The sequence below is a fragment of the Biomphalaria glabrata genome, chromosome 10, assembly GCF_947242115.1.
Source record: "Biomphalaria glabrata chromosome 10, xgBioGlab47.1, whole genome shotgun sequence".
Taxonomy (NCBI): domain Eukaryota; kingdom Metazoa; phylum Mollusca; class Gastropoda; family Planorbidae; genus Biomphalaria; species Biomphalaria glabrata.
Window position 1 is genome coordinate 814,698 of NC_074720.1, and position 288,358 is coordinate 1,103,055.

General features: G+C 35.5%; 7 protein-coding genes, 4 long non-coding RNA genes and 1 pseudogene across 29 annotated transcripts; 8 read left to right on the forward strand and 4 right to left on the reverse strand.

Moving 5' to 3' along the window:
• Positions 1 to 1,383: 1,383 nt before the first annotated feature.
• On the forward strand, positions 1,384 to 23,623 carry LOC129928616 (uncharacterized). The gene is made up of 11 exons (XM_056043448.1): positions 1,384 to 1,450; positions 3,012 to 3,100; positions 11,751 to 11,816; positions 13,255 to 13,413; positions 13,802 to 14,170; positions 14,489 to 14,563; positions 16,645 to 16,685; positions 17,579 to 17,683; positions 18,428 to 18,538; positions 19,672 to 19,764; positions 19,889 to 23,623. The coding sequence occupies exons 6-11, from the start codon at positions 14,530 to 14,532 to the stop codon at positions 19,973 to 19,975; spliced, it is 471 nt and encodes a 156-aa protein (XP_055899423.1). The 5' UTR covers positions 1,384 to 1,450; positions 3,012 to 3,100; positions 11,751 to 11,816; positions 13,255 to 13,413; positions 13,802 to 14,170; positions 14,489 to 14,529; the 3' UTR covers positions 19,976 to 23,623.
• Positions 23,624 to 40,655: 17,032 nt separating this feature from the next.
• On the forward strand, positions 40,656 to 214,382 carry LOC129928607 (dipeptidyl peptidase 2-like; annotated as a pseudogene).
• On the forward strand, positions 47,588 to 57,924 carry LOC129928617 (uncharacterized). 2 transcript variants are annotated; one of them, XM_056043449.1, is made up of 6 exons: positions 47,588 to 48,165; positions 49,084 to 49,254; positions 50,977 to 51,115; positions 52,943 to 53,062; positions 55,498 to 55,644; positions 57,009 to 57,924. In XM_056043449.1, the coding sequence occupies exons 2-5, from the start codon at positions 49,142 to 49,144 to the stop codon at positions 55,516 to 55,518; spliced, it is 393 nt and encodes a 130-aa protein (XP_055899424.1). In that variant the 5' UTR covers positions 47,588 to 48,165; positions 49,084 to 49,141; the 3' UTR covers positions 55,519 to 55,644; positions 57,009 to 57,924. The 2 variants fall into 2 exon arrangements, with proteins under 2 accessions (XP_055899424.1, XP_055899425.1); XM_056043450.1 differs by having other exon boundaries at positions 47,610 to 47,727.
• LOC129928614 (uncharacterized) lies at positions 58,194 to 86,929 on the reverse strand. Its single transcript, XM_056043437.1, has 11 exons — positions 85,779 to 86,929; positions 79,714 to 79,856; positions 77,767 to 77,920; positions 75,591 to 75,650; positions 75,376 to 75,435; positions 75,159 to 75,218; positions 73,189 to 73,258; positions 67,860 to 67,914; positions 67,280 to 67,339; positions 65,953 to 66,015; positions 58,194 to 61,283 (listed from the first exon to the last, which is right to left on the reverse strand). The coding sequence occupies exons 1-7, from the start codon at positions 85,846 to 85,848 to the stop codon at positions 73,233 to 73,235; spliced, it is 573 nt and encodes a 190-aa protein (XP_055899412.1). The 5' UTR covers positions 85,849 to 86,929; the 3' UTR covers positions 58,194 to 61,283; positions 65,953 to 66,015; positions 67,280 to 67,339; positions 67,860 to 67,914; positions 73,189 to 73,232.
• On the forward strand, positions 138,559 to 151,466 carry LOC129928624 (uncharacterized). The gene is made up of 2 exons (XR_008780076.1): positions 138,559 to 139,449; positions 149,728 to 151,466. It is a non-coding gene; the product is annotated as an uncharacterized LOC129928624 (long non-coding RNA).
• LOC129928623 (uncharacterized) lies at positions 143,332 to 145,261 on the forward strand. The gene is made up of 2 exons (XR_008780075.1): positions 143,332 to 144,873; positions 144,950 to 145,261. It is a non-coding gene; the product is annotated as an uncharacterized LOC129928623 (long non-coding RNA).
• LOC129928625 (uncharacterized) lies at positions 180,089 to 188,277 on the forward strand. Its single transcript, XR_008780077.1, has 3 exons — positions 180,089 to 180,178; positions 184,173 to 184,460; positions 188,138 to 188,277. It is a non-coding gene; the product is annotated as an uncharacterized LOC129928625 (long non-coding RNA).
• LOC129928609 (dynein axonemal heavy chain 6-like) lies at positions 181,734 to 197,300 on the reverse strand. 9 transcript variants are annotated; one of them, XR_008780056.1, is made up of 11 exons: positions 194,875 to 194,892; positions 194,674 to 194,771; positions 192,346 to 192,432; positions 191,094 to 191,186; positions 189,495 to 189,648; positions 188,124 to 188,281; positions 187,410 to 187,496; positions 187,066 to 187,178; positions 185,456 to 185,565; positions 182,168 to 182,245; positions 181,734 to 181,894 (listed from the first exon to the last, which is right to left on the reverse strand). XR_008780056.1 is itself a non-coding variant. In XM_056043418.1 (11 exons), exons 3-11 carry the CDS (start codon positions 193,858 to 193,860, stop codon positions 181,791 to 181,793), a joined length of 978 nt encoding a protein of 325 aa, XP_055899393.1. In that variant the 5' UTR covers positions 193,861 to 193,914; positions 194,674 to 194,771; positions 197,170 to 197,257; the 3' UTR covers positions 181,734 to 181,790. The 9 variants fall into 9 exon arrangements, 7 of the variants coding, with proteins under 7 accessions (XP_055899393.1, XP_055899395.1, XP_055899394.1 ...); XR_008780055.1 differs by having other exon boundaries at positions 182,168 to 182,248; XM_056043418.1 differs by lacking the exons at positions 182,168 to 182,245; positions 194,875 to 194,892 and adding exons at positions 193,789 to 193,914; positions 197,170 to 197,257.
• A 6,991-nt stretch (positions 214,383 to 221,373) lies between the features above and the next one.
• LOC129921613 (desmoplakin-like) lies at positions 221,374 to 241,607 on the forward strand. 4 transcript variants are annotated; one of them, XM_056044128.1, is made up of 13 exons: positions 221,374 to 221,457; positions 233,079 to 233,171; positions 234,358 to 234,486; positions 234,985 to 235,041; positions 235,678 to 235,749; positions 237,803 to 237,913; positions 238,205 to 238,300; positions 238,762 to 238,884; positions 239,151 to 239,297; positions 240,666 to 240,728; positions 240,871 to 240,962; positions 241,198 to 241,303; positions 241,566 to 241,607. In XM_056044128.1, the coding sequence occupies exons 2-10, from the start codon at positions 233,109 to 233,111 to the stop codon at positions 240,723 to 240,725; spliced, it is 858 nt and encodes a 285-aa protein (XP_055900103.1). In that variant the 5' UTR covers positions 221,374 to 221,457; positions 233,079 to 233,108; the 3' UTR covers positions 240,726 to 240,728; positions 240,871 to 240,962; positions 241,198 to 241,303; positions 241,566 to 241,607. The 4 variants fall into 4 exon arrangements, with proteins under 4 accessions (XP_055900103.1, XP_055900102.1, XP_055900101.1 ...); XM_056044127.1 differs by lacking the exon at positions 221,374 to 221,457 and adding an exon at positions 221,490 to 221,724; XM_056044126.1 differs by lacking the exon at positions 221,374 to 221,457 and adding an exon at positions 229,220 to 229,298.
• Positions 241,608 to 247,906: 6,299 nt separating this feature from the next.
• LOC106074498 (dystonin-like) lies at positions 247,907 to 256,464 on the forward strand. Of its 2 annotated transcripts, none has more exons than XM_056044124.1 (8): positions 247,907 to 248,389; positions 249,215 to 249,436; positions 250,729 to 250,848; positions 250,936 to 251,262; positions 251,873 to 252,082; positions 252,912 to 253,031; positions 253,468 to 253,567; positions 255,098 to 256,464. In XM_056044124.1, exons 2-8 carry the CDS (start codon positions 249,215 to 249,217, stop codon positions 255,274 to 255,276), a joined length of 1,278 nt encoding a protein of 425 aa, XP_055900099.1. In that variant the 5' UTR covers positions 247,907 to 248,389; the 3' UTR covers positions 255,277 to 256,464. The 2 variants fall into 2 exon arrangements, with proteins under 2 accessions (XP_055900099.1, XP_055900100.1); XM_056044125.1 differs by having other exon boundaries at positions 247,908 to 248,389; positions 249,251 to 249,436.
• A 718-nt stretch (positions 256,465 to 257,182) lies between these two features.
• LOC129928700 (hyaluronan mediated motility receptor-like) lies at positions 257,183 to 268,109 on the reverse strand. Of its 6 annotated transcripts, none has more exons than XR_008780178.1 (9): positions 267,866 to 268,106; positions 266,047 to 266,106; positions 265,691 to 265,759; positions 262,465 to 263,584; positions 261,600 to 261,676; positions 261,213 to 261,325; positions 260,943 to 261,024; positions 260,297 to 260,509; positions 257,183 to 257,315 (listed from the first exon to the last, which is right to left on the reverse strand). XR_008780178.1 is itself a non-coding variant. In XM_056044132.1 (9 exons), the coding sequence occupies exons 4-9, from the start codon at positions 262,563 to 262,565 to the stop codon at positions 257,265 to 257,267; spliced, it is 489 nt and encodes a 162-aa protein (XP_055900107.1). In that variant the 5' UTR covers positions 262,566 to 263,584; positions 265,691 to 265,759; positions 266,047 to 266,106; positions 267,866 to 268,097; the 3' UTR covers positions 257,183 to 257,264. The 6 variants fall into 6 exon arrangements, 3 of the variants coding, with proteins under 3 accessions (XP_055900107.1, XP_055900106.1, XP_055900105.1); XR_008780176.1 differs by having other exon boundaries at positions 260,297 to 260,619; positions 267,866 to 268,096; XM_056044132.1 differs by lacking the exon at positions 260,297 to 260,509 and adding an exon at positions 259,782 to 259,846 and having other exon boundaries at positions 267,866 to 268,097.
• A 5,412-nt stretch (positions 268,110 to 273,521) lies between these two features.
• Positions 273,522 to 277,584, reverse strand: LOC129928861 (uncharacterized). Its single transcript, XR_008780383.1, has 4 exons — positions 277,483 to 277,584; positions 276,747 to 276,800; positions 276,415 to 276,609; positions 273,522 to 273,841 (listed from the first exon to the last, which is right to left on the reverse strand). It is a non-coding gene; the product is annotated as an uncharacterized LOC129928861 (long non-coding RNA).
• Between the last annotated feature and the right edge of the window lie 10,774 nt (positions 277,585 to 288,358).

The window sequence follows — 288,358 nt, forward strand, 5'->3', positions numbered from 1 at the left end:
AGCTCGCATGAATAAATGGCAAAGAATCATGTAACAAGTATCATTGGGGATTGCAGGTCTTGTGGTAGATCTCACGGAAAATACAATTGCCTAGCATTTGGACAGGCATGCCGAAAATGTAAAAAGAGAAATCATTTCACTGCAAAATGTCGTTCGAAACACTTCAAGGCTGTTGACTAACTAGAAGATGAAAGTCAAACAAGCCAAGTAAATGAGTTATGGTTTGAGGCAATTGGTAATGACAACAATGTCAAAGTATGGATGATTGATGTCAATATTATGGAAAAAAATAGTCAAAATGAAGACTGACACAGGAGCACAAGCTAATGTGATATCAGAGTCAACGTGGAACACTTTAGAAACTAATAGTCAGTTAAAGCACTCAAATACTACCCTACGAGCATTAGGGGATGAAGCATTACAAGTGATGAGAGTTGCATCGGTCACATTTAAAGTCGACGATGTGTAAGTCAAAGATGATCTGTATGTGATCAAGAAAGAAATAAACGCAGTTTTAGGTATGAAGACATCTATTGCTTTGAAACTAATTTAAGCTAAAGAAAACTTCGAAGTACATGATGTCAAGCAACAGAATGAAGTTCCACGAGAGTTGATGCAGAGAAATCAACTAACAACAACTTCTACGTCAGGTTCTCAATTGCATGCAGACAATAGGTTATTCCGTGGTCAAGAGCAATTGAGGCCAGATGATGACATGATTAAGAAAAAATATAGCGCAGCGGAAAAGTTTCCCGGAAGTGATCAGAAGATTAAAAAAATCGTTGCAAAACTGAATCTGGTGTTAAACTGACGTTAATGAGCAATTATATCAGAAAAGGATGGCAAAAGTTTAAAAATTAAATAGGAAGCAATCATCCGCACAAAGGCAAACTGGAACCAGCTAAAACAGAAAATTCAGGACACAACGACCGTGGCAGTGGGGTATTGCAGCAGATCCAACAAAGACTGGTTCAACGAGAACAACGCAGCAATCCAAGAGTAGGCCCTAATTAATAAAAAAAAAAAACTTACCCATTACTTTTCTGTGCTCCCGAACCCCAACAACACTGAAAGAAACATTTTGCAGGCCAAAATTTCGCAAATTTAAAAACAACTGGCGGCTGGAGCGTTTGGAAAGCTAAAAACAAAAGCAAGAATGCCGGGACGCAGGTGATACGCGCTCACTCTTTGAATCAATTAAATTGGCTCTGCTTACGGCCCAACATACCAGACTATGCATGGGTCTCTCCAAGAACTGTCGACGGCCTCGCCTATAAGTTAATATAGTTATAATTTATGTTCAAACACACGCTAACAGCCAAAAAAAAAACAAAAAAAAACATAAAACAAAATTGGCAGAAAAAAAAAGTTGGCAGACTCACTGAAAAATCAACATGGCAGCGCATTGATTCTCCAAGAGGGTCCTATAGAATAGATGCTACAAGGCAAGGTACATTTATTGAAGTTATTTTTTTTTTTTAATTTTCGTCTCTCCTAAATAGCCTAACTTTAAGACGCTGATCTACATTTATTTAATGTATTTAAAATTATTTTAGTAATAGATGATTAGATCTAGATGTAGACTAGTCACTAACTAGTTCACTCACTGACGACTCACTCACTCCAAAAACTAAAACTTGAAATTGATCCTATCGACGATCGAGCCTATACTTAATTATACTATGAGAGTATAAGCCCATACCAACAAATGTGTAAAAGATTAAAAGAGGCCTTAGAGGGTGAAAAATTCTTTCCAACAACACCAAATTTTTTTTTATGTGTATAGGCTAGTTCAGAAACTATTTTGAATACATACACAAAATTAGGCCTATATATCAAATTGAACAGTTTCAAAGGGGGAATTTTAATTTATACGTGGAAAATCAAAACAAAATTAACATTTTAAAATACCATTAGTAAATTATGAAAAACACTGTAAAAATAAAAATTTTCTCCGTTGTCAGGTTTTCAACACAATAAGGTTTTGATTTTTGAAGTGATCTAGATCTATCTAGTTATAGAACTATAGTGTATATAGAAAAAGAACCTTCAGATTTAAGATTTAGATTTATTTAAGTATTTTTCTTTTAAAAAATATCTTTTAGATACTTAGATTTACAGATTTTAGCTACTTATGCCTCAACATTGACTGTCTAATAGAACTGCCAAGCTTAAAGATCTTTATTATGTTAATAATCAATGAATTTGGTATAAAGAAGTGATTCATTCAATTTTACATGTTTAAGTGCACACTAATTTCATTTTAAAGTAATGTAAAATAACGGGTGGCATTGATATAAGGTTTTAGAGGTTCCGCGAGGCCTGAAACGGTGTTTCATAAACTACTGGAAAAATGGACCTCATTCTTCAATCGTAAACAAACGTTAGCCACATGGTTCTCTATCTCTTCTATACAAATTACGTAATACACACAAGCTGTCATGTGACAGTTTTTTTTTCATTTTCAATATTATCAGGTGGCTAAATGTTATTTGTTTATGATGGGTGAATGAGGTCCATTAGGTAGTAGGCTACAATGTGAATTAGTCTTGCTAAAAAATAAACAAAGTGTTCAGCTAAATACTCAGAGAGTGCGGAGTGTTTTGCTAGGGATAAAGTTTGGGAAACACTGCTATAGACAAAGCCAACCTTAACTCCAACGTTAGAAAAATTTGGCAAATACTGAAAAGGTAAAATGAGGGAGATTATCTAGTGCAGGTCCCTAAGAAATTAAATGGCAATATTTGGTAACACTGTATTAAATGAAAAAAAAAATATATATTTAAAAAACTCCAGATAAAACAAATTACATATAAATATATTAGTGGTCTGTATATTGCTTTAGTATGAATTATATAGAAATTATATAGAAACTTGATACCAAGTATCTAGTCTCCTTTACTAATACCACTATTTTTGCTACTTTTTTTTTCATTACATTAAGATGCTGATTTTCATGATTACCCCACCATGTACTGTAATATATCATTACTCTTAAACATTGCCCACAGGAAAAAGTCACAGTAAGGTTGGAGAACCTGGTAAGGCAAATCAGACCAAGATCGTTTCAGCCAACCCATCGCCAGTTGCCAGTCTAAGGGTAAATATACATGATTTTCCCACTGTTGTTGACTAAACTAATAAAACTTGTAATAACTTGAGTAATTTCTTTTGTGAACAAAACTAAATATAACTTTTATTATAATATAGACAGAATCAACTTATGAGGAAATAAAATAAGCAATAATATCAAATAGTATTTGTAACAAAATCTTACTCACTTTAATAACACAACTTTTCAGTCTCACGTTCTGGACTAGTTTGCCCTAACTAAGACCAATGATGACACCTATCTTGCATCATTCCCAACCAATTGCTAACCATCACCATAGAAAACACACTCACTCCATAACACCTACAATGACAAATTAAATTAAAATTTAGGGTTGCATCTTAATGAGTCTTGTATCAAATGACCACTAATTCAGTCAATTACAATGCTTTTGAAATTAATAAAAGCGTGATGCTTTTGGCACATTTGTTTTTTAATAACCCTGTATACTTTATAGTTTTATGTTTGCAACCTTTACATTTAAAGTATCTAAAGCAGCGTTTCTCAAACTTGGGGGAGGGGGGGTTGCAAGGCCCTCAATGTTAATGTTGTTTTTTCAGAGGGAAAATAAAAGTTTTATTTTATTCTAAATCTAGTTACTTTTATCAATCCATGTTTAAAAACTAACCAAGTAAAATAAAATTTATTAGAAATATGAGTAACAAAGTCACAGTCAATGTCCTTCAAGGAACATAAAATTTTCTTCCTTGAGATTTAAACAGATTTAAATATATATCTATATATATGAAAGCATCTTTCAGTGATGGTAATTTTCAGGGTTCTGAAAATTTCAAATGATCCATTTTTTTTCTCTAGAATCTAGATTAGAAACATTAGTGACACTAAAACTAAAAGCTAAGTCTAGGATGTAGATCAAGATGAACATCTAAGTTATGCTAAGAGATCTTGAGTAGAAAGAGATTGATAGATTAGATCTAGAATCTTGATCTAGTTAAAAGGTTTTATTACAACAAAGGATTATTGTAATATTTAATAATATGTAACAAATCTCCTGCAAGCAAAACAAAATGTATAGTTAACACCTAGACAGATTAGTAAAGTAAGTAATGTGAGTAAGGGCCATTTGTTTCTGTGGCCTATGGTTAACAAGGGTGTCAAGTGGTCAGCACAAAAGACCTACTGCCTTTACTTTTCCCAACTAATGTCAGGTACCCATTAGAGTAGGGTGGACTCAGAGACACAGAAGATCCCGAAATTTATTTATTTATAAATTAATTTAAATAGATTTTGGCAACTTATTATTTAGGTCTCAGCAGTTCACTAAATGTGATCTTTAAATGAAGAGTTTTTAAAATGTGAAGTCAGGTAAAGTCAGGTACCCATTAGAATTGGGTGGACTCAAGGCTTCTTAAAAATCCCGAAATTCATAATCCCAGTCTTCACCAAGATTTAACCCAGGACCCCAAGTTTGGAAGCCAAGCGCTGAACCACTCAGAGGATGTCAGGTGGCAGCCCACATCTAAGGGTCTGACAAGGCGTGCTAGCACGACCATGTCCAGACTTAGGATTGGCCACACCAACATCACGCACTCTTTTGTGCTGAAGAGAGGAACCCCCACTTTGTGAGTACTGTGACTCTCGCCTCACCGTGGAATCCTCATTGATTCTTATATAATACAGACGTTACTTCAAAAAAGAAGATGATTACGTCCTACGCGTCATGCATTTAGTCATGCATATTAACCAATGACTTAAATTCTGCCAAGTCACTGGTTTTCCTGGCTAGCTCAGGCAACCCATTCCATGCTCTAATAGCACTAGGGAAGAAGGAGTATTTGTACAAATTTGTCCTAGCATATGGGACGAGGAATGTGCCTTTATCTTTGTGTCTTTCAGAGTATTTTATTAAATTTTGTTTTTGTATTTGTAGATTATGGTTCAGTGTTTTATGTATTATTGCTACTTTACTTTTGAGCCTTCTATCCTGAAGGCTTTCTAAATTTAGTGATTTTACTAAAGGTGTTACTCTAGTCAAATGTGAATATTCGTTTGTTATGAATCGCACTGCTCTATTTTGTGTCTGTTCTAGTTTCTTAATGTTTTCTTGAGTTGAGGGGTCCCAAACAGAGGATGCATATTCTATTATTGGCCTAACCAAGGTTAAATAACATTTTAGTTTTATGTTCTTATTTGATTTATAGAAATTTCTTTTAATAAATCCTAATGCTTTGTTTGATTTTTTTGTTGTTTCATCAATATGTGGATTCCATGACAGTTTTTCATTTATTATAACACCTAGGTATTTTGCGTTTTTAGTCTGTGTTACTGGTTTGCCATGAATAAGATAAGTGGAATTAATTTGTTTTAGTTTTTTTGTTACTCTTAACAACTGACATTTTTCTGGGTGGAAAGACATGCTCCAATTTGATTCCCATTTCTGTAATTCATCTAATTCTCTTTGTAAAATATCTGTGTCTTGTGTTGTTTTTATTGTTCTACATATTATGCAATCGTCTGCAAATAATCTGACTTTTGTTCCTGAAGTAATGCAATTTGGTTAGGGTTGCCCCATATACCAGGATGTCAGGGAGAAATATTTTAGAGCCACTAACTTAAAAACACTATTTGACAATGTCAACCCTGGGAAGGTACTGGGCTTTATTTAGGAAGTGGGGATGTCTACGAAGATCTGATTTATGAATTTGTGAACATGTACTATTTACATTAGATTTTTACCAAATTATTACATTTTTACTACCTTTACTATTTTAACTGTGAATAGACCTTGATTTTAATGATTTAACTGTATACAATTTAGCCCTTGTTATGTAGAGAGAGAGTAGTCCTTAAGGGACTGCAGGCACGACATGGCCTAAATTGTGCCGATGTGCCTAAAATCAAATCAAATTAACCACTCAGACACCACGCCCCACTTTTGTTAGAATGGTAACAAATCTTTTACATTGTACTTTTAACTACTTTTGTGTTACAAAACATAAAAGGTCTGTAACAAGACTTCTTACTTAATACGAATATAATCTTCGAACGATAATGACCATTACAGATTTTCATTCACTGTAAAACTAAGAAATTACATAATAACATTGGTCAGAACTGCCTCTTTTTGATTATACTCATTGGTTTGCCACTTTTTACTTTTTATTTTTACTAGCATAAATAATGTTCTCTTCATTAAGAAACCCGGAACTATTGATCTGTTTCCTTATTTTTTACCTTCCCTTTTTTTTACTTGCTCTCTTCCTGTTAATTACAACGCTCTGCCACATGCCCACGCTGGATTTTAGAGAAACCTGCTGCCTTTCCAAACTCCAGGAAGAACCTTTTCTTGTATACAAAACACTGTTTATGAAAAAAATAATTAAAACATTAATAGGTTAATTTAAATTCTAAACATATTTTCAAAAGTTATATTTATAACCGGAAAAAAATTGTGTGATGGTAATGCTTTTTCTTTTTCATTACATTCCAAAGGCCCTCCTAGACACCATAATGAGAGCCTACATATCTAGAGCTTTGACATTAGATCTAGACTATATATTATACCAGGGGTGGGCAACCTTTTTGTATCAAGGGCCGCATTAAACAAATTTTGGGAATGGGGGGCCGCATATATAGGTTCCCGGTCATTTCATCCCTGGTCACTTCATCCCCGGTAACTTCATCCCCTGGTCACTTCATCCCTGGTCATTTCAACCCCTGATATTTTCATCATCTAATCATTTTTATCTAACAAATTGTATTTTAAAAATCATGAAATGAGCAATATTTAATGTATTCAATTTTTATTTAAATGACAAAATTGTAACATGTTAATGTTTTAAAGGAATGAAAGCAAAACTTATACAGGCGACATGATGGGTGAACTCTGCCTTTATTAGAAAAAAATAAAACCTTATTTCAAGGCTAAAATGATGCGCCCATTTTCAAGAAAGAGCGATTGAAAAATAAAATAAAGTGAAATAAAATAAAGTGAAACATGGTCGTACTTTCACCACACCTTGGCCTTTGATGATAATTTATCAGTGACACAGTCATAATTATTGTAATCAAACTTATATCTCTCAAAAGATTTCCACTACTTGCACCACACGTTGGCCTTTGATGATAAGTTATCAGCGGCATGATCCTAATTATTCTAATTGCACTACTATCTCTCAAATGATTTTTTACTACTTCCACCAAACCTTGGCCTTCGATCCGGATAATATTATGATATTACAACCCCCACATCTAATAGAAGCGCTTAATCTAAGTACACACCCCGATTTACAATATAATATTTACAATATAATATAAGATTTCTCATTAAGAAAACAAAGTGGAAGAGGAAACACTATAAACGCATCAGTAACAAGTCATAAAATGTCAAAAAGCATTCTACTTAATCATATTTATATATAAAATATTTAATTGGGGATGAAATGACCAGGGATGAAGTGACCAGGGGGATGAAATGACCTGGGGGATGAAATGACCGGTCACCCATATATATATTGAGATTTTATATTCTTCTCATTACGTTGCCATGCAGATACATCGGAATATTTGGTTTCTAAATCTTCAAATCTACTTATCGAATCTGCATTTGGTTTAGACCACTAGCTATGATAAGTTGATCATTTAGTTTTATAGGTTAAATATGTTAATATTTTATGCACTCTAGTGTAAACTTTCCTGTTATAGAGTTTATGGTTGGGATATTTTAAAAAAACAACTGTTTTTCTCATCAAAGATCGAGCTCCATCAATTGTTACATTTGCCATCTTGCTCCAAGCACACCCAACACAATTCTTCATAGCATTGAAGAAATACTGGCCTGAGATTATGTTTTGGATTGAGTGTATTTGAAGTATAGCCAATAAGAATAATCTTTGTTTACTTGAAACTTTTATAATGAGACAGTTTCAATAATTTATATAGATATTTAGAATTATTTTTAATATATCTGAATTTTTATATGTATATACAGTTGGCACACCTGATTTCTGTAGGTGTCCGTGGACCACATAAAACATTCAGGTGGGCCTCATGTGGCCCGCGGGCCATAATTTGCCCATCCCTGTATTATACATATAATCTAGTTGAGTGATTCCCAAAGTGGTCTACATCTCCAGGGGTCTACAAAGACTTCCAAGGGGTCTACAAAAGTGAATAAATAAATTGGGGGTCTATGAGATGTTAATGAATTTCATTGTGACTTTAATTTTCACTCCCATTAATGTAATTATTTCCTACACTAATATATATATAATTTGTACCTTTAATCCTTTAGATATTTATACTGCTATTCAAGCAAAAAATTGTTGCATTTAATTTCAATACTTATTTTTATATCTTAATTTTGTCTAGAAAAAAGTTATGTAGAAATGTAGATTATACATCGTTGATTATTTAAAATTGGGATTCATTCCTTCCTTGTCAAACAAGCGGTTGCCTAAGTGCCTTTTTATGATGATATGAAACTAATAATGCTAGAGACGATGCCACCCTGCTAAAAAGATAAAGGTTTGGAAAAACTTTCAAACACTCAAAGATAAAATTCAGAATAGACCAACAAAATCTCTCTTTGACATCATAAAGAGAAGATGATGGTTTGTGAGCGTCTTACAATATCTCTTTACTTATAGCCAAATACTGAAAATACTATAGGTAAAACATTAATTTTACCAGCTGTTGAAATATTTTTAAAAACTTGTTTTACACAAACCTACATCTGATATTATGAATTTCTTTATGCAACAATACAGTTCAAGGGCATATCGGTGGTATAAGTTATAACATTAAAAGCTTCTTATGTAATTCTTTGCAAACAACACATACAGTTTGGGCAGTGGTCTAGTAGGCTCTGACAGGGTGTAGCGCTATTTTCTGCAAACTGCCTTAGGGTTGCTGGCTCCTTATTTTTCCTCATGGTTGACTCACAAAACTTTTCCCAAGTTTGGATAAAACTGCAAGACAGCAGAGTTTTGAATTCAGTTTTCCTTCTGCTAGGTGGGTAGAAAGCCAAGGCTAATGAGTTCTGCCTGTCCAAAGCTTACTGGTTATGACGCCAGTTACCCGCCTTCGCCTCTTCTCCTGTTAGTGAAAACAGGTCTGAGGAACCAATATTTGAGCCACACATGAAAGATCAAGAAATAAACGATAAACTGTTCTTTGTGAAAACATTTACAATAATATCTAAAGCAAATTAATTAAATTACTTTTTCCCTCTTAGACTCACTACAGTTAAAAATTAGTTTTAAAAAATGTTGATGAAAAATGCAATACAAGTTAAGCAGGGGGTCTAAAGAAAATCAAAAAACCATGGCAAGGGATCTATGAGACAAAAAAGTTTGGGAACCACTGATCTAGTTTAATCTAGTAGGTCCCCTAAAGTTACTTTAGATGACTTATTAGATCTTGTAACATTCTAGTGTCTAAGAGTCTGTCATCTATATCTAGATATAGTATTATAAAACTAGATTCAAGAAAAATCTAAAGTAGATCTTCAATCTACTGTATCTTACATTCTTTCTATACCATCTTAGGACTGAATGATGGCTAGATCAAGATAGGCTTAATAGATCTAGATTTACAAATGTGAAAAAAAAATTTAAATAGGAGTAGCCTACTATTGAACTTTTTGTTTTAAATTGTTACCCCTAATTCAGACAAAAAAAAAAAAAAAAAGAAAGAAATGACAACACCTGGCGCTAGCCATTTTGGTGTCTCCCTCAAGCTGGATTTAAGGGAAGGCATGTGAGGCTACTGCCCTGGGTCTCCAAAAGAGGCCCCCACATTGTCCACAATTAGGAAAAAAAAAATTTTTCCTCAAGATAGAGAAGTAGTTAAGACAGGCTAATGGAAGTAAGCTTCCATGATACTAGAGTTCCAAGAGTCTTCAAGTAAACTCTTAGGACAAATACAAGGGAGGAAAAACTTGCTTTGGATCCAGCATCAACGAAAGAGGACAACTTTTCAATTATTTGCTTTGTCTATCAAAATGTTTTTGTTCATATTTTAATTGACTGTACTTTAAATGTTACAGTAGGTAACACTGCCATAGTTAAGAAGTTTCTGCTTGTACCATGCTTGTTATAATATAAATTCTGCTCAGGATCTAGGGCAGTTTGTCAATTCATTTTTTTTTATATGCATATTAAATATTTTATTTAAAAAAGAAGAAGAATGAGATTAAATTAAGTTCTAGATTTTTTAAGCTTTCAAAAAATTGTAAAATTTCTGCCCCAAGGACTCCACTTACTTAAATTTGGCCCTGCATGCCCTTCCTTGCTTCTTATCTTGTTAGCAGTTATGGTTTATCTCAAAGAACATGAGGAATTTCTGAACTGTGTGCAGTTTTAGCTGTTTTGCCTCATCCAGTCTATTCATGATAGACTAATTCAGTTTTAGAAATATGTCAGCATTTGTACAAGAATCAATATGCAGTAGTTTGACACTAAAATAACAACCAAAAGAAGAAAATAAGACACTCATTAGCAACCTGTGTGCCTTAAATATGGTGAGGCAAGGTACGTGGTGAGGATTAAGAGAGTCTAGCTAACTCTGCCCCATCCATTCCACTGTTTCCTAGTGGGAATCTTAGTTGTAGAAATGGTCCTCACATGGAAATTTCCAGTACATTATATGAATTATGTCCTTCCCTTAAGAGGAGGAACTTGCATTATCAGTTGTAGGATTTGTTCTGATGAATAACGAATGTGAATAAATAATCACTTTGTGGTTGGGGGACTCCTGATAGGGAGGAATGTGAAGAGTAGTTTTCAAGAGTGTGTGTGTCTATGGTAACTGTGAGAAGAAGTTAGCAAATGTTTGGTTGTGGGACTGTCGATCCTAAGCTGTTTTTGGTAAGCCTGACCACTCCAGAATGCCATAGTGTAAAGACATGTATTTATTGTTAGATTTGTTTAAAATATAAGTTTATTTTATGTCCTCTCAAGTTAAATTTTTCTATACTGTAATAAAAGTTCTATTTAGTATTGTTCATAAAGAAGTTATTCAAGTTATTTCAAATATCATACGCCTACAGCAGTTTAGTTGTCTACCAGCAGTTTAGTGCTACAGTTCAACAACCATCAACAACAAGAGCCATATTCTCATCCTGGCCTAGGTGTAAAAGCATTTCCCAGGTCAAAGTTTCATAAAATAGAAGGCTCCGAGGTATTACCAACAAAGAAAAAAGGATTACAACTGCAATTGGGCCCCACAATGACTCTCTGACCACTATAAAAAAAAAACAAAGTAAAAAAATCTTTTTGGCCATATCACAAGGTCCTCAGGGCTCATAAAGACCTTCATTTAGGGAATAGTAACAGGAAAAAAGAGAAGCAGACAGAGAAAGTGATTGGAAGACAACATAACAGAATGGACAAAAGGCAAAAGATAGAGAAGATTGGAGAAAGACAACTGATCATGAACTTCAATAAACAGTATTAAATTGGAAAATATATAAGGAATAAAAAATTATTTCAATTTGTTTTTGTTTTGACTTACATTTTCTACTTGTTTCTTTTTTTTTAATAAATGAACATGTTTTGATGTAATTATGAATATTTTCTTAGTTTCATTTATTTTTAGAAAGCTTATATCAATGTTATTTCTGCCTCACCCTATTTCATATCAAGCTGAAATTTTGTTCACTTACTTTTCTAAACAGAAGAAAACACAAATGGATGAGAAAAATTTTGCAAAGACAGTAGACTTTTTGATGACGTTCAGAAAGGTTGGTCTACAATTTAAATGGCTAGCAACCTTCTTCATTTTTCACATATTTCTGAGTTTATTAAACCGTTGGGGGGGATCACCCAAGATCTTTGTATTGACTTTCTTCATTCCTATCTGATGTGTCTTTTGCCTTGGATCAAATTTCTTTCAATGACTGTGCTGTCCATTCTTTTATGTTGTCTTCCCATCACGTTCACTGCCTCTTCTTCTTTATCCTGGTACTGTTTTCAACTGGAAGGTTTTGCAAGCCCTGAGGATCTTGTGATATGGCCATAGAGTTTAAGTTTGTGTTTTTTGAAAGTAGCTAGCAGGTTATTGTGTGATCCTATTGCTGTATTAATCCTGTTTCTAATCTCTTCATTTGTAATGCTGTTTTTGTAAGTGATACCTATATCTGTAGCATCTCAATTCGATTGCTAGGGTCGTTCTCTCAAGACCTGCAATCAGAATCAAGATTCACAAGAATATAAGAATGCGGATGTGACCAGGGAGTGAAGCAGTTTGATTTTAGTGTGGAGGGCTATGATTTTGTCTTTCCAAATTGTTTTTGAGTTTTGCAAGTTCTGTGGACTGTGCGTTTCTGGCCAGTAGTTCAGGTTTGGTTCCTTCATCTTAGACAATAGCACCAAGGTACTTAAAACTACTGACACTTCTCAGCTTTTCACCTCTAAAAATGATGTCCTTTTGGCTACTTTTTTTTTTTTTTTAGCACTGATTTGCATGCCATATGTCAGGACTGAATTCTGATGTCTGGGTCTCCTGTTAACTTTAGAGAGAGAAGGGAGGCTGCGAAAGGGTCATCCACTTATCCCTTCAAAACTCACAGAACCTTTGAAGCCTTCAAACACATCTTCCAGTATCCTTTCAAGGAAGATATTGAAAAGAGTTGGTGAAAGTAGGAAGCTTTGTCTCACTCCAACTGTGGTTTCAAACCAGTCTCCAATGTTGTTGAAAAACGTGAACTTAAATGGCCTGCTTATGAGAGGTTCTGGATAAATTTTTTTATGTTGTGCGGAAAAAACATAATTTAAAAAGATTTGCAACAAAGTTCTGGCTATCAGAGAAGTCCTGGATCCAACCATTCATTATCATTCTTTCAAAGAAAGGCTATTTACAACTTTGTCAAAACCATCACACTGTCCGCTTCATAAGCAACCTTCTATCACTAGATTATACTTAGATGTCAGAATTGTTTTGTGTGATTGTGTGACTTTTCATAAAAAAAACTCTTGCATTGTTCCTTGGCTTGATTTCACATGATAATTATTAATGAAATAGTAAAGAACTTAGACAATCTATTTAAAATTTTGTGAATTTAGTCTAAATGCTAATTTTTCTTAGATTGCTTTTAAAATAACTAAGCAAATCAAATTGACCCATAGGTCAACTAAGACTATTTGTGGTGAAAGACCATTTTTCATGTTTTACTTCCTCAGACGAATGATGAGCTGACGCAAAAAGCCATCGTCCATTTGGTTAAAAAATTGGTGGACAATAGTCAGCAGATAACAGAACTGATAAAGGCCTTAGAAAGCCAGGGGAGAGAGAAAACAGGATGTATTCTAATCCCACGGACTACTGGGGGGAAATTAAAGGTATAGTATGCTACAATGCATGTTGTTTATAATTGAAATTTTTTAGTTTGAATTAAACTTCAAGTAGCTGGCAGTTCACAATGGAGAAGAATGGTGTTGTTTTTTAAATTTGACTTAAAAAAAACAACAACACTTTTCTGAGTTTTATTGACTTTGTTATGAACTCAATATATATTAAATTATCAAAAACCAAAGAAGCAAAAGCTGATTTTAAAAATGCCCATGTTGTTTACTTTTTTCTTCATTGTGTTAAAAAAAAAATAGAAATGACCTTTAAGACCAAATTTGTTCACAGCAAAATGATATGCTAATATTTTGAACATCTACGTCAATGTAGTCAATTAAGAAAGTGCTAAAAGATTATTTGCATACATTTAATATTTTGCAGATAGCTGGCTGTCAACACTACCCACATGTTGTGTTCACAAACATATGGCGATTCCCAGGAGTAAGGACACGCGATTTAAAGCCCCTTGAGGATTGCTCTTTTTCATATTACTACAAGAAAGAAAGGGTTTGTGTCAACCCTTTCCATTACCAAAAAGTGGGTATGTTATTTCATCTGTAATTTTATTTCTTTATGTAATTTTTCCTTCGGTTTGTTTGACATTTAAATATTTTTTTATCTATTTATTATTCGATGCCTAAGGCATTCAGACACCAGGTGCAAGCTATTTGGAACTTGAAGGAGAAGCAAGTGGTGGTCCAAGGTCACTCCCCCACTACCCACAAAGTTATTCATGTTTCTCGCTAGCAAGTGAGTTACTAACAAGTAATTTTAATTTAAAATTTCTTTCATTCACTTGCCACATAGAGACTAAAGTAGATCAGCTTTTAATCATTATCAATCAATTTACAGCTAATAGCTTTATTACAACCCCAAGCCTTTATAAACATATACATGTTTATAGCATAAAGCTTACTCAAATCATACAAAATGTTGTTATTCCTTAATTGAAAAAAAAGTCTGTACTAGTAAACATTTTAAGTTTAATTAGTTCCTTTATTTTCTTTACTTCTATTTAAAAGTAAAATGCTACATCTTCTTATGGCTAAATTATCAATTAATCAACAGGCAACTTGGAAGAGATAGCATCAACCCCATCTTCAGGCATTATGGAAGAGATGGCTTCCACTCCACTGATACCTCGTAAGTTTTCACTCATGTATAAATTAAAAGAATTGGGAAAATTTTTTGAACTTTTCACCTAATTTATTAGACTAGATTGATGATATGACTTCTTAGTATATTTCTTTGTTAACTTTATATATATATAAATATCATTACCATCTATTCTAACCACAGAATATTCAATATGACATATTATATATGACAAAAGGTATTCGAAACAAATTATTTTAATATAGTGCAGCTTCCTATACACCACTGTGGGACATGATATGGGTAGTGTCACTTTTTGTTTTTTCTATTTCCTATGTTATTTGTTTGTTTTACATTTTTCTAATGTTCCATCAAAAATGAAGATTATTACTGTGTAGCCCAAACATTGCATGAAATGGCAACAGGAGTGGTTCAGACCTGGGCCCATTGCGCGTACAGTCTAGAGTGCATACATGAGTGCCTGCAGGGGGGTGGCACTTATATCAACTCTTCTTATAACCTTGTTATGCTCATTCATGTTTTTACAAAGTCTATATCAACTCACTCTGTCTGTCTGTCTGTCTGAGTGGAATCTTGTACTTGCTTTTCTCTCACATCTATTTCTCTGATCAAGTTGAAATTGTGCGCAATCATTTATTGTTGATGACAACACAGGAATAAATTGTAAAAAATTAACCAAGTATTCAATTGATTTCTCATTAGATTAGTGGGAGATAAGGGGAGATAAACCTTGTGTAGAAAATTAGTAATTTGCTAAAATTTTTAAACTAACATTGGACTAATTCGCTAGCAAGTCAGCCTGTCATTCAGATTCAAGAAACTTTTTTAAAAAGTACTGTTGTTGTTTTTTTTTCAACATGGAAACCTTCTCCAAGTTACCTACTTCCCCCCCCCCCCCCCAACTGCTCCATAAAAATAAATGGACACTAGTACATTGAACATGCTTTAAGATAGAAATTTTTTTGAAACAAACAAAAAAATTAATAAAAATATTTCCAATCACATAGATTTATTATTGTTTGTCTAGATCAGTGATAGGCAATCTTTTTTTTGGAACAGTCCAAAAACAGGTCATAATATTTTTTTTTAAATAGGAGATTTTCAGGATCAACTAAACAATCTCATGGACATTAAATTTAACCTCAATGTTGCCAATTAAAACAAATAGAGATAAAATTCCAAGAGTAATTTTGTTATTAAATGTATTGGTTTTATATTTAGTCATTTACAGTATGAACTTTTTTTTTCATGTTTACATGTTTGGATGTTCCTTCAGAGTTGAAGATAATTTACTTCCTAGTCCAAACCTCCTGCAGGATGGTAGCGGATGGGAGGGGGCAGAGTTTGAATCTGATTAGTCCAAACGACAGTCCAGTGCACATACTTCTCAACCAGGCAGCCATCTATATTACAAACATGTGGCCGGTCAGATTAACCAATGCCATGGGCTGTAGTTTGCCCATCACTGTTCTTTTTTTTTTACCTTTACCTATCCCTTAGTCTATAGACCACTGGGGCACCAAGCAAGACTCATCGACCATCTTTCTCCATTCCTCCCTGTCCATTGCCCTGTTTAAAACCACTTTCAATGGCAGGCCCATCCATTCTTTTATTTTGTCCTCCCATCGCTTTCTCTGTCTGCCTCTTCTTCTTTTTCCTGGTACTGTTCCCTGAAAGAGGGTCTTTGTGAGCCCCGAAGATCTTGTAATAGATTTTGAGCTTGCGTTTTTTTCACTATGGTTAGCAGGTCATCATGGGGTCTGATTGCTGCAGTAACCCTATCTCTAATCTCTTGGTATGTGATGCGGTTTTTTAATGTGATACCAAGGATCCTTCTGTAGCATCTCAGTTCCATTGCTAGGATCCTCTTCTCTAGCTCTGCAGTCAGCGTCCAAGACTCACAAGTAAAATTGGCCCAAATAACACAGTCCACATCACTATTCTAGATCAACTAAAAATTAATTGCATGATGATTCAAAACAATACAATTTCACTCAATACACTTTACTTGTTTAGAAATTTACTCAGATTTTTTTTTAATGATTTGCCTTATTCAAGCATGGATCACAACAAAACATATTTTTTTATTTCTGTCTAATAATTTAAAGGACCTAGGGATACCGGTACTAAGTTGAAGCAGAGTCAGGAGGTAATTTGCTTTTTTGTTTTCACCGCTGTTTTCTTTATTATTTTCACTTAGAAAATATCATTAAAAATAAAAAAGGTTAAGTTGCCCTTTCAGACCTTGTTATCCATAGGCAGAAGATATATAGGCCATCTGTTTCTTTAGCCAATAGAGTCCTATGTAATAGCTAATAAGATTACAAACCCCCTTCTGCCCAAAGTTTACAGGCTTAGGTGCCAGTTACTCACCTTGCCCCTTCTGTCAGTGATAACCATTCTGCCTAACTTAATATATGAGCCACACATGAAGGCCAAGAGATTATATTGTGATATCACTTTTACTGGCATAGAAAGTCTTACAGATCATTTCTCTTTACGGCACAGTGAAACTGCACAAGGTCTAGGAGTAAGTCCTAAAAGTCTTTTACAATTCCTTGCTAGAAAACTGTTCATATAATAAAAAAAAAGAATGACAGTAAACTCTGTTACAATTGTTGAAGACTGAAATGATTTCATATTCCAGACTTCCAATATTAATTAATTATGTTCATATATGATTTATAGTTTGTTACAGAATTGTTTCATAAGTGAAATATTTCAATTAAATTAAATATTAATTTTCCCCTATAAAATTGTCTTCTTTAATAATTTTCAGGGAATTTGATCTATTTACAGTAAAAACTAATAATAGATTGTTTTTAAAAAAAGTTAAATGTCTTTGCGCTATATATTTAATTTTCGTTATTTGTAATTTTTTCCCAACATATTTTTTTCTTTTTCCCACATAGTGTTGTGATAGATTTGGCATTTTTTATTTTTAGAAGTGCTACTTACTAGCGGTTGTGAATACTAGAAATTAGGGATGGATCATGGAATGATTATATTTAACGTAATGCTTCTGACTTTGTTCATCTTCAGAATCCGTTAGATCACTCCTTATCAGCTAGGGAAGGCCAGTTCCAAGAAGATGCCTTCTTGGAAAAACAGGACGAACTCTTTCAAGTACAGAGTGAGCTTAAAACTGTGAGAATCTTCAAAAAAAGCTTTCTATTTACTGAGTAGAATAAAATGTATCATTTATCAGAAATTTAGTTGCATAGCTATATTGCCAAGAGATGTTCAAAATGTCATAGATTTGTATATTTGTACACGTCCCTTGTCACTTCATTCTGTACATACATATAGCTGCACTACTTCAACTACTTTAACTTCTTCAAGTGGGCCACTTTAAGAAAAGAACTGAATTCTCAAAAACCCTTACTCTGTAAAACCATATCAGTTCTGCTCTTTGGCAGAAGGCCTTTGAAAGATACAGTTGTGAGAGTTTTCACAAAGGCTGTGGGACAAGCCATTATTGAAGACAGGCTTAGAAGACAGAAAGAAGTCTTAAATATACTGACAGCAGACATCAGCTTTGTCTGCATAAGATGTGGGAAAATATGCAGGTCACATCTGGGTCTACGTAATCATGTGAAACACTGCAATCATCCTTAATCTTTGGAATCGATAACATTGCCATTACCTCTCTCTATATATATATATATTACACTTGACTAAATAGTTGATCGCACAAGAGTTAATATACTGGTGCCAAAATACACATTTTGACCATAAGTGATACACATTTGGACTTTGTTAGGTAGGCAGGCCTGCAATAAGATATTAGTTTTGGATATATGATTTTATAGTTTACATCTTCTATTGAAGAAAACAAATAGTAAAAAAATAAGTTTAAAAACTGTTGAAAATTGGTTTTATTCTCTATAGATCAAAGAAATATTGATCCCTCAACTTGAGTCTCAACTTAGTGAACAGAGACAAGATCTGTTAAAGGCAAACAAGAAATGTCTTTACTTAGAGAAAGAACTTGAAAGAAAAGTAAGTTATTTTAGTGATAATGTTAGATTTCATTCATTGATGATCAATTGGTGATCCAGGATCAAGTTGAAATTTTGCACAATTATTTTTTGTAACCTGACAAAACAAGAATCACTAAAAAAAATTAACCAATTAGTTAATTAACTTGTGGTAATTAGTTATTTTGTTTGGTATCAAGCAAGGGAAATAAATTGAACTTGAATTGAATTAGTTCCATTTATACTTTTTGTAGAGAAAAGGGTGGTTGCTTAAAAGTTTGAAACTAATATGACACCTTCTATTTTGAACCACTTCATTGGGACAGTGGTTAGTGAAATGGATTGAGGCCTTGAGTTCAAATTCAAATCATACAACTTCTAAAAATATATATTTAAAAGCTATCATGATAACCATCACCCATATACCCCTTCTCCCCCCCCCTTCCCAACTGGTCGAGACAAATGATGGATAGTTGCTTTGAGAAAGCTAAAAGCGTGAAATAGTGCTAAACAAAAAAAACAATTGGTAAATTTGCTTCTAATTGTACGGACTTATCATTGTTAGTCTAGATAAATGACAAATTTAATTAAATGACTGACACAATTACTCTTAATACAGAGTTGCCTACATCTTGTGTATTTTGTACCCAAATGGACAAGAAATTCAAAGAATGAAATCAGTGGGCATTCAAGTCTGAGTTTGTTTGCAAAAGAAAAGCTTTAATTATGCTGACAAAAAATATCAGTCTTGATTCCATGCATCCTCCATCAACACATCTGTTTGTTTTAAAAAAACAGCTTCAAAAACAGAAAACAGAATAAATGGCTTTATCTAATTACAGCTATTCATCAGACTCAATAGCCCAGATTTTATATCATAAACAACTACAATGAGGATTATCTGCCTGAAAAAAAAATCGTTAAAATCTTTTTCTGTCGTGGCTATTATGGAATAAAATCATTGCCAAGTGACAAGAACTACATCATTCTAACATTTTCTATAAAGTATCTGACAATAATTAAAGGTGTACTGGCAAATAAACAAATTGCTGACATTTTTAAAAATAACTTTTATGAAAACAAAAAAATGTATGTGTTGTTTTTATATCAAAATTTTCATTTTTAAACTACCAATACAAATGTTTCTTTTGTTAGAAGTATCAGCCAGCCGCCAAGATTCTCTCTGGTAGAGATCAGTGTACTCAGACAGTGACATCGAGAATACCTCAATGCAAACCAGACTACAAAGTAAGCATTTGTGATTTAATGTAGTCTTTAACTATTAGTTTAAAGTTAAGCAAAGCTATAAAGTAATTGATGGTATAAGAGTGTAAAATGTTACTTAACATGAGTACTCAATTTTTTTTTTAAGGCCCCGGTCATTATTGACGTAACAAATTCAAAGCTGCCCAGAAGAGTCATCAATGAAGCTAAAATGATAGACAACTCTCCTTCCTAGTCTGGTTTCTGCACAGTATTCTACGGCTGTCACTTTCTCTTCCTCCGTTTGGCCATTCTGCTCTTGAGACGATATCATGGTCACTTTGGAGATAAGGGCTGCCAGCAAGTTAACACAGTCAAAGACAATGCTCCATTCCCCAGCTTCTCCATCACCACTGTTTCTGCAGCTGGAATACCACCAGGTCCATATGCTTTATTTGGTTTAATGTTTGCAAAATAGTTTTTGGATCCCCTGTACTTCTATATCTCCTATGTTGTCTACTTGGTTCAAATTCAGTACTATGCCTTTGTCTCCTGGGGCTGAGAATGCTGATGAAAAGTATTTATTTCGGATGTTAGCTTTATTTTCATAATCATTATGTGTTATCTTTTCCTTTTAACTATGCTATGCCTGTTGTTTCCATTTTATTAGACTATCTAGTTGTGCATGTTAACCAAGGTCTTAAATTCTGCCAAGTCACAGGTTTTCCTGGTTTGCTCAGGCAACCAGTTTCATGCTGTCACCCCTTAACTTTATGATAGACAAGCCTTTAAAGTCTAAACTTCTTTAATATTTTTTAATTGCTTTAATGTAGTACATTTTTCATGCTTGTATTTATTACTAGTATATGTTAGTTAGTCTGAGAACACATATTTTCTGTGATATTTTTTAAGCAAAGAAAAGCAGATGTTTCTAAAGTTGTAAATTTAATGTGATGTTAACTTGTTATGTCAAATCTATCTATCATAATAGTCGATTCTGCCCTGAACTATTTTGTTATTATTTCATTGAAACTTAACATGGCTTAGTGTTACAAGTAAAAATATAAAATATGTTGTCAAAGAAATGTCTTTTGAGGTCTGAATTTTCTTGAGCTGCATAGAGGAGTCTCTTGCATTGCTAATCATTGCTTTGACATCAGCATTTTTTTCATTCATAATACTACCCAGGTTGTTGACAGTCTTTGTAACAGACATCCATCCAAAGTAGTAATTTTTCTGCTTTTTGTTATTGTAATCTGGTTTAGTAGCCTACTAGACCAATTATTAACTGACACTTTTTTTTATGAAAGAGAAGTTTGAGTCATCAGCAAGATTCAGATCCTCCAAGTTAAATAAATCTATTGAGAGATATTTTTTTTCGGCAGAATGCCCAAAAAGAGCTAAATTAGAAGCAATTTTAACAAATGATCACAGTGCCCATCTTACATAAGAGGGATGTATAGTGAAATTTCTTTTTTTTTTTTAAATATTCTAATTAAAAAGATATACAGGGTGTTGGTTATGTTGGGCTGTAGTGGTAGTAGGGTCACCAACTCCTGATTATTCCTCAGGGTTGACTCCTGAAGCTGTGTGGAGAGAGGGGGAACTGATGTGTGGGCGACATCATTCTGACCACAGCTAATGCCCAGGCATTCATCTCACCGAGATGATCCATAGTTGCTCCGCAACTGGAGGAGGTCATAGATAGTGGTAGTAGTGTCTGCCTAATGTGGATTAGGAAAGAAATTAAAAAAGGAAGGTGGGCACAGTGTCTACAAAGGGGGAGTTGTGTGGGATTTATTTTATTGAGATGGTAGTTTAACAGAGGTGTGTGTCCTGTCCTTAGTTTGAAGATTGTAGAATGCTCTTTGCGGGGGAGGAAATTAATACTGTCCAGTTTGTTAGGCATGTTCATTTCTTTGTACATGGCTCTGCCTGTGTTTCCTGATGCCCATTGGTTGAGCCACTCCTCTTTGTGGTTGTTGATTAACATTGACCTTAGGGTGAGGTAGTTAGCCACTCCTCTTTGTGGTTGTTGATTAACATTGACCTTAGGGTGAGGTAGTTAACAGGTCTATATGGCTGTTCCACAGATGATCCTGCCTTTGATAGCTTATCTGCCCTTTCATTTCCCATGATGCCAATGTGTCCAGGGATCCACTGTAATGTGATGTTGATGTTTAATTTTGTCATCTTATAACGGTGCTTCTGTTTACATATATAAATATATAATACTTTTTTTCCCTTACCCCCTCTTTTTTCAACAACACTATCATTGCAAACTTGTACATGTATTATAACTTGTAAATTTGTAAATTGCAAACTTGTAAATGTTAAATTTTGTTGTTGTTGCAGCAATCATATTTATTTTGGTTCACAAGATTTGAATATAATAAACTGTATATTTATATATATGCAAAGCTTTATTTGAATACATCAGTTAGTCTTTGAAATACTGTGTAGAAAAACATGTACATATTTTTTGTTGTTTTCGCCTCCAATTACATGAAACAAATTATTTTTACAAATTTGTAGGCAAAGCATTTTTTTTTTTTCAAACATTTACAGCACTCTAAATCATTTAGAACAGAAAGAATCAGTTTAAATCATGTGATTTAATTTTGAGGTTTCAAGCTGTCCTCAAGTCAAATCAACCATAAATCAAACTAACATGTAGCAATTTAAATTGTCTTATGGAAAATTGATGCAGAAGTTTCATAATTTCTGACAATAAATTATTTTGGAATAATTGTCATTTAGTTATGGAATTTAATATACCCAAGCCATGTGTATACTAATATTCAGTATTAATATGGTATAAAACATTTACAATTCTAAGCTTTCATAGGAAATTAGTTTGTGCTAATCTTTCCTTTGACGCCACATCCACACTTATATATATATTTTATATACATATATATATATATATACATAAATATATATACTTCTTGATGAATATGAGATGAGCATGATATCATTTGTTATGTAATCAAAGAGGGCTATGTTATCATATCTAAACTTTGCCGCACAAAAGGTACAGGAAGGTTGAGTGTTGCAGAGTTGACAACTTTGATTTTCTGCTCGTTATGTCATCTGCTTTCTAAGTTGTTGTATAATCTTTTTGATGCATTTGATCATTTTCTTGATCCAGACAGTTCCTCTTACATTGATCATGTGATAAGTGAGCCCCCATTTTGTTTCCCTTGTTCCATACAGTCTGATTCATTGATCATGCGGCAAATTGAGCCATATTTTGTTTCTTGTCCCATACAATCCTATACATTGATCATGTGATAAAATAAGCCCACTTTATATCTTTCTTGTTGCATAAGAGACCCATACGTTAATAAAGTGAGTCTACATTTTGTTTCTCCTATTACAGCCCCCAAACATTGATGATGTGATGAAGTGAACCCCCATTTTGTTTGCCTTTTTTCATTTCTTTGGCTCAATTGTAAGTTGTCAAGTTCTTTAAAGTAATTAACATAGTGATTCCTTTAAGCACAGATCTCTGGGTTGTTTGCTATTTTCAAATAGAGTGATCTCTCTATAATTTTTCTGGGCTTTTTTCCTGGTCAAATCAGCTTTTTAACCCTGGCCATCAACATCCTCAAATCTAAAATTTAATGTTCTGTCCTGAAATAGTTATCAAAATTTCAATACCGGACTTAATTCGATGTGCCAGTAAAGATTCTTTTAGTTCTGTATCTGTAGTGTCAAGACCTAGACATGTTTACCACAAGTTATGTCAACTAGCTTCTGTATATTTCAGTTGGTACTCTATGTGTGATGCTCACAGCCTGAGTAAAAACTGATGACTTAGGTGTTAGTTATAAGGTCAATTGTAAAAATTAAATGCTAATAAAGTGGGAAAAAATCAACAAAACCAGACAATTTAAGTCATTCTAACATACTGGTCATTGTAACATACCATGTTAATAAAATAAACAAAAACAAAAGAGTGAAATATTTGTGTTTTTTTTTTAATTTGTAAGAGTAACATTTTTTTTAATAGAATAAGTAAATTATTCATGGCCATCAGTTGGAATACATCAAATCAACTATCCACAAGGTGTTCTGCAAACTGGTGTCAGGATGTGAGGTCAACATCTTTAAATATCTAGTGTCCTAAAATAAAATTAAGAACAAGAATACACAAGAAATATAATAAGAGAAAATTAACAGTAAGAATAGACAAGTGTCTGGACTTGTGACAAAGTTTCAGACATGATTCTAATCTAACCTAAGCCATTTAAATCAAATTTAGTTTTTGAAAAATTTTGAATATAGACATTATTCGCAGAAATTTTTTAGTGACTTTCTACTAAGGAAATAGGAACAAGTTCCAAACAAATTGAAAAATCCTACAGTATGACAAAATTTGAGAAGTTGCGAACTCCTAATGAGTTCTGAAAGGAAATATCAACCAGTTAAAACGCCTTGTTGTGTACAGTCGTTGACTTTAAGCCCCAAACTGCTGGTAGACAACTAAACCGCTGAAGCTATACCTTAACTTGAAATAACTGAACACCGATCTATGTGGATCAATGTTGATAATGTTTGTGTGCTGAGATAACAGATATTCGTTCTCTGGTTCTTCATGTTAATTTAAGAGGCGTTTGCTTTTTGACGTGATTTCTAGAAATGCTGACAGAGCATCTTAATGTACACATAAAGTTGGAAAAAGCAAGAAGTTTTTTTGGAATGTTTTCAATCACACAACAGTTACCCCCCCCCTCCCCCATTCGGCTAGTGTTTCCTATGGAAATATCCGACACAGTTTGAGATCAACAGACGTAGCTCGTATAGAGGTACATATTCAAATATTTATCAGTTATTGAACTAAAGCCGCCCTCGATATTCATTTTCACTCCACCCACATTTAACTCTTTCTCTCCGTTTTTATTTGTCTTCATTTTGCTCATTACTATTTCACTTCCCTGTTACGACCAAGCTTCAATAGCTTTGTTGTTTGTTATCAGAATAAGTTGTATCTGGTACAAAATTAAAGGGAATAGCATGCTCTTTTTCTTTAACACAAAGTCAAGTTTATAAAATTAAACATTAATTTAATTTAATTAGGTCAAATCAACGATGGTATCGTCGATTAGGAGAGAAAGAGTTAATCATTGTTATTATTCATAAGAACTTTATAAAAATCATTTAATGGATGTCATAGTAACAGCTCTTATATATCGTCATGTAAATTTAAGCCTTATTTTTTCTTCACAGTTATGCTTCAATATCAGGCGAGTGAAGTCACTGGAGATCAAATGCCTGACCAGGTCAATGTAACTTTTAGCACAGAAACAAAATCTCTAACCAAACTTAATCTCCGACGCTCGCGGCATTTTAACCTAGATATTTTCTTTTGTATACTTTGGACACCGACCAGGAAGGAATTTTCCATAGACATAAAGTGAAAACCAGACCCAAAATTGTTATTATTCATAAGAACTTTATAAAAATCATTTAATGGATGTCATAGTAACAGCTCTTATATATCGTCATGTAAATTTAAGCCTTATTTTTTCTTCACAGTTATGCTTCAATATCAGGCGAGTGAAGTCACTGGAGATCAAATGCCTGACCAGGTCAATGTAACTTTTAGCACAGAAACAAAATCTCTAACCAAACTTAATCTCCGACGCTCGCGGCATTTTAACCTAGATATTTTCTTTTGTATACTTTGGACACCGACCAGGAAGGAATTTTCCATAGACATAAAGTGAAAACCAGACCCAAAAAGGTAAAAACAGTACATTTTAAAATTTTTTTTTTTAAGAAATAGTTCCAATAGTCAACATACAAATTACAATGAAGAAAAACTTATTGTGCGAAACTTACTGAAAAGAATGTGATTGTGTTGCGAGCAAGAGTCTGGAGTAATGCACCCCTAAATTATTGTTTACATGTCCAGTGGTCAAGTGTGGGATTTAGGAAATTTAAACATTGGAATATTTGACACCGGACATTAAGGAACCCGGTAATTTATCGACCCAGAAATTTAGGTACCGGTCAATTAGGGATAGTTTATCATTAGAATAGTTTCTTGATTTCATTCAAAAAAAAAAATTCATATCAACAGTGAAAAATACACTCACACACACACACACACAAGACTGGCTGCTCGAGTAAAATGTACACACATCGGCATACCATTCCACACGCTTAACACACGCAAAAAAAAAAAAAATAATAATAGATAACTCAATTGCTCAACAAGACTACTGCTATTAACTCTTTCTCTTCGTAATTATTTTCCTCGTTTTGATAGTATTATTCGTTTTGCTCATTTGTACGTAATTTCACTATACTGTTTTGTTTAAACTTCAAAAACTTAACGTTTCTGTTTGTTATCAGAAAATGTTGTATTTGGTATCAAAAGCTTATAAATCAATTTAGTTTAATGATTTAACGTTGGCATCGTCGATTTTTTTTAGGAGAAATAGTTAAAGCTTCCTCCAGTCGCGAGACGACTTTTGGTCGTCTGATAGAAATGTGAAGAAAGCTTGTGCATTAGAGATGGTTGGAATGACATCGCCTCCCTCTCCATGCAGCTGTTCTGGTACAGCTGCGTCGCAGGTTAAAGGCAGGTGCTGGTACAGCTGCGTCGCAGGTTAAAGGCAGGTGCTGGTACAGCTGCGTCGCAGGTTAAAGGCAGGTGCTGGTACAGCTGCGTCGCAGGTTAAAGGCAGGTGCTGGTACAGGTTAAAGTCAGCGACTCTCCGATTTTTCCTCAGGGTTGATTTTCTAAGCCTTTACCAAGTTTGGATATCACAACAAAATTCATGTGTATTATTTAGTTGGCCACGGAGATTTCGCCCCACAGTGTTTATTATGTGTATTTCATTAAAAAATTTTTTTTATTATTATAGCTTTTATATAACGCTACTTTCATGCTTATAGCATGCTCAGAGCGCTTTTGGTCCAATCTCATTTGTGGACCAGAGGGGGTATCTAGGAGTTGGTTTTCCGTGCTGCCTTTAGGCGCTCAGTAAACACAACTCTGCCCGAGTCGGGTGTCGAACCTCGAGCCCCCTTCTAGGTAGCCAAGCCAAGCGCACTTGGCCTCTCGACCACGCTTCCAATGTTATTCTGTTCATATTTGTACGTTGTTCATTAGAACACAGTATATCGCCCTGTTTTTTTTCCATAACGTCAGTGTATTTTTCAAATCAAATCCAGATCTTACAAATGGAAAGGTAATCAAATTACTATGATCAATTCATTTTGTTCATGAAAATGAAGCCTCTCTAGTATCTAACATATTTTAAACATCCTACAGCTAACAAGAAAGGTTTCTGTAGACATAAAATGAATATAATTGATTATAACTTAATTAGCTACAATAGCGGAGTCGTTAGTGGGGTCATGAGTTCGAATCCTGGTGAACTTATGGATCCAGAGTACTTCTCTCATCTCACTCAAGTTTAATCTGTGCCTAATATTAGCTGGGGAGAGCAAAAGCATTTGGTCGTTCGGCTGGCCACACAACGCTCTCATTCACTGTCGACCACAGCAACAGTTAAATTTTGTATCTACTCTATCTCTGGGAGTTCAATTTTTATTAATCTTTTTTTTGTGGAAACAATAGACCACATTCTTTATGAATGTCGCGTTCTGCATAAAGGGAGATCGGGACAAGGATTTGAAAGAGAACTGGTTCATGTGCGGTGTGCGGCTTTTGGTCTGTCCTCGTACGGGGACAAGGCGACCTTAGAACTTACTGACCGCTTCCTTTCACGTGCTCTAAGCGAGTTATCGTAGCATGCGGTTCATTACTAATACAGTTTCTGATTCGGTTGCGTTGGTCTATGATGCCCGGGCAGGCGGGTACTCTGCCTCAACGTGGCACTCGGGTGGAAACGATCGCTAGAGGAAGGGATTCGGCAAAATGAGTTTCATCACAAGATTCAGGTGGGTGTGTCTAAGAGAATGCGAGAGATTTCTCATTGCATATTGCGGAGTTGTTGTTTATAAATATATATCAATTGCTTGGATTAGACTGTAGAATTTTTAAAAAACTTTCTAAGGCAGCGGTTCTCAACCTTTTAAGCTCGGTGACCCCTTTTTACAATCCCCCACTCTGCCACGACCCCCCCCCACACACACACCTACACACAGCAATAGAAGAATAGACAATAACAATCCATATTTTCGATGGTCTTAGGCGACCCCTAGCAAGTCGTTAATCGACCCCCAAGGGGGTCGCGACCCACAGGCTGAGAACCCCTGTTCTAAGGCCTGTGTCAATTGTTTTAGGCCTGAAAGTTTTAAAGTTTCATCAATTTAATTTGAGAGTTACGATGTATGCATAGTAAATTAGACCTTCTTGCTTCTTAAGTTAACATAACATGTAGATGATTGGAGGTGCTTATAAGAAAAACAATATTGAATTTGTTTAGAGTTAATATTTTTAAACCCCATTCAATAAAATAAACGTTTCAGCAGTGACAAATATTTCCATCAAACACAATTAACTTGTTGAAATCATAGAAGTAGTTTTTAAAAAAAACTTGACTAACAAAAAAATATCCGAGCACAGTGATTTAAGAATAAGCATCATTGACTTTGCTAATAACTAACCAATGACTTCTATTTACTGACCAAAGACTTTACTAATTACTGAACAATGACTTTACTAAGTATTGGCCAATTACTTAACAAAGACTTTATTCATTACTGACCAATGACTATACTAATTACTGACCAATGACTTAATTACTGACCTATAAACCGAAATCTAAATCTATAAATATAGTACCACAAAAAAATGTTGGTAATGTTTTGTTTTACATGTTTCGCATGTTCCCTCATTTGTTCTGAAGATAATTCTATCCTATCCCAAATTGTAGTGCGTGCTGGTCTATTCCGCGGTTAATCTACTCTATTGTTTTCTTTATTTCCTCCGGATAGAGAGGAATTTACATTTGTTAGCTCAAAAGTTATTTATTTATGTATTCTATCTTGGTCCAGAATGTCTAGTTTTTTTTATTGCCTTCGTTTTTAATATGTGCTGTTCTTCATTGAAGAGCCTTACAAATTGTTTGAATTTTTTTTTTCTTTTCGACTAAATACCTAACAATAAAGAGTAACCGATTTTTCCCCAGACGGTCGCTTCTTCAAGTTTTATAGACAGGGACGCTAGTTACGATGAGATGAATGCGGACACAGCGATAGATAATCTACAAGCATTTAACATAGGCTCTGGGAGTAGCATCGTTGGCATTTATGATCACGTGATGCTGTTAACAGGGTAAGAATTACCCTACATTACTTAGTAGCCCCGCCCCCCCCCCCTAACTAAAAAAAAAGAAAAAGCCGCTAATAGTCTTGCATGGTTGGTCCGGCCCTTGTTTAAGCCCCCCCCCAAAAAAAAAAAAACAAAAAAAAAACTAGAAAGATATTTTAAAAATCTGATATTATGATATTTTAAATATTACAAAGTTCTAGTGCAATGGCTTTTTAAAAATCTTTTGAAAAAATACTGCTACGAATCTCCACTATCCAGACTCTCTGCAGACTGCACCACACGACACAACGAACTTAAAGAACCTCACAACTCAAAGCTCCTAAGTATTAGTAACAGTTTAATTTCAAATACATCACAATTGGCGACAACATTAACACAGAGTAAACAAATCTCTCTTATATAGCGTCTCAACTGGCCTTCTCGAACCTTCTTGACCACTCCAGTTGATCACTTCCGCCTTGACCTGCGTGCGTAATATTTACAACACTTGTCCTTGCCGAACTGGCGAGTATTGTCGCTGGTCACGGTTGACCGCTCGTCCTGTGCTAGACTGGGGCGATTTGGGTAGGCTAAAAACACATACAGCTACGACCACCTGTGTCACCACCAAGTTTCAAACAATACCTTTTTTTTTCAATTAATGATGCAAGTTGTTTTTTTCGTATAAATATACTCTTTTGAAAACAATTCATCAATTAAAGACACATAGATAAAGGCACATTTTTTATTCCATATGAAAGTTTGTACAAGTGCTCCCTCTTCCCTAGTGCTATTAGAGGAAGTAGGGGCTGCCTTAATCAGCCAGGAAAACCAACGACTTGGCATATTAAGTGACTTATAAACATGTATGACTAGATTGATACATGAATACGCGTAAAATCTTATCATCTTCTCTATTGAAGTAACGTCTTTGATTTATAAGAAAATTAATACATCCTTGCCTTTCTTAAGTCGTAGAACGACTGTGGTTTATCTCGTAGAACGACTGTGGTTTATCTCGTAGAACGACTGTGGTTTATCTCGTAGAACGACTGTGGTTTATTGTGGTTTATCTCGTAGAACGACTGTGGTTTATCTCGTAGAACGACTGTGGTTTATTGTGGTTTATCTCGTAGAACGACTGTGGTTTATCTCGTAGAACGACTGTGGTTTATTATGGTTTATCTCGTAGAACGACTGTGGTTTATCTCGTAGAATGACTGTGGTTCATCTCACTGCTGACACCTATTCTCGAGACTAATTTCTATGATGATGAATACAAGAATGTAAGGGAAATTATATTAAAAGGAAAAAATATTTTTTTGTATATGCTAAGTAACATTTATCCATACAATTTAGCTATTAGTTGAAAAAAAATGTCATAAATTATATATTTCATTTGGTATTCCTGATCAGTATCTCGCTGATCTTGGTATCTGAACAAACGTCGAATCCAGACCTTGTTGGTGAGTTTGCTAGTACTCGATTCTCTCCGTGAGACTCAGCTTTTGTTAAACGCTTGAGTGCAGAATTCAAGTTGACATCCTCAGGACTGTGCAAGTTCACATCATTCGTAGGCTTCCTGTCGTGGAAGCTACATTCGTAGGCTTCCTGTCGTGGAAGCTACATTCGTAGGCTTCCTGTCGTGGAATCTACATTCGTAGGTTTCCTGTCGTGGAAGCTACATTCGTAGGCTTCCTGTCGTGGAATCTACATTCGTAGGCTTCCTGTCGTGGAAGCTACATTCGTAGGAATTGCTATCACAAACAGCGCTAATATCACTAGCGTCTCGGTTAAGTAAAGGATCGTATCTCTTTTTGACACGGTAGCCATCATGGTACCTATCGGTTTATCTGTCTTGTTAAGCATGGTACCTATCGGTTTATCTGTCTTGTTAAGCTTGGTTCCTGTCAGTTCATCTGTCTTGTTAAGCTTGGTACCAATCGGTTCATCTGTCTTGTTAAGCATGGTACCAATCGGTTCATCTGTCTTGTTAAGCATGGTACCAATCAGTTCATCTGTCTTGTTAAGCATGGTACCTATCAGTTCATCTGTCTTGTTAATCATGGTACCTATCAGTTCATCTGTCTTGTTAAGCATGGTACCAATCAGTTCATCTGTCTTGTTAAGTATGGTACCTATCAGTTCATCTGTCTTGTTAAGCATGGTACCAATCAGTTCATCTGTCTTGCTAAGCATGGTACCTATAAGTTTATATGTCCTGTTAAGCATGGTACCAATCAGTTTATCTGTCTTGTTAAGCATGGTTCCTATCAGTTCATCTGTCTTGTTAAGCATGGTTCCTATCAGTTCATCTGTCTTGTTAAGCATGGTTCCTATCAGTTCATCTGTCTTGTTAAGCATGGTTCCTATCAGTTCATCTGTCTTGTTAAGCATGGTTCCTATCAGTTCATCTGTCTTGTTAAGCATGGTACCAATCAGTTCATCTGTCTTGCTAAGCATGGTACCTATAAGTTTATATGTCCTGTTAAGCATGGTACCAATCAGTTCATCTGTCTTGCTAAGCATTGTACCTATCAGTTCATCTGTCTTGTTAAACATGGTACCTATCAGTTCATCTGTCTTGTTAAGCATGGTACCAATCAGTTCATCTGTCTTGTTAAGTATGGTACCTATCAGTTCATCTGTCTTGTTAAGTATGATACCTATCAGTTCATCTGTCTTGTTAAGCATGGTACCAATCAGTTCATCTGTCTTGCTAAGCATGGTACCTATAAGTTTATATGTCCTGTTAAGCATGGTACCAATCAGTTCATCTGTCTTGTTAAGCATGGTTCCTATCAGTTCATCTGTCTTGTTAAGCATGGTTCCTATCAGTTCATCTGTCTTGTTAAGTATGGTACCTATCAGTTCATCTGTCTTGTTAAGCATGGTACCAATCAGTTCATCTGTCTTGTTAAGCATGGTACCTATAAGTTTATATGTCCTGTTAAGCATGGTACCAATCAGTTCATCTGTCTTGTTAAGCATTGTTCCTATCAGTTCATCTGTCTTGTTAAGCATGGTACCAATCAGTTCATCTGTCTTGTTAAGCATGGTTCCTATCAGTTCATCTGTCTTGTTAAGCATGGTTCCTATCAGTTCATCTGTCTTGTTAAGCATGGTACCAATCAGTTCATCTGTCTTGTTAAGCTTGGTACCAATCGGTTCATCTGTCTTGTTAAGCATGGTACCAATCGGTTCATCTGTCTTGTTAAGCATGGTACCAATCAGTTCATCTGTCTTGTTAAGCATGGTACCTATAAGTTTATATGTCCTGTTAAGCATGGTTCCAATCAGTTTATCTGTCTTGTTAAGCATGGTTCCTATCAGTTCATCTGTCTTGCTAAGCATGGTACCTATAAGTTTATATGTCCTGTTAAGCATTGTACCAATCAGTTTATCTGTCTTGTTAAGCATGGTTCCTATCAGTTCATCTGTCTTGTTAAGCATGGTTCCTATCAGTTCATCTGTCTTGTTAAGCATGGTTCCTATCAGTTCATCTGTCTTGTTAAGCATGGTTCCTATCAGTTCATCTGTCTTGTTAAGCATGGTTCCTATCAGTTCATCTGTCTTGTTAAGCATGGTACCAATCAGTTCATCTGTCTTGCTAAGCATGGTACCTATAAGTTTATATGTCCTGTTAAGCATGGTACCAATCAGTTCATCTGTCTTGTTAAGCATTGTGCCTATCAGTTCATCTGTCTTGTTAAGCATGGTACCAATCAGTTCATCTGTCTTGCTAAGCATTGTACCTATCAGTTCATCTGTCTTGTTAAACATGGTACCTATCAGTTCATCTGTCTTGTTAAGCATGGTACCAATCAGTTCATCTGTCTTGTTAAGTATGGTACCTATCAGTTCATCTGTCTTGTTAAGCATGGTACCAATCAGTTCATCTGACGTGCTAAGCATGGTACCTATAAGTTTATATGTCCTGTTAAGCATGGTACCAATCAGTTCATCTGTCTTGTTAAGCATGGTTCCTATCAGTTCATCTGTCTTGTTAAGCATGGTACCAATCAGTTCATCTGTCTTGTTAAGCATGGTTCCTATCAGTTCATCTGTCTTGTTAAGCATGGTACCAATCAGTTCATCTGTCTTGTTAAGCTTGGTACCAATCGGTTCATCTGTCTTGTTAAGCATGGTACCAATCGGTTCATCTGTCTTGTTAAGCATGGTACCAATCAGTTCATCTGTCTTGTTAAGCATGGTACCAATCAGTTCATCTGTCTTGTTAAGCATGGTACCTATAAGTTTATATGTCCTGTTAAGCATGGTTCCAATCAGTTCATCCGTCTTGTTAAGTATGGTACCTATAGATTCACCTGTCTTGCTAAGCATGGTACATTTATACATATCTTAAGTTAAATTTTAACTATGATACAGAACCCCAACCCGTCCTGGGTATGCCCATGCGTGCACTATTCATACCACTATAATTAGCCCTCACAAACACATTCCTAGCACCAGTACGGAGTGCCGGCACCTTTTTCAATTTTGGGGTTAAAATTATTACTTTTCTTGTATTTTAATGTTTATTATTAATTTATTAGTAGTTAAAGTTAGGCACTCGATCATTGAGTACTGGCACCAATTTTATTTTTACAAAAAAGCACTGAGATTGGGCGTTATCAGAAATAGAGTGTACAAACTTTTTACAAGGCAGACAGAATGAGTTGATTTTAAGCTTTGTAAAAATAGAGTCATTTAAATTCAGTTCAGTACATTTAACATTAATAACGAACAATATCGCATCCATTCTTTTCATTACAGTTATAACCTCTTTACAGAGGACGGTAATAATAATAAACAAGATACCTTAGGTAAGTGCTCTCTTTTCGGGTTAATGTCTTTTGACAGTACTTCAAAGTGATAGGCCTACCTCATCTCATGATCATACTTCCTTCCAGAATCTTGTTTGACAATTGATTTGTTACAACAGCTTAATATGTTTTTTTTTAATTTAATGGTTTTTTTTTTTTTACGAACCAGATACGATGTGAGTGTATGTATTATACGCTTAACACTTTTTTAAAAAATGTAAACTGTTTCACATGTTTTGGATGTTTCTTCAGAGTTGAAGATAATTTACTTCCTAGTCCAAACCTCCCGCAGGAGGACGGGGGATGGCAGCTGGCAGGGTAGGAACCCTGGACCATCGAGACAACGGAACGACAGTCCGGCGAGGATACCACCGCACGAGCAGGCAGCCATGTAGTGGGAAACTAGGTCGTAACGCTGAGGTCATATTTTAAAAGTATTTCCTTTTTCTTACTAAAAGTTCTCAATGTGGGTCTCTTTGTTTTGACTGATGACTTCATTAGACCGTGATTCAAGATTAGCAGTGAAATAACAAATCGAACAAGTAAAATTTAAGTTGTTTTTAAATGAAGTCTTCACTAATGAAGCCGTTTGATGGTCTATGATTTCTCATTTAATCAATTTCCTGTAATCCTTATCATTGGAACGAGTCTTTCTTCTAAGTCTAAGCTTTACACATTCAAGTTCTTCTATTCACAATTCAGCTCAAGATTTCTACTCTGAGCTTGTGTGCAAGATGTTCATGAACGTCTATTTTATGTTGTTCATTTACGTGTCCTCTGTAGTGTTCACTTTTTAAAGCTGGTCAGACATCTTGAGTTATCACTTTTCTTGCCTCCAGGGCCGGCCTTAGATAAATCGAGGCCCTAAGGGAACTGCATTTGGTGGCACTAAATGAAATGTTTACCAGTGGCCCGAATTGCACTCCACAGCAGCACTTTCAGAACATATAATAACATGCACTGTACAGAGGCCCTTTTTAAAGAATTCCAGTCTTGACCCGGAATGTCTAAAAAACTATCGCTCGGTATCAAATCTTCCTGTCAAAGCTTCTGGAGCACATCGTGTTAGCGCAAATTCTTTGTCATCTTGAACAGTACTGTCTCTTGGAAGAATTTCAATCTGCATTTAGGGCGTGCCATAGCACAGAGACAGTAATGGTCAGGGTACTAAACGACTTACTTCACAATTCCGACAAAGGCCACATATCAATTCTTTCCATGCTGGACTTGTACGAAGCCTTTGATACGCTAGCCGCTAGACTATGAAATTATGATGGCCAGATTCTCTGCCACTTTTGGTTTAGCAGGAATCGTCCTAAAGTGGCTTTTATCTTACCTGACCGAACGCACCCAAAGTGTGTTTGTTATTGGGACAGAATCAATAAGCTTACTTTTGAAGTACGGAGTACCCCAAGGATCAGTTCGAGGCCCAGTACTGTTCACTATGTATACATATCCACTCAGCGGTGTCATACGTCCAACCGGCATCTTATACCATTTCTTTGCCGATGACTCACAGTTATACGATACCTCAGTACCCTCAGAGGTGTCGCATCTGTCAGAGAAAATCAGTAGTACCGTTGCAAAGGTGAGCGATTGGATGTTTGAAAATAAGCTCAAGATGAACAAAGATAAGACAGAAATAATTAAGATTGGCACTCGGAACAACGTCTCAAAAGTCGACAGCACAGATTCTCTTTTTTATCACGAACTGCTAGGTTCCTTATGTCCATGTATTGCGAAATCTTGGAGTTTTCTTCGACTCAACACTATTTTTCGACCCACACATAAGTCAGCTCTGCAAGGGTCTTTATCTGCAGCTGCGCAGATTAGGCCAGATCCGACCATATTTAACAACGGAGTCAACAACAACGCTAGCTGTGGCATTCATACTCTCCCGCCTTGACTACTGCAACGCCGTGCTAGCAGGTATACCTGATGACAAAATAGCTAAGCTGCAACGTAGACAGAACAACGCCGCACGAATAGTACTTAGAAAACAAAACGAGATTCTGCTACTACGCTCTTGCGCACGCTTCATTGGCTTCCCATGAAAGCGAGAATCGATTACAAGGTCGCCACACTTTGCCATCAGTGTATATATAACAACGAGATGCCCTTGTACCTTAGCGAACTGATTACTCCATATGTCCCCCAGAGAGCCCTGCGCTCAATGGACTCAACGCTTTTAGTGGTGCCACGTTTATCCCTCAAAAGCTACGATCTGCGGGCTTTTTCAGGGCACGGACCAAAGGTTTGGAACTCACTCCCCACTGATCTCAGACAGACAACATGCTACACCACTTTTAAGAAGAACATTAAGACTTATCTGTTTAAAACCTTTTTAGATTAGTTTGTCATTGTAGCTGTCGTGTTTGTGTTTGTAATGTTATTACAGCGCATGGAGCCTACATTTTGTTTGTTAACAGCGCTTTATAAATAAAATTTTTATTATGTAAAGGCAAAGTATTAGTCCTCGACAACAAATCAGACTGATACGCTCCCTGGTCATGGCCGCATTTGTATTGTGAGTCTTGGACGTTGACGAGGAGGATCCTAACAATGGAATAGAGATGCTACAGAAGGATCCTAGGTATCATATTCAAAGACTGCATCACAAACCAAGAGATAAGAGACAGGGTTACCGCAACGATTGGACCCCATGATGACCTGCTAACTAGCGTTAAAAAATTTATATTCATATTAAAAAATCATCGGGGCTCGCAAAGCCCTTCCTTTAGGGAACAGTACCAATAAAAAAAAAAGAAGAAGAGGCAGACAGAGAAAGCGATGGGAGGACAACATAAAAGAATTGACGGGCCTGCCATTGAAAGAGGTTCTAAAGCAAAAGACATAGAGAAATGGAGAAAGACTGTCGACGAATCTTGCATGGTGCCCCAACGGTCCAACAGACTAAGGAATAGGTAAAGGTAAAAAGTAAATGAAAAAAAGCAATATTTCACTTGGATACGAAACCCAGTTGCAGCCTTCATATTTTGTTACATCTAGTGTCGACAAATCCTTTTTTTTTTTGTAGAGTGTTCTTGAGTTATACATAGATTTAGGAAATTTAATGAGTAGCAATATAGGAACCATAAGTGTAGTTTGACAAAGACAGAAACTACAAGATTAGAGATACTCTAAGAATAGTGACAAGAGAGACACTCAAGTTAGTAGAGCGGAAGACATTAGTCCATGTAAATAAGTCTGTTCAACTTATTAACACTTTTTTTTAATCCCTTGAGAGCGCCTGAGAAGCCGAGCATGAGGATTGAGTGATCTAAGTAGGAGCATAACTGTCTATTTAAGTTTCCTTTTCGTATTCGGCTCCTGTGGGTTAGGCCTTCTTCTGTCAGCTTTATTCTCCCATGCCAGTTAGGGCAAAATGGAATCTAATTTAATTTAATATGTTATAATTATTCAGTAATATTATACTAATATTATTATTTCAAATAGGTAAAAAAAAAAAACACTCATGATATCACAATTTACTTATCCATTTAGTTATGACTTGCTTACAAATCTGAAAGAACATATCCAAACCATATCCAGAACAAATCCTATGTTCTAATAACGGAATCCTAATTTCTCTCAGGGATTGCTTTTGGTGAAACAATGTGCCGAACAAACGGGAAGAGCTCTTCTGTGATAGAAGATCGCCAAGAAGATCGCTATTCTATCTCTACTTCTCAAACGGTGGCACATGAACTGGCACATGGGTAATCCTTTGCTATTTAGTTTGTTGGAAGGCATTAATGCTGCTATAAGGAAACTCGCAACAATTTGTCCAGATTCAGCGACATGTCTAAAGTGAATCAAGCTGTTGTGTCGCAACAGACGGTGGCCTACTTCAACATCGAGACGTATATAAGATTAGGGTTTATCTTATTCCCCATTTCACTTTCTTGTAGCCATCGACGATGTCATAAAAATACATTAAACGGGCTGCATTCGGATTTCAATCGAGTTGGATTTTGCAGACGACATAGCATTACTTTGAAATACAATTTAATGTATACTCGAGATGACGGATAAAGACGCCCTCAAAGTTATGCATATTGGGTGCAGGTTACCCAATACACCCATAAGCATTGGTTATACAGATCTTGAACAAATAGAAAAGTTAACCAAGCCTATTTAGAAGGTGTTATCTCAAGCGATGAAGATCATATCATGGTGTTGCATGTCGGATTTAAAAATTAAGGCCTATCTGAATAAACAAAATTAATTAGCCTGGAGATTAAAATCCAGCTTCTCAATACAATCATTGTCCCAGCGGCCCCCACGCTTCGAGACGTGGAAGGCTGAAACGAGGCTGAGTAGATGGCTGAGAAAGATACTAGGAATAACATACTGAGATAATGTACCCAATAGAGAAATATTTTCCCCTACAGGCCGTCTAAGGAAAGTGGCGACTGAATGTCGATTGACATTTGTGAGACATATCACATTAGACAAGACGAAACACCTTTACCAAAGTCAGACTTAAAGATGAAAGCCGAAAAGAGGAACGCAAAAACATGTCTAGCATGGCCTCACACTTTTTTAGAAGTCCTGAATTCCGTGGAGCCAGCTGGGAAAGGGCTGTGGATAGAGCTTGCAGCCCTATACGTCGAATGAGGCGTTTCAGTCTATGTGTTTCTGAACAGTTTAAAATAAACAATGCTAGGTTTGCCACTCAACTGGTTAGATTAGATGATTAGAGTGCCTTAATCTCACTCGTAGTGTTCCGGGACGAAGCCCCGGACGCCGAGCGTTTTTCTACATTTCTGAGCTTCAGAAACTCTTTTCCTGGTGTCTACAAGAAATTATTTTTCTCAAATTCAAGGTATTAATGTTTTAGTTTTAAAAGTTGCATTTTACTCACTTGGGTGTCACCCCCTGGTGGGTGTCACCAGGTGCGGACCGCACACCCCTAGTGACGCCACTGCTCTTAACCACTCAACCACCGCGTCTACTTAATTAGACTTATAAACAAATGGGCTAATAGCAAAAATAAAGGAGATGTGTTACATAGATTAGCTGATACGCCTAGCGATAGTGTTAAAAGTTTTGTTTCGTTGGGTACGTCAGCTGTGGGGAGAGGGGTGTTATGCTCTTCCGCATTGTATAGTACTTGAAAATGTAACTAAGTCCAACTGGAGGTAACACTGAACTCAATACTGGAACAGATAACACCAACGAAAGGCCAACAATCGATACATTGAGTCGACGCTGGTGTTAAAACAGCAAACACTTTGAATACTTAAGGTGGATCTAAGGTTAGAGAATAGTAAGAAATGACCAAAATATCACTTTTTCATTCTCATCATATTTATATTGTACAACCATTTCTCTATCAAATTCAGTTTATTTGAGGCAAGTATTCCTTCTAGAAGTATTTTAAAATAATTTTTGTATTAGGTGGGGTAGTGTTTGTTTACCTTAGCAACGACCATAAGCAGGTAAATATTTTTGTTTTTGTTTTTTTTGTAAATAATACTTTTTAAATTATTTTCTAATGAAGTTAAAATGCGATATGCTTATAGATATAAAGAAAGTAGCTAAGGGAATGTACTCTATTACTTCACTGTCCCAGTCAACAAAAGCATGTTTATTTTCTGTTGGATTTTGTGTAATTTCTAGCAACATTTTTTTCGTTTTGGATTGCTGCTGGTGAAAGACTCTTTTGTATATTTTGATATTTAGATCTATATTCATATTGCATTTTTATTTGTGTAACAATAATGGCCAATAAGCATAATAAAAGGCAAAGTTGTGGTAGAAAAAGAAAATTTCGTGGGAATAAATACATTATCATCATTATGATATCATCATGATATGATAATCATGATTACGATTATACACCAAGTCTGCAAAGTCTACAAGTAGTACAAGTGATGATCATGGACAAGTTGGTGAACAACAAGAGGCACATCAAGCTGCTTCACCTAATGTAGATATTTCATCTGAATCAAGTTTATCAGATAATCCACTGGATTGTAATATCTTTTTAAACCTAGCATGTTTTAATAATTTCTTGGCAAGTTACTTGATATAATGTCCTAAATGCTTCAACTATTCTCTAAATTTGTTTTTGAATGAAAGAAACAGGTAAATGTTTAGACGCAGAAATTCTTACAAATAGCTGTAGACTTTGCACAAAATGGTCTAGTAAGAAAGGAACAGCTGATTATGATAAGTGGATTACCAAACACAAATGTAAAGTAAATCATGTTGGTAGTTCAGGGGAACCATCCAATGTCCTCTATTACTAGCTGTCTATATAATTCTTCTTATTCTTACTGTAAAGAAGAAAGTGTCTTGATTCTAAAGCGTCGCTTAGAGAGTTCTTGTTTTTTAACTATCTTTCACGTCACTTGTCACTAAGTACAACTTTCTCCTTATTCCCGAAACAAATAACTAAATCCTAATCATGTCATAACAGGGGGAACTGCTGTGGGGAGAGGGGGAAACTACTGTGTCGGTGACATCGTTTCGACTATAGCAAATGACCAGGCATTCATTATCATTTTTATGAGATTATTCCTCATTCCATATGCTAGGACAAATTTGTACAAAATCTCCTTCTTCCCTAGCGCTATTAGAGCATGGAATGGGTTGCCTGAGCTAGCCAGGAAAACTAGTGACTTGGCGGAGTTTAGGTCATTGGTTAATATCCATGACTAAATGCATGACGCGTAGGACGTAATCATCTTCTTTTTTGAAGTAACGTCTGTATCATATAAGATAAGATTCATAGTCGCAATTCACTGTCCTTTACATTGTTTAATTTATCATGAAATTCTTCAATAAAGAATTTTGCTATTACTTTAGTTCGCCTATCCGAGCAGTATTAGATTCAATTGAAAGCCTCCTGTAGGTTATGGCGGGCAGGGTTAGAGACTTTGATTTTGTAATATATGGAGCGGGGAGTATACCACAAAGCAGCCATGTGAGGCAGGAAAAGACAAGACTTTCTTAAACAACCATACTAGGAAATTTAACTAGTTAATTTATTACAATTTGCAGCCTCTCAGCACGTCACGACGGATAAACCAATCTCTGCAACGCTTCAGAGAGATACATTATGGGTTCTCCTGATGCGGAAAAAAAGCCTGGGACAGAGTATAATCCATGGCTGTTCTCTCCCTGCAGTGTCAGTTACTTTACCAGCTTTTTGAAGAAAAAATTGAGCTCCAGGTTGGTTTCTACATTGTTATGAAAACATTTATTTGTTGTTGTTTCAACTCAAGATCTGCATGTGGCTGTTGAAATTTGGTGGTGCCTCGAAAAGAACATGTAAATCGACCACCGGCTGGTTATGTCTGCGCTGGTTGTGGCAAAGTATGTAGGTCGCAGATGGAGCTGTTTAGCCACGGAAAATACTGCATTCTTATAAATATTCAGAGTCGAAGACTTGCCTTATTATTTACAAAGCTTGTATCAACTCCCTGTGTCTGTCTGGTGAAACGTTTGTACATGTTAATTCTCACGTACTCAATCTTGGAAAAAAAAAACTGAAATTTTGCACAATTTCTTTTATCTGCCAGTACAAGAATCAAATAAAAAAAAAAACAATTAGTTAGTTAATTATTGTTAATGAATTGTTGGGTGTCTTTGTTTTGGTATCTCGAGCAAGGGAAAGAAATTTCACTTGACTGATAAGCTGAATTATTATTATTTGTAGAAAGAAAATTTTGTAAATAACTGTAAAATCCATTTTTATAGGCATATCTCAGGCAGAGGGGTTACCGTATTGGCTTGAGGAGGCTGAGGAGACCTCGAGTTCGAACTCAGGCTGCTCATTTTTTTTACAAATACATTTAAAAAGCGATCACCCAGATACTCCCTTTTTTCTTCCCCAATCCCTTTTCCAACTGGTGCAGACACGTGATAGGATCATAGCGTATTAAAAACCTAAAAGCTAAACAAAAACAGTTGTTGAAAATATTTCTAATCGCGCATATTTATTATTGTTTGTCTAGAATCAAGATAGGCCCCTTATGTTATAAATTTAATTACATGACTAATCCAAACTAATTGATATAACTAGATTTAATACTTTTTTAAATACTATTTTTATTTTGCTTGTTATTAGGTTATATTTGAGTTTGAGTCTGTCTTTTCAATTTTATAAGCTGAAAAACGGACATTTTTAAATAGTATTCGGCATCTGTAAGCATGCTTTCTTTATGGCACTTAGTTTAGTTTTGAGGCGCTCTTCAGTAGACGGACTTTAAAACGCCACATTTTAGTGACGCCCTTGTTAGTGAGTTTGACATTATTGATGTAGACTTTTAGTTTAGTGACTGGCTCGACTGTGTCCCCTTCTGTAATAAAAGTTAGTCATTGTGCTATCTCAAGTTTGGATTCTGTATCGACTCTCTGTGACTGTGTTAGCTATGTATTGATCTCGCACTTGTAGTTCACTACACAGTACACCCAAGCATCTATGATTCTTACCAAGGTAATAGAGAATATAGAAATATAGAACTCCAATTCACACACACATCAAATCCAATCATGAATAATAAAGATGACGACTACTAATATTATTATTATTATTATTATGTTAGAAAAGAATGACTATTCATTCTCTGGCGCTGCCAGGGTCGAGTTTAGTTAAAGGGAAGGAAAATTCATCGTAGTCCCATTATCAGTTTCCACTGACGAATTTTCTGGTGATGTGGCAGGTCTGCAGCAGTACCGTCCTCTGACAGGCAACGAGGATGTTCCTAGGAATGTTAAGGGCCTTATTATTATTATTATTACAGTGCACAGTCTAGCTCAAACCATTTCATTCCTATCTTCGTCTTGACCAACACACGAGTCTTGCCTATGTAACTCTAACGTCAAAGGAGTAAAGATTTGAAGCTAAAATGTAAACTCTATGTATTATATATTGTAAATGTTTATTCCAAGTCGAGGTTACACCTGTCTTGTCTACGCTGTCGAAGCATCAGCCGACATTCCAGATGTATCTGATAAACTATTGGGTCAGGTGATCAAACCTGATCAACAGTGTCAACAGTTTTTTGGAAATGATTCCTTCTTTTGCAGGGTAAGTAACACAACTCGCTAACAGCCCAATTAAAATAACTTCTTTCCTGCTAAGCAGAGTTATCACTCATATCACGCAATATTTGCTTAGTCACTTCATCATGCATTGACTTCTTACTCACTTTTATTTCCTGCTAAGTCACTTCTAAATCATTGATTATCATCATATTAATTACCGATCCCCTAATTTGATGAGACTCTCCTTGCCCTGCTCTCGGAGGTAAATGAGTATTTCAGAGAATAGAACAAAGAGAAAAATACTGTAGATATAATTTCTATTTCTTAAAATTAAATGTAAAAAAATAAATGATAATCGATTTTCGCAGGGAAAAGAAGGAAAACGATATTGTTTCTGAAGCAAAAGAGAACATTGAAATAATGTAAATTTGTGAATACCTTGGTACTATCTTAGTCAACAACTTAATTTTTAGTGTAAATACTGATTATTTCGGCCAAAAGGGAAGCAAAGATTACGATTATTTAGAAAAAAAAGTTCCCTTTCACACCTTGTGGTCTATAGGGCAGATTATGTAAAGATCTTCTGTTTCTGTGGCCTATGGTTAACGAGAGTGTCATGTGGCCAGCATAACCACCAACCGCCTTTAGTTTTCCCCAACAAATGTCAGGTACCCATTAGAACTCCCAGTCTTCACCAGGAATCGAAACACGGACCCCGGTTTGGAAGCCAAGCGCTTTACCGCTCAGCCACCTCACCGCTCTTAGAAAAATGTCCTCATTTAAAAATCCTTGGCGATGTTTTATCACGCTCACATTTTAAGTTGTTATATCACTGCCTGGTATGGCAATCGGAACTTTAAAAAAGAAAAGAAATTCTTTTATTAAAAAGAAAACCTAATCTAAAGGGGAAGAACTCCACCCTTAAAACTATATCAATAATGTACAAACTATTTACCTTATAAGATATCAAACAAAATGATCAATTACCAATTATTAACTCACTTATTTTTTTATTTTTATTGATTCGTGTTTTGTTAGGTACAGTAAATATTTGTTTAAAGTATCAACTTGATAGGTTCTAGGGTATGTAATACTCCACAGGGTTCCCCACCTCAACGCTGAGTAGTAAATTCCTGTCGGGGTTACACTTTGGCTCGTCTGCCTGGACATGCCTTACTGTCTATCAATTTATTTATGAAGTAATTACCAAGAGAACGAATAATGGTAATCTGATAACGTATACTAATCAACAACGAGAATGCGTAAAACAAAGCAAAAGGTTTAATGAAACAATGATATGATATGACACAATAAACGATGGTTATACATCGTGATCAATATTAAATCAGTGTGCCTAAGATATGAGTATATATATATATATATACAACAGCGTTAACCGGTAATCACACCTTGGTCCACTCTGGGCTCTCGACGCCCACGACCCAATGCCATGGATAATGGCCCAGCAGGGTCCAGACAATGCTGTACAGTCGATAATTAAAGTAATTTTTTTTTTTTACGGAAATGTTTTTTTCTTGAGGATTTGAATAAGAGATCGACCCTTTACAAAACAATTAGATGAATTAGATATTCATTATAAGACATCAGTTAGGCCACGTTCACGTTTGACTACACATTCACTTTCACCTATCCTTTGGTCTGCTGGACCCTTGGTCACCACACAAGATCTGTCAACCTTCTTTCTTCATTCCTCTCTTTCATTTTCAATTTCATTCTGATGTTCTTTCTAAAAATATTGAATCCTGCCCTTTTTACCTGCCTGGGTGATACGCTCCCTGGTCATGGCCGCATTTGTATTGTGAGTCTTGGACGTTGACGAGGAGGATCCTAACAATGGAATAGAGATGCTACAGAAGGATCCTAGGTATCATATTCAAAGACTGCATCACAAACCAAGAGATAAGAGACAGGGTTACCGCAACGATTGGACCCCATGATGACCTGCTAACTAGCGTTAAAAAATTTATATTCATATTAAAAAATCATCGGGGCTCGCAAAGCCCTTCCTTTAGGGAACAGTACCAATAAAAAAAAAAGAAGAAGAGGCAGACAGAGAAAGCGATGGGAGGACAACATAAAAGAATTGACGGGCCTGCCATTGAAAGAGGTTCTAAAGCAAAAGACATAGAGAAATGGAGAAAGACTGTCGACGAATCTTGCATGGTGCCCCAACGGTCCAACAGACTAAGGAATAGGTAAAGGTAAAAAGTAAATGAAAAAAAGCAATATTTCACTTGGATACGAAACCCAGTTGCAGCCTTCATATTTTGTTACATCTAGTGTCGACAAATCCTTTTTTTTTTTGTAGAGTGTTCTTGAGTTATACATAGATTTAGGAAATTTAATGAGTAGCAATATAGGAACCATAAGTGTAGTTTGACAAAGACAGAAACTACAAGATTAGAGATACTCTAAGAATAGTGACAAGAGAGACACTCAAGTTAGTAGAGCGGAAGACATTAGTCCATGTAAATAAGTCTGTTCAACTTATTAACACTTTTTTTTAATCCCTTGAGAGCGCCTGAGAAGCCGAGCATGAGGATTGAGTGATCTAAGTAGGAGCATAACTGTCTATTTAAGTTTCCTTTTCGTATTCGGCTCCTGTGGGTTAGGCCTTCTTCTGTCAGCTTTATTCTCCCATGCCAGTTAGGGCAAAATGGAATCTAATTTAATTTAATATGTTATAATTATTCAGTAATATTATACTAATATTATTATTTCAAATAGGTAAAAAAAAAAAACACTCATGATATCACAATTTACTTATCCATTTAGTTATGACTTGCTTACAAATCTGAAAGAACATATCCAAACCATATCCAGAACAAATCCTATGTTCTAATAACGGAATCCTAATTTCTCTCAGGGATTGCTTTTGGTGAAACAATGTGCCGAACAAACGGGAAGAGCTCTTCTGTGATAGAAGATCGCCAAGAAGATCGCTATTCTATCTCTACTTCTCAAACGGTGGCACATGAACTGGCACATGGGTAATCCTTTGCTATTTAGTTTGTTGGAAGGCATTAATGCTGCTATAAGGAAACTCGCAACAATTTGTCCAGATTCAGCGACATGTCTAAAGTGAATCAAGCTGTTGTGTCGCAACAGACGGTGGCCTACTTCAACATCGAGACGTATATAAGATTAGGGTTTATCTTATTCCCCATTTCACTTTCTTGTAGCCATCGACGATGTCATAAAAATACATTAAACGGGCTGCATTCGGATTTCAATCGAGTTGGATTTTGCAGACGACATAGCATTACTTTGAAATACAATTTAATGTATACTCGAGATGACGGATAAAGACGCCCTCAAAGTTATGCATATTGGGTGCAGGTTACCCAATACACCCATAAGCATTGGTTATACAGATCTTGAACAAATAGAAAAGTTAACCAAGCCTATTTAGAAGGTGTTATCTCAAGCGATGAAGATCATATCATGGTGTTGCATGTCGGATTTAAAAATTAAGGCCTATCTGAATAAACAAAATTAATTAGCCTGGAGATTAAAATCCAGCTTCTCAATACAATCATTGTCCCAGCGGCCCCCACGCTTCGAGACGTGGAAGGCTGAAACGAGGCTGAGTAGATGGCTGAGAAAGATACTAGGAATAACATACTGAGATAATGTACCCAATAGAGAAATATTTTCCCCTACAGGCCGTCTAAGGAAAGTGGCGACTGAATGTCGATTGACATTTGTGAGACATATCACATTAGACAAGACGAAACACCTTTACCAAAGTCAGACTTAAAGATGAAAGCCGAAAAGAGGAACGCAAAAACATGTCTAGCATGGCCTCACACTTTTTTAGAAGTCCTGAATTCCGTGGAGCCAGCTGGGAAAGGGCTGTGGATAGAGCTTGCAGCCCTATACGTCGAATGAGGCGTTTCAGTCTATGTGTTTCTGAACAGTTTAAAATAAACAATGCTAGGTTTGCCACTCAACTGGTTAGATTAGATGATTAGAGTGCCTTAATCTCACTCGTAGTGTTCCGGGACGAAGCCCCGGACGCCGAGCGTTTTTCTACATTTCTGAGCTTCAGAAACTCTTTTCCTGGTGTCTACAAGAAATTATTTTTCTCAAATTCAAGGTATTAATGTTTTAGTTTTAAAAGTTGCATTTTACTCACTTGGGTGTCACCCCCTGGTGGGTGTCACCAGGTGCGGACCGCACACCCCTAGTGACGCCACTGCTCTTAACCACTCAACCACCGCGTCTACTTAATTAGACTTATAAACAAATGGGCTAATAGCAAAAATAAAGGAGATGTGTTACATAGATTAGCTGATACGCCTAGCGATAGTGTTAAAAGTTTTGTTTCGTTGGGTACGTCAGCTGTGGGGAGAGGGGTGTTATGCTCTTCCGCATTGTATAGTACTTGAAAATGTAACTAAGTCCAACTGGAGGTAACACTGAACTCAATACTGGAACAGATAACACCAACGAAAGGCCAACAATCGATACATTGAGTCGACGCTGGTGTTAAAACAGCAAACACTTTGAATACTTAAGGTGGATCTAAGGTTAGAGAATAGTAAGAAATGACCAAAATATCACTTTTTCATTCTCATCATATTTATATTGTACAACCATTTCTCTATCAAATTCAGTTTATTTGAGGCAAGTATTCCTTCTAGAAGTATTTTAAAATAATTTTTGTATTAGGTGGGGTAGTGTTTGTTTACCTTAGCAACGACCATAAGCAGGTAAATATTTTTGTTTTTGTTTTTTTTGTAAATAATACTTTTTAAATTATTTTCTAATGAAGTTAAAATGCGATATGCTTATAGATATAAAGAAAGTAGCTAAGGGAATGTACTCTATTACTTCACTGTCCCAGTCAACAAAAGCATGTTTATTTTCTGTTGGATTTTGTGTAATTTCTAGCAACATTTTTTTCGTTTTGGATTGCTGCTGGTGAAAGACTCTTTTGTATATTTTGATATTTAGATCTATATTCATATTGCATTTTTATTTGTGTAACAATAATGGCCAATAAGCATAATAAAAGGCAAAGTTGTGGTAGAAAAAGAAAATTTCGTGGGAATAAATACATTATCATCATTATGATATCATCATGATATGATAATCATGATTACGATTATACACCAAGTCTGCAAAGTCTACAAGTAGTACAAGTGATGATCATGGACAAGTTGGTGAACAACAAGAGGCACATCAAGCTGCTTCACCTAATGTAGATATTTCATCTGAATCAAGTTTATCAGATAATCCACTGGATTGTAATATCTTTTTAAACCTAGCATGTTTTAATAATTTCTTGGCAAGTTACTTGATATAATGTCCTAAATGCTTCAACTATTCTCTAAATTTGTTTTTGAATGAAAGAAACAGGTAAATGTTTAGACGCAGAAATTCTTACAAATAGCTGTAGACTTTGCACAAAATGGTCTAGTAAGAAAGGAACAGCTGATTATGATAAGTGGATTACCAAACACAAATGTAAAGTAAATCATGTTGGTAGTTCAGGGGAACCATCCAATGTCCTCTATTACTAGCTGTCTATATAATTCTTCTTATTCTTACTGTAAAGAAGAAAGTGTCTTGATTCTAAAGCGTCGCTTAGAGAGTTCTTGTTTTTTAACTATCTTTCACGTCACTTGTCACTAAGTACAACTTTCTCCTTATTCCCGAAACAAATAACTAAATCCTAATCATGTCATAACAGGGGGAACTGCTGTGGGGAGAGGGGGAAACTACTGTGTCGGTGACATCGTTTCGACTATAGCAAATGACCAGGCATTCATTATCATTTTTATGAGATTATTCCTCATTCCATATGCTAGGACAAATTTGTACAAAATCTCCTTCTTCCCTAGCGCTATTAGAGCATGGAATGGGTTGCCTGAGCTAGCCAGGAAAACTAGTGACTTGGCGGAGTTTAGGTCATTGGTTAATATCCATGACTAAATGCATGACGCGTAGGACGTAATCATCTTCTTTTTTGAAGTAACGTCTGTATCATATAAGATAAGATTCATAGTCGCAATTCACTGTCCTTTACATTGTTTAATTTATCATGAAATTCTTCAATAAAGAATTTTGCTATTACTTTAGTTCGCCTATCCGAGCAGTATTAGATTCAATTGAAAGCCTCCTGTAGGTTATGGCGGGCAGGGTTAGAGACTTTGATTTTGTAATATATGGAGCGGGGAGTATACCACAAAGCAGCCATGTGAGGCAGGAAAAGACAAGACTTTCTTAAACAACCATACTAGGAAATTTAACTAGTTAATTTATTACAATTTGCAGCCTCTCAGCACGTCACGACGGATAAACCAATCTCTGCAACGCTTCAGAGAGATACATTATGGGTTCTCCTGATGTGGAAAAAAAGCCTGGGACAGAGTATAATCCATGGCTGTTCTCTCCCTGCAGTGTCAGTTACTTTACCAGCTTTTTGAAGAAAAAATTGAGCTCCAGGTTGGTTTCTACATTGTTATGAAAACATTTATTTGTTGTTGTTTCAACTCAAGATCTGCATGTGGCTGTTGAAATTTGGTGGTGCCTCGAAAAGAACATGTAAATCGACCACCGGCTGGTTATGTCTGCGCTGGTTGTGGCAAAGTATGTAGGTCGCAGATGGAGCTGTTTAGCCACGGAAAATACTGCATTCTTATAAATATTCAGAGTCGAAGACTTGCCTTATTATTTACAAAGCTTGTATCAACTCCCTGTGTCTGTCTGGTGAAACGTTTGTACATGTTAATTCTCACGTACTCAATCTTGGAAAAAAAAAACTGAAATTTTGCACAATTTCTTTTATCTGCCAGTACAAGAATCAAATAAAAAAAAAAACAATTAGTTAGTTAATTATTGTTAATGAATTGTTGGGTGTCTTTGTTTTGGTATCTCGAGCAAGGGAAAGAAATTTCACTTGACTGATAAGCTGAATTATTATTATTTGTAGAAAGAAAATTTTGTAAATAACTGTAAAATCCATTTTTATAGGCATATCTCAGGCAGAGGGGTTACCGTATTGGCTTGAGGAGGCTGAGGAGACCTCGAGTTCGAACTCAGGCTGCTCATTTTTTTTACAAATACATTTAAAAAGCGATCACCCAGATACTCCCTTTTTTCTTCCCCAATCCCTTTTCCAACTGGTGCAGACACGTGATAGGATCATAGCGTATTAAAAACCTAAAAGCTAAACAAAAACAGTTGTTGAAAATATTTCTAATCGCGCATATTTATTATTGTTTGTCTAGAATCAAGATAGGCCCCTTATGTTATAAATTTAATTACATGACTAATCCAAACTAATTGATATAACTAGATTTAATACTTTTTTAAATACTATTTTTATTTTGCTTGTTATTAGGTTATATTTGAGTTTGAGTCTGTCTTTTCAATTTTATAAGCTGAAAAACGGACATTTTTAAATAGTATTCGGCATCTGTAAGCATGCTTTCTTTATGGCACTTAGTTTAGTTTTGAGGCGCTCTTCAGTAGACGGACTTTAAAACGCCACATTTTAGTGACGCCCTTGTTAGTGAGTTTGACATTATTGATGTAGACTTTTAGTTTAGTGACTGGCTCGACTGTGTCCCCTTCTGTAATAAAAGTTAGTCATTGTGCTATCTCAAGTTTGGATTCTGTATCGACTCTCTGTGACTGTGTTAGCTATGTATTGATCTCGCACTTGTAGTTCACTACACAGTACACCCAAGCATCTATGATTCTTACCAAGGTAATAGAGAATATAGAAATATAGAACTCCAATTCACACACACATCAAATCCAATCATGAATAATAAAGATGACGACTACTAATATTATTATTATTATTATTATGTTAGAAAAGAATGACTATTCATTCTCTGGCGCTGCCAGGGTCGAGTTTAGTTAAAGGGAAGGAAAATTCATCGTAGTCCCATTATCAGTTTCCACTGACGAATTTTCTGGTGATGTGGCAGGTCTGCAGCAGTACCGTCCTCTGACAGGCAACGAGGATGTTCCTAGGAATGTTAAGGGCCTTATTATTATTATTATTACAGTGCACAGTCTAGCTCAAACCATTTCATTCCTATCTTCGTCTTGACCAACACACGAGTCTTGCCTATGTAACTCTAACGTCAAAGGAGTAAAGATTTGAAGCTAAAATGTAAACTCTATGTATTATATATTGTAAATGTTTATTCCAAGTCGAGGTTACACCTGTCTTGTCTACGCTGTCGAAGCATCAGCCGACATTCCAGATGTATCTGATAAACTATTGGGTCAGGTGATCAAACCTGATCAACAGTGTCAACAGTTTTTTGGAAATGATTCCTTCTTTTGCAGGGTAAGTAACACAACTCGCTAACAGCCCAATTAAAATAACTTCTTTCCTGCTAAGCAGAGTTATCACTCATATCACGCAATATTTGCTTAGTCACTTCATCATGCATTGACTTCTTACTCACTTTTATTTCCTGCTAAGTCACTTCTAAATCATTGATTATCATCATATTAATTACCGATCCCCTAATTTGATGAGACTCTCCTTGCCCTGCTCTCGGAGGTAAATGAGTATTTCAGAGAATAGAACAAAGAGAAAAATACTGTAGATATAATTTCTATTTCTTAAAATTAAATGTAAAAAAATAAATGATAATCGATTTTCGCAGGGAAAAGAAGGAAAACGATATTGTTTCTGAAGCAAAAGAGAACATTGAAATAATGTAAATTTGTGAATACCTTGGTACTATCTTAGTCAACAACTTAATTTTTAGTGTAAATACTGATTATTTCGGCCAAAAGGGAAGCAAAGATTACGATTATTTAGAAAAAAAAGTTCCCTTTCACACCTTGTGGTCTATAGGGCAGATTATGTAAAGATCTTCTGTTTCTGTGGCCTATGGTTAACGAGAGTGTCATGTGGCCAGCATAACCACCAACCGCCTTTAGTTTTCCCCAACAAATGTCAGGTACCCATTAGAACTCCCAGTCTTCACCAGGAATCGAAACACGGACCCCGGTTTGGAAGCCAAGCGCTTTACCGCTCAGCCACCTCACCGCTCTTAGAAAAATGTCCTCATTTAAAAATCCTTGGCGATGTTTTATCACGCTCACATTTTAAGTTGTTATATCACTGCCTGGTATGGCAATCGGAACTTTAAAAAAGAAAAGAAATTCTTTTATTAAAAAGAAAACCTAATCTAAAGGGGAAGAACTCCACCCTTAAAACTATATCAATAATGTACAAACTATTTACCTTATAAGATATCAAACAAAATGATCAATTACCAATTATTAACTCACTTATTTTTTTATTTTTATTGATTCGTGTTTTGTTAGGTACAGTAAATATTTGTTTAAAGTATCAACTTGATAGGTTCTAGGGTATGTAATACTCCACAGGGTTCCCCACCTCAACGCTGAGTAGTAAATTCCTGTCGGGGTTACACTTTGGCTCGTCTGCCTGGACATGCCTTACTGTCTATCAATTTATTTATGAAGTAATTACCAAGAGAACGAATAATGGTAATCTGATAACGTATACTAATCAACAACGAGAATGCGTAAAACAAAGCAAAAGGTTTAATGAAACAATGATATGATATGACACAATAAACGATGGTTATACATCGTGATCAATATTAAATCAGTGTGCCTAAGATATGAGTATATATATATATATATACAACAGCGTTAACCGGTAATCACACCTTGGTCCACTCTGGGCTCTCGACGCCCACGACCCAATGCCATGGATAATGGCCCAGCAGGGTCCAGACAATGCTGTACAGTCGATAATTAAAGTAATTTTTTTTTTTTACGGAAATGTTTTTTTCTTGAGGATTTGAATAAGAGATCGACCCTTTACAAAACAATTAGATGAATTAGATATTCATTATAAGACATCAGTTAGGCCACGTTCACGTTTGACTACACATTCACTTTCACCTATCCTTTGGTCTGCTGGACCCTTGGTCACCACACAAGATCTGTCAACCTTCTTTCTTCATTCCTCTCTTTCATTTTCAATTTCATTCTGATGTTCTTTCTAAAAATATTGAATCCTGCCCTTTTTACCTGCCTGGGTGGACCACTTCGGGTGCCGATTTTGAGTTTGTGTTTCTACACAAACTGTCTTTGTAACCTTTTTTTTTTTATTTTATTAAATCAGGCTTCCGAATCTAGACGCTCTATCACTGAAATCTGCCAAGCAATGTTATGTGCAGATGTTTTAAGAGGGTTATGTATCCCGCATATAGCACTCACTGGAACATCTTGTGGCGATGGAAAGGTAAGCTTTCATCATATTCATCGATCCTTAATATATTTCAGAAAAGCTTATCCACCACTGGTTGCATCAGGGTTATTGATCGGTGAAGAAACGCTAAGACAATGCCGTTATTGTACTAGAACTAGCAAGACAAATCTAAGCCAAAAGAGAAAAAAAAAATTGTTTACTGAATTAAATTTTTAAAAAATTGTGAGAGGGCAGTAAGGCCTCGTGGTCCAAATGTCGTTTGGTTTACAGTCAAGTCCAGTGTGAAGTCGCCCAGTTGAATCCATTACAGTCAAGTCCAGTGTGAAGTCGCCCAGTTGAATCCATTATAGTCAAGTCCAGTGTGAAGTCGCCCAGTTGAATCCTTTACAGTCAAGTCCAGTGTGAAGTCGCCCAGATGAATCCAGTACAGTCAAGTCCAGTGAGAAGTCGCCCAGTTGAATCCATTACAGTCAAGTCCAGTGTGAAGTCGCCCAGTTGAATCCAGTACGAGTCAAGGATGAGGCTGAGAGGCCAGTAGAGTTTGATACAACAGTCCAGAGTTTGATACAACAGTCCAGAGTTTGATACAACAGTCCAGAGTTTGATACAACAGTACAGAGTTTGATACAACAGTACAGAGTTTGATACAACAGTACAGAGTTTGATACATCAGTACAGAGTTTGATACAACAGTCCAGAGTTTGATACAACAGTCCAGAGTTTGATACAACAGTCCAGAGTTTGATACAACAGTCCAGAGTTTGATACAACAGTCCAGAGTTTGATACAACAGTCCAGAGTTTGATACAACAGTCCAGAGTTTGATACAACAGTACAGAGTTTGATACAACAGTACAGAGTTTGATACAACAGTCCAGAGTTTGATACAACAGTCCAGAGTTTGATACAACAGTACAGAGTTTGATACAACAGTCCAGAGTTTGATACAACAGTACAGAGTTTGATACATCAGTACAGAGTTTATACATCAGTCCAGAGTTTGATACAACAGTACAGAGTTTGATACAACAGTCCAGAGTTTGATACAACAGTACAGAGTTTGATACATCAGTACAGAGTTTATACATCAGTCCAGAGTTTGATACAACAGTACAGAGTTTGATACAACAGTACAGAGTTTGATACAACAGTACAGAGTTTGATACAACAGTACAGAGTTTGATACAACAGTCCAGAGTTTGATACATCAGTCCAGAGTTTGATACAACAGTACAGAGTTTGATACAACAGTCCAGAGTTTGATACAACAGTACAGAGTTTGATACAACAGTACAGAGTTTGATACAACAGTCCAGAGTTTGATACAACAGTACAGAGTTTGATACAACAGTCCAGAGTTTGATACATCAGTCCAGAGTTTGATACAACAGTACAGAGTTTGATACAACAGTCCAGAGTTTGATACAACAGTACAGAGTTTGATACAACAGTACAGAGTTTGATACAACAGTACAGAGTTTGATACAACAGTACAGAGTTTATACATCAGTACAGAGTTTGATACAACAGTACAGAGTTTATATATCAGTACAGAGTTTGATACAACAGTACAGAGTTTATACATCAGTACAGAGTTTGATACAACAGTACAGAGTTTATATATCAGTACAGAGTTTATACATCAGTACAGAGTTTGATACAACAGTACAGAGTTTATACATCAGTCAGTACGGTTAAGCATTTTTACAGACACTGTTTCGTGTTACCAATTGTACAGTATTGACTAATTGACTCCTTTTTTGAAGTGACCTCTTATGTTTCATAAAGATATTAGACATTAATTAAGTTTTATGGCGCCCGAATTGTCAAGTTGAGTAGGTTGTGAAGTGTTTGCATAAAGCCTGGATAGAAAGAGTGACGTTATAATATTGTAGTCTTTTGATCGTGACTGTGTTATTGTGTAATTGTGTGTGTATATGTATACATAGCTCCTCCCTTGTGGTTGAATACGAACACGTTTCTGGTTTTCTATGAACTCGACTATGACTATAAGTCCAATCCTCGCTTTAAAAAGGCAGTATATTTTTCTGCTTCAAACAATGTAAAATTGTGAATTAATGTGTATTATTGCTTATCAAATAGTATTTCAGTCTATACCAACTCTATACCACTGTGTATATTACAGAGAGAGTATCATAGTGATGCGTGCATTAAAGTTTTTAAATTGTGTTAAAAGAATGTGACGTGTATAATTGTAATAAAAAAAATGCAAATTATTGTTTCAATTGTGTAGACTACAAAAGTTGTTTTCGCTTAAAGATATTTGTGACGTTATAATACACGAAATTTCTGTTTTAATCGTACCTGCCCCCACTAATCCCTTAGCCTAATCTTTTTCATTAGTCGCTAAACATTTAGATAAAAATAATGTATGCTGCAAGTCACAAATCGAAAAGCATTGAAGACATTCTTGATGATATAGTATGTATTTTTAAAATTGTCTACAGAATGTGAACCAGGAGATCTAGACTTGAGGCCAGAACTGTGCACTAACACTAGTGTCTGCCTGACAAAGTCATCACTATGCTGTCACTATTGCTCGTTACATTACAATTCTTCAACTACAAGTACCACACAATTAACGCCCCCCAACGGTAGGAAATTTTGTAACAAAATGTGTGCAAATACATTTAACATTTTTCGAATGCTTATTCAGTTTTGAAGATGAACTACATCCTGGCCCAAACCTCCCGCAGGACGAAGGGGGAAGGCAGTGGGCAGGGTTTGAACTCATGAACATTGAGACCACCGAACGACAGTCCAGAACGCATACCAAACAACTAGGCAACTATTCATATTACATGTGTTTTATCTGACGTTTGAGCTCTTGGTAGTTTAAGTGATTTGCAATTCATATCTAAGTTCTAAGCTTTAAACTATTCCTTTGTCTAAGAAATGTGTTTTATATACGTAAAAAAAAATTGAGTCAAGGGAAGTTAATTATAAGATTGTACCTGTACCTTCGTTCAATATAGACTCATATGTTTCACTGGAAATAAAATAGTCTGTATCTTTAAGTATCAAAGAATGTGTATCATTATGCATTTTTATGAAAAACCAACTTGGATAATTATTATTCTAATAAAGACGGTTCAGTTTCAGAAATCATAAAGTAGCCTAAGCATCAGATCTTTCCAAGCTGTAAAATATGAAATCAGATTTTCAAAAGATTTTCTATAAGTGTGACAGACTGATGAAAGAACGGACTGACAGACTACACAAAGCTATAGCGGCCTTCCTGCCTTTCGGTGGCCAGTAATATTGTCGCGATAATAATAATAATCTGTATAATCCATTAGGAAATGTGTCTTACATTTTGTGCATTGCCCAAAAAAAAAACATTAGAACTATAGAAAACCAAAATATTAATATAGTAGGCCTAGATATTTCGATCTACTTATTTTGTCTTAGCTCTTGTAAGGATGTCAGTTATGGTAGAAATATTGTTTACAATCAGAAATTTTAATGTGGTGTATAATAATAATAATAAAGCTTGTCTTTGAATCCGTAGATTAATGAGGAGTGCAGTAGCCCCAACTGTGACCTACGTATTTTGCCGCATTTAGCCATTTTGCGCAGACATAACCATTGAGTGAGGTTTCTACAAAACACAAAATGCCTCGTTTCCTGTTTTATTGAAGTAATTTCTTCATTATAAAAAAAAATGTATCCCATGTCTTGGAAATGTTTATTTGTTGGTATTCTGTTCAGTCCATAGCTTTGTTGTTTCCTTATATAATCAAATCCACTTTATCGGTTGCTAATGTTTTGTTTTGTGAGCTAGAGGTATTTGTATTTTTTGACGCATCGGCAGAATTTAGGCCATGTCCTGCCCATAATCCCTCTAAGGAACTAGAGGTCAACATATCTAACTTTGATTAAGTTGTTTAAGAAGTGGTACTGTTTTCAGTGGTCGAGACATAATGAATAAGTATAATTATCTGTTTACTTTTAACAGATACAGAGTGTGTACTAGGAGAACCAGATTTAAGTCCACAGCTGTGTACTAGCCCAAGTATCTGCCAGGCACAACCATTGATGTGCTGTAAATATTGTTCTTCCCGTGACAATTCTGCCAGCCGTCTCTCATTATACACTATTTGGATAGATCTATATTATTCTATATCGTTGTTTTTTGAATTGCGTTCTATTACTATATGTCTATTAGGTAGATAAAGTACAAATGTCTATTAGGAAGACAAATTACAAATGTCTATTAGGTTGCTAAAGTAGAAATGACTATTAGGTAGATAAAGTACTTAGTAGCCCGAGTAGGTCTACTCCACTGAAATCCCCTTGGCCTTGTTCGATATTTTACTAGATTCTAGATTATATAGAATATATATACTACAACAAGTTAGTTTTAGTTTTTGTCCCCACAACGATATCAATCATAATGAAGCAATCATTGGTGTACTGTGCATGAAATAATTGTAGTTTTATAGACCTCTAATAAAACGTGGCTTTGATAATTGAGGTAATTGATAATTTGCATGCTTTTGGACGTCCTCTTCTAATACTGGATAAATTGTGTTGCTAGTTTGTTTTTTTCATTAAACGATTTCAAGTTCATTATATAATGTGTTGCCTTTTCCATTTATAAGTTATTTTACAGTTACTACACTTGTAACGACTTGTTTGTTTTGTTTCTTTTAGTGTAAATGAACTTTCCAATTTAATTTTTTAAAGCATTGATTCTGATTTGCCTTTAAATGTATTTATAAATCTATAAAGAAAACTTAACTAGACCCAACACCGGATGGCTCTCTCTGCACTAGATGTGGAAAAATATACAGGTTGTGACTGGGTTTGAGTAGTCATGTGAAACACTGCATTCATTAAAATCTTGGAAATTGAAGGCTTTGACATTCATTGTATATCATTTGTCTTCAGTGTAATTATTATAGGATTGTTTCCACAGAATTTTAACATTTGTTATGTTGTCTTCTTCATCATCAATTACACCTTAATAATGTTGATTCATCTATATTGTTTCTGTAAGCAAGTACTCTATAATTAATGTTTAAACAAAACAGTGTATGATGCTGGCAAATGCTTGTTACTGCAGACTACTAAACAGCTGTATGCTGGTATTTTGTAAACAAATACAGACAAAATTCCACAAATAAATGACAGGAGAGGGAACTGTTTCAAAATTTAATTGCAACAAATAGTTTGTCCTAATTTTAGGAAATAACAAGCGTTACATCCAGGTAATAACTTTAGTACTTTATATCCTCAGTAAATAGTTTGATTATGCTATTCACAAGTAACATTTCAGAAAAGCTGCAAATAAACTGAGTCCCTTCAAAACAACTGTCCATCTCATGGCTAAATGTTTATAAAAAAAATTGATATATGCACACAAAAAAAGTTGAATAAAAAGTAAACAGGCCTTACAAAGTTTATAAAATAATTTTACATAGTGCAATTTAATGTTGGTAAATAAATTAACAAGCAGGCCTTTAAGGACCATAATTCTGAATTTCATCAGCATAAATCAGTTGCTTGGAGAGAGGGAAACTGCTGTGAGGGAGATAGTTTTGGCCAATGCCCAGGGATTCATCTCATTTCCATATACTGTAGTTTCATGGCTGAAGGATCAAAATTAAATCAAGCTGGAACTTTGATCTCCCATCAAGCTTTATCTCAGGTGGCAAATAGGGGAAGGCTCTTCAGATATGGCGAATATCGAAGAAATAAAATACTTATGGTATACCAAAATCAAACCTGCTGCCTGGACAAAAAGGGAGGATCCACAAAGATTATGGCACCTTAACCAAAAGTAAAGGCAGCTATCCATAGAGCTTAAATAGGGCAACCCCAACTGGTTGTGCAAAGGGTTAACAACAGTCATAAAAAAATATGAATACTAATAAGTAATTTTAAAAACATGCTTTGGCTATAATAAAACGCTCTAAAAAGAAGAAAAAAGCGTTGATAATACAAAGTAAACATTTCAATGATGAACTATGAAGAATTCATGATGAGGCAACACTGCATGACATCAAGGAGATTTCAATTGCCAAAATTGGAAAAGAATTTGCCTTCAGATCAAATAGGCAAAGAAAACATATGAAGAGGCAAATAATAATGACCTAACATTACTGGGTTTGGCCTCAGGAAAAGGAATGTCTATCTGTAGCACTAAATGCCAGCATAAGAAAATTTATAAAGCAACATGGATATCACCTCATGGAAAATGAAATCAAATAGATCATATACGGGTACTCATAAATAAAAGATGTAGATTTGATATATTCGATGTAAGAAGTTTCAGAGCAGATGCAGAATGAGACCATCTATAAGTAAAAGCTCAATTTAGACAAAAAGTAACATATATACAATAAATAAACAATAACCAAAGTAACACAGCAATATGATGATCAAAAACTCATGATAGACCCACTTGATGCAAAAACTTAAGAATTCCTAACACATCTAACAGCATTGGAAAAGGACTATTACAATCTAGACTATAATTCGAAGGGCACTTACTGATTCCCTCACCTTTCACTAGTAACCTCAATTGTGGTGAACTAAAAAAAAATACAAATTTAACTTGTTCCTAGAACAACTAATCCAGTTCACGAATGGAAACTACAGCAATTAAAACTTCCCAAAATGATTTTTCATTCCCAATTTTATCTTCAAGTTGATATAACAAAAAGACAATATTATTTTATATACTAGGACAAAAAAAAATTTTAAGTGTGTAAAATGTGTTTAAAACAATGCAGATATAAATATTTTATTTTTTTGATTGTTTTACATGTTTCGGATGTTCCTTCAGAGTTGAAGATAGTTTACTTCCTAGTCCAAACCTCCTGCAGGGCGACGGGGGATGAGAGCGGGCAGGATTTGAACCCTCGACCATCGATAAATCCGAACAACAGTCCAGCGCGCGAACCGCATGACCAGGCAGCCATCCAATTTTGTGTGTTGAGGTGGAGGTAAAAATAAAAAACATCCAGAAGGATGTGCTTGTGCAAGGGTGGTCAATATAAGTGACCTGCTCTAATTTAAAGTAATATCGAAGAAGAGTATCTTAGAAGAGTATTGAAATTGGAAGGGGGATATTGGATCAAAATGTTATGCGAGAACAGCTCACAAGCCAGAAGTGTGTATGGGAAGGAATTTAAAGCTGGCCATTCCAATTAAATGAAGCATCTACTAGAATACACAGATTAAAAGATAAATTGTTGAAGCACAATAAACAACAAATGAGCAATGCAAAAACAACAACATGCTATTAAAAGTAAAGCAGATGACATGGTTGGATTTCAGCAAAAGAAAAGGAGAATCTGACACAGAAGAGACAAATAATGCTAAAGAAAGAAAGCAGTACTATGAAGCAAGGTGAAGGGTTACAAAATCTGTCAGAAAGAATAAAAATGAGCCAATGAGAAAAAAAACAAAGAGCACTCACTGAGAACCTTGATGCGAGAGGAATGGGCATGAAAATAAGAGATGACAAGAATGGATTTCAAGCAAGATCACACATGTATGAGAACAATAATGGTGTCCTCATCACAAAAAAAACAGTTGGGTCATTGACAAATGGGCTGAATACTTTGAGGAGTTCCTAAATAAAACTGAAGATGGAGACAAAGGAAAATATGAACAGCCACCAACACTATAAACCTACCAACACTATAAACTCACCAACTCTAATTTAAACATCAGAAATAAAAAAATTAGAAGCACCAGGAGAGGACCAAAATTACAACAGAGCTACTAAAAATGGAGGAAAAAACCTGAATTCACAATAAGACTAACCAATATCAAGAATTTTGGAAGAAGTAACACTAACAGATTGAAAGCAGCACTCATAACATAAATACAAACTAAAAAAAATGTCAAGAAAACAATGTACTAGTACATCAACTTAAATCGCTTATGATGGTATCAAAAGGAAATATCTCTATGAAATACTGAACAACTTAAACTTAACAAGACTTATGCATATGAAATTAAACAACTCAATTTTACAGTGATAACATATAGATCTAAAACACACAAAAAAATTATTTTAATATTAAAAAAACACAACAATCATTCAAAAAGACCTGAATCAGACATTTTTCAAATTGTCCCAAACTTGTTTTTTTTTTCCATATAATTGCCCAAAACTTGTTTTTTTCATTCTGAAGGAAGTTACATTTTTGTAGAATAAAATTTCAGTATATTTAAGGCTGCTCAAATGTTTTCATTTATTCCTTTCATTGACAGTCTGTGGATAGGTTAAAAACAAAATTTAGTGATATCAAAGACTCTAATAAAAGCAAGTCATTTTAATTAAAAAAAACAAACAAAAAAAAACATAAAATATACTTTAAAAAAAAAAACAAGCTTATATTAAGTGTGATTGTATCACTTAGTTTGGATCAGTCATGTAATTATATGAAATGCCAAGACATAGTAAATCTGTGCAATTAGAAATATTTTTACCAATTGTTTTTGTTTAGCTTTCTCAATGTGCTATGATCCTATCACTTGTTTGGACCAGTTGTGAAAGGGGGAGGGACTATCTAGGTGAATGATTCCATGATTGTTATTGAAAGGCATACAAATAATTTGGACCAGTTGTGAAAGGGGGAGGGACTATCTAGGTGAATGATTCCATGATTGTTATTGAAAGGCATACAAATAATTTGGACCAGTTGTGAAAGGGGGAGGGACTATCTAGGTGAATGATTCCATGATTGTTATTGAAATGCATAAAAATAATTTGGACCAGTTGTGAAAGGGGGAGGGACTATCTAGGTGAATGATTCCATGATTGTTATTGAAATGCATAAAAATAATTTGGACCAGTTGTGAAAGGGGGAGAGACTATCTAGGTGAATGATTCCATGATTGTTATTGAAATGCATACAAATAATTTTCACTGATGTCTCAGGAGTTCTCAGGGGAACTAATTCAACTTATACCACAACATCTGTCAAGTATGATTTCTTTTTTTTTGCTCAAGATACCCAACAAAATAATTAATTACAGTAGCAATAGTTAATTAACTAATTGGTTAATTTTTTAAATTGATTCTTGCATTGTCATGTAAAAGAAATAATTTAGCAAAATTTCAGCTTGACCAGAGATTAGGTGTACGAGAAAAAATGTGTACAAACTTTTTACCATACAGACAGATGGAGTGAGTGTAAAAAAAAAATAACATATAAATGACATCATGTTTAATTTTCTATAGAGTAGCAGTTAATTGGATGGGTACTTGGTCATGTGGTACACACTCTGAACAGATGTCATGATGGTCCTATGCACAAACCTGGCCCATCCCCTTGTCATCCTGTAAGATTGGACTAGGATGTCAAAATGTTTTGATGTAGAATGCAATTTTTCTGTTTGTTTGCACTAAATTTTTTTTGTCAATGTATATTTTTTTCCACCTCATCTTAAGGAATAAATGTTTTGAGATGACTGGGCATTTTGTAAAGAACTCTTTCTATACTATAAAATCGTAGAATTGAATAGCTCTTTTTTATATACACACACACACAATAATATGTAGTGGAACATGTAGCCGTCTAGTAACCATCATAAAAAGGGCATCAAAAATTACACTCACAACATTGCCACATTTAAAGGAACTTTTTGAACAAGTGTCTAAGGAAAATCGAAAAAATCTTGGAAGACAACAGCCACCCGCTCCATCAGAACTATGTCTGGTCGTCGTGAAGTGGGCGACTGCTGTCAATCAAAACAAGAACAGAGGGGTACAAAAACTTGTGCGTACCTCACTCGGTCAGACTATATCAATGCCACTTGTTGATCAGGAAACATGAACAGGACCAAGATGCCTGTGTGTAGTCGCTGAATAAACTTTCTATGTTGTGTCTGTTGTATTTATGTGTATGTTTCTGTTGTGTTCTCTTTATATGAGAAAAAGAGTCCTTGTAATCACAACAAATTTCCATTAGGATCAATAAAGCAGTCTTAGTATTTCTTAAGATTGTGGCATATAAAAATAGTAGCATGTTTATATAAAACTTGAAAGACTTTACAAATATTGTTAAATCACTCACAGTTTGGCAAGCCATATTAATATAAACTGGATCAGTTTCAGTTGGGCATTTGGAATCATTAAGCTGTGGAATGTTCAAACAAGAAAATCAAAGAATGGAGATTAATTCACTGAACAAACTTTAGAGAACTCAATCCTATAAAATCGTAAAAAATGATAACTTTACTTTGTGCACAAACACAGTATTCTGTAGGATTTTTTTTTATATTAGCCTGAGGCAAATACAATTATAAAAAACCGCATGTTGATAAACTTGAAATAAGACTTTACAAATATTGTTAAATCACTTACAGTTTGGTCAGCAACACAGGTAGAGATTCTACTAATAGTTGCAGTTTGACTCTCTGAAGTCTTGGGCTGGAACTGGAATAGTCAAATAAAAAATTTGAGATCACAAACACTCTAATAAAAAAAGACAGTCATTTTAACAATAAAATAACATGAAAACTGGACAGCCATTAAGAACACTATCTATGCTATAAGATTATTTTAAAAAAAATAATAAACAACTACTTTACACAAACACACATATTACCCTATAGGAACTTTTTTATAATAGTTTGTAGCATATAGAAATAATAAAAACAACATGTTGATAAATTTAAAATTAGGATTTTTAAACATGACTCACAATTCGGACAGCATTGTTTGTAGGTATTTTATAGATGCTTTCAATAAGGCACTCTGAAGATTTGGGCTGGATCTGGTGTTGCCAAACAAAAAAAGAAATAGAGAGCTCAAACATTCTAATAAAAAAAACACAGTCATTTTAATAATAAAAAAAAAACTTGAAATACAGAAATAATAAAATAGCATGTTGATAATAAGCTTAAAATAAGACTAGAAATATTGTTAAATCACTCACAGTTTGGCAAGCCATATTAATATAAACTGGATCAGTTTCAGTTTGGTCAGCAATACGGGTGGAGGTTCTATTAATAGTTATAGTTAGGCCCTCTGAAGAATTGGGCTGGAACAGGAATGGTCAAATAAAAAATTTGAAATCACAAACACTCTAATAAAAAAAAGACATCATTTTAACAATAAAAATACATGAAAACTGGAGCTCAAACATTCTAATAAAAAACCCCAGTCATTTTAATAATAAAAAAACAACTTTAAAACTCATTTAAGAACTCTATCCTATAAAATCATAGAAAATTATAAATCTACTTTATGCACATATTTACAGTATCAATTTTATTATACAAGTTTGTAATATATATATAGAAATAACAAGATTACAAAGAGAGTTTGTGTGATCCCCCACTGAAGTCACCAATGGACCAGGAATATTTAAGCCATAGTCTTGTTTTGATCATTAAAATTAATAAAATTGTAAAAAAATAATTTGGCTTTTTTTCCACAAACAGGACAACACTTAATCTTTGATAAAACTCTTCTGGAATAAGTAGAGTAGAGATCCAACTGATCACCTAAAAACAGAATGGAAACCTCCCAGACAGTGTCTGTGGCACCTGGTGTGGTAGCTCAGGGTGTCATCCCTTCCCATCAACTTTCTTCAAATATGTTTCAATAAACACTATTGCTGGTTAGTTCTTTTTGTGGAACAGAGTGAGATGATTACCTACTATTATTGATTTTTACTCAAATGTAAAATGAGTCTCAATTCTTTTATAAAATCCCAGTTTATGACATTTATTCTACTCAAAAGCAGCTATTTCTTATCATTTATGGAATCTAAAATTAAAAAGAAGGGGGGTGGGGCAAAAATTGGCTGTTCTAAGCTAACTTTGTACAGATCTAGATCTAGTATTTCACAGCCTACAATTCTGTGGGGTTGATAAAATACCTTTAAATATCCCTATGCACATTAAAAAATAACTTTATGAAGCTGCTTACAGATCTAGATCTATTCTAGATCTGAATTAGATTTTTTGTTTACATGAAAGTGAGAAGGGCAAAGGTTTTCATTGAAGAAATATTGGTTGAGCTTAATCTCTCTTTTAACATGATAAAGGGAATCAAACTGATGTTCCCTAACTTGCAGAATGTATCTTCTGTGGTAGCTACTGGAATAGTCACTAGCGACTATCTAGGTTCCATTACTTATGAAGGCCTAAATTCAAATAATGAAATCAGGAGCATTTTAGGCAGACTCAATTACTTTTTTTATATTAGAAACAAGTTCAATGACTAATTAAAATTATCTGCCTGAAAAACAAATATTTAAAATGTTTGTTATTAGTGATTGTAGAGGATGCCAAAGCTTTCATTGCTAACTCTGCAAAAAAAAAGGTATGGAAGAAGAAAATCTTAATGATATAAAATATTTCCAGTGTTTGGATACCTTGTAAAGAAATTGCCTATCAACAAAACTTTTTTTTTTACAAAACTAGATGTCACTGATCCAGCTAAGCGAACCATTACATCTGGTTTAAGTCTATATTCACTTGTAACAAAAATTCTCATTCTTTTGAATACATTTTCTATTGCTGCTATTATAGAATGTGAAGTACGGTACACAAGAGGCATTATGATCAGTAAATCATTGCCAAGTGACAAGAACGTTTTCATTCTAACATTTTCTAGAAAAGTCTAAGACAAAGACTGCAAGAGTAAATATTTTGACAAATGTACAAAATGTCTTATATAACTTTATGCTGTGTTTAGGATTGCTGCCCTTTGTGTATGTTATGCGCTTGAATGATTTAATTTGAGTCTTTCCTGAGTATATTTCTTGATATTTAGGAAAATACACATTTGCCCCTCAAAATACACATTTCCAGGTCTGGGAATACACAATTCCCTTTTGGCATGTAAGCATCTCTGCATATACAAACATTAAAAACAGAGTGTTGATCAACTTGAAATTAGACATTAACATTGTGAAATAACTCACAGTTTGGTCAGCAATACTGGTTGGGATGCTTTCAGTTAGGCTCTCCAAAGTTTCAGGCTGGATCTGGTGTGGTCAAACAAAAAAAAAAAAATAGAGCTCAAACACTCTAATAAAAAAAAAGTCCCCTTAATATTAAAAAAAAATTGAAAAACTGAACAGTCATTAAAGAACTTTATCCTATAAAATCATAGAAAATAATAAATCTACTTTATGCACATACACAGTATTAACATTTTTATATCCCGGGTTCAAATTCTGTTGAAGATGTAATTTTAATTTCGGGATCTTTGGGCACCTCTAAGTCCACCCAGCTCTAATGGCTACCTGACATTAGGTGGGAAAAAGTAAAGGCGGTTGGTCGTTGTGCTGGCCACTTGATACCCTCATTGACCGTAGGCCACAGAAAAAGATGACCTTAACATCATCTGCCCTATAGACCACAAGGTCTGAAAGGGAAACTTTGTAGTCTAGTGATAAGTGCTCTGGACTGCTGTCATGATGGTCGCTACATCAAACCCACCTAACGGCGGTCATTCTCTTGCCATCCTGTAGAAGGTTTGGACTAGGATTTAATAATCTTCATTTCTGATGTAGTACCCAAACTACAAAAACACTACAAAAAATAAAGCATTTAGTTCAATCTTCCTCCATTGTCTAGTGTGAATTTAAACTGCCTATACAAGTTTTGCTTTATGTCTTGGATGTGAAAGTTTGTTAGTTAAAAAAAGTAAAAGGTTTGCAATAGCATTTTTTTAAATATCTTTTTTTTTTTTTCAGTTCTTTTTAGGGATGTAATGTCTGGAGATTAATTAAATGGTCACCCTGTAAAGAACTTTTTCTATCCTATTGAGGATTTTCATACATGGCAGAACAACTAAATAGCTAAGTGTACAAAAAGAAGGAAGTTTTGATCAGTTTTTGTTTTTTAAAATATATAAGTACTTTTTAATGCAGCAGAATGAAATTTTCTTAATTTTTCTGCTTGTAGCAAAAAATAATGTCAATATGGAAGGACATGTAGACTTCACTCTATGACTTAAAAGTATTTAAAACAAGAGGGGATCTAACATAAGATAATGTAATTAATATATTGTTAAAATTATATCTTAATCCTTTTTTTTAGAGTTGGCAACTGTAATATCCAATTAAGCATTCTTGACATTGTTTATTTATTATAAAAAATTTTCAATAAATTGTTAGAAAACTAATAGCTCTACTTTCTACAGGCACAAATAGCCTTACCAGTATACATTTCTTTGCACCATAGAGAGATAATGAAAACAATAAATTTGAAATAAGACTGTTCAAATACTATTTAATGACTTACGGTCTGATATCCTGTATATATTACTGAGTCATAAACATGGTTTTCTTCTGTACTGTTCGCCTATGGAATGAAAAAAAAATCTAATAAAATTTTAACAAGTTCAATATAAAAACATTTTTCTTAAAAAGGCATGCATCTCAAATAGCCTCTGAAAACCAGACCTTGGACCTGGTCTAACTATTTATCACTAACAGGAGAAGGGGAAAAGGCGAGTACTGACACTTAAGCAAGTAAGATTTGGGTAGGGAGGGGCTAATTAGCCTGGCTGGTTACCCACATGGAGAGGGTGGCATCATTCCATCCAGGATTAAGGCATAAGCTACATCTCACTTCCATAAGATGATCCATTGTCATTTCTCGATTTAAAGAGGCCACATATATAGTTGACAGAATCAATGTACGCAATGACTAGTTGAAAATTCTTTTAATAAGAACTCTTTTTTCATCTCTAAACTTTTCACATGATGAATCTCTTCCCCCCCCACTCCCCCTCATTGCAATTCTTATATGTTTGTGGAATACAGAAATTAAATAGTAAATAATGTTGATACAAAATTTTAAATGGTATTTAAATACTTACAATCTCTATTTCTTCAGCAGCATTGGAGGTGCAGACCACAGCATTGCTTTGAATACTGAAAGAATAAGAACATTTTAAAATTGTAAAAAAAAAAAAACAATAAGAAAAATGTTTAGTGTTAGTGTTGTGCTGGCCACATGACACCCTATTTGTTAAGTGTTGGCCAAAGAAACAGATGACCTTAACATCATCTGCACTATAGATTGCTAGGACTGAAAGGGAAACTTTACCTTACTCTTTTTTTAAATTGCCATACAGGGTTTTCATTATCAGACATGCCTACCCCCAAGACCCAGAATGTGGAACACTCAGGTTGAAAATGTGGAACTTTGGGCCCCAATGTGGAACATATGCGCGTTTACGTTTGTCAGCCATACTGCTAGCAATATAAATAAAACTTCAATTATATTACTTTAATAACAATACTGGTTTGCTTCTTATACATTAGATGTAAATAGTATACTATAATTAAAAGTAAGAAAACCTTTAATTCATAATTATATCCTTTGTTTGAAATCAATAGTTCTAACTCCTATGTGATGAATTCTAAAAAAAATCTATTCTAATTACCTAGTTACTACTACTAGTACTAGATCTAAATCTAATTATTCTAATTTCTAATGACTAGATCTAGATTATTCTAGATCTACTTGATTATCTATCCTTTTCTAGGGCTCTACTCTAGTCACTCTAGAAGTTGTCTCTAGTTCTAGATCTAAAATAATTTAAGAGTCTGTCTACTAGTCTAGGAATAGACCTACATCTAATAAGTCCTCTAAGTCTAAGAACACATATTATAATAATTATATCATAGATCTAAATATTTATGTCTAGATCTATGGACTTATTGAGAACTAAATTTATTACATAATCATGATAATGATACATAGTTACATAGAAATCTAGAGATCTATCACCTTTTAAGTCTATTTCTGTAGATAGATGTAGAATGTAGATTTAGTTAGTATCATCTAGTTATAATATCTAGTAATCTAATCTAGTGCTAGGCCTAGCCCTAGATCCCAATTTAGACTTTGTAAATAATGTAAGTAATAAGTAGATATAATATAGATAGCCTTATTTAGGCCTTAGCATTACTGTGTCTAAGTTAATTACATTATTATCATTTAGGTGTAGATCTAGATCTTTAATAACGTATTTAAAAAAAATCCTTTTACTTAGAAACCAGTTGAGTTAGTGTTACTAACTAGAGTAGACAGTGAGTTACATGTGTTAGAATAGATCTAGATCTAGAGTCGTCTCTACTACTTTGTATTGACAGTATTGTACTAGAATATTGATCTAGAATCTAGATCTAGTACAAGACGTCTCTAGTCTAGAGTGATTCTAGAGTCTAGGTCTAGACTAATACACAAATAGAATTAGAGTAGAGTGTAAAGCCATTGTCGGGAAAAGAAAGGGATTTGAATAGAACATTTGGATTATTAGCACTTACTAGATTCTAAGAATAGATCTAGTATCTAGACCTAGAGTACTAGATCTACATCTATGTCCAGATCTAGCTCAACCATATCTTATAATCTTCGTAAATTTAGGACACACCGGGTCCGGGAGAAGATGAAATGTAAACAATAAACACAGACCTATATATATTTTATTTTCATTCAGTATTTTCATTTCGCACTATTAATAAATAATGAAAAATCGGCGATTTTTTTTTTTTTTTTGTGTCGGAATTCAGACTTGGCGGAACAAAAAAACGTGAATGCGGAACGGCGGAACATGTGAGCTTTATTGATGCTTTTGCGGGACGGTTCCGCATAATGCGGGACTGTAGGCATGTCTGCATTATACTTGTTTTCTTTAAGGGGAGATAAAATGGAACATTTCAAGAAAGATGTTTGACATCCGATAAGGATGCAAACTGTGAGCAAGTAGAATTCCATTTATTGAGTATGAGTACTTATTGAGTACTTATCTTCTCTATAAAGTAACATCTGTCTCTAGACACAAAAAAATTATCCTTATTAAATTATTTCATCTAATAAGAGAAGAGACAATTCTCCACACTTTATAATGTCTTATATTTTGATGTTATTGTTCTCACATCATTATCTATATGTAACTATACCGGCAACTCTTGCTAAATCTAGTAAATCTAAAATAACCAAGTAAGTTAAAGCTAAAATAGCTACACATCTTAAGACTACAGAAATAAACTTTCTAAGTATTCAAAATAAATCACCAGCTTTAGGAATTTTATTATAAAACGAATGGCAGGAACAGAAACTTTGACAAAATCAGACAATTTCAGTTAGAAAATTCTAATTGGTACTATGAAATTTTTTGTACAAAATTTGACATTTTCGTAGATGAGTTCTTTTAAGCCATATAAAATATAAAAAGCACAGTCATAGCAGAAGAAATTACTTCATAATATTGAGTACACAGATCATCACACTCTAGCTTAAGAATACATGCAAGAACTATGTAACCAATTATCAGAACTGAAATTAAACATAAAACGTTTTTTTTTAAATTATGGGTGGATGCAGTCATTATGAGATCAATCGGAAAATATTGACCATAGACCAACATAAAACCTTAGGATATGAATGAACTATTTTATAGAGACATTACACCATTTAAGTTCGTACCAACTTAAAAAAACCCAAAAAAACTAGACTAAACAACATCAGAGAAATTAAGCACTGGTTGTGTGTGTGTATATTTCATGTTTGATATTGTTAGTTTTTTTTTTCATCTATTTTGTTATTGTAATACTGCTGAGGTAGACTATTGTGGTCAAATTGAATTTCCTTTCGCTCAGACTAATACAATTATTCTATTGTATCTTACAGACATGAACTAGTGGTAGATTATGACATTAACATTAATTAGTACATGGATACACATACAAGAATGTACTTATCTTCTCTATGAAGTAACATCTGTAATTTATAAGATAAGATCTCTGGACTATCTGACCATGATGTCAATAATATATATTTTCAAATAAAAGCAGTTATGACTTTAAGAGATTTAAGTCATGTGAAACTCAACTAATAGGTCTTATTGATGGATTCAGGATTTCCTGCTAGGCAGAGAACTAACTGTACTCATGGCAATGTCTTCGATTCCCAAGATTAAGGATGAGAGCTGTGTAATAATATGAAGGCTCCAAATCTACATCAATTACATTTAACTCAAGATTAGTATAAGAAACAGTCTTAGGCACACAACTGTTTCAACTGTTCTTAAATGATCTCCTTAATTATAGAACAATATAAACAACACAATATGACAACATGCTGAATTTTTACATTATGGAACTAGATACCTGAATCAACTAAGAAAATGAAAGTCTTAGCTAGTTTAGATTACCTAAGAAAATGAAGCCATAGCTTAACCATACATACACATAGGATATAACTATCTTCTTTTTTGAAAGAATGTCTGTAATATATATGATGTCAAATGAAGCTCAGAAGATTATAATAATATGTGAGATGATTAAATTTTTTACCATGAAAAATTTATTAGATTATGCAATATTTAATTTTTGTAAACCAATTATTCTTTGAATTTACAGATGACAAAAAAAAAATTTAAAAAGAAGATAATCTTGCTCGACATATCTGTCTATCTACCCACCCATTTTTATATTTGCTAATTGCATTTGACAAACAACATGAAAATAGTGCAAATAAATGTGAACATCATTGTTACGTAGCGCAGCATGGTGCGAAAGGTGGTATTTGGGTATTGAATGGAAGGGATGTTGAACAGGAGCCAGAAGGAGATTTGACAGGATGAGAGATGAAATGTTCATATTCACGTAACTTGTTATAATATTAAAAGTACTTCTAAAGTAAAACCTGAGAGTGTCTTGTTATTTTGAAGAGTCTTGTGTCGTAACAATCATAAAGGCCATCTGTTTCTGTGGCCTATGGTTATCGAAGGTGTCATGTGGCCAGCACAATGACCAACCATCTCTACTTTTCCCCAACTAATGTCAGGCACCCATTATAGCTGGGTGGACTCAGAGGCGCTCGAAGATCCAGAAATTAAAAATCCCAGTCTTCACCAGGATTTGAACCCTGGACCCTGGTTCAGAAGCCAAGAGCTTTACCACTCAGCCACCATGCCTCCAAATATGTCATTGTACATTGTTCAAATGATCCATGCAGAAGTTAGGTTTGCAAAAAAGAAACATTAAAAAAATTAATAAATTCTTACCTAAATTGAACAGCTGTTGAGGTACCTGAGAGATCAAAAAAAAATGAAACAATATTGAAATAATCTTTTTTGTTGTTATAAAATTGGTTTCAACCAAAATAACAGTGAAAATATATTGTGAATTTTTTTACATAAGTTTATTTATAACTATTAATTTTTTTTAACAAATATGTAAATAAATAAAAATCAAACAAATCTTACATTACTAAAACAGTTAGAGACAAATGGGCTGCCACAAAGTTTTAAAAGTAATGCAAAAATATAAGTAATGCTATATGTATGTGTGTATGTATGTATGTATGTGTATATATGTGTGTGTCTGTGCACACGCATGCATGTGCATGTATGTGTAATTTCTCTTTTGCATTTCCTTGTATTTATGTATACATAAATATATAGTGTTTTTGCTTTATTGAAACTTGAAACAGAACATTATGCTAGTTTAGAAATTCACCTAGATGCATGTTTAATATTTTAAAAAAGGGATCAGGCTAAAAGCAGCTGTCACATTTATTTTTTTTTAAGCACATTTAAGGCCATGGTGAAATAAGTTATTCAATAGCATTTCTAGTTTCTGAGACATTAGCATGACAATAAGCACAAAAGGCAGCTTTTCAATATTGGTGCTGTTAAAAATGTACATGAATGAAACAGAAGGTATTGATATACAAAAATTCGTGAATGATTTAGCTAACTTAAACAATGCTAGGAGGATTCTATCAGCTTTGAAGATATAGGATGATGAATATGTTGTATTTTCCAGCCAGCTTTTTGCCCTGAGCTCTTTTGCGGTCTGTACCAAGGAAGAATAGCATAATTTGTTGTTTTTTTTCAGCTGGTTATGCTGGGTTAATGTGGTAACAGGATTTGTGAATTAATTAGGGGCATTTAAAGACTAAGAGGGCCTGGTTTAGAGTTTTATAAAGATGGGAGTAGTGTCTACAAAGGGGTGGGTTTATTTATGCCCAAATAGTAATCATCTTCTTTTTTGAAGTACCGTCTGTATTATATTATTAAAGTACCAAACATGGGAAACATAAAAAGGATGAGAAAGTTGATTTAAAAATCAAAACAAATATAGCTTATAATCCTTTCAATACAAAAAATAATTTCACCTGCCAGTACAAACCAATGCGACAGCAATCAAGAAAGTTGAGCAAATTGAAATGACCATTAGGATTTTTTTTTTTCCATTGAGCCTAAGAGAAAAAAAGAACAAAAACAATATTATAATTATGAAAAACATTTAGAAAAAAGTAAAGTAAAAAAATAATAATTCCGAAATCACAATATTTGTCTTTAAAATCTCAACTAATCTATAATACTCTTCTAAAAACCAATTGTCAGAGAAGTACTACACTGTTGCTATTAATGACTGTGGTGTGTCAGTGGTGTGTACTTGTATTATTCTGGCACCAAGTCTTTTTGTGTGCTGACTCCTAAAACACAATTTTGCTGCTGTATTGCTTTTAGTTATAGACCCTTGTTCTCACTATGATGAATGTTGGTTTGATGGCTCTATAATGCTACCTTACACACTTTTGCTGCTGTATTGCTTTTTGTTATAGACCCTTATTCTCACTATGATGAATGTTGGTTTTGTGGCTCTTTAATGCTATCTTACAGTTCTGTTGGTTTTGTGGCTCTATAATGCTATCAGTGATACAAATTGGAAATCACACTTACGGTGGCGCAGGAATTCACATATTTGGGAACAACAATAGCCAGCAACCTAGATTTGACAAAAAGAATAGGAAAGGCTTCTGCAGCAATGGCAAAACTCTCCAAGCATGTGTGGGAAAATACCAAATTGACCACGGTAACAAAAATCCTTGTCTACAATGCCTGCATTCTGAGCACACTTCTTTATGGCAGTGAGAGCTGGGCAACTTACATGCGTCAAGAACGCAGATTAAATAGCTTCCACCTACGCCGCCTGCGACGCATAATGTGCATCTTCTGGAGGGATCATGTCACCAACCAGGAAGTTTTGACACAGGCCAACATGCATAGCATCTATGCTCTCCTTCAACAGAGAAGACTGGCTCGGTCATGTCACTCGTATGTCAGATGGAAGAATTCCTAAAGACATGTTACAGGCTGAGCTTGCAGAGGGAGCCAGACCCAAGGGCCACCCAATACTAACCTACAGAGATGTCTGCAAGCAAGACATGAGAGCCACGGGCATCGACCAAAGTGTGTAGGAGGAGATAGCCCAAGACCGGACAGCATGGAGACAGATTGTACGTGCTGGTACAAACTTTGCAGAATGCTAAAGAAACAAAGCTGCATCAGTCAAGAGAAAGAAAAAGAAATCTGCCCTGTCAGCTAGCCCTAGGACAGATGTATATACATGCAGGAACTGTGGCAAACTCTGCCGCTCTAGAATTGGCTTGATCAGTCACTCCAAGCCAGTGACTCATCTGGGCACATCCATTGTCTTCTGAGACAGAAAGAGCTATATATATAATGCTATCTTGCAGTACTGTTGGTTTTGTGGCTCTATAGTGCTATCTTGCAGTACTGTTGGCTTACCCTTGTTTAATGTGAGTATGCAAACTGTTACTACAATCTTGCAGCAGTTTTGATGCCATAGTTTTGTACAATAGTTCTGCAAGGATATTGCCTTTTGCCTCTCTAAAGGGACTGAACTTTAGGCTTGTATTGGAACTAGAGGTGGCTCATGTTTGTTATTTTTATTATCATGTTACTATCTAAAAAAGGAATGTGAGTCCGTATCATCCTTACTACTTCTGTGAAGAATGCTGTGAAAGGTACACCCATTGTTTTAAGAGCATTTTATATAGTGATTCATTGTTAATACACTTTTACATATAGTGTGATACATTTGCATCACACATGAAAGTCACCACATGAAATATTACAATGAATTTGCTATCACCTTGTCCATGATTCATTATGAAGCATGAATGTGTACTAGAATTTCCGGGGTCTAAGAAAATAAGGTAAGGCTTAAAAATAAAAAGATCACTGTGAAAATTAGAACATTAGAGTATAATTGCGTTTAACCATGCATTGTTACACAGGTTATTTTTCTGGTTTACTACATAGATTTTGTAGATAAAAAGTAAAACATACCATCAGCATTAGTTGAATAGGTTGGGTCAGTGGTCTCGTTAAGTCTGGTTGTGTTTGAGGCTATGAACAAAGAAAGTGAATAATTGTGTTTTATTTTAAATCAAATATTATTTAATTAATTTTTTTTATAAGTTTGCATCAATACAAAGTTGAAACATTATGGCTTTTATTTTTCTAGCTTACTACATAGACTTTGTAGATAAAAAGTAAAACATACCATCAGCATTAGTTGAATAGGTTGGGTCAGTGGTCTGGTTAAGTCTGGTTGTGTTTGAGGCTATGAACAAAGAAATTGAATAATTGTGTTATTTTAAATGAAATATTAATTAATTATTTTTTTTTATAAGTTTGCATCATTACAAAGTTGAAACATTATGGCTTTCATTTTTCTAGCTTACTACAAAGACTTTGTAGATAAAAAGTAAAACAAACCATCACCATTAGTTGAATAAATTGGATTTGTAGTCTTGATAAGTCTAGTAGTTTTTGAGGCTATAAATAAAGAAATTGCATGTTTCTTAATCAATTTTTTTAACTATAAAAAATGTATTCCAAAATAACACTATTGGTGCAAATATCTTTTCAATAGTTTGCTACTGTTTTTATAATTTAGAGAAAAAGAATATAAGGTTCCAGTTTGTTAAAGGTTCTAATGTTTCAAATGCTTTTTTGCTATTCCCAGCTTTCAAGCAACTATCGCTTATACTTCGCTGGTCAAAGATTAATTTTTCTTTTGTTGACTTCATTTTCATGCATATTTCTTTGTTGGTTGAACTGCATTCTTCTGCCAGAAAGGGATTCACTTTTTTTTTGTTTTTAGTTCTCTACTTCCATTACATAAATCAAGGATGTTTGTGTAACCCATGGCTTAATTTTCCTTTGCTTTGTCCCTAGGATCTCAGAGGCTGACTTGTGCAATATTTTTCTGATAGTATCCATGAGTTAATATCCTCATGTACGGTTTAAGGTTGAGAGTTCAAATTTACTAATACTAGGTCTGGGTGGACACAGAGGCGCCCCGAAGATCCAGAAATTAAAAATCAAAGTCTTCACCAGCATTTTAGCTACAGGACCTGCGGTTCAGAAGCCAAGCACTCTATCACTCAGCCGCCACACTTCCATGGTCAAGCCAAGTCACCAATTCAAAAATCATAAAAAAAGATGTTTGATTTCTTTTCTTTCTAAATATCTTTGCGTTTGATGCTGTAGACTAAGGTAATCCATGTTTCTGTATAAAGGGCCAACCTGTGAATGTTTGTAGTATGTGGCTTGGACAGGAGAAGATTCAGAGGTAGAGCAGAGAGGCAAGTGGAGGTTTTAGTGTGAGTTTGTTTTGGACGTTTTCAATGCTTGTAAATAATGTGATCAATGAGACTTGATACTTTACATGTATATGTGTTGACCTGTACTATTTCAAGAGCATCACACACAAGTATTCAATTTTTTATTTCAGCTAAAAGTGAATTAAAGTATTTCCCTTGTTGTACTAATATATTAACAAATGTTTTTACTTTTCAATAAAAAACAAGGGTGAAATTTGTATAACTGTATATCTATTTTTAAGTGTCACTGTATTCTTAAGTCTATTTACTTTACCATAAATAAAAACTTATTGGTGTGATTAATATCTCAGCCAACCCATACCCTCATGTGTTGTTGTTTTAAACTTTTTATAAAAAGCCAGTCAAGGAATGTATTTTATAAAAAGCTATCTTATGTCTGTTTTAGAGAATACTTCCAGTTGGCCCCCTTCAGTTGTAGAGTGACTATGGTTCATCTCAAACACTTTTTCATGTAGCTGTGGAGCCCTATTTTGGAGAGACATTCCCGTCCACAGATATTGCAGGTTAAGGTGATTTTCAATTAGGTGGTAGAGGAGCTGGCCATTTTTCACATGGCATGCTTTTCTTCCAGAGCTGAGGCCCATGTTTTTTTGCTGTCCCTAGTGAAGGCTAAGGCTATGTAAATGGTCAGTATCAATGTTTGCTGATTTTAGATCCCATTTTGTTACATCCATGTAAAGGAGGTCAGAGCGACCAGTTTTAAAACTCAAGTGGCCCACAGAGAATAATTTTCAGGATGCGATTGTCTTCCATCTGGCGAAAATGTCCAAGCCAGCGCAGGTGGTGTTGTCTGAGGACTGTAAAGATACCTGTTCGTGCAAGAAGGATCTCTTTCTTTCCATGTGATTTTCAAGATTCTTCGGAGAGAGCACAAATGGAATGAGTTTAGTTTTTTCTCTTGCTTTGCGTAGTGCTGTAGTGAGCTTCTAGTTTTCCCAAACTCTTGACTTGAGTCTAGTGAATGTTGAGGCAGTCTTCTGTAACCATTTCTCCTCTTCTAGAGACAGGTCATCCTAAATTGTGGATCCAAGATAGCAGAATTCATTAACAGCATCCAGTTTGTTATCATCTATGAGGATGGAAGGTGATGTTGTAGCAGGTGGTCCCATAACGTTTTTTTTCTTCATACTAATTGTTAAGCCATACTCTTTACAGAGAATACTATATATATGTATATAATCACACACACAAAACCTCAAGTAAATGTACAAAACTAAACTATATGAGTAATAAGATATTCACATAAAGACTGTACACAAAAATACCTTGGTCCTCCACATTTAGTTTGTTTTCTTCATTCACCGGAGAATTCACAAAGTAACATCGCAAGAAAGGTAAGAGCTTTGAGAATGTGTCCAGGTCCAGACTTGTGTTAACTGTAATCACTTCCTTGGTCTTAACTGAAGGTCTTTCTTGATACTGCAATGAAAACTTTTTTTTTTATAGATGTCTAATTAATACATTAATATGTGCATAAAATCATATTAATGTTTTCCTGGCTGAAGAATGAGCACTTATTGAATTCATCCTAGCAAATAGAATCAGAATTGTGCTTATCTCTTTGTCTTTCTTAGTGTTATATAAGTTTGCTTTTTTTTTTTTTTTTTTTTTGTATATGAAGATTTTGGTTCAGTGTTTTATGTATAATTGCTACTTTAGTCTTCTATCCTGAAGGGTCTCTAAATTTAATGATTCTACTAATGGTGTTATTCTGACTAAATGTGAATATTGATTTGTTATGAATCTCACTGCACTATTTTGTGTCTCTTCTTGTTTCTAAATGTTTTTTTCTTACGTTGAGGGGTCCCAAACAGAGGATGCATATTCTTTTAACCCTAATCAAGGATAAATAACATTTTAGTTTGTCTTTATTGGATTTGTAAAAAAAAATAATATTTTAATAAAAACCTATTGCTTTGTTTGATTTTTTAAAATTTCCTCTATATGAGGTTCCATGATAATTTTTCATTTACTATAACACCTAGGTATTTGGAGTTTTTAGTCCATGTAACTGATTTACCTAGATGAAGATATGTGGTATTTATTTGTTTTAAATTTTTTATTACTCTTAATAACTGACATTTTTCTGGGTGGAAAGACATGCTCCAATTAGATTTCCATCTCTATAATTCATCTGCAAATAATCTGACAAATGCAACTAATGCAAATTGGTAATTCATTTATGTTAATTATACTAAGACTGTTCCTTGATGTACACATGAGTTGACTGTTAATGTTGGTTTAGAGCCATTTTAATATTACAGGAAATATTCAGGAAATCCTGAATCCATTGATGTAATGAACCAGTGATGTTTTATTTTAAAGGCTAGTTTCACTGATTTTGAGTTCCTAGCCATAGGGGATAGGATGAATAGAGCTGTTAAGAGTAAATCAGATAAGTGGAGGTGGAAATAAAACCTCTTAACATAATAAAACACAAGAATTAAAGAGGAGCTGAATCTAAAAAGTAGATTGTGTTGATAGCAAGAGGAAAGTAGTGATTCTAATTGGCCACTAGTCAGTGGCAGTAACCAATAAAAAAAAAATAGTTCACAGTGAAATAGCAAAGAAAACCTATCTTATATGTCTATGAAGACACTTAAGATTAATTCTGCAAGAAAATTCTCAATGTTACAAAAAATGTCTAGACTTTTTTTTCTATACTATGTTGCTCTAAAGATGTTCAGGATGGGACTACATTAATTTCTGGTATTACATCTCCCGAGTACGCTATTCTGCCTCAACGTGGTACCTGAGTGGAAACGATCATTTGAGGAAGTGATCAGGCTAAATGAATAGCAAAACAAACCTCCTGTGGGAGTGTTCAAGGGAATGCAAGAGCTTTCCCATTGCACTGAGTGGAGTAGAAAGAGAGCTCACACGTCCCTGTCAATAATCCATGCGCCGCTCCTCAAGGGAACGTTACACCAATGGCGAGTCCTGCACGGTTAGCTTGGCACAACAAAGGAAAGTGGCGGCGGTTTCTGGTGTACTTGGCCTTTGGCCAGATAAATTGGAAATAGCAATGCTTTACATAGGCATTGACTTGGATCTCTTCCAGACAGAATGGTTGTTCAAGCAGGCTTATAAGCCTAGAGCTTGAAGAGCCTTCAGCTAAGCTCTTTTGACAATCAAACAGTATTACATGTACCTATAAAGATGTTATTCATTGACCAAAACCTAGGCTAAAATGTCAATCAAAGTGTACTCACCATAACATTTTTCATACTTTCGCTCACTTTGGCTGCAACTAGATTTGGATTCAGTGATTTCAATACCAGATTCTCTGTCAGGTCCAGTGAACAGTGGAGAGATAGCTTACTTTTGGCATTTCCGCTAAGGGAAATCTGAAAAACTAAAAAATGTTATATACAGTTAGGATACATATTTAGTAGAATATACAGTTAGGATACATATTTAGAAGAATAAAGAAATAATTTTGTGAATAGAAATCTCAAAACCAAAAGTGTAGCTAGAATGAAACTGTTATAACATGTTATAACAAACATAGGTTAGCCAAGAATAGTGTAGTGACACTTGAGACACTTAATCTTGGAGACTTAATGACATATTCCCCTGGTAAATAAATGTTTTAAAGTACTTTGAAGTCTTATCTAGAATGCATAGTTTTGTTTGATTTACATGTTTCGGATGTTCCTTCAGAGTTGAAGATAATTACTTCCTAGTCCAAACCTCCCGCAGGACGACGGGGGATGGGAGCGGCCAGGGTTTGGACCCGGGACCATCGATAAATCTGAACGACAGTCCAGCGTGCAAACCACACGACCAGGCAGCCATCCAAGCATAGTTGAGAACTTGCATGTGTGTTAAGCAGTCTTCATTTAAAGCACAATAAAACATGGTAAGAAACTAGTTGTTTGAAATAAAACTAAATAATGAAAGTAACGAGGAGTGAAATAGTGATTCTATTCATCTGGGATTTCTTTGTATGTAGATGAGTCTGAAAAATAATGTATTTTTTAAATTTTAAAATATCCAGCTTAGGGTCTAAAATTCTTGGTGACTAATATAAAAAAAATTAATTTACCATAGTTTATATACTACAATGTATCTTAGTCATCAATAGCACTAAGAGTACTAAGTTTGTGCAGGAGCTCATTTCCAGCTCTGGCTGGATAACTGGCCATGTTTTACTCCAGCAAAGCATCATTGAAGGATAGTTGCCTAATTTAGGTATAGGATGGATTCCTTTACTGTCTAAAGCTACAGAGTGTAGTAATATTATCAACACACACAGCCTTGCATCACATCATTCTCTACAGAGAAATAAGCTGATTTAACCTTTCGACCCACATGCAGTAGCTTCAGAATAGCAATGAATCTTGAAGGGCATCCGAGCTGAGATAGAATTCACCACCAGCCATCGTGACTCACTATATCTCACTGGTGAGATCGATAAAGTCAGCATACAAATCAGCTACCTGCATTTGATGCTATTATAAGTATTGTACTAAAAGGAAAAAAAAAAGTCCTATCTTAAAGGAAAAAAGTACATTTAAATATTTTTTTTAGCAAAATAGTTTATGATAGTTTTAGAAACCAGTTACACAGAGACGCAGTACTTGTTACAATATACTGATAAATCACACTTCATTGAAATACACGAGACAGCACAATTTTTTATTTTAACATTTTAACCATGTATTTTGCAAAGTTTCGGCTGTCAGAAAGTGTTGAATAGTGTTAGATAATTATAAATGTTCTCAGATCCAAATAAAAAATTATGTTGGCTTGCAAACTGTATGTATTACAATGGTGCTGAATCTTGTTTGCTCTAGGGGCCACATGTGTGCAATATGTGTGTCACAGGTCACACAAAATTGTGGTGTTCAATGAATTAAGTCTTTTCTGCTTCATTCTGCATAGCGAGAATTTCAAGTGACCAGTTAAGACCTGTCACTCGCTGGATATGGCCTATGGATCATAGTTTGAATATCAGTGATACATTTGATTCCACACTGAATGATTCAAAACATTACCATCAAGTCCCTAAAATATTCAGTAGACAATTGTCTACTGAATTGTACAGGCCTGGTAGTTATTTAGCATTAAAAAAGTCTGGTTCTGTTTGTTTTTCTTAGATATAAAGTTTAAGACCACAACTGGAGGACAGGGAGGATGATGGTGGTCATTGTTCAAACTTGGCACCATCCTCACAACAGTCTTCATTAGTTTCTATTTCTTTTGAAAAAATGTATTATCCTTTTGCAGGAGCATATTGCTGATTTATCTTGGCTAAGGATTGACCTGAAGATATAAATTAAACTTTGAAAAAATAAAACACATTACAACAAATTATACTTTAGATTTGAAATTACTTCACTTAATAAATAATTATTAAATGTAGAAATTCATTTAATCCAATTTTTCTTAGCTAAGTTAAAGCAGAGGTCTTTATTTTCAAAGTTAGTCTCCTGTACACTATTTGACAGCTTATTGTTATCTAGGTAAGTTGGAATAGCTCAAAGAGTTACATTTTAGCTTTTATTATTGAGCCATAAAACCCTGGCTTCAGATCTGAAAATTATAAATATAAATATTGATTAGATCAACAAATTATTTATTTTTTAATTTTCTAATTTCTAACACACAAAAACAGTCATAAATCAGATCTAGATAATGCTGTAATGAAGGAAATCAACATTTAAAGCTAAAATGTAAAAACAGTGTACCGGTAACAAATCAGATCAATCAGTCTATGTGCAGACTAATATTGTAATGAAAGAAACCAGCAGTTAAAGCTCAATTAAAATATAATCAAAAATATTTATACATCATTGGCCTCCCTCAGTCGTAGAACGACTATGGTTCATCTCAGAGCACACTTCCTCATGTGGCTGTGGAGCCCTATTTTGGAGAGACACTCCCGTCCACAGATAGCGCAGGTTAAGGTGGCTTTTGCTTCTGTGGTAGAGGAGCTGGCCATTTTTTGGATTGTGCGTTTTTCTTCCTTATACAAGTAAGTAAGTAATAACATGTTTTCTAAATATCTGAAATCTCAGAGTTAGAAAAGTTAAGTTCCCCTTTTAGACCTTGCTATCTATAAGGCAGATGATGTTAAGGTCATCTGTTTCTTTGGCCAATGGTTTACAAGCAGTGTGTCATGTGGCCAGCACAACGACCAACCACCTTAACTTTCTCAAATAAAAGTCAGGTACCCATTAGAGTTGGGTGGATTCAAGAACGCCCTAAAAATCCCAAAATTCAAAATCCCAGTCTTCAAATCCAGGACCCCAGGTTCAGAAGCCAAGTGCTTAACCACTCCACCACCGTGCCCCCTAATAAAATCTCAGACATGCCTAACTAGAATATGGAATACTCAAGTTCAGAAATAATTTAATTATAAATTAAAACTGTAGATGAAAACCTGCCATTTAAGTATGACCTATCAAAATTGTCCTCTTATATTAAGTTTTTATAGATGCTTGAATATAGAAAAGATCTAGATCAAAGATCCGTGGGCTGTAAACTTTTTGTTTCTACCAACCTTCTTTTATTTTATTTTTTCTATAAAATAGTAATTGTAGTGCCACCTTCTTTCCTGGACACATATAGGTCCAGAAAGTTTGTCAGAAGTGGTAATGGATATTATATTTAATAAGCACGCCAATACCTATAAAATGTCAAAAACTAGTCCAAGAAGTGTGGCTTAGATGTTGAGTCAAGGGAAACTGTTTTCAATAAAAGGTGAAGGATGAAGGCAGGTAACTGGGTCTGAACCAGTAAGATTCAGGGAGGAGGGGCTCATTAACAATGGCTAGCTACCACCTAGGAGAAGAAAAACTCTTAATTCAAACTTCTGCAGCCTTGTAGCTATTCCAAAACATAAAAAAGCTGCCTGGCCATGTGGTATGTGTGCTGGATTGCCATTGGTCCAGGATTCATACCTATTCACTGCCATCCCCGTCATCTTGCAGAGATTTCGCCTAGGAAGTAGATTATCTTCATTTATTTCAACTCTGAAGGAACATCTCAAACATGTAAAACAAAGGCTTTAGGAATCAACCATGAAAAAAAATATCAGTGGATGATGACATCATCCCGACCATTGCTAATGCCCAGGCAGAAGCTTCACATCATGACAAATGAAGGGGGAAGTATAATTTAAATACATATAATTCTAGACCTATGATTAGTGAAGAAACAGTATATGGCAGATCCAAACTAGTCTTGATCTAAGAATCTATAATTAAGTTCATCCATTGACGTTCGATGATGTCTTTTGTCATCCAGGGGGCTGAGGGCTTTGCACTGGGGTTTTGAGCCTCCACATGTGGCTGGTGAGACCTTGGATGGCTGCCTGGTCGTGCGGTTTCTGCGCTGGACTGTTGTTCCTATTTATCGATGGTCCAGGGTTCAAACCTTGCCGCTCCCATCCCCAGTCATCCTGTGGGAGGTTTGGAATCTTCAACTCTGAAGGAACACCCAAAACATGTAAAACATTTTACAAACATGTGAGCCCGGAAAGTTTGGCTGCACAATGGGCAGGTTATTCCAGCTGGAGCTAGCGTCATTGGCCTTTGATTTTTTTCTCTGACGCTATTCTTCTCCCAGCGATGTTCTAGTGCCCCCTGCAATATGTGCGCCAGTTTTATGTGCTTCTGTCTCCCTGGTGTCTGAGTCAAAGCTGAATGCTTTCAGAGAAGCTTTGAAGGTGTCACTGAAGCGTTTTCTTTGTCCACTTTGTGAGGGCGTTCCTTCCCTTAATTGGCCATACAAGAGTCGTTTAGGGATGCTGCAGTCGTCTACTGCGCAGATGTGGCCTTCTCATCACAGCTGGGACTGCATCGGGATTGTGTGCATGCTTTGCAGGCCCGCTCTTTGAAGGACTTCAGTATCTGGTATCTTTTCTTGCCTTTTAACATTCAGTATTTTTCTGAGATGGGTCATGTGAAAGTATATATATACACACTGTCCAGGTTTTTTAGGCATAGAGAACTGTCGGGAGGAGGACAGCTCAATAAATCCCTAGCTTTGTGTATGTGGAGATACCCGTCTATTCCAAACATTTTAGACATTCTGAAATAGGATGCACTAGCATTGGCTATACATAGTTACTAATGATCTTTTGCAGATAATTTTCAGAGCAGGCATTTAGGGCACAGTTGTCAGCAAATAGCAAGTCCCTGATTACTGCTGATTTTTTTTTTTACTTTGCTTTGAGCCGCTTCGGGTTGTATAGGCCACCATCAAATCTATATGTTATATTTATCCTGATTGTATCTCTATTTGTGAATGCATATGATCTGTCAGCATAGCAGAAAACATAATACTGAACAGTGCTAGGAAACAACATTGTTTTACCCCATATGATACTTTAAAGGGTTCTCCACTTTCCTGAACACAAGCCTTCATGCCATGAAGGCATGAATAATTAAGTAAATCTATATAGATCTACATCTTATCTAGACTCTTTATATAAAATCTATAGATAGTGGCACATTTCATATAAATTCCATATATATATATATATATATATGCTAGAACTAATTCATACAAGAAGTGCTTTTTCTTGCCTAGTGACTATAATAGTGCCATTGATTAGAGAATGGAATGGGTTGCCTGAATCAGCCAGGAAAACCAAAGAATTAGCAGAGTTTAAATTTAAGTCAATAATAATATTAACATGTATGACTGTCAGACCTGTCACTATGACTAGATTCTCTAGATTGTACAAATGAAATGTGTAGGTTTTGAAGGTTTTTGAAGATGCCACTGAATGTAAAAAATTATCCTTTATGATGTCAATAATGAGTCATTGAGTGAATCATGATTGCTTGAATGGCAGTGTCCAGTGATTTTGAATTTTAGAACTATTCAACTAGACATAGATTCTAGATCTAGAATTCTAGATCTAGATCTATTTCTAGAGAGTCATTAGACTGCTTAAATGCCGGCTTACTTAACTTGTTACTTGACTTATAGAGATCTAGATCTAAGTATTCTAAGTGTCTTAAGAAGTTAAGTTACGGTTATTAAATTCATTTATTTTTTATATCTACACTAGTGACTAGATTGTAGATCTAGATCATATGTATATTCTTATATAATAAATCATATTAGTTTTAGATCTAGATTCTAGATCTATATATAAATATAAATTATATAATATAGATCTAATTATAATAATTTATATAATAATAATAATTATATATATATATTATAGGCCAATGTGAATATAGGGTAATTTCCTCCGCTTTTAGCAGCGGAGTCTAGACTAAAATCACTATATATTTTTTAAAAAAAATTAACTTACCTGCTATGTCACTATGTGACAGTATGTGTTGGTGTTGATATTCTATAGCAGACACTCGCACAAGGTGCATTCAATGTTTCGATAAACAATCACCGGCAAACGGAAGCTGTCCAGGTTAGCACGAGCTTCGGTGCTAATTTGTTAATTAGCTAAATCTAAACGGGGTAAATACGCAGTGGTTATCAAACTGTTATATAGATCTAGTAACTTCGTAGACCAAAAAAAAAAATGTTTTCCCCATAATAGTCAGAAGTTTTCCGTCAGAAAGTCATTCTCATGTTACATACTACAACATACGTATGAACATGTCACATGTGAGAGGGACTGTAAATGTAGGCACAAGCCCAAGCTATTGTGACTGTCATAAATACGATCATTCTCTTGGGTAGAATTTCGTATAGAAATCAAACTTTTCCGGCTTCAAACTTGTATTAATAGGCTAATATTAATTTAATAGATGATGTTCTGTTGTCATAGATTAATAATAATTTACTGTAGACGTTACTAATTAATAATGATAACTTTTATTTCCGTCCGATTCTTTGCTTTCGCATAAAACATAAACAACAAACAATGACGTAATATCTTCTAATATTAGCACATCCTTCCTTTTGAAGCTATTATCACATCCTTCCTTTTAAAGTTCTTAATATTTACAAGGAATTTTGACAACTCGACCACTTCTGGTTGTCTTGACCGGCACAGCAAGTTCTCTAGATGTTGGTTTATAATTGTCTGTTTCGTTTGTTCTAACAGTTTGCTGTTCATTGTCTTCGTCGGTGTCATAGTACCCAGAGATGTCTTCTTCGTAGCTCTTGTTTAAAAACCGTTGATTTCGTCTGTATGTTTTTCCATCATTTGTCTTTATGATGTAAGATCTGGGTGATGGATGTTTCTTAATGACGACTGCTTTCTGCCATGTTTGTCCTAGACGAACTCTCACCTTCTCCCCGACAGAGTAGTCTTTAGGTAACCTTACTTTTGAATCGTATTTCACTTTGCTTTTCCTCTGTCGTTCGTTGAGTAATGTCTCTGCATTTTCAGCTACCGATGGTTTCAATAGTTTGGGATCAGTTGGAATGATGCCCCTGAGTCTTCTACTCATCAGCAGTTGTGATGGCGAATAAAGCAGTCCGCTTATCGGGGTATTTCTATACTCGAGCATAGCGAGATATGGATCTTTCCCACTTTTATATGCTTTGTTAAATATCTGCTTTACGATACCAACATATACCTCACTTTGTCCATTTGATTGAGGGTACCTAACTAACTTTTATTTCCGTCCGATTCTTTGCTTTCGCATAAAACAACATAAACAACAAACAATGACGTAATATCTTCTAATATTAGCACAGATGATATAGGCCTATATATATTAGGCTTTATTGGTGAAGAGAATAATCGAATAACGTTATTTTATATTAATCCCATTTAGCATCTTTTATTTGACATGCATATTTTGTTAAAATTGAGGGTATAGGCCTATAGTGCGCGGGTCTTGCATTTTCGTAAACCCGTCATAAATATAAATATATGGACTACAAGAGTGGCTGCCTCGTCGTGCGTTATGCGCGCTGGACTGTCGTTAGGACTTGTCGATGGTCCCGGGTTGATACCCTGCCCACTGCCATCCCCGTCGTCCTGCGGGAGGTTTGGATTAGGTAGTAAATCAACATTTTCTTTAACTCTGAATCAACATCAGGAACATTTTTTAAAAAAATTACAAACAATCTCATCTGCATACCCACTATATAATTTTATAGAAATGATGTCACCTACGTACATTAACACATTTTAACAGCGTAGGCCTACTTCAATTTATGGACGAAGTCTACAATTTTACAATGCTACAACTTAGGAGCTATATAATGTAACCTACATTGTAGTCCAACTTATGGGAGTAGCATACGAATATTCGATGTTAGGATATAATTTAAGGAAGTAGCCTACATAGGTCTATATACACGGAGGAGGCCGACAAAGATAGGGCTACATTATTAGGCCTACAACTTACGGAGGTAGCCAACAAAAATAGGGCTACAATGTTAAGTCCACAACTTACGGAGGTAGCCGACAAAGATAGGGCTACATTATTAGGCCTACAACTTACGGAGGTAGCCAACAAAAATAGGTCTACAATGTTAAGCCCACAACTTACGGAGGTAGCCCACAAAGATAGGGCTACATTATTAGGCCTACAATTTACGGAGGTAGCCAACAAAAATAGGGCTACAATGTTTAGTCCATAACTTACGGAGGTAGCCGACAAAGATAGGGCTACATTATTAGGCCTACAACTTACGGAGGTAGCCAACAAAAATAGGTCTACAATGTTAAGCCCACAACTTACGGAGGTAGCCCACAAAGATAGGGCTACATTATTAGGCCTACAATTTACGGAGGTAGCCAACAAAAATAGGGCTACAATGTTAAGCCCACAACTTACGGAGGTAGCCCACAAAGATAGGGCTACAATGTTACCGCCTTAACAGCCTTTCACTTCAAATTTTCTCTCCCATTATGCCCATATTACTTAATGCGGCGACCCCCAACCGTAAAAATCATAAGCCTAAGTAGCTGTGCTTTTGATAATGTTCTAAAACAGTTCACTTGATTTAAATATTTGATATGCGTTGCCATGTTTTAAGTTTCAACATGAAACAATTGTCATTGTAGTCTTGAAATAAATAGTTCTGATTATGATTAAATTATAAATAAATAAAATTGCATCTTTGTGACATGCATTTATTTACTATTCTATTTCTTATTCGGGAGACGCGGTGGCTGAGCGGTAAGGCGGTAATCCTGTGTTTGAATCCCGATGAAGACTAGGATTTTTAACTCGGGGATCTTTGGGCGCCTCTAAGTCCACCCAGCTCTAATGTGTAGGGCCCACCTGATATTAGTTGGGGAAAGTAAATGCGGCTGGTCGTTGTGCTAGCCACATGACACCCTCGTTAACCGTGGCCACAGAAACAGATATCCTTCATGACGATCACTCTACAGACCGCAACGGAAACTTTTACTTTTTAACTTATTTCGTATTCACCATTTTTGTGGTGCAGACTTATGTGACTATTTTTTTTAAGCATGACGTAGCATTTGCAGTATTAGAATCTATATTTTCAATGGTCTTAGACGACCCCTGGCGAATCGTTATTCGACCCCCCAGGGGGTCGTGACCCACAGGTTGAGTGTCATAGTCTCGGTTGATATTGCCTGCTATATGTTCACCTCGGGTCAAGAAGGTGAAAGACACGTCAAAACCTCTGATATAGAAAGAAGAAGTAAGAATGACTAAATTAACTTTTAGTCAGTAGTAACCTTAAGTCAGTTGAGTAGGGCAGTCACTTGAAGACAGTAGTAACTTTTAGTCAGTTGAGTCGTTTATGGGACTTGAGAACAGTACACGTATTTTGATAGTTATTTTCTGTACAATTCGGATGCTAGTCAATCCACGGAACTATACTATTTATGTTTGTTACGTGTCAAGTGTGACTCCAGGCAGCACGAACCCAGCATTCTACAGCATTCGCGACACATTGATTGTGTGATACAAGTTTCTACATCTTAATGACCAGCCTTATGTGTAATACTAATACCACGTCAAAAGGCCAGTTACATTGAGAACCTCGGCTCTAGATGGAAAACAAAAGTATGTTGGCGCTGCCCTTTGTCACTTTTTAGTGGGCTTGGGGGGGGGGGGGCACTGCTTCTGAGTTGTAAAGAGCTTTCTCCTGGCGACGGTAGAGCAAGTTAAAATAAGCCAGAAGTAGGAGGAGACACTGACCGATAATGTGAAGAGCAAACGAGGCTGCATATTAATTTTTATTTGGGGGTGGGGGGGGGGGGGTCATCGTTTTGACTGTTGCAACGCAATAAATACTAAGACTGCTTCATTGATCCATATGGAAATTTGGACTCTTTTCTCATATAAAGACAACACAACAGAAACATACACATAAATAAATAGAACAGACACAACATAAAGAGTTCATTCAGCGACTACACACAGGCATTTTGGTCCTTTTCATGTTTCCTGATCAACGACTAGCGTTGATATAAGTCTGATCGAGTAAGGTACGGACGAGTTTTTGTACCGCTCTGTTCTTGTCATGATTGACAGTAGTAGCCCACTTCGCGACCACTTCTGATGGAGCGGGTGGCTTCCAAGATTTTTCCGATTTTTCTTAGACATTTCTGTTCATGAAGCTCATTCAAATATAGCCATGTAGGCGGGGTAGAAATGGGCATGGCGGCTATGTTGAAATGTTTTCTTGAAAAGAATGTTTTGAATAAATTTTGTTGCTGGTCCAATTTAGAAGATGAAAGGACGTCTCTTAATTTTCTGTTTTTAAATTTCAGATTTTTATTTACACTCTTTGTTCTTTTTTTTTTTAATTCACAAATATGTCCCCCCCCCCTTCCCTCCCCACCCAATCTTTATATTTATTACTTATATTTATTTTATATTTATTAATTATTAATTTTCAGATAAACTATCAATAGATATCGCTAATAATATAATATCGAATCTATATTTCTAAAACATAACAAAACAGTGACCATTCTTTAAAAAGTAAAATAAGATGATTTTTGACAGATAGCCTACTTAAGGAACTGCAGTCCATATAATGTAAAATATATGGTATGCGCCTCGGACTGTCGTTACGATGGTTCGTGTTTGAACCCTTCCGCCGTACAGTAAATTTGACTATGGTGTAATTATTTCTGAAAAAAAAAAAATCCGAAACTCGAAAGACAAAAAAGAAATTACAGTTTCTCCTATTGTTGTGTTTTGGACTTTGATTATATACCAGTAGGCTACAATACAAAAAAAAAGTAATAGGATGGACTCTCTAAAATGAACACACAATGAGCATTAAAAGCAGACCTAATTGATTTGTTAAAATGTTACTTACACGTAGATAGCAAAATCACTGAACCGAGAAAGGTCTTCATTTTCCAAATCATTTTGTTGAGTCTACTGCTCTTATAGTCCTAAATGTGAAAATGCGAAATAGGCTGGTAGACTTTCTTTCACGAGATAAAGCTTGATATTTTCCAATACAGTAGAGTGCCTTTACGAAAGTTTTATTGCAATTTTCTGCTCAAAACTGATATTAAATTAGAAACTACACAGTTTGTAGTTGCGTCCTTTGAAAAGAGAAACGAATGCCCCAAAAGAAAACAAAATAGAATTGTCAATGTCACACATTAAAATTCACGTAAGCTGCTTCCGAGATTCTTTTGTTTGGTAATCCTATGCAAATCAGATTAAAGAACCTATTTTTTTAATCGTCACAGCACCTGTGCGACAAAAGTCAAAGGTCAGTATGATGAAGATAATCACTATAAGCTTGATGGTGAAATAAGACTCAGACAGAACTTTTCAATAAATCCCTATACTTATGACAAAATGAAAGCAAATCAGTGTTACAAAACAAAGTCACAAAACTGTCACTAAAGAATATATAAAGCAACACAGTGGATTATCTGTGATCACATCGAATGCAAGTTCCCTGAGTGCCCTCGTTTTGTCACTGCTTTTTTTGTCACCTGCCTGGCGCACGCTGAACAGTGCGAGTAGACCTAATTAAATCACAAATTGGTCGTCATTTAATGCAGTGAATCCCTGTCTCTCCCCCCCCCCTTTCTCTCTCTCTCTCTCTTTATATAGATAGATAGATAGATAGATAGATAGATAGATAGATAGATAGATAGATAGATAGATAGATATAGATATAGATAGATATAGGAAAGATAGATAGATAGATAGATAGATAGATAGATAGATAGATAGATAGATAGATAGATAGATAGATAGCATGAGGCCTCGAAATGATAAGGCCCAATGTTTGTCTTCCTAGAAGTGAACAAAATCTGCTGTTTAACCAGTAACTGGCGTTCAACTAGTAACTCTGACGTTTAACTAGTAACTAGCGTTCAACTAGTAACTGACGTTTAACCAGTAACTGGCGTTCAACTAGTAACTCTGACGTTTAACCAGTAACTGGCGTTCAACTAGTAACTCTGACGTTTAACCAGTAACTGGCGTTCAACTAGTAACTCTGACGTTTATCCAGTAACTGGCGTTCAACTAGTAACTCTGACGTTTAACCAGTAACTGGCGTTCAACTAGTAACTCTGACGTTTAACCAGTAACTGGCGTTCAACTAGTAACTCTGACGTTTAACCAGTAACTGGCGTTCAACTAGTAACTCTGACGTTTAACCAGTAACTGGCGTTCAACTAGTAACTCTGACGTTTATCCAGTAACTGGCGTTCAACTAGTAACTCTGACGTTTAACCAGTAACTGGCGTTCAACTAGTAACTCTGACGTTTAACCAGTAACTGGCGTTCAACTAGTAACTCTGACGTTTAACCAGTAACTGGCGTTCAACTAGTAACTCTGACGTTTATCCAGTAACTGGCGTTCAACTAGTAACTGACGTTTAACCAGTAACTGGCGTTCAACTAGTAACTCTGACGTTTAACCAGTAACTGGCGTTCAACTAGTAACTCTGACGTTTAACTAGTAACTGGCGTTCAACTAGTAACTCTGACGTTTAACCAGTAACTGGCGTTCAACTAGTAACTCTGACTTTTAACCAGTAACTGGCGTTCAACTAGTAACTGACGTTTAACCAGTAACTGGCGTTCAACTAGTAACTCTGACGTTTAACCAGTAACTGGCGTTCAACTAGTAACTGACGTTTAACCAGTAACTGGCGTTCAACTAGTAACTCTGACGTTTAACCAGTAACTGGCGTTCAACTAGTAACTCTGACGTTTAACCAGTAACTGGCGTTCAACTAGTAACTCTGACGTTTAACTAGTAACTGGCGTTCAACTAGTAACTCTGACGTTTAACCAGTAACTGGCGTTCAACTAGTAACTGACGTTTAACCAGTAACTGGCGTTCAACTAGTAACTCTGACGTTTATCCAGTAACTGGCGTTCAACTAGTAACTCTGACGTTTAACTAGTAACTGGCGTTCAACTAGTAACTCTGACGTTTAACCAGTAACTGGCGTTCAACTAGTAACTCTGACGTTTAACCAGTAACTGGCGTTCAACTAGTAACTCTGACGTTTAACCAGTAACTGGCGTTCAACTAGTAACTCTGACGTTTAACCAGTAACTGGCGTTCAACTAGTAACTCTGACGTTTAACCATTAACTGGCGTTCAACTAGTAACTCTGACGTTTAACCAGTAACTGGCGTTCAACTAGTAACTCTGACGTTTAACCAGTAACTGGCGTTCAACTAGTAACTCTGACGTTTAACCAGTAACTGGCGTTCAACTAGTAACTCTGACGTTTAACCAGTAACTGGCGTTCAACTAGTAACTCTGACGTTTAACCAGTAACTGGCGTTCAACTAGTAACTCTGACGTTTAACCAGTAACTGGCGTTCAACTAGTAACTCTGACGTTTAACCAGTAACTGGCGTTCAACTAGTAACTCTGACGTTTAACCATTAACTGGCGTTCAACTAGTAACTCTGACGTTTAACCAGTAACTGGCGTTCAACTAGTAACTCTGACGTTTAACCAGTAACTGGCGTTCAACTAGTAACTCTGACGTTTAACCAGTAACTGGCGTTCAACTAGTAACTCTGACGTTTAACCAGTAACACTCATCAAAGAACAACGTTTACCTACAAGATTTGTGTTCTGTCCAATTTGTTGAAGTTTTTAATTCAATTTAAAATTGTCCTATCTAACGAATTCTAAAGTAATTTTTACTTATATGGCTATCTTTCTCTTGTTACAGGCTGACTCAGTCCCTATGCTCTCAGCGAGAGCATCAAAGATTATGTGATGATATATATACAAGAAAAATTAGCTGCATTACTGTAACACTTCACTGTCTCTCGTGTTGTTATGTTTTGTAGTTTTCTCTAATAGAAAGCCCTTTGTGTACATTATCCTCGTCATCCCCTGGCCATCAAATCATTAAATAAGAACAATCTGGTATAAACTTTGTCACATGTAAATTATGAGTGAGTCTGGTGTGAATGTATACTTTGGTTTCTTATAGTTATAATGTTTTTTTGTTTGGTGTAATGCACAAATTGTAAGACAAATTTCCATACGAACAATAAAGACTATTATTATGTTAGAAATGAACGAGTAGTCATTCCTAGGCGCTGCCAGGGTCGAGTTTCGCTAAAGAGAAACAAAATTCATCGTAGTCCCTTTATCAGTTTCCACCGAGGAATTTTCTGGTGATGTGGCAGGTCTGCAGAAGTACCACCCTCTGACAGGCAACGAGAATGTTATTATTATAATTATTATTATTATTGATATGCCAATAGATCGTAGACAGGTAAGGACTGTGGTTCTGCACAAAGTAAACTAATTGACCTCGATTTGGAATAAGCTTCTTGCTACAAGATATATTTCAGTCTTTTCCAATTTTTACGAATTTTCGTTTACGCTACAGCACTGTCCATTATAGTCCTGTAGGAGTTTTAATCATGCTCTCTATCATTTCGTATTAGTTCAACGGAGACAACTGTGTTTCATCCTATTGTCTCTCTATTCGTGAGTTGTCCACCTTATTAAGTCATAAATCGTTTTCTTCCGGCTGGATGTCTCCTGTCCCCTGTGGCGTAGCTAGAGTGGAATGAGAAGGAGGGGAGAGAATTTGAAAATCCCCCCGGGCCTCATTTGAGGGGGCCCCCAAATTAGTGTTTTTTTTTACATTAAAAAATAAATATTACGCAAAATGCAGGGGCCCCCAAAGAGGTCAAGCCCCCCGGAACCCCAAACAATGGAAAATTCCTAGCTAGGCCTCTGACTGTCCCGATTTAATGGATTGATATTTGTTATTATGTCATTCACACTAAATTTTTGTTGATTTTCAACGCGTCCACCTTGTTAAATGTTGCCCTATTTATAGATAGATTGTTTTGTTTGCCTAAAGCTCTCGGGTTATCTTTTTAAGGCGCTTTCACCAATTTGGCCGGTGCATCTCCGGGTTTTCGCCAGTGAGTCTTCCAAGGGCTTTTCACTTCAAGAACTGAACAATTATAGGCCTACACTTTTTAAACTAAAATATACTTATTAATTATTGTTTAAATGGAAAGTGAGATTAAATTTATAAGAATTCTGTTTCTTTCTTCTAAAATATAACATGCTTTTAGATATAATCATTCATTAGTGGATCTTAAAGCTTTTGAAAAATTGTAGGGGCTTCCACAAAATCTTGCCCTATGGCCTCCACGTACTTAAATCCGGCCCTGGCTCCACCCGGTGCAGACAAAGACTTAATTCGATCTGGGGTCTATGTAGGCCTAAGTTATTTTTTCGTCCTCCGTGCCTGCCTTTGGAAGGGGCTTTTCTTTGGGACTCTAATTTCTCTCCAGCGGTCTGTTCCCTGCTTTCATCTAAGCTAGTGAAGGCGAACATCATCATGGCACCCGATAGGCCTTTACAGCGCTTCAGCTCCCCTAAGCATGCAGTCACCCCTAGGGTTACGTCTAAAAGAGGACGGAAAGAAGGCCGAATATAAATATATATATTGTTGTAAACCTGGTGGTGACACAGATGGAGGTAGTGCTGTGTGTTTTTAGCCTACCCAAATCGCCCCAGTCCAGCGCAGGACGAGCGGTCAACTGTGACCAGTGACAGTACACGCCAGTTCGGCAACGACCTGTGTGTAAATATTACGCACGCAAGTCTCGGCTATTGTGATCATTCTGAGTGGTCAAGAACGTTCCATTCGATTCTAGAAGGCCAGTAGAGACATTATATAAGAGCGAGTGTGTCAGAAAGACGAGACTTCACGTTACCTCGCTATGTGACCAGTACGAGGCGAGAACCAGCACGGTGTATGAAGTCAGGCGGAGCAAGACTAGGTTTTTGTAAAGACAGTGTTAATGTTGTTGCCAACTGTACAGTGTTTGTAATGTATTTGCAATTAAACTGACTGATACTTTGGAGCCCTGAGTTGTGAGGTTCTTTAAGTTCGTTGTGTCGTGTGGTGCAGTTAGAAGAGAGCCTGGATAGTAGGAGAGATACGTAACAATATATAAATTGAAATTGTATTGATGAAACATGACTATCATTGGCTGTAAAAATAAAATTTTATAGCTCTTAACTCTTTCTCTCCGTAATTATTTTTCTCGTTCCGATTGTAGGCCTATTATTCTTTACCCTCATTTGTAATTCACTATCCTGCTATGATTAAACTTCAATATTTTTTTGTATGTTATCAGAAAATGTTATATTTGTTATTGAATTATAGGAGCGAGCATGCTCTTTTTACACAACACAAATTAAAGTTTATAAATCAAAAAATCAATTTAGTTTAATGGGAGTCAAATCAACGTTGGCAGCATACCTTAGGAGAGAAAGAGTTAAAAATCATAGTTATCGGTCGATGCGACTTTTTATTTTGCACTTGTCTAGCATTGGCCTGAGATAATGGTTGAACACTTTCTTTAGATTGTGTCAGAGTTAAGACGCCTCAGTCGGGTACTGTTAATCCACAGCAAGACAGTGCGACGCAGGGAGTCCAGAGTGAAGTCAGTACGGACGTGACTTCCGTGACCCCTACATCGAAAGGTGTCGGTCCGGAACAGTCGAGACAGAGTCCAGTTCAAGTTGAGTACAACGGTAAAGGGTTAATTGTACAGTATTTGGATGTAATATATTACATTCGTTAGAGCATAAAGCTATAGTATTAAAGTAGCCCCTTATTTGGAAATGGACCTCATTCACTAATCGTAAACAAACAACATTTAGCCTCTCTCTCTCTTCTATACAAATTACGCAATCCATAAAGGCTGTCACGTGATACGTTTTTTTCCATTGTTTTATCAATATTATCACATGGCTAAATGTTGTTTGTTTACGATTGGTGAATGAGGTCCAATGGAGTTGTCAAGTTCTTGAATTGTTTATGTCGGGTTAAGCACGTGTGTTAAGCAAACGTGATGTCAAGTGATGGTTCAAACCATAGAGACTTTTCTAGCTTTAGTCCAGGGGCGGACTGGCTATATGGGCATTCGGGCAAATGCCCGGTGGGCCGGTATCCTAATGGGCCGGTAGGACCACAGTAAGCATCTTATTTTTTGAAATCACGTCTGTATTTTATAAGATAAGGGTCGCATCATATAACATACAATTTATGGGCCGGGTGATATAGAAATGCCCAGGCCGATTTTGATACCCAGTCCACCCCTGCTTTAGTCTAAAAAAAAAATATAGTGCTAGATCGGGGACTACACAAGCCAACAGTCTTTGATTGAAAGAACAATATGCAATGCAGTGGCGTAGCAAGCGTGGGTCTGGGTTGAAGAACACGTTTGTGGGCCTCCACACAGAAATAAAAGTGTGTGACAAAGAAATCGAGTAGTCTGTATGTATGGGTACATTGAACAAAAGACATTCTAATACAAGTAATGTTATAATTTTGTAAGTAATTATTTTAAAGCAATGTTTACTTTAGCTATGACTTCGTGCAAGTAATAATGTCTTTAAAACTAAAAAAAATTGTAGACCTTCTTAACATATCAATCGACTAAAAATGTTTTCAATTAACAAGAAAAAGTTTTCGGCTGTTACGTCCGCCCCCCCCCCCCCCATTCTACAAGTTTAATAACAATGTCCATGTCTTCTATTCCAAAGATTAAGGATGAGTCCAGTGTTTCACATGACTGCGCAAATTCAGTTGCGACCTGCATGTTTTTCCGCATCTCGTGCAGACAAAGCCGTTATCCGCCGGCGGTCTATTTAAATTTTCTTTCCGTCTTCTGCGCCTGTCTTCCATAAGGGCTTTCTTTTTGGGTCTCAAATATGAGTCCCGTAACCTTTGTGGGAGCTCTCCGTCTCTCACAGAGGCCATCTGCTGCCAGCTACTTTCCTCTATGCCATTGAGGGCGAAATGTCGCCTGAGTTGATCTTTATAGTGTTCAAGTCACCTCTTTTACGCAGTCTTCCATTAAAATCACCAAAGAAGATTCGGTACTCGGGGTGATTCGAGACACACAGCAAGGCATCCAGCCTGCACTGTCTATTTATAGTGGAATATGGAGTGCACAGACCAAAACCCTTCTTTATGTCAAGTGTCGACCACAGTGGCTCAGTAGTCTGTGATAGCTGTAGACATCAAAAGGCTGTAGAATTTATTTTGGAGTTTCTATCCTAGACTGGCTGCCGACCTAGAGCCCAGTCCGCAAATCTAATCTACTCTCTTCATCGCCTTTGGCATGCGGTCGTCTGCATTGCAATGGTTTTCACAATTAAGGAAGAATAAAAATTGTTTACAAATCTTCCAACCAGACCTATTATTTATTTATATTATATTAGACACGACTCCATCAGTGTTAATGACTGGTTGGCAGGTCAGATGTGCCACAGTGTGGACTATATGCAAAGCCTGACCTATATTGCTGATCTAATGAGTCATTGGACTTTGTTGATTAGTTCAAAGCATCTCAGTTGTTAATGTCTGAATGTTGACTGTACAGCACGAAGAACAACATTTTGTTTTTATTTACATCCTAGCATAAACATCCAACGGGACTGGGGGGGGGGAGGTGGGTAGGGTTCGAACCTTGACCATCAAGGCGACAGTTTAAATAGAATACCACATGAACAAGCAGACAACCAATACGAACAATCTCTGGCATTTCTTCCGTCCCTTTGACTATCGACGTAGGGTTGGACATGTCACTTCACCTAATCCCTTCCACTTCCCCGGATGTTCTTAGCAGGATGTCAAGGCCGTTCACATAGTCCTGCCAACTTTTCTTTGGACGACCCGTTCTTTGTGCTCTCTTCAGTGTACCTTGAAGGATGACTTTTGACAGCCAACTACAATTGGATGGCTGCCTGGTCGTGCGGTTTGCGTGCTGGAGTGTCGTTCGGATTTATCGACGGTCGAGGGTTCAAACTCTGCCCGCTCCCATCCCCCGTCGTCCTGCGGGAGGTTTGGACTAGGAAGTAAACTATCTTCAACTCTGAAGGAACATCCGAAACATGTAAAACATTTTACAAACAACAAACAATTGAACCGAACTTGCTCAGCTTTCGTCTATTCACAGTATTGAGAAGTTCATCCTTTTTGCCAGCCAGACCCATTTACGCTCAAAAGTTTGAATTCTTCTTTCGGCCTCAGCGTTCAGTGTCCAACTTTCACCACCATATGGGAGTACATAGATTACCATTTATATGTAACAATATATTACTGACCGGAGATGTCCAAACTACTAGTCATATTCAGCTCGTGACGTCATATTCAGCTAGTGACGTCATATATGGCTAGTGACATGGTGCTATTCATCCTCTTGAAACGAATGTTACAATGTGTGTTGAAGACTCGATAAATTTTGTTGCTCATCCGGCCCATGACATGTTAGAAATTTACATGGCCTTCAAAAACTGGGCGTCACTTGTTACAACTAATCCGTCTTTGGCAGCAGTCGTTTTTATTTTGAGAGGTCGAAGGTTTACCATTAAAAAAAAAACAAACAGTACCGGTATCAATAACATTTTTAAAAAGGATTTTTTGTTACAAATATTTTCTGAATTTAGAACAAATTTAAAGATGGTCAAATCTTGACTACACTGTTTTCTGTATTAGTTTTTACTACTTTTAGGACGCGTAGGATGTAACCATCTTCTTTTTTGAAGTAACGTCTGTATTTTATAAGATAAGATTTACATACCTCTTCTTTATTCGAAGTTTTTAAAAATTAAACTTACAATTATCTGAAAAATAACGTAGATACCAATAAGTATTTTAGCGGTTGTGTAGATTTGCTTGTATAAAAATGAGGTGTATTAACACAAGTGGAATCAAACGTTAAATGATAAAGGAAAACATATACTGGCCTTTAATTAGTATTGTACATTCATGTCGTACACATATTTTGTTTCATTAAATGTTGCGTAACATCATGTTTTATCATTAAATTTTAAACTTTTTTTCCTCTGCAGTCCCCCTTTTATTATTGTAATTCTAAAAAAAGAAATTTAATGGTCCAAAGACTATTATCTTATAGTACCAATGCACTAAGCCAAGAACTTGGAAAATGTAATAGGTCTTCAGGTAGCCAAAGTGTCAGTAGTCTACTGAAAAGACATGCTTCAATTAAGAATCAAATTTACAACTTTGTCTAATATTTCGATATTTTCTTTATTCTATATACTAAGTGTTCCAACAATAGTCTAACAGTAGGCTTTCTAAATAAATTTGTTTTAGAAGTATCATATGTTCCTCCAGTAATCAATATTATAATGTCTTAGCACATATTACAAAGCATTTACAAGCCACAGAGGAGGGAAGTGGGCAGTGATGACAGTGCAAAGCATTTACAAGCCACAGGGGAAGTAAGTGGGCAGTGATGACAGTGCAAAGCATTTACAAGCCACATGGGAGGGAAGTGGGCGGTGATGACAGTGCAAAGTATTTACAAGCCACAGGGGAGGGAAGTGGGCAGTGATGACAGTGCAAAGCATCTGCAAGCCACAGGGGAGGGAAGTGGGCAGTGATGACAGTGCAAAGTATCTGCAAGCCACAGGGGAGGGAAGTGGGCAGTGATGACAGTGCAAAGCATTTACAAGACACAGGGGAAAGAAGTGGGCAGTGATGACAGTGCAAAGCATTTACAAGCCACAGGGGAGGGAAGTGGGCAGTGATGACAGTGCAAAGTATCTGCAAGCCACAGGGGAGGGAAGTGGGCAGTGATGACAGTGCAAAGCATTTACAAGACACAGGGGAAAGAAGTGGGCAGTGATGACAGTGCAAAGCATTTACAAGCCACAAGGGAGGGAAGTGGGCAGTGATGACAGTGCAAAGTATTTACAAGACACAGGGGAGGGAAGTGGGCAGTGATGACAGTGCAAAGCATCTGCAAGCCACAGGGGATGGAAGTGGGCAGTGATGACAGTGCAAAGCATTTATAAGACACAGGGGAGGGAACTGGGCAGTGATGAAAGTGCAAAGCATCTGCAAGCCACAGGGGAGGGAAGTGGGCAGTGATGACAGTGCAAAGCATTTACAAGCCACAGGGGAGGGAAGTGGGCAGTGATGACAGTGCAAAGTATTTACAAGCCACAGGGGAGGGAAGTGGGCAGTGATGACAGTGCAAAGCATCTGCAAGCCACAGGGGAGGGAAGTGGGCAGTGATGACAGTGCAAAGTATCTGCAAGCCACAGGGGAGGGAAGTGGGCAGTGATGACAGTGCAAAGCATTTACAAGACACAGGGGAAGGAAGTGGGCAGTTATGACAGTGCAAAGTATCTGCAAGCCACAGGGGAGGGAAGTGGGCAGTGATGACAGTGCAAAGCATCTGCAAGCCACAGGGGAGGGAAGTGGGCAGTGATGACAGTGCACAGCATCTGCAAGCCACAGGAAAGGGAAGTGGGCAGTGATGACAGTGCAAAGCATCTGCAAGCCACAGGGGAGGGAAGTGGGCAGTGATGACAGTGCAAAGCATTTACAAGCCACAGGGGAGGGAAGTGAGCAGTGATGACAGTGCAAAGCATCTGCAAGCCACAGGGGAGGGAAGTGGGCAATATGACAGTGCAAAGCATTTACAAGACACAGGGGAGGGAAGTGGGCAGTGATGACAGTGCAAAGTATTTACAAGACACAGGGGAGGGAAGTGGGCAGTGATGACAGTGCAAAGCATTTACAAGACACAGGGGAGTGAAGTGGGCAGTGATGAGAGTGCAAAGCATCTGCAAGCCACAGGGGATGGAAGTGGGCAGTGATGACAGTGCAAAGCATTTACAAGACACAGGGGAAGGAAGTGGGCAGTTATGACAGTGCAAAGTATCTGCAAGCCACAGGGGAGGGAAGTGGGCAGTGATGACAGTGCAAAGCATCTGCAAGCCACAGGAAAGGGAAGTGGGCAGTGATGACAGTGCAAAGCATCTGCAAGCCACAGGAAAGGGAAGTGGGCAGTGATGACAGTGCAAAGCATCTGCAAGCCACAGGGGAGGGAAGTGGGCAGTGATGACAGTGCAAAGCATTTACAAGCCACAGGGGAGGGAAGTGAGCAGTGATGACAGTGCAAAGCATCTGCAAGCCACAGGGGAGGGAAGTGGGCAATATGACAGTGCAAAGCATTTACAAGACACAGGGGAGGGAAGTGGGCAGTGATGACAGTGCAAAGTATTTACAAGACACAGGGGAGGGAAGTGGGCAGTGATGACAGTGCAAAGTATTTACAAGACACAGGGGAGGGAAGTGGGCAGTGATGACAGTGCAAAGCATCTGCAAGCCACAGGGGAGGGAAGTGGGCAATATGACAGTGCAAAGCATTTACAAGCCACAGGGGAGGGAAGTGGGCAGTGATGACAGTGCAAAGTATTTACAAGACACAGGGGAGGGAAGTGGGCAGTGATGACAGTGCAAAGCATTTACAAGACACAGGGGAGTGAAGTGGGCAGTGATGAGATTGCAAAGCATCTGCAAGCCACAGGGGATGGAAGTGGGCAGTGATGACAGTGCAAAGTATTTACAAGCCACAGGGGAGGGAAGTGGGCAGTGATGACAGTGCAAAGCAATATAAGACACATGGATGGAAGTGGGCAGTGATGACAGTGCAAAACCTATAGTAGTCAGGCAACTCTATATTCGGAAATGTTAGATTTCTTGAAGTAAAAATAAAAAAATCCTTTCCATACATGTCAACACAAGAGGCTTAAATTTCATTGAAAGTGTTGAACTAACAAACTAACATCTCTTCTTCTATTATCCTTGCCTGTTCTGTCAAATAGAAGTCTGTTCTGTGAAGTAGAATGTTCTGTGAAGTAGAAGTCTGTTCTCTGAAGTAGAATGTTCTGTGAAATAGAAGTCTGTTCTGTGAAGTAGAAGTCTGTTCTGTGAAGTAGAAGTCTGTTCTGTGAAGTAGACGTCTGTTCTGTGAAGTAGAAGCCTGTTCTGTGAAGTAGAATGTTCTGTGAAGTAGAAGTCTGTTCTGTGAAGTAGAATGTTCTGTCAAATAGAAGTCTGTTCTGTGAAGTAGAAGTCTGTTCTGTGAAGTAGAAGTCTGTTCTGTGAAATAGAAGTCTGTTCTGTGAAGTAGAATGTTCTGTGAAGTAGAATGTTCTGTGAAGTAGAAGTCTGTTCTGTGAAGTAGAATGTTCTGTGAAGTAGAAGTCTGTTCTGTGAAGTAGAATGTTCTGTGAAGTAGAATGTTCTGTGAAATAGAAGTCTGTTCTGTGAAGTAGAAGTCTGTTCTGTGAAGTAGAATGTTCTGTGAAATAGAAGTATGTTCTGTGAAGTAGAATGTTCTGTGAAGTAGAAGTCTGTTCTGTGAAGCTGAAGTCTGTTTTTGAATTAGAAGTCTGTTTAGTTCAGTAAATTTAGAATTTCACTTATGAAAATTATATGCTGTATCGGTTTTCGTTCTTATGTTTACATGTGATTGTAACTCGTCCGTAAGAATGTGTTCACAAAATGTGTGTTGTCTAGTCATTCAGTGTATTAAAGCCATACGAAGCTGGCATGGTTTTCGACTCTGTTATCATTATGTTCATAACACTGAGGATTGAGAGCTGCCTTACAAAACAGAAAATGAATCTTTATCTAGAGAATAAATTGTACATTCATAGAAATATTATTGGAAACACACACACACACAAATGAAATGGTATCAATATCAAATTCTGTATTATTTTTTGTTATTTTTTTATTATTGGAAACACACACACACACAAATGAAATGGTATCAGGTATCAATATCAAATTCTGTATTATTTTTTGTAATCAATATCAAATTCTGTATTAAATTTTTCATCAATATCAAATTCTGTATTAAATATTTCATAAATATCAAATTCTGTATTAAATTTTTAAAAATATTTAACATTTACAATTTAATTTCAATGTGGAGGCGTGGTCAAGAGGCTAAGTATGCTTGAACTTGGCTTGGCTACCTATCAAGGTGACTCTAGGTTCAACACACGACTCAAGCAGAGTTCTGTTTACTGAGTACCCGAAGGCAGCACGGAAAACCCTCTCCCAAATCCCCCCCCCCCCTACTGTTCCACACATAAGATTGGAACACAGCACTCTGAGCATGCTGTAAGCATGAAAGTAGCACTACATACAAGCTTTAATTATTATTATTATTATTGTTAATCCTTTTAGCCTATCAAGCCAAGGTCAACACTAACTGATTACAAACTTAAATTTGACAATTCAGAGATTAATAAGTCAGTGGTTAAATACAAATAAATTTAATAAAAATAAAAAAAAACTACAACTTTGTGCATACATCATTCTCTCTCCTAAAAATAATTGTCACAAAATCTAGCCTTTAACGGAGGCATGTGGCTGAGTGGTAAAGCACTTGACTTCCAAACAGGAGGACCCTGGGTTCAAATCCTGGTGAAGACGGGTATTTTTAATTTTGGGATCTTTATGGTGCCTTCGAGTCCACCCAGCTCTAATGGGTAACTTCATAGAATCCTAAATGCTGCTGGCAAAATCATTGGCAAAAAACAAACCCCATTTGGGCAGTTGTTTGAGACAAACATCTATAAAAAAGCTAACAAGATCCTCGAAATTAAGAATCACCCTTTGTGTCAGGATTTTGTGATTTTACCATCACAAAAGAGATACAAGACACCGATAGCAAAGACAAACAGACACAAACACTCTTTTGTTCCCCTGGCAATCAAATCATTAAATAAGAACAATCTGGTATAAACTTTGTCACATGTAAATTATGAGTGAGTCTGGTGTGAATGTACACTTTGGTTTCTTATAGTTATAATGTTTTTTGTTTGGTGTAATGCACAAATTGTAAGACAAATTTCCTTAAGGATAATAAAGATTATTATTATTATTATTATTATTATATGAGTTAGGAAAAAGTAAAGGCGGTTGGTTATTGTGCTGACAACATGGCACCCTTGTTAACCACCATTAGTGATGTCATCTCAGTTATAAGCATTCTTGGCTACCAAGTGAAATACATTTTGACACTAATAATGTTGCCAACCAATGTTCTAATATTCCTTACATGTTTCAGAAGGAATAAAAATTAAAATCCTCAAGTTTCTTTCTTTAGATCAGTAAAAAAAAATCATACATTTAAACATAACACATTATATAAACTTCCATTTATTAATTTATAAAAACCACAAAACAAAAACAATTTACTGAATGATGAATGACTCAATACTAAACCTAACAGTATACCATACATTCAAAACCTTGAATAAATACTTGTGTCGTTATGTGGCTTTCAGAAAAAAAAAAATATAAAAGAATTACAAAATTAATTCAAAATCTTGTGTTTAAATTTGTTTTCTCAAAAGGGTCAAAGTTATCTTTAATCCTTTAAAGCAGCTTCTTTTTATGAATTGAGTATTCTTGATACATGTAGTTAACATAATTAAGTATACACACATAAATCTGATTAAAAGTTTTACCAAAAAAATGTCACAGACTGTAAAGCTTGGTGAGGAGTTGAGCTAAAGTCACTCTTTATATATTGTCAAAACAGAGCTGAAAGAATAAATATTTGTTGATCAGATAATGTATAAATGCTAAGCTATAAACTGAATGTATAAATGCTTAGCTATAAAATAAATGTATAAAGGCTAAGCTTTAAACCAAATAAATAAATGCTAAGCTGTAAACTGAATGTATAAATGCTAAGCTATAAACTGCTTGACTATCTAAGTGAGGAGAGCTTAAATTGAAATCACATTGTAAACTAGGTATTTTTAATGGATTTGATTTGCTTGCTGAGAGCCTAAAGGAAGGATTCACAGATATCCTCCCCCCCCCCTCTTATGTTTACAAAAGATATTGAACCAGAATGCACTGTGCTTGCTATAGGAGCATGGAAGTTGTGCTTGCTAAGAGCCTAAAGGAAGGACTCACAGATATCCTCCCCACCCCCTCTTATGTTTACAAAAGATATTGAACCAGAATGCACTGTGCTTGCTAAAGGAGCATGAAAGTTCTGCTTGCTAAGAGCCTAAAGGAAGGACTCACAGATATCCTCCATATTCCCTCATATGTCAACAAAAGATATTGACCCAGAATGCACTGTGCTTGCTAAAGGAGCATGAAAGTTCTGCTTGCTAAGAGCCTAAAGGAAGGACTCACAGATATCCTCCATATTCCCTCATATGTCAACAAAAGATATTGACCCAGAATGCACTGTGCTTGCTAAAGGAGCATGAAAGTTCTGCTTGCTAAGAGCCTAAAGGAAGGACTCACAGATATCCTCCATATTCCCTCATATGTCAACAAAAGATATTGACCCAGAATGCACTGTGCTTGCTAAAGGAGCATGAAAGTTCTGCTTGCTAAGAGCCTAAAGGAAGGACTCACAGATATCCTCCATATTCCCTCATATGTCAACAAAAGATATTGACCCAGAATGCACTGTGCTTGCTAAAGGAGCATGAAAGTTCTGCTTGCTAAGAGCCTAAAGGAAGGACTCACAGATATCCTCCCCCCCCCTCTTATGTTTACAAAAGATATTGAACCAGAATGCACTGTGCTTGCTAAAGGAGCATGAAAGTTCTGCTTGCTAAGAGCCTAAAGGAAGGACTCACAGATATCCTCCATATCCCCTCATATGTCAACAAAAGATATTGACCCAGAATGCACTGTGCTTGCTATAGGAGCATGGAAGTTGTGCTTGCTAAGAGCCTAAAGGAAGGACTCACAGATATCCTCCCCCCTCCCCATATGTCAACAAAAGATATTGACCCAGAATGCACTGTGCTTGCTATAGGAGCATGGAAGTTGTGCAAATCAAAAGCAATAATAATACCAGCAATAATAAACAGCATGACTACTGGCCAGAGATGAAGGCTTCAATTCAGCTTTCATCACCAAATTTTGAAAAGCATGAACTAAAAATGTAAGTCATTCAGTGTTCCCAGACAGTTCCATAAGTTGGATGGATCATTGGGTCAACAGAGATGCTGCCCATCAAAGCTTTTCTGCTTTTCTATAAGTGATAAATCTTAAATGTTGACAAATTATCTTTCTATGTTTCTCTGCTGGCTCAAAACCAAGGACTTTACCAACAAATAAAACTCTTCATCTAATGAAGTTTGTATGGTCTCTGCTTTTCAATAGCCATGTAGCTCCCCTCAAAATATTAAAAATTTCTTTAGAAAATGTTATGTACTCTTGTTTTCACAATTTTTGTCTAACATATGCAATTAAAAGTAGCCTATAACATAACTGACACGACCAGAGCGACAATTTAAAGTCAAAACTAGGAAAGTTTATATCATACAAAGCAAGATAGAAAAAGGTTGAAAAAGCTATCACCCTAACTTCAATACTGCTTACCAAGACAGATTGCAACGTATAGTTCGTCCATCGTAGTTCGATGATGACCACTTTGTCATCCAGGGAGCTGAGGGCTTTGCACTGGGGTTTTATGCCTCCTCATGTGGCTGGTGAGACCTATGTGAGCCCGGAATGTTCGGCCGCACACTGGGCAGGTTATTCCAGCTGGAGCTAGTGTCGTGGGCCTTGCTTTTCTTTTCTGGCGTTTTTCTTCTGCCAGCATTGTTCTTTTTTCCCCAGCAACCTGTGCGCCAGTTTTCACAGCGCGACGCCATGATGCTCTGTCATGTGCCTCTGTCTCCCAGGTGCCTGGGTCTATGCTGAACGCCTTCAGAGAAGCTTTGAGGGTGTCCCTGAAGCGCTTTATTTGACCACCTTGCGAGCGCTTTCCTTCGCTTAGTTGGCCATACAGGAGTCGTTTAGGGATGCGGTGGTCTTCCATTCTGTAGACGTGACCTGCCCATCGTAGCTGGGACTGCATCAGGATTGTGTGGATGCTTTGCAGACACACTCTGGTATTTTGTCTTGCCATTTGACATTTAGTATTTTTCTCAGACATGTCATGTGGAAGTGGTTTGGTTTCTTTGCATGTTTACTGTACACTGTCCATGTTTCTGAGGCATATAGCAATGTAGGGAGGATGACGGCTCTATAGACCCCTAGCTTGGTGTTTGTGGAGATACCACGTCTGTTCCAGACATTTGTAGACAATCTGCCGTAGGATGCACTGGCCTTGGCGATACGCAGGTCGATTTCACTATCGATTTTTCCATTTCTGGAGAGTGTGCTGCCAAGATATGTGAATTTGTCCACTGCGTTTATATCCTGTCCATTTATAGTAATGCTTGGATCCATGTAGGCTTTCCCAGGAGCAGGTAGATATAAGACTTCAGTCTTGTTCGTATTGATGGTAAGGCCAAAGTCTGAGCATGCTCTTGAGAAGTCACTGACGATGCTCTGCAGATCGTTTTCAGAGCAGGCATTTAGGGCACAGTCGTCAGCAAATAGCAAGTCTCTGATTACTGCTGCATTTGTTTTTGTTTTTGCTTTAAGCCGCCTCGGGTTGAGTAGGCCACCATTAAATCTGTATGATATATTTATCAAGACAGATTGCAACTTAGTTTCTGGATCAATGACAACAAACCACTTCATGATTTTCTCATACAATGTAGATCAGAGATTTCTGTGTAAAGAAAGGAGATTCAATTCAGAAGTTGCAAGTCAGAAATACAAAAAGCAACACAAATATGTATTTGCAAATACAGACAAAAATATACCACTCAAGGCTGAATTCATTCATAGAAATTTATGGCAGAATACATAGAAATATGAGAAGTAAATAGCTTGATAGACAGAAACATGACCTGTAAATTACTTGATAGGGTTAATGTTATAATTGAAATTTAACAGTAGACTTCAAATAAGAAAAGAATGTTAATGTATGTTAAATTACAGGTTTCACTAGTTTAGCTAATAGCAATTTGAATACTATTTTACACTTGGTAACTACATGCTTCAACTTTACTCAGTGCAAAAGTGCAGTCCTACCTTGATTTCTATCAAGTGATCTCCAGCCTACATGTTTCAGTTCTTTACCAGCCATTAACATAAGACAATCAAAGCCATATTGTAAATCATGTGAACTATCTGAATTGTTCTTCTCTTCTACAGCAAGATGTCTTCACTCAATGCATAATTCCCCTAGAATGAAGAAGATAAGATAATCCATGCATTGTTAACAGAAAGATGTCAATTAACTGTGATGTCATCCTCTGAGCTGAGTCAGCTAGAGCTGCTCCCAATGTTTGTTCCTGTCAAGAATGCCTTGCTTTGGCAAGTCTTTCAAAACCTTTTACAACTTACACCTTCAAGTGTCTTTCAATGAACAAATCCTGTTGATCCTCTGCCAACATAAAGAAGTATACATAGATATTAGCATTTCAAAGTCATGGGCCAAAAGCTCAGTCATTTTTCATTTCCTTTCTATATCAATATTTTGATTTTTTGTCGGCTAAAGGATTTGTGTACCTCATAGGAAAACAATGGGGTCCTGGGTTTGAACCTCCAGCCTCAATGAAGATTGGGATTTTGAATTTTTAGGGTGCCCCTCAGTAACCCAACTCTAATGGGTAACTGATTTTAGGTGGGGAAAATTAAGGTGGTTAGTCATTGTGCTGGACACATGACGACCTGCTCATTAACCACTAGCCATAGAAACATAACCTTGACATCATTAGCTCCATAGATCGCAAGGTCTGAAAGGTAAACTTTACTTTTTTTTATATTAATATCCACTGTGCATACTGCATCCCATTACTTCTTACTTATGTACAATAGATTTCTCTTTTCCCTTCCTTGTGTTTCTTGAATCTAGTATCTTTTTATAGAGCATTCTGATACCTCCACAAAGCTAATGGATTATATTATTTGTCATAATGTCCAAAAATAGAAACTAATTATTTTATAATGAGAATATGGGTATGTGTGTTGTCTATCCAGTATCCAAAACTACACATTTTTCAAGAAAAAATCAACAAATTAAACATATTGAAAAGGTAATAAAAATTAACAAGGCTTATGTGAAGTAGATTTGTGGTTAAACAGTAGAGTTCTTTTTATTTATTTAAATAGATCATTGAGTGTAATACTTCAAGACCTATATCTAGTTCCTAATCTTCAGACAGGTGATCATGGATAAAATCTGAACATTTTCATTTCAATGTATGGATTCCATGGTGGAAAGGTGTTCTACAGCTTCTGCAAAGATCATGCAGTATCCACCCTAGACAAACAGTATCCACCTTAGACAAACAGTATCCATTTCTATATAAAAAAAATACATACATATAATTTTCTTTACATATTAAAAGAAAAAGAGAAAGATTACCTGAGTTGACCAGACACCATCAATAAAGCAATATTTTTTTGAGATATCAGTTACTGGTTCGGAAACTGCAGATGGATCAGTCACTGTACAAAACTTGGTCAGTAAAATTTGAAAAGTAGACAACTCCATGGTAAACAATAAAATCGCCACCTGAAAACAAATAAACAATAAGAGGATGTAGACACACACAAAAATTATTACAATGTATGATTTTAATTCAATGTGAGCCAAAGGAATAGTTATAACCTTATATAGCCTTAAACACATCAAACATTTGAACTAGTGACCAATACTGCACCACATTTTAAGGATAAATGTATAAAATATACAGCTATTTTATTTGAATAAATGTGAATATTAAAGTCAATATAAACAAATATGAGACTGTGTGACAAAAGTGTAACTTAAATATTACATACTGTTTGTGTTTTTTTTTTCTCTGTGTTCTCATTATAAATTGTAGGGTTCAGATATATATATATATTTATCGAAGATGAACTCCATTATTTTCAGATCAGGCAGCTTTCCATACAATCTTTATTCTAAAGGACTGTTGGGGGCCAGTATTTTGAATGGGCCTCATGATAAAACAAGGCCACGTGTTTCAACATTCAGAATAAGTGTTGCCTCATTATGTTGTGCCCTGTTCAAAGGTGAAAAATAATTCATTGACTGTGTCCTGATAGAATGTAACATGCATCCTTAATCCTGATGTTTGAGTGACAACTGTTATATTTTTGGTTTATACTACTCTTTTTTTCTTTTTCTCTTCTCTTCTGGATATAGTGGAATTTAAGAAAAGAAAAAGTAAAGTACCCCTTTCAGACCTTGTGGTCTATAGGGCAGATGATGTAAAGGGCATCTGTTTCTGTGGCCTATGGTTAACGAGGGTGTCATGTGTCCAACCACCTCTACTTTTCCCTAACTAATGTCAGGTACCCACTAGAGCTGGGTGGATTCAAGAGGTGCCCAAAGATCCCAAAATTAAAACCCCCAGTCTTCAGCAGGATTCAAACCCTGCACCCTGGTTCAGTAGCCAAGTGCTTTACCACTTAGCCACTGCACCTCCCATGGAATTTAAGACTGCTTAGTTATTCTCCCATTTGGGCAGTGTCAGATTTTTCTTCTCTATTTGAAAGTGTGCTGGGACCCATTGGAGAACAGTTTTCTTGCTATTATTGTTGAGATTTATAAGAGCTTTCCTGACCTTTTTGATAGAGGAGGCATCAGATTTTTTTAAACATTAGAAAGAAATGTTTATTCATTAGAAAGTGTGCATGAGAGATCGCCAGTGGCAATTAAATTTTCTAATCTGTCTCAATTGAGCCATTTATTGAATAAGACAGCTCCTCTGTTACTGGTGGATTCTTAAGATGATTCATCTGTATAATTGACCCACTAGTTATTGGTTTATTAGATTTGTAGAAAAATATTCACCATTTTCTTGAGATCTTTCTGATTGTGATAAGATTTTTTGGTTATGTTTTCAATACTGTCTCTTACAGCAGAAAGAGAGCTTAGGTCCCAGGGGAGAGAGTCATTGCACTGTTTACCTGATTCATAAATTATATTTTATAAGTGGTGTTTCTTTGAGATTCTTGTATGAAATGAGGTCTTTTCAGTTAGTTTTGAGTGCCAGACTTGTGGGTTTAAGTTTTGAGTGGGTAGCTCTCTTAGGTTTTCATTTTTAGTAAACTGATTAAGGATTATTATTTCTCTTATTTTATCCAGAGAAACCAGGGAAAAAATTATCTCTTCCATTGCTTTGAAGGTTGTTGTTTTCATTGTTTGGAGTTAGGTTTTTGTTTTACTTTTTTACTTTGACAATTTTCTGTAGAATTGACTGCTGAATCATATGATGTAGCACTGTGTTCTAGAGTGATGTAGCTGGTACATTTCTTTTTCAAAATGTAATTTGCTTATGGAAGCTCACAGCCTGCTAGGTGGTTGGTGTTAGCCTTCCCTGGTTGTCCAAGAAGTCTACATCTGAGTTGCCAGTTATGTGATTTGGTATCCACTGCATCTAGTGTGTTGTAGCTGGTACATTTCTATTTCAAAATGTTGTGATTTGGTATCCCCTGCATCTAGCGTGTTGTAGCTGGTACATTTCTATTTCAAAATGTTGTGATTTGGTATCCACTGCATCTAGTGTGTTGTAGCTGGTACATTTCTATTTCAAAATTTTGTGATTTGGTATCCGCTGCATCTAGCGTGTTGTAGCTGGTACATTTCTATTTCAAAATGTTGTGACTTGGTATCCACTGCATCTAGCGTGTTGTAGCTGGTACATTTCTATTTCAAAATTTTGTGATTTGGTATCCCCTGCATCTAGTGTGTTGTAGCTGGTACATTTCTATTTCAAAATTTTGTGATTTGGTATTCGCTGCATCTAGCGAGTTGTAGCTGGTACATTTCTATTTCAAAATGTTGTGACTTGCTCCAAATTAATATTTCCATTTTATATCTTGTACAATTTCACTTTTTTTTAGTTGACTTTATAGACTGTTATTTTATTCATACTGCCTGGGTGGACTCAGAGGTGACCAGTCTTCACTAGGATTCATAGCCGGGACCCCCAGTATGAAAGTCAAGAGCTTTACCACTCAGCCACCACGCCTCCATCAAATTGATTAGGCTAAAAGTAGTCCTACAAGTTCTTTGAGTGAAAAGAAAACAGTGTTTAATGAATAAAAAAGGGAAGAAGAAACTTTTTTTTTCCCACTAAAGTAAATCAAAGTAAAGTTCCCCTTTCAGACCTTACAATCTAGGGGGCTGAGGATGTAAAGGTCATCTGTTTCTGTGGCCCATGGTTAATGAGATTGCCAGCACAACAACCAGCCGCCTTTACCTTCCCCATCACACCAGGTACCTTTAGGTTGGTAGACATAGTCATGTGATCAGGGCACGGCAGACATATTGTTGGTAAAAATCTGGTTTCTATGCACAGTCAACACAAGCTTTTAGGCACTTACCATGGATAAGTCGAGCAAAGAAAGATATAGTCAGAAACAAATACTAATTCTTACACTTTGAAAGCAAGCCAGCATAATAAAGAAATTGATTTGCTGCCCTCCTTGTGTTTTTTTTTTTAAATAAAAAAAAAAAAAAATACATGTTTTGTAAAATGTTTTACTTATTTCAGATGTTCCTTCAGAGTTGAAAATAATTACTTCCTAGTCCAAACCTCCCGCAGGACGGCGGGGGATGGGAGCGGGCAGGGTTTGAACCCCTGACCATCGATAAGTCCGAACGACAGTCCAGCGTGCTTATCCAGATCTCTTCACTTATAATCTTGTTCTACTGAAAGTGCTTACACAATCACAAAGGATGAGTTCAAGGTATTCCGAATCAATTTTATTGTTAGACCTAGATTAGATCTAGATCTACTAATAACTAATCTAGACTAGATTCTAGATCTATATTCTAACTATTTAAGTTAGCATATCTAGACTACTATATTCATAATATTGTTTGACATAAATGTAGAATCAGATTGAAGTCGTTTCGAAGATTTGCAGGTGTGACGAGGAGTTTTCAGAATGCCACACGTGCAGCGTTACACAGGTTTGCGTACTATTACATTTTTATTTTACCTTGCGACGACATCCCAACTTGCAACGACCAGTAATAGTAGTGGATCGCTACATTATGACGGAAAGGGGTGTTAGCTCTTCAGGTTATGGAGTTGTCCACTATACATATATTATTATAATGACTCAAATGTAGGCCGCCTTAGCAGACGCTCAGCAGTTCTTGAATTGGTAACGATTATAATAAGCGATGTGTTTCATGTAAATTTTGTAGGTGTATGCTAATAATAACAAATTATTACTAAGCCTTAGTCATTGTTATCTGTTACGTGCGCATCTTAGTGTGAATGTGAAATGGTGCGATTGTGTGTTGAAAGGAAAAAGGACCGCAATGGAGGAATATGAACAAGAAAGTGTTTTCAGTGTTAACAAAGATTAAAGTATTTATAAACTGTGATTTGTCGTTTCATGTCTAAAGAGTCTCATCCAATATAAAGACGTAACAAGTGGCGCCCAACGCAAAGGTAAAACCTACGTAGTCCTTTATACACAGTTGATCTCCTGTCAACAGACAGTAGAGATATCATATTATATAGTCTAGATCTAGTGACAGGATACTATTCAATTTGATTAATATTAATAGAAAATGGCGGACAAGGCTGAGGTAGCAGCGTTGAAAGAAGAGGGAAGGTTGTTGGAGCTTGAAGGGGCAGAACTAAGAAAGTACGTACAAGAAAGGTTGATGGAGAGGGAGAGATTAGCAATGGAAAGAGAAAAAGAAAAGGAGAGATTAGCGATGGAAAGAGAAAAAGAAAAGGAGAGATTAGACATGGAGGACAAAAGAGAAAGAGAAAAAGAAAAGGAAAGATTAGACAAGGAGGACAAAAGAGAAAGAGAAAAGATAGCCATTGAAAAGGAGAAGAAAAACGAATTAGTCGCCATTGAAAGAGACAGCAGAGAAAAAGTTAAAAACAGACCAAGGAAAAGAGAATGATAAAAGAAAGAGTGACTCTACAGGGAATAAACTGGCAAAATATAAAGGTTTGATATTCAACGAAGACAAAATGGACATAGACATTTTTTTGAAGAAGTTCGAAATAGAAATGAGAGAATTGGAATACCCTGAAGACAAATGGACATTCTTATTGTCGAGATCATTTACAGCGGAGGTGCCTTCAAAAATATGTATGAACCAGGGTAACTACAGCATTGTGAAAGAACAACTACTTCGAACTTTCGGGAAAACAGAAGCTTTCTATCGCCAACAGTTTGTTAATTGTGAGATAGAACCAGAGGATGACCCGCAGACCTTCTTGGACAAAATGAGCAGCCATTTCGATAACTGGATAGAAACTGCTGAGGTAGAAAAAACCTTTGACAGTCTTAAGACATTTCTCATGCTGGACAAAGTGATGTACGAGTGTCAGGAGGAATTAAAAATATTTCTGTTGGAGAGGAAACCGAAATCCATAGAAGACATAGTAAGACTGATAAGGGCTTATAAAGTGGCTCATCCCGAGAAGAAATTATCTAGAGGCAGTGATATAGAAGAAATAGTTGCCTTTAACAGAACATGTGAGACACAGAATAACTCTCACAGAACAAGGGAGACACAGGATAGACAGTATAGAAGTGGTACATATGAAAGACAAAATGATAGCCGCAACGGAAGATATCAAGGATTTGATTTGTTGATTTGTTGATTTGAGGCACATCGGCACAATTTAGGCCATGTCGTGCCTGCAGTCCCTCAAGGACCACTCTCTCTCTAAACAACAAGGGCCAGATTCTATACAGTCATATAATTAAAATCAAGGTCTATTCACAGTTAAAATAGTAAAGGTAGTAAAAATTTAAATATTTGGTAAAAATCTAATGTAAATAGTGCATGTTCACAAATTCAGAAATCAGATCTTCGTAGATAGCCCCACTTCCCGAATAAAGCCCAGTACCTTCCCAGGGTCGACATTATTAAATAGTGTTTTTAGATTAGTGGCTCTAAAATATTTCGCCCTGACATCCTGGTATCTGGGGCAATCAACGAGGATATGTTCCACGGTGAGGCGAGAGTCACAGTACTCGCAAAGTGGGGGCTCCTCTCTCTTCAGTACAAAAGAGTGCGTGATGTAGGTGTGGCCAATCCTAAGTCTGGACATGGTTGTGCTACCACGCCTTGTCAGACCCTTAGATGTGGGCCGCCACCTGACATCCGCCACAATCTGCCTGAGTTTACTGTGAGTCTCAGCCTCCCATCGGTTCTGCCACTCTCGATAGGTGGCAGAGGCAATACTTTGTCTCAGGTCCGAGTAGGGAATTTGGGTTCCTGACACCGCATGATTTAGGGCTCTCTTTGCTTCTCTGTCTGCGGCTTCGTTTCCCTCAATGCCAACATGGGAGGGGACCCAGATGAAGGTGACATCCCTACGGTCGGCTGTTATTAGGTCCAACAGCTTCAGGCTCTTATGTACCAATGGGATGTCAGTCTTCATCCGCCCCAAAGCTTGCAATGCAGATTTGGAGTCGGAGCAGATTATAAATTTACTCCTTTCTGATGCTTTTACGGCCATAAGTGCAAGCAATATTGCGTGCAATTCGGCCGTAAAGATGGAGCAGCCATCGGGGAGTCTACGGGAGATTGTTTTGTTCCGAAAGGAGCAGGCACACGCGACCTTTCCCTCCATTTTGGATCCGTCTGTGTAGATGGTGCCACAATCTCCGTAGCTCTCCTGCAGTTCCCTAAAGTGGACTTGTAGTATGCTTGGGTCTGTATTTTCTTTTTTGAAATTAAGGAGGGATAAATTTAATTTGGGTTTATTCATTAGCCAAGGAGGATTCTGAGGGGTTTCTATTTTAGAGATTTGGTCAATGGGTGGGGTTAAATTTTGGATGGGTTCTCTCATTCGAAGGCCCAACGGCTGTATGACGTTAGGCCTTCGATTGTATAATTCTACCTCTGTGGGGTTAAATATGGAGTCAAAAGCAGGGTTCGTGGGGTTGGATTTTAGCTTGACTATATACTGCATTGCAAGCTTTTTCATTCTTATATCCATGGGGAGTTCTCCAGCCTCCACATGAAGACTTGGGATAGGTGATGTACGAAACGCGCCGAGACAGAGACGCAGGGCAGCATTTTGTATTGGTTCCAGTATTTTTAGGTACGACTTCCTTGCTGCTCCATATATTATGGATCCGTAGTCTAGCTTGGATCGAATTAGACTCCGATAGAGCAGCAGCAAGGTATCTCTGTCAGCTCCCCAGTCCGTATGGCTGAGTACTCTTAGTATGTTTAATGACTTTTGGCATTTCTTCTTAAGTTCCTTAATGTGGGGGAGAAAATTAAATTTGGAATCTAAGGTGAGGCCTAAAAATTTTGTAGTTTTCACGACAGGGATCTTCTTTTTGTGTATAAATAGTTCAGGGTCTGGGTGGAGTCCCCTTAGATTACAAAAATGCATACTAACTGTTTTGGAGTCTGAGAATTTGAAACCATTATAGTTTGCCCAACCCTGAATTTTGTTTAAACATAACTGTAATTTCCTTTCTAAGGTGTTCATGTTTTTCCCATAAGTAAGAATGACAAAGTCATCAACATACAAAGAGCACTCTATGCCAGGGGACAGCGCATTTATGATGCTATTTATTTTAATGTTGAACAGGGTGACTGACAGAATGCTGCCCTGGGGTACACCCATTTCCTGGTCATGAGTGTCAGAAGCAGAGTTGCCCACTCGAACCTGAAATTTTCGATCTTTCAGGAATTCCTCCACAAAACGGGGGAGGTGTCCCTTAAGCCCCATAAGCGCCAGGTCACGTAGAATGCCATTTTTCCAGGTTGTGTCATAGGCCTTTTCTATATCGAAGAATACAGCTACTAGATGTTCTCTTCTGAGTAATGCATTTCTAATATAAGCTTCCAGCCTTACCAGGTGGTCAGTTGTTGTCCGCCCCTGCCGGAATCCGCACTGGTAGTTTGAGATCACTTTATTCCTTTCCAGGTACCAGACCAGCCTACTGTTAATCATTCTTTCCATGGTTTTGCAGATGCAGCTTGTTAGTGCTATTGGTCGATAGTTAGCTGGGTCAGAGCCGTCTCTTCCCGGTTTAGGTATCGGTATAACTGTGGCTTTCCTCCAGCTGTTTGGGAAAGCGCCTGTTTGCCACACACAGTTATAGACCCCTAGCAGGACTGCCAATGAGGGTTCGGGAAGGTGCTTGAGGAACTGGTAATGGATTTCGTCTTCTCCAGGCGCTGTGTCATGTGACTTGTCCAGCGATTCCCTCAGTTCCTCAAGCGAGAACGGTTTGTTGTAGTCTTCATTGTTCTCTGACCTGAAATCAATGGGGTGTCTTTCCTCCCTGGTTTTGACTTTTTGGAACTCTGGCGTGTAGTGTGCAGTGGATGATTTTTCTGCTATTGAGGATGCAAGGCAGTCAGCTATTTCTCTGGGGGACGTGACAGTTCGTCCTTGGTTTTTCAAATGCCCTATTGCATTTGATTCTTTCCCTTTGATTCGCCTTACTGCCTTCCAAACCGCTCTAGCAGAAGTTTTGGCATCCAGACTGCCGACAAAACTTCTCCAGGAATTCCTTTTGGCTGACCGTATGGTTTGTCTAGCCTTTGCTCTAGCTATCCTGAATAGCTTTAGGTTTTCCTGGGAAGGATTCTTTATAAATGCAGCCAGTCGTTTTTTCCTATCACCAATAGCACTTTTGCAAGCTGTATCAAACCATGGTTTGCTAGGCCGTTTTGGATTTGCAGAGGTTAGGGGTACAACTTTCCTGGCTATACTTAGTAGCTTGCTAGCAAAGGTATCAGCTGGGTTCTGTTCATGGAGGATATTTTCTGTGATATCCTCAGAGCATCTTTTTTGGAATTGTTCCCAATCGGCCTTATTCAGTTTCCACCGCTGAGGTCGTCCCAATGAAGGGAGATTGTTAGTAATGATGATTGGGAAGTGATCACTTCCCCGTAGATCATTGCTAACTGACCATTTAAAATCGTCCAGAAGTCCGGGGACGCATACGGTGAGGTCAATGCATGTGAATGATCCAGTTCCTGGGTGCAAGTAGGTCGGTGATGCATCATTAAGTATGCATAAATCATGTTGGAGGAAGATATCCTCCAGCATACGACCTCTTGTGTCGGTATTGTTGGATCCCCACATGGTGTTATGGGCATTGAAATCCCCAAGGATTAAATAAGGCCGGGGGGGTTGTTTCAATAGGTCCTCCATGTCTGTTCGGTTTAATGGAGCGCCTGGTGGTAGATACAGGCTGCAGCAAGTGATAACCTTGTGAAGGGTTATCCTAGATGCTACGGCCTGTAGTGTGGTCTGTAGTTCTACCCTCTCATGGGGGATGCTATCCTTCACAAGGATACAGACTCCACCTGATGCTCTCTCTGCATCCTCAACATTCTTGGTGTAAGCACGGTAGCTTCGGAAGCTGATGCAATCTTTCAGAAATGTTTCCTGTAAGCAGACAGCTACAGGAGTCTCAGAGTCCATCAGTAGCTGCATTTCCTCGTAATTGGCCTTGAGGCCTCTACAATTCCACTGTACAATTCTGGAATCCATGGCTTATTCTAGATGACCTACTTGGAGCTATTTGGCCTTGGGAGGCTTCCGGAGGGGTTTCCCTTTATTCCAGTGACCTTGGTATTTTTATTCTTGGGTTTGGATGGAGAGGAGGACAACCCCCTTTTGGGGGAAGTCTTTCTCTCTGGAGAGGGGAGATCCCTCTGGTTAGAGCGGAAGTTATTTCCTCCTCTCTCACCTCGGGCATCCTCTCCGCTTTGATTTCTCCCCTTAGGGAGTTGGTCAACCTCTAACTCGGTAGAGGTTTGGGTGTCTGGCTGGGTTCTCTGAGGAGAACCTGTGTCAGACATGATGTCTCCGGGTTCTCCCGGAGTATTGGTTTTGACATGCTGCTCAGTCTCCATGCTCTCATCAGCGAGCACAGAGAACCTGTTCTTTAGCATGACAACAGGGCTTTCTTGTTTCTTCAGAGGTGTGTTCTTTGGCGGTGTTTTCTTCTGAGTTGGGGGAGGAGGAGGGGGTGGTGGGGTCAATGTGTCCGTCTGTGTGGCTATGGATCTTCCTTTCTTAGCAACAGCCTGGGCGTAGGTCTTTGTCAAGCCGAATTGGCCCTTGGGTAGGGCCAGTACAGCCGATTTCGCCTGGCTAAAGGTACATCCGTTTCTTGCCTTGTACTCCTGCACGGCAACCTCCTGTTTCCACACAGGGCAGTCCTTGGAGTAGGCTGAGTGGCCAGCTTGACAGTTTGGGCATTTGAACTGGGCTGTGCAGCCCTTGTCCTCATGACCCTCTCCAGCACATCTGGCACACACAGTGTTCCTCTTGCAGACTGCCGCGCCGTGTCCATAACCCTGGCACTTGAAGCACCTCATGGGGTTAGGTATGTAGGGCCTCACTGGAACTCGTAGGTATCCTGCCTTCACATACTCTGGCGGTGTCCTAGTTCCGAATGTGAGGATAATAGTGGCGGTTTTGACCTCCTCACCCTCCCTGCGCCTGGTAATGCGCCGGGCATGGGTGACTCCTTCAATGCCCTCCACTATTTCCTTCTCGGAACATTCCAGTAGGTCCCTAGAGCTGATTACACCTCTGCTGGTGTTCAGACTCTTGTGTGGCATGACTTCCACTTGGAGATCACAGAGTCTTCTGCATCTTAAAAGCCCATCAGAGTGTGTCTTGCTGTCTACTTCTACAAGTAGTTCCATTGTTTTGTGTAGCTTAGACACACTCTTGGGCTCTCCCACTACTGACTTGAGTCCCTTATAGATAATAAAAGGGCTCAACTTGGTCAGGCTTTTTCCCTCCTCTGTGCATCTAACCACCAGAAATGATGGCCAGGTGGCACAGCTTTTTGGGACCTCCTCTTTTTTATCGTCGATTCGGCGTTTCTTGCCCAGACATAGGTCTGGGGCAAGTAGTTTTGTGTGTGTTTTTTTGTCCATATATATTTTGGTTAATTCGGCACCTGTGCTCCCCACCCGCCATCGAGTCCAACAAGGGGACGGGCCATTCGGATGTCCAGAATGAGCCCGTCAGGGCTACACAGGTGCTATACTCAGTCAGCTGCTACATCGGACATGTGTCCGATACAGCAGCTCCCTGATTGACCCTCCAGCCACCGCCCTCCAGCATAGGTCGACGACCTATGCTGGTAGCTCGGCATGACCAGCCGGTTGACCCAGAGCGGGCCATCTGGGTCTCAGGTCTAGGGGAACTTGGAGCCAAAGTATTGTGTTGTTGTGGTTTATCCTCAGATAGCCACCACTCAAACACCAGGATCTCTTTATCCCCCCTTACCCGTCGCAGTCCACGGCAAACGGACTGGTCTAGGACGTAGTGAGAATTTAAAGTTAAGGAGACAGTGTGATGATCAATGAAGGCAGACTTAGGAAAAGAGGAGGCAGACACAATGATAGAAAAGAAGTAGGGCACTTTTGAGCTCCAAAAGTGCTAAGGAAAGAGGAGCGCAGTTTAACGTCATGTCTCGGGACGCGAAGATATCAAGGAAACAGACAGGAAAGAAAGGACTGGGAGAAAGGTAGAATAGAGCAAGGCTTATCATTGTCATCTGATACTGGAACATTGGAGATTTTTCAGACATTCGTAGGGAACAAGGCAGCCAAGACCATCAGGGATACAGGGAGCACTATTATTGGAGTGAATAAGGATTTAGTGGAAGACCATGAATATACAGGCGAATCTAGGAAGTGTGTTATGTTTAATGGGAATATTGTACAATTACCGATTGCTAAAGTTAGTATAGACACACCATATTTTAAGGGGACAGTGGAAGCTTGTGTTGTAGATCAGGGTGAGATAGATTTAATTATTGGGAATATTCATGGGGTGAAAATATGTTCAGTAAGGGAGATTGAGAATTGGAAGAAATATTATGGGATAAAGTTTACGCGAGGTAGAAATGGGGATGTGGAAGAAGACATAAGATCTCATACATCAGATGACATGGGTAGCAGAGAGCACAAGAAGAAAGAATTAACAGATAAGGTAGAAAGCAATGCAATAGGAATGGGTCCAAATCAAAGTAAAGTAAGGCAATCAGTGGTACAGGGAAAGCGATTTAAACCCACATATAGACGTACAAGTCCATACATCTTATGCTTTAATTGTGGGAGAAGGGGGCATATTAGAAGACAGTGTCAACAGTTAATTAGAATTAAGGAATCAAGGTACGATAGTGGAGAGGCGTATACGAGAAAAGAGAGGGATATTAGCAGCCTAGAAAACAGTACAGCTAGATCATTCGGTAGTAGGATCACAATGGGACATCATTGCAAAGGAGGGAAGCGGAAAGGATGGCATGTCAATAATGTTAGAATTATATAGATATGATTAGAAAAGGTAGGACTGATGGACACTAATTATTGTTCTATTCTACAATGAATAAATATATGTGTAATGAAGTAAATATTGTTGTTACATATACATATAGGTTAAGGATACTACATTATAGAAAGGCTACATAGGAAATGTAAAAGAGTATAAATACTGGAAAGTAGATACGTAGATGTTGCACAATGTATTTAATTATGTGTGGTTCTGTTGGATTATAATTATTCTATTAAAATTACATTGTAAGAAAATTATCGAAATGATGTGGGAGAAATACATAAAAAGAAACGTCAAGACTGGAATTATTATATAGGCCTGATGATACTAAGACGTAAATAGCATTGGATTAAATCTATGGTAGCCTATGAGGAGTGTTGTTAGTTATAAACTGGGTCATGTTGTTGAGGCTACAATATACATGGAGCAAGATAGACCTTGTTTGTTAACTATTTGATTGCGACTGGAATGATGGTGTTTGTACAGGCATAAAATTATGAGTGGGGAGTTGTATTAATAGAAATATGATTACTTAAAGATATATGTTAACGGAAGTGGTTTCAATTGCTCATAATAACAGTTATTATTGTGATGAATATAATTGTTATTCCATGTTGGAATTGTATTGGTATTAACATGACATTGTGTTTGAGTTTGTTTAGTTATTACATTATGGTTTTATATGTTACCGATTTTTTTTTTAACTTGGAATAGTCTGATAATATATTCAGTGATTTGTATTTTGGACGTTCGATGTACATCGAACTTGTTAAACAGGGGGGGTGTTACGTGCGCATCTTAGTGTGAATGTGAAATGGTGCGATTGCGTGTTGAAAGGAAAAAGGACCGCAATGGAGGAATATGAACAAGAAAGTGTTTTCAGTGTTAACAAAGATTAAAGTATTTATAAACTATGATTTGTCGTTTCATGTCTAAAGAGTCTCATCCAATATAAAGACGTAACATTATCCATGGAGAAATACGTTGGTAAGAATGAAACTGCGAAAGCGTTCAATGAAAAGCATGGAACCAAACAAAGGTACAAAGAAGATTACATCGGATATGGTTTCATATCTTCAGGACCTGAAGATTCTCCATTGTCGTTCTGTCTAATCTGCAATTCAGCTCTGTTGAATGAGGCGCTTGTTCCAAGCAAATTGAAGAGACACTTGGAAACAAAACATCCAGCTGTAAAAGCGCAACCGAAGGAATACTTCGAAAACATCAGGTCCCTTCAAGTGGATGAATCCACTAACATTAGTGCAAAGCCCAGTTGTTAGCTTTTATTCAGTTCATAAAGGATGAAAAATGTGTCAACAAATTCTTATTTTGAAAAGACTTACCAACTACGACCAAAGGCGAAGATTTTTAAGTGGTGAACGAAAACATTTTGCTATTCAAAGTACAGTGGAGACAAACTGTGTCAGCGTTTGCACCGATGGCTGTCCTTCCATGCAGGGAAATAGAAAGGGATTCTTCACTCTTGTGCGTCAAGAAAATCCAAATGTATTAGTTGTTCACTGCATGATCCACAGAGAAGCTCTTGCCTTCAAATATTTGATGTCTGTTCTGGATCAAGTGATTGAAGTTGTAAACTTCCTCAAATCTCGACCGCTTGCATTCTGACTTTCCTCAGAGCTTTGTGAAGCAATGGATTCAGACTACTAATGTCTCCTGTATCACACCAACGTTTGTTGGCTCTCCAGGGGAAAAGTGTTAAAGCATGTCGTCCAACTCAAGGCTGAGCTGATTTCATTCTTGGAGGCTGAAAAAAAAAAAAAAAGACTTTGGATTTTCTATTCATGACGAGATTTGGTGGGTTAAGGTGACATTTCTCTCTGATTTATTTGACAAATTAAATTCATTGAATTGAAGTCTTCAAGGACCATTGGAAACGATCATCATTGCATCCTCAAAACTAAAATCATTTGGTTAAAATTGATTGTCTTTGTTGCAAAGTAAAATCACGAAAGGACTGCTTTCGTACTTACAATGAATGTGCTTCAAATAAAGAAATCACCCCCGAAATTCTGGACACTTTGAAACACCTGCAGTCAGCATTGCAGCATTACTTCTCAACAGTTTGAAGTAATGAATATAAATGGGTCAGCTCTCCATTTGGAAACAATGAAGCTACAAATTTTACAACTAAAGAAGAAGAGCAGCTCAATGATTTAAAAAACTATGCAATTCTTAAGTCAAGTTTGCAGAGAAAGCCTGGATGTGTTTTGGATTTCAATCAACAAGTTATATCCTGTAATCAATTTAAAAGCAATCAAAATAATTCTTCCATTTACATCTTTATGGTTTTGTGAGTTTGGATTTTCAGCACTGACTGAAATCAAATCTAAGAAAAGAGAGAGACTTCTTACAAAAGACGATGAAATGCGAGTTTGTTTGTCGACTTTGGAGCCTCGATTAGATCACATTTGCTCTCAAAAACAGGCACAACATTCACATTAAACATAATACTGAAAAACAGGCAAAATCTTTTTTCCTTTTTATTATAAAACATCTGTTGCTCTTTGTGGTGTGCCGCGAAATTTTTGTAGTTTGTTTACTGTGCCGGCAGACAAAAAAATTTGAGAAACACTGGTCTAGAGCTAGATCAACATTGTTGTAACATATAATGTAGGCCTACATAGATTGTGATAGAGATCTACTCTCTACTCAAGCCTTCAAGGTCTAGTATTCTAGATGTAGATCTATGGCTACATAGATCATAGATATATTATATACAAAATCTGGATGATGTCTCAGATTAGAGTGTGACTAGATCTAGAGTCTAGCCTACATAATGCTTAGGCTTAGTAGATCATTCTAGATCTCATCTAGACTCTATAGAATAGATCTAGAAAATCTAGATAACATCTAAAATCTACATCTCTCTGTTGCTGCATATTTTAAGCATATGAAACTTAATTTTTATCTAATAGATATAGCTAGATCTAGTCTTCACTTCTAGGTCACTTGATAAGATAAATAAATTTAGCTTTTATGTAGCACTACTTTCATGCTTATAGTTATAGCATGCTCAGAGCGCTATGGTCCAATCTCATTGGTGGACCGGAGGGGAGGGGTATCTGGGAGGTTTTCAGTGCTGCCTTTAGGCGCTCATTAAACACATCTCTGCACAAGATATATTTGGACTATAGTTACAGATAATAGTTACTTATTATTAGATACTAGTATTATATAGATCAGATCTAGCATCTAAACCAAAGAAAACTTTACTATCCAGTTTAGATCTAAGTCTAGGGCTGAAGACTTTTCAAAGTTTATTTTAGGACTAGGCTCATCAAGACTAGTAACTTGTTGATAAATCTAATGGTCCTAGATCTGTGTTTCTTTTACAACTTTCAAATGCTCTTTAAGATTTGAAGCTAATTACACCTTAGCCCAAACCTTTTGGCTGTTGCGGCTGAAGCACTTCACTAGTCTCAATTTGAATTTCTATATTTTTAGGATGCTTCGAAGTCCAACCAATTCTTTATATTACAAGAGTTCTACATCTATTATTAAAATGTTATTGCTATTTTTACTTTTGAAAATGTCTACAGGCTTACAAGAGTTTAGCAGCTTACAACCAGTTCCTAGATGGTTGGGTTCAAGATGTTATGGCTTTTAAACCACTAGCAAAGGTAAGTAATAAATATTGTTATATTATAGTTAATATCTTGATATTCAAAGGTATTTACATGTATATGAGACCAATGTCTTGATATGTACAGGTATTTTAAATAATTTTTTTTCTTTTTAATAGGTCTTCCCTCTCAGTGGTTAGCATGTACTGCAGCCCTGGATAGTAATAAGTCAAGATGGTATTATTCTATCAGCCCACTGTTCTTGTATAGTTGGACTTGGTGAGTCCTGCACTCATGTGGCAGACATGGATCCTTGAGTCAAATAACCTACTCACTGAAGCCCAGGCTGGCTTTAGAAAAGGCAGATCAACAGAAGATCAAATTGCCTTCATCACACAAGAAATAGAAGACGGCTTTCAAGAAAAGAAACCAACAACAATTGTGTGGGTTGACTTAGAAAAAGCATTTGACAAAGTCTGAGAACAAGGTCTCTTGCTCAAGCTAATCCAGCATCACATATCCCAAAGAATGTACAACTGGATAAAGGAATACCTAAATAATAGAAAAGCCTTAGTTTGCATGCAAGGACAAAGAAGCCGCACAGTGGGTATAAAAAATGGCGTCCCCCAAGGAGGAATCCTATCCCCAACACTTTTCCTAATATTCATAAACGATCTAAATCAAAACCTACCTAGAAAAGTTAAAAGCAGCATGTATGCAGATGACCTTGCCATAATTAGCACAGAAGAATATGTAGGAACATCGAAATTTCGATTACAAGATGCTCTTGATAAACTCAATAATTGGTCCAAAGACTGGGGCATGTCCATCAACACAAAAAAGACCACATATACCATATTCTCACTGTCAACAAAACAACAAACAATAAAATTAACATTAGATTTGGAAGCTTTAGAAAAAAAATGACAGCCCTACTTATCTTGGAGTCACCTATGACCAGAGACTAACCTGGAAAAACCAAATAGATAAAACACAGAGTAAAGGCATCCAGAGACTATCCCTCTTGAAAAAATTAGCTGGCACAGATTGGGGAGCTAATCACAACATCCTGAAAAAGACCTATACCAGTTATGTAAGACCTGTATGGTGCCACAGCATGGGGCTCAGCAGCCCAAACCAACCTAAGAAAAATAGACAAGGTTCAAAATATTGGTCAAAGGATAATGACAGGAGCAATCAAAACAACACCCATAAGAGCTATGGAGGAAACCGCTGCCCCGATCTCTCTGGATGAAAGAAGAGAAATAAAAATCCTTTCCCAATTCACTAAATTGGAAACCTTGGAGAGGCACCCACTCAGAACAAAAATCCACAAAACTGGCACAAAAAACCGTCTCAAAAGGACCAATTTCATACAGGAATCTCTAAACCTAAAAAAGAAACACCAACTTGAAAAAATTACTCTGGAATCCTCAATACACTATAATGAATCTCTACCCTGGGACGAAAGCCCTCTTCCTACTATAAGGGACCATATTGAAAACATAAAAAGAAAATCTGATTACAGACCAACAGAGCTCAAGGAAATAGTGAACTGTTTTCTACATACCAATTACCCTAGCAATCAGTGGATCAGAGTTTACACGGATGGCTCATCCCATAAAGCCACCACAAATGGAGGAGCTGGAATACTTATCGAATGGCCAGATGGAGGAAAACTAGAAAAATCCATTGCAACTGGAGAGTTCTCTGACAGTCACAGAGCAGAAAGGGAAGCACTAGCACTAGCTGCTACCATGTTAGCTAATCATCCAAGTTCCCCTCACAGTCAGATTGTCTTTCTAACAGACGTGAAAACAACCCTCCAAAGCTTGCAAAACTCTGATTCCCCTCATATTAAAAACCTCAGAACAGCACTTACAAAGCTCAACAACAACAGCAAAAAAACTGTTATTCAATGGATACCAGCTCACATACAACTAGCAGGAAATGAGAAGGCTGACACACTCGCCAAGAGTGTGAGAACAAACTCACAAGTAAACTCTGCACTCTATCCAGAAGAAATGAAGAAATTAATTGTAGATAAAATAAATGAGAAATGGACGAGCTCCCATCCAAATCACAAGAAAGATGACGCTTACTATAAGCTATCCCGACAAGACCAACGTCTAATCTTTCGACTCAGGACCGGACACAACAGAATGCGACAACACATGTTCCGGAAGCTCAAAATTGGAACCAGTGAAATCTGCCCATGTGGAGTATCACCAGAAAATGCCGACCACGTCCTCCAAAACTGCTCTCTCTACCAAGAGGCCCGTATAAGACATTGGCTCCAAATCACCCCAATAGAAAGAAAACTATATGGAGAGCTCCCTGATTTGGAAACCACTGCGCAGTTCATCTCATGTACTGGTCTAGTCATATGAACACTCCAACATAACAATGAGAATGATGAAGAAGAAGAAGAAATGTGGCAGACACTTTATTTATGCTGGAAGCCAACAACAGGCTAAAAGAGAGTAAGACAGTTACAGGCTTGTTATCTTACTGGATAAATCCATCAGAGCTTAAAAAAGTTTTGCCAACTAAGGTTTCTGAGATTGATATCACCTCATTAAAAACAAAAAGTTAAATTTGATTCTCTTGTGAACAACATCACTTCTAAAAATAAAAATTTAAAGGCTATTAAATACAAAGAAACTATAAAGCTTAGTATAAATATTTTTAATTCATTTATTGAAAGTAATGAGTTCCAATCAGATATTTTACTGTGTTGTGCTAATAGGAAGAATAGGTTTGTGCCTGTGCTTTAACGCTGCTAGGTCTCTCAATGAAAATTTCAAAACAGTCATTTATTACTGTCATCTTCCTGTCATAAGTACAAATAAATTTTTTGGGCCTGAGACTCTCCTTATTGGGCCAGAAAATCAAATCGGGTATGTCGACATACATAACATCCAAAACAGTACATGAATATCTTAGAACGGGGGGGGAGGGGGGGGGAACCTTTTTGTATCGAGGGCCGCATTATTTAAAAAATTGGGAATGGCGGGCCGCATATTTATATACAACTTATAGAGACACTCTAAGCTAACTGTGTAGAATGTCTTTTAATTCATATTTACACTGTATTATATTCACGTTTCTTTTTTTTTTCCCACACTTCACGTTAAGGAATTACAACAAGAGTTAGCAATTATTTAAACCAATTTTACGATTTTTTTTTTCAAATTGCTGTTGTCATTTTACATTAAAATATCCTGACAAATATACAGTTGTACTTAATGTGCAGTATTTTACTTTTTACACTCGTGCATGATGTTCCGGAACTGTGGAACTAGCTTACTAGTTTCTATCCTTGTGACTGCTGTCAAATTACAGTCAGTCAAAATCAACCAGTAGTAATGCTTGTTTAGTTTCCACAAAGGAAAAGGCTTGTTCACTGAATGAGACAATATATATTCTGGAAGTTAAATGTCGGGACTAGAGAAACTTGCCCATCACCAGAGAATGCTGACCATGTCCTTCAATGGTGCATTCTAAATCAAGAGACCCGAACAAGACTTTGCCCCAAAAACCCTCCTAAAGAACAAAAACTAAAAAAACAAACAATTTTTATTTGTTACTACGAGGTCTAAATCTATTGACTAGATCTAGTGAAATCTAGTCTAGATTATTCTAGATCTACTTGATTATCTATCCTTTTCTAATTCTAGGGCTCTACTCTAGTCACACTAGATCTTGTATATAGTTCTAGATCTAAAATAATTTAAGAGTCTACTAGTACTAGTCTAGATCTATATCTAATAAGTCCTCTATGTCTACGACAGTCTAAGAACACAGATTATAATAATTATATTAGAGATCTAAATATTTATGTCTAAATCTATAGTCTATAATAGACTTATTAAGAACTAAATTTACATAATGATACATAGAAATCTAGAATCTAGAGATCTATCACCTTCTAAGTCTATTTCTTAGAATTTCTAGATAGATCTAGAGTCTACTTCTAGATCTAGTTATCTAGTGCTAGCCCTACTTCTAGATCTAGAAACTAATTTAGACTATGTAATAAGAAAAGTAGATATAATTATAATCTAGTACTACTAATAGCCTTATTTAGGCCTTAGACTTACTGTGTCTAAGTCTAAGTCAAGTTAATTAATTAATTTAGGTCTAGATCTTTAATAACTTTTTTTTTCTTTAAATCCTTTTGAAAGTTTCTTAGATTACTTAGAAACCAGTTCAAGGAGTTAGTGTTAGAATTAGAATAGTCAGAGTCAATGTCCAAATCATCTAAAATCTAAAAAACAATCTAGACTCTAGACTAGATTAGATCTATTGAAATCTATTCATTCTAATCTAAATCTAGTCTAGATTCTAGATCTAGAAGTCTAGTGACCTAGACCTATCTAGTAGCCTAGTCTAGGACTAGATTGTCTAGATGATGATAGATCTATTCTACTATTTCTAGTAGAGTACTGTACTAGATCTAGTAAATCTAGTAGACTGTAGAGCCATTGTCGTGAAAAGAAAGGGATTTGAATGGAATATTTGGCTAATTAGCACTTACTAGATTCTAAGAATAGATCTAATTCTAATATCTAGACCTAGACTACTAGATCAGTAGATCTAGAGATCTATGTCTAGAACTAGATCTAGATCTAGTCTTCAACCATTTCTTCGTAAATTTAGGACACACCGGGTCCGGAAGTAGATGAAATGTAAACAATAAACACAGACCTATATATATTTTATTTTGCACTCAGTATTTTCAATTCGCACTATTAATAAATAATGATAAAATGGCAATTTTTTTTTAGTGTCGGAATTCAGACTTGGCGGAACAAAAAATCGTGAATGCGGAACGGCGGAACATGTGAGCTTTTTTGATGATTTTGCGGGCCGTTTCCGCATAATGCGGGACTATAGGCATGTCTGCTGTAGGTGTCAGCAGGCCGCATAAAACATTCCGCTGGGCCACATCCGGCCCCAGGGTCGTAATTTGCCCACCCCTGTCTTAGATGCAGTTGTGGGATGAATTTTAAACATATCAGCTAATACATAGGCTGGTTTACCTAGAATATTTGAAATAATGTGTGTTAAAAAAAATAATTTGTGTACATTCATAATTATAGTAGTTAAATTAAATTATATATAAATATGTGTAAATGTGAGACAGTGTATTTTTTTTTGTACCTGTATTATATCCAAGCTATCCAATGAGAAATATTTATATAATTTAATATATAGATATATTTATTCAAATCATAATATGCATTCATTTATTTGTGGAAATAAAAGAAATGAATTGAAGTATTGTTTGTATATTAATTATTATTATCTTATCTATTAGTATGAAAATTGTAGATCTATTCATTCAAAAGAGGCCCTTAGTGAAACCTGCAGTACCAGGTTCGAATCTCGTTAAAGACTGGTATTTTGAATTTTGGGATACCTCTGAGTCCAACCAGGTTTAATTGGTATTTGACATTAGTTGGGGAAAAGTAAGGTGGTTGTTCATTGTGCTGGCCAAGACATCCTCGTTAACCGTGGTCCACAGAAACAGGTGACCTTTACATCATCTGCCTTATAGATCGTAAGGTCTTTAAAGTTAACTTGTTTATTTAAAAAAAAAACATTTTATTTCAAGATCAATTTTTGTAACTATGTAACTGTTTGAATAACAATGGACGCCAAGAACTAGTTTGTTTTTTTTATAAAGTATCTTAGTTAGTAATTCAAATCAAGATATCTGCCTGGTCATGCATTTTGTTTGATGGACTGTTCAGACTTACCGATGGTTCCGGGTTTAAACCCTGCCCATTCCCATCCCCTGTGGAAATCGGTTCTAAAAAGTTAAATCTAAATCTAATCTAGATTGAAAGATTCTAGTCAAGATTATTTTCATAATTTGCCTGTTCTGTATTATGCATACAACAAAAGAAACAATGAAGTTCATTTTAAATAATAAATCAAAATATTTAGAAAAACAACTTGCCTTAAATTTTCTTCTTTGCTGCTTGTTTTTTTAATATGTAGTTTTCAAGTCCTTCCTGTTACTCAAAAGAGCTGGTTTTATTAATCTGTATGTGGCTCTGTTCCAAAAGCAATATAATGAAGCCCGCTATGCATCTTCATCTGAAAAATATAAAATGTGATGAATGTTGTGTTGGACAGAGTTTAAGTCTTAGAAAATGAAAGTTTTACTATTTATAGATTCTGAAAAATTCTAGCTTTATAAATGCAATGTCAATAGACTCAAGTCGTATCGAAATAATTTCTTTTACCATCATTTTTATTAGAAATCAAAAATTAGATCTAACTCTATATTCTAGACTGCCGATACAAAAAATAAAATGTGATTTATTTTTTATTTATATTATATATCCAGAGATTTAAGTATCTATTGTATATAGAATTAGAACAGGCCCAGCCTGTGTGTGTGTGGGGGGGGGGGGGGGGATCGAGTTGATGGTGCTTAAGTGCACTGAACATAATTTCTTAAAAAAAAATAGATTAAAAAATCACTTAGATTTAGATCTAAATCTATACAGACTCTATGTTTGTTTTTTTCTACAATAGTGCTAACATTTATTTATAGATCTATATAGATCTATTTCAACAATAACAAATGTTTGACCTGAGTAGTTGATGTCTTATTTACAAAGTGAATATCAAAGTGGTAATTAGATCTAGACCTAGAATCTAGACTAGTCATCTTGTAGAAGAAAATTAGATCTAGATCTATACATATCTATGGGATAGGACCAATAGCGAACGCTTTTGTGCCAGTTTTTAGTTTAGAATTTTATAATGAAAACATCTGCGGACTCCTCACCTATTGAGCTATAAAACTAAATTTGACTCTTTTTTCCATATCAGCTATTAAATTTATAATTCAAGTCAACTTGCGGTATGGGTCGGACATAATCAGCTAACGCAATTTTCGCGGGAGTCATAATGAGCGAAATAGCATGTTAAAATATAGGAAATTATGCTTCAATTAGTTCTATCATCTAACTTCTTCCATGAAGCATTATAACTATTGTCCTTCTTGTGGCATAAAGCCTAAATTTGTTTTTACTTTCTCGTGCTCCACATCTCCTTTCTCTGCTTGGAACTGATGTCTATATAGACTACGAAACTTGCGATCAATTTTTTTTCTTAAAAGAAATAAAGAAACTACAAAATTCTATCACGCCACCTTCCTATAGGCTACTCCACGTCGTACTACTCTCCATTTCATAAACTCTCGTTACTCAACTATTTTTTTTTAAAGAAATTATGTTCAGTGCACTTAAGCGCCATCAACTCGATCCCCCCCACACACACAAGCTGATTGACCCAAAGGCAGATCCCGAATGCGATGGATTGATGATGTATGGAGACAGATCTACAACAGCTTGGTTTTCGGGCATGGAGACGAAAGGCTCAGGAGAGATCTTGTAATTTTATAAATGTATATTATATGGTAACTCTTATATTTATTACTAAATATATAGTTCGCGTTTTTTCCGATCCTGAAATCGAATATTTTCTCCTGGAAAACTCTTGGAGATCTGAAAACCTAATCTCAGAATGGTGGGGTAACCCTGTGAAAATGAATTCTGCACTTCTTTTAAACATTTATACACATATTAATCTCATTAATTAGTAACAAGAGGTTAACCAGACAGTTAAAAAAAAAGGAGGAGGGCAAAACAGAGGTCCCCCCCCCCGTATCCCGTATAAGCGCTGTTAAGATCAACTGAAGCGTCATTTCAACCTCACTGGCATAGAGGAAAGTAGCTGCCAGCATATGACCTCTGAGAGACTGTTGGAGAGCTGCGAGTCAAACATTTTAGACGGAAAGAAAATGCAGGAAAATATGCTGGTCGCAACTGGGCGTAGTCATGTGAAACACGTAGTGATGCACTCATCCTTAATCTTCGAAATCGAAGACGTTGGGTTAAGGTTAAAAATAGGCCTATTATTTTAATATTTCAGTTTACAAACAATAACAATAGATAAGACAAAAAGAAAAACAGATTAAATCAGTAACTAAATTATTATTAATGGCTTTTTAAGCTTATAATAGGGGTTTCGCTGAATAGGTTTTCAGTTAAAAAGGTCATTTTGAGCGAACACCCCATAATATTTTTTTTTCAACGAAATGAATAGCCTTAGCTATTCTAGCTTTAAACTATTTCCTCGTCAATTTAGAAGCATAATATAATATGCAAATCGCCTTAAGTTCGGACCTATTCTCGTTTATCTGGAAATGTTTTGAGAATGAAATTTCCATACATGTCAACTTTGACCTTTAGCTACGCTTTATTTTATTGAGGGAAAACAAAAGTGAATATGTGGGAAATGTAAAAAAATGTCTTTGTAACACCATTTTATTAGTTCTGCAGTTACTTTTGAAATAAATAAGAATGGATAAAAAATACCGGGAGGTATTCGCTTTGTATGCCATTTCGCTGATGGGCCTTTCCTATAGATCTAGATCAGATCTTGTACTAGATTACAACTTGTAGTAGTTATACTTATAGATCTAGTAGTGAAATCAGATCCACTGAAAGCGAACTGTTGATAATCTAGATAAATCTATAGATCTAGTCTAGAATTAGATCACATGTGTATTGCAAGCTTTGATAGGCTTTACTTTTCTAATTATTTCTAAGTTTTGATTGAGAGACATCAGTTATGGCAAGGACTAAAAAAATGATAATTTGTTTAGTTGATCATCGAATTGCCACATTAATTTAATAGCCCGGAATAAGGCCTCTCTCAGCCTAGCTTGCCGGCTAAGTCTTGGTCTTATAAGTTCTAGATCTAGATCTAGAATTACAAATCTACAAGGTCTATTTATTTTTAAGTTTTTTGCCTACATATAGATTTAGAAGTTGAATAATAAGTCCACACGTAGTGTACAGAAAACTTTATCAGCAGTCGTCAATCGAACGTAAACCAATATGAATATGGTTGTTTAAATTGGTAAGGGCGAAACTAAATACCGGAAATATCCAAATGTCGGAAATAATACGATACTAGATCTATAAATAAATATTAGGAGATTATAAGACTTGTCTTCGAAAATCAAGATATCTCTTAAACTGTAGCTTCTATTTAAGTAAAATTTCGTACACAGGTTTCTTTTACCTCCTAGATGCTTATTAAGAACGGGTTTCGATAGAATAAAAACGTTGGGACCACAATTTGCGAAAAACCACAGGCTTGCTATCAAAGCTTTGTATTTTATTTTTGATATTTCCCAAATCAACTTAATAAGGAAATTATAAGGCTTGTCTCCGAAAATCAAGATATCTCTTAAACTGTCGCTTCTATTCAAGTGAAATCTAGTACACAGGTTCCTTTTACCTCCTAGATGCTTATTAAGAACGGGTTTCGATAGAATCAAAACGTTGGAACCACAATTTGCGAAAAACCACAGGCTTGCTATCAAAGCTTTGTATTTTATTATTGGTATTTCCCAAATCAACTTAATAAGGAAATTATAAGGCTTGTCTCCGAAAATCAAGATATCTCTTAAACTGTCGCTTCTATTCAAGTGAAATCTAGTACACAGGTTCCTTTTTACCTCCTAGATGCTTATTGAGAACGGGTTTCGATAGAATCAAAACGTTGGGACCACAATTTGCGAAAAACCACAGGCTTGCTATCAAAGCTTTGTATTTTATTATTGGTATTTCCAAAACAACTTAATAAGTAGATTATAAGACTTGTCTTCGAAAATCAAGATATCTCTTAAACTGTCGCTTCTATTTACGTGAAATTTCGTACACAGGTTTCTTTTACCTCCTAGATGCTTACTAAGAACGGGTTTCGATAGAATCAAAACGTTGGGACCACAATTTGCGAAAAACCACAGGCTTGCTATCAAAGCTTTGTATTTTATTATTGGTATTTCCCAAATCAACTTAATAAGGAAATTATAAGGCTTGTCTCTGAAAATCAAGATATCTCTTAAACTGTCGCTTCTATTCAAGTGAAATCTAGTACACAGGTTCCTTTTACCTCCTAGATGCTTATTAAGAACGGGTTTCGATAGAATTAAAACGTTGGGACCACAATTTGCGAAAAACCACAGGCTTGCTATCAAAGCTTTGTATTTTATTATTGGTATTTCCCAAATCAACTATAAATAAATATTAGGAGATTATAAGACTTGTCTTCGAAAATCAAGATATCTCTTAAACTGTCGCTTCTATTCAAGTGAGATTTAGTACACAGGTTCCTTTTACCTCCTAGATGCTTACTAAGAACGGGTTTCGATAGAATAAAAACGTTGGGACCACAATTTGCAAAAAAACACAGGCTTGCTATCAAAGCTTTGTATTTTATTATTGGTATTTCCAAAACAACTTAATAAGGAAATTATAAGGCTTGTCTCTGAAAATCAAGATATCTCTTAAACTGTCGCTTCTATTTAAGTGAGATTTAGTACACAGGTTTCTTTTACCTCCTAGATGCTTACTAAGAACGGGTTTCGATAGAATCAAAACGTTGGGACCACAATTTGCGAAAAACCACAGGCTTGCTATCAAAGCTTTGTATTTTATTATTGGTATTTCCCAAATCAACTTAATAAGGAAATTATAAGGCTTGTCTCTGAAAATCAAGATATCTCTTAAACTGTCGCTTCTATTCAAGTGAAATCTAGTACACAGGTTCCTTTTACCTCCTAGATGCTTATTAAGAACGGGTTTCGATAGAATAAAAACGTTGGGACCACAATTTGCGAAAAACCACAGGCTTGCTATCAAAGCTTTGTATTTTATTATTGGTATTTCCCAAATCAACTATAAATAAATATTAGGAGATTATAAGACTTGTCTTCGAAAATCAAGATATCTCTTAAACTGTCGCTTCTATTCAAGTGAGATTTAGTACACAGGTTCCTTTTACCTCCTAGATGCTTACTAAGAACGGGTTTCGATAGAATCAAAACGTTGGGACCACAATTTGCGAAAAACCACAGGCTTGCTATCAAAGCTTTGTATTTTATTATTGGTATTTCCAAAACAACTTAATAAGGAAATTATAAGGCTTGTCTCTGAAAATCAAGATATCTCTTAAACTGTCGCTTCTATTCAAGTGAAATTTAGTACACAGGTTCCTTTTACCTCCTAGATGCTTACTAAGAACGGGTTTCGATAGAATAAAAACGTTGGGACCACAATTTGCGAAAAACCACAGGCTTGCTATCAAAGCTTTGTATTTTATTATTGGTATTTCCAAAACAACTTAATAAGGAAATTATAAGGCTTGTCTCTGAAAATCAAGATATCTCTTAAACTGTCGCTTCTATTCAAGTGAAATTTAGTACACAGGTTCCTTTTACCTCCTAGATGCTTACTAAGAACGGGTTTCGATAGAATAAAAACGTTGGGACCACAATTTGCGAAAAACCACAGGCTTGCTATCAAAGCTTTGTATTTTATTATTGGTATTTCCCAAATCAACTTAATAAGGAAATTATAAGGCTTGTCTCTGAAAATCAAGATATCTCTTAAACTGTCGCTTCTATTCAAGTGAGATTTAGTACACAGGTTCCTTTTACCTTGTAGATGCTTACTAAGAACGGGTTTCGATAGAATCAAAACGTTGGGACCACAATTTGCGAAAAACCACAGGCTTGCTATCAAAGCTTTGTATTTTATTATTGGTATTTCCCAAATCAACTTAATAAGGAAATTATAAGGCTTGTCTCTGAAAATCAAGATATCTCTTAAACTGTCGCTTCTATTTAAGTGAGATTTAGTACTCAGGTTCCTTTTACCTCCTAGATGCTTACTAAGAACGGGTTTCGATAGAATCAAAACGTTGGGACCACAATTTGCGAAAAACCACAGGCTTGCTATCAAAGCTTTGTATTTTATTATTGGTATTTCCCAAATCAAATATAAATAAATATTAGGAGATTATAAGACTTGTCTTCGAAAATCAATATATCTCTTAAACTGTCGCTTCTATTTATGTGAAATTTCGTACACAGGTTTCTTTTACCTCCTAGATGCTTACTAAGAACGGGTTTCGATAGAATCAAAACGTTGGGACCACAATTTGCGAAAAACCACAGTCTTGCTATCAAAGCTTTGTATTTTATTATTGGTATTTCCCAAATCAACTATAAATAAATATTAGGAGATTATAAGACTTGTCTTCGAAAATCAAGATATCTCTTAAACTGTCGCTTCTATTCAAGTGAGATTTAGTACACAGGTTCCTTTTACCTCCTAGATGCTTACTAAGAACGGGTTTCGATAGAATAAAAACGTTGGGACCACAATTTGCGAAAAACCACAGGCTTGCTATCAAAGCTTTGTATTATTTATTGGTATTTCCCAAATCAACTTAATAAGGAAATTATAAGGCTTGTCTCTGAAAATCAAGATATCTCTTAAACTGTCGCTTCTATTCAAGTGAGATTTAGTACACAGGTTCCTTTTACCTCCTAGATGCTTACTAAGAACGGGTTTCGATAGAATCAAAACGTTGGGACCACAATTTGCGAAAAACCACAGGCTTGCTATCAAAGCTTTGTATTTTATTATTGGTATTTCCCAAATCAACTTAATAAGGAAATTATAAGGCTTGTCTCCGAAAATCAAGATTTCTCTTAAACTGTCGCTTCTATTCAAGTGAAATTTAGTACACAGGTTCCTTTTACCTCCTAGATGCTTACTAAGAACGGGTTTCGAAAGAATCAAAACGTTGGGACCACCATTTGCGAAAAACCGTAGGCTTGCTATGAAAGCTATGTATTTTATTTTTGATATTTCCCAATCAACTTAATAAGGAAATTATAAAGCTTGTCTTCGAAAACCAAGAAATCTCTTACATTGTCGCACCTATTAAAAAGAAATTTCTTGCACAGGTTCTTTTTACCTCCTAGATGCTTAGTAAGAACAGTTGTTGACAGATTCGAAATCTTGGAACAACCTATAGTGATAATCTGCAGGCTTGCTTTAAAGCTTTTGTATTTTATTTTTGGTATTTCCCGAATGATCTTAATTAAGGACTTAATTAGGCTTGTCTTCGAATCAAGAAATTTCTTAAATTAATTGTTGTTTGTAATCGATTTTTTTTTTGTGATTGCTTTTTCGGAATTGACTTTTTTGTAATGACTGTTTTGAATCGGACCTATGTTGTTTTTTTTTGTTTTTTTTGTGGTTACTTAGAATCAACTTCTACTCTTTTGGTGATGGCTGATTGAATAGACTTGTGCATTTTTCATAGCCGCTGCTTGGACTCTATATGAACATTATTCGTAGTTTCTGTTTTGAATCGACCTGTTTGTTAATTGTAGTGGCTATTTGAAATCGGCTTGTGCTTTTTTTTTGGGGGGATGGATCTTTAAAATCGGACTTCTGAGTAGTTAAGGGGGATGCACAGTGAGAAAACATCGATATAGGTCAAAAATATCGATATTTTAAATTAATTGATTTTAATAGTTTAAAATGTCTAGAAAACGAATTCCCTATCAGAATACTAAAAAAACTGCGCTTTATACATCAATTTTGTATTTTAAAAGTAGATGTATAAGCAAAATTTTGATGTTTTGGTTAAAAATCAACATTTTGTAAGCTAAAGTTGATAAGCTAATGTACGCTATTATCCCTAACAGATGGTATCGATACAAAGGTCTACTTTTCTAGTTCCGATTATGAGCATGGTTTCTCATTCTATAAATATAAACTTTCAAAATACGTCACTACCTCTTTTTTTTCCCTATATCCTCATATACACACTCACTAAGCCATATTTACGCATGCGCACTATCAAAGCTACATTGGTAACTATGACAACAAAATTTGCACGCATGCGCACATGACGTGAACCGGTCCTTCTTCTGTAAACAAAGCTTCCTTCACATCAACACTCGATTCATTATTCAAACTCAGAAATGCCAACAAAAGGTTAGATCTAGATCTATATGTTTGGAAAGAAAAAACGTTACTGTAAGCCCAGAGGAAGACATGCTTCAAAGACAAATGCATAATTACAAAGGTAAGTCTAGATCTAGAGTTTTTTTATTTACTAGACCAGCGTGTGCTTACACATAAAATCATAAAAATAAAATAATGAGAAAATGAAACCTTTGCTTCATCAATCTTTGAATTCGACAAACGCAACGTGTTTATCATATCAATGAATCACATCTAGATCTATATATAGATCTAGACATTAAATAAATATCATGAAAGTGATTGCAAACATAGAGATCTATCCTTTTTTAGATCTAGTATAGATTAGGGACATAGATCACATTAGATTTTAGAACTAGATCTAGTTTACTAGAATGACTAGATATTCTAGATTGACTAGATCTAGACATCTAGATCTAGATTCTAAATCTAGATTATCATGTAGTTGTAGGACTTCAACTTGGTCTTTTTTTTTTTAAGATCTAATACATATATCAAGGTTCGTACGCGGTCTGGAAAAAGTCTGGAATTTCAAAATTCAGATTTCAGTCTTAAAAAGGTCTGGAAAATTGCTACTTTTCGAGGCAATTTTGTTAAATGTCTGGAAAAAGTCTGGAATTTGAAAAAAAAATTAATCCGATGTCATTCAGCCCTCAGGCGCCGTAACCGGTAAAATGCTAGGCTGCTACAGTAACTTACGTTTATCGAACAAGTTAAGCTCATTCGCCGACATTTTTTATGTTTGAATTTGTGTATCTCCGTAAAAATTAGACCTAGAAAAAATCTGATTATATCTATGAACTCCTCATCCATTTTTCTTAAAAAGTAGACATGTTTTATTCTATTGCTACTCAAAGTTAAACTTATATTTGATGTTAAAGTGGGTCAGGTCGATGATTTCAAAAGCTTAAATTATCGAACACTTTTTTACCTTTATCTTATCTTATCGAACATATTAAGAACTTATCGAACAAATGAGAAGTATGGTGTTTTAAAAGTGTTATAATCTTAAAATTTTGTGAAAAGTATGGTGTTTCAAAAGTGTTATAATCTATATTTTTTTTTATTTATATCATTTTCTTTTTACGCCATGTCAAGACAGACAGATTTTAGTCATTTTCACATGGTCCACATCGAAGGAATCTATCTATCACTGATCAGCTCTGCTTAGAAACTGACTGTGCTAAGCCCAGTAACGCATTACCGTAGTACTTATTTAGGTCTAAGCTATTTTGAGACATAAGGCCATTATTAAATTAAATCCAGATATTATCTATTTGAGGGAGAGCCTAATAAGCTTTGGTAGCCAATAGATAATCCTCCCCAAGTCATTGCAGGATACAACAGTTTACTTGGTTGACCTAAAAACAAAACATACGGTACGCGGCCGTACGTAACTAGCCGCCGATCTAGCACGCTCAGTGTATGTAACAGCCCAAAAGTCAGTGCTAGATATTTTTCGATCTGGGCGGGAAAGGGGGGGGTGCTGAAAAGCTATGGTAGCTTGCGAGCCGTGTTACCTATAGATGTAGATAGATCCGCCCTCCCTAAACCACCTGGTTGACCAAAAAAAAAACACCGTATTTTAGAACACGCTTAGTATTTGTCACACACACACAAACAACATATCTATATATCTATCACGCGTAGTGTTTGTGACCTAATTAGCGGCTTGACCTTAGGTACTCGAATGATGGCTCCTCCCCCTTTCCCCTCAACATTGTTCTTACTACAACTTTAACAATGTTTTGGGGCTGCGTTGGTGGCCAGGTTTACACCTGTGTGTTGGGCTGTCACTGACCTTTTTTTTTTTTGTTGTGTGTTAGTCTGGTGGCTGCGTTTGGATTGAGTCTTGAAATTTACGTTGTTAATTTGCACTGAAAAAGTGTGAATGTTGGAGAGTGGAATTGCGTAAGAAGAAAGCGCGGGTAAGGGGGTGTAGGCAGAATAAGAGAGTGGTTAAATGTGTTATTGTTATTATTTTGAGTATTTGTGATGTTTCAAAGGAGTGTCTTTGTAGCGCATTATGAGCTTTATCATACTTTATGGTACATGGTACTTTATATATAATTTTTTAGGCCCTGCGCCACACGTCTAGATCGAGAAGCACAACTGACTATGTATTTGAGGCTGACGTCACATTTTAATGGTCGATCAATTATTGATGATCTCTTGATACAGTGTCTGGACTGTTTCTCTCCCCCCCCCTTTTTTTTTACCTACCAAAGACATTTTTATTTCAAAATACCATATCTACATTCTATACCCCCCCCCTTTAGCCCTTTCGTTTTATTAATATCTCTTCACATCAAGCACATGCGCTAGGTATTGGTTTATAAAACATAATTCAGAAGTTAATAGAATGGGGCATCTGAAAAAAACAACAACACAACTGGATATATTCTAAATTCATTGTTCCTGTGTTATATTCTATAGTTGTTGCTGCTATGGTAGCACAACGATGATAATAGCATCAAACTATATGTGTCATAAAATCAAGCTTTTAAAATGGGTACAATTAGTGCATATCGATGTAAATCTATTTACTTAGAAAAATATAGCACATCTACGGTAAACCACAAATAGCTGATACAAATTGTAACACATGGGTAATTTATATATGTACTTTGCATTACATTATTTTTAAAAATAACAATTAAAAAATATATAATTTAAATATTTTGTGTTCTTTGGGTTATATCCCTTTGATGTTTATTTTTAACATTAAAATGGCGTTCGATATCTTACGAAGCTGAGATTGCTTATATAAAAACTGCTATTATCGAACACCCCCTTTTTAAACCTCAATTTTCATGTTTAGGTAGCAAAGGACACTTTAAAGAAAATTGTTGTAAATATTTCTCAGCCTAATTAGAAGCGTATTATATAGGTTTTGTTGAGCTGAACATCATTGGCATTAAAAAATACCCTTAACCCGAGACTCACTTCACTCTTCCCAAGAGGTCAAAAAAAGTGAAATTTTTATACCAATATTACCAATGCACTTTGAATATAAGTAAAAAAATTATCCTCGGGTGAAAATGAAACTAAATATAACTTAACTATAAAGAAATGGACGGTGCACAATAGGAATGGACTAGTTTCGTCATAATCATCGAAATAAAGGAGAATTTTAAAAAATACAATGGGGTGTTCGATAAGTACCTTAAAACGAAGGTGTTCGATAGATGTAAGTTACTCTAGATCTAGTTGGGCATAGAGGCTTCCATTAATAGGCCTACTAGATCTTTCTATTGTGAAAGCACGCACAATCCACGGCATGTCGGTGAAATGCCAGCCAATTTCTAGATGGTGTACTGTAGACTTAAATCAGATTTAGTAATAGATCTAGTCCTAGACTAGTAACTAGTTTATTATGACTGCTGTTATCTTATATAATACAGATCTAGATGGTCGATCAAATTTCAGTTAGGCTACCAAAGGTCGGGAAGTTTTTGGCCTAGATTTATTTATGCATGGGCGAAACTCCCCCCCCCCCCCTTTTTTTAAATAAAGAAAACAAATATATCTCGTCAATGACGTCAATATAGAATATATATAGAGAGAGAATCTAGATCTTGAGTCTAAACCAAAAATATTTGGCAACAAGAATGACTTACTAGATCTAGGTCTACTACTAGATTTAAAAGTCTCGATCTATTCGCGACTTAGATAGTTTACTAGATCTAGGTCTACTACTAGATTTAGTCTCGATCTATGACTATGCACGACTTTTATTACGAGATCTATATCTGTTCTAGGTCTACTAGATCTTCTAAATTCTACTAGACTAGATTACTAGATTTAGTCTTGATCTATGCACCATTTCTTAATAGATCAAGGTTTTCTACTAGCCTAATGTTAGCCTCGATCTATGTGTGATTACCCCCCCCCCCCCCCCCCCATTAAATAAAGAAAACAAATTATATTATAATATATCTAGTCAACATAGAATATGCCTATAAGGTCGGTAAAACTTCCCATCGAAGGCCCCTAGTTTTTTAGGTTAATTATTTGGCAGCTGTCTATGCGCACTTGAGTCTAAACTAAAAGACTAGGCCTTTAGAATGACTTCCATTACTAGGTCTAGAATTAGATTTAGTCTTCATCTATGCGCGAATTAGATTACTAGATCTAGGTCTACTACTAGATTTAGTACCTAATTTAGTCTCGATCTATGCGCGATTCCCCCCCCCTTTCCCCAGTTAAATAAATGTGAGCGTGCGACCCCAGGTCTATTTGTTATCTATTTTTATCTGTATTTCGATCTATTTACTTTATATAGGCCAGGCTAGAATAATTTAATTTAGTGTCTTTTCTTCTTGCATAGGTCAGTGCTGTGTGTTTGTAGTTTCCGCTATTTATAACTTCTGCTAGTTTTAGTCTTTTTCTGTTATTTGTGTTTTACTCGTAGAGGAAAAGTAGTTTTAAAAATAGTTAACTAGCCTTAGAGTTGTTGGCACTGTTTCCATTTCTTTGTCCCTGATTAGTTCTACGTATTTTTGTCTTTAGCGCTTAGGTTAGTTTGGTAGTTATTATCTAATTTCAGTCTAAGTGTAAGTCTAGAAGCTGTATAGGGTCCCTGTACGAGTTTAGAACATAAATATCTTTCTTCTTCCTTTTTGTATTTTTGTAAGATTTAATTTTTAAGATTCTCTTTTTTATGCTGTTTAATTTGGTATATAATGTTGTGTAGTCCGTGTCTTTAGTAATTTTCCTAGATTTTATTATAGCGTACGGCTAGGTACAAATTAGGGGAATCAGTAGTCCAGTTTAGTTTTAGGTAATTAGCGTGACGTCATGCTCTCCGATATGTTCGCGCTGACCAGTTATAGCTAGCTCCAGAACCACGTTGAGCCCTCTTTTGTCTTGACCAGTGGTCAGTAGTGCCGGTGTAGAGTTAATTGTGTGTAGTGTAATTTCAGCTGGGACCGCCTGTAAGTTGGAAAATGTTTTTATTTTATTTCTTTAGTTTGTATTTGTATTAGTTATTCCTACATCTACTGTTATAGTCTAGATGTGGACTGATTAGTGTAGTGGCATCACTGGCTAGTTAATTAGCCATGATTGTCTATGATGGAACCGGAAGGTCCATTGAGCTGGATAGCGTCACCCCTTCCTTCCCCCCCCCCCCCCCCCCAGCTATCCCTAATAATCCCCTTATTGTTTTTCTATACTATGTCTATTTGTAAATATTTTATTATCTTATATTCTTATGTATGTTTATTTTATTAGTGATTCTTTTTGGTAGTTTCTGAAGCGTAGTTGGCAGATAATATTATTTTTAATTTTGTTGTACTTTTATGTACAAGATGGCGGCTGGCATAAACCGGCTCATTAACCTAGATCTAAGGTGTATTGTTGTGACTTTTATCTGATGTTATCTAGATCTGTTTATTGTCTACCCAGCCTGTGTGGGTTGTGGCGTAGACTTGACCTAAATTCTGTGGCTTTTACTAGCTACATAGAGGCTAATTACTAATATGTAATTACCTCATGTCTCTAGGTCGGTTTGTGTACTAGACTAGGTCTAGTCTAGCTTTTTACTATTTTTTAACATTTTTATGTATTGATTTTTGCAGGCTATCCTTACTGCAGTACTGCTGTTGTTAGTCTACTGCCTGTAGGCTGTTGTTAGTCTACTGCCATTAGTCTGCCATCGCCTCCCTGTACCTTTTTTTGTTATATTTTATTAATTCTAAGCTTAGGTCTAGGGTAGTAATAGTTAGATAGTTGGTTTGGTTAGTCTGTTAGTGTTTGTAGATTTAGAGGGTTTTAGTTAGGTGTTGAGTTCAGTTGTAGTGTTAGTGTAGCTCTATATGTTATATTTTATTATTGATTTATTTGTGTATGTAAATAAAGTTTCTTTTTGTTTTATTTATCCTAAAGTAAAAGTTTCGTTATTGCTTTCTTTTAGTTAGCTAGATTAGTTTAGTTTAGTTTAATTGTGCTGTCTGGTTGCTTAGGCGACTCTAGCCCCTTGGTCGCAGACCGAGGTGCACAGATTGGGCCCACCCAGTAGAGCTACCACCTGCCTACTGTTACAAATGAATTTAATGTTGAGCAGCAGAAGAGAATAGGCCACCACAGCTCGCGCCTGCCTGACCTGCTCACATAAAGAAAACAAGTTATATTATATCTAGTCAACATAGAATATAGATCTAGATCTTAGTCTAAACTAAAAGATAAAAGACTAGAGCACAAAAATGACTTAGATTACTAGGTCTGCAACTAGATTTAGTCTCGATCTATGCACGATTACCCCCCCCCCCCTTTTTTTTTTTGTTTTCCCCAAATCTATTCAATGTAGAATATAGATCTTGAGTCTAAACTAAAAAACTAAAAAGACTTAGAATACTAGATCTACTACTAGATTTAGTCTTGATCTAAGTCTAGATTTAGATCTAGCATACTTAGCATATAGATCTATAATTATAATCTAGTATGGTTATGATATAGATTTAGATCTAGATATCAATATTATCAATTTTTACCCCGTTAAAAAAAAGTCAGTATTCACATAGGCCTATTGTGAATTAGACATAAGTAAGCCACTACTACAAATTAAATTTCAAGTTCAATACAGTTAATCTATCTCTAGATCTTTATTTAAAATTATCTCCTCCAATAGAATTATAGGCCTACTAGAGGTAGGCCCTCTAACCTAGGCTAGTCTAAATAAGTCTTTACTTTTTAACTAGTGTCTAATGTTTAAGCCACTAAATATCTATATAAAAATTATAAAACTATTGGACTAGTTATGAGATTAAGAATAAGATTTTACAACTAAGTTAGGCCTATTAACTCTTTCAGCCTGTTTTGCCAGTATACTGGCAAAACAGCTATACCTCATAGCCTGGTTTGCCAGTATACTGGCTTTTGGGGGGTGGCTTCTAAAATTAGTCCGTTTCTTGTAGTTAGAGTTTTTAAAGTTATTTCTAAAAACAAAAATAGTAAAAAGAAACGAAACCTTCCTTTTTTAAGCGTCTTTATGCAATAACCTGGATTGTTTTTTTGTTTTAATATTATTTTAATTAGTGTGTTGCTTAGCAAACAAAAACAAACATGGATGCTATGCCTGGATGCAGTAGTGTTAGTGGTAGGCCTAAAAGATTGACGGTAGCACAAGCTACTCAATTGTTTTTAGCTTTAGAAAGTTCTAGTGATAGTGATAGTGAAGATGATTCCACATATTTGCCAGAAAATCATGGTGTAGATGATAACATTGTGAAGAAGAAAAGAGCTAGATATGATGATACTGTGGTTGACTCAGATTCTGACAGTGATAGTGGCAGTGAAGCTAACAATGATGGGACTGGTATTATTGCTACAATTCCAGAACCAGATGATTTTAGACCTAGAACTAGTGGTAATAATGATGGGTGGCAATGGGAGAGGGTTGCTGACAATTGTCCTGTCAGTACTGCCAATACATTTAGAATGTCCCAGCCTTCTAAAAGTGGAGTCAATTCTGAGTTAGATTTGACAAGAGATTCTACACCATTTGATGTTTTTACCAGGCTAGTAGATGGTTGTATCATGACCTTTTTAGTTGATAGCATTAATGATTATGCTAAAATTGTGATTCAAAAACACAATCCTCCTACTGTCAGGTCCACTTTTAATAATTGGACAGACACAAATGTTGCAGAAATGTACAAGTTTCTCGCAGTTTTTATTTCGATAGGTCTACAAAACAAAAAGTCTGTCAGGGACTTTTGGTCTAATAAAGACATATATTATCAGCCATGGTTTAATACCATGTTTACAAGAGCTAGATTTGAACTCTTGTTCTTTAGCATGATGCATGTAGGTGAAGCGGTCTCGGTCGGTAAGGATAAAGTTGAACCCTTCGTAAAGATGATGTGTTCAAATTTTCAAAAGGCATTTTATCCTTTTGAGGAGGTTGCTATTGATGAGATGGTGATAGGATTTAAAGGCAGGTTTGGACCATTACAGTACAACCCTAGTAAGCCTGAAAAGCACCACATAAAAAATTATGGCCTGTGTGATAGCAGTACAGGTTATGTAATAAATCTTATTACTTATTATGGAAGTGACACTACTTACTCAGACTCATCAAAGAGTATTACCAGCCATGCAGTCAAAATATTTGATACCCTTCTACAACCACTTCAAAGTGGGCATCATATTTTTGCTGATAGATATTATACATCAACAGATCTCTTGGAATATCTAACTCAGAAAAGATTTTATTATACTGGGACAGTCAACTTGGCTAGGAAAAATTTCCCTGCCGAGCTCAAGAAGCAAAAGCTGCGTCACAGAGAAACTCAATTTTACAAGTCTGTGGGCAGTATAGATGCTCTTTGTGTGGCATGGCAGGATAAGAAAGCTAAAAAGCCTTGCATTATGGTGTCCACAAAATCAACCAATCGCATCATTAATGTGCAACAGAAGCGCAGTGTTGTCGAGAAGCCAGAAATGGTTCACGACTACAATATGATGATGAATGGTTGCGACAGGGCAGACCAAATGCTCTCTTATTATTCTGTGCATTCTAGAAAAAGCATGAAATGGTGGAAGAAAGTCTTTTTCTGGATATTAGAAATTGCACAGATTAATGCCCTCATCATTTATAATGCCACACAGGTTACATGTGACCAGCCTTCAAAAAAGCTTTCTTTAAAAAAATTTAAAGAAACTTTAATTGATGGTTTAGTTGATGCTGCCACTGCACTGGGTGATGTTCCCAGACAGGTGAAAGTGAAGACTGTTAAAGCTGACAGCAAAATAGCACCTGGGCCTCATCTTGTTCATTATGAAGAGAATGATCGCCCTTGTGTCTATTGCAAGAGTCAATCACAACGGAAGCGGACTAGATTCTTTTGCTCGGGTTGCCCGTCGCAACCTCGGCTCTGTGTGAAACATTGTTTTCGTCTATACCATGAGGATCTGGCAAAAATATAGCTTTCGAGTAGTGGCAGTAGCATCTATGTAATGTAAATAAATGTATATATATATGTGTGTGTGTGTGTAAAATGTAAATATTATTCCTATTTCACTGGATATTGTTTTTTGCCAAAAATGATTTCGAATTGGATTTACAACTCTACGCGTCTAAGGTAATATCTGTTTTATAATCTTCACTGCATGTTTAAGTGTTGTATATCAAATTATTCAGAAATGAATCTTCTTTCTAATTAATGAAAAGTATTTAGTCAAAATGGTCAATACAAAAAAAATAAAGAGTATATATTGATGTTATTGCAAAGAAAAAAAAATTGCGAAAAAAAATTGACTATGATCTAAGACATGAAATTACAAATTATTTACATTTAAAAGAATAAAGAAAGGGTAAAAAAGAATTCTTATGCATATCTATGTAGTTTAATATATAATTTATGGTGACTGTAATAATAAAGTAATTAAAAAAAATTATTTTATAATAGATATGGGAAAAAAAGTAGTTTAATTAAAATTTATGCAATTTAGAAAAAAAATTAAATTAAAATAAATAAGCAAGAAATTAGGAAAAAAAACTTGATTTATGTTTATCAAAATGAATTTACTTTAAAATGAGTACAAAATATACTCTTTTCAAGCAATATTATACATATATTATGTATAACAAACCTAGACAAAAAAAATTTTTTTTACTCTTTTATTTTTTTCCATCCTATTCAACCTGCAAAATCATCTATACAAATTAAATAAACTACAAAAAGATTAAAAGAGTTGTGTTGGTGAAGATCTTTGCTTTAATTTGATATATAACTTTATTTATCTGTGATTTACCGTTTATGAGATAAAAAATATTTTTATAACCCTATTGTAAACAAAAACTGGTAGCCATTTTTGCCCGCATCCATTGCTATTTTAGCAACAGGCTGAAAGAGTTAAACTATATAGGGCCTATTAAATTTCCCAAGTCTAAGTGCTACAAGATTAGTGACTTTTTTTCCCCCTTGTATCGTATGTTCCTTAATAATTGAAAATTATTATTACACCCTAGTCCAAACCTCCCACAGTACGACAGGGGTTAGTTATTGGCCGGGTTTGAACCCAAGATCACGAATACAGCAGTCCAGAGCACATATGGCATGCTCAGGTAGCCATCCTTTTTACTGTTAGTAAGTCTGGAAAACATAAGATAAATGTCTGGAAAATGTCTGGAATTCATTTTCACAAAAGTTGTATGAACCATGTTATATAGATCTACATGTAACATGTCTCTTTACATTTTTTACTTTTGATGATTAATACAATATATGATTCCTAAAATGCATTATAAAATTTAAAATAATCTTCATGTTGTACATAAATAGATGTGACGTGTACTTTCATACTATTGAATTTTTTTTTAAAGAACCTCTAATTTTTTTTTATTTGTTTGCAGCTCTGTTTTGGGTGCAGCTGAACGAAAAATAATTCTAACTGCAATTACTAACGCTGATAACACCAATAAGAGGCTGCCTGAAGATTTCATATACGTCATGATGAATTCAATGGAATTGACCACAATGGTGTCCTTGTTGTGCTGTCCACATTGCTTCGACAAAAAATTAACCATGTGCATCACACAATCAAAAGGCATGGCTCATTTGATTAAAATCAAATGCCTAAATTGTGAAACATATTTGTGGCCTGACTGGACCTAAAAAAAAAAGTAATAATGTTCATCTGGATATTAATGTCCGCGCTGTCGCTGCATTAAAAGAATCTGGAATCTCGCATTCTAAATTTGATAGGTTTTGTGGACTTATGAGTATGCCCTGCATGCACAGAAATACTTATAACAATCTAGCTAACATAGTCAACACTGCTATAATTGAAGCTGGTGAAGAATGTATGATTAGGGCATCTGCTGTTGTGCATGGAAGAAACATTTCACAACCTCTGACTTCAGATGATAGAATAAGTTCAACAGGCTGTCCTGTTATTACAGTTTCTTTTGATGGGACTTGGCATAAAAGGGGCCACTCATCTCATTCAGGAATTGGCACAGTTATTGATTTTGATACTGGACTCGTCATCGACACCGAAGTCCTATCAAATTATTGCTGTGTTTGTGATTCAAACTCAAACTAAATTTTGATGCCTCTAAGCATATGTGTCAAAAAAACTTCAGTGGCTCAGCAAATGCAATGGAGGCCGCAGCAGCATCCAAAATTTGTTCTCACTCTGTGGCATCAGAAAACTTGTTTATGGCATGATGCTGTGTGATGGCGATAGTAAATCACATTCATCTGCCATTACCAACTCAGGATATGATGTAGAAATCTTAAAAGAGGACTGCATTAACCACATCTCAAAAAGAATGTTTAATGCTTTGAACAATTTAAAAATGTCTAACAAAAAAGAACTAAATTATAGGCTTACAAAGCCAAAAATTGAAAAAATTACAAATAACTATTCCAAAGTTCTGCGCCAAAATGCTCCTGACATTCAAAAAAATGAAGCTGGCTGTTATGGGCTCATTTTTTCATATGATGAGCTCAGACCTAGATCATAACCACAGGTTGTGTCCTGATGGCACTACATCTTGGTGTCACACTTTAAGAGATCAGAGGCACTAAAACAGCCATACAAAAAACATAATCAGACCATCACATCAGAAATAGGAAAACTGTTATTTCCTATAACAGACACAGATCTGTTAAAAACATGTTCAAGAATGGGAACACAAAACGCCAATGAATCTTTTCATTCCCTCATTTGGCAAAGATGCCCCAAAACAGAATTCGCAACATTAAAAACTAAAGACGGCGACATACCTTGCTGTTTTAGCCTTCAATAATGGACCTGTTGGCAACAGTTTTTGACATATTAGTCGTTCCCTGGACACTAAAGAACATTTCTTCTAGTGAGAAAAAGCAAAATGTCAAACTACAGCTTGTTGTTAGAAAAAAAAGATCAATCACATTAGTTTCCAGGAGAAAAAAGTTGAAAAAACGAAGAATTGAGCATGAGCACCCGGCAGAGGTTCTAGAAGGTCCAACCTATCAATCAGGCCATTTTAATGAATAGTTTTTTTATCTATTATGTTATATTATGTAAATATTCCCTTTTTTTTTCATTTTTATGGTTGCAATAAATATTTATATTTAAATAAATAAATATTTGTTTAAAATATCATTTTAAAGACTTTAAATGCGTTTTTCTCAAAATGTATTTTTAGGTGCATGTTGTCCACAAGAATCTCAAAATCTTTAGTTCTGTATAATTTAGACTAATAATTTTTCACATGTAGTTTATTGATAGTATATCATAGGTAATGGGCTGCAAAAATTTTCATAAAAAAAAGAAAAATAATGATGTGACCGCAGGTGAAAAATGTGGTCGAATAAAAATTTTAAAAATTCATTTTGAGGTTATGATGCGACAAAATGTATTTAACCCATATACATTTTTTTTTTAGTATACACTTCTTTCACTACATCTTTAATTAGGTGATTTAATGGCTGAAGGTTACAACACATGACTTCTGAACCTGGTAAAGACAAGGGCTTTGAGATTCAGAATATTTATGATACCTCTAAGTCCACCAAACTCTAATGGGTACTAAAAATTAGAGTGTGGTATCAGCCAGGATAACCAACTACTTAGTAGGCTAAAGTTTATATTATTGAATAACATGCATGGCTAGATTCAGTGGCGTCACTAGGGTCGGTGTCACCCAGTGCGGTAGGCTCAGCCCCCTCCCCAAGGAAAACGAAATCTCTCCCTAAAAACAAACAACTATTGTGTTTTTTTTTTGTTTCTTAAAATTGAACAATAAAACTGTAAGATAAATTATTGATTTGTTACACCCGAATTTAGGCAGTGTTATCACGGATTGGAAAGCAGGAGCCATCTTTCAAAAAGCACGGCCAATTTGAACAAACAAATCAATTAGCTTGGAGATGAAATCCACCTACTCAAAACAATCATTGTCCCAACGCCACCTTGAAAAAAGACTAAGCAGTGACGGCTGAGAAGGATCATTTGAATAACATACCGAGATAATGCTACCAATAGAGAAATATTTTCCATATCATTAGTGTCAATGTGTAATGCTGAGTTCTTGCTTCCTGAAGTACTCTAGACACGTGACAAGACGAATATTATATAAATATTATAAACTAACTGAAGCTCGTTTCAGCAGACAAACATGAAGTTTATTTTACTACAATAATAATACACTGCACTCCTTGTTAGTGCTACAAGTCAAGAAATAATAAACAATCCTATCCGCATAGCAGCGGTATCAAATGTATCAATCACGTCCGCATCTCAGCGGGTAACAATAAGAACAATTACTACTAGTGACACTGGAGCTTCAACTATAGATATCCATTGAAATACGAATAATACCTTAATATTCAATAAGCACATAATGAAATCAACTCTCAAATATTATTAATCAACAATCATTAGTCCATCGACTTTCATCCTATATACATATATATACACCAGTCCAGGAAGCAACGTCCAACCTTCCTGGACCGGGAGCAAAACCTTACTGACTTGACTTGACTGAACTCAAAGTCAACTTTATTCATTCTACTTCCTGTTTTCTACATCAGGAATTCCACGTGTCTTTTAAACTCTTAACATGACGTGAACTTTAGATCATGCAATGTCAACTAAGACTGTGACAATTAGACAAGACGAAACATGTTTACTTAAGTCATCCTTAACACGAAAGCCGAAGAGAGGAGCGCAAAAACATGCCGTCAACGTTTAATCATGGTGTCACACCGATTCAAAAGGAAAGTATAACGGACTTAGGTTAGTTCTTTGAGGGGCTATTTAAATGTCCCAATTGTATATTGTCAAGAGAGGGGTGTGTAAAAAGTGAAATTATGTGTTTGTTTATTTTATTAGTTGAGTTGTAGATTGTTTTTAGCACGGGGTTTTTCAAGGGGGGGGGGGACAATAAGGTTTCCTGTGGTCCGTCTAGTCAGAAAGCTGACCTTGTCTGAGTAGGGTGCTGGTGATTGTTTTTCGGTTATTATGCCTAGAGTAAGGAGATGTTATATTATTATTATTGCTATGTGTGCGTACTGAATATTTGGGGTAATGCTATGATGTGTCATGATACCCTTATGTAATATATTATATTGTTTGCAGTAAATAAATACTAATTTTCTACTCCTTCGTTGAGTGTACTTTATAATACGCTTGTAGAGAACTACAGTTTGGGCATAAATTAGCTCTCAAAGAACTAACCTAAGTCCGTTACAGAAAGTAGCTGTGGAGAAAGCTTGCAGCCCTATGTGTCGAATAGCGCGCGAGCGCTTATGTCAATGTGTTTCTCAACATTTTGCATTAATAAAATGTTACTTTCGCCACTCAACTGATCAGATAATTTGTTAAGGGGGAGCGCCTTAATCTCACTCAGAGTTGTCTGGGGGGATCCCCGGGTGCCAAACGTTTTTCTACATTTCTGAGCTTCATAATCTCTTTCCCGTGGCGTGTACAACGTAATATTTTTCTCATAATAGGAAAATTACTAGTCAAATCAAACTGAATTCAGAAAGTTTAGTACATGCTGATTCTAAAATGTGAGAAACATTCGAGGTAGAAATTTGTATTTTTAAAAGTTGTTTTTTTGGGAAAGTGCATTTTCTCGACTTGGGTGTCACCCCCTGATGGGTGCCACCCGGTGCGGCTTTGCACCCCACACCTCTCCCCATAGTGACGCCACTGACTAGATTTAAACATGAAATGCGTAGGACGTATTTATCTTCTCTTTTGAAGTTATGTCTGTAATCTATATATATTTAAGCTTTAAATGCATGTGAAAATATTAGAGTTAGTAAGGAAGATAATGTGAAGTAGATTGTAAACTAAAAGAAAATGTTTTTGTAAAATAAAATATTGTATTGTCTTCATCACCTCATATCTGAACACAATATCATAATAAAGAATAAACAAGGTTTGTTAATTGACCTCAAAACAAATTTAAATAATAAACAGGTGTAGATTCGACTGATGAGATATCGGTGGACTAATTTAATTGGCTGTCAAGTAAAAAGTTGATTAATTACAGTTATGATTGGCTTATTCTACGACTTTAAATTATTAGGCTACCAACGCAGTTTGCACAGCACTCAGAGAAAATTACTATAGTTCGCCAACAGCTATAGAGCACAACGACCGACCGCTTAAAAATCCCGAAATTAAAAAATCCCAGTCTTCACCAAGACTCGAACCCAGGACCCCAGGTTTTGAAGTCAAGCACTTAACTACTCAACCATAGCGCCACCGGATATGTTACTTACGTGTAATTATTTCATTGATTGCTTACTAGTCCATCTGACAGACACATCATACACACCCAGTCTTACATAAAGTAACTAATCTTTTACAGACCAGTGTAACAAACCGTGTTAGTTATTATAATGGTAGGGCTAAATTCATAGTTGCACGAGATTGTAAGATCCTGGTCAACAGGTCCAGGTGAATGTGTGTAAGGAGTCAAGGACAGATGAGAGAGCGAGTTGGTGACTGGGGCACAAATGAGAGAGAGTGCATATACTTTCAGAGGTTTAGTTTAGACTATAGTTTGGGTTTGAGTAAGTCGAGAGCTTATTAGTAGGAAAGTCTTATCGTAGATAGTCCTTGTTGGTGAGCGTTGTATTTTCTTTTGCGTACGGGACGTACTACTTAATACGTAAATACGTAGAATAGTTAATAAAGTGTTTCATTAACTATAAAGTTCTGAGATGTGTCTATTTAAAGAGTAGCCTATGTTCATAGGGCCGGATTTAGGACAGGTCATGGTGGAGCTACTGCCCCAGTGAATCCACAAGAAAGGGGCCTCCACAAGATTTTAAGTCTCAAAATTTTGACGTTTCAGCCACTTTTATGTTTGTTGGTTTTTGTTTAGAACATTGTGTCCGATAAAACTTTAAATTTTACGATTGACAAGAAAGACGTGTATGCTTTTATCATGCTTACAACTTAGAAATGCAGTTTCGAATCTCTACGGCAGTGCGTCAAACCAGGACCTTACCCTCCAAAAACTCAAAGAGAAATTAAATGTACCTTCTTTGTTTAACTAAAAAAATACAATAAAAATTTTGTTTAAGAGTCTATAAAGTATAAAGTAGAATAAATTTACAAGTAGGCCTACTTTGTTTATTTCTTCCAAAACATGGCATATAGTTTTATTATTAATAAGTGGATTTTTTAATTTATGATTTTGAAAAAGTGTACGGGGCTCTACAAAATTTCTACCCCGGGGGCCTCCACATAGTTAAATTTAGCCCTGTATGTTCATGTTACTCTTTTACAAGTTAAGATGTTTCTGTCGTCAAGAAGCTAACTAAGGCTTAGAGTCGCTTTCCAGTTACCCAATCCCCTAGACAATGACGTTTACAGCCAGGGCAACTCTTGAGATAGGCCAGCGGTTCTCAACCTTTTTAGTGCTGCAACCCCCTAATAAGATTCTCCACTAAGCATCGAACCCCAACCGTAATTTTTTATTCGTTCACGGACCAAGTTCAATCGCAATTGGCTAATGTTATAAAATCCTAATCGTAATGTCTATATTTGATATTAAACTATTACTCAGCCCTGAGTTGTCAAGTTCTTTGAATTGGTTGTGTCGTGTGGTACAGTTTGCAGAGAATCTGGGTAGTGAGAAACGTTACAATATATATATCTTTGCCAGTGCTACAAAGACAAGCAGCTTAATGACTTATAAGTAGATTAGCAAAGTATAAAAGATATAATGAGAAACAAGGTAGTCTTAGACCAAGCTTAATTTAATGATCTAGATATAGTCTTTTTTTTTTCAAGACTTTGCAGCTACCTTCGTGTACAAATAAAATGACATTGTGCAAAATTTTGAATGCCTGAGTCTTTAGAAAATGTGAATATGTTTATCTTCATGCATAGTGAAAACGAGATTGAATGAATTCTTGTGAATACAATGACATTGTGCTTTTTTGTGTGTGAAATTAACAAATCTTTGGTAACGAAGTAACATTTTGTTTACACTACAGATGATTATATTGTGATTCGCCTCCTGTAACCATATTTTCTTCATAGAGAATGTATGTTTAACTCTTATAAAATAATTGATTTAATAGAGAAAACTTTTTCAAAGTATTATAAAAATTAAAGTGAGTTTACTACTAAACAGTACTTTGTAGCTGGGCTTCTAAGATTGTAATTGATTAACTTTTAAGGCCCTTTTTTCATTGCTCTTTTTATGGTCACTAATAGAAGTTGCTGTAAACTGGTATGCTCCTCCTGACATCCTCCAAAACTTAGTCAGTGATCATTGACACTTAAACATAACAATTCTCAATCTTATCATTGACACTAAGTCATTACCATTCTCAATCTAATCATTGACACTAAGACATTACCATTCTCAATCTAATCATTGACACTAAGACATTACCATTCTCAATCTAATCATTGACACTAAGACATTACCATTCTCAGATCTAATCATTGACACTAAGTCATTACCATTCTCAATGTAATCATTGACACTAAAAAATTACCATTCTTAATCTAATCATTGACATAACATTCTCAATGTAATCATTGACACTATGACATTACCATTCTCAATCTAATCATTGACACTAAGACCTTACCATTCTTAATCTAATCATTGACACTAAGTCATTACCATTCTCAATCTTATCATTGACACTAAGACATTACCATTCTCAATGTAATCATCAACACTAAGACATTACCATTCTCAATGTAATCACTGACACTAAGACATTACCATTCTCAATGTAATCATTGACACTAAGACATTACCATTCTCAATGTAATCATCAACACTAAGGCATTACCATTCTCAATCTAATCATTGACACTAAGTCATTACCATTCCCAATCTAATCATTGACACTAAGACATTACCATTGACACTAAGTCATTACCATTCCCAATCTAATCATTGACACTAAGACATTACCATTGACACTAAGACATTACCATTATCAATGTAATTATTGACACTAAGACATTACCATTCTCAATGTAATCATTGACACTAAGACATTACCATTCTCAATGTAATCATTGACACTAAGACATTACCATTCTCAATGTAATCATTGACACTAAGACATTACCATTCTCAATGTAATCATCAACACTAAGGCATTACCATTCTCAATCTAATCATTGACACTAAGTCATTACATTCCCAATCTAATCATTGACACTAAGACATTACCATTGACACTAAGACATTACCATTATCAATGTAATCATTGACACTAAGACATTACCATTATCAATGTAATCATTGACACTAAGACATTGCTATTCTCAATGTAATTATTGACACTAAGACATTACCATTCTCAATCTAACCATTTGTACCGTCTTGAATGGTGTGAATGTTGATTGAATGGTATAAGGGCCTCTTTTGGCCTTGATGTAGTGTTCTTGTATTTTTAATTAAACACATCACATATTATGGATAAAATAATTACAAACTCCTCTTCATCAGACAAATATTTATTACATCAAATAATAGTTCAGAAAGTAGGCAATCTCAGCCATAAAATATCATCCTGAATTATTTCACATCAAATACAAACTACATCCATAGAAAAATGTCCACTTAGGTACTCATATTATTTAATCCAATTTCATAAAACAGAGACACCTCCGTCTCTTGATACATCATGGCGCTAGCTTACTAAAACAAACGTGGTCATGTGATCAAAAATGGTACCTCTTTGCTTGACAATGTGTAAGACCCATTTTCACATGAACTGTAATCATCTCGTGCATCTCACTCTAATCATAGTGTTACACCATTGACACTAAGACATTACCATCCTCAATCTAATCATTGTCTCACTGTTATCATTGGCACTAAGACATTACCATTCTCACTGTTATCATTGGCACTAAGACATTACCATTCTCACTGTTATCATTGGCACTACGACATTACCATTCTCAATCTAATCAGTGACACTAGACATTACCATTCTCACTGTTATCTAATCACTGACACTAGACATTACCATTCTCATTGTTATCATTGACACTAAGACATTACCATTCTCACTGTTATCATTGGCACTACGACTTTACCATTCTCAATCTAATCAATGACACTAAGACATTACCATTCTCAATCTAATCATTGACACTAAGACATTACCATTCTCACTGTTATCATTGACACTAAGACATTACCATTCTCAATCTAATCATTGACACTAAGACATTACCATTCTCCATCTAGACAAAATGTACCTGGTCACAGTTTAAAAGTGAGGAAAGCAACAAACAACAATTAAATTTAAGAATCTATATTCATTACCCAGCTCAAATACAAACAGATGCTTAGATAATAATAAATAATTAATAATATAAATAAAAAATTAGTATAAAAAATATCAATAGTGCAACAACTTGTATTTTTTTTTTTTTTTTTTTGCATTTGCACAGTAACAGAACTGGTATAATAGAAAAATACAAAAGACATAAATGTGTGAGCCACCGCTGGGCCAAAGTAAAAACACAGCATATTTGTATTTTTTTAAGCATTGTTCACCCCAGCAGTAAATCTCTACATGGCAAAATAACAAAGCAAAATTTGAGTAATGGTTTAATAATAATAATGATGCTGAAGATAAAAGATGAGTGCAGTGTTTTCATAAACCCTATTACAACCTACTTTCCTCTATGGCAAAAAGGTGCCTGAGTTAATCTTTATAGTGCTTACAGGAGCACCCCGTTACGCCATCCTTGAAGATATATTTGGCATGCAGTCGCCTTCCATGTGGGATAATTTTCCAACCCATCACAGATGTTGAATGATAAGTATTTCTTCTATACTACCCACACCAGAACATTTTTTTAAGGTAGTTCTGCCAGTGTATGAAAGTTTGGTGAGAACTACTGCTTGGATATATATATATATTTAATTGTGAAACTTGAAAAATCTTCTTTTTTGAAACAAAACTAAATATAACTTTTATTACAACATAACACTAACCCTAATACTAACCTAGATGAAATGAAATAAATCTAGTAGCAATAATATAAAATGGTATTTTAAACAAAATCTAACTCACTACAAAAAACCTGTCTGTACAGTTTCAGATCCCTGGGTAATTTGCATTACACTAGACCATTTTTGTAATTTCACCATCCTCACTGCATATCCGCCAACCAATCGCTAATTTCTCAACGTTACCTTGGAAACACCCACACACACACACTCCATAACACTGCTATACACATTTTTATGAACATACAAAATATAAACATTGTATAATTATGTCTTTATATAACTTTTGTTTTATAATTATTTTATCTAAGTAATTGACTAAGTAATTGTAATCATCGTCCTAAATATAATTTTGAGATTTTGTTTTCTAGTCTTAACATTACGAAAGATAACAATCTAAAAGGTTAATAGTTATTGAGCTAACAAACTAATATTAGAAAATGGTAAAATAAAAAAATCACTGAATACAATATATATACAGGGTGCGTCAAAAAAATGTATACACACTTTGAACTGTCACAGACAATTTATTTCCTGTTCTACATTGCTAAATTTCAGCACATGGAAAGCTTAATGTCTAATTAGAAAAATAAATGTGAAGGTGGTTCTGTACCACACACAGTACCAGAGTGGCAAGGAATTAACTGCAACATGGCAAACGTGCGTTTGAGTTTTGAACAGCGGAAGCAGATAATTATCAAAATCATCCAAGCCATAGCTGTCTGCGCCAATAGCTGCAAAGCCAGCTGCTGGAGATGTGGGAATAGTTGCATTGAACAGAACACCATCAAAAGCTCCAAGTGCATTTGTACCCTAAAAAATAAAAATAATTACATCTTAGTTATATACCACAGCTTTAATCATTAAAAGATTCCTTCCAAAAAGTTTCAAAGAGAAATGTTTAGGATTCCGAGCAACACAGAGTAAGCTTAGTTTTTTTAAGTTTCAGTCTAATTCATTTTATATAATGCTCAAGCTCAGTTTACTAACAGAAAGCATTTTAATAGGTTAGTTTTAAAATTGCAGGAGATAATAAGAACAGTTTTATTACATTTTTGGTTCTCTGCAGTGGCAATGGACAAAAATATTCACAATGAAAAGCCAATTTCATTCAAGGAATAATTATGTTGGACTAAGTTCAACTCTAATTGCCTTTTTAAACAGCTCTATGTACATAAAAGTTTTGGGAATTCATCTATCAACATGTGACATCAGCATAATGTCATAAACTCTTCTAATAATTTTTTTCATGACATAAGAGATGGCAGATGATATAAATGTTATCTGTTTCTGTGGCCTACGGTTAACAAGGGTGTCATGTGGCCAGCACAATGACCAACCGCCTTTACTTTTCCCCAACTAATATCAGGTACCCATTAGAGCTGTGTGGACTCAGAGGCGCCCAAAGATCCAGAAATTAAAAATCTTAGTCTTCACCAGGATTTGTACCCAGGACCCACGGTTTGGAAGCCAAGCGCTTAACTGTTTAACCATGGCGCCTTCATTTTTTTATTTTTTTTTTGTGATTTTTTTCTCAAAAATTGTATACCTTCAAAGTCATCAAGATGAGGCAGAGGAAATGGTTGGGAGGGACGGGGTCAGAATATGATCCTTTTTGTCCAGTAGATATAGTGGTCAGTTTGTAGACTTCATCAAGCCAGACACAAACTGTGAAAGATGGAATGTGATAATATGAATATATATATATGAATACAATATTAAAGTGCTGACTTATTTATTACTAAAGCATCTCCAGATTTTCTTTTGCTAAGTCTTTCTTTTAACCAACTGGTGTGGCACAGCAGTAGGCTCTTTTTTTTTCATAGCAAGTCTATGGTTATTTTTTTTTAAATTTTTTTGTCTACCAACACTCTTTAAACTATTTCCCAGGTGGATTCCCTTCTTTAAATTTCTGTCTGTTAACATTTCAGCAAAGGTACAAGATATGAATACATTGCTTATGTCCTGAGAATGTTCTGCATTAGACACTTTAGGCCTACTCCGCTACTCTATCACCTAAATAAATTAAGTTATGCTTCTTTTCCTTGGTCTTTGTTTCACTGCCAAGTTTGATACTTAATACAAAAAGAATCAAAAGAATTCATCAGATTAATTTAATATTTAAAAATAGAATTGACTCACCATTAGCTGTCCCAATGAATGAACCATAATGTCAGGTTGACCATTAACCCTATCTTACTGTACCAGACATTCATGCTTGTTAGTTTAGCCTAAAGATAACAATGGTAGTGATATTTAGCTGCAAAACATTCTACTAAATTTATATAACTGGTAATAAATTATTGTTAAAACAAAAGAAAGTCCATAGAAAAAAGATACAAATAAAACATAAAACAGTCTAATTTAAAACTAAATAAAATGATTAATTTAAGACTGGATGGCTGCCTGGTTGTGCAGTATGCACACTGGATTATCTTTCACAATGGTGCCAGGTTCATATTCTGCCAGCTGACATCAAACTTTTGAATTCATTTGTCAGTAATTATATTTTCTTTTTTTTTAATACAAGCCTCATGCAATAGCAGTCTTTAACTTTTTCTTTATTGTTATAAATTATTTTAAGCAGAAGAATCTAATGAAATATACTTACAAAACTTCCTTTAAGATTTCAAGTTAAAAGTTGTGGGTGAACATCATCCCAGGGTATACCAGGACCTATAGATAGAGTGGTCATGAGTCTGAAATACAAATAAAGTGATTGTGTCTGAAAAACTTTTTTCTTTTATTAATCAGAGTTAATATGTCATCTAGGTATGTCAAATAGATAGGTTTTCCAACCTGTAGGTATGTCTGACAGATATGTCATAAATAGTCTTACAGTCTAGTAATGTAACATGCTACAAATTTTTTCTTTAGAATCTTAAGGGGAGGGGAGGGAGGTAAGAAGAGTGCTTTTAAGAAATTATGACTCACTATGGTTTCAATTACAATGGTCAGGTCAGTTCATCAGGGCTGATCAATCCAACATAAGATCCACTATTTGGTAATTTACCTACGCCACTGTCATGCTTTAAATATTTCCAGCCAATAGAAGTAAATTGAGTTGTATGTGCTGAGAAAGGAAGACAAAAAAATGTTTGTAAAATGTTTCACATATTTTAGTTGTTCCTTCAGAGTTGAAGATAATTTACTTCCTAGTCCTAACTTCCAGCAGGATGACAGCAGGCAGGGTATTAACCCAGGACCATCGAGAAGTCCAAACAATATACCACACGACCAGGCAGCCAGCCTGTATGTATTATAAGTGTGATTCAATATGTTATAAATCTATATTTTATATATGTTATAAGTGTGATTCAATTTGTTTAAAACTACAAAATTCATTTTTTTTAGGTTTACTGTTTTTGACAGTCAAAATAGTGGTTTACATTTTTTTCCCACCATTTAAGAATTCCGATTACAATACAAAATTTAAAAAAATAGAAAAAAAACAACACATACACACATACAAAAGATTTGTAAAAAGCCTTGGCAGTCACATCAAACATTTTTTCAAAACCAACAACATGCATATCCTTGATACAAAACACACACACTGGTCATTTTAGCCATAAGAGATGTACCTGTTACCAGATGTACCAGTAAGGTTGATTGGCTGTATTGTTAAAGATTAAAAGCAAGCCATTATCCATACAGATCTAGTTTCACTAGAGAAAATATTTTTTTTCTTGGTATCCAAATTCTTATGTATAAGATTTCTATAATGTGTCTTCTTTCTACTATAACATGCTCAGTACACTTTTATTGTATAAATACGGTAAGGGTTATATAATTTGGCTCTAAATGAAAGATTTACCTGCTTTCCATATGAAGGGAGGGGGGGGGGGCAAACATTATAGTTTCGGTTCTAATGCAGTCATAAGACCATATCTAGTATGACAGTCGACAGTAGAAACTTGCAATTAGATTCCATTATAGTTTCGGTTCTAATGCAGTCATAAGACAATATCTAGTATGACAGTCGACAGTAGAAACTTGCAATTAGATTCCATTATAGTTTCGGTTCTAATGCAGTCATAAGACCATATCTAGTATGACAGTCGACAGTAGAAACTTGCAATTAGATTCCAAGCAATAGTTCTACAAGTATATAGTGAATTTAAGATGTAGCACATAAATTATAATTTCCAAAATCTAAACATAATTTTTCTATTGCACAAAGTTATCCAGCTAGAGCTAAATTTTAAAGTAAGAGGCAATTCACAGTTGGAAACATATGAAAATATAAAGTAAAAATATTAATGTCCATCATGCATCAGGTTTAATTACAAAATGAGGATACTGAACACTTCAAGAACTTTAAATATTTCCTTTTCCACAACCAAGGTAACCAATCGAGCCTAGAAGGAAGCGTGGTCAAGAGGCCAACTACGCTTGAACTTGGCTTAGCTTGGCTGCCTATGAAGGGGGCAAGAGGTTCGACACACAACTCGAGTTGAGTTGTGTTTACTGAGTGCTTTAAGGCAGTTAGAAAACCTACTCCCACTGGTCCACAAATGAGATTGGACCATAGTGCTCTGAGCATGCTATAAGCATGAAAGTAGCACTATATGAAAGCAATAATTTATTTATATAGTAAATATTTAGGGTTAGAAACATGCTTACAATTCAAGTAGATTTCCTTATTGAATGACACTACAAAATGTAATCATGTATAATCTGGATATTCTTCTTTGTTTTTATTATTCATTAACTTCAACAGACCTACTTTTTTTTCAGTGTCAGAGCAGAAGCACCAACAAATGTTTCATTTTTTTAAATCTTTTTAAAAAAAAAGACTCACAACATAGCAAGTAAACTGCTTTACTATCGAAGTTAGTGGAATTAATTTAGGTGAATAGATAGTTCCAAACAGGATGCATGCCATAGTTTTACTTCTTCTAGACTTAAGCATTATTTCAATTTATCAGACAATATTTACCCAGATAACGATCCTGACTGCCAGGTCGTGCAGTTTGCGCGCTGGACTGTCGATCGGATTTATCGATGGTCTCTAGTTCAAACCCTGCCTGCTCCCATCCCCGTCACCCTGCGGGAGGTTTGGACATGTCTGAAGGGACATCCGAAACATGTAAAACAATTTACAAACATTCCAAAGATAAATACATGTTAAATTAGTTATAACTTATGAAGACATATAGCTATTGACATAGTTTTGATTTAAATTTGAGGATAAAATGTAAAAACAAAAAAACCTTCATTAAAATTATAACAAATAGATAGTTGTATATTCTATAGCCCCATTTTCTAAAAGATCAATAGCAAATATTCTTTTTTTATGCTTTGTTTAAGCCTGCTTAGCATACTTTATAAAAGTGCATAATTTGACTATAGTAAGTATTGCTTATAATATTAGCCTTTTCTTGCATCAAAGTAAATCAGAAATATTATTTTAAAATCAATTGTTGATTTAACATAATCATCAATTTAGTGGCTCAGAAAAGAAAAAATGTCTGAAAAAATGATTATAATTTTTAGAATAGTTGCGGATTAAAATGTAATAAGAATGCCTTTTAAAACTTGCAATCTATAGGGCTTGCTAATAAAAATACCAAAGAGTGGAGATCTATCACAATGTGAGAAATGGCGAGGCATCACTTTGCTGTCAGTACCAAGCAAGATTTTTAGCAGAATCCTACTAAACAGAATAAAGGGAGCATGTGATGAACACCTAAGGGAAGAACAGGCCGGATTCAGAAAAGGGAGATCTTGTGCTGACCAAATAGCTACACTCAGGATAATTGTAGAACAATGTGTCGAATGGCAATCTCCTCTATATGCAACTTTTGTTGACTTTGAAAAAGCTTTTGATAGTGTCGACAGAGAATCTATTTGGACTGTAATGAGACATTATGGGATCCCCAATAAAATAATAACCATAATCAAGAACCTTTATGATGGTTTCACCTGCCAAGTAACCCACTGTGGCAAGCTGTCAGAGGAATTTCCAGTCACAACAGGAGTCAAACAGGGATGTCTTCTTTCACCACTCCTGTTCCTTCTAGTAATGGATTGGGTCACAAAAGAAGCCTACTCTAACGCAGGGAAAGGAATCCAATGGACTCTCATACAAAAGCTGGAAGATCTGGAATTCGCTGATGACATAGCCCTATTATCACACAGACTACAGGATATGCAAGAAAAGGTCACAGCTTTAAGCGAAGTAGGAAAAAGAGTAGGCCTCAAAATAAACCACCAAAAAACTTAAGTACTTAAAGTAAACAATAAACAAAGTGGAGACATAGTATTGAATTCTCAGACAATAGATCAAGTAGAAAATTTTATATACCTTGGGAGTGTAGTCAGTATATCAGGTGGAACAGATGAAGACATTAAACGCCATATAAATCTAGCACGTCAGACATTTACACAGCTAAAACCAACCTGGAAATCTCCTTACATCTCAAACAAGACTAAACTAAGAATCTTTAATATTTGACATCTTTATCTCGTGCACTTCTAAATACACAGGCCAATGTTTTCATTCAATAATTGGATCTAGATATCTAGGTCGTATAGCTATTTTTAATCTCCATTCCTAATATTTTTATAATCTTGAATTAATGCATTCGCTTTACTTATATAATTATTATTTTCTTGAATTGTTTTTAATGCACTATATCAATATGTTTCGAATTATTATTACTATTATTATTATTATTATTATAATGTTGCCAATGGTAACTCTTACAACTCACCTTTAAGGATGTTTTCCTTTTTAACTTCTCTGCTTCCCTTTTCGTGGAAAAAGGAAATGATAACTTTCCGTCCATGATCAGGATAATCATATCCTGTACATCTGGACGATCCCCTTTCACTTCTCTCAGGACATAGTTACTGGTTAAGCCTAGTGCCTCACTAGTATAAGTGACTTCATACCTGCACAGTAAAAAGTGTTGTTAGCATATATATATCTAATAATTTAAAGATGAAATGTAAATTTGGTTTATAGGAAATTCTCAAAGTTACAAAATAAAAATTTACTATATTGTGGTTTTTGTTTGTCGAATCCTCTTATTGGCTTTCAACACTAGCGGACCCAGAACATTTGAGTTGGAGGGGAGCGATTTTTTACAATATATATATGCATATATCAGTCCTTAGATTCTATGGGTATAGCCAAGAGGGGTTTGTGTTTAATTAAAACCTCTCCCGAGGGCTTTAAGCTAAAACCCCATGCAATGGGTTTTGAGTTTAAAAAAAAACCTCCAGCTGGGTTTTAAGCTAAAAACCAACCCTTCAATAGAAAACAAGGTTACAAAGACAGTTTGTGTGGTGCCCCAACAGTCCAGCAGACCAAGGCATTGTTGAAAGTGAAGGCGAAGTTAAATATGAGCCTGGTCTAACTGATGTCATATAATGATTAACTAATTAATCTAATTGTTTGTAAAGAGCCAATCTCTTATTCAAAGCCTCACGAAAAAAAACATTCCCGTAAAAACTAATGTCCTTTAGTTATCTGTTGTATTTATATGATGGTAGGATATTTTTCACGCGATAATTTGAAAAATCTACTTTTTAATTGCTGTTTTAATTTATGTTCCACTTTTATGCATACTTAATGGATTCTTTATCTTAAAAAATGTAGTAGTTAGTATGACAGAAATTACTGTATTTAGCAAAACAATTGTAAAAATACATTTTTTACAAAAAAACTAAAACCGTTTGCATAAATTTGTTAACAATATAGTAAATAGTGATATCCCTTATTAAATGGCCTCCCATGTTTGTTACTATGTTTGTTACTAATGTCAAGGCTGTCCTACTGTATGGTTCTGAAACATGGAGAAAAATACAGACCTTCATCAACAGATGCCTGAGAAATATCCTAAAAATACACTGGTATGACAAAGTAGAAAACACCAAACTGTGGGAGACGAGTGGACAGAAAAATATAGAAGTGCAGATCTTAGAGAGGAAGTGGAGATGGATTTGTCACACCCTTAGAAAAGATACCAGCAACAGAGCTAGGCAGACCTTAGAGTGGAACCCCCAGGGAACAAGACGCAGAGGAAGACCAAAAAGAACATGGTGACGCAGTGTACTTGAAGAAGCAGAGAAGACCGGGAAGAGCTGGGACACCATCAAAAAGCTAGCAAGAGACCGTGGAGAGTGGCGTGTTTTTGTCGAGGCCCTATGTTCCATGAGGAACTCAAAGGAGTGATGATGAAGACAAGGTGACTCACTAACTTGCATGCTTTTCAATTTGACACTGGAGAGTTATAAGAAATATACACATAAACACGAGGGGAAATATTACTAACTTTTTAAATACTTCAGGAGTGAAAATATGGGTCCACAACCAACAGGGACGATATACAGATAACCTCTACAATACCTTGCTTATGCCAATGACATTGCCTTATTGGGTAAAGAAACCTCTGACATTGCTAGTTTTTTCACACAACTAGAAGAAGCATCTCGACCAGCAGGACTTGAGGTCAATGACAGTAAACCCAAGTACATCGTAATGACAAGAGACAATCAAAAAGATAGGACCATATATTAAAATCATAAATCACAAATTTGAAAATGTCAAAGCATTCAAATATCTAGGAAGTACAATTGATTTCAAAAATGACCTACTAACAGAAATAAAGGAAAGAATAGCAGGAGGCAACAGAGCATTTTATAGCACCCATCATTTACTTAAGAACAAAACAATATCAAGAGAAACCAAGAAAATAATATACAAAACCATAAGACCAGCTGCAGTGTATGCAAGTGAGACCTGAACGCTGACAAAGACAACCGAAAATATACTAAATACTTGGGAATGAAAAATTCTTAGAAAAATCTATGGTGCTATACAAGATGAAACAGGGTGGAGGACATGTACTTACCATGAGATATATCAACTGTATGAAGACCCACAGATAGTGACAGAGATAAAAGGCTAAGGAGAGATCTGAATGGAGGGATGTGTTGAAGCCAGCTAAAGCCCTCCATGGGCTGTAGTGCCATTGGGATGGATGGATGGACAGTGTTTCCTGCAAAATGACTGAAAAATAATGACATTAAAACAACAAAAAAAAATTTGCTCTATTCATATTTTACGATGTCTTTTAACAGTATTTCTTTCGAAATAACTATTTTGTATTAAATAGGTTAAATAAGATCTAGATGTAGTGATAAATTTCATCATCTTGACATCATAGGTGATAAATATACATGACTTGATCATCATATACATAAATCATACAGGAATGGACTGGATTTCTGGATGCACTAAGATTCTAAATCATGCAACAATACAGGATTACAGGCAGCACTTTGGCTTTCTTACTGTCACTAATACCGTAGTCTTACTGTAATACTTGATCTAGATTCCGATCTAGACTCTAGTAGACTGTCCCTTAGTTTACTCATAGTCATAGTCACCATATAGATCTAGATATCATAGTTTGGTCAGACATGAAGACCTCCCGCAGGAGTGGGCATGGTTTGAGCCCATGACCATCAATAAATTCAAATGACAGTCGAGTGCGCAAACCGCACGACCAGGCAGCCATCCACAAATACTAGATCTAGAGATATAAATATATATAGAGAGAGAGATAGATATAGAAACTAGAATCTATATACTAATAATGTAATATAGATCTAATATAATATCTAGAGTAGTTTATTTAATCCGGACATTACATGAATTCAGACACTAGCTGTTTTTGTGGTCATTAAATCTTTTTTTTGATATTTAATATGAAACTAGCATGTCCATTTCCAATGATTCTGACCCAATTTCCTTCCATTTAGTTGTCTTTTTATGTAAAAGAAAAAAGAATTTCAAATGTCTACATCAGGTTTTTGTTTTTTCCTATGTTACCCGGATGACTTTACCTCTTCCTAGGGTTAAGACTATATTTTTTGGTTGGCTAAGTCTAAGCTAATGAGCCCGGCAATACTTATTCTGTTTTTTGGAGCTGTTTTATTTGATTCATAAGCCAAGTTGTTTGATTTTATACAACAAAAATAATAGGGTGTTTGAATTAAATTACGATTTTCTTACCAAAATTTATTTCAGACAGCCAGCCAGTTTTGGACATCAATGTTAATGATCTTATATTATATTTGTTTGTTTGTTTTTTTCATAGAGAATAAATGGGCAAATGTTTGTAGTGAGCTTGGTACATTGAATGTAGTTAAATGCCTAGATCTAGACCTACTTTTTTACCTTTACCTATCCCTTAGTCTGTTGGACCGTTGGGGCACCAGGCAAGATTTGTCGACTGTCTTTCTCCATTCCTCCCTTTTTTTTGCCTTGTTTAAAACCTCTCTCAATGGCAGGCCTGTCCATTCTTTAATGTTGTCCTCCCATCGCTTTTTCTGTCTGCCTCTTCTTCTTTTCCCTGGCACTGTTCCCTGAAGGAAGGTCTTTGCGAGCCCCGTAGATCTTGTAATGTGGCCAAAGGTTTTAAGCTTTCGTCTTTTCACAATAGTTAGCAGGTCATCATGGGCTCCGATCGCTACAGTAACCCTGTCTCTGATTTCTTGGTTTGTGATGCGGTCTTTGAATGTGATGCCTAGGATCCTTCTGTAGCATCTCAATTCCATTGCTAGGATCCTCCTCTCAAGCTCTGCATTCAACGTCCATGACTCGCAAGCATATAAAAATGTGGCCATGACCAGAGAGCGCATCAGTCTGATTTTGGTGCTGAGGGCTAAGTCCTTATCTTTCCATATTATTTTAAGTTTCGAAAGGGCTGCTGTGGACTGTGCTATTCGGGCCAATAATTCGGGTTTTGTTCCCTCATCTGAGACAATAGCTCTGAGGTATTTGAAGCTGTTAACACTGGTTAGCTTTTCACCTCCAATACTGAAGCCTCTTTTAAAGCCCTGATGGCTATTGGCCATAATTTGAGTTTTTTCTGCATTTATTTGCATGCCATATGCTGCGGCAGTCTTGTCAATGCGCATCACCAGGACAGCTAGTTCTTCTTCTGTCCCTGCTAGGCAGTCAATGTCATCTGCGAAGCGCAAGTTAGTAATTCTTCTTCCTCCAATGCTAACAGTACCTTCATAGCCCTTGAGGGCATCTTCCATTATCCTTTCAAGAAAGATATTGAAGAGTGTTGGTGACAGTAGGCAGCCTTGTCTTACTCCAACTGTGGTTTTGAACCAGTCCCCAATATTATTGTTGAAGTACACCGCACTGGTGGCATCCTTGTAGAGGTTCTGGATAACTTTGATTATGTTTTTATTAATGTTGTACTTTTCCATTGTCGCCCAGAGTGCTCCGTGCCATACTCGATCGAAAGCTTTCTTGAAATCAATAAAGACATGGAAAAGATTCTCTTGGTGTTGGAGATATTTCTCACAGAGTATTCTGAGGTTTAGGATTGGCTCTGTTGTGCTGTGACCTTGTCTAAAACCTGCTTGTTCCTCTGATATGATGTTGTCTGCTATCAGTTTTAGCCGGTTTAATATGATTTTTAACAGTACTTTGCTGGGATGACTTATGAGGCTGATGGTGCGATAGTTTTGACAGTTGTAAGTTGCCTTTCTTTGGAAGGGTTATTATGAGTGATTGGGTCCAGGGTTTGGGCCAATCTCCAGATTGCCAGATCTTGTTGCAAATCATATAGAGTGCGTTTATCATAGTTTTTCCTCCCGCCTGAAGAAGTTCGCCAGGAATGTTGTCAACTCCGGCTGATTTTCCCTTTTTCAGGGTTTTTACTGCTGCTGCTACTTCTGAGCGAAGAATCAGATAGTCATCAATGTTGGAAACTGCCGGGACATTTAGTATCTATGGATCTCCTGAGATTTCAAAGTTATACAACTCTGAACAGTATTCCTAGGTCGACTCTATTGTATTTTTTTCTATTATAAAAAGAATGTTTTTGACATTTTTGTTAGGTTTTATTAGATCTAATTAGTTTTTTCCTGTGAAATTAGTCATAAAATTGATTTTTTAAAATAACTGATACAGAGTTATATATCCCTTCTCTAAGCCTGTCTTTGGTGATAGATAGTTTCTGACAACTGTTTAGTGGTGAAAGGATTAATATAGACTAGATCTATTATATAATAATATATAGATCTCTAGAGATAGATTAGATTGATTAGATCTAGATCTATAGAAATCTATACTAAACTGACTAAACGGTATAATTATAATACTATTATAATGTGTATAACATAGATCTACTGACTAGATGACTACATTGTCTAGATCTATAACTAGTTAGTAGTGTAACTATAATTTAATAAAGTATAGACTCTATAATATAAAAATATAGTATAAATAATATTAATGGACCTCATTCACCAATCGTAAATAAACACATTTAGCCATGGCATAATATTGATAAAACAATAAAAAATATGTATCACGTGACAGCCACTATGGATGGCATACTTTGTATAGAGGATATAGATAATCACGTGGCTAAATGTTGTTTGTTTACGATTGGTGAATGAGGTCCATTAACTATATTATAATTTTATTTAGTATGAAAAAATATAGTATAAAATAGTAGTATTTTAATTAAGTATAGTCTAGTGACAATAGTGATGGTATAGTCAGACAAATAGTATAGACAGATACTCAGATAGTGTGAGATAGTCATACTATTTTTGTATTATAATTAAGTATAGTCTAGTGACTATACTCAGACTAATAGTATAGACAGATAGTGTGAGATAGTCATAGTATAATGATTATGATAATAATGACTATTGTGATTGTCTAGATCTATAGTAATATATTTTATATAAATAATAATAAATTATAATAGATCTTTTATAAACTAGATCTAGAGTAGTTTATATATGCTATTTGGACACCTATAGTATAGGCTAAAATTTCAAAGTTTGACTTTGACAGCGCATTATTTGACAATGTTTCGACATAGAAAAGAAATAAGTATCAAAATCTTCTTTAGTTTAAGTTTAAGGAGAATAAGGATGACTACCTATATTTGTACCCCTAACCTATATTTGTTATATTTAAGGGCAAAGAGGCCATGTGTTTTCATTTCATCATCATCATCATCACTCCTTTGAGTTCCTCATGGAACATAGGGCCTCGACAAAAACACGCCACTCTCCACTGTCTCTTGCTAGCTTTTTGATGGTGTCCCAGCTCTTCCCGGTCTTCTCTGCTTCTTCAAGTACACTGCGTCGCCATGTTCTTTTTGGTCTTCCTCTGCGTCTTGTTCCCTGGGGGGTTCCACTCTAAGGCCTGCCTAGCTCTGTTGCTGGTATCTTTTCTAAGGGTGTGACCAATCCATCTCCACTTCCTCTCTAACTCCGATTTTAATTCTATATTAACATTAACTAAATTTTTGTTTTTTGTTTATTAAATTAATTTAATAAATTTCTAATACAGATGATCTTTTGTAGTATAGTACAGGTTAGGATAGTCATTCTTGCCTAAATAGCTGAATCCTCTATATTCTCTCTCTATAAATCTATCTAGTAGGTGGATGGACTTCATCATGGATGTAACTGGCAGTGGTGTGCTACTAGGTGGTGAGTGTGGTGACATGATAGTCAGATGGATGGCTGCCTGGTCGTGCGGTCTGCGCGCTGGATTGTCGTTTGGATTTATCTATGGTCCCGCGTTCAAACCCTGCCCGCTCCCTCCCCCGTCGTCCAGCCGGAGGTTTGGACTAGGAAGTAACTATCTTCAACTCTGAAGGAACATCGGGAACATGTAAAACAAACAAAACATACACTGATGATGCAGAGGCAGGGAGCAGTAGTGGTGTAGTTAAGATGTATTGGATGATACACTAACTTTGACACCTGGCAGCATCGCAGAGCTCAAGAAGGAGATGTGGCTGCGGTGTGACATGATTGTCATACACACTAATGTGGCAGCAACAGACAGGGATGTAATTTAATACTTTTACAGATTCTGCCACTATCATTGAGGGCAAGCAAAATAGTTCATATTGATTGGAAAATTATTTTCGACCTGGTGACTTATTACATTTACTTACTGTTGCCACAGTTCTATAACCAAAAAAAGTTTTGTGCTAACTTCAATCTCAGGTTTCAAAATAATGAACAGAACAACACAATTAAATTCATGCATTTGTGCTGAAAACTGTATTCATATATCTCTGAAAATTAAAAAAATTACAGCCTTTTTAACAGAAAAAAAAGTACTTTTTCTGTCTTTTTTTTTGACACGTGGTGCCTCGTCATGAAGTGTAAAATATTTTCTTGGACTTCTATGTATAATTTAAAGGTAAAATAAGTAGTAACAGGTAATCAAGCATCTCTGTTTAAAATTGTATTCAATTATCTCTTATGGTTCAAAAGTTACAGTCTTTGAAATGTGAAAAAGTACTTCTTCGTCGATCGTTTCTTTTTTACAAGTAACCTCACTTTAAAAATTAATAAGAAAATTTCGTCAAAGTCTATCCCTTGTTTGAAAGTAAAATAAATATCAGGACATAATCATGCATTTCTTGTGAAATTTTCATGCAAATAACTCAAATAGTTTATAAGTTACAGCATTTTTATTGCAAAATTTCCCTTTTTCGGTCACGAAATATTTTTAAAATATAGGCAAAATTTTCGCCACTAAAATTGCTATAACTTCTGTTCTAATTATCTTATCAATAAATTCAGTTTAAAGAGCTCTATCTAACTATATCAGTTTCATTACAATATATTGAGTTTGAAATTTTTATCAAAGTACCTAGTCTAGATCTAGTCTAGACCCTGAGTAGACACCTAGCTTAGTCCCGAGACCTAGAATAAATTGAAATTCTAAATTAAGTTTAAATAATTTTAAATACAAACTTGACTTAACTGTCTTAACTTACCCCAATCAATGAATCATTATTTATATCCATATTCTACAGCTGAAACATTAATATTCCCATTAGAATCTTATTCTATTAAAGCCTACACATAAGCCTAAATATGTTCCATTTTAAAGGCTAGCAAAAAAAAAGTAATTTTCAAAAAATCTAAAAAATTCATTCCAACATGCTGCAGTCCACTGCAGAGATACAGATAAACATCTAAAAAATAGCTTCACTATCGCTCTTCTAGGTCAGAGTTAGTAAGGGTATAAATAGTTATTTAAGTTATTTAAAAACTAGCAGTGCGTGCGTAAACGAAACAACCCAAAATCGGCGACTCGAGTCGGCGCCTTCGACATAGAGGTCACGCTTTAGTTGTCTACCTTCAGTGAAGTCCAGAAGGGCGTCTACGCCGTAGGTGCCATTATCCCATTGGTGGTTAGAAAGGCTTGTATCTAACTACCAGGCCTGGACGTGGGGCTCTTCACCCCTGTCCTGTCTGATGGCGCCCAACGGTAGACGGCCATATCGATTGACTGGGCCAGACCGGACCGTGACGTCAGGGCCGGTCCTAGCGATTGCGGGGCCCTATGTGAAACGGATAGTGCGAGGCCCAGTCTGGTAAGAATAAAGATAATAAGTGCAAATTGCATTTTATTCATTCTTTACCAAGTAAAATACCTCGAGCAAGTTAACTTTACGAACCTTGCGTGTAGCGAAGTCATACAGTATATTCTCAAAATTTTGTTTCTTGCATAGATCACGCTCAAAAGCAATAGCAAATATTGCCAAATTGTTCAATATATCTTCGTGAATTGTTGACCTCGAGTAATTGAATGACATCCCAATATGACAATTTTGTCTTTTTTTCAGGAAATTTCTTGAGCCCGTAGAAAATCCGGATACCGAGGGAACCCTGATATATAAGTTGTAATGGTTTATTTTAATAATATACACTTAATATTAGCGCGGGGCCTATGAAAGTGCGGGGCCCACTGCTGCCGCATAGGTTGCAGTGGTCTAAGACCTGCCCTGCGTGACGTGTACACAGCGCACAGTCCCCGTTCCTGGGCCCCACTCGCTACAAGTGGCCGAGAACAGTGCTAACTGAGGGGAGCTTGTCTCATATTCCTATACTGTAACCGCCACTGTTCCGTGCAAGGACCGCCACTCCAGCTAACGGGACACTGATGACGGCCCCCTTGTGGAACGGCGTGACGAACTTATTGGACTGGGTTCCGGGCGTTCTTTCCATCCCAACACCGAGTGAGAGAAAAAAAACAACAAAAGCTCACCCAGGGAAGCCCGGCCGGGCCTGGTTCACTACTCGTACTTTGACTATCTAGTCTCCACCCACTAGACGTTTCCATCGGAGGGCCACGCTGAGGCGACGGGTAGCTGAATTCCTCCGGAGTTTCCACCACTAGACGTTTCCACCAGAGGGACACGCGAAGGGTAGCTGGAATTTCCTCCGGCTAGTTGACCACCAGTAGCGGCGACTCCCGGCCACTCTAGTTGTCAAATGGTTAAATATTGACTCTATAGCTTGCCATGTTTGTGTTTCAGACGTCAATAAGATAAACTTCTTGCGGAAGTAATCTTTTTTTTTGTAATTCGTATTTATAATTTTAAGTTCTCACTTCCTGGTCTTCGCTTTAAATGCTCTAAATTTTAAATTATCTCAAATTATGTAATTTGAGATCGATCTAAGTATGGGGGAATACTAATAAAACAAATATTGATCAATAGTCTAGGCCAGGCCCTAGGCTATGCTGACATAGTTTGAACGTAGAATTTGTGTACGCTATTAACTTCCCCACATTTTAACATGTTCAGATGATTCGTTTAAAATAGTTTTTTCATTGAAAAAGTCAATGTGATAGATAAATAGATAAATTTTGTTACAGGAATTTAAGTTTGTAATGAACATATTGGATTTCAGAATACGCACATAGATTACTTTGAGTGATCTTGCTCCTCATCAGCAATGCAAATTACCTGGAACAAAAAGGTCTTTCAGAAGTACTGGATAACTATCTGGACAAGAATAGGAACATAAAAAAGGCAAAATATGAAAATACTTTTTAAAAAGCTTTTCTATGGTATGGGGAAGAACTCCACATTCGCAACTATAAATTTCAATATTGTAAAAGGAAATTTTCCCTTTCAGACCTTGCGATCTATGGAGCTGATGATGTTAAGGTCATCTGTTTCTATGGCCAACACTTAACGAGCAGGGTGTCATGAAGCCAGCACAATGACCAACCGCCTTTACTTTCCCAAATTAAGTCAGGTCACCATTAGATTTGGGTGGACCGAAATTCAAAATCCCAGTCTTCACCAAGATTCGGACCCAGGACCCTAGGTTTGGAAGCCAAGCTCTTAACCAATCAGCCACCACGCCCCAGTACAAATTTGTTATTTATTTTGTTATTGATTCATGTATTTTCTTCGCCAAGGAATAATTGTGCAAAAGTTTCACTCAACTTGATCCAAGAATGGGAATGGGTGAAATGACATGTTCAAACTTTTTACCAGACAAGAGTTGGTATACGCTTTGTAAAAACAGGTTTATTGTGTAAGTAATGTTTTTTTTTAAGTTTCGGACACTTCTTTTGAAATGAAGATCATTCATTCCAGGGCAAACCTCATGCGTGACGTCGGGGGGATGACGTCATTGACGACGAGCATTGAAGTGCATATCACTCGAACAGGCGGCCACCAGGGGCGTAGCTAGGAATTTTCCATCGTTGGGGGGCCCAGGGCTTGACCTATTTTGAGGCCTCTGTATTTTGCGTAATATTTTTTTAATGTAAAAAACACACTAATTTGGGTGCTTTCTCAAGTGGGGGGCCCGTGGGGATTTTCAAATACTCCCCCTCCCCCCCCCCCCCCCCCCACATTTTTTTTTTACAAAGCTTATATCAACTCTGTCTGTTTGGTCAAAAAGTTTTGTAGTTTTTTTTTTCAAAAAGTATTTTTTTATGTTTTCTTGTTCATATATTAATTTTTAAGAGATGGGAATTTCAAGTCACTGTCCACTGAAGGAAAACCTAGATAAAAGTCAGCGCTATTGTGTCTCTAGTGCAGTGTTTCCCAAACACTTCGCACGTTCTGAGTATTTAGCGAAACTTTTCGCTTATTTGTTTTTCACTTGGTGGCCTTAATATGGATTGTGTATGTGTGTGTTTATATTGTTACGATCTTCTCTATCAGGCCTTTTGCAAACACTGCCAACAACACAACACATCTAAAACAACTTGACTACAAGAGCTTCAATAAACAAAGTGGCGGTTTAATGACAAATTACATCAACAACAGCCAATGAACACAATTGGCTACACTAACTGAAATGCTTTTCTTCACAACAGAACTGCCAAACTAATCCCTACAAGTCTCTCTAGCTCGTACAGCTACATCTTCGAGGACTCTCAAGGTACTGCACAGTTTTTCTCTTGCTGTCCTGGACTCAACTGTCCTTTCTTTACAGTTTAATAACACACTCTTACATAACACGCACAACAATAGGAGCTTTCTTACCAAGGGGAATAACTCTACACACAAACACATACACATCAACACAATGTCAACATCTCTAATTTTTTCTTTCTCTCTTTGTGTTTCTCTTCCTCTCTCTCTCGTCGTTTGGTATGCTTTGATTCTAGTATCCTCCCTTTGTTTCTACAAAACTGTATTAAAAAAAAAATTGAAGATAGCATTAGGGACACGAATATTTATTTGTACAATGGGCTGAAGGTGACTAAAGATTCTCTCTTTCTCTCTTTAGGCACTGGAAAACATTGAAAAAAAAAACATAACAAAAACATAAAAATAACATTTTTAAAAAGCACCAAAAAAAACAACAAAAAAAAAAAACAATGTTACAAAGACATTTAAAAAAAACAACAACTAAAAAACAACAACAAAAAAAAAACAACAAAAACGGACAGAAGCGAGGCTCACTACCCGATGTTCGCCTATCCGCTTCCACTAACATTTCTACCTAGGCGCCACCTTAAGGCCAGGGTGATCTGGAATTAACTCGGTGTCATTGAACCAGCTGTCTCTGCACCATTTGTCGTGGCGCCTTTATTGACCTCAACCTATCCCTTGGTTTGTTAGCCCGTTGGGGCACCACTCACGATCGCTCAACCGTCTTCCTCCATCCCTGTCTATCCTTTCAGAGACAAGCCCCTCCCATTCTTTTATGTTTGTTTTCTAATCGCTTTCTCTGTCTGCCTCTTCTTTTCCCTGGTATTGTTCTCTGAATGAAGGACTTTGCAAGTACTGAGGACATAATGGTATTGCCATAACATATTTTTTTTTTACAGTGGTCAGCAGGCCTTCATTAACCTATTATAATGTCTTGAATTACTTTCCTACGCTCTTGCGCGCGCTCCATTGGCTTCCCGTGAAAGCGAGAATCGATTACAAGGTCGCCACACTTTGTCATCAGTGTATATATAACAATGAGATGCCCTTGTACCTTAGCGAACTGATTACTCCATATGTCCCCCAGAGAGCCCTGCGCTCAATGGACTCAACGCTTTTAGTAGTGCCTCGTTTCTCCCTCAAAAGCTACGGTCTGCGTGCTTTTTCAGTTCACGGCCTACATTTTGTTTGTTAACAGCGCTTTATAAATAAAATTATTATTATTATTATTATTTCCGACCCAGTGCAGTCTTGCCAATGTTGACACTATTTTGACGAGAAACTCGTGCGCTAATGGACACACGCGATGGCTGTGTAGAAGCACGGAGATACTTTTGGGCTGTATGACACATTGCGGGGTTGACTGCAGACGCTTGGTACTAGATTGACACGTGATATGACGTAATTATTTTCCTTTTTGAAGTAGGCCTAAAGTTTGTAATATGTAAGATAATTTTTATCGACCCAATCAAATGAAAATTGTTTGTCTAGAACTGACCACCTCAAGTAACTACTGTAACAATAACAATATAGATGCACGATATAGATGCACATACGAACGACATTCACACACGAAAAACACATACACACTCATAACCAGCGCTTTATAAATAGACTTCTATGAATTCTCGATGACAGAATGTTTATTTTAAATGAGGCCAAACATGGCGGGCTCCCTTTAATTATTGTTAACGAAAATCATGTAAAAATAATGGGTATTTTGGTCATTTTCAGCTCTTATTATGAAAAGATGACGATTATTAAATGTATTTTGTACATATTAAATTTTTTTTTCAATGTTATCATTAAGTAAAATACGTTCAAAACATGTTGAACTATTTGAAACATGTAAAAACTAAAAATCGTTTTTTTTCCAAAACTATCATTTTTGAGTGTTTCTCCTGCCCTTAAAGTGGCCAAGTAGACCCAGTTGCGAACTGCATATTTTGCCATCAACCTTTGCATAAAAAGCAGGTTCTCTGGGGTCTAAGTTCTTTTTTTTTTTTTCGTCGACTGCGCCTGCCCTATCTGATGAATTACAGACGTTACTTCAAAAGAAAATATAATTACGGCCTGTGAGAATACAGTTATGCTAGTTAATTAGTGATTTAGTATTTGCCAAGTCATAGCTTTTCCTGGCTGATTCAGACAACCCATTCCATGCTCTAGTAACACTATTGAAAAGGAGTACTAGTACACATTTGTCCTAGCATATGGAACAAGTAATGTGCTTTACCCATCTGTCTTTCTGAGTATTTTATTATGTTCTGTTTTCAGACAAGATAATTTGTATCGACCCAATCAAATGAAAATTGTTTGTCTAGAACTGACCACCTCAAGTAACTACTGTAACCATAATAATATAGATGCAAATACGACTAAGATTCGCGCACGGAACACATACATACTTACAACCAGCGCTCTATAAGTTAGCGATGACGTCAGATGACCTTTCGTGTTCCTTTTGTTTTTTTTTACATTTTTATCATCACTGACATATATATAGAACACTAAGGCTTTTTACATACGAATGACAAAACAGTTCATAACGATACAGTACACACACACACACACACACAAGCTGACCTATTCTATGGCTGTGCAGCTGGATGAGTCAACCTTGCCTGGTATTGGTAATGTAGCATTAATTTTTATTTTGGTCGCATGGACATATGCTCATTTTATTAGGATCAAGCTTCACTCCCCCCTATATTTTTTCGAGCTCTGCCAAGCGCATTAAATTAGATCCATTGATTTCTATTTCCAAAAGACTTTTAAGCTAAAATGTCTGTAAAAGCTAAGAAACTTTTAAAAGGTAGATTTAATTGAAAAAATTATTTTGGGTAAAGGATGATTTTGGTAACAGGATTTTCTATTGGCACAGATAAAGGCAAACAACTGAAGACAAGACCTCACTGAATGTAGCAGGCCTATATGTAGCTGGATAGTCCATAAATTAATCAAATTAAATTAACCATTTAAAAAATGTCCCACTTAATAAACAAACATGCTCAAGCCAACATATGTGAAACACAAACATACATATGCAATAAATAATATATCACATTTATTATTGTGCATAGTGTGAGCTATGAAACTACGGATGGCTGCCTGGTAGTGGGATATTGTCTAGTGATATGTGGTCTGGAAAATCCCGGGTTCAAACCTTTCCTGGCATCCCGTGGGAGTTTTGTTAATCCTCAATATAAAAATTAGGAAAGGTAAGATATTTAACTGGAACCATGATACACCTTCTTTTATGCAAAGACCGGAGGCCAAGCCGGGACACTCCATATTTCTATTATATTTATAGTATACCAGCCTTTAAATACAATAAGTTATCTAGTCATGAATGCATCAATTCAAGTCTCTATACAGTATCCTGTTCACCAAGGCTAACGAGCCCCATCTGCCTGAAGCTTACTAGTTTGTGCGGTCTATAATAATATTATCAGAGAGTCGACTTCTGTGTCATCTCCATCAAGTTGAATATAAATAGATATAAATATTTATTTATTATACTTTGAATGACCCGAGTACAATAAATATTTATACTTTAAATGACCAGTACTCATTGCGCTATACATTTAGTATCACACCCATAATCAGTTGATTTTCTACAGTTGGGGGCATGGTATTATACCCCACTAAGAACCAAACCAACTTCCACCAACTTCAACTATGAGCCACACATGAATTAGACTGGTTGTCAAAGGCTATTTGAGATGTATGCCATTAGGAAGCAGATATAGGTAGTGGATTGCTTATATCCATTACCACTTCCAACAATTACAACCTTGCAGACCTTGAGAATAATTTATTGCTTAACTATGCAATGTGATTCTAACTGAATGAGAGTGGATTTGAATGCCTGGATCATATAATTTCAACTGTATAGAAACATAGTCTCATTATTTTCTTTCATGTGTCAAGAGAAGCTCAATGTATAAAAATTGTATTTTATTATGACTAAATAGAAATTTTTATAAAGAATTTTTTACTTCATTTTTATAGTGGTAAAAAATATAATTATCTTCAAGTAGTTAAAGACTTTATTTTTGTGATATGAACCCAAGATGTTCTAGACAGTGATCAGAGAGGAAAGTTGCTCACTAACATATCTAACATTGTGTGAGCCTACAAACAAACAAACAGGAGAACAAACACAAAGTAATAACTAGAGAACCATTTGTAATGGACATTGTTTTTATTGTTAAATGCTTTACAACTTATCTGTAAGCAAAATTAATCAGAAATTTGACATAAGAGTGCTTCACCTTTGGCTATCCAGTAATCTTGTGTGTTGCTTGAAGGAAGGTGGACAGTTACAACAAAGTTAGTAGAATGTCCTGCCAAAGAAACAAGGAAAGCAAAGTTAAAACAGTGGAGTTCAAATATTTATAGATCATACTATACCTATACACCTAGGGTGCAGCAGCTAAAAAAAAACTTTTATTTTTTAATTATCTCTAAACCTAGGGTGCAGCAGCTAAAAAAAAACTTTTATTTTTTAATTATCTCTAAAATGTGAATATAATAGACCAGGGCAGAGGCTCCTAACATCATTGCATAAAGAATATTACTGCCTATTATTATAAAACTACATCTATAGGGTTACTAACTTGGATGAAATCAAAGTCTGAAGCTATGGTCTTGGTTAGGAGATCTTGTCATCCACAAAGAAGCCCCTCACCTGGCAGCTGCTAGTTCCAAAGGAATGACACACAAAAAAAAGGATATATAATATTATAAAGACTCTATCCAGGATTTCTGCCAACACAACATAACCAACTTAAAGAACTTCACAACTCAGGCTCCAAATAATGTAAAAACTTTAATGTCTAATAAATACACAGCTAATACTGAATACTGAACAATAAGTGTACTGCAGTCTAAGCCTCTGAACAGCTGTACCAAACTCTACAGGCCTTTCCACCTCATCCTGGATTTAACTGTTTCCTATTGCCTTCACAATGAATCGTGAGACCCTCAATCATGAATCATCTAGACTGACACCTTTATTCTTTATATAGGGTTCTCAAAGACCTTCTAGAAAGTGATCATAAGACTATCATCATGAATTGCATATGTAGTATTCAGAATACAGATCATTCCTGAAGTGTCATCCCTCATCACAGTAGACCACTCACAGAGTTCTGGCCTGTGCTATCAGTGTCAGCTGATTGCACACACAATTACCCCTACATGAATCAATTATAACAATATTCTAAAACACAAAAACACCCCTAGATGTCAGCCAATCTGTTTTGTATGCTGCAATCTTACACAAATAAAACACTTTTTAAATCTACTTAATATTAAAAAACCAATTTATTGAATGGTCAAAGGTAATCTTAGAAATATCAATGTGAACAAATTTCGTCATTAACCCTAATAAATTATTGCCTATTTTAGCCTTCTATTATAATATATAAATATAACTTTATGCTTATTATTTAAAATCAGAAAAAAAAGTGTAAAATAAAATTAATTATGATGAAATAAGAACATAAAAAATTAGACATTAAATGCAAGCAATTAAAAAAAAATGCTCAAAGCAGGCACTGAAGCCTGATCATAATTTTAAATTCAGTAATTTCTACTACTAAATGGTTGATTTTTTTCTTATTTTTAGCATTTTGTTAACATCATTTCTCAAAATAGTACATCTCTTGTTTCAGTCAACATATAGGAAAGAATAGGAAACATGTCTAGCTTTCTATAAAGTACAGTAGGTCCAATCCATACTACATCAAAGAAAGCTTCTACTCAAACTTAAACAAACAAAGAAACCAGATAAGCCTACTATACCAGTATTGAAATACATAATCTGATTGGACAACCTGAAGTCATTTTCTGGGCAAACATGTCATCGGCCATTGTATAGAAGTAATGGCATATTGCTATTAGAAATACACTCAGCTCATAATCATAACATAGGAGGCACGGTGGATGACTGGGGTCCAGGGTTCGAAACCTGGTGAAGACAGATTTTAATTTTTTGGGATCTTCTGGTGCCTCTGAGTCCACCCAGCTCTAATGGGTACCTGACATTAGTTGGGGAAAAGTAAAGGCGGTTGGTTGTTGTGCTGGCCACATGACACCCATAGGCCACAGAAACAGATGACCATTACATTATCAGCCCTATAGACCACAAGGTCTGAAAGATGAACTTTACATTACTTTATAATCATAACATATACACTTTTTCAGTTCCCTTGAATGTATCCCAAGCAGTGGCATCAAATAGATCTATACCTAACTATTGTCAGGCAATCACAAAAACTATGTGCTGAGCTGAGATCTGGACATATATTAAAACTAAGCTGTAAAGAAAATGGACAGCTTCAGGAAACCAATCATGTTAAACCAATGGATGTACTAAAGCTAAAAAAAACAACAGAAAGCAAACAGGAACTTATCAAAAACCTCAAATACAATCTTTACACTGGAAAACCACTAGAAAGATCACATGCACTCTATATACTGTGACTAGCACAGCCAAAATGCAAACACCATTATTGATTTGATGAAACCAATGAATAAATCTGAGAGTTCCTGAAACACAAACAACACGGCTAGAAGCCTTATAGTAATACTATGACATCTTATATCTCTCTGATGCAGGTCTATTCAACACACAGAGACTGAAGACTAAAATATTTCTGCATTAGAGATTTGCTATGGACTGATGCTTGCACCCTGAATGCCTCAAATGAAGCAGATCTTATCCCTGTACACATTTTGGCTTCACAAACACAGTAGGCATGGAACCAGAAATACTATGACCATAAACTGCCTGATGTCAGGTCATTGATTGATAGGTTGAGCAGTATGCACTTTGGATTGTCATCAACCTAGTCCTGAGTTCAAAGCCTGCCAGCTGGATGTCATGCAGGAATAATGAGCTAAGAGGTAATAATCTTCATTTGTAAAGGAACATCCAAAATGTATCAAACAAAGAGTCAACATGCAATAATTTGTCCAGTTGGGGAGCACTGTAACAATATATGCTAATATAGATGATTAAACAAACTTTTTGCTACACATGCTAGTGCAGCATTTGGTAGACTTCAAGAACAAGGAGGGCCAAGGCGAGGACTCAGCATCAACAAAGCTGAAAGTCCACAGTTCTTCCCTCACTTTTATAAGCCATGGTCTCTATAGTCTTGACACCTTCAATAGCTGAACTCTTTTTTGATCTGTGCCTCCTAAGAAAAATTTCACATGTAATAGTAAGATCCTATACATCTCAAATCAACAGTGTCCATACTTTAAAAAAAAAAGTCCAAACTCTGCTGGGCTGGGTATGTAGTAGGCATGACTTTAGTCAATTTCCTAAATGAATTTTTGAATGAATAGCTGTGCAAATGAGGATGTTCTCAACACGGAAATGATTGAGAAACTCAGGAATCCTCTTCTTATTCACAGATAGACTAATTGTACTAGCTACAGAAACTATTGAACACAAAAAACTATCTTGATATTTAACCAATCTTGTTATGAACAGAAAAAAAAATGTTGTATATTGTTATGACATGATTAGTATTTAGTTATTTGTTTCGCGAAAAAGGGGAAAGTTTTACTAGAGCGACAAGTGACGTGACAGATCTTTAAAAAACAAGAACGCTCTAAGTGACGCTAAAAAGAAGACGCTTCGTGTAGAGCAGTACAATAGATAAACAATATCTATATACAGAGTAAATCAGTGAGAGATGTACAAAGAAGAAACAAGTGAGAGCTAGATCTGAAAATAAACAAGTTAGGTCTTGGAGAAAATAAACCTGTGAGAGCTGTAGCAAGACTTTACCAGACATGCCCATGAAAGCTATGGTAGGAGTTAACAAAAAATAGAAAGTGTTTTGTGAGAACATTGATCCCAGCTGTAAAGAAATTTGTTAACTTGTTACCTGTAGTGGAAAGTGTGCCAGCTCTTGCAGCTGTTTTGTTGAGTGGCGCTGGATAGAGAGATAAATCTGGTTCATAGTCTAGGCGAGGATCCATGTGCATTACAGGCAAACTGGATATCATTTAGAAACAAAGAATTAAAGACGACTCAATTTGTATAGAAATAATGAAAGCAGTAATTTCTTTTTTTCTGATTTGTTCCCCTCAATATGACTATCAAAACAGAAAGTTGTTTCTTTTTTTTTTATATATTATGGTCAATTGATGGAGGTCATAAATAGTCCTACATGTTTCATACTGCATAGTTCTTTTTACACTTTTATAAGGTTAGCCTGAGGCCAGTGTCTTATGAAGAAAAGCACAGATCTGAACAACATTTTTTAGAACTATTCTACTTGGGTCTGTGTCGCTGGTTCAGATTTTCATCTTCCAGGGAATGCATTTCTAAATTACATTGTCCTATGTAGTTGAGTTAATTTTTTTTTCTTCAGGCTGAATTTTTTGTAGTGTGTATAAGAGTCATGTTTACATAAATTGTGACGAGACTAGGACACTCTTGGTTTCATTTCTGTCATCACTTTCTCTAAGTCTAACAATATTTGTTTGCATTATTTTGGATCTTCCATTTTGTCAGTCATTTTTTTTATAGTTGAAACATGTTTTCAAACTTGCTTTTTGAACTTCAACGAGCACTGAGAGATGACTTCAGTTCAGTCAGTAAAGACAGACAAATTCTATTCAGTCAGTAGAAGACAGATGGCTTCTATTCAGTCAGTAGAAGACAGATGGCTTCTATTCAGTCAGTAGAAGACAGATGACTTCTATTCAGTCAGTAAAAGTTAGATGGCTTTATTCAGTCAGTAGAAAACAGATGACTTTTATTCAGTCAGTAGAAGACAGATGGCTTCTATTCAGTCAGTAGAAGTTAGATGGCTTCTATTCAGTCAGTAGAAGTAAGTTGACTTCTATTCAGTCAGTAGAAGACAGATGGCTTCTATTCAGTCAGTAGAAGACAGATGGCTTCTATTCAGTCAGTAGAAGTAAGTTGACTTCTATTCAGTCAGTAGAAGACAGATGGCTTCTATTCAGTCAGTAGAAGTTAGATGGCTTCTATTCAGTCAGTAGAAGACAGATGGCTTCTAATCAGTCAATAGAAGACAGACAGCTTCTATTCAGTCAGTAAAAGACAGATGGCTCCTATTCATTCAGTAGAAGTTAGATGGCTTGTATTCAGTCAGTAGAAGACAGATGACTTCTATTCAGTCAGTAGAAGACAGATGACTTCTATTCAGTCAGTAAAAGACAGATGGCTTCTATTCAGACAGTAGAAAGGAGGAAGGAGTTACAGTTAAATATTGAATACAATGAAAAAGTAGATATTAACTAAAATACATTTTGTTTGTTATATCCATTACAAGACACACACTGCAATACATGTCAAGTTTGTGGCTTTACAGGCTATTAGTTTGCCCCATGTTGTACTATCTAAGAGTATTTAAGTATTGGTTCATTTAGCTAGATGATATGTAGCTGAATGAAAGTTGTATACAATATTAATAAGATCGTGTTGCAAACATTAATGCCAATGTGGCCTTTTTTTATGAGCTCTTACTTTGCCTGCATCTGGCCTTTCAATTGGTCACCAACAGTCATGTGATCCCAGTCCCAGGCAAAACCATCCATATAGAGTCCATGTACAAGCACTCCTTCATCAGGAACATCCAACTGAAAATAGATAGGATTGAAATATAAGTTTACTAGATATGCTGTTTTTTTTAAAAATTAAACATGTTTGGGAAACATTTAAGTAAAGTAAAAGTTTCCCCCTTTCCGACCATGTTTTCTACACGGATTTTGTTTACATTAAACCTTTTATAATATCAGTAAGGTCTTTGTATACAATAATATAAAACATACTCATTAATTATTCTATATTTAAATCTTATTAACATGCACCTTGATTATTATAAGCAGCTTATTGAATCTTTCAGTTTCTTGCATCAATACTATGGTTAAAGAGTTTATACGACCTTTGGCGTCAGGCTAGTGGATAAAGAAACAATATTTCGCAATCAATTTGTCAATTACTACTAAACATTTAAGTAAAGTAAAAGTTTCCCCCTTTCCGACCATGTTTTCTACACGGGCAGACGATGTTAAGGTCATCTGTTTCTAAGCCAACGGTTAACGAGCAGGGTGTTATGTGGCCAGCACAACAACCAACGGCCTTTACTTTCCCCAGAGTTGGGTGTACCCAGGGGCGCCCTAAAAATCCTGAAATTTAAGATCCCAGCCTTCACTGACATTTGAACTCTGGCCCTCAGGTTCGGATGCCAAGCCCTTAACCATTTGACCACCTCACCCCCTGGGAAGCATTTAGGTTCCTCATTATGTTATGATAAAATTGAGATCTGACAGAGGACGAGGAGGAGAAAACAACAAAAGTTTAATTAAATTTCTCTAATTTTTTTTTAATTAATGGGAAATAATTTCATTGAATCAAGTGAAATTCTTTTTATACTTCCTATATTTCCATATCAAGTCTGATCATTTGTTAGTGTTTTTAATTTTGAAGTTCTATATTTTGATTTCGTAAACTGATTTAACCATTGTTTTAAAAATAAATATTGATTTATTAGAGAAATAATTTGATTTTAACTAAGAGTTTACATTTTGATCCATAGGTATTGTTTCGCCCTTTTTAACTGTACGCAACTGCTCCATAGCTTCTTCTCTAGAATATGGCAGGAGAATGAACTTGAATGAGAGATGATCAATAGGCTGGTTGTACTTTCTAGCAAAATTTTGAAGAGTTCCAGTCAAGAAACCTGTAAATAAATAGAAGATATAGTCTTCAATAAGTTTTGAATTTTTTTTTTTTACTGTTTTAAAAAAAAATGCTTGCCAACTAAGTACAAGTGGAATCTTTTACACATTTTTCTTCCACTTCCCATTCTTAAACCAAATTGAAAATGAGCACAGTTATTGACTGTTGATGACAACACATGAATCAATCACAAAATCAAGCAAATAGTTAATTACCAGACAGCAGGCTTATTGTGAACAAGACAGCAGTAGGTCTGTTACAAAGGCAGGAAGGATACATAATTTGAGATCTAAAGGAAATCTACGGAGGACAGGCGTAGACTACTGAAAGAGAACCTAAACGGATCACAGCAATGTCTACAACAATTATGTCTGCATTGGGTGTGGCAAAATATGTAGGTCACAGCTAGGACAGCCCAGCCAAGTGAAATACTGCACTCCTCCTTGAGACTCAAATACAAGCCTTCTCATTATTAGTCCTAAATGTACTAAGCTAAGTGAGATAAGCCTTGTGTAGAGAATAAGGTGACACATTTTTTTTAAGACTGTAAAACCTTCTATTTTTTATCAGTACTTGATCAGCTCAGTGACTAGTACATTAGCCTTTCATCCTAGATACTTGAGACCTCCATTTCAAATACAGAATCAAGCAACTTTCTTAGTTTAAAAAAAAAAAAATTGGTTTTGAAAGGGCAGCACCAAAACTTTCTCCCAGATTCAACCCCTTCCCCAACAGAAACTTATTGGATTATAGTGCACTGAGCAAGCTATTAGCATTAAAGTGGCAATAAACAAAAACAACTAATTAAAGTATTTCCAATTGCACAACTTTATTATTATTAGTCTAGCTCTGTTAAAAATTAATTAGATTATTGATTCAAAATAAGTAATGCTATTTGTTTTTAAAAGTACTTTTTATATTCCTGACATGGTTTTGACACTTTAACTTTGTAACAGCAATCATCTGCAGTTGCCTTAAATCAAGGTGATCATAAATGGGAAGATCAAAACTCATCCTTTAATATAGGGCAATAAAGTCATACCCAATCATGTTACGTTACAGCTTAAGAATAATAATAATCCGAAAAAACAGGTAGCACAGTAATTTATTTTCAAACACATTTTCATGATGTTTATAGGACACATAAAACTTTGTGAAAAGATATTGTAAGTATCTGACATTTAGATCTACAACTTCCCAACAAAATTACAAACCTTGTGGAAAGAAGAAGCCAGACAACCAAAAAGACTTAGGAGGTCCATTATTGATCCAATTGTCAATAAAACAACATCTCATTATCAGGTCTTTAACCCAAGATGCTAAAGACTTTAACGAAGGATAAGCGTTTCTGGCCCATAATTCTGGGACCTGAAAATGAGTATCAAAATGTGTATCAAATATACTAAAGTGCTTCTAAACATATCGTTAAAACTATTTGATTATTACTGTTACATAAAACACATTAGTGATTTGGAAAACTCTGGATAAGTTTAAACCATTAGTAAGCACAGTTGATTTAAGATATTCCATAATTTATTTTCATTGAAGTTCTATTTTTCTATTTTGTTATAATATGTGAGATGTGTGGCTGAGTAACAAGAATTCTGTGGCAACCCATCGAGAGGAGGGGGGAGGGGGCTGAGTTTTATTCCAAACTTGACCAGACTTGTGTTTGCTGAGTGCCTGAAGGCAACCCATTGTCTCCCCCTGATCCACAAAAGGAATTGGACTATAATTCAAGAAGCTTGCTATAAAGCAATAAACTTGTGCTTTACAAACAGAAAGATATAACCCTAACCAAATTAAAAATCTATTGAAATTGAGTAAGTCATATAATTTACACAACAATGATTTTGTTAGAAAAAACATAATGAATGGAAAGTTGATCCATACATGTGTCAGGCTGTATTTTAAAGCCTTGCCTTATCTGTCCTGGCCCCCTGACACAGTTAATCAATTATGTCAAACAAGAAACACCACTACAACAATTCATATATATTGACTTGATGAATGTTTAATCTTATGATACATTGAATGAAGAGTGAGGACTAGAAACTCAAAATACCTAAATAAATGAAAAGCTACCAGTATCTTGAAATTCCCATATTGACATAATAAAGAAATCAAACAAAAGACTATAGTTTATCATAAATGTTTGCAAATCAGACAGTAATATCACAACAAAATTCTATTTCACCTTAAACCAATATGCAAAATTGCATCTTAATTTGGGGGATCCTTCAACATGTGATAGATAAAGAATCTAAAAGATGTAATATAGAGCTATGAGGTATAATACAAATGGATACTTACATTGAACTAAATTAGCACCTTAGGATATCACTAAACATTTAGAGGAATTCCAAGACAAAACACTAGAAAACAAAGTAGTAGTAATACCCAAAAACACTAAACTGTAGCCTGCAAGTACAATAACATTACCTAATATAATAAATACTCAGAGACACAAGGCTAAAGACACATTTCTTATTCCATATGCTAGAACAAATTAATATAAATAATCTTTCTTTCCAAGAACAATTTGAGAAATGAAAAGGGTTGCTTGAATCAGCAAGGAAAAGAAAAACAATGAGTTAAAAGAATTTTAATGCTCTGTTTCACATGAGCCAGTGGGTAACAGGATGAATTCAGGTTGGACATTATTATCTTCTTTTTGAACTAAATTTGTGTAAGAGAAGCTGACTTTAAGTTGAAGCTTCCAATAAAATGTGTGAAGTTTTTCTGGAAAAATAAGACTAAAATTTAACAGATAGATCTACGTTCATTCTAAATGTAAACAATAAATTACTTACATGGTTATTTAAAAAAGCATTGTATACATTCTCCAATTCCTCACTCATCACTACGAAACCTTTGATGGCTTTTTTCAGTTGTTCTAATGATGTCTAAAGGAGTAAAAATAAATTTTTAAAAACTTGACCAAATTATCTCTTAAAATGAAGCTCTGACTTACTATCATTTCACCATTATCACGAGAATTCCAACAGTTATTGCTGGGTATTTTCTATTCTGGTATCCATTGAATAACAGTTTTTTTGCTGTTGTTGTTGAGCTTTGTAAGTGCTGTTCTGAGGTTTTTAATACAAGAGGAATCAGAGTTTTGCAAGCTTTGGAGGGTTGTTTTCGCATCAGTTAGAAAGACAATCTGACTGTGTGGGGAACTTGGATGATTTTCTAGCATGGTAGCAGCTAGTGCTAGTGCTTCCCTTTCTGCTCTGTGACTGTCAGAGAGCTCTCCAGTTGCAATGGATTTTTCTAGTTTACCTCCATCTGGTCATTCCATGAGTATTCCAGCTCCTCCATTTGTGGTGGCTTTATGGTGAGCCGTCTGTGTAAACTCTGATCCACTGATTGCTAGGATAATTGGTTTGTAGAAAACAGTTCACTATTTCCTGTTGGTCTGTAGTCAGATTTTCTTTTTATGTTTTCAATATGGTCCCTTATAGTAGGAAGAGGGCTTTCGTCCCAGGGTGGAGATTCATTATAGTGTATCGAGGATTCCAGAATAATTTTTTCAAGTTGTTGAATGCATTGAAAGCCTAGAAAATTGAATGGAGCTACCAACTTGCTTTTACAAGAAACAGCCAGTTAAGAATTTTTGATTTCACTACATGAGATATTGAGGGCACGGTGGCTGAGTGGTTAAGTGCTTGGCTTTGTGATTTTTAGGACGCCCCTGAGTCCACCGAATTCTAATTTTAATTTAATTCTAATCCAAATTCTGACTTTAGTTGGGGAAAGTAAAGGCGGTAGGTCATTGTGCTGGCCACATGATACCCTGCTCGTTAACCTTGGCCAGCAAAATAGATGACCTTGACATCATCTGCCATAAAATTGCAAACTCTGAAAGGGGAACTTATTCTGTGTCAATATCATATCATAAGCAATCTTCTTGTAATTTGCCTCATGAACTATTCGTTAAATAAATCTAGGCTTCAGATTTCGTTTACATTAAACCTTTTATAATATCAGTAAGGTCTTTGTATACAATACTATAAAACATACTCATTAATTATTCTATATTTAAATCTTATTAACATGTACCTTGATTATTATAAGCAGTTTATTGAATCTTTCAGTTTCTTGCATCAACACTATGGTTAAAGAGTTTATGTGATCTTTGATGTCAGGCTAGTGAATAAAGAAACAATATTTTGAAATCAATTTGTCAATTACTACTAAGCGTATCTAATATTATTGAAAAAAACAACAACATGGTTTTTGATATTTAAAAAAATATTGTATGCACTATTATGTTGTTTTTCTTTAAATAAGAAGCTTTTAATAATGTAGTAGTTTTCACATTCAGCCAGATGTAAGACTGACTTATAACAATTTTGTTTCACTCAAATGTCATAAGATGTAAATAATAAAACAATGACTTAGAATTTTTCAATGTTTAATACAGTCAGATATTTGATATTTTGGGGTTTTGGCACATCAGCACAATTTAAGCCATGTTGTGCCCATAATCCCTCAAGGGTTATTCTCTCTTCATATTCAAAGAGCTAAATTGTATACATATAAGTCATTTGGCTTTTACATTAGAGTCATAGTATTTATGTTTTTTAAAGCAGTTAAAATAACTGAAAACAATGCTGGGAAATCAACTGGTATATCTTAATGTTATTGTTAATCTATATACTTTGTTTGTGTATTTAAAGTCATGGATATTTTTTTTCTTCCTTTTTCAAGAATACTATTTTTGTAAACTATCACAAGGCTTATAGATATATATTAAAAAATTAATCTTGCTTAATACAAAATAATGGCCATACTACAGGTTTCTTTTTTTTACAGGTTTTTCTATGATTAGCTTAACAGAGCTATGATTCTACTAGTTAGCTTGTCTATCAAAACTTGCATATTTTAAGACTAGTCTTTCTAAACAGGGAAGATAGTAACATTCTACATATGCATCACACATTTCTACATATTTCTTAAATGCAAATAGGGCTTAGTTTATTTTTTTCCTTTTTTAAAATTTTATTTTGAGTAATGGTGCATCTTTTTTGTCTAGTCATTGTCAACATTCCAGTACAACAGAGACTCATATCCACAAGTTGTACAGAAGTGCTACATCAAAACAATCTCAATCGTACAACAGCAATCTAGAAACTAAGCAAAGTTCAGAACTATGACAATAAATGTCACACTAAGAACTTTGGCATATTTAGAACAAAGAAAGCAATCTATTATGTTAGGTATTATTGCATGCTAAGAACTACTACTATATAAAGCTAGACACTAAAGCATCACAAGAACTAAAAGACTATCATGTAATACTAGGAACTATGGAACTATGAATCACTAACAATATTAGAAACAGAAAGGCCTACTAAGAATTAAAAGGATGGCCCAATAAATGGGAATATGGAAATCCATTGCTGGTGGCCCATACTTAAATAGGGGTGATGGACTGTAAGTAAATTAAGTACTAAGAATTGAAAACTACCATTTTTACTTTGAACTAATAATAGTACATACTGTTAACACTCTTTCAATATCCAGTTTGTCAATCCAGGACAGCCTCAGCAAGTTCATAAGTAATATCATCATTGGACATCCCACCGTCAGCTGCTATGATTCTCGATTGAACATCAAGTATTTTAGCTAGATAAATATTAATTTTACTCTTTTAGTTGTTATGAACACAAATTTTGTCTTAAATTCCAAACATCTCACCTTTTTTTGTTAATTTATTTGAATACAAAGAATCATTTGATTTATTAGTGCTGCTAACAAACAGTAGGCTCAAGGTAATACGAGAAAAGAACAGATATATAAAGCAAGAGTTAAAGTAAACTCAAGTTTTGATCTGGTTTTAATGTTCTTCTTGAGCATAATCATATGTGGTTCTCCTGAACTCAACAAAAAGCAAGTTCCAAATCTCAGGCTCTTGTAATGAAACGGCCCACAATCTGTATCTTTTTAGAGAGAAAAGTGGCACAACTAGAAGAAAGTAGTCCATAGAGCACAAGACTTACTGATGGCTACAATATTGTAAGCCATAATAAAGCAGTGTAAAAAAGACTATATGACAATGAATTATTTTCTAAACTAAAGTATTTCAGAACAAAACCAGTGTAAGTGTGTGTATATTATAATATAGCAGTAAATTGCGCCTGTTTATGCTAATCTGGTCTGTGGTCCCACATGAAGCTGCTTGAGAATGGATAAGAACCTAGGTGGGCAAACGAGCCTGGTCAATTTCAATGACTAAATTATTCATTCAGTTATCTCAAACTATCACAATCATTCTCTTTAAAGTTACTCTAATTACATGCTTATTACAAAACCTAGAAGAGTAAAGATAAATATTTTTGGTTTAGTGTTTTATAAAGAAATTAAATACAACACACAACATTCTACCTCTGCTGTTATATAGACCAGTGTCTCCCAAGAGATGTAACCACCTTTACAAAACATTTCCATGTTGAGCGATGCACACTTTCTGTCAGTCACTATCACTAAAAGTGTATACAAATAAAAATAGATACAGCTTATTTATAAGAAGAATTGTAAAAAAGCAATTTTTTTTTCTAAAAAAAAAAATATTTTGAAATGAATTACTTTAGAAAACCGTTGGTGTGACACACCCCAAGAAGAACATCCTTGGGATAAATGTGATCATCCAAAAAGGGCAGGTGACATTCAGAGACCCTATTTTATGAGAGAGAGTGGCAAAGTCAAGACAAGTCTGGTACAGTAGAATCCAGTCCAAGTTCAGAAGAAGAGAGTCCAGTACAGGTTCAGTACAGTATAAATTTAGGAGAAATTTAGTGTTGCCAATTGTACAGTAGTTTGTAGTCAACTCATTAGACTCAATAAAGTATAACCCTATTTGGAACCTGAGTTGCAATGTTCTCCCAATTGGTGGCAGCTGTTGTAATTTCAATCAAGAAACAAAGGAGAGAGACACAACAATATCATTATTGTAAACTATGTTTTAGGTTTCATACTCTAATTTAGTGGGGGGTTTTGTTGGCCTAACCAAGGTTAAATAACATTTTAGTTTTAAGTTCTTATTTGATTTACAGAAATTTCTTTTAATAAACCCTAATGCTTTGTTTGATTTTTTGATAGTTTCATCAATATGGGGATTCCATGATAGTTTTTCATTTATTATAACACCTAGACATTTTGCATTTTTTAGTCTGTGTGACTGGTTGGCTATGTATAAGATAAGTGGAATTAATTTGTTTTATTTTTTTTGTTACTCTTAACAACTGACATTTTTCTGGGTGGAAAGACATGCTCCAATTTGATTCCCATTTCTGTAATTCATCTAATTCTCTTTGTAAAATTTCTGTAACTTGTGTTGTTTTTATTGTTCTATATATTATGCAATCGTCTGTGAATAATCTGACTTTTGTTCCTGAACTAATACAATTTGGTAAATCATTTATGTAAATTAAAAATAGTAGTGGACCTAAGACTGTTCCTTGAGGTACACCTGAGTTTACTGTTATTGGTGTTGATTTAGAGACATTTATTATTACAGTTTGTTCTCTCCCTATCAGAAAATCTTTAATCCACTGATGCAATGGACCATCAATGCCAAAGTATTTTGATTTTTTAAGCAAACTATGGTGGTGAACTTTGTCAAAAGCTTTGGAAAAAACTAGTAAGATAGCATCTATTTGCTCACTGTTAAGTGTTATCTAAACCTTTTGGAAAAATCATCAATTATTCCTATTAGTTGTGTTTCACATGATCTATATTTCCTAAAGCCATGTTGGTATGGAGTAAGGACATTATGACATTATGTTTGTCTAAGTGGTTAAGTTTATGATGTTGCTACATATTATGTGTTCTAGGATTTAACATGTAATGCTAGTAAGTGATACTGGTCTGTAGTTTCCTGGGTCAGATTTTTCTCCTTTTTAAATAGGGGGGTGACATTAGCTTCTTTCCAGTCCCTTGGTACTTTGCCCTGGTTAAGAGATGCCTGAAAAAAGTATTTTGAACACTGGTGCTAGCTCATTGCTTAGTTGTTTTTTTGGTATTCATCATCATCAAACTCCATTAGAGTGAGGGCTTGAGAGGCTCAAATCCTCTCTTGCAAAAGCCCTGGACAGAAACCCTGCTGTCTTGCATAGTGCATGAATGTCGCCATACAGGTCGAGAATTTTGGGTTTCCCAGACCTGTCGAGACGGAGATCAGCAAGTCTGGGGCAGTCAAACAGAATATGAGGCACGGTTTCCTCTTCTTCCCCACAGCGGGGGCACCGTGAATCAAAATTTGGCCATAGCCGCGAGAAATATGAGCCAACAGGACAGTGGCCTGTCCTGCACTGTGCTATAATAGCTTGCTCAGGCCTGGACAGCCACGGGGAAGTGCGTCAGGGCGCCTCATGTGCTCCCAGACTCCACTGGCTTTTTGGGACTTGTCACAGCACTCAAACCACTTTTCCATTTCTGTTTTTTGTATTATAGCCAGGGCTTGATGAAAGCTTACAGCCTTTTTTTGGTATTAGTTTACGAGACTAGAAATCTGCGTATCTAAACTATTACCTTTTGTTTTTAGTAATCTAGGGTTAGATTAGATCTAGATCTATAACAGTAATATTATTTTAGGTGTAGAATATTCTAGAATTTAAAGAATTTGATGTAGATGTAATTACTTTACTAATAATTACTAAGACTAAGGCGTCACTAATATTTACTAGATCTAGTAACTAGATAACTAGATAGATCTAGATCTACATCTAAACCTAGTCTAGTAATTATAAATTAAAATTAAGTAATCTATTCTAGTCAATCTAAATCTAGATGGTAGATCTAGATAGACTAGACAGTCTAATATAATATAAGATCGATCTAATTATCTGAAAAAAAGCTATGTTAGCTTGTGAACTGTGTTACCTATACATCTAAATCTAGATCTAGATATATTCCGCCTTCACCAAGCCACCTGGTAGACAAAAAAACAACAACGTATTTTCGAGCACGCTCAGTGTCTGTCGCACACACATACAAAAAGCATCAACGTACCAGCATGCTTAGTGTTTGTGACCTAATTAACGGCTTGACCTTAGCTACTTGGTCGATCAATAATTGGCTCCTCCCCCTTTTCTCTCGTCATTGTTGTCAATAAAACTAGAGCAATGTTTTGGGGCTGTGTAGATGGCCTAGTTTACAAAGTCCAAGAAGGAACTAGCAAAGGAGGGAGACATGAAAGGAATGTATATGAAAATTAAAGATGAAAAGAACGGATTTCAAGCTAGATCACACATGTGTGAGAACAAAGATGGTCAGCTCATTACAGAAAACAGCAGGGTCATTGAGAGATGGGCTGAATACTTTGAGGAGATCCTAAATACCACTGAAGATGGAGACAATGGAGAATATAAACTGCCACATGGGGGACCAGATCCCTTAGTGAACCCTCCAACACTCATTGAAACATCATAAATAATTAGGACCATGAAGAATCACAAATCACCAGGAGAGGACTTACATTCCTAAATACACAGACTAATATATATCAAGAATTTGGGAAGAAGAAGTAATACCAACAGAATGGGAAACAGCTCTTATAACCCCAATACACAAAAAAGGATCCAAGTTAAAGTGCTGTAATTACAGAGGAATCTCTCTACTAAATGTGACTTATAAGATACTGTCTAGGCTTATAACTAAGAGACTTGGAAAATATTCAGAAGAAATATTAGGTGACTATATACCAATGTGGTTTCAGACCCAACAAATCCACAAACGACCACATCTTCACACTAAGATGTATACTAGAAAAATGCCTACGGTTAGCGAGGGTGTCATGTAGCCAGCACAACGACCAGCCGCCTATACTTTTCCCCAACTAATGTCAGATTCCAAAGTTGAAAAATCCCAGTCTTTACCAGGATTCGAACCTGGTACCCCCGGTTCGGAAGCCAAGCGCTTTACCGCTCAGCCACCGCGCATCCCCTGGCCTAACTGATGCCTTATAATTGATCTAATAATTGTTTTGAAAAGGCTCAATCTCTTATTCGAATCCTCAAATAAAAATTTAAAAAAAAAATTTCCGCAATAAATAAAATGTTCAGAAAAATGGAGTTTATAAGATTACTACTCAATTTAAATTAGGTCTAACATATAATGCATACTAATTAGCTTTTTCTCTTAAAAAACTGCTTGCATAACTGATTTTAAAAATTAGATTTTTCGCTTTAAGAAAAAAAAAAGTAGCCGTTGCATCAGAACTTTGAATGGTCTAAAATATTGTGATGTCGGATTTTCAATATCTTTTCTAGTTTACGATATCTAAACGGGACGGACGGACATACGGACAGACATTTCGCACAAAAATAATAGCGTCTTTTCCCCTTTCGGGGGTCGCTAAATATGACTATGACAGTATCAGAAGGAAATACCTATATGACACTCTACAGGATTTTGGAATACCCAACAAGCTGACAAGACTTATACATATGACATTAACGACTCAAAAAGCAAAGTCATAATACAAGGAGAACACTCACGGGAATTTAGGATTAAACGAGGATTAAGACAAGGAGACGCACTTTCCTGCATGCTTTTCAATTTAACACTGGAGAGAGTTATAAGAAATATACACATAAACACAAGGGGAACTATTACTAACTACTTCAGGAGAGAAAACACGGGTCCACAGCCAACAGGGACGATATACAGCCAACCTCTACAATACCTTGCTTATGCCGATGACATTGCCCTATTGGGTAAAGAAACCTCTGACATTGCTAGAGCCTTCATACAACTAGAAGAAGCATCTCGACCAGCAGGACTTGAGGTCAATGACAGTAAAACCAAGTGCATCACAATGACAAGAGACAATCAAACAGAGGGACAAAATAGTGCGGTTTGAGCGCTGGACTGTCGTTTGGATTTATCGATGGTCCCGGGTTCAAACCCTGCCCGCTCCTATCCCCCGTCGTCCTGGATTAGGAAGTAAACTATCTTCAACTTTCAACTCTGAAGCAACATCCGAAACATGTAAAACATTTTTACAAACAAACAAACATCACAAACAAACAAATATCACAAACAAACAGATTCAAATTGTTAGAATTAAATTAGATCTAGATGATAGATCTAGTAGATCTGGATCTATATAGCTAGATTATAGTCGTTGCGTCAATTGCTTACACCTGACTTATACAGGTCAAAATAATGCACAAAGTTATGTGACCCTGGTGTAAAATTGATTTTATTTTCGCATTTTAACTTTAACATGCATGATGTAAATGGAAATAAAATAAATTACCCTCGACTAATATAAAAACTGCGATCACAAGTTTCGCCCATCCTAAAACTGTCAACATCCGGCAATTTCACATGTGAATCTAGATTATACTAGATAGATATCTATATAGACTTAATTAACTTAATAGACTATATAGATTCTAGATTCTAGATCTACGCGGATAATCTAGACAATTCAGACTCTAGATCTATATTTATAATATTACAATAATATTTATAGATATAGTAACTGTAATAATAGTTCTTGCAACATGTCTAGTCATTTGTATTATCTCATCTTTGTGTTTTATTTGACACAAACTTTTGCTGATTTTCCTTATAAGAAAGGGTTTTTTGACCAATATGTGGACCATTTTAATTTGATTTCATTCTCTAACAGAACATTCAAACAATACTATTTGTATCAAGGTTGGTAGTCTAGTTATAAATAGACATACTAGACATATACTTAATTCTATTAGACAATCTAGACTAATCTAGAGTAATTTATTCTGGACATAGATCTAGATCTAGAATCATAAAAAAATGATAAACATAAAGCCAATAAAGTTTATAAAGGATCTAGAAAAATCTAGATTCTAGAATCAGAACAAATCACTGGCCACTGTTTTGACTTTTGTGGTCATTACTTTACATAGTTTACATTAATTACAATACAATTATTATAATTATACATCTATAGACAGATCTAATCTTTATTTTGCTAGTGCACTGTGACTGTATTAATATTTATTAATATGTAGATCTATATAAATGTGCTTGTCCATTTTTCAATGATTCTGACCCTATTTCCTTCCATTTAGATCTAGCTGTCTTTTTATTTTTTATGTAAGAAAGAGTTTTAAGAGGAATTTCAAATTTGTAAGTCAGGTTGTTTTTTTTTTCTAAGTTACCAGGATGACTTTACCTCTTCATAGGATTAAGTATTAAGACTATATTTTTTCGTTGGCTAAGCTAAGTCTCATGCTAATGAGCCCGCCAACATTTATTCTGTTTTTTTTTGAGCTGATTTATTTGATTCATAGGCCATAGGCCAAGTTGTTTGATTTCATTAAAAAAATTTAATAGGCCTTATATGGTGTTTGTATTAAAATACGATTTTCTTACCAATATTTATTCCTAACTTGACAACCAGTTTTCAACATCAATATTAATTATCTTATTTAAATGTTTGGAGTGAACTTGATACATTGAATGAAGTTAAATGCCTAGATCTAAACCTACTAGATAGATCTAGTGATCTAGATTTATATAGAGAGAATATAGAGGATTTAGCTATTTAGGCAAGAATAAGTCTAAAAGTCGGTATAGAAGTCACTATCTAGTGACCTAATTTTGGTAGAATAAGTGTGTTCAGATTTTTATTTTTTGTGTTCGTATTTATGCATAATTTTAAAACACCTTTTATGAGGGTCTATGACTGGGGATCTGAGTTTATTGATGCCAAAATATAGTGACTGTTTGGAATAAATTTTGTTGTTTGGAGTCAAATAAAGTATGAAAAAAATTATAAATTAATTTCTCCATAATAAAATCAGTAATAAGGAAGATGTTTCTTACATAAATAAAATAAAAAAAAAAAAGTTGTCTAAATAAAAAGTATGTATGTTTGTATTTTTACCTTTAGAAAAGAAGTACTTTTTAAAAAAATTATTGTATTCTAACTTATTATATAACGAGGAAAATGTACTTATGCCAATAAAGTTTAAAATCTCATTAAATAAATGCATGTAAAATTAATTTTACATTTAGATAGATATAGATATCTAGTAACCAAAGAAATAGAAATGAAATTGCTAGAGTTTTATGAAACATTTGACCTGTATTTAACTATTTTAGTGTAAAGTACATGTATGCTTGTCTAACCATGTCAGTGTGTTATTTTCTTGTCTGACCACTCAACATACAACTAACAATATTGCATAATATTTAAACACGCAAAAAAAAAACATGTGGTGGTCTAGTCATTATGGAGTGCACACTACAGTACACTAGGCCTACATGTGTATGTCTTATCTGACTAGGTTGTTAAAATCAGTTGGACACACAGTCTATTTTTTGTTTGGGGCAGGGAGGCTGTGTAACTATTTTAGTGTAAAGATAGATCTTCTTGACTAACCATGCCAGTGTGTTATTTTCTTGTTTGAACACTCAAAATTGAGCAAATACTATTGCATAATGCGCAATGAGAACAAATGCAGGGTGGCCTTGTAATCATCTACTACAAACATGAATCACACTAGGCCTACATGTGTATGTTTATCTGACCAGGTTGTTAAAATCAATTGCACACAGTCTATTTATTTTATGAGCAGGAAGGGTGTGGATTAAGATGTTTTTTTTCTACATTTGGTTATCCTATTGCTTTTAGATTTATATAGGCCTAATATATAATATTATATGCATAATATATTACCATCAAGAACTACAGGTATATGAAAAACATAACAAAATTATTAACTTTAATATATAATATATGTATATATATGTAATCAAGTTTCATACTGGTTTGACTTTTGCTGATGTTCTGTATTTATAAAGTTTTTATGTCATCAAATTTTATTTTATTATTGAAAGTTATTGGATTTATGGAGGGAAAAAATCAGTAAGAGTGAAAATAATTTGTGATTAAATTTTAGATGAATCCTGGGATCCTAAAGGAGGACCAATTTTTTTCTATGCTGGCAATGAAGGTCCCATTGAAGGATTTTGGACTGCCACAGGATTTGTACATGAAATTGCTCCACAGTTTGGAGCTTTTGTTGTCTTCCCTGAGCATGTAAGTTTTGTCCAAAAATGTGTGTTCTTATGCAACTTTCATGCTTATAACAGGCTCAATGATCTATGGCCCAAACACTGGACCTGTGAGTGGAGGAGTATCAGTGAGAAGGTTTCTAAGCTGCCTTAAGGCGCTTAGAAAACATAGCTTAGCTTGAGTAGGGTATTGAATTGGAGCCCACTTGATAGGTGCCAAGCGGTTTGAGCCTCTCAGCCACACTTTTTATGAAAGTAATTTGATTTCATTTACTTCATTTTCTACAAATCAGATTTACTGTTAGTCTAGATTGTTTGACATTAAAATTTATCCAGGCTAACTGCAAACTGCACATGTCCAATAAATCACAGCCGATATGTACGATTGGCAACATGTAACATTTGACTGTACATCGTACCGCCATATCAACTCTTGTATCAAAATCATCCCGGACTTGCACTGGGTTTAAATTGTTCTACATTGACTTTGCATTGGACTCGCAGTGTTCGGCCTGACCTTGAATCATGACTTCATCTCATATTTTTGAACTGTCTTGACTCTTTAACTCCAAACAAAACTACCTTGACTCTGACACCTTTATGCTTTTATAGTGTCCCCGAAGGCTTTCTCAAACCAGCTAGAACATTGCTTGACCCTTCTGGATATCCTGACTTGACTGGCATGAGTATTATTCACAGAACAGATCTGCGTCATCACTCATCATAGTTGACCGTTGCCACTCATCAAAGTTGACTGTTGCCACTCATCACAGTTGACCATTGCCACTCATCACAGTTGACCGTTGCCACTCATCACAGTTGACCGTTGCCACTCATCACAGTTGACCTTTACCACTCATCATGGTTGACTGCTTGTCTAGTGCTGGCCTGTGTAATTCACGTCAGCTGGCTACACACACACACACATAATTACCCCTATCTGCATCACCACTAGAGTTATAACAATATTATTATTTGTCATTAAATTATTGTTCTTGAAGCACAAGTTATTGTAAAATACTTTCCATTTCATGTAATTGTAACTAAATGTACATTCCATTGTTCAAATCATATAAAGTGTGTTTCTTTTAAAAATATATATATTCTATTTCCATCATAATTGGTAACAAGAAATGACAGCTTATTTAGATGGGTAGGGTAGATCCATTCATCATCTATAAATGTATGAAATAAATTACACATGTAATAATAGTCTGTGATCTGTAATGTTTGATTATGAACATATATTTCCTTGGTTAAATTTATGACCTTTTTCTTGTATGTATTGCCTAAATTGTAAGACAAATTTCCTCATGGATAAAAAAAAGATAACTAATTATGATTATTATTATTTCCGTAGTTATGTGGTTTGCACTGTGGACTGTCATCTGTACGGTCCTGGGTTTGAATCCCACCCACTGCCATCCCCTAGCGTCCCTACTGTCTTGCTGAGGTTTGAGCTAGGGTGTAATAATCTTCATTTTTAAATGAATGTCGTAACCTACAAGCCAAAATTCAAAAAGCTACTTCTCTTGTTAGTGAAGCGAGGCTATTTTTTTAAAGTTGCATATATAAGCCATTTTAAAAATCTAATTTATTTATATATTTTGATTCATAAAATGTTAACATTTAGCTATTAAAATTAGATTTTTTCAATTAATTTTTTTTTTTCAAAAGAGATTTTATGGAAAATCTCTACCATTTGGTGCAGATAGTTTTAAACCACCTTACCTGGGACTACTCACCATAGAACAAGCGATGGCTGACTTTGCAGTTTTCTTGACAGCATTGAAAGAGCAGTTAAATGTGACTCAAAGTAAAGTCATTGCTTTTGGTGGCAGGTGAAGTTCTACATCTATAATTTTTTATTTCAATTTAGGTCTCACTTACACTGTCAGTTATGGGTGGTAATAATATAAAGACTTTTGTATATTTCAGCTATGGTGGTATGCTAGCGGCCTATATGAGATTTAAGTATCCGAATATCATTGAAGTTGTCTAGCATCTAGTGCTCCAATACACATGCAAGATATCAATAGTCCTCGTGATTTTTTCTTTCAACATGTAACTCAGGTAGTAGAAATTCACATTGATTTAACTGAATTTGTCATTTATTAAATTAGTTCTATGGTAGTATTTCTCTGTCTCAATACTAAAAGTTCCCCTTTCAGACCTCGTGGTCCATTGGGCAGATGATGTTTCTGTGGCCTACAGTTAATGAGGGTATCATGTGGCCAGCACAATGACCAACTGCCTTTACTTTTCCTTAACTAAAATCAGGTACCTATTAGAGCTGGGTGGGCTCATGGGTGCCCAAAGATCCAGAAATTAAAAATCCCAGTCTTCACCAGGATTTGAACCCAGGACCCCTAATTTGGAAGCCAAGCACTTTACCATAACCCCACTGCGCCTCCAGCCTGTTGTGTGGTATATTATATTTTTAGTCTCTGGGCTATCACTAACAACAATCTTATATTTTGTCTAGGCTTGTACTGGTTTACTGTACCTAGGGGGAGTATTATTATTTCTCATAAAACTTTTGTCTTCATAGCTCAATTCATGGTGTAAAATTAACTCTTTGCTAAACATTGATTGCAGACAAAGTAGACTAAGGCATCTATTTTCATTAAGCTTAGTTTCTAGGCTACATAGGGAAAATTGAGAGGTGAAGATAATGCATTCTCTAGCGCTTGAAAAGTTGGAACTGTTACTAAACAGGCTAAGGAGTCTACATTGATTTTCCTGGCTCTGTCTCGGTGAAAATTGTCAGTAATTGTGGTAGTGTTTGCTGTTTTGATGTGGAGGCCAAGGGGATCTGTGAGGCTTTGAAAATCACTTACTCCTGACTTGGTGAGGTACATTGAGAAAAGGCTAAATGTGGCTAAAAAAATGGCCGAGACAGATTTTGGGAAACAGTTACACAGATCGGGTCTGAAATAAGGAAATCCTTTGCCAAACTGGGAGTCGAACACTTAGTGAGGTTGTGACAGAGTAGGGCATGTTCTACGACAAAATGAGCTACGCATACCAAGAGTTGCGATGACATGGAGGCCAATACGAGGAAAGCGCAAACAGGGACGTCCTCGTATTACTTGGCACCACACCTCCATGGAGGATCTCAGAACACTGGTCACCAGGTGGGAAGAGGCTTCAGACATTGCCAACAACAGATCTTTACGGAGACAGCTTGCTGCCCAATGCGCTGAACGGCACGGGAGGACCTAAGTCTAAGTCAGACTTGTTAATCTCTGTCTTGACAGGTCTGGGAAGCTCTTGACTTTTGTTACATGTGTGCACAACGCACAACAACAGGAGTAATCTCCAGAATTTTTGCAAGAGTGAATTTGAGTCCCCCCAAGCCGCCCCCCCCCCCCCCCCCATGCCCTTACTCAAATAAAGAGTTTTGATGATGATGATGAAGACTAAACAAGTTGATTATTAAACTTTATTTTACACGGAGCCAAGTACACAGTAAAGATAACTTTTCTTTTATTTCTGATCTCAGCATCTAGTCAATCCATCTTACAGCTAGTCTGACTATAACAGGCTAGTTATGCTTGTGTAACACTACTAAAATGCATGATTGTTTTCATTCTTAACTGCAGCACGCCTTAATATTATTTGTGTGATTGTCAACATTTTTAAATGTGATGAAATGTCTTCTAACATTTTAAGCAGCTTTGTTACATCGTGACATAAATCAATCCATATTTACTTTAAAAAAAAAGACATTTTAATTTTGTATGTCATTAATTTGTACTTAAAGAAATATTTGTATGTTCTCTGCTCATGGGCATAGCCAGGATTTGTTTATACAAGAATTTTTTTTTTTTTTTCGTTGCATATATATAATTATAATATTAATTTAGCAAGACACTGCTTTTACCGATCTTGTATGCATTATGCATTATAGTCATTGATATATACTATACATCTTCCACAATATTTGCATATAAGAATTTCAGGGATATTAATGAAAAATGTTATGATTCTGTCAAGATGGCATTTCAAAAAATGAATAATTTGGCAGCATCTGGTCCCTCTGGTAAATATAATATTTTGCTTTTCCCATCACAAGTTTTAATACACTTCAAAATTTAAAAAAAAAAAGTGTTTTTTATGGTTTTTCTTATTAGTGCTTAGAAAGCAACCTAAGTTTAAACATTGTGTTTGGTAAAATTCTTAAGTTGCAAAAAAAAAAAATTTCAATGAAAGATCACAAGGTGGTTATATTAAATTCTGTTAAAGTTTGACTTGACTTATTTCTGTTAACCCCAGGGGAGCATAGAGTGTTCTTCATCTGCTCCCATGTCATTCCGGTATCCTCAGCTTCACTGATGACCGTCCTATTCCAGGTTTGCTCACTTTCCCTGCAAATTCCATTCAAGTACCTGCGTTACAACATTGGTAGTTGGTTTTCATAAGGTGTATCCGGCTGCACTTTCACTTTTTAAACTTTGTGTTTTTGCTATGCCACAGGTTAGCAGCAGATATCTTTTTAGGTTATCCGTTTGTGAAGGTCTGGAGTATGTTTCTATTTGTTTTCATGACTCTCAGTGTCTTGGAAGCATTTTACCTCTTTTATTACACAACATTTTCATGCTAGAAGCAAACCACTAAGTGTTAAAAGAAAACTTTTGTATGGGTAGTTATGACAGTTTTCTGTTAAAAACTGGGTTATTATATAATATTATAATAATAATATAATAATAATAATAATCTTTATTGTCCGTATGGAAATTTGTCTTACAATTTGTGCATTACACCAAACAAAAAACATAACTATAAGAAACCAAAGTGTACATTCACACATACTCACACATGTATCAAATACAGTAGTGGAAATATCCTTCTTAAACAAAATCATTTGTCTTTAAAAAATTTAAACAATTTACATTTCTTATTGTTTAGGTCTGCGAGTAATCAGCGAAGAATTCAAATTATGCAATGCGCTTGAAGATGACAAATCCTATCAACATTTACTTGGTTGGATAAGAAGTGCATTTACTGTAATGGCCGTGTTAAATTATCCTTATCCAACAGGATTTATGGGCAACTTGCCAGGTTTTCCTGTGAAGGTTTGTTCAATGTAGAATAAATGTAGACTCTACTATTACTGCTGTAACCTTTTCCAGTCGCAAAGTGACTATGGATTGCATAGAAATGAAATGAATGCCTGTGTATTAGTTATGGTCACAATGATTTTAATTACACATCTCGGCCCCTCCACCCAGCTGCTAGGGTGCAGCATTGTCTGCCGCAACCTCATTTAGGGTCACTGGCTCATGATTTTCCTCAGTGTTGATTCCATATGCCTTTGCCATGTTTGTGTATAGCTGCAAGGCAGCAGAGGCTTGAATTTTAATTCTCCTTGGTGATAGCCAGCCAAAGCTAATGAACTCTCCTTCTCATAGTTTACTGGTTTTGGTACCAGTTACTTACACTGGCTTCTTCTCCTTTTAGTGATAACAGTTCTGCCGGACTCAATATCTGAACCACACACACAGGCCAAGAAGAGTTGGACTGGTAGTCAGAGGCTGTTTGAGGTGCTTGCCATTGGAAGCGTTGTATAGGTAATGGAGTGCTTATACAATAACAACCTTATGGAACTTATTGTATATAACAGCTTTATTTAGTTTTATTTAATAAGATCCTAGAAAAAATCTTCTCAAGACAATCTTTATAGCTGTAAAAATTAAATATAGATTTACATATACATGGGTGTAGCCTATAAGGGATCTAAATATTAACAACAATTTAAAAAAGTGTACTTTATATTTTTTTAAAGCATATATTTATTCAGCATTTAGAACATTTACAGTTATAATTCTCAACAAGGAGACTTGTTTGTTTGCTTGTAAATTGTTTTACATGTTTCGTATGTTCCTTCAGAGTTGAAGATAATTTACTTCCTAGTCCAAACCTCCTGCAGGACGACAGGGGATGGCAGCGGGCAGGGTATGAACCCAGGACTGTCAAGAAAGAACGACAGTACAGCATGCATACTGCATGACCAGGCTGCCATCTGGCAAACTGGCCTACATCTGATGTTTAGTAGACATTTGGAATGTCTTGTTCTTAGATATATGCTGGACTGTTCATACCCTTCACTGCCATCTCTGTCGCCTGCAGGAGGTATGGACTAAAAAGTAGATTTGCTGTAACTCTGAAGCAACATTCGAAACATGTAAAACAAACATTTTATATGTATCTCTCAGAGTTTTAAATGTTTGCATAATTAGCTAATACAATGTTTAAATATTTTATGATGAATTATCTTTGCAGGTTGGCTGTGAATTCATTATGAATTCAACAAGTTTACTGGAGGGGCTGGCCAATGCTGCAGGTAAGAAATGTTATATGTATAAAGATTAGGGGAGCACCAGATAGTACCTTTTGATATTTGTCAGGAGCCGGATATGACCAGATAGTAAAATATGATATTTGTCCAAAGCCAGATACCTACATGACTTTTAAATAGCTCGTCTTACTGAACATTTTTCAAATCTTCAAATAACATACCTATATTCTTATTAATTTATTCTTGTTACTTTTATTTACCTTATTGTTTTAAACTCTATTAAGAATGATAAATTAAAGTTTAACAGCATTTATTAACAGATAGGTCTATCACAAAATTTACCGTCATACCATCATCAAACTTCTGTTTCCTATATAGATCACGCTCAATAGCAAGAATCACCAAAATTTTCAATCTATCTTCGACAATAATTGACCTGAAGTAATTCTTGATTAGTTTGAGGCGCAAGATGCTTCTTTCACTAGATGCCAGTATTACAAGTATTGTATAATGGCCTTTTTTTTTTTTTAAATTGCGTGTAGGATTGGGGTTTTCCATGTTGATAACACCCAATAATGACAATTTTGTATACATTTCACATGATTTTTATGAGTTTTCAGGAGATTTTAATAATTTCAGATATTTAGGAGCTCCTGGAGAATCAGTAGGCAGCGGGAACCCTGTTATGGTTTAATTTAATAATTTACACCTAGAATTAGCGCGGACCTATGAAAGTGCGGTGCCCACTGTGGTCGCATAGGTTGCAGTGGTCTAAGGGTGGTGCTTTCTTCAATCACTAATAACAAACCTATTAAAGACTTTTTTCTGGCAGATAATCCTAAGTAGTCATTGAACTTATCTCACATACAACTAGCAGGAAATGAGAAGGCTGACACACTCGCCAAGAGTGGGAGAACAAACTCACAAGTAAACTCTGCACTCTATCCAGAAGAAATGAAGAAATTAATTGTAGATAAAATAAATGAGAAATGGTCGAGCTCTCATCCAAATCACAAGAAAGATGACGCTTACTATAAGCTATCCCGACTTGACCACCGTCTAATCTTCCGACTCAGGACCGGACACGACAGAATGCGACAACACATGTTCCGGAAGCTCAAAATTGGAACCAGTGAAATCTGCCCATGTGGAGTATCACCAGAAAATGCTGACCACGTCCTCCAAAACTGCTCTCTCTACCAAGAGGCCCGTATAAGACATTGGCCCCAAATCACCCCAATAGAAAGAAAACTATATGGAGAGCTCCCTGATTTGGAAACCACTGCGCAGTTCATCTCATGTATTGATCTAGTCATATGAACACTCCAACATAACAATGAGAACGATGAAGAAGAAGAAGAAGAAAATTGAACTTATTTTTAATGTAGAAGTTGGGCTAAATAGCTGTTGCAAGATAAAGCTATTTATTCTGGTTTCTAAAACTTGAAGTTGTTTTATCAAACAAATAGATGTGTTGAAGGAGGGGGCAAGGAATACAAAAATTAATAACTTTTGTCAGCATTAGAAAATAGCACACTCAGCCGTGAAAGCCACTGACTTCATTCTTTGAATTTCGACATTCATAAGTAATGGAACCTAGCAAGTCAGTAGTGACTTTAACAGTGGCTTTAGATCTGCCACAAGAGAAACGTTCTGCAAGTCAGGGAATATCAGTTTGATTTCCTTTATCATGCTCAGAGAAAAAGAGATTAAGCTCAACCAAAATGAACCAATATTTCTTCTATTAAAACCTCTGCCCTTCTCACTTTTATCTTAAAAGAACTCTTTCTTGGATTTGGCGGTTTACTAAAAATCCAATCTAGATCTAGAACAGATCTATCAGTCTAGCACACACCTGGTCACATCTAGACTATTCTAGAATCTAGACTAGAATTAGATATAGACATTTCTAAATAAAGATTTATGTAAATTCTGATATCTTAAAAATATTTGTAGTTCTAGATCCAGTCTAGATGAATTAGAACTAATTAATCAATTAATTCCCACTCAGTTTGAAGACTTCTAAGTAACTGACACTTTTAAAGGAACTCCGCTTTATTTAGATCAGTAAGATCTAGTTAACATTTAAATCTTCACGCATCAGCGCTTGAAAGAAAAAAAGCAATACTACATCCTGGTAGATCTAATACGAAAAGTCCATTCCCAGACAGTGACGCACTGATTTACATAAGTGATTAGCAATACTACTTGTTTTTTATTTTAATTATTTTTTTTTGGTTTCTTTTTTTGCTTTAGAGGAGGAAATGCATATTTTCAGGTGATAAACCTTACTTGCATATTTTCGTGTCCATTTGGGTACAAAATAGGTTAACACCAAGAAAAAGTCATCACACACTCTAACTCTTTCAACTCCAACTCTATTTCTTTTAAAGCCCTCTCTACAACTCTGACTAACTTTCTCAATTTCCTTGCCACCAACTCTGATTAACTAAATAAATCATGTCAATTGTAGAGTGACTATGGTTCATCTAGTGTAAAGTGAGATAAAAGACTATAGACATTTTTTATGGTCGGATCGATGTTGTCTTCGCAGCAGTTCTCTCCATGCAGCTGATGTGTCCAAGAAACAACAAATGTCCAATAAAGTTTGGGATGCAGCACCATATACCTCCACACCCATTCACATGCTCCTGTCTTCAGGATCTCCTCCTTCGTGATAGTCATGGTCCTCATCTCAATCACTGAGGTCTAGTGAACCTCCAAAGTTTTAACTCTATCATTAATATAAACAGGAGGCTGAGTGGTCAAGCGCTTGGCTTCCAAACCAGGGTCCGGGGTTAGAATTCGGTGAAGACTGGGGTTTTAATTTCAGGATAAAGGGGAACTTTACTTACTTTTACTTATTAATTAATATAAACAAATATGGTTTATAACCGGCTTATTCATTGTCTTTTTTTTTTTGTTTCAGGTGTTTTCTACAACAACTCTTTACAATGTTATGACATTTATTCTGAATTCATTGAATGTTCAGACCCATCTGGCTGTGGATCTGGACCAGATGCCATTGCTTGGGATTACCAAGTAAGAGCCACAGTTGTGACAATAGTGTTGTTTTTTTTCCTTTTAATAATACTTGGAGGTGTGGTGGTTGAGCGGTAAAGCACTTGGCTTTCGAACCGGGGGTCCTGGTATTATTTTTAAAAAGTAAGTTCCCCTTTCAGACCTTATGATCTATAGGGCAGATGATGTAAAGGTCATCTGTTTCTGTGGCCTACAGTTTACAAGGGTGTCATGTGGGCAGCACAATGGCCAACCGCCTTTACTTTTCCCCAACTAATATCAGGGTAGACTCAGAGGCGCCCAAAGATACTGAAATTAAAAATTCTAGTCTTCACCAGGTTGAAGCCAAGCGCTTTATCGTCAGCCACCGTGCCTCCGGTCTGTTGTTTGTATATTATATTTAGTCACTGGGCTATCACTAACAATAATCTTATATTTTGCCTAGGCTTGTACTGAATTACTGTCACCCAGAGGAAGTAATAGTGTTACAGACATGTTTCCTGTTCTCCCCTGGAACCCAGAGCTGAGAGCAGCTTATTGCCAGAAGAAGTATGGCATTACACCTAGAGATAACTGGACAGCTGTACAGTTTTGGGGACAGAGTGAGTGAGAAGATTGTAAGAGTTAGAATTATAAATAGTTAATGGACACTAAAAAAAGCAAAAACAAATTGTGTGCAAGCAGAATTGTTTAAATTACTATTCATTTTAGCTTTGTAGAAATTGTGGGAATAATTTTATATTAACAGGAAAATACATTTGCATTTAAAACATTAACTATTTTTACTTCATTTTCAGATATTAAGAGTGCCAGCAACATTATATTTTCTAATGGAAATCTGGATCCTTGGATGGGAGGAGGGGTAAGACTCAATTAGTATTTCCTAACATTAGGTCAAATTAAGTGTATAGTTTGTAACAATAAATGATGAATTAGCATCACAAAGCCTAAGTATTCAGATTGGAAATTAAATTACTTAAATGAAATAGTAAATGGTCTTTTGAATGCAAGAATAGACATTTTTGCACTCAAGGAAAATCCATAATTAACAGATAGAAATCACCCAAAAGAAAACAATCCATTTTTTAGCTGCAGTTAGCCTTCATCTTGCATTAGAGAACTTGGAGTATAACAAGACTAACTTTAAACTTTGGAATTATCATGATACCAAGTTTGCAACATTTAAATATCATCAGCAATATTGTTTTTTTATACTCAATGTTATAGGTCAAGCAAGCCGTTTGTTAAAAAATTAGTAATGCAGATGACAGACGTGAATTTAAAGTTTTCCATCTCATTAGTTTATTTCAATTTGTTAGAAATAAAAAAATCATTTTTTTAATTTATAAATGTTACAATTCTATGGAACAAAATTGGTTTCAGTATATATAAATATATTTATTTGTACGCTTTACCAGGTAAATGAAGATCTTTCTGAAAGTCTTGTATCTGTGGCAGTCATTGGTGGAGCACATCACTTAGATTTGAGGTTAGTATTTAAACAAATAGATATTTTTTTTTACAATATATAGCTTTATAGAAATGTGAACTCCTTATCACAAAGAGTGAATGAATCAAGTTTAGGACAGTCAAACATTTGAGGAAACAGCATAATATTTAGAAAAGAAAATGTGTATTTCATGAAATTGGAATTATTGCTGCAACAACAACAATTAATTGCTGAAATAAAAAAGAATATTGCACATATCTTGGTCAAAAGCAGGACTCCTAACAATATAAATGCTAGCTCAAGGGCAATAACTCCAACCTGGGGGGGGGACATATAAAATTCTGTTAAAAACAAACAAACCAGTTTCTGACAACCAACTATTTCACAACTAAACCAGGACAGTACATACTGTACTCCTTACAATCTTTATTTTATCTTTAGGTGCCATTACTGATTAGTCTATTTTATAAAAATATTACGCACTCATCTCATATTGAGACATTAAGAATAAAAACAATTATTTTCTTAAAATAAATTTTAGGAAGCGTACATTTTCAGCAGTAATCTCATTTTTTTTTAAATCTATAAAATAATAATTACAGTACATATTTAAATTTTGAAAAATAACACAAATTGACTTGATGACTTAGTCCCATCAGAGCATAGGACTGCAACCACATTTCTCCTCCGAACTCAGTTCTGACCAGCTTTCTTCATCATTCTAGTACCCTCAGCTTCACTGATGACTAACCTCTTCCAGGTTTGCTTGGGTCTGCCCAGTTTCCTCTTTCCTTTTGGATTCCAATCAAGATTCAAGTGCCTGCCTTGCAACATTGGTAGTTGGTTTTTGCAGAGTGTGTCCTATCCGTCTCAACCTCTGGTGCTTTTTGATATCTTGGGCTTTGGGATTTTGCCTAGATCTTGCCCAAAAATTGACAGTAGTTATCTTTTATGGCCACCTGATTCCTAATCTGGCGTAGGCATCTATTAACAAAGGATTTTTTTCAAAATTTGTTTTAGTAGCTCTCCATGTCTCTAAACCATAAAGAAGGGCATACTCAAATAATTGTTTTGAGTGCCAAGCATCAGTTAAAATTACTGTCATGATTGTTTTTTTTTTTCTATGTTGCAGGTCCTCCAATCAGCTGGATCCTCCAGGTGTTGTGTTAGCCAGAGAAAAAGAAAAAGCTATCCTCAGGCAATGGCTTAGTTGACCTAAAATCATCTAAGTTTCATTGTACTTTGAATACATGACTGTGAATGCAGAAATGTTTCATGGAATAAATTTCTTGTCTTGAAACTTTAAAATTTTCATAGAAAATATGTTTGTTTGTTAGTCAAATCTAAGTTTGGGAGTGGGATAAAAGGCAAAGGGTGCCCCCATCAGACTTGGCAAGTCAAAACTTGAAGAGCTGGACAAGTTTACTTACCATGGCAGCATCATAACAAAATGATGGGGGTGCCTACCATTATTATTATAGCTTTTATATAGCGTTACTTTCATGCTTATAGCATGCTCAGAACGCTTTTGGTCCAATCTCGTATGTGGACCAGTGAGGGGGTATCTAGTTGGTTTTCCGTGCTGCCTTTAGGCACTCAGTAAACACAACTCTACCTCGGGTGTCTAACCTTGAGCCCCCTTCTAGGTAACCAAGCCAAGTTCAAGCGTACTTGGCCTCTCGACCACGCTTCCCTCATGATGTAGCATGCCGAATAGGAAAGGCAGGGAGCATTTTACAAAGGCTGCAGCCTATTTGGACAAGCCAAGCCATTGGGCTCGAGACAAAAATACACCTCAACACTGGGAGTCGAACACTTAGTGAGGTTGTGACAGAGCGTCGCATGAGGTTTGCAGGACATGTTCTACGACAAAATGAGCTACGCATACCAAGAGTTGCGATGACATGGAGGCCAATACTAGTAAAGCGCAAACAGGAACGTCCTCGTATTACTTGGCGCCACACCTCGATGGAGGACCTCAGAACAGTGGACACCAGGTAGGACGAGGCTTCAGACATTGCCAATGACAGATCTTTATGGACACAGCTTGCCGCTCAATGCGCTGAATGGCGTGGGAAGGTCTAAGTTAGTCAAATGTTTTACATGTTAGCAATATTCCAGATTTGTGAAGATAATTACAACCTAGCTCAAACCTTCATCAGGATGATAGGGGATGGAGGTGGGCAATCTTGAACCCGGGAACATCAAGACCACCAAACAACAGTCCAGAGCACATACCAAATGAGACAAGGCACTACTTCTATTGGATATATATTAAACATCAAATTGTAAATTATATTTCTTTTGAAATAAAAAGATTTCATTATAAATTGCTATTTGACTAATCTTAACCCAGCCTTAGGTAATTGGATGCTCCCTATGCCAATTGTCGTGCATATTAATCAATGACTTAAACTCCGCCAAGTCATCAATTTTGTTGTCTGACTCATGCAACCCATTCCATGCTCTAATAGCACAATGGAAGAAGTATTTTTACAAATTTTTCCTAGAATATGGAACAAGGAATATGCCTTTATCTATATTGAAGAGTCTCTGTACTGTATTGAAAACTAATAAATAAAATTCAAGCTCTTCCCTCGTGGTTGAAGATGAACACACTCATTTGCTCTGAACTCCAAGAAGGCTTGAATTAGAAAACTCATTCACACTCAATGCAAGGGTAGATTTGATCTATTGCCGCATTGCTTTTGCTTTAAGTATTTTTTTTTGCTGGTGAATATCTCGTAGCACTCTGACGTGATAAAAAAACAAATTATCAGTAATGTGTCATAGACTAGATTATAACGTACAACGTAAATTACAAAAGACATGTTTTATAAAACACATCCGATGTTCAGTATTAGCAACTTCTTGTTCTCAATGTTCTTTACTTCAGCTTTTGTATTAAGCAAATTGACCTGGCAATCAGACTTGCGATGTCTATAACACATTATGTTAATCACATTCTCTGTACAGATTTAAGTTTAAAGAGATGGAGATAAAGAGATCTGCTTTTTTTTTTTCAGACCTTGCGATTTATAGGAAGATCGATGTAAAAGTCATGTTTCTATCGCCTAAGCTGTCATGTGGCCAGCACAATGACAATTTACCTTCAGTTTCCCATTCTAATGTCAGGTGTCCATTACGGTTTAGAATACTCAGGTCTTTCTAAAAATCCCGAAATTGAAAACTCCTAGTCTTCACTGAGATACGAACTGGAGACCCCCTAGGTTCGAAAGCCAACTGCTTTACCACTCAGCCGGCACGGCCAAGATGAAAGCTATGAGAGAAAGATGGTGAAAAACAAATCTTGTAATTACAGATGTTAGGCCTACTTTATAGATAATTACGTCCTACACGCATCCCTGGGCAAATAGGACCTATGAAGCTTTGAGATTCGCCAATTAAAAAAAAAAAGTATTCAACAGCGACAATTACAAAAATCATATACTGAAACTCGATGTTATTGACTCGATGTTCATTGTGCGGAAATATAGGAGAGTCGATCGATCACATAATAGTTGGATGTAGGCTACACCTTTGTGTCACTGTCCATCTACCTAGGTCGCCTTAACCTAATAGTGAAACCAAAACATCTGGCCTTGACACATGATCTCTAGACTAGTCTAGACTATAGTTATTTTACTGGGATATACCTATTTTTAACTGCCAAGACAGACAGATTTCAGTCGTCAGGCTAGGCAAATCAGTAATTATCATTAACATTGTAGAGCTGTTGTGGAAAGGGGCTATCAGAGTTCACTAAAACTATTTTATAATTTTATCATTCATATGGGTGGTGACAACTGACCACGTAGTCATCTTTGAGGCCACAATATTCCCAGGATTAAGAATATTCTTGAGGCCATGAACATTGGTAGGATTAGGAAGGGTTCGTGTTATTTGTCAGATTACTGCCGCATTGAATTGAATTTTGTTTTCCAATCTCTATTGTAGAAGTGCCAGAGAATTTGAAAAGTAAAACAAATGTTTCCTTCGTCAGCACAATCTAATGTCCTCCACCCCACCCCTTTTTTTTTTACAACTGCGACAATCATTTTCAAATTATTTTTTTTTCTTTTCTAGCTTTAATTAGTTCGTTTGAGTTAAATTGTATTGTGCTTTTGTGAATTATCAACACAGGATTTTTTTCCCTTACGGAAAAGTACATTTTAAAACTTTTTTTTTTTCATTCCAAGTGCTTATAAATTGACCCTATATTTTTTTTTTTAAAACTTTGAATCGATTAACTTTTGTCTTGTGAAAAGTATTAGTACGTGTGTTATTGCACTTAAATAAAATATATGTTCTCCTTCAGACCTTGCGATGTATAGGGCAGATGATATAAAGGTCATCTTTCAATGGGCCGGCCTTAGGCAATAGGCGGCCCTTGGCCGGCCTAGGCGAAGTGAGTAGGGTGGCCCCAAATGAAATAGAAAAGTAAGGGAGGCAACGGAAGGCACTAGGCAGCTGATCTGTTTTTGGGGGCCAATGTAAACGAGGGTATCATGTGGCCAACACAACGACCAACCACCTTTGATTTCGCCAACTAATTTCAGGTAGGCCTACCCATTAGAGCTGCGTGGACACAGAAGCACCCAAATATCCCCAAATTAAATATCCCAGTTTTCACCAGAATTCGAACCCAGAACCCCGTTCGGAAGCAAAGTGCTTTACCGCTCAGCCGCCGCCTACTCTCAACATGTTGAAGCATTGTTTGTAATATGTTTTACGTTTTGATGAAAAGAAAATTAAGTCATAGCTGACCGAACAAAAAGGTGACTAAAGCTTTTTTGAGATGCTGAGCTTTACTTTCAGATCTAAACAGCAAGTTTTAGCAATGGTTGACGAACTACAAAAAACAGAAAAAAAAAACACAAAAATGTCCACCTTATCCCTAGAAACTGGTTTTGCAATGAAGATTAAAGAACCTTACAGAAAACAAGTCAGGAGAACGGCCGTGATACTCGGCTGAGGAAAAATGGCTTTCACGTCAATGTTGCATTCCTAAAAACTTACAAGATCAGTCTAAAGCAGGGGTGGGGGCAACCATTTTTTGTCGAGGGCCGCATTAAAAAAAAATTAGGAATGTATCTAATATGTTTTTACAACCTAGACAAATACACGCTCTATCTCTGTATAGGCTACTGTCTTTTTATTTACATTCTTACAACCTAATTTCACTTATCTTATTCATGGCAAACCAGTAACACAGACTAAACACGCAAAATACCTAGGTGTTATGATAAATGAAAAACTGTCATGGAATCCACATATTGATGAAACTATAAAAAAATCAAAAAAAGCATTAGGGTTTATTAAAAGAAATTTCTATAAGTCAAATAAGAACATAAAACTAAAATGTTATTTAACCTTGGTTAGGCCAATAATAGAATATACATCCTCCGTTTGGGACCCCTCAACTCAAGAAAACATTAAGTAACTGGAACATACACAAAATAGAGCAGTGAGATTCATAACAAATGAATATTCACATTTGACTAGAGTAACACCCTTAGTAAAATCACTAAATTTAGAAAGCCTTCAGGACAGAAGACTCAAAAGTAAAGTAGCAATTATACATAAAACACTGAACCATAATATTCAAATACTAAATTTAATAAAATACTCTGAAAGACACCAAGATAAAGGCACATTCCCCGTCCCATATGCTAGGACAAATTTGTACAAATACTTCTTTTTTGAAGTAACGTCTGTATTATATAAGATATATAACCTAGACAAATACACTCTCTAACTCTGTATAGGCTAATGTCTTTTTATTCACATTCTTACAACGTAGACAAATACACTCTCTAACTCTGTATAGGCTACTGTCTTTTTATTCACATTCTTACGACTTAAATAAATACACTCTCCAACTCTGTAAAGGCTACTGTCTTTTTATTCACATTTATAGCAAACTAAATTTACATTTCATTTTTTACACTTCCGATTGAGGAATTACAATGTCTGAAACTAATTTTACAAATGTTGTTATTGTCTTTTAAATCACAACATTTAACCACAAATGTACAGTCGTACTTATGTGGTAAAGTATTTCACTGCTTACACTTGTACATGTTCCGCAAGTGTGGAACTAGCTTAGGTCTACTCATGGTCTACTAGTTGTTATTATTATTATTTTTTTGACTGCTTTCAAATTATAGTCAGTCGACATCGACCTGTTCTTATAGGCCTACTTGTTTATTTTCAAATAAAAAAAAAAAGTCTGTTTACAGATGTATGTGGGCCTAAATATTGTGAAAGTTTATCAGCAACGTTTTTTAAAGTGTGATAATACATCCATAAAACTCCCGCAAAAGAACTGACTTGAACTTCACTTTCGGGTAGTATTTGAGGCTAAATAAGCTTTAGCACTAAATGGTGAGCTGAGGGTATTCAAAACTGGTTCCAAATTCTTGAGGCCTTAATTTAAATTTCGCTTTCTAATTTCCACAATCAAGGAATCCAAATAAGTCTTGTACTTTTGAACCATTTCATTACAGATAGTTTTACCTCCCGGCAAAGAAAAAAGAATAAACAAGTTTTCACGTATTAGCCTGGAGAAACTTTGTTAGAAAAGATTTAACATGCACATATATTTCATGCTCAAACAACCTATTGGATGGCTGCCTGGTCGTGCGGTTTGCGCGCTAGATTGTCGTTTGGATTTATCAATGGTCAGGGTTCAAACCCTGCCCGCTCCCATCCCCCGTCATCCTGCGGGAGGTTTGGACTAGGAAGTAAACTATCTTCAACTCTGAAGGAGCATCCGAAATATGTAAAACATTTTACAAACAAACATTTTATTGCTATGCTTCCATTCTTCATTACAAATATTAGTAACAAAGTCAATATTTTCAAGGAACAAAACATTTTCTTCCTTGTGATCCAACACTCTCCCCAATACCTTCCTCTTACTAAACCAGGGGATTATTACTGTATGGTATTGAACATCTTAGTGTTGTGTTTCCAAATCTTCATACAGGCCTACATATACTTCTCGGAAATGCATGTGGCTAGCTCTGGATCGTTTGATATTCAATTCAGCTTTGCGCTAACTTTCCCGTATAGAGTTTTTGTTTGGGATATTGTTCTTTAATTTCATTAACAAACCAATGATTTTCTTAGTCAAAGGCGCAAGGGCTCCATTAGTTATTACAATCATCTTCTTTTTCCATGCCAACCCAACACTTTTAACACATATCATTGAATACTGTCATGATTTTGTGTATAAGACTGAGTGTCGCGGTACTAAAAAGGTTTGAGAACCGCTGGACTACAAGGTGGTCACACTTTGCCATCAGCGCATCTACATAAATAAAATGCCATTGTGCCTTATTGAACTGGTCACTCCATCAAAGAACACTGATGCGCTTCATGGACTCAACGCTACTAGTGATGCCAAGTTACGGTTTTGCGGGCTTTTTCAGTACACGAACCAAAGATTTGGAACTCACTCCCCTTTGGTCTCAGACAGACAACATAGCTACACTATATTCAAGAAGAACATTAAGACATCTGTTCAAAACCTTTTTAGATTAGTTTGTCATTTTAGCAGTCGTGATTATGTTTGTAATTTTATCACAGCGCCTTGGGCCTACATCATATTTGTTAACAGCGCTCTAGAAATTAAATTATTATTTTTTAAATTACTTTCTGTAAGTAAATCTTAATGTCAGTTAACTTGTTAGCTATATGTAGTGCTTTTTTGTGACGGTAGGCCCTACGCACCGGTACGGCGTACCGACATATTTTTCAATTTGGGGAAAAAAATATTACTTTTCTTGTATTTTAACGTTTAAAATTATCATTATTTATTAGTAGTTAAAAGTTAGGCAATCCATCACTGAATACCGGCACCTATTGTTTAAAGAAAAAAGCACTGTCTATATGTCTACTTTAAAAAAAAAGTGACATTTACAGTCAGTAAATACATGCACGCACATGCACACCTTTTTTTTTGTATGCAACTTCTCTCTTGCTGATTCTGTTTTTTATTATCAGCATACATTATAAATTATTAGACTGAACTTTCAGTTTAGATAAAAAAGATGTAAAAATATAATCTAGTATATGCCATGCTTGTAGCCTAGAGATCCACGTATAATACTAAAATCATCGACCCTAAATTATAGGCCATAAATGTATAGAGTGTAGCCTATTATAAATGTGTTTCATTTACGATTGGTTAATGCAAATTTAAAGGACCCTGACTATCACTTGACACACCGAGTCTAACTTACACACAGTAACATACACACGCCAACTTTCTTCCCTTTCCATCCTCTCTATTTCATGCATCACCTATATAGGTAATGACAACGCCACGCCTACTACACGCACACGAACACATCAACTGTGTTAACTGTGTTAACAGGTGAGAAACTCCATATATAGACTATAGCAACAGACTGTATTGACAGATTACAATGTGTATATTTCCAGTGTGCTACTGTTCTTGAAATGTGTAAATGTGTAAAATTATATGCATGTTACAAATTTTTGTAACAATTATTATAACGTTCATGTGGATTATTTATTGCTACTCTGCTAATGTTCCTAATATAGTACAAATCTAGTTGGAGTCAGTTGAGCATGACTAATGCTAAAACAAAACATATAGTCTAGAACTAAGAACAAAAAGGTAAAGTTTAAATATTTAGAAAGTAGACCAAGTCCTAGTCTAAATTTACCAAAGATTTAAGTCCTTGGACTAATAATGCCCTATGCAGAGTGTTTTTTAAGAAATAATTATATTATAGCAATATTATATTATTTGCTTTTGGAACTCTTGTGTTTCAAAACTTTTAGATCTATAACAAATGCCCATACACAGGTGAATTTACATAGCTATAATTGTCGCGAAATCGCTTTGGATTTCTCAAAGACAAATATAATACTTAGAAAGACACAAAGATAAATGCACATTTCTTAATCTCATTATTTCATACGCTATAGGGCCTAAGCGTTCCTTCCTCTCTAAGCAAGTGCCATATTATTAGAGCATGGAATGGGTTGCCTGAATCAGCCAGGAAAATCATTGACTTAACCCTAACCTTAATATATGCAAACTGTAATCTATAATATATATATTTATATATATATATAAAATAAGAGGTTCCCCTATTCAGACCTTGCCATCTATAGATCAAATTGTGTTAAAGTCATCTGCTTCTTTGGCTGATTAATGAACATATGTGGCCAGTACAAATGCCCAACCGCCTTAACTTTTCCCAATAAAAGTCAGGTACCCTAAAAATCCAGAAATTCAAAATCGTAATTAACCACTCAGCCACTGTACCGTAACCCATGTCTCTGTGTGTGTGTGTGTGTGTGTGTGTCTCTCTCTCTCTCTCTCTGTATATATATATAGTCTATAATGCTCTTTCTTTCAACTCAACTTCATATTGATGAGTAGCAACCCCGCTCCTGTTCGCAACTCTCTTCTCCCTTCATCCGTGGTTCTACTTTCCTACTTAAAAAAACAAAAACAAAAATAATAAATAAATGCCCTCGAACTGGCCATTTGTATCTCTCTATGCCGTCGTCAACTCTATTCAATGGCTTCAGTTGACATTAGACAAGACGTGCTATACAAACGGGCTGAACGTATTGACTTAGATTCAACTCACAGATGACACTTAGATCTAGGGAAAGGGGAAATCTCGGTTGTCTGTTTTTTTTTTTTTTTTTTTTAAAGCTTGCTATTAACAAGAAAACTTAGTGGCGTTACCGTTAGTGAATAAGGTAAAAAGTACGCAATAGATATATATCTAGATGTATCGATCTTAATCTATAGATCGAAAAGAATGTAAACGAGTGATTCTCAACGTGGGCCGTGTGGATCCCGAGAAGTTCAGGGAACTGCCATATATGACTTAAAATTACCAGGAAGACCACTTGGACTTTTCTTGCAAGGGATGACAGACACTATTTGTAGAATGTGGAAAAAATACCTATTACTTTTGCCTCACTATTAAATATCTGCTGAAAGTGTTACTGAATCAAGAGGGTCGGGCATTGCAGGTTGTTTTGCTATCCCCCCCCCCAACTTTTTTTGTTTGACTCCGCCCCAATTAAACGGCGTCTAAGATTATAAAAGCAGTTAGCGAAACAGTCAAGACATGATTAACATGTAAGAATTCTTCGTGTCCCCTTCACCATCAAAGTCAGCATAGACTTTCTAGTCCAGAGGCGTAATGAGCAAAACGTGTGCCCGGGCAAGAACCTTATTGGCGCCCCCCCCCCCCCCATGTTCCATGTACATCACATAGGCTTATAAATACAAAATATTTAATAATAATATAATGGAAATCTCCTTAGAATGTATTACCTAACAAAAATACCTACAATAATTTTTTTTTTGGCGCCTCTCTGCGTATGTCTCCCTGAGGGTGGCGCCCTGGGCATCGTGCCCCTTGCCTTTCCCTCTACTGTCCTCTGCTTTGTACACACCATTTTTTTTCCACTCCTAAAGTACTATTTGTAACATTTGTTTAAAATATCTCCATTCAGTTTCCTGGTGTGCGTGTTTTTTCCCCCATAGGCTTATTGAATAGACTATTTTCTTTCGACGAAAAAAAATAATTTGTCATTTTTAGGTTGGGTGGAAAGGTCATATGCTCCTCTTTAGTGAGAGAAATAATACAGTTAACTTAGTTGCCCTTCTTCAGTTGTAACGACTATGGTTCATCTCGTAGGATGGCTGCCTGGTCGTGCGGTTTGCGCGCTGGACTGTCGTTCAGATTTATCGATGGTCCCGGGTTCAAACTCGCTCCCATCCCCCGTCGTCCTGCGGGAGGTTTGGACTAGGAAGTAATTATCTTCAACTCTGAAGGAGCATCCGAAACATGTAAAACATTTTACAAACAAAACATTTTACAACACCTTTTCGTGTGATTGTGGAGCCCTATTTTGAAGAGACACTACCGTCCGCACATGTCGTAGGTTACGGTAGCTTTCGCTTTGGTCTAAAGCTAAGGTCCATGTTTTTTCTCTGTCCATAGCTTTCTTGGTCACCACCTCTCTCCACGTAGTGCGGTCTAGGGCTATGTCTTCCCAATGGTCAGTATAAATGTTCACTGTTTTGATGTCCCTTTTGATTCCATCCACGTAACGAAAGGAAAGGGGGGGGGGACGACGACGACAAGTTTTTCTTGAGCCAGACGCGAACTTTCCCGTAAAGAATGACTTTCGGGATACGATAGTCCACCATCCGGCGAACATGGCCAGGCGTCGTTGCCTTAGGATTACGAAGATGCTGGTAAGACCCGTTCGCTCAAGGATCACAGTATTGCACACTCTCTCATGCAGAGTGATTTTCAAGATCGTTCGGAGGCAGGGCGAATGGAATGAATTTAGTTTTCTCTTTTGCTTTGCATAGGTAGTCCACGACTCACTGTCGTACAGTAGCGTGCTCAGAACGCATTCCTTGTAGTCCTCCATTTTGATTACTGTTTTGATTCTATTTTGAGCTACCGGTTTGAATTGTGGATCCAAGGTAGCAGAATTCATTTACCATATCTGGGATGGGGGGTGGTGTTGTAGCACGTTTGTTTTCTTCATGCTAATGGGTAGCCCATACTCTTTACATGCCTGAGAGAAGCGGGACATTAGTGGCTGAAGTTTCTCTTGTGTGTGCCACTACTGCTGCATCATCCGCGAATAGCAAATCTCTTACGAGGGTGGTTCTGATTTTCGATTTGGCCCTCAGTCTGGCAATATTCAGAAGTTTGTCATCAAACTGGAATGGATGCCTTCGTCATATTTTGATGGAAGGAGACAATTACATTTAGCAGTTTGAGTGGGCAGCCTATTATTTGCACATTTTTTAAGAGGCCATCTCTGCTGACTTGGTAGAAGGCCTTAGTGAGGCTGATAAACGCAATGTACAAAGGCTTCCTTTGTTCTCTTCACTTTTCCTGAAGTTGACGGATATTCGGATTGAGAACATTGTGTCGATTGTAGATCGCCCCTAAGTGAAAGCCACCTTGTGATTCTGGATAGACCCTATCAGAAAGTTTTTGTAGCCTGGGAAGTATTACTCGGGCAAAGACTTTCCTACAATACTTAGAGAGAAATTTCCATGTAAATGTTACAGCCGCTTCTGTCACATTTGTTCTTGTACAAGATGATGATTTTAGCATCCCGGAGGTCATGTGAAACAGCACCTTTTTCCATTTGCAAAGCAGTTTGTGTAGTGGTTGACTTAATGTGGTTTTGCACTGTTTCAGAAGATCTGGAGGGATACTATCGAATCCAGTGTCTTTGCCGGGAGCCATCTTGTCTATCGCATTGTTCTACTGTGGTGGGTACTTCATCTAGCATTGTGGGTAAATCATTGGTAGAGTTGAGAGCCTAGGCAGTGACTGAGCTTGTTGTTGTGGAAACACAGATAACTAATATTAGAGAAATCCTTTTAAACCCTAATTTAGAACAAATATGTATTGATTCAAGCTAGCACCAATATTTCTTTATTCTGAATTTAAATAGAAGCAATTGCCGCTGTTAATTGTCCTAATAGCACAATTTCCATATTATCATCATAATCATCTGTAGTTTTTTTTTTTGTTCCTCATGGAACTAGAACCTCAGTAAAAAAATATGCTACTCTCCACGGTCTCTTGATGGTCTTTCCTGTCCTCTCAGTGTCATCTAGTACACTGCGTCGCCATGTTCTTTTTTAAGGTCTTTTGGAATGGGTTGCCAGAATCAGCCAGGAAAACCAACAACTAAGCAGAGCTTAAATCAATGATTAACATACATGACTAGATTGACACATGAAATGTCTAGGACGTAATTATCTTCTCTTTTGAAGTAACGGTCTATAATCTATAAAAGAAAAAAAAAAAAGATAAAAAAGGCTGCCTCCTATCTCCAGTTCATTAAATGTGCAGAAGTCTGCATAGCCATCTCTACATTTTCATTTATGTTGTCAAGTCCATGGTTGCTCATAATTTTCTCCCTCTTTTGTTACTTCCCCCTTTAGCATTCAGGTCTCCCATGACGACCGATAATCTATTATGGGTACTTGTCGCAGTTGGTTAAAGAATATATTTTTATCCGTATTTGCAAGATTGGTGGGAATATATCACATAATGATATGAACATTTTTTAACTTGGACAAAAATTTGACTCTGATTATTCTTTCTGAAACTGGTTCAGCAGAAGTTTAAATGTTTTTTTGATTAATTGGAATGCTACTCCATTTTCTTGGAAATCTTCTTCTATTTCCTTTCCAGAGAAAAAGAAGGTTTCTCCTGCTATTTCCTAGGTAACTTGTGCAAATCTGTTTTCAGCAATGTACGAAAATTCCATGTTCCCAAGCTAAGAGATGCTTTCTGTACAAAGAAAGTACAAGACAGGACATCGGTTTAAGTAGAGTGGTCGGCCTTACAGAATTCCTTCGTTTTTCCCTGCACAACTTATTAATCTCCTTCGTGGCGCTCTACTCTCGCATCTATGTTTAGTGTTTTCGCTGTGGTTTTTGGTATTGTTTTTCATTGACAGGTTGTAAGACTATTGCACAACCCCTATGTCCCAGAAAGTGGGGATGCACCTTTTGTCTGGCTTCACCAGTAGGCCTATAGCTCTAAGGGTCATTGAGGCACGTGGCGCTCTACTCTCGCATCTATGTTTAGTGTTTTCGCTGTGGTTTTTGGTATTGTTTTTCATTGACAGGTTGTAAGACTATTGCACAACCCCTATGTCCCAGAAAGTGGGGATGCACCTTTTGTCTGGCTTCACCAGTAGGCCTATAGCTCTAAGGGTCATTGAGGCACGTCAGCTGTCACACCGCGCTAATGTATTTGCATCAGGTGACTAAATATTCCCGATTCAGGGTAGGATCTTAGTCGGATGTGTTTCAAATCATGCATGTTTGACATTCCTCCCGAAGTGGAACTACGAAACTGTAACCAAACACTAAGTTTATCATCAAACTTTAAAAAACAAATTAAGCGTATTGTATTTCTTTACGACAGCAAGACACGAACAACATATTCCTAACAGGATAAAAGAAACTCTACAAAGTGTCATAGGCGCATTCTTCAAATAAACAGGATCTTAACTAAATTGTTCTTGCAAAAAACTTCTGCCGGGACATTTACATTTTCCCTTATTAATAGACAGTTTCTTAATTGACTTAGTAGGCCTGATTAATGTACACCGACCAAGGTAGGTAGGCCTATAAAATAGGATTATGGCTTGCCGAAGTAAGAGACAAGGGAAAAAAAACTGCAACACTTGATCATGTCATCAGATAACGTGCATATACCTTAGAGCAGTGATGCCCAACCTAATTCGACCTGCGGGCCATTTTAATTTTCGACACTCGTGTCGCGGGCCAGATGACCGAAAAAGTAACAAAAATAAAAACAGAAATGAAATTGACTTTAAACTAATTTTATGAGAAACCCATTTAAACTAATTTTATGAGAAACCCATGGATGTAGTACTTACATTAACTAATGGGATATTTGAATTATTTTTTTCACGCGTCGGAAAATGGGTTCATTTCTCTACTTCAAATCTGAGCAATATTTTAGCAAGTTTTACCACCGACTAATTTTCTTGTCTCTTTGTGTTAAATATTCCAATCAATACCGCTATATTTGTTTCATAATGCTGTTCATATGCTGCTTTTTTTTTTGGTTAAAAAGCCACACTTTCTTTATAAAACAAATATGTTGGCTTATTATCATGTTCCAAACAAAAAAAGTAAAGATCCGTTCACTTTTTTTGTTACATTTTACATTAAAGTGTTAAATGTCGTGGTGCCAATCCATTAGAACAAAAAGAGCCCTAACGTAGGTAAAGTTACACTTTTCAACCTTATTTTTTTTTTGGGGGGGGGGGGGGGGGCTGGAGGTGTGGGTGATTTTCTTAATTTTGTTTTGTCGGGCCGGATAGAACCACGTCGCGGGCCGAATCTGGCCCGCGGGCCGTACTTTTGGGCATCACTGCCTTAGAGCTTATTACCTTTAGGATTTGTCTACTCAAATAACTAATCGTCTTCAAAGGGAATTGATCTACTCCCGAGACTTATTGCCCTTTAGACACTTTTGATTTGGTTAATAATATTTCTGATATTGTTTTTTTTTACTATTTTAACTGTGAATAGACCTTGTTTTTAATGATTTAACTGTATAGAATTTAGCTCTTGTAAAGGAGAGTAATCCTTGAAGGATTACGGGCACGACATGGCCTAAATTGTGCCGATGTGCCAAAAACTCAAAACTCAAACCCAAAATAGCAGGCTTAAGTAAACCATATATATATAACTAGCTTAATTAGGTCATTTTGGTAAAACGGTATCAAAAGCATTAATCGGGATACAAAATACTCTGGGTAGCTGCGTGCTAAATATTAAGCATTGTTTATGTTAGTTTTTTTTTTTTTAATAATAATTTAGAAAAAAAAAAAAGAAATTTAAGGATTTGAAAAATCTCTCAATCTAATCTTTAACAGTAGGCTACTCTACCGATAGCTCTAGGAAGTTTTTTTCTCCGTCTGACAGAGTCTTGATTAGCTTTTTTTTTTTCTTCCTGGTGCCAATTTCATCAGACTCCCTCTCCATTCAGAAAGTGGTAGGCCAACACGTTCTAGGGAAACTCTAACTAAGCTTTCCCAGGGGAGTTTCCACGTAGTCAATCATACCGCACTATTTATCAAATAAAAACGAAAAATAAATAAAAAGTAGGCCTAAGTGTTAGGTAAGACGTTTTGCCGCCGAGCATATTATTCTATTGTCACGTTAGCGGAGATGTTTTGAAATGTTGGCCTAATATTCAAAACGTTTTGAGTAGACAGTATTGCTTATTGCATACCATACGCCTATCGCAAAAAACGGTAGGTCGGGCTATATATATATAAAGGTTTTCTTAGACGACGCCCTTTAACTTACCGTAACTTAAAATATTTTAATTTGAGAAACATTGGTAGGCATAATAATTAATATAAATATAATCTCATTTTCGTTGGTTAATATTGTAACATGAAATGAAAATACAACTTTTTTGCGCCCCCCCTTTTTTTTATGACTTCGAGTCCCACGATTTTGAGAAACGTTGACTTGAACTAGACTGAAGATCAGGTCCGTCAACATTTTTACCAACTAGGTCTAATTCATTTGTTAAAACTTGGGTTTATTTTAGCAATCCATTCTTGTGTTTTGGTTTAAATACCCCATCACAATGGCATCCCAACCCTTATTTTCAGGTAAACAAAACAAAGTTGTTCAGACTCTAGACTAGATCTACATCTAGAAGTCTAGAATACTACTATACAATACTAGACTATAGTATAGTTACAGTATAGTACTAGAGCTCTAGATTCTAGATCTATTAGTAATTAGTATTAATAGGGTAACAATTAATAGTATCTAGATATAGTTAGAGCAATCTAGAATAGTAGATAGATCTAAGTCTATATTATATATACAATACTAGACTAGGTCACTAGTCTAAGTACTAAGTAGTGTAGTCTAAGTCTAGGTAATTAACTGACTAACTTATTGAAAGTTATTGAAATTGAAGTATTTAATTAGATCTAGATCTAGATGGATCTAGCCTCTAGATTCTAGATACTATAACACTATAACTATTAGATCTAGTAATTTACAAGTTACAAGTAATGACAATACAATGAATAGACTAGAATTCAGAATTGATTAGTTGATTAGATCTAGAATGATTCTAGAATCTAGACTCTAGACTAGTAATCTAAATCTACTTATCTCAGTCTTTCAGTTTCAGTGACAGTCAATTACAATAGTAATAGACTAATATAAATAGTCACTCAATTCTAAATCTAGTAGTAGTAGTATCATACTAGTGTCTAGAGGTCTAGTAGTAGATCTAAGTGGTAAGATCAGGTAAGTTTATTCCAAGACTAAGTGAGTAAGTCTGTAGACTAAGACTGACCAAGTCTAGAACTATTTACCTTTTAAGACTGTCTTTAGACTACTTAGATATTAAGTAGTAAGTAATAGTCTTTATAAGTATTTTAGACTAGTGTAGATCTAGTAGTAGTACTAGATTCTAGTAGTAGTAGAATCTAGATCTATTCTATATATAGACTCACAGAGACCAGAGAGTGAGAGACGTATTACTACATGATATATAAAATAATATTTCATCTAGATCTATATATTATTATATTATCTAGATCTAGTCTAATCTACAGATAACACTATCATCACTATGTGACATGTCACTATCACGACTATGTCTATGTTGTATGACTAATGTTGATGATCATCATGATTTATTAGTCATGTCATTATAATTATAAATACTGATACTCACTGTGACTCTCAGTCTCAGTGATACTAATAGATCTACAAAATAGATGCAAAACAAAGATTTAGAGTCTATTAGATAGTCTATGTCTATGACTATTTCTAGATCTAAATCTAGATCTTTATAAAAAAAATGTTTTAAATGTTTAAGATTTTCCTTTAGAGTTGAAGATACTAGTATAATAATGTAATTTGAAATAACTAGAATTAACTAGATCTCTACTATCTCTCCCTCTCTCTCTCTCTCTCTCTTTTTATATATATATATAAATATATATAAGTGCTTTTTTTAAAAAAAAAAAAATAAGTGCCGGTACTCAGTGATGGATTGCCTAACTTTTAACTACTAATCAATTAATAATAAACGTTAAAATACAAGAAAAGTAATACTTTTTTCCCCACTTCGAAAAAAAGTGTCGTTACGCTGTACCGGTGCGTACTGTCACAAAAAAGCACTGCACACACACACATATATATATATATATATATATATATATATAAATTCTCATCAACCCAGTTACAGCTTCACATAACTTCAAACAACGCTATGGCACCCCTGTAATAATGCAGTGGGTACCGAGTCACATAGGTGTGACTGGCAACACAATCGCAGACTCTTTGGCCCACCAGGGAGGGCAAATTCCACCCACTGATCAGGCTGTAAGCTTTCATCAAGCCCTGGCTATAATACAAAAAACAGAAATGGAAAAGTGGTTTGAGTGCTGGGACAAGTCCCAAAAAGCCTGTGGAGTCTGGGAGCGCATGAGGCGCCCTGACCGCACTTCCCTGTGGTGGAGGCTGTCCAGGCCTGAGCAAGCTATTATAGCACAGTGCAGGACAGGCCACTGTCCTGTTGGCTCATATTTCTCGCGGCTATGGCCAAATTTCGATTCACGGTGCCCTCGCTGCGGGGAAGATGAGGAAACCGTGCCTCATATTCTGTTTGACTGCCCCAGACTTGCTGATGTCCGTCTAGACAGGTCTGGGAAACCCAAAATTCTCGACCTGTATGGCGACATTCATGCACTACGCAAGACAGCAGAATTTCTGTCCAGGGCTTTTGCAAGAGAGGATTTGAGCCTCTCAAGCCCTCACTCTAATGGAGTTTGATGATGATGATGATGATCAACCCAGTTTTCATACTTTTTATTTCAAGTCAGTTTTCTCTGCTTCTATTATCATCTTGTTTTATTTTGTCTAAGCATTTTGTAGTTTATGTGAAAGGAGGCAAATATCTATTGTCTGCGAAATCCAGATCCCCCAAGATGTTTTGTCAATTGTATGCCTGTGTTGTCAGTTGTTGGCTTTCTCATTATCCAGTCTAGTTACCTATAGGACGATTGTTGGGGAAAGCATTTACCTTGCCTAACTCCCATTTTCATTTCAAAGAAGTTTGTCAGCTTTCCATTGTTAATTATTTGGCATTTGGAGTCTTCATATAGGCTCTGATGAATTTATCTAGTATACCATAATGTATCATCGGTTTTTAAATGACATCTCCGTCTACACTGTCAAATGCCTTTTCAGTCCACAAAGGTTAAATAGAGGGAGGTCTGCTGTTCTCTGGATTGTTTTATTATATTGCAGAGTGAGGTTTTGTGATCTGGGCATGAACTGTCTTGTCTAAAATATGCTTGTTCTCTACTTTGTTTTTTTGTCTAGTGCTTCTTTTAACTTATCTTAGGTGACACAACCAGATAATTTTTTGCTTCTTTTTTTTTTAGAGAGGTTAATGCACATGTTAACCTACTTGTTAATTATTCCAGTAGTTTGTGTAACACCTATTCAGGCCTCTAGGTTCCATGGAACACTGTTTGGGAAACACCGGAATAGAAAAAAATCCATATTTCCAATGGTTTTACTTGTCGTTTGGCCCCATGGGGGTTGCCACCCACAGGCTGAGAACTACTGATCTAGATCTAGTTAACAATTTCTAGATTCTAAATTATTCTTAAATAAAAAAAAGATTAGTTATAAAATGTTTAGATCTAGATAGATTCTGGGTTTATTTCATTAACATGTGGATATTCTTCTGTGCTTTATTCATTATGGACCTTTGTTTATGTAAGGACACAGAAAACTATCACAACCAGAATAAAACAATTTAGTAGCATAACAACAACAGGACAACTGAAAAATACAATATATATATAATTATAATAAGGTTTGTCTTCGAGTCTGAAGATTAATGAGGAATGGAGTATATCCTGTGGCTATATTTTTCCACATCCATACCAAGCATAACCATTGTCCACCGGTGGTCACTGTATATACGTTGTTGGTTGTAGCTGAGTAGTTTATCCTAGATATAAACCTGGAAACATAAAAAATATAAAACAGTAGGGGGGTGGGAACAAGTAATCTTTATGCTTAATAGTTTACTTTTAATTAGTGTTATTTGCCTTAGTATTAGTTCATTTTATACATTAATTCTTTTTTTTCAAAGTCCAACACATGATCTAACTACATTTTAATTTCTATTAATAGACTATTTTGTTTATTATTTTTATGAATCAACAACTTTTGTTTTTCTTCCTTACATGACTTATTAACCCATTTGTAAAATACAAAATTAGGTACTATTTCAAAGCTTTGTATACATTAGAACAAAAAAAAATTTGAAAAAAATAGACTTTGAACAAATTCAGTACTTGTTATTTTAATTGTTGACTATAAGTTATTATTCTTGCATCTTGCAGAGAAACCAGTAATACTCAATTAAAACCATAATGTCCTCTAGGCGTGATGCTACACCTGTAGAGTTATGTCTCAATAAAGTTAAAGAAAGACAGGTACAATTCCATTTTCTTTAGAAGGAAATCAAGATAACAAATATATGTATGTGTATGTAAATATGTGTTTGTATATGTATATATATATTTTATTTATTTATTTATTTATAGATAGATTTTACCATATTTGTCACAGACAAATCCTTTGTCAGCATGGCTCAATTTCAGCTTTTTTTTAATATTGTTTCTGTGTTGTTCTTTTTAAGTTTCAAATGTTTTGAAGCTACAGCTGTAGCTTTCAGAAGCGTGAGCTGCTGAGTATTCTTTTTTATTCCTATAAGATTTTTTTACCTAAACAGGTCTTTATCGTTTCGATTCCAGATTTATCTAGTAAGGCTAGTGTTTGAAACACTATGAAAGGTACACTAGCTAATTGAGGACAGTTTTTTTTTTTTAATTCATTAAATGGAATACTTCCATTATTACCTTTCACCCCAGTGTATTGTAGCAGCCCTTATGAATGTAGGACCTCCCATGGAATTGCCTAATATTGACACATAATTCAAAATTCTCCCCCTTTTTAACCCCTACTTTTAGTCTATATCTGTGCTTTGCTTGTTGAAAAAGTTTATAGTGTTTGTTTTTTTTTTTTTATTGATCCCCTTGTTTTTTTTTTGTTTTTTTTGTAACCTTTAATATAAAGACCTGCATTTTAATAAACACCTCCTTCACTTTGCTTTCCACATGAAATAGTCCGAAAGGGACACATCTTATTCATATAATATTTTTTTTTAGATCTGTGTGCATTAGAAGGTTGACAGTTGGTGTATATGTGCATGTGGATTGGTTTGTGCACTACGAAAATCCTCATGGCTTAGCAGGCACCATACTTTGAAGAAATGAAATTAAAATAAATTATTGGCTAGTAAAGCTGAAGATGTCTTGCAAAGGGAGAAACCATTAAGAGTCATGACTTAGATTCTCAGAGTTTCAGAAAAAAAGGGAATTAAAAACCTTTGCATAATGTAAAAGCTCAAAAAAAAATTAATCCACATTTTCTGAATAAACTGTGATATATATATATATATATACACACACTTTCACAGAAAAAAACAACTTTTGAATCCATATATAAATTCTTACATTACATAGGAGTGATGTAATATTATTTGTATTACAGATTAATAATACATTCCTGCTCACACTGCATTCAATGAAGTTCAGTTAATATTTTTGTTTTTATTAGCAACAACTGGATGAGCTCCCTCTGACTGACCACTATATTAGCACACAACAATGCCTCCAAGAACTAAGGAATGGATCCAACACATTTTTAGAAGTGACTCAGAAGGTGGAAGAAATCAAGAAAAGCAGAGTGAGTAAATTATTATTGTTTTGTCAACCCAGTCCCTTTCATTACTGGCACTGGAATCTAAAATTCAAACTTAACCTTTTTTTTAAAATGTGTTTTTTTTAAACTCTGTTACATGTTCCTTCGCCTTTCCCTATTCTTAATCTGTTGGACAGTTAGGGCGCCACATAAGATTTGTCAACTGACTTTCTCCATTCCTCTCTGTCTTTTGCCTTGGATAGAATCTCTTTCAATGGCAGGCCCATTCATTCTTTTATGTTGTCCTGCCCTCACTTTCTCTGTTTGCCTCTTCTTCTTTTTCCTGGTACTATTCCCTGAAGGAAGGTCTTTGCAAGCCCCGAAGACCTTGCAGTACTTGTTATGAGGATGCATATTTTAAAAATTGCTTTGTGCGTTTATTTTATAGCTATACTAATATGTATTTTTTTTTACATGTTTTTAATGCAAAGATACAAGTTTTGGTCCAATGATGAAATAATTTCTTGTATATTTTTATTTCAGGGCCACACTCACAATAAAGAATTTGACAATCTAGAGACAGAACTGTTACTAACAGAGGTAATTTTTTACTATTATTTTATGTTTTTTATTTTGCCATTGGTTGCTTTCAGTTATTTGAATAGGATGCTAGCTTAGAGCTTAATAATCAAAAAGCTTGTCCTTGAATGCAGAGATTACTAGAAGTGTAATATTTTAGAAGGTTCTAACTGAGAACTACATATTTTGCCACATCCAATGCAGACAAAAATAAATCTGTCTGTTGGTGGTTACTTTTAATTTCTTTTTTTATATCTAGGGGTTGTCTTTGCAATAGCCACTGTGTTTAATAAATTTTGAAACTAAATTTTAAAGGTTAGGGATTAGAAATCAAAATGCATTTTTTAAAAATATCTTTATAATGAATTAGGTTTCTTACTTTTGGCTCTGATTAGATGATGAGATTATGAAATGAGTAATTTAAACTGTAAAAGTCATTTATTCATTTTTTTTAGTTTGTCTTAATTCATATAGGCTTTGTTATTGTAAGGTTTTAAAGCTACATATACAGTTGAAAATCAATTGGGATGAACCTCAATGTTAAACTAAAAACAAACAAAAAATCATATTTATCTGTTTTTCCTAGTTAGAAAAAACATAGATAGATATGTTTAGACAACCCAAATCTAATTTCTCTTAATCCCTTTGTTTCTCTAGGATTTGAACCAACAGAAGAAACGTTGTTTGGAGACTGTCTTGTTTGTGTCTGAAATTGAAAATTTGCTTCAGGTAAATTTTTTTTTGATCATTCAGCTTAAATGAATTCAAGTTGAATGTAGTTTATCAAAAGTCCTCCATTGACAAGTTAACTTTGTGTTAAAACTTGTTTGTTTATTTTGTAAAGGCTTTCAATTACAATGTGGAATTTTGTATAGACAACATTTTTCATCTTTGTCTACAGAAAGAAAAATTAAACATAACTATTGATGATATAATATTGCTAGCAATCATGCTGTCATAATTTTCTGAGCTACCTACTTCTTAATATTACTAGCTAAACACATTTGGAGCTACTAGTGTGCCGCTTTTAGTGATGGAATGACTATGGTTGATTTCACAGAACACTTTTTCATTCATGTGGCTGTGGAGCCCTACTCTGGGAGACGTTCTTGTCCACATTTGTCCCAGGTTAATTGGCATTTGGCATTCCCTTTGGTGTAAAGGAGCCAGCCATTTTTTGTTAGGCATGCTTTTTTTCCAGAGCTGGGGCAAATTCTTTTTCTTTGTCCATACTTTTCTTGGTCACCATCTCTCCACATAATGCGGTGTATGGCTTTGTGTTTCCAGTAGTCAACATCATTGTCCACTGCTTTGAGGTCCCATTTGATTACATCAACATATCGAAGGTGGGGACCATCAGTTTTTCTTTAACCCGTCATGAGTTGTCCATAAAATGACATTTGGTATACGATTGCCCTCCATCCTGCAGGCATGACCAAGCCAGCTCAGGCCTCGTTGTCTGAGAATTGTAAAGATACTGGAATTGGAAGACCCATTTGAGCAAGAATCTCTACAAATGTCGTGATATCATTAGCTCTTGATGACTCAACATCACCAGCTACTTACTTCATTCTATAATTTTAGCTACATTTTACAACTTCAGCTATTAATGTTAGTAAAATATAACATCATCAGCTGTTGATGTAAATATATTCCCCAGCAATGGAGAGGTTAGTAGGGTAGTAGAGGGCAGTAGAGCTTCTCTATTCCATTTCTAAATGATTGTTGGCCTCCTTCAGTCAGAAGAAATATGGTTCATCTCATAGAACATTTTTTCAACTTAACAGTTTTATTCCATAATTCCTTTTTGTGTTTTTTTTTTGTTGCTCTGCTCTATATGAAACTTTTCAAAATCAACACCAATAGTTGGTGAAAGAAACACAGATAGACCCACATGGAAAGCAAGCGTAGTGGAAGTGACCTGGATCACAGTTGAAAAGGATGCAATGTTTAGTGATAAAAAATACCCAGCCTGTGACTGCAGATGTGTATCTAGGATTTAGGACTGGCCTCTTAAGTCACATGAGTAGTTACAAAGGGAAAAGATCATCTCTTTGAGTTGTAAAATGACACAGACAGACAAGCATCGTCACAATATTTCTTGCTTCTTCTTCTTCTTCGTTCTCATTTTTATGTTGGAGCGTTCAGATGACTAGACCAATACATGAGATGAACTGCGCAGTGGTTTCCAAATCAGGGAGCTCTCCATATAGTTTTCTTTCTATTGGGGTATTTTGGGGCCAATGTCTTGTACAGCATCTTGACATGGTCAGCATTCTCTGGTGAAACTCCACATGGGCAGATTTCACTGGTTCCAATTTTGAGTTTCCAGTACATATGGTATCGCATTCTGTTGTGTCCGGCCCTGAGTCGAAAGATTAGATGTTGATCTTGTCGGGATAGCTTATAATAAGCATCATCTTTCTTGTGATTTGGATGAGAGCTCATCCATTTCTCATTTATTTTATTTACTATTTGTTTCTTCATTTCTTCTGGATAGAGTGCAGGGTTTAATTGTGAGTTTGTTCTCCCACTCTTGGCAAGCTCATTTCCTTCTAGTTGTACATGAGCTGGTATCCATTGAATAACAGATATTTCTTGCAACTTATAACTTATAACTTGTAAATATATAAGATGTAATGTTTTGTAATGGTAGCTTAATTGTATTTGGGTTATAGCATTTTCAGTGTTATAACACTTAACAGAAACTGAAGTAAATCTTTTTTGTTTCAACTGAACAGTTTTATGCCATAAATCCATTTTCTTTTTCACTCTGCTCTAGAATGTTGAGTCAGATATTGAAGCCAGAGCTTTGTATCTAAGTCAAAGACCACTAGTGTTTGATAGTGTTTATAGAGGAGAAGATGTCCCAGCACAGTCCAAAATTCATAAAGTAAGTATAATATTTATTAAATGTTGAACTTTTTTATGTATAGAATTAAATAAACAAAGGGTTTACATTAGGTCTAATGCAAGATATATTCTAGGATAACAAATCTATATACCAGTGATTATAGACATGAAGACTGTATATCAAAAGGCCCTAACTTAAAGTCAGTATACTGTTGTTTTTAGAGGGAAACTTTAAAGACCAGCTCCTACAAATAAATAGTATTTGCTACTCTGTGAAAATGTGTTTCAAAAGTAGACAATTTGTTTACATTTTTTTTTCTGTTCTAATTAGGACTGTGTCTCAGCTATACGTAAGAGTTGGTCTTGGATTCAAACAGTCAATGAATGTTTAGGTATTCACATTGAAAATGCTGCTAACTATCATCAGGTAAATATTCATTTCGCTTTGTGATATTTTTTCTATTAGAAATTGCTAACTGATCATTGGAACACTAGAGATGATGCATAAAACTAAAGTGAAATCTCATTCGAAGCAGTAGACTAAGTGAAACATTATTACAAGAAGTAAATGAGACTGACACTAAAGTTTGAATAGTAAACTAAAGTGACAATATCAGTAGAAGTAGACAACCAGATGACATGTTAATACAAGCAGAAAACCAAAAGTGCATGCCAAGATTAATACTAAATCAAACAGTATAATCAGTAAGACATAGGCAATAATTGCATCTTAATTGTACCAAGATGCTGTGATATTTTGACCAAGATGTTCTGATAGAAGTAGCATAATGATTAGACATTTCTATTCTAATATCCTGAAAGTTCTACCATGATGTTCTGATAGAAGTAGCATAATGATTCGACATTTCTATTCTAATGTCCTGAAAGTTCTACCATGATGTTCGCCACCTGGAAGAAAACATGCTTTCATTCTTGCTTTGGATGGACAGTTCAACAGTTAGAGCTCAAGTCAAGACTCAAGATCCTAATGTCATGTTAAAACATTTCAGAGTAAGATTATTTATCATTCAGATTTGTTTCAGATTATAAAAATTAAACAAAAAAAAAGTTTTTTTCAGATTGCAGATCAAGACTATGTCCTTTTTAAATTATTTTTTTATGCAGAGCAACATATTTCACATTAAGATTACTCTTTAGTAAAATTATACAATTTTTAAAAATCTTTATAGAAGGTTTAATAAATTTAAAGAAAGAAAGTGTCAGATGCTGATGTACAAGTTGCAAAATAATTCTTTTGCTAATCATTTTTATTTCAGTTAATAATCAAACAATTGTTGGACTATCAGGGCCAGTTAGATCTTCTGACAGAGCGAAGCAGAGATATTCACCCAGTTCATTACCGCAAAGAACTGCCAGAATGGCCTTTGAAGGCTAGAGCTCTTGTTCAATATCAGCACAAACATGTGAGTTTGCCATGGCACTCGTTCATTAATTATCTCTGAATAACGTTGTTATTCATCTCATGAAAGTAATATGTTGACCTACATTTGATTTTTGCTTGTCATCACTTTCATTATTTACCTTTCTTATCAGATACTTACTTATTGTTTCTAATAAATTTTGTTCCCTCTTATGAATCTTTATTACCCTAACCCATCTCATGAAAGTAATATGTTTACCTACATTTGATTTTTGCTTGTCATCACTTTCATTATTTACTTTTCTTATCAGAGACTTACTTATTGTTTCTAATAAATTTTGTTCCCTCTTATGAATCTTTATTACCCTAACCCATCTCATGAAAGTAATATGCTGACCTACATTTGATTTTTGATTGTCATCACTTTCATTATTTACCTTTCTTATCAGAGACTTACTTATTGTTACTAATAAATTGTGTTCCCTCTTATGAATCTTTATTATCCTGGAGGAAAACCAAGTGTCAAAGTTGCATCTATAATTGTTCTGTATAGCTAAAGTCAGCTTATCATCATAATTGATATTGAATTGTTTAGGCAATTGTTTCAGTGGTTTAAATGATAGTTGCTAATATCAACCTGCTCTTGTACAATGAAAATTCTACAGCTACAAAGGACTTGTTTGAAGTCTTAAGACCTTTGATGCACTTAAACTGTTAAATGGCACAAGAGTGAGGGCCAATTATCTTTCTTACATTATTTGAACTTCAACCTTTTTTAACAAGAAATTTTTAACAAGCAATATCAGACATTCCTTAAAAGACCCAATGATATAGCCACTGTTCAAAGATTTATTCATGTCTGTTAATATAATTCTTTTTCTTATTAGTGACTCACTTTTGTTATTTCTTCATTCCCAGTTAATAGTGAGTCTGTTTTTGAAACAAAAAAAAAAAATCATTCTAGTTTAAACTATTGAGATACAGCTTTGTTCTTTTACATCATTCCAAATAGAGTGAGTTTCCTTGATTTTAGCTTATTTGTCAAAGTTAGTTGCAATAGTAGTTTGTTCATGACATTGTTGGGACCTTATCCAAATAGCTTGTTTTAGGACTTACTTACCCTGGTTCATGTGTATCAAAAATATCAGTCACAGTTTTATTATGCTTGAAATACAGTTGACCTAAATAATAAATAACCAGACAATATTTAAATGGGGAAAGCTTTACAAGGAATTGTGTGGCATGAAAAATTTTAATTGTGATATAAAAATTTTTCTAAAAAGGTTTGATGTCACTTAGATCCCATGGTACCAAAGCAGGTTTAATTAATGATTTGTTGTAGCTAAGTCTTCTTATTGTGGTTGTATTTGTTGGGATTAATAGTAAAGATTTTTGTTTCCTATACATTCAGGTGTCATTAGCAAAAGGGGACTTTGTAATGATTTTGGAAAATTCTGATGCTGAAAGATGAAAGGTAATTTTTAAAAACTTTTTTTTGTATAAATCTAATGCATTAGCAATAACAAATGTCAATATTGTCTTCTAATAAATACATAACAATCTAAGTGAAATTTTGTCCTAAACTGTTAATACTATTACATCTCTGTGTGTTTCAGATCAAAACTTTAGATGGAATAGAAAGTGAAGTCCCTGCTATTGTGTTGATCATTCCTCCAGCTGATCCTTCCTGCTTCCAACAGATAGATAAGTAAGTGGATGAATGTATACATGTTAGTGAAATTAAAACTAGTTGTAAAGTAGGTCAAGCTACAAACTGATTTTTATTTTCTATCCACAAACCTAAATTCTTTGTGAAGTAGCTCTAATAATCTCTTATTATTAAAGATTCACACACTTTCATGGAAATACTGTCTTATTATTAGTATGCACTTTCAATGAAATCATTTTAACGTAATCTTTTTTTTTATCTTTGTTGATTTTAGATTAAGAGAACAAATCAAGGTCAATAGTTCTATTGCAGCTAAAAGATTAAGGTCACATTTGATCCAGTTTTTAAGTTCTTCTATTTCCCAGACACAGTCCAAAGATGTAAGTGCACAGTTGGACATGTCATTTATTTATTTATTAATCATCTTTTCTTGATTTCTGTATTTCTGTAAAAGCTCATACAATAATATTTTTTTATATATTTTATAATTATGTTTTTTCCGGCTTCTATCAGTGTAGCATCCAACAGACCAAATGGATGATTGAGAATTTGTCTGTGTATATGATAAAACTTGATTTCATCATAAAAAAAATTCACCATATTATAAATGTACATTTTTTTTTGTATTGCTCAAATGTTTAGCTGGAAGGTTTGTCGGCCCAACAAAAGTATGAATTGATGAAGATGGTGAATGAGGCAGCAGACGTCTTGAAAGGAGCTGATTCAGAGTTCCTTCAACTCAACATTCTTTTCATTTCATTTAGGAAGCTCATCAGTCATATCAAACCAGGTACAATACAATAAGCTATAATGTTTGTACAGTAGATATTAAGAACTGGTGTTGCAAACAGAAAAAGATTATTTTTTTTCCTTCTCTTCTTCTTCTTCTTCTTCATCGTTCTCATTGTTATGTTGGAGTGTTCATATGACTAGACCAATACATGAGATGAACTGCGCAGTGGTTTCCAAATCAGGGAGCTCTCCATATAGTTTTTTTTCTATTGGGGTGATTTGGGGCCAATGTCTTATACGGGCCTCTTAGTAGAGAGTGCAGTTTTGGAGGACGTGGTCGGCATTTTCTGGTGATACTCCACATGGGCAGATTTCACTGGTTCCAATTTTGAGCTTCCGGAACATGTGTTGTCACATTCTGTTGTGTCCGGTCCTGAGTTGAAAGATTAGACGTTGGTCTTGTCGGGATAGCTTATAGTAAGCGTCATCTTTCTTGTGATTTGGATGGGAGCTCGTCCATTTCTCATTTATTTTATCTACAATTAATTTCTTCATTTCTTCTGTATAGAGTGCAGAGTTTACTTGTGAGTTTGTTTTCCTTCTCTTGATTAAACTGCTCTTACCAATGAAATAATATTGTTTTTAATCTATGAGGAAATTTTTTTTACATATGCCTAGTGTGTTTTGGAGTGGGGGCAGGGCTGGGTGGGGATGTGGTTGTTCACAGAGTATGCCTTTGTAAACAGCACATTAAATAACGTGGTGCATGAAAGAAACACAGAACAAAGAACCAAATCAATATGTGTTTGACATACCTCTGGGTGGCATGCTTGCAAATGTCACTGATCAGAAAGATTTTTTTTTTTTTTTTTTTTTTGAGATGTGGATCAACTAATGATTATTTCACTTGGCACTGCAATGCTGCTAGGTGGAGTTGTCATATTGGTTCATGTCCTGGTCAGTTCTGACATTTAGTTGGCTATATTTAATTCACTATTTTCATTAATAAAATTTGTTTCCTAGTGCTGGCTTTTTAAAGTAATATGTATGCATTCTTAAGTGTTTCACCACTAAGCTTATAAAAAAAACCACAATTTTAACATCACAATAGTGAGAATTCTAGATTGTATAATTAAAACAAGGGACAAAAGTGAAAATTTGGGTTCAGTAAATTCAGTTAATTTGCTCTACATTTCATTGTGAAGTTAATAATTATTATATTGAGCCTTTGTAATTATGATATGAATACAGTTTAAATGACTAATGAACAACTATATTACCATGTACATATGTTGTTTTTTTTAAAGAATTATTTGGAAAAAAAACAACAACAATTAAGTTGTTACTAAGTCCATAAAAATTAATGTGACTGGATCCCTAACGCATATTTTTCCTTACTCAGGTGATGCTGGAGTCATAAACAGTACGATACAGAGGTGGAACAAAACTGGAGCTTTAGTTCGTATGTTTGTAGTAAGTCATTTTTCTTTGAAGTCATTTTGTTGGGACGAATCAACTTATTTGTTTGGATTATTTTGTTTTTAGAAAAAGTTCTTGTAAATTCTTTTGTCTACACAAGTCAGTTCAAGTTGTAGTTCTCTCTACTGTACAATGGTGTTTCTAGGTTAGGGTATGTAATAAAATTTTGGCTTATTTTCTTGTCTAGGAACTTGGCATCTACTCCAGACATTATTCTGAAGAACTCTCAAGTCAAAGAAAAGAAGAAATGTTTATGGTTAAGGACTTGGGCTCCAATTATACTTACACTTCAAAAGCTTACTTTGAAAGGTCAGTACTGAGATATTTTATTGTTTGACTAGTTATATTGATTGATTGGCCAGTGATATATAAAGGCTGACCAGCAACAACCTGGTTTGCTGGTGGTATTTTATTGCTTATCGGTGTAACTTGTTGGCAAGGCAGCGCTTCATCTTAACTGTTGCACCGCCTAGACAACATTATTAAAAAAGCATTCAAAAATAACATGCACAACACTACCATATTTAAATTAACTTTTTGAACAAAAATGTCTAAGAAAAATCGGAAAAATCTTGGAAGACAACTGCCACCCTCTCCATCATAACTACATCAAGTCGTCACGAAGTGGGCGACTTCTGTCAATCAAGACAAGAACAGAGCTGTACAAAAACTCGTTCGTTCCTTATTATGTCAGACTTTATCAACACCTCTCATTGATCAGGAAACATGAAAAGAACCAAGATGTGTGTAGTCGCTGAAAGCAATCTTAGTCTTAACAATATGTTTTAACAATTGTATTTTAGTTTAAAAAATTATAATGTACAATGAACAGTGATCATTACTACTTGTATTTTAAGGTTGACCATTAGCATCATTAGTTATATTTTTTGTGGACCATGACATAATATTTCTGATAAGAGAAATATATTATTGGCCATTATATGGTGACTAGTAATACTAAGGAATGACCATTGATATTGTGTTGGGAAATTGTATTGATTATTATCATTAATATTGTGTAATTGATTAGTATTTTGCATGATTGCTAAAGGATGTCTTATTTCTACTGGTTAGTGACTCACACATATGAATGCTTCATGATGCTAATTATTCTATATATATGTAAATTTGTATATGTATATAAGATTACAGTTATATTTGCAACACATTCTTTTTTTTTTCCTCTATAGAGTTGTGCCTACATATGAATTAAATGTTCAGGCAATGAGTAATATAAGCATTCCGTTTCTGTTCTATCCTCCATCTTCACCTACCCCTGAGTCTGTTGGGGCACTTCACATAATGTCAATTGTCTTTCTCCATTCCTCTCTTGTCTTTTGCCTTGACTAGATAGAATCTCTTTCGATGAAGCCTGTCTTCTTTAATGTTTTTCTTCCCAATGCTTTTTCTGTTTTTCCCTTGTACCCCTTTCCTTGCAGGAAGGTCTTTTCAAATCTTGGAGACCTCTATTTATACAGTTTAAGTTTGCTTTTTCTCGCTGTAGTCTTCAGGACATGATGGGCCCAGTTGCCATTGTGATCCTGTTTTGAATTTCCTTATTTGTGATGCCGTCGTTGAAAGTATACATAGGAACTTTCTATAGTATCTAGATTCCATGGCTAGGATTCTCCTCTCTAGATGTACTGTTAGAATTCACTTGGTAATAATCCATATGATCAGTTGTACAGAAGCACATTCATTCCAGAATTCTAACAGACAAATCATTGCATTTCTGCTGGCTTTCTTTTTGAATTCTAAAGTTTGTGTTTTGTTGAACTTGCTGTGAAAGTCCTTGTCAGAACAAGCTGGTTATGAAGTTCTCTTCAATTCTTATTATATCATTTCTTAACACTTTAAAAATGGGATTTTTTTTTGTAGTATATAGACTATTAAATCTCTGGGGTTTTTTTTTCTTGAAGAAATATATATATAACAATTAGTACTAAGGGTTAAATAGCTTTATATATAAATTCAATAACATGTGAACTGTAGCCAAAATGTTTCTTTCATCAAAATGAATGCTGTTACATCAATGGTATCCTAAAAGTTTTTCTTTATGCCTCTTATAAGTTGTTTATTTGAACATATTTGTAATATTTTAAGTCTTTGCTTCCACTATTAGTACATTTTAAAAAAAGGAGTATTGATGGTTGAAGTTGTCCCTGCCAGCTTCCCCATCAGTAGTGCTCTCCACATAGAAGTTGTTGCATCTCTTGATGTAATGAGGCTTATCTGTTCAGTAGTGCTCTCCACATAGAAGTTGTTGCATCGCTTGATGTAATGAGGCTTATTTGTTCAGTAGTGCTTTCCACATAGAAGTTGTTGCATCGCTTGATGTAATGAGGCTTATCTGTTCAGTAGTGCTCTCCACATAGAAGTTGTTGCATCGCTTGATGTAATGAGGCTTATCTGTTCAGTAGTGCTTTCCACATAGAAGTTGTTGCATCGCTTGTGCTGTGTGACTCCACATAGAAGTTGTTGCATCTCTTGGCTTATCTGTTCATACTTTTGATTTTTTTAGACTGTCCCAAGCTTATCCTGTCATACAAGAAAATCTGAACAAGTTAATAGAAGATGAAGACTTTGGTCTGGACCCTCATCGAGCTGCAATAGATAGAGACAATCTAAGAAATATCAAATCTGATTTGATTGGTCAAGAAAGAAAGCTTAAAGGTATACAACTTTTAAAGCCTGCTATGCAAAATAATATTTTTTTGCCTGTTGACAAAGTATTCATATTCTTTACTGCCATATTTATTGAGTCAGGGATCAGTAGTGCCGCAGCTTCTGCCAGGCTGTAGCACAGTGTGCAGCATTCTGCCTAAGGGTCACCAGCTCCTGAATTTTTCTCAGTGTTTTCTTCCGAAGCCTTTCCCGTGTTTGGGTATAGCCGCAAGGCGGGCAGGTTTGGATTCAGAGTTTTTCTTCTCCTAGATGGGTAGCCAACCAAGGCTAACAAGCCCCTCCTGCCTGAAGCTTACTGGTTTAGGCGCCAGTTGCTCGCCTTTGCCCCTTCTCCTGTTAGTGATAACAGTTCCGCCGGGCTTAGTATCTGAACCACACACCAAGGCCAGGAGTTGGACAGGTTGTCAGAGGCTATTTGAGACATGTGCCATTGGAACCATTTTATAGGTAATGGTGGTCTTAGAACCATTACCACTTCTGGCGTTAACAGCCTTGCAGAATAAATATATTAGTATTTATTGAAGAATGTATAATTGTCCAGAAGGAAATGTATATTATCAGTTAAAGACTGTATTGTTTTTGTGTATTAGTGAATAAATTCAATGCATTTGATGGCTGTGACAAACAGCTTAAGCCTGACTTGATACTTTCTTTTCCAAAAGACTTACTGGCTGCTGGGGATAGACTGGTGTCTGGTCTTCTGGGCTCTGAAAGAAATGAGGAAGCAGAAGAAGTTCAGGCCATGCTGGAGTTTCTGCGGGAAGAGCATGACAGATTACAGGAAGACATCTCTGATCAGGAACAGCAATTAGATGCAGCCGCCGCGGAGCAACATAATGTTTTGGGTATGAGCTGTAGTTATAATTAGACTTTGACTATCTTAACATGTTTTGATATAACGCCTAATCTTGTTATCATAATTAGTTTCCATGTTTTGTTGGAATTATTCACTTTGCTCAATTGTTGGGCTCTACCAAGTTTCATTTAAACAATTTTTTTTGTTTCTTGTCATTTAATGTTATACAATTAATGGGAAATGCATGGCCTTTTATATACTACAAACTTAATTTATATATTATATAGAAAAGAAATATTTTAATTTTTATTATGACAACAAAAATGAAAACTCATAAACTGTACTTAGACTAAAAACTAGTAAATACTTTATAATCCAAAATCATAAAATGCATTTGTTTAATGATATTTATCCTTTTCTTCATAAACATAATAAACAGCACATGTAAAAATACTTAAAATAAAAATCTGAGGCATTTTATGTCACTACCATCAGAAAATGTATGATAAATAATCAGTAGAAAACTTCAGCACCCCATATATGATAAATAATTAGTAGAAAACTTAAACCCCACCCCCCACTTTAAATACATGATACTCTGTCAAAACATGTTGAAAGGGAAAGAATCTGGATGTTAACTAAAGGAAACTATTCAAGATCATTTACTTAAAAACATTAAGGGAAGAAAAACCCCCACAACAAATGAGTTTAAATGCATCGACAATCATCAAAATGAGGAGTTCAAATCAACAAAGAGTTAATTAGAAATTTAAATTGTTGGTTAAAAGTTTGATAATTTTATAGACATTTTTTTCATCAGGTATTCTGAAGTAACTATTTCATAAATCTACTTTGTCATTTTTTATTAGGTCCTTGGTCAACATCCCAATTGTAATTATATAAATCTGTTTAATTGTTCTACAGTTAGTGTAGCTGTTTAAGTCCTACTTAAAGTTATACAACCCTGTTAGACAAAAATCATATTGTCATTCATTAGCCATTGTAATCAATAATAGAAGGTTTTTTTAGCACTTTAATTTCTTATTGTAGGATTCCAAATTTTATGTTAGACAGGTACTAGTCTAAATGGTATAATTTGAATTTTGTACGCAGGTCGACTTGAAGGCATTGAGATGAGCTTGAGAGAATGTGAGGAACAAGTTGCTAGTCAAAGGGACATAGTCTAGATAAGGAAAAGTTATCTCAACAAATACAGGAGCAGAGACTAGTTAATGCCAAAATTGCTAGTAATCGAAGTCTGTTGGAAAGGTTAATATTAATTCTCTAGTCTTTATTTGATGAGAACACTAACCTATAAGTGACTTGCTTATGTATAATATACATACGATTTGAGATACTTTGTACCCTTAAATGAATACTCAATAGTAAATTCAGCGTGTAACTGAACAGATTTTTTTACAAAATGTACAAAAGAATTCTTTATAAGTCATTGAATTTTTAAAAAATGGTTAATGGGGGAATGAATTACAATTTTAGGAGAAAAAAAACACTAAATGCTAACTTCAAAAGATCTGGAGTGTAGTCTTATGTTTAATCAAACACCATTCTCTGAAAAGACAAGAAAATCAAAATTTCATCATTACTTGTTTGTTTGTTTGAGACTCAGGCAGAGGAAAGGACTCAAGAACTTGATGAACTTTTGACCAACATAGTTGAGTATGAGTCTAAAGCTGTAGAGTTAGACACCTGGCTCTCTGAGTCCATCAAAACTCTCAAGCCAAAAAGTGGAGCTCCTAAACCAACAAAAACAAAGGTAAACATTTATTGTTGCCAGAGACAGCCAGGGAAACCACTACTTAGCAGAGTTGAATTCACTGATTAACATGCTTGACTAGATTGACACATGAACATAATTATCTTCTCTAAGGAAGTAAAACATCTAATTTATAAGCTAAACATTAAAATTATTTCATGCTTGTGGGCTGTTTAAGTAGTATTTAGAAAGCAACTAATTAAACAACTAAAAAATGAAGGTTTTGTCTGAAGACCCAAAAACATATTGAGGTCAGCTTTGTTCAGTTCTACCACCACTCAATATTTCAATATTGTCATTTATTGTTTAGTTTTCATCTAGTTTCTATTTAACATTTTATTTATTACTGTGATTTCTGGTTTATTTCAAAATTTGAATTTATATTTTATTCTGTGGATTGAATTTAAAATAGATTCCATTTACTCTAAATTAGTCTTCCCATTCAGTCAGCACGGCAGGTTTAAACAAATGTTGGTAAAAAGTTGTTTCACTTCAGTGTATAATTCAATGTATCCAATTGTTGAAAGATAAAAATAATACAAATAGTCAAACTGAGACATGTCTCTGCATTAATGTGGTTCATCTGTTTCTGTGACCTACGGTTAACGAGGGTGTCATGTGGCCAGCACAACCACCAACCATCTTTACTTTTCTCCCAACTATTGTCAGGTACCCATTAGAACTGGGCGCCCAAAGATCCCGTAATTCAGTCTTCACCAGGATTCGAACCCAGGACCCCCGGTTCAGAAGCCAAGTGCTTTACCACTCAGCCACCATGTCTCTTATTCCAGATCCTTACTGGCAATTATATTTCTTTCTTTCTAGATGAGGTGTTCAATCAAGATCACTTGTTTGTTTCAGGAAGAAGGTCTGTATGAAGGTAAGGCAGAGAAAGATGGAGAGATGGAAACATTAAGACAGATGTGTGATCATTTATCTGAAGCTAATGGGGTCAAGGATAAATATGCATTAAAAGAACTGCTGGCTGATGTAGAGACCAAATGGAATGACCTAACAGAACTTTTAGTCCAGCAGGTCTCTTTGGAGGTCAGTCTGTGATTACAAATGAAGTCTACAAATATTTTGTTATACATTAGAAATTTATTAATTTTATATAATATATTTTATCTTAGATGTTTCACATGAAACACTGCACTCATTCTTAATCTTTGAAATTAAAGACAATTGCCTTTAATTGTATTATATATGGTTTTACAGCCTTTAAGAACTTTTTCTAATAAGCATGCTTTTTTGGTGAGGATTAAAGAAAAAAAAGAGGATATTATCTTTTGTAACACTTTAGTTGACAAAAAGGAGAAACTCCTGAGCAGGTTTGATGATATTGTTAGAAAGAACTCATTTTTTAAAGTCATCCTTCAAGGTACAGTGGAGGGGGGCAAGAAACAATGGTCCTCACAAAAAAAGCTGGCTGAACAACATAAAAGAATAGGCCTGCCTCTCTCTTGATGTCCTGCTTAGAACAGTTGCTGAAAAGTGGAAGGATTAGGTTAACAGAAACCCTGTGATGAAAGTCAAGGGACAGATGATGGTGAGGAACTGTGCAAGCCTTCCTGTGCAACAAACATTTTGTTACGAAACAAGATTTCAAAATATGTTACGAAGAAAAAATAATGGAACTCCTGTTTTCTCAGATGTAAACTTGGAATGGATGATGCTATGTTATTCAACTGCTTGTCGAATGATTATACTATTACTGTATTCACTATTCTGTATTCATATTTTGTAGGCATTGATGTGTAGTCTACCAATTTATAGTTTGACCTTCAGGAACTAGAACCTAGACTTAGATTCAGACTTTAGAAATAGACTTGATATGGGCTGTTTGGTTGTGGATGGCTGCCTGGTTGTGTGGTTTGCACTTTGGTGGAATTTATATGTGGGAGGTTTGGGCTAGGAATACTTATCTCCATGTAAAACATTTTTAAAGGGCTAGATAAACATCTAGATATAAGTGAACTCTAGTTTTTTTTTGTGTATGTAGCTCACAAATGTAAATAATGCATAAATATATATACAGTTAATAAAATCTTAGCAAAAATGAGTTTCACTACTGATATTCCAGTATTTGTACAGTTTTTTTTCTTTCTCTAAAAAAATACATTTAGGATTTTAAGAACCTAACCATGTTATTATTAAATCATATTGATTTAAATAATTAAGATTTTAAATTAACTTTGCAAAAGTTCAACTTTTGTGTGTGTGTGTGTGAAATTGTCATTCATTGTCTAGTCCAATTCTGTTTTAGTCTTGATTCTTAAAGAAAAAGTTTTTATTTAGACTTCAATTAAAATGCAATTTTATTTTTTTACTTTTTGTAGGCTTTGTCCGAAATTGATGGCATGTTGAAATATTTAGATAAAGCTGAAAATGAAATCAATACAGCCGAATCTATCAGCATCGATCCTGAGACTTTGAGTATACAGTTGAGAGAACACAAGGTTAGTTAAATAGTCAGTCAAACATGCAAGTCTTACCTTAAGAAGTCACTGTAAAATAGTATTCATCAATATTTAATTTCTTTACAGATATTCGACACTGATTTAAAAGGCAAGCGCAATGCTGTAAAAGACATTATCGACAAGTGCACACATATGCTTAGAGAGACAGCTAATTCCCAATCAGATGAGATCAAGTTTCGTCTAGACACCATTACACAGCAGGCTGACCTAGTTTGTCAGCTGAGTGCTGATAGACTTCACCAGTTAGAGGCTGCTCTACCATTAGCTACTCACTACGGAGAAAACCAAACAGAGGTCTGTGCATGGCTGGATGAGATGGAGGCAGAGCTTGTTGCTCAGGGTGAGCCTGGACTAAATCTGGAGCAAGTGAAAAAACAACATGATAATTTAAAGGTACAAAATTAAGTAGTGATAGGATTAAAAATTTTATTTAACTCTTTATCTCTGTAATTATTTTCCATGTTCTGCAAGAATTGTTCATTTTTTACATTTTTACATTCTATCCTGTTAAGATTAAACTTCAATAACATTTTTGTTTGTAATCAGAAGACGTTACTTTTGGTATAGGAGAATGCATGCTCTTTTTTACAGTCCACCAAATACACGTTTATAAAACCAAAAATTAATTTAATGGGGTCAAATCAACGATGGTCTCATTAATTAGAAGGGAAAGAAAATGATATAAATTTCTTCCTTCAAAAAATGCTACTTTGTGGATGCAGCATACATATAAGAGTGGAAGTCATTTGGGCGGCATCTTCTAACACTTTCAAGCTTAACTAGTCAAAATAATACAATAATTTCTTATGACACATTATCCAGTTATGGTCTTCAACTTAATCAATTGTAAAGTTAGTTATTTGGGAGCAGAGGTTTATCATGTTTCAGAAGCTGATATATAAGAAATAAGCAAATACTCATTGAACACTTGTTCAATATTATTGCATTAGCTAGTGACAGGGAGTTTATGTTTATATATTTACATATTCTTGTCTCTTTTTAGGCCAATCAGCAAATAATTGAAGATCGCAAGTTATTTATAGATGATCTTAACTCCACTGGCCTTGAACTTATGGATATCTGCGCTGAACAAGATGCAGTGGACATTCAGAATAGGTTACTTGACATTAACAAGAGATATGAGGGTTTGAAGTCAAAGGCTCATACTAAATCAAGGGATTTGACAGATGCAAAACGAAAACTAACCCAAGAGGTTTTTTTTACATTGTTTTTATGTAATATTTGTTTATTATTTGTAAATATCTGTATTTTATTTATTGTTTTCTTTAAAAAAAAAAGAATATTTTGTTCTGATCTTCAAACAAACTATTCAAATATATATATTAGAATTACACACTGTCTATGCCTATGATTTATTCCCAGGCTTATATTTTATTTATTTTGGCTTGAATATCTCTTTTTTTAAAACTTCCAAATAATGTTCCCCAGTACACATTCTAGCCTGTAAATTGTGAATTTCAGTATCTATTATTCTGAATCAGAACTGTCTGCTCTCTTTCTTTTTTTTTTCCTTTTCTCTCCATCTCTTTCTATCTTAGACCCCCACCCATTTTTTTCCTCTTATGATTTGAATTGGAATGATCCATTTTATAACATCCTTCCTCCCTCGGCACACACATGCACACATGGTTTTGACCCATGAATTCTAGTATCACTTCTCCTTTCCCCCTCCTGCCCACAACAACAAAAAAAGCTAGTCCTTAGTACAAAATCTGACTTTTCTTGGAATAGCTAATACATTCTCTGTCAAAACCTTGTCTTACCAAGCACCTTAGATGTAAAAGGAATCTGTGTTCAAAATTTCATGTAAATCTGTTTAACCCTTAAAGTGCTGAGCTGTTTTAAAATAAGTGCATACAAAAATGGAAATTATGATTCTGATGTTTAGAGGCTAAACACGCATACATAAGTACTTCAATGATTGATGTATTTGTAATATATAATAGATATTAGATAAATTAGATTGCAATCTTTCAATGTTTGGGTGAAGCTTTATTCAACTGGTACTAAAAATGTTTCAGGCTGGAGATACATTGGATCATTTAAAGGATGAGTTGGATGGACTTCATCAAACTGTCACCAATGCTGATCCCATTCCATCTTCTCCAGAGAAACTGAGAAATGAAATTGATGAAAATAAGGTATATATATCTATCTATCTTATATATACTAACATGAACACACACACACACACACACACACACACATATATATACACACAGACATACATACATATATATATATATATATATATATATATATATATATATATATATATATATATATATATATATATATATCTGATCATTATATATATTTTGAAATAATATGTTAATCTTGTATATTCTTAACAAAAATGATTGCAACTAATTATTCTGCCAAAGTCATATTTTCAATGAAGGAATTGATAATGAAATCAGTGCATGGTGGTAAGGTATGCAGTTTGGACTGTCATCATGATGGTCGTGAGTTCAAACACTGGCTGCTACCATCACTTGTTTCTTCTGGTGCTGCCAACTAAAATGATATTCCTTCATTCAATTTCTATAGAACTTTTTTTTTACATGTTCTACTCAGGCTGTGTTAGAAGATCTGGAGCATCAAAAACAAGCTTTAGCTAAAGCTGAAGATGTTGCTAAAAATCCCAAGGCTTATGGTGTTGAGGATCTTACAGATGGTAGGAGTATTTTTTTATTGTATGAAAAAAACAATTTGACTCTCAATGTCAATGCTTACGTCCTTACTAGCATGTTATAATTAATTGTAATTATCTTATAATCACAGCATTATTAAAAAAAAAAAATTCATTCATTTTACTAACTTATAGGTCCACATTTAAGGAAATCTGGTTTTGGAATAATGGTTGCATTAAATAAAATTTGTTTTTTTAAGACCTGTGAAATAATTTCTATAATCTCATCTATGCATGTGGTCCTGTTTTGGGCATAGCCCACCAACCAGCTTTTCTCCAAGTTCTGGACAAGTCTCGTCAACTGTCCCCACGTCTTGAACATCTTCCTGACATCTGCATTCAAATCTCTGCTCCATGTTTTTTTGCGGCCCTCCCTGTTTCCTCTTTCCTTTGGGGTTCCAGGAGAGAGTTTGTCTTGTCAGGTTGGATGCAGTCTTGCAAAGGAGGTGGCCAATGCCAGCATCTCTGAAGGATTTCTTCATGGGCTACTTCTTCTTTGCCATAGTTCCTCATTAGGGGATCTTGTCTGGCCAGCAGACCATAAGAGTCTTCCTGAGGCAGACTGAATTTTTTTCATGGTGCTGACATTGTTTCTCCCACTCAATGCTCTATGGAGCAGACATTTCTAGAAACAGTTTCCAGTATTTTTATTTGTATAGCTGTGGTGTTTAATTAAAAAAAAAACACAGCTTTTTTAACCTATTTACATTGCACAACTCAACATCGGTAGGTTTTTTTTTAATCCCCATATTCACACACATTGCAACAATAAAAGCAATGTCAGTGTCAATATGAAATGCTATGTCATCACAATCTCTAATTTCCAGATTACATGAGCAAAAATTAACATCACAAAAAATATTGTTTTTAAGCTTCACGTAGGTAAAAAATTATACAATTTGTTGTTTTTTTGTTAAATCTAACTTTTAATACTTACAAACCATCAGCTTTTGTGTGCAACCTTGGGTTCCGTGGCACAATCGTCCGTCATATAATGAATGTCTGATCATGTGTAAATATTGTAATAGTTGGCCTCCTTGAGTCGTAGAGTGACTGTAGTTCATCTCGAACACTTTTTCATGTGGCTGTGGAAGCCTACTTTGAAGAGACACTCCCGTCCACAAATATTGTAATACAAAATATAAAAGTTATGGATTTAATTGTGTAGTATTGTTTCATTTCATCCTTCATAGTTTACATTGAATCACTTATCACCTATAGGTTAAACTGTCACGTTATCTCCTATATGTTAAACTGTCACTTTATCTCATATATGTTAAACTAAGTCACTTTATCACCAATATGTTAAACTGTCCCTTTATCACCTATAAGTTAAACTAAGTCACTTTATCACCTACATGTTAAACTAAGTCCCTTTATCACCTACATGTTAAACTGTCCCTTTATCACCTATAAGTTAAACTAAGTCCCTTTATCACCTATAAGTTAAACTAAGTCCCTTTATCACCTATATGTTAAACTAAGTCACATGGTACTGTCTTTACTTTTCACTAGCTGAAGAACTGCAGCACAAATACAAGGAAATATGTGACATGTCTAAAGATATACGGTTGATGGCGGAGGCTCGAGACAAGAATCTGACAACTGCTCTGAAACTGTCTGAGAGATTCTATGACATGTCAGTGGATGTGATGTCGGGACTAAGAGATCCTCTAGAATACACTGCTGTCTAGCACTGTTACACTCATGTCTAGATAATAGCTACAAGGGATGGGTTTCACTATAAGTTGGTTTGTTAAAATTTATATTTATAATATATATATATATATGTACAGAACTATTTATGCAACTAACTGCTGTTAAAAGTTAGGATAGTGATGTGATCAAATAGTGTTGAGTGACCTTTTGGTTTTTCATGGGACAAGAAAACAGAAGACACTGCATGCACAGAATAGCTCAAGTTTTGAAATACATAGTTCAGTGCCTTCACATCAAACTAGTGATTGTGTTTAGAATGTATTGTTTTAACATCTTAATTATAGTTAACTTTGGTCTCCCACACAGTAAATTAATAGGATCCACTGAAGTCAGTTGTATATTGATCAAGGCAAGTATCCATTAGAGTATGTACATAGTTGAGTGACAATAGCCACTAAAGTATGTTGTTTCTGATGTTACTATCTTTCTATCCCATAATTCTCTTGGTGAGCACATGATGTAGTGATGATATATTTTGTACAAACTATTAAACTATCTCCATACAATCCTCAGGTTTTTGTTCTCTGTGTTTATATAATACAGACTGGATTCAATTACAAATGGCATTTTTCATTAAGGCTTTTATTAAAAGGCATGACAAAAACAAAGTCTGTTACATTTTAATCAATGTGCTGTCAAAGTTTTAGTTCAATTTAGTTTACGAAAATGTATTTTGATTAAGTCTGATAGTATTATAATAAACAATGATTGCTTAAAGTTAAAAAAAAAAAAAATTAGACATTTTCAAATAATTTCCAAATAGTGTTTTTTTTTTGCAAAGTTTTAGCAAATAATGCTAAATTTACCTTCAGAGATTAATGAATGTATTTCTCTTTAAGGCTTTGGCAGTAAGTTAATACATGAAAATATCAAATATAACATGACAATCCAGGGTAAATGTTTGGCATAGACTATGCAAAGATCATACATGTAATATAGAAATTTTGTTTGATAATTAGCACTAAAAAAAGTAAATGAAAGGTTTCAAATGATGGATAAATAGAATCATCAATAAATTGTAATGTATATTTATATATATATAGACCAATATAATTCAAAAACATGTGATCTAGATAGAATAGGAAGCACTTGGAATCAACAACTCAAGAACAATAAGTCAGTGTTTAGAATAACATCATATGTTTACACAGCATTCTGTACATTCTGGACATAAACAATAAATTGATGCCTAGAGGCTGATAAATAACATAACTTATAATTATTCTTTCTTTTAAATTGTTATTTTGTATGACGATGTCATTCAATAGTATAGGTAAGTGCAAAAGGTCAGACTGTTATGGGTCATGTGACAGTATCAAAAAGAAAGTAGCCAACAACAAAAACATTACTAAAACATAAAAAAAAACTCAACCCAACATATAACAATCAACAACACAATGTAACAGTCACTCATCACATTTATGCTTTCTACGCAATGTATATTCATTTCTGGATCCTTTTGACCTATCCACCACTATTCTTTTTTTATCCATTAAGTCAAAAAATTCTTGTAATTTTGTTGCAAACCTAAGGACATCAGTATGAACTGAACTATTGCCAGCAGGTATAGCTGATCTGTTTTCTGTGAGTTGTGAAGAGTCATGGAAAGTTTCAGTGTTAGGAAGACAGTTGTTAGCTCTCCAACTCAACACTATATCCTCTGCTTCTAAGCACTTCTTTAATCTGACAACTGGATTCAAAAGGAGGCTATTTTTTTTAGACTTTTTCTGAAACAAGAAACACAACTCCATTTTAAAAACATGAAAGCATTGATTAATAAAAATATGAAAGACACTTCAACAGAATTAGAAACAATCAAAATCAATAAATTCAAATTATTTTTACATTATTAAGTTTTTATTTATTACAATATTTATTGACCTTTTCAAGCATCAGTGCTTTCTCTTCTATTTCCACTTTCTCTGACAAAAATTCTTCCTGTTGCAGAGCTTCAAAATTTACTTTACTGGCCTCCTCCTCTTTCTTTGCCTGTTCGTCCTTTTTTTTGCTGAATCTATTGAATAATAAACATTTTCATATAAAAGAGATTCAATTCCAGTGAAGTTCTACCTACGTCCATAAAGGAACAAGAATTTTTTTTTTGAGTTTATTGATATAAGAAAACACTCAACAAAGCCTTGGCACAACTGATGCTATAAAGACAGAGTGCTATAGCAGTAATGTATAGCCACAGAGAAGTAGATCGGGCTCAATGCAAATAATATATTTTTTTAACCATTTAACACAACATGTTGTTTTATGGAGGAATTGGCAGAGAAATGGTATAATTAATAGTTACTTTTGCACCAGCCAGCATTGGAAGTGTCTTTTTGTGTAGGACAGTTGTTAGGGTAAAATTTTTGTTTTGGTCATTGAATTTCATTGATTTTGGTATCTGTTGTGGTTATTTTGCAGATGGAACAGAGCTACAGTTCAGTTAAAAAATAAATCTAGATCTACATATATTTAGTTATTTAAAGAGAGAAAGGGGCTGTAAAGAAAGATCTGGTCTGCGTGACAGTAACAGTTGATGCTTGATCAACATTATTAAAGTATTATAATCAATATCCAGATGTTCTTGTTAATCAAGTTTTGAAACAACTAAGTCTAAATAGGGGCAAAGGGGGTACTGGAAAGGGGTAGTACCTTTGATGGTCCGGTATGCTGCACTATTAGGTGGATGGCCTCACTGGTCCCCTTCCGACCCCTAAATCTCACACATGTGGCTCCAAGCGCCATGCCCTGGAAAACCGCTTCAGCTGGCGGACTAAACCATGTGAGGGGGTGGTGATAACATGGCACCACTGGGCGAAAGGCCTTCTAGACTAAGGTCACCAGCCAGGGAGGAAGAGTCCCAGGATGGACTACAACGGCCACATGTTCAGGACCAAGGCGAACCACCAAATTAGAGGTACTCAGTTGTGGTCAAGCATAGAGAGGGATGGGCGCCGCCATGCAAGTATTTAGCCCTCGTTACACCAAATGAGATAATGACAGTAAATAAATCCATACCGGCTCGGCCATAGCCCGGGTTACCAAGGGCCGCGTCTACAGTCACAGACCAGGACGGAGGTGAGAAGTGTATTACTGGTCCATGCAAAAATAAAATAAATACCAGGAATAAAATCACCATAGGAACTTGGAATGTGAGATCACTAATAGAGGAAGGAAAAGTTGAAGAGCCCTCACATGAAGTTAACCTAATTCATTTCAACATCATAGGACTCTCTGAAATGCGCTGGAAAAACATAGGAGAAACAACCACAGAAGAGGGCCAAAAACTGGACTACAGTGGACTACAAGATGTCCACGAACAAGGAGTAGGATTTCTTGTACACAGTAACTACAGCAATTACGTTGAGAACTGGTACCATATATCTAGTCGACTCATTTCCATAAGTTTAAAGTCACCACCCTTCAATATCACCATCATTCAAGCATACACTCCTACATCAACATATGAGGATGAGGCAGTAGAAGAGTTTTATGAGCTATTATGGGAAGTGGTCATTAAAGTCCTGAAAAAGGACATCCTTGTTGTACAAGGAGACCGGAATGCCAAAGTAGGAAGTGACTCCTACCAAACCTGGAAAGGCACTTGTGGAAGATACAGTAACCTCTCAACGAATGAACGAGGTCAACGACTTTAGAATTTGCGAAATACAACAATCTCTTACAGGCTAACAAACTAGGATGCCACAAAAAATCATGTATAACCACATGGCACAGTCCGAATGGAGAATACCACAACCAGATCTACTATATCAGCGGTTCTCAACCTTTTATGCTCGGCGACCCCTTTTTACAATCCCCCACTCTTCCGCGACCCCCCCACACACACACACATACAGCAATAGAAGAATAGACAATAACAATCCTTATTTTCGATGGTCTTAGGCGACCCCTGGCAAATCATCAATCGACCCCCAAGGGGGTCGCGACCCACAGGTTGAGAACCCCTGGACTATATCATGGTGCAATTGGTATAAAATGATTTTGATCTAGATTTTCTTTCTTTTTGTTTTTAGTTATAATTAGCCACAACTGAATTAATTGAGACCACTTAATTATGCCAGTCACTTCCCCATTACTACTATCAACTAATAGAAATTAAGCAAGGAAGGTGATTCAAGTATATGCCAAGTCACCCTGTCAGATGAAACAAGAGAATCACCTAACAACACCAGTATGGGAATTTTGTGGGACGCAGCTGAGAAGCACCGAAACCTCCCAGATACCCTCTCTCCCCAATGGTCCACAAAAGAGATTGGACCATAGCACATTGAGAATGCTATATATATATAAAACCTATGAACCAGAGAGAAACACTTATACAACATGATGAAGGAATAATATGAATAAAGATGCACTATAAAAAAAAAATGTCACCGTAACTACCATGTTTACTCTAAAAGAATGACAATTAAAACTTAAAATTTGTTTCTATTTCTAGGAATTATAAAGTTTATTCATATTTCACCAGCTGGATAGCAGCTTCATATTCTTGTCTGATTTCTCCAGGACAGGAAATTTGTCTTCTTTCCTCTGAAACAAAATGGGAGCTTTTCAATAATTTTGTTCAGCTCTGAAACAAATGGGAGCTTTTCAATATTTTTTTTATCATTACTCAAGGTTAAAGCCATTGTCTTTGCATGAATCTACCTTTAGTCTGGTCTGTTTCATTCTAAAGGTGATTAGAATCACAGTAATGATATTTTTCTGACCATTGTCGAAAAAAAAAAAAGGCTGGCTCAGACAACATTATGAACTGTACAGCCCTGTCTATGGAAAAGCTGCTTATTCTGGCAAAAGAAAGTAATGGAGAGAATTGACCAACAGTTCATGGATGCCCTAAAAAGACTGAAGGATTACTGAAGGTGATTTTATCTTTATGTTCTATATTTCTCAAACATCCTTGATGGGATTTTATTACTATTTTTGATACCTAGAAAAATAACAATCCAAAAAACATTAATTTCATGTATTTCAACTTACTGGCTTCAAAATCATCTTCATCATCTTCACTGTCGCTTTCTTCACTGGCTTCCAGCCTGCGCCTCACTTTTTCAGGGAAGGCCTCTTGGATGTCTGTCCACTTTTCCATGTTTATCAATTTATCAATTTATTTTCCTTGGCAGCTTTTCTGGCCCAAACTGAAATGCGCTTCCTGCAGACTGGACATGAGAGGTTGGCTTTTTCCACTGTTTCCTTGTAACATTTTAAACACAGTTAGTGATTGCAGGGGAATGTTACAGGTTGGATGATTAAGCTAATGCATACTGGGCACATGCACTCAGATTCAGACAGCATTTTTTTTCCTGTAATTATAGATAGCAAAGCAAATTAGAATTTGATCTGAAAAAAAAAACAACTTTTTTTTTATTTGATTGCACAGACATGCCTACCCCCAAGACCCAGAATGTGGAACAATCAGGTTGAAAATGTGTAATTTTGGGCCCCAATGTGGAACATACACGCGGTTATGTTTGTCAGCCATACTGTACGCAATAAAGAAAAGTCTTGATTTTTGTGATCCATGTCATTGCCTTATTATTTCTCAGGATCCTATGCTTGAATTAGATTTAAAAAAAAACTAAATGTAGTTTTTGTATCTATTATGCAAAAAGCTTGCTTTGTTTACCTTTAAAAGGAATTCTTGGTTCACCAGGTGTCTGTGTCATTTTGGAAGAGTCACATTGTGCAGTAGCAATCACCGGAGCAATCTAAAGCATATTTAATTATAAATAGAACAAAGCATTGCAAAAGAAAATTGGACAAGATTTGTAATAGAGCAAAAACATGTTGAGAGACTATTATGGCAGTTGTGAAATGGGGGAGGGAAGAAGAGTGAATGATGAATGTTTACATATTTTACAAAATGAAAATGAACCTCCTGCAAAGCTAAATTTACCTTTTTTAAAGTCTTCACATATTTGACTTTCTGGCGATGGTTTTGATGACCCATGTTTTTAATGGCTTCTTTGGTCAATCTTTCCATTTGCTCACTTGTATATTTGTCTCTATCTGATGTTTAAAAAAAATAAATAAATATCACTTTTCAGTTGTTTTTCTAGTACATATCTAAATATATTTTTTAAAGACTAATCTTAATGACACGAGTAAGTATTGTTACATGTTGCACTGAAATATGCTTATCTATTAGATTTGTATGAGATTCTTTGTTGTAAAACATATTATTAACAAACAAAAAATGCTCAATTCTAATTAATAACTAAGAAATTTGCTAATCGCTGAGTAATTATTAAAAAGAAAATATACAAACATAAACGCTACAAACCCAACAAGAATTTTTTTTCCATTTGAAAATTATCCAAGACATCTCTGAAAGGCTCTATTTTTTTAATCCGTTTCCAGCTGGTGATAAAATGTAAAACAATTTTTGTAAACATTTTTTTTTCAAGTGCAAGTCATTCATTGCATTTAGTAGACAAACTGTTATAGGTTTAGGACATGATTAATCAGGAATTTTCTTTTAACGATGCAACTTTTAATTTACAACATCTAATATCACCACCACAACAAACAACAGAGCCCTAAGAGAAACAGGTAATTAAAAACAATACAAAATTGTCACTTTGTTGGGACGTGGATGAATGGCACTTTAGCTACCTATCATGTGGGCACAGAAATATACCAGATACCTCTCTTACAATGAGGCAAAATCTTCTCCCAGATACCCCCCCCCCCCCCCCAACATACACATACCACACACTAAGTCCACATGTGTTTGAGCCAGAGAGCACTGAGCCTGCTATAGCAAGAAAAATGCGCTATACAAAAGTAATTTTAAATAAAAAATTTCTTTTTAAAGATAAAATGTTAACATCTTTTAACTGAAGTGGTGTAGCTGAGCAGTACAGTGCTTGGCTTCTGAACTAGGGGTCCTGGGTTCGAATCCTGTGAAGACTTGGATTTTTAATTTTGGGATCTTTGGGCACTTTGAGTTCACCCAGCGCTAATGGGTAACTGACATTAGTTAGGGAAAAGTACGGCGGTAGGTCGTCATGCTGACCAGTTGAAACCCTCGTGAACCGTAAGCCACAGAAACAGGTAACCTTTACTTTAATCTTTTAACTAAAAATAATTTTTAAACATAGTGTACCAGGAGAGAAATGTACATCAAAAAATAATTATGGACTTACTTTTCTTCCAGCTGTGATGACAAAGCCTCCTTGTCTTTTTCCAAATGGACAATCATAGTCTTGAGCTCCTGTATTGTTTGATTCAAAGTTACTTCTCTCATTCTCACAGTGCTCAAGCTTCTGCGTCAGTTCTGCTACTGATTTCAAAACGGAGCATTCTTTCTTGAATTGTTCCCTTTCATCAGCTAAGCCTTTCTCAAGGTCATTTCTAATGTATTCTGATTCCACTAAAGTATTAGCTAGATTTCTAATTTCAGCTTTCAAATCTGCTATTTCTTTCTCTTTATTCAAAATAGTTGTTTCATCTGTGAGTTTTCTAATTTGTATGAGTTTAGAGACTCCCTTTCTTTATGCAGTTGAGACAAAACAGTTTGAGACTCTTGCTTAGTGTAATCTAATTTCTCTTTTAATTCTATGGTGTCGTTCTGTAATTCTGATATGGTAGCTTTCAAATGGTCTTTCTCTGCCTGAGATTCTTCTTGTAATGCAGATATGGTCATTTTCAACTGGTCTTTCTCTACCTGAAATTCTTCTTGAAATGCAGATATGGTCATTTTCAATTGGTCTTTTTCTGACTGAGATTCTTCTTGCAATGCAGATATGGTCATTTTCAATTGGTCTTTTTCTGGCTGAGATTCTTCTTGAAATGCAGATATGGTCGACTTAAGCTCAAAATTCTTTTTTGCTGACTTGACTCTCTCAGCATCTAGCTGGGAAGAAATGATATTCATATCATTTTCTAAATGAGCATTTTTAGATTGCAGTTCTAGTACAGTTTTATTCAAGACATTGTTCTTGCCTTCAGAGTTTGTTACTGTGGTCTGTAATTCTAAGATTGAAGATGTCAGTACTGAACATTCATTATGAAACTTTTCTCGCTCCTCCATCATACTGGAAGAGATGCTATCCCTCTCCATTTCCAGGCTAGCTTTTGTATTTTCTAAATATGTAACTTCTTCATCCAATCTTGAGATAGTTGACTTCATTTCTAAATATGTCACAGAGTCCACCGACTATAGGCGAGCTGTTACTGGGTATGAATTAACTGAACAATTAAAAGCAACAAAGCAAGATGAGACGGTTATCATTGAATCCAGAAAGAAATGATGAGGCCGACATTCTGAATGATGAAAAAGAAGAAACTACTTCAATACCGAAGGTTCTAGAGACTAAAGGACAGCAAACAAGCATATCTTTAGTACACTCCTCAAAAACTCATACTGAAGAAGCTGAACCATCAGACAGTGTAAACAATACAGTCCTAATTAAACAACAGTCAAAAAGAATAAAATATACTAGCACATTTCAAAATTTGCAATGTAAAATCATAAAATGCAAAAACATAAAGCACTGAATACAGATAACTTGTAATTCATCAGAGTATTGTAATGTATCAACAATGAATCAAATATAACTAAGAACATAACCATCTCAACCTTTCCCACCAAAGAAAAGAATGTTATTAAACTTTAGGCCTTATCATTTTTTTGGTACACTGGACCGTTCACACTCCTTTTTCTCAACTTCAACACACCGCTGGGATATCCTCATCAAAATAACCTGAACTAACCTTAAACGTCTAGTTGAGACCCGCTGGAGCGGCAGAGGAGAAGCCGTCAAGATGGTTAGGGATAAATTTTCTAAAATTATAGAAACTCTGGAGACATTAACTAGCAGAGATGAATATTCATCGACTAGATCTGAAGCAGGTGGATTATTAGTTGCTATTCAGTCTTTTAATTTTCTCACCTATCTTGGATTTTGGGCTCCTGTATTAACTGAAATTAATGATGCGCAATTCTACCTTCAAAAACAAGGATTGTCTATTCAAGACTGCTCACTCAAAGTAAAAACATTAGAGACATTTTTAAGTAGTAATCGAGAGGACATCGCTGAAGCCAGCATTACCTTTGCCGAAAGCGTGTGTTCAGATCTGAGAGTCAGTACAGAACATCAAAAACGTATTGGCCATAAGAAAAAGATGCCTGGTGAGAAAAGTGACTACTCTGTACTTACACACAAAGAAGAGCTATGAAGGGAAATTTATTCTACCTTGGACAGGATTGTTCAAGAAATAATCACCCGATTCAAGCAACTTCATGATGTAGCAGATAGATATGAATTTTTGTCGCCTTCCCAGCTATTAAATCCTCAGGTCGAACATTGATAAAAACGAATTTCTGCTGGAGTGAAAGAGGCTTCAACGGTTTGTCACAGTTTCATCAGAAGCCTCCGAACTTCCAAAACACAGACCAGTTGAGCTCTTGAATTTTATTAAAAAATATCAGCTAGATGATTCAGTCCCGAATATCGTCATCATGATTCACATATTTTTTTATTATTGCGGTAAGTGTCGCTACATGCGAGAGAAGTTTTTCCAAACTTAAACTGATCAAGAATTACTTGCGATCAACGATGACAAATTTACGACTCACTAATTTGGCCATTTTGTCCATTGAACAAGAGCTGATTGAAAAAAATGATTTCGATAAAATTATTGATACTTTTGCCAGCAAGAAAGCGCGTACAATTCATTTGTAGTATATTTATGTAAAAGTGATTTTTTTAAAATAACAATATTTGATTAATGAATACATATTATTTTGAACAAAAAAAGTAAGGTTTTGCAATGTAAGTAATTAGTTAGTTGTTTTTGGTTTTTTTTTTTTTTTTGGGGGGGGTGGGGGGGGGGGCATCAAGATGAGGTACCGCACCAGGCATCATATACTCTAGCTACGCCACTGCATAAAGGCATTCTGATTTTGTTAACCAATTATAAATCAATAACCAAAATGTTTTTGCTAATATTTTCACTTGATTTAGTTCTCTTTTCAGACCTTGCATTCTATAAAACAGGCGATGTAAAGGTCTTCTGTTTCTTTGGCTAACAATTGTGTCATATGTCAGCACAACGAACAACTAATATTGTTTCCCAAATAATGTCATGTACCCAATAGAGTTGGGTGGAATAAGAGGATCCTAAAATTCAAATTCCCAGTCTTCAATGAAATTCCAACCAGAGGCCCATCGGTTTTGAAGCCAAGCATTTCACCCATCAGCCACCATGGAAATGACTCCCAACCAATTCAGAAAAGTTTGGAATCCAACTATTTGACTTTGCACACTAAAACTTATTTACCAATTTAAAAGTCAATAATCCTTGTAACATTTAAGAATTATATTTTTCCTTGCCTAAGTCCATAGATTGTTGAAGTCTTTATTTTACCTATGTCTTTATATGTCCTTCCACTTTGATCTAATCTGTTAAGGGATCTTGTTCTGTTCAGTTCCAAGTCTGCAAAAAAAATGTAACACATTTATTCATTTATATAAAAACTACAGTTGGGACTTTTCTTTTGTTATGTATTGTAAGCGCATTCTTAAAAAAAAAAGTATGTTTAATAAGCCAGCATAGATTTAAGATTTATAAATATTATACAATGGATACAATGCAATATAACATATATATATATATATATATATATATATATATATATATATATATATATATATATATATATATATATATATATATATATACACAAATATAGTAATTTAAAAAAATATATATAAAAGGCAGACCTTTAATAGGACCATGATGATCACCTAACAGATTGTAACTGCCGACTCCAGGAATATTATCTAATGACAAAATAAAAACAAAGTCATACTCCTTTTTGGCATTATATTCTTTAGACAATTTATAAAATTACAATTTAAATTATATCTAGTACAGTGCAAAGTTTAAGCACTCTATATAGTCCAGTTTTTCCATCTTACTATGTAACTCAAGTCAGTGCCTAATCTAGTCTGGATCTATAGAAGAGATCTAGATCTAGTTAGAAAAAATAATTAATTAAGACCATTTTATAGATCTATAGCGATATAACAACAAGATATAGCTTTAGTCAATTCTAGTCTGGATAAAATGATGAGCTAAGTAGTTATGAACTATTTCAGCAACAAATGTAAATTATATTACATTTCAATACTGGGACAATTGACTCTTGATAGTTCAATGGTTCTGGGACTGGAAAATGGGGGAGGGGTGGATTGTCCATAACATCTGATTACCAAAGGTTAGCTGAACTTAAAGGAATTTAGAAGTACATGTCAAGTATCAGTAGTTTCAAATATTTCAGTACTATTGTCTCTAATGATGGAACCAAACATGGCCAGAATTGCACCGTCCACAGCAGCACTTGTTAAGTCAAAACAATATGGAAAGACAAAGGCAAAAGCTAGCCCTCAACACTTAAATCAGACTGATGTAATTCATGGTCATGGAGTCACATTCTTATATGCTTGCAAATCTTGAATACTGACTGCAGAACTAGAGGATGCTAGCAATGAAATAGGGATACCTGCTGTCGAGATGGAGATCAGCAAGTCTGGGCAGTCAAACAGAATATGAGGCACGGTTTCCTCTTCTTCCACGCAGCGGGGGCACCGTGAATCAAAATTAGCCATAGCTGCGAGAAATATGAGCCAACAGGACAGTGGCCTGTCCTGCACTGTGCTATAATAGCTTGCTCAGGCCTGGACAGCCTCCACCACAGGGAAGTGCGGTCAGGGCACCTCATGCGCTCCCAGACTCCACAGGCTTTTTGGGACTTGTCCCAGCACTCAAACCACTTTTCCATTTCTGTTTTTTGTATTATAGCCAGGGCTTGATGCAAGCTTACAGCCTGTTCAGTGGGTGGAATTTGCCCTCCCTGGTTGGCCAAAGAGTCTGCAATTGTGTTGCCAGTCACACCTATGTGACTCAGTACCCACTGCATTATTACAGGGGTGCCATAGCGTTGTTTGATGTTATGTGAAGGCATGATGACAGTGCTGATATTGGGGGGCCATGGTCCGGGGCTTTGCAAAGCCTGTAGTACAGATTTTGAGTCAGTGACCACAACAATCTGTGTTGCCCTCAAATGTCCCTCGCCGAGTTGAGAGTCAATGACCTTTAAGGCTTCACAGACTACCATGGTCTCGGCATCAAAACTGCAAACACTACCACATGGTCAAAAGATTTTAATTGTGTAAGAGCCAAGAAAGTTGATGTAGGCTCCATAGCCTGCTCTTCCAGAATCTATTGATGCCGACCCATCAGTGTATGCAAAAATAGCACTGGGCATGAAGGTATTAATTGTCTCCAGAGCTAGGATTTAAAGGTCGTTAGATGAACGACTTAGCTTAGTGGCTTAGTGAAAAAAAACTGTGTGAGATGAGATGATGTCACTGGCTAAGCAGGGGATGTAACTGGATAAGCAGGGGGAAGGCTAGTTAAGACTGCCTCCCCAGGTCAAAAGTTTTAAGGTCAGATTGAGATTGAGTTTAGTAGATGATAGATTTACTTATTAATTAAGAAATTAATAGTAGAAGTAGATCTAGTAAATTTCTAGCTCACAAAGCAAAGCTGATTTCATTATTAGTATTTATGATTCTTTCTAGTTTAGAGTGTAAATATTAAAGTAAATTAAGGGGTCTTGAGCAACAAGAAATGCCAGATGATTGTTTTGTTTTAGTTAGCAACATTGGTGTCAGAGTAATCTCCCTTTACCAACTGTTGACCAATTATTAAAAAATTGTAATCAAGAGTTATGAAAGAATTTAAAAAAAAAATAAAAAAACTATTAGAATATATGCAGAATATTAGGCTTTACAAAGCCTAATATGTTTTTATTTTTGTTCACAAAATTTTTCTAGACATAGACTATCACCAAATGTGTCCATGGCCATTATTTTCTTTGTTAATTGGCATTTTCCACTTTGTAAGCGCCACTAAAGACTATATGGCCAGGCATGATATCTAATATGAAACAAAATTAACCTTTGTTCTCTATCCTAACGTCTGTATTGGAGTATTGGTGAAAACAAAAAAGTGATATTTTCATTATAACTAAAAAAAAGATATCTTATCAATACTTCCTTTATTTTATACACCGGATCCACCAAGTTATCTAGTTTTAATTTTCGTCATGTACGAAAATATCCAATAAATCGTCTTTCTCCTTCACAATTTCTATATCTGAATAGAGTCTAGATTGGAATACACATGCATGAATTGTGGCAAGTATACCGCTCTAGAATTGGCTTGATTAGCCACACCAAGTTCTGCCTCGTCTCAAGACTAAACCAAAGCCGGTGACTCACCTGGGCGCATCCATTGCATTTCGAGACAAAAGGAGCCATATATATATATATATATATATATATATATATATATATATATATATATATATATATATATATATATATACAAACATTTGAGACCAAAAGAAAATCTGCTGCGGAGGACAAACGCAGACGACGAAAAGAAAATCTAAATCGACCACCTGCAGACAATGGTTATGCTTGCCCTGGATGTGGCAAAATATGCAGGTCACAGCTGGGGCTGCGCAGCCACGGGAAATACTGTATTCCTCATTAATCTTTGGACTCGAAGACAAGCCTTATTATATATAATAATAAATTAAATAAATTCTGCCCTCTTACGTAATCTTTCGTAATCTTTCGTTTCGAGGATAGTGTAAATCTTTTCTGCCTTGTATAGAGACCCACGGAAATAATTTAATCATTATTAGGAGACGGCGACGTACAAGGTTCTATAATGTTATATAAATACGCACGTCATGTCTATTATTTTATTAGCTACGTCATCGTGCATGTTTGTGTGTGTGTGTGTGTGTGTGTGTGTGTGTGTCAATGTCGGATCCGGCTCAGACCGTACTCTTCAAAGCAGATTCAATATATGTTAAAAAAAAAAAAAGTAAAGCTCCCCTTTCAGACCTTGCAATCAATAGGGCAAATGATGTAAAGGTTTTCTGGCCCCACAGTTAGCGAGGGTGTCGTGTGGCCAGCACAACGACTAACCGTCTTTACTATGGAAAGTGTTAAACCAATGACTTATCAGATTATAAATCATTAATTAACATACATGACTAGATTGTCACTAGGAAGTAACGTTTGTATTTTATAAGATAATAATAATTATGCTCGTCTTTAAGACCGAATAATAATAACAATAATAATATAATAATTTTATTTATAAAGCGCTGTTAACAAACTAAATGTAGGCTCAATGCGCTGTAATAACATTACAAACATAAACACGAGAGTTACAATGACAAACTAATCTAAAAAAAAGTTTTAAACAGATAGATCTCAATGTTCTTCTTAAAAGTGGTGTAGCATGTTGTCTGTCTGAGATCAATGGGGAGTGAGTTCCAAACCTTTGGTCCGTGCACTGAAAAAGCCTGCAGACCGTAGCTTTTGAGCGTTGAGTCCGTTGTCGCAGGGATAACAAGGAATGCTTAAAGAGCCCAAAATTAAAATTACCAGTTTTCACCAGGATTCAAACCTGGGACCACTCAGTTTGAAACCCAAGCGCTATAGTACTCAACCACCGCGCATCTAGTAAATAACTTCATATTTACTAATTACAATTATTCTTTTTACGCCTGAATAACAACAAGTAAAAAAGACATTTTTTCCCCTACCTATATAAGAACGGAAAAGTAATCCACGTATGAATTATGTCAGGATTCAATGACTGGATATTCCCTTTTATAACAACAAAAACACACTTTGATATGGGTCAGTGATGTGTTCTCACTGTCCAGAGAGCCTTCCAAATAAGTTGTTGTACTGGGTGACTGAGGCCTTAAATACACCCCCACCCCTCTTTCCCCTTCCAAGTTTTAGCTCACCCTCTCCTCCTTTCATTTCTTCCCTCTTTTCCTTTCTATATTTTTAATTCACTCCGTCACTCTCAGCATTCAGGCCATCTTCCTTCACTTTCAACTTAAGTCTGTTGAACCTTTGGGGCACCACACAAGATCTGTTGACCGTATTTCTCTATTCCTCTCAGTCTCTTGCCTTGAATATAATTTTTCCCAATGACAGGCCTGCACATTCTTTTATGTTGTCTTACCATCGCTTTCTCTCTCTGTATATCTATAATAAAGCCCGCCTCTTGCCTTCTTAATTTACCCCCCCCCCTCTTTATAGTTAAGAGCTCCCAATCCTCTCTGCATGTAATTCCCTCCTCTTCCCCATGTTATTAAATTCATCAAATTCTACTCATCACCTCTTTCTCTCCTTCTTTAGTCGTCCCCTTCTTTCTCTCTATTTTATTTATTTCTGCCATATATTAACACTTCTCTTTTCTTTCTATTCTTTCAAAAGAAGAAGAAGGAACAAAACTGGGATATTCGTTCTTAAATGAGTGTCGTCACTGTTTATGTCTGATGCAATACTCGACAAGGTAAATACCCTCATTCTGATGTGTTAATACAGTAACACCCTCGTTCTGTTCTCAAAACATCAACTTTTGATGCTGTCAAGTTGTGGTGAAGAGCTCTTTGAATATTAAAAAGACACGACAACTACTCCATTAGATCGATAGCTTAAAGCGCTTTATCATAGAAGGAGATCTAGATCTATGGCTTTTTGGTTTTTCTCAACAGAGGCGGATATCCCATCATTTCAAGAAAACAATCTTACATCTATGGCTTTCTGTTTTATCTTAACAGAGGCGGATATCCATAATTCCAAGAAAAAAATCTTTGATTTGTTACATGAGTGGCAGATAAAACCGAGAAGCTACCCTGGGGGATTTAAGTTCGAATCATGACATGAGAGGCGCTGTCTTTGGTGAGAGTCTAATTGTAACATGGAAACCTTCTCACAGATACCCCTCGCCACACACACAGAGGCACACACACAAAAAGAGACAGAGAGATGGAGAGACAGAGAGTTAGAGAGAGAGAGAGGCCCATTATAGAGATTGTATCACAATTCACTGAGCTGGCTACAGTATGGAAGTTGCTTGGCTTCTTAACCGGAGTCCCGGGTTTGAATCCTCGTGAAGACCGGAATTCTTAATTTCGGGACTATTGAGCGCCTCTGAGTCCCCTCTCCCCACAGCTCTAATGGGTACCTGACATTTGTTGAGGAAAAATCAAAGCCCTTGGTCGTTGTGCTGGCCACAAGACACCCTCGTTAACCATAGTCAGAAACAGATGACTTTTACATCCCCTGCCCTATGAATTGCAAGGTCTGAAAGGAGAACTTTACTAAACTTTACAACGTATTTTATATCTTATCAGTCATCATCACTTATCATCATATGTTTCAACGTATTTATTCAAGATTTCATCTTATAATTTATCTCATTTATTGTAACTAATCTTTCATTATAGCTTACCTTTTATCCTGTCTTTTCATGTATCTTATCTTATCTTATATTCATCTTATTTTTATCCCTAACCTTAGCTTATCTATATCTTTATATTATCTTATTAGTTGCAGACTTCAACTTTACTAAGTCGTATGTTTTCCTGATTCTGGCAGGCAACTCGCACCAAGCTCTAACGTCAGGAGTAAGAAGGAACACTTATATAAATCTGTTTTAGTTTATGCATTAGTGCCTTTACCACTAAAACTAACGACACATAATTTTTAAAAAGAAATAATTGAAGTGCTAAGTATATATTTATTCTTGTGTGATTTTTCTATTTTTTTATGCTGCTTATGTATATAACAATTAATATTACAAAATGATACTTTGGACATTAAAGATTTGTAAAAATTAGTTACAAATACGTAGGACAGTGTCACTATTTGTTCAACCATCACAATATATGTCTACCATTTCAAGTTATATGATAGCTACACACATTGTTATATCAAAATATAACAAACGCTATATTAATGTTAGAGATGTGTATACCACTCTCTAAACACCAGTCACTAGTTAATAGCAAACGCATTCTCCACGCTGGGCGTTGTGGTTAAGAGTTAAGGCGCTTGGCTACTGAACAGATTTGTCTTGGAGTTCGAATCCCAGAGAAGACTGTGCTTATTAAGGCCGCCCCTGAGACCACCAAACTCTTAATGGTAAAGTGGTTTGTCCTTGTGCTGACCACATGACACCATCGTCAACCGTCGGCCAGAGTTCCGATACTTATAAATAAAACAATATAATTGTTAGTTTCCCTGGGTCTAACTATTTACATTAATGATGGGTATCTTTTTCATTCAATTAAAAACATTAAAATGTGTCAAGCGTTGAGATTATCTCATAGCAAAAACAGGTGTGGTGGCTTAGTGGTAAAGCACTTAGCCTCCAAACTAAGGGGTCCAGGATTCCAATCTTGATGAAGACTGGCAATTCGAATATCGGTATTTCTATGATGCCCCTGAGTCTTATGCGTAACTTATGATAGATGGGGAAATTTATGGTGTGCTGGCCACATCGGCCATATAAACAGATAACCTTAACATCTTAACATATCGCAGTGTTAATTTGCTTTTTTCTCACATCAAACAGTTGTCTGTTGTACATTATTTAGTTATGGCAAAGTATGTAGGTCACAGCTGGGGCTGCGTAAACACTGGAAATACTTCATTCCTCATTAATCTTCGGACTCGTAGACAAGCCTTATTATTAGTTTGCTTATGTTTCAAAGGAAAATTTTCTGTATAGGTTTTTGTTCAGTGGGCTATTTAATTACATGATATACAGGTTATCAAGAAATAATTATTTTCCGCGTTCAGTTTTAATTATTCATTTTCGCCATTTATATTTCTCTGCCCTGTTACGATTAAACTTCAATTATGTTTTTGTTTTAATTAGAAAATATTATAAATGGTATAGATTTTTTTATATAACACCAAATAAAGTAAAAAAAAAATTAAGTTAATTTTTGGGGGTCACATCAACGATGGTATCATCAATCAGGACAGAAAGAGTTAAGCAATGAATAAAATGATTTTCTGTAAAGGCTGCTATTTTTTTTTATTAACAGCAATTAGCATTTTAATTTTCATTAAATATACAAGCAAATATAAATATGCAAGTATACAATTTTGAATGAGAAAACAGATCTAGAAGAAGAATATAACCAGAGATAATATGAACATTTAGAAAATATTACCAACATTATGTCAAACATTTAAATATATTTAACTAACCAAAAAAAAAACCAATAAGCTAACATAGGAGTTCAATGGTGCGATGCATTTCTATAATAGATAATACCAGAATGACATGGGTTTTCTTCCTCCTTACAAACAATTTCCAAGGACTTGCATTAGTCTTAAACAAAATGACAGGCTTGTTTTGTTTTGTTTTACATGTTTCGGATGTTCCTTCAGAGTTGAAGATAGTTTACTTCCTAGTCCAAACCTCCCGCAGGACGACGGGGGATGATAGCGGGCAGGGTTTGAACCCTAGACCGTCGATAAATCCGAAGGACAGTCCAGCGCGCAAACCGCACGACCAGGCAGCCATCCAAGTGAGTGCCTCGGGTAATTAAAAAGGGAGTCCTCGAAGAATGAGGAACATTTGGCTGATTTATTTCAATTGTTTGTTGCTTTTCTAAAAAAAAAAAAGGAAAGAAAGAAAAACAACATTTAAGTAGGACAGCATTCAAGGGGGACAAAATTAAAGTGTTGCAACATTCAAGTAGGACATTTAAGCAGGACAACATTCAGGAAGGACAACATTCAAGCAGGACAACAACTAAGTAGGATAAGTGAGATCAGGAAAAAAATGTTCGAAATAGAATGATTAAAAAAAAACATTAAAGAAGGACAACGTTCAAGGAGGACAACATCCAAGGAGGACAACATCCAAGGAGGACAAAATTAAATTAGGACAACATTCAAGTAGGATAATAGAATGATATTTAAAAAAAAAACATTAAAGGAGGATAACATTCAAGTAAGACAACATTCAATTAGGATAACATTTATGTAGGACAACATTCATGTAGGACAACATTCAAGTTAGAGAACATTCAAGGAGGACAACATTCAGGTAGGACAACATTCAAGTAGGACAACATTCAAGTTAGACAACATTCAAGTAGGACAATATTCAAGTAGGACAACATTCAAGTAGGATAACATTCATGTAGGACAATTTTCAAGTAGGACAACATTCAAGTAGGACAACATTTAAGTAGGACAACATTCAAATAGGATAACATTCATGTAGGACAACATTCAAGTAAGATAACATTCAAGTAGGATAACATTCAAGCTAGACAACATTAAAGTAGGACAATATTCAAGTAGGACAACATTCAAGTAGGATAACATTCAAGTAGGACAACATTCATGTAGGACAATATTCAAGTAGGACAACATTCAAATAGGATAACATTCATGTAGGACAACATTCATGTAGGACAATATTCAAGTAGGACAACATTCAAGTAGGATAACATTCAAGTAGGACAACATTCAAGTAGGACAACATTCAAGTAGGATAACATTCATGTAGGACAACATTCAAGTAGGACAACATTCAAGTAGGATAACATTCAAGTAGGACAACATTTATGTAGGACAACATTCAAGTAGGACAACATTCAAGTAGGATAACATTCATGTATGACAACATTCATGTAGGACAACATTCAAGTAGGACAACATTCAATTAGACAACATTCAAGTTAGACAACATTCAAGTAGGACAACATTCAAGTAGGACAACATTCAAGTTAGACAACATTCAAGTAGGACAATATTCAAGTAGGACAACATTCAAGTAGGATAACATTCATGTAGGACAACATTCATGTAGGACAATTTTCAAGTAGGACAACATTCAAGTAGGACAACATTCAAGTAGGACAACATTCAAGTAGGACAACATTCAAGTAGGATAACATTCATGTAGGACAACATTCAAGTAAGATAACATTCAAGTAGGATAACATTCAAGCTAGACAACATTAAAGTAGGACAATATTCAAGTAGGACAACATTCAAGTAGGACAACATTCATGTAGGACAATATTCAAGTAGGACAACATTAAAATAGGATAACATTCATGTAGGACAACATTCATGTAGGACAATATTCAAGTAGGACAACATTCAAGTAGGATAACATTCAAGTAGGACAACATTCAAGTAGGACAACATTCAAGTAGGACAACATTCAAGTAGGATAACATTCATGTAGGACAACATTCAAGTAGGACAACATTCAAGTAGGATAACATTCAAGTAGGACAACATTTATGTAGGACAACATTCAAGTAGGACAACATTCAAGTAGGATAACATTCATGTATGACAACATTCATGTAGGACAACATTCAAGTAGGACAACATTCAAGTAGGACAACATTCAAGTTAGACAACATTCAAGTAGGACAACATTCAAGCTAGACAACATTAAAGTAGGACAATATTCAAGTAGGACAACATTCAAGTAGGATAACATTCAAGTAGGACAACATTCATGTAGGACAATATTCAAGTAGGACAACATTCAAATAGGATAACATTCATGTAGGACAACATTCATGTAGGACAATATTCAAGTAGGACAACATTCAAGTAGGATAACATTCAAGTAGGACAACATTCAAGTAGGACAACATTCAAGTAGGATAACATTCATGTAGGACAACATTCAAGTAGGACAACATTCAAGTAGGATAACATTCAAGTAGGACAACATTTATGTAGGACAACATTCAAGTAGGACAACATTCAAGTAGGATAACATTCATGTATGACAACATTCATGTAGGACAACATTCAAGTAGGACAACATTCAATTAGACAACATTCATGTAGGACAATATTCAAGTAGGACAACATTCAAGTAGGACAACATTCAAGAAGGACAACATTCAAGTAGGACAACATTCAAGGAGGATAACATTCAAGTAGGACAACATTTATGTAGGACAACATTCAAGTAGGACAACATTCAAGTAGGACAACATTCAAGTAGGACAACATTCAAGTAGGACAACATTCAAGTAGGACAACATTCAAGTAGGACAACATTCAAGGAGGACAAGTGAGATTAGAAAAAAAATTCATTGAAGTAAATATAAAACTTTTTTTTTTTCAGACTTTACTTGGGCTAATTTATAGAACAAAATAATTGCTACTGAGAGACTAATTGTGAAGCTAGATACTTACCTTAATTCTTGAAGCTCCCGTTTTAGAAGCTAGAGGAAAAAAAATGTGTTTTATAAACAAAGTCTTAAGCTGTTTTTTTTTTTACAATTTCAATCAATGTTTTGTTAAGAAGAGAATTTTGCACTTTCTTGATATTTCTAAAACTTTTTTTACCTCGATTATTTGGTCCTTCTTGTTCAGAGCCATTTTTCGATTCTGAAGAGAAAACATATTTGTGAAAATTATTATGTTAAATTATGTTAAAACATATGTGTTTCAAATTTTAATTCTTATCTTATAGATTACAAAAAAAAAAATATAATTACACTTTGATAGTAAAAGATATAACTTACGTCCTTCGCTTGTTTAAGCTGCTTATTCTTTATCTCTTGAGAATGTTCCAGCTCCTGAAAAGAGGACAATTTAAAATATATAAACCTTCTTGGGAGATATTAGCTACACCTAAATATCATTGGCAAGACAAAGTTCTAAACAAATTTCTCAAAGACGTTTAGAGTTTTAAAGAGCTTTAACATAATATTTCTCCGGTTACCAGAAACATCTTTACTATCCTTAACAATGGGAAATAACTCAAAATTTTTAAAGCTTTTTTTTTCTATTCAAACATATTTTAAAAAATAAAAACTACAGCTAGAAAAAAAAATAGAGAAAAGAAAAGAATCTTCCAGATTGAAAATGGTTTATATGAAAGATTAGAATTATCTTAAAATTAAAATTTGTAGCAGCGAGACTTCTAGGGATCTGTAATTTAAAAAGTATAAAGCAAGCATATTGAAAGGGGACTTTCGAAGAGTTCTAAAACGGTTTAGGACTAGAACCATAAGTTCCCGACCGCAGAACGAAGGAGCTAATGGTTTCAAATGTGAACCTTTCAGATCTACGGGGCAAACACCTTTACTTATCCACAACAAATGCTAGGTATCCATTAAACATTTCAAGTCCGTCTTCACCGGGTCTTGAACTCAAGAACCCTTGTTTCAGAAGTCAAGCCCTTTACCATTCAGCCATCACGCCCATTTTTTTTTATCAAAGATAAGATAAGATACGTAGATAGACTAATAATCTTACCATGAAATTAGTCAAATAACTTACAGCATACTTTATCTTTAACTTTGCCAGCTCTGCTTCAACTAACTTTAGTTTTTTAGTCACGCCTTCTGCACCCTGGGCTGTAACAGAGATATCATTTTAGTAGTCTTATCAAAAGTTTATCACTTTTACTTAATTAAACATTGTGGTATTACTGCTTTATTGCACCCAGGATTTATCCAGGCAAAGAGCACATCGCTATGGACAGAGGCGTAGTGAGCAAAGCGTGCACCCGGCTAAAGGTACACTATTGGCGCCCCCCCCCGCCCCATGAACATCACATAGAAATATAGACTTGTTGATAAAATGTATTTAATAATAATAGGCCTACTGTTGTAATCCTATTGGCGACGCGATAGAGTTAACTGTGTACAATCAGCTGACACATGTGACACAGGCCAGTAATACAGTTTAGCGTACTATGTCGACGGACAAAGGACAAATACTGGTCTGACGTTTGCACGTAAAGATGGCCCGTGTTGCGGTCATGTGATCAGAAGCCTTGGTGGACCAGAGACAAGAGTGTGTAATGTAGTGTAATTTCAGTATAGAACAGCTAGGAGGCCGGGATTGTTGACCATGCAATCGGTCCTAGTGGTGTCCTCGAGTAAAACGTACCAATCCAGGAAGAGATACAGTAGTTAAGTTTAGTACGGCAGTACGGTGATGTACAGTGTAACATTTGTAGTCAGTTTATTGTGCTGCCAATTGTGTTGTACTATTATATTTTGGAACTCTAGCTGTCAAGTTCTTGAGTTTGATGTGTGTATTGAGCAGTGTTTGGAAAAGGCCTGATTAAAAGAGAGAGAGAATCGTACCAATACAATACAAATAACCTTATAATGTATTACCTAACAAAAATACCTACAATAATTGTATTTTTTGAAGCCTTTCTGTGTGTGGCGGCCAGTGCATAGTGCCCCCTTGCCCCCCCCCCCCATCACTACGGTTCTGGCTCTCAATAAGCTCCAGTAACAGAATACACAGGTGTGCCTCAAGGAAGTCTTAGGTCCACTGATGTTTCTAATATACACATAGGACCTACCCAATGGCATTAATTCAGGAACAAAAAGTCAGGTTATTTGCAGATGATTGCGTAATATATAGAACAATAAAAAAAACTACACAAAATACTTGTCACACAATTGTAGATAGGTCAAGGTTATTCACAAAATGTAGAGAACTTTGTACTCAAATTACATCCCCCCTTTATGACGCATAAAAAAGTTCCCCTTTCAGACCTTGTGATCTATAGGGCAGATGATGTGAAGGTCATCTGTTTCTGTGGCATATGGCAACAGGGGTAACAGGGGTGTCATTTGGCCAGCACAACGACCAACAGCCTTTACTTTTCCCCAACTAGTGTGAGGTACTCATTAGAGCTGGGTGGACTCAAAGGCGCCCATACCGAGAATAAAAGGGCTAGTCTTCAAGAGAAAGCTGGAACTTCTGGTTTGGAAGCCAACCGCTTTACCGCTCAGCCACCGCGCTTCTGTTATGACACATTGAAAGGACAAAAGTACCACACATACCTTAATAGCAGCTGCTGATCTGAAAAAGGGGAGGGACTTGGTAACATGAACTCTCACAGCGCCAGATAGAAGCCAAGGGATAGATGATAAACATATCATGGAATCCCAATAGGGTCTTTTAACAGAAATTTTAATACATCGAACAATCCCTAAACTAAAACTCATATTTAACTTTTGTTAGCCCAACATTAAATTAATTTGGGACAACCCCCTACCCCCACCACAAGTCGCTAAAAAGAAAGATAATAAGATACAAAATAAAGCTACGAAACTAATAAAAATGAATAATCACTTTTGATTAGAGTGCAGGAGCGGGTAAATTACGTCACCCGGGCCACGTGCGGTCCGCCGGAGTGTTTTATGCGCCGCGGAAGCCAACAGAAATCAGATGTGCCCACAGTTTATACATAAAAAAATGCAAATATATTAAAAGTAATAATTATAAATATCTATAAAAATCATTTAAATTTCTGATTCTTATCTGTTATGAAAAGAAGGTAAACAAACATTGTCTATACATGTCATTCTTAAAAGTTTAAAGTAAACGAAGATTATTCTTATTGGCAATATTTCGAAGTATTCAATCAATTACAAACTCAGACCAATACTTATTTCATACTATGAAGAACTGTGTTGAAAGTGTTGGGTTAGCTTGAGACAAGATGGCGAGTGTAACAACAGATGAAGCCCGTGCTTTGACTGAGAAAAACACGTTTTTTAAAAAAATTAATTAAAGAACAATTTCCCAACCATTAATTTCATTAAAGCTCCAGAGTACACACCTCAATGAGGCGAGGTGGCTGAGCGGTTAAGCGATTGGCTTCTGAACCTGGGGTCCCGGGTTCGATTCCCGGTGAAGATTGGGATTTTTATTTTGGGATTCTTGGGTGCCTCTGATGGGTACCTGACATTAGTTGGGGAAGACACCCTATGACACATATATATAAAAGTTTATATTCAGCATAGTTATATCAATTAGCAGTTTGGGGTCAGTCTTATTAAATGTGTAATAGATCTAGACTAAAAAATAAAATGCATTTATAACAATCAATTAATGTGAGGAGGCACGACTACGTTATTTCAAATTCATGGCTCAAGCCTTCTCAACATTGTAACCACTCTGCTAGAGGAGAGCTTATGATCATGGACGCTTGTAATGCCTATTGTTTCTAAAGTCTCGACCTACTTTTAAGGTTTATGTTCACTAATACTTAGACTATGACCTAAAAAGTGGACTGATTCAGCTTTTTAAAAAATTAATTCTTGTGTTGTCGAGTAAAAGGAAATAATTGTGCACAATTGCTTGAGGTGCGCACTAGCGCACTGTTGAACGTAAACAGAAAGATACTAGAATGGAGAGAAGAACAGTGCATCAGGGATTGTGAAGAGTCTGAATGTTTGGGAAACTAAGAGGCCAACTTTTGTGCTGCCTGAAGGTTGTAGTAGGGACCTGGAGCGAAGCGGGGAAGGCTGTCGCTGCTCCACATTCGGGTTAAGTAGCAAAGGACTGGTATAATTAGTAGTTAGACTCTGAGGAAGCCTAAGGGTGTTATATGTTTGCCCTAGTGAATAAACACACGTATTTATTTCCTGTTAAACTGTGTTGAGTTGCATGCCTATTCGTTGAGTGCCTAGCCGAGAGTTGCAACAATATTTTACACCATGCTGGGACTGAAAATTCTGCACAGTGTTGCTACTTGCTGGTCCACGGCTACTCCCTCTGCCTCCTCCTATGCTAAAAAAAAAATTAAGTTAAAATTATTGCTAACAGAAAATTCAGCTGCGGTTTCAAAGAACGAACTTGATTAATTAGTACTAATTTGTTAATTTCTCGATTTATTCGTCTATTGTCATCGACTATGAATAATTATGCTAAAAATACAACTTGACCCGAGAATGGGAATAGGAAGAAAAAACGTGCCAAATGACAATGAAGGGATGAAATCCATAAATACAGCATTAAGTTGCATTTATTGCCCTTATTTCGATATAAAACAAAATAATAAATCACCAAAAATTAAGTACCTAATTTGATAATTTTTTAAATTGATTCATGTCTTGTCAGGTTCAATAAATAATTGTGCAAAGTTCTAACTTGATCCGAGAATGAGAAATGGGAGATAAACGTTCAAACATTTTACCAGGGAGACAGACTGACGAGTGGGTTGATATAATCTTTGGGCTCAATACCCAGTTGGGAATATTCGTCTCAAGAATGTCTTCAAAACATATGGTTGGGATGTCAAACTAAATACTTCAAAACAGTACTGAGAAAAGAGTTGATTAATAAACAAAGGTTTCCGTGCTGCAGTAAACTCTGTCCGAGTCGGGTTTCGAACCTCGAGCCCCATTTATAGGTAGCCAAGCCAAGCACAATTCAGGCGCACTTAGCCTCTCGACCACGCTTCCCATCATTGGATAAGCATGCTTTTAGATAAAAAAAATGTTCATTATTTTCATCTTACTGCGTAACACCTATGGAGGTACGATGACTACAGTTTGTGAACTGTTGCTTTACATAACTTACCAAACAACTAAACTTGTGCCAAGTGTTGCACCTGTATTAAATTTAAAAACAAGAAAATAAAAGATAAAATTGAAAAGAATAATTGGGTTTCCATTTATCTGTAGTGGGAGGCTCGGTGGTTGAGTGATAAAGGGCTTGACTTCCGAACCGGGGGTCCCGGGTGTCTCAAATGATGTTCCACCTTAAATGGTTTCATAGCGACTTAAATTAAAACTTTGTTACATAAAAAGCTCAAATAAAACAGCTTATTTGACAGGGAAGGAAGGATGACACATAACTAATAACCAATACTGTACCTTCTATAGATCTTGCTAGACTCAGCCATATATATATTACTTTCATATATACAATTAAGCTAATTAAAATAAGTAAATAAGATGTTAAAATTTTTTAATAAACAAAATTCTTTCAACTAACAGGTTTACAATTCAAAGATTTAGCTAAAGTACAGATCACTGATGAGAAAATAAATTTAAAGTCTTGACATGCTTAAATGAGATCCACTATCGTAGACCCCCATTTTAAAGTTATAGTTCCCTAATTTATTTTTTCACTTCCGTAGACCCCTTGGAAGTCCTCGTAGACCCCTGGGGGTCTATATAGACCACTTTGGGAATCACTGACTTAATGCAAAGGCTGAGTACACACCTCCAAGTAAATTATGACCTGAAAGAAAGGTTCAAGTCAAAGCCAAAAGTTACAATTTCACACTTTAAAAATTTGTACATTATTTTGGTCCACATACAATGCTATGGATTGTTTACAATTTTTAAATAAGTATGTGTAAGATCAGGTCGATGGTGATTGAATGTGACAGCAGTCACAAGGATAACAACTCCGTTGAGTACAAATACTGTATATGCGGCCCCCGTCCCCTATTTTTTTAAATGCGGCCCTCGATAGAAAAAAAAATCATCTTAAGAAGAAAAAAAGAGATGCATAGGCTCTATGAATGTTGAAAAGAGATGACCTACCTCCAATTACTGATCTTTTCTGTATATCTCTCTCCTGTTTTTGACCTACCAAAGGTCCTGAAAACAGTGAAGGTTTGTTCCTGAACTTATGCAATTTGATAATTCGTTTATGTAAATTAGAAGTAGTAGTGGACCTAAGACTGTTTATTGAGTTACACCTGAGTTTACTGTTATTGGTGTTGGCTTAGAGCTATTTATTATTACAGATTACAGTTTGTTCTCTCCGTATCAGAAAATGGACCACTAATGCCAAAATATTTTAATTTTTTTAAGCAAACTATGGTGACGAACTTTGCCAAAAGCTTTGGAAATATCCAGGAAGATATCATCTATTGGGTCACTGTTATCTAAACTGTTATTAATTCAACATTTAACCAAATGGAAAAACAGTAGTCTTTTAACATATGTAATCAAACAAGTGGATCCAAAGATTCGTGAATGAGCCTTGACGTTTAGACTATAGTGGAGACTACGAGCTAGGGTTTTACGTATGGGGCGGCTATAGAGTTCTGACATGTTTCATCCATGTTTGGTAATTATGTTACAGAGCCCCAAATTATCGGAAGCTCTATAATTCACTAAACGACTGAGCATAAAGAAAAGAATTCTTTAAATTCACTTATAATAAATAACAAGTATATGTAACAATTCAATGGTCAATATTTCTTTGCATTTTTTGATGAGCTACACTTCAAACATCAGCAACACGCTGGTTGGTCTTTACTACTCCAGGTACTCCGGGAACGGAGCTGATGTGTAAGTAACGTCATAGGCGTAAACAGTGGATGGGGAACACATAGGCGTAGTGGCATCTCAAACATCTCGCAGTGGCATCTCAAACATCTCGCAGTGGCATCTCAAACATCTCGCAGTGGCATCTCAAACATCTCGTAGTGGCATCTCAAACATCTCGCAGTGGCATCTCAAACATCTCGTAGTGGCATCTCAAACATCTCGTAGTGGCATCTCAAACATCTCGTAGTGGCATCTCAAACATCTCGCAGGGGCATCTCAAATATCTTTTATGCGATGCTCAACCTTCATTTTTATATCATTTAATATCAACTCATTCTGTCTGTCTGTCTGTCTGTCTGTAAAAAAGTTTTTTACACGTTATCTCTCCCACACCCTTTCTCAGATTTAGTTAAAATTTTGCTTTTTTTTATTCATTGACATAAGACACGAATCAATAAAGAAAAATAACCAATTAGTTAATTAAGTACTTATAATTGAATTAGTCATCAGTTCTGAAGGAACATTCGAAACAATGTAAAACTAAGCAACAATGATCTTTTTTAACAGTTATTCCCCTCCCCTCGCAGCAGTAATCATAGTTCAGTCTTTTAATTGATTAATTGATACTATCTGATTGACAGGTATCTATTTACCACATCGTTCCAGCCCACTGACGGCAATGATAGCAAGTTTTAATGTCACACTGGTCAGACCCATCGACATAATTTCTTTGTCCAACAATGGAGCTTTTGGAAAGCAGGGAAGCTTTGTAAGAGCCTTGATCTTTCACATTGCATTTAAAGGTTGTCAGATTAAGGGAGGCGACTCAAACGCAGGGCCGGGCTTGCCTAATTAGATGTCCTAGAAGAAGTGAATAGGATCATTAGGATGGCCCCAAATGAAAAAGAAAAACACAAAAATAAGACTGAAAAATATGCACGAAATTAAAAACTATCTTAGTATCTATATATAAATTTTATTAAATTTATTATAAAACCGCTAATGTGCATATTGCGCGTGTACTTCCATAGTAACCATAGTATAAATATCATTTCGACATTTCACCAAATGAATATATGTAGTCAAACTAGTGGATTCATAGATTCGTGAATACACTATAGTAGAGACTACCTTCTAGGATGTCAGGCATGGGGGCTTTAGATTTCTGACATATTTGTAACATGTTTTGTAATTGTGTTAGATTGCCCCCACAATTACTGAGAATCTTTTTTTTTTTATTCACTTTCCAAAAGATACATTGCATTTATAAAAAACAACAACAACTAATTTTATGGTATCACAACAACAAATGTAAGAACTTTGTTCAGAATTGTTCATAGTTCTCGTTTTCCTTTGCTTGTCCCTTTACAAGCCTAGACATACAACCCACATGGGCTTACATCACTATTAGTTACTAGATGCCGTAATAATTGAACTAGAAATGTTCTAAGGTCATTTATAATAACTAACAAGAATATGTAATAATTTAATTTGTCAATATTTCTTTGCATTTTTAGAAACTACTAGTGGTGAATAAAAGTCCAAAATATATTGGAGATAGTTGTGTTCATGAAAAAATAACAGACACACTTTTTACGAAATAAAACACTTTTGTATTCCCAGTAGAGGTCACAACAAGAAAATATATATTTTTTTTTTAATCTTATATTAAGCATAGGATCAGGCATGTCATTAAATTTGTCGTAGATCTAGATACTCAATTTAAAAAAAGCATTTATAACATTTAAAAAAAAAAGGAAAATGACCTAAATTTGAACTCGTGGCTCAAGCCTTCTTAGGTTTATCAATCCAACACGGTAACCACTCTGCTAGCGGAGACTGACAAAGTAAATTGTATAACCAATGTATGTATGTAAGTTGTACTTAAAGTATTTCTAAAGTACCTCGATAATTGTAGATCGTGTATTACAGGTGCGAGTCCGAAAATATCGATCTACATGACGTCACAAAAGCGAAAATTAACGAACAAGCTCAATGGACAGTCACTTGAGATGAAAACATCATAACAATCTTTAATTCAGGATGGGCCACAGCTGAGTCAGTCACTACGACAATGTTATCCCCCTTGAGAGCCTAGCAATAACTGGATCTAAAAATCTACAATCCTAATCTTTAATCCCATTCAGGGCAAGCATAACCATTGTCAGCAGGAGGTAGATTTAGATTTTCTTTTCGCCGTCTCTGTTTGTTCTCGGCAGCGGATTTTCTTTCTAAAATAACTAATGTTTTCTGGGCTCCTAAATGCAACACGGAAGCTTTATACCAGATTCCCCCTCCTACCCCCAGTGATTGACAAAAGAGAAAGGACCGTAACGCACTGAGCAAGCTGAAAGATATGTACAAGCAAAGTAATTAGAAAGAATTACAATTTAAAAATATTTGTTTTTATTTTTCACTTTATTCAGTTGAAGTCTTAGTTAATTAAAAATAACACACAAGGCAAACATATCAACGGTTCCGCGTCTGCATTGTACAAGCGTCACCAAATGTCTTAGAAGGCATCAACACTGACCAGCAATGTCAATTCTCTAAGCAGTAAAAGATTACATTCAGTGGTAGAGATTGAATTTTTGGGGCCCGGGGGGAGGGGGAAGTGACCATTATAGGGACCTCTGAATTCAGCTGACTGTCCATTTGGTCAATCCTCTTGAATTCATATCCTGTTTGGGTTGTCTTGAAAATATATTTTATTTTGGTCAAAGGGAAGTAAACAAATAAATTCCACCTTTCATCTTCCAGTCCTAATTGTCTCTCTTGTTGAAAAATTGAAATAGTTTTTTTTTAGTGTTATAATTTAAAGAAAAAAACAAGATGTGCTAAATACATACACATGCAAATTGTTAATAGTTATCACATATATAAACACACACACACATGCAATCAACTTATTTTCTTCATTGTTTAAACCAGTGATGCCCAACCTAATTCGACCAGCGGGGCATTTTAATATCTAGCACTCGTCTTGCGGGCCAAATGACCGAAAAGTTTTTTAAAAAAATGAAAGGATATTGTTCTGCAACTATTTTGGTAGAAACCTAGATGTAGGCAACAGTATTGGTAGCTTTACCAACGACTCATTTTGTGGTTGTGATTATGATACCAATCCATCAGAGAAAACGAGAGGGCCTATACGTAGGTAAAGATACATTTTTAATACTTTTTTTTTCGTTTGGAGGGGGGGGATTTCTACACTTTGTTCCGACGTTTCGTAGGGCGGATGGAACCACGTCGAGGGCCGGATCTAGCGCGCGGGCCATATTTTGGGCATCACTGTTGTAATGTTATTTGAACTTTGCCCTTCCACACAATGGCTAAGATTTACAACTACAGCTCCCGGTAAGCACTTTAATATTTGTAACATATATATGTAAATATTTTAAAGGTTTTTATAGGTAGGTTCTTGTATGCATAAATATTGTACAGAGCAATCCTATTTCTGCGTTGTAATTTCTCTTTGCCCTTATATTTCGTATCTTCAGGTGGGTCTGTGTTGTTGGTTGGAGATTTTAGTCTGAAGGGCAACTGGGAAAGAAGCCATATAACCATTGGCTATGACTTCTGGTTCCAGCCCAGACATAACGTGATGGTCAGAACAGAGTGAGGAATGACTAACGCCTGTAGGAAAGGCTTCAAGCCAGAAGAATACGCATATGGTACGTAACTCATGTTTGGTTTTAAAAAAAACTGCAGTGTGATTTTATTTGAAAAAAAAAAAGTTTGATATCATTTATGTCAACTATTGCAAACAATCCAATAGTATTAATACGAAGACGATTTTGATACTGAATGCAGTACGGATACTAAAAATTCTAGATTTACAAAGTTCCCCTTTTGAACCTTTCGATCTCTAGTGCAGAGATGTTAAGCTCATCTGTTTCGAAGAGTTTCGGTTTACAAGGTTGTCCTGTGGCCAGCACAACGACCAACAATCTCTACTTTTCTCCTTCTGATCTCAGGTATCCATTAGAGTTGGTTGGACTATTGGGGGCGTCTCTAATCTCAATTTTTAAAAAATTTTTAAAGACTTTTTTTTTTTAGAACATTCTACCTGTAAGTTATACTCTGCCTTCATATAATAGTGATTACATTGAACCACAGTTGATGTATACAAACTTAACATTTTAGAAAGCTAACTTTTTACAAATCTGAGCTAAATCTTAGGAAACCCAAAGTCTGTGATATGACTTTAGAAAGTAAATTCTTGAAAAATGTCTGTAAAATGTGATATGCATTGACTCAAGAAAGTTTAAGTTTTCAAAATATGAGCTAACTTTAGAAAGCCATTCTCCGTGTGCTGTGTCTCTGTAATTGATATTTCCCCCCGTTTTTCTATAATGAAAAAAACAACAATGAGTACTTGTAATAACAACTAATGTCCAATTAGGATAAACAAACACAGTCATATTCTTAGTATTAGTCTCAGGGAGTTAACTAAAAGGAGCTTACTACAAGAGAGCTGACTTAAAGGGAATTAAAATAAAAGAGGTTAACTTAAGAGAGCTAACTTAAAGAGAATTAACATAAAGGAGGTTAACTTAAGAGAGCTAACTTAAAGAGAATTAACATAAAGGAGGTTAACTTAAGAGAGCTAACTTTAAGAGAATTAACATAAAGGAGGTTAACTTAAGAGAGCTAACTTTAAGAGAATTAACATAAAGGAGGTTAACTTAAGAGAGCTAACTTAAAGAGAATTAACATAAAAGAGGTTAACTTAAGAGAGCTAACTTTAAGAGAATTAACATAAAAGAGGTTAACTTAAGAGAGCTAACTTTAAGAGAATTAACATAAAAGAGGTTAACTTAAGAGAGCTAACTTAAAAGAGAATTAACATAAAGGAGGTTAACTTAAGAGAGCTAACTTAAAGAGAATTAACATAAAAGAGGTTAACTTAAGAGAGCTAACTTAAAGAGAATTAACATAAAGGAGGTTAACTTAAGAGAGCTAACTTTAAGAATTAGCATAAAAGAGGTTAACTTGGGAGAGCTAACTTAAAGAGAATTACCTAAAGGAGGTTAACTTAAGAATTAACATAAAAGAGGTTAACTTAAGAGAGCTAACTTAAAGAG

Coding starts and splice junctions, on each gene's coding strand:
- LOC129928700 (XM_056044130.1), bottom strand. CDS start 263,450: ATGAAGTCAACTATCTCAAGATTGGATGAAGAAGTTACATATTTAGAA.
- LOC129928616 (XM_056043448.1), top strand. CDS start 14,530: ATGGAAGAGATGGCTTCCACTCCACTGATACCTC. Junction 17,684..18,427: donor TACAGAGTGAGCTTAAAACT/GTGAGAATCTTC, acceptor TATTCTCTATAG/ATCAAAGAAATATTGATCCC. Junction 19,765..19,888: donor AATGCAAACCAGACTACAAA/GTAAGCATTTGT, acceptor TTTTTTTTTAAG/GCCCCGGTCATTATTGACGT.
- LOC129928609 (XM_056043417.1), bottom strand. Junction 189,649..191,093: donor ATGCTTTTTTAAATAACCAT/GTAAGTAATTTA, acceptor ACTCATTTTCAG/GTCCCAGAATTATGGGCCAG. Junction 187,497..188,123: donor CAATACCTATGGATCAAAAT/GTAAACTCTTAG, acceptor TTTATCCACTAG/CCTGACGCCAAAGGTCGTAT.
- LOC129928617 (XM_056043449.1), top strand. CDS start 49,142: ATGGGTTCTCCTGATGTGGAAAAAAAGCCTGGGACAGAGTATAATCCA. Junction 49,255..50,976: donor AAGAAAAAATTGAGCTCCAG/GTTGGTTTCTAC, acceptor GTTTATTCCAAG/TCGAGGTTACACCTGTCTTG. Junction 51,116..52,942: donor ATGATTCCTTCTTTTGCAGG/GTAAGTAACACA, acceptor TTATTAAATCAG/GCTTCCGAATCTAGACGCTC.
- LOC106074498 (XM_056044124.1), top strand. CDS start 249,215: ATGAGGTGTTCAATCAAGATCACTTGTTTGTTTCAGGAAGAAGGTCTG. Junction 249,437..250,728: donor TCCAGCAGGTCTCTTTGGAG/GTCAGTCTGTGA, acceptor TACTTTTTGTAG/GCTTTGTCCGAAATTGATGG. Junction 253,032..253,467: donor ATGAAATTGATGAAAATAAG/GTATATATATCT, acceptor TGTTCTACTCAG/GCTGTGTTAGAAGATCTGGA.
- LOC129928614 (XM_056043437.1), bottom strand. CDS start 85,848: ATGCACCTTGTGCGAGTGTCTGCTATAGAATATCAACACCAACACATA. Junction 77,921..79,713: donor AAAGTATGAAAAATGTTATG/GTGAGTACACTT, acceptor TTTTCATTGCAG/TATCAAGAAAGACCTTCAGT. Junction 75,436..75,590: donor TTATTCAACTAATGGTGATG/GTTTGTTTTACT, acceptor CTTTGTTCATAG/CCTCAAACACAACCAGACTT.
- LOC129921613 (XM_056044128.1), top strand. CDS start 233,109: ATGTCCTCTAGGCGTGATGCTACACCTGTAGAGTTATGTCTCAATAAA. Junction 234,487..234,984: donor AAGAAATCAAGAAAAGCAGA/GTGAGTAAATTA, acceptor TTTTTATTTCAG/GGCCACACTCACAATAAAGA. Junction 235,042..235,677: donor CAGAACTGTTACTAACAGAG/GTAATTTTTTAC, acceptor TTGTTTCTCTAG/GATTTGAACCAACAGAAGAA.